General features: G+C 38.5%; 2 protein-coding genes across 9 annotated transcripts; both read right to left on the bottom strand.

Annotated features, from left to right (window-relative positions):
• Window positions 1–21,678: 21,678 nt before the first annotated feature.
• Window positions 21,679–166,080, bottom strand: ZNF385B (zinc finger protein 385B). 6 transcript variants are annotated; one of them, XM_056496737.1, is made up of 9 exons: window positions 165,904–166,080; window positions 135,821–136,123; window positions 72,103–72,233; window positions 56,296–56,406; window positions 43,827–43,986; window positions 27,258–27,494; window positions 26,042–26,220; window positions 24,843–24,944; window positions 21,774–23,255 (listed from the first exon to the last, which is right to left on the bottom strand). In XM_056496737.1, exons 2-9 carry the CDS (start codon window positions 136,119–136,121, stop codon window positions 23,037–23,039), a joined length of 1,440 nt encoding a protein of 479 aa, XP_056352712.1. In that variant the 5' UTR covers window positions 136,122–136,123; window positions 165,904–166,080; the 3' UTR covers window positions 21,774–23,036. The 6 variants fall into 6 exon arrangements, with proteins under 6 accessions (XP_056352713.1, XP_056352712.1, XP_056352717.1 ...); XM_056496738.1 differs by lacking the exons at window positions 135,821–136,123; window positions 165,904–166,080 and adding an exon at window positions 127,966–128,328 and having other exon boundaries at window positions 21,679–23,255; XM_056496739.1 differs by lacking the exons at window positions 135,821–136,123; window positions 165,904–166,080 and adding an exon at window positions 102,049–102,300 and having other exon boundaries at window positions 21,787–23,255.
• A 19,211-nt stretch (window positions 166,081–185,291) lies between these two features.
• Window positions 185,292–213,648, bottom strand: CWC22 (CWC22 spliceosome associated protein homolog). 3 transcript variants are annotated; one of them, XM_056496559.1, is made up of 20 exons: window positions 213,593–213,648; window positions 213,129–213,232; window positions 210,731–210,798; window positions 209,978–210,100; window positions 209,610–209,867; window positions 209,013–209,141; window positions 207,114–207,282; window positions 206,682–206,735; window positions 205,685–205,820; window positions 205,397–205,603; window positions 205,213–205,275; window positions 204,796–204,891; window positions 203,615–203,696; window positions 202,409–202,469; window positions 193,893–193,970; window positions 192,622–192,774; window positions 191,627–191,754; window positions 190,564–190,665; window positions 190,260–190,456; window positions 185,292–187,735 (listed from the first exon to the last, which is right to left on the bottom strand). In XM_056496559.1, exons 2-20 carry the CDS (start codon window positions 213,153–213,155, stop codon window positions 185,490–185,492), a joined length of 4,377 nt encoding a protein of 1,458 aa, XP_056352534.1. In that variant the 5' UTR covers window positions 213,156–213,232; window positions 213,593–213,648; the 3' UTR covers window positions 185,292–185,489. The 3 variants fall into 3 exon arrangements, with proteins under 3 accessions (XP_056352534.1, XP_056352535.1, XP_056352536.1); XM_056496560.1 differs by lacking the exon at window positions 213,593–213,648 and adding an exon at window positions 213,322–213,565; XM_056496561.1 differs by lacking the exons at window positions 210,731–210,798; window positions 213,593–213,648 and adding an exon at window positions 213,322–213,565.
• Window positions 213,649–255,633: the final 41,985 nt, after the last annotated feature.

Genomic DNA, 255,633 nt, shown 5'->3' with positions numbered 1-255,633 from the left:
AAATATACATAATATTTTTACACAGCCTTTTAGTCCTACAGGAGTAAAATCATATGTGCCAGAAGACTTGTTAAACTGTATGTGCTAAACAAAAATATGAATTACAGAGATGCAATTATTTTGTGAGAATCCTTCAGACTCATGTATTTGTCACAAATCCATAATTTAGTAGCCAAAGACAGATGGAAGAGCCATTTTCTTTGGAGGAGACCTAAAGGTGGCTTTGAACCCTTGAGCTGTATTTGGGATCACACCATGGAAACTTACCTGCTGTAGGCAAGGCACTTTTCAGTCTGGTTACATGCAGCCTCATCCCTGTGTATCCATGGCACATCAAGGCTCCATGGATTTTGATGGCATAGTTTCAGCAGAAATCCTTAAACAATCTTTAGTGTGAAACTCAGTGACCACAGTGCTAGGTATGGGGCTTATGCATTCTGTAATTCTAGTGGCTGCTTTTATTTTCTCATTTTCCTATTTTCTCTTATTTTAGTCTCTTTCCTGATACCATTCTCTATTTGTCCTCTGCAAAGCTGTTTCTGTCTGCCTACATTCCAAACTTCCCACAATCTTTCTTTCCCTCACTTCTATTCCTCTTTCTTTCTACATATTTTCTCAAATTTTTTCCTTCATAGTGTCCACATTTCTTCTCCCTTTAACTTATGTGTTTTATCCTTTTTTCCCCCTTTTTTTGTGCTTCTTAAGTCTCAGAGAGTTGTATGGCTGCTTCTTGATTTCATTTAAAAAGAATTCCTTCTTTGCCAGCTCTGTCTCTGCATTGGCCTTAACTATATCTCATTGCTTAGATGCTAATTCATTGTTAGCTTGTAGAGAAGCCAAGCACACTGATAAGTCAAACTCACACATACAAACACAGAAAATTCCAATTAGATTCCTCAGGTGTAACTAATAATTTAACACCACACTGATTAGGTTTTAATAACAGACTCCTGATAAACACAAGAAGTCTTCCTGGACACCTCTTCTACCACTTATCATTTGCTTGAAGTCTCCTCACAGTATTCACATTTTTTTCTGATAAGTGCACCATCTCTGTGAAACTACTGGCACTTCTGCAAATATATTTGCTCATGGAATGACAGCCACAAGCAATTCTGATAACACTAAATTAGCAGGAGACTGAGAATAATGTGCTTGTCAAACACCTTCCAGTCCCACTCCCTTTCTCTGAGGCAAGGGAATGTATTTTTTCCTCCTTTGCTTTTCTGTGATTTGCATTTTCATTTGCTAAGTGTATTACCATGTCCCGTTTATCTTGGACTGCAGCATCAAGATCTTTGTACATCTTATTCCCTCCAGTAATTTCCCAGGCAAGTATTTCCTCACTGCACCTATTTGTTAAATAAAGACAAAAGATTTCTCTGATGTAGAAAAGTACCAACTGTCCTCAGAGAAAGCCAAAATCTTTCTAAAGAATAATTAATTTTCTGGAAACAATTCAACAGAATGACATCGTGTGTGTGAACATGTGTTAGCAAGAAATAAAAGTTTCAAATGGTATAAGCTCTTTCCTAGTTGATTGGAATAATCAGGAAAAAAAACACAGTTCAACTTATTTCAGGGTTCTTATATACCATTAGCTCATGCCCCCACCCAGGATTTCTGGAGCCACTAGACTCTGAGAGACCTCTTAAATTGTCCCCCCCTTCCAAGCACTGTATTCTTGGGGCTGGGAAGAAAGATTACCTTAATATTCAAACCCAGCTTCAAGCCAACCCTGCCCCCAGCAATGTGCTTATGATGACACATAATGCATTCCCTTAAGCTGGTGTTAGAAACAGCCCAAATTGTTTTGACTCCTCACTCACCAAAAAGAGCATGCAGGAGGCATGGATGCTTTTAGCTACCACCTCTGCCTGGTGCATGGTTTTCAGTGTGCAGCACCATCCCAGAGGGCTTGCAGAGAGGCTTCAGCCTCTTGGGAACACTGCCCAACCCTGTCCTTCATTCCAGCCAACCAGGACTCTTTCAGCTCTGTTTAGTTCAGTGACTAAAGAGGCTCTCTTGGAGCTAATCCAAAATTGCCCTCATGCTCTTCAGCTCCTGGAAGAACCTTCACTTTGTTTGGAGACCTTCTGTTTCTTCCTGTTATGATGGCTCAAAAGCATCTGTAGGGATGTGCTGAGATGAAAGGTGATGTAGTTGAAGCTTTCTGAGGGCTGACTTAAATGTGCCAATAACTAAGAGCAGAGAACACTTCTCTGTGGTTTTACCCCATCAGGAGTTCTGGGTAAATGGTTTATGCAGATGGCCTAGCTCCCTTCCCATTTTTCTTCCTTTCTGTCAAAGATGAGAGTCATGAAGATTCAGAGCATGGGACTTAAATGAAGTTTTATGAAATGATATTTTTCTGCTTTAGAATAAAACCTGTCAGAAGGAAAACCAAAAAAATTACAGGAGTTAAAATTCCCACAGCTGCATCCAAGTATTTTTTAAATGTCATTATCCTTCTAGAGTTAGCACAATGTTGATGATACTGCACAGAGGTGCAAAGTTCTTTAGCTGAATCACTCTGTTATCAGATGCCATGTGCTCTGTGAAAACAAAGTTTTTTTGATTCAAGGTCAGACAAATTCCATCAATATTTATCTCTTACTGACTTGTCCAGAAAGTGCCTCCAAGGTTTAAACTGGTCACACACAGGTACAGTTGAGTGCATTCTCTTAAATTTTCTCAAACATATAGAGTGCTTAGTTCCCTTTCTTCACTTCAGCATCCCCATGAGGCATAATGCTGCCTCCTCAGCATCCTCCCACCTTGGTGTGCATCACCACTTGTAATGTCAAGAGGCAGTTCCAGCTGTGGGATCCCGGGCTGGAAGAACATGCCTGTGAACAGCAGCTGGCACATTTTTTAGGGGGAAAAAACTGATTTTTGTGATTCTGCTTAGTGCCCTCTGAGCCATATGATTCTTTTTTAGGTCTTCCTGCCCACTTATTTTTTCAGTTCAGTTTTGAATCTGTGGCTTCTTCCCTTAACATAAGGCATGAGCTTTTAGTTGCAAGTGTCCCTTAAGCCCACTGATTCCAGGAATTTCTTAGCAGGGCACCAAGATTTTTTTCAATGGTTACACTGCATACATTCTCTTTCCCACTTCAGAAAAACACTGAGATTACTAGTTGCTTTATCTAATCTTATCTTTTTGAACCCACAACTTTGTAATCAAAGGTATTTGGAAAACAGCTGAACAGAGACCAGAAGTGAGGCATATTTGATTAGGGCTGGCACTATGCAAATATAGCTGTACTTATTCTGGGTCAGATCCAGGCTGAGTCTTGTGGATTTACAGGCTCAGCTCAGCCTGGTGATGCTTGTACCATATTGTCTTCCACAATAAACAGACACATTCTCCCTCACCCAGGCAGTACCTGTAGCTGTGCACAGCAGCCCTTTCCTTGGACAGTACCCTCTTCTCCCTGCTTCACTTTCACAGTTGTTTTTGTGTCACTCTCTCAATACAGTGACCATCTTTATTCTTCTGTACTTTTAAAACTCAGCCTGGCTGCTAGCATTCTGTTGGGATATCTGGGTCATTTCCCTTAAGCAGCTCCTAGCCCAGGTCTTTGCTCCTTAGCTGCCCTGCATGGGCTGGGACAGTCAGGGTCTCCTCCAGGTGCAGCTGGGTAGCTGCTGCTGGGCTTCCTGGCTGCTGCCTGCTTCTTGCTCCACCATCAGCAATAGGGCATGATCCCTCTTAGAAACAGTCTTCACTGAATTTATTTATAATGTCATAACCACCATTATTCATGGCAGAAAGATGTACCTACACACTGGTCTGAACCACAGGAACTAATGGGAGTATGAGCCCAGTGCTTGGCAGATTTATCATAATGGAAGCAATTTTAATCCCTCTTGAGCCAGTTTAACCAACACACAAAAGATTCTGTAGCTAATTACCAGGTCTTTGTAGTATTCAGACCCCAATAAATATTAATGTGATGTCCTAAAGAATGAGGTTTATGTTCCTGAATCACACATTTATTAAGTCAAGATCTGACCTTTTTGGAGATTACACAGGCAAACTCCTTCACTCTCTGCAAACACAGGCAAAAATCAATCTCCTGCAAGCACTTCCTAAAAGAATTCAAATGCCACATCCTACACTTAATGGACACATTTGATTAAATGGAATACAAAAAGACAAAATAAATTGAACCATCCTAACCTAGCTACAAAAACTTAAGAATTAATGCAATATCCACATCTTTAAAATGCCATTTATTAGTTTTGAATAATGTCAACAATTACAATTCTTCTGTTCTTCCTACATTAAGAGGAAAATATATCTATATATAATTGCTGCTAAAAATCTACATTAACATCCTGCTGCAGGATGGCAAACACAGCCAAATTAGTAAATGCTGAAATGAAATCTATCAGGAGAGCAATCATTCACTGTCACACAGGCATTCTGCTATTCTCCTCCCAAACCCATGATCAATAGGATTTTAACCCCTGCACTTCTCACCCAGTTCCCTTTCACAGAGGAGTCACTGATGGCAGAGACAATGAACAGCAGCTCAGCATCCTGGATGCCAGAGGGAACAGGGAACAGCAAGGTTCTCCTGCTGTGGGGATTCCTGGCTACCAAGAGCCCCAGGGGGCTCAGGGAAATGAATTCAGAAAGGACACCTGTGACACTTGAATAACATGCACAGTGACTGTGAAGAGCCATGAAATGAGCTGAGAGGTTTCATCTTGCCCAGAGAGCCACCTGCATTACATTGCCATGAAACTTTGGCTAAAGCTCTGGAGTGCTGCACTGATAAAAGCAAAGAGAAACTGCCAGCATTCATGGGCAGAAGTGTTAGAACTTGGCCAGTGATATGACTCATGATCTACACAGAAATATTTACAGAAGCTCACAAAAATGAGAGTCCATGGTCTTGCAACTTCTGGCCTTCCCAATTTCAGTGTGAGTGTGCTACAGAGAAAGTCTCACCACAGGTGCAGCCAGGTGTGACAAGCCTTCCTCATATTTAATGAGGTATAATCTCTAGGGAAAGTATTCTGTGGTGATTGATCCATTTGAGAAGAATGCACTCCTCCCAAATAGTTTCTACCATTGGCTGACACAATGAATGAATAGCTGCAAAAATTTGGGATAAGAAAAACTTTTATCTTTTATCAGGCCATCATTACTTTCATTATTGTTCTTTTTTTACTGTAAGACATTTTTCCCTAAAAAGAAAGACCGCCACAGTAATCAGATATGCCTATTGCACATCTGCAGCAATACTGCTACAGTTACTTAGCAACCAGTGAGGATTAAAAAAAGAAATTATGTAAAGGAAGAGAAAAATTAGAAGCAAATTGAGCTGAATAAAAAGAAAGCAAATACCATATTAACATTCAATGTGCATAAATACATGGGGCAGTCTTTGCTGCATGCACCACCAACTGTTGAACTTTGTTAAATCAGCTTCTACTATTTAAAATCAAAGCTCAGTCTAACTTAGATTTGGAGATATGTTATCTAGAATCTTATGACTATATCCTCTGTTTCATATTAGGGACAGAAAGATGCAGCAAAATGAAGAATAGTATGTTGTCCAAAAGCTTTTGGAGGCAAGTACCATCCCTGTCACTGAGAAAAGAAAGCAACTTCAACAGGAATAATTTACAAGGAGTGAAATTCTGCTTGCTCTATTGAAAAAGAATAACCACAAACATTCATGAGCTTTCTGGAGGATTGGGAACTTGGCTACTGCAGAAGGAAGCACAGAGACACCTCTGCTGGCCAATGAGTTTCATGCACACTGTTAAAATCTGCTCAATTGGACAAACACATCCTCCCCTTCTCACTTGGCTGGATCCCTCTTCTTCCTCACAGCTCCCTACCAGCTCAGGCAGGATTTACATCTCTCTTTGATTTACTTTAAAAGGTGAAGATTTCATGTATGCTCTGGCATGGAGCAAACATAATAAAATTTCTATATGTTTGCCAATCCAACAGTACATTTTTGACTTGACTTTTATAATTTAGGAAGGAATTAATCACAGTTTGAAAGAAATTACAGTCTTTACTGAAAGTAATGATGCTATGAATTATCACTCAGATTCTCAGCAGGAGGTAATTATGTTTATGGTAATTTGAAAAATGTAGCACTGCAATTTTCTTTCTAAGTCAGCAGTATTCCCTCAGGAAGCCATATTATATATATCACCTTCCAGTGCAAGAAGAGTCTTGAGTATAAAATATCAGAGACCAAAACTGGTTTCTGTACTTGATTATTACATTATATCTTATGTTACATTTCAGCAAAAGTTCTGGCAGTTACAACTCATTAATAGTTTTCTGTGTAATCAAATGCATTAAAATGAAGAAAAATAATATTTCATTTCATGTTTTCCACTGAAATACTCTTTTACCAATAAACCCCACATACTTCCTGGGCTCTGCTTCAAATTTGTTCACAGGTAAAACCAGTTCAAGGTAAAACATTCCTCAAACCTCTCCATTAACTTAATTTTTTTCAAAACTTTGAAACAAAAATCCACAGTGTTTAATGTGGTGCAGGTCTGCCACTATCATATTCTACATTTCCATAAAACGAGTTTTTTCTTGTCAAATGCAAGAGAGAAATTCAAGGGTCTTTTTCAAGTATTAAAGAGAGAGAAAAATAAGGTCCTAAAAAGATTGTGAGCTGGGCTTCTCTCAGTCTTAAATTTCAGTTGAGCATGAAGCATTTTCAAGGGAATGTGTGTTCATTTGCACTTGGCAGAATAAAGCCTCTCCTAAGATGCTGGTGCTAACAAGTACCCAGCATCAATTCCTGCCTGCTGCCAAAAGAAGCTCTCATTACCTTTGGATTTTACAAATGGCAGTTTCCTCCACAGCTTGTCCTGCAGAGCAAGCAATGCCACACCAGGTTTCAACGAGGTGGAAACTTGTGGTTTCCAGCAGAGGAGTGGAACAGGACTGCAAAGCTTAGATGGAAATAGGAGCATTTTAAGAGGCTCAAATGAGGAATATCAATGCATAACCATCTCTTCATTCAGCCTTTAACACTGCAGGAATTGCCCCTGAGGTAGTGTGGGTGTGAAAGGCTGACTTTGTCAAACATGCAAGTTTTGAACAGGGCAGGGGGAGTCCTCCACAAGAGGCACCAGCAGCTGGCAGATTGACTTTCAGTGACCATCAGTCCCACACACCTCTAGCCACTTGAGAGGGAGATCTTATGACTGCATCTTTGTTCAATCATGCATTTGACACCTTTCCAACAAAAGCATGTGAAGCTTTTCCTCAGTATTTTTATTTTCCCTCCTGTTATTTGCAGCTGGATTAACCCTGAGAGGCCTGAAAATCAGTTGCATTTAATTCCAAGAAAACAGAAATAGACCTCCATACAAGCAGGTAAATAAAGCATGAGTATCCTAGTGGGGGAAAGGGTGCTTTCCCTGGACTACTGAAGCTCAGAGAATGGTTTGAGTTCTGGGCTGGTTTTCTGCCAGTCATGTTTAAAGCCAAGACTACCCCACAGCTGGTTTTCCTCCTGCTCTTTAAACAGAGTTCATTATCTCTTCTTCACATCTCCATGCCTCACTTCAAACCTTTAATTTAGAAAAGGATACAATAGACTGTTAAATTTTCCTACTTACTTTAGGATGATAAGGTTTGATGACTCCAGAAGCAGTAGGAAGAATCCCAAAAGCTGAATGGGCAAAACCAGGCAGGTCTTTCTGGAAAAGAGATGAGCTCATGATAGAGTAGTTACATGGAGTGCCATTTCTATTATTACCTATTATCCCCTATTCCTCTGTCCAGTTCATTTCCCCAAGAGGCCCTGCAGTAGTTTCTTACATCAATTTATATAAGCTGTAGGTTTTCTAGGACAAGATCATCTTTTCTGTGTACAAGCAATAATTAGGACAGTGAAGGCCTGATTGCTGACTCAGACCACTTGAAATAAAAGGATTGGTAAGAAATGCTGTGGGGGACACAGGAGTACTTCAGCCTATCCCAGAAAAACTGATGCTTCAGCCTCACACAGTTTTGCTTTCCCAATACCGTATATTAAAAGAAAGAAAGCGTGATAGGTCATCATCTAAACTATTTACAATAATTTTCTTATGTTCTTTGTATTTAATGTAAGACAGATTTCTTGTCTATTAAGGTTGGTTCCTGTCAGGAGATTTGAAGTAGTGTCTTTTGACCTTGGAGGAGAGGCTGAAATGCTTTGCTACAGGCACAGTCATCTTCCTACCTGAAGGTATTTTAGCTGCAATCATTTCCCATTCAGAGGAGAAGTGCAGAGCTAGAGACTAATAACAATAGTTTCTGGTGGCCAGATATAACTATTTCTCTTAAAAGTTAAATTGCATGAAAAATATGCACCTGGGGTTTCAGAAAAGTAAAGTGCCAGGCAGAAGATATTTTTTTATCAACTCCTCATGCCCAGCACAACAATTTTCACAGTATGTGTGCTTTCTGCTTTGCTTTCTGCAAAGAGCTTGTGACTTTTGGAAACCCTTTGGCATACAGCTGGGTAGAGATCACTGCTGAAACCCATGGTTCACTTAGAAATATGTCAACTGCAGTAGCTGCCCTTCCAGGGTTGGGTATTCTAAGCTTTGCTGTTGGTATTTGAAGGATAGTTAGTAAGTCTTGTGTTCAAGACAACCTTTTTGGTCAATGCAAAAACTGTGTAACTGTGTCCTTTTCTTTGAAAGACTGAAACTTAAAAAGACTTCATTTAGTTTTAGATTTAGTTCAGAACCATTCCATTTAATGGCTGGGGATTTAAGTCTTCCATGGTGGATGAATCATAAATGCTAAAGCCTAGCACAGTTTTAGTTTTGCTGTTGTGATGGGCATCTGTACTGAGCAATGTATCCAAGTGACTATGCATCATAAATATTTATTTCCAAAATTATATTTCCCTATCCATCAGACAGACCTGGGACTGATACTGGAAAATGTTTTTGCAATAAACCCTTCCAGCAGCTGCAAAATGAGCAATGGGGACATCTTGGGGTTTTTATTAATTTAGAGGTAGGAGGAAAGTGAGACTCCGTTTCTTAAAACTGTGCCCCAGCATCTTTCCTGACACATTTCACAACATGAGCCAGGCAGCTGTTCTCATCTTTCCTGCAGTCAAAATAAAGATGACTTTTCATATCAGTGCAACTTATTTTTCAGTTAACAAGCTGTCCCTCTGAGTCAAGAGCTGCCCTCGATGGTCACTGTCTGCAGATATCATTTCTGTGCCACCAGGTATCTGGCAGGAAAGGGAGCAGAAAGGCTGTAAGAAGTTGGTGGTCCTGCCAGACTGCTAGTCTGGGGAAAGCTCTTCACACTTACTATTTACTTACTCTTGAATTACTGGTATTTTCCAGAAAAAAAAAAAAAAAAGTGAATTCTTGATGGAAATACTATTCTATTATATATATCAAATAATATATAATATTATTTGATGGGAAGGCCACAAGCCCCCCTTGTTATTTGAGCTGATGATACCATATAATCTTTCACACTGGGGGCATCTGGGAAAAAAAACAGCAAATATGCCACTCATCACTCTTGGTTTCTACTTTTTGCTGTAATGTATTTTTAACAGCTTTAATTATTGTTTGGCTCTTGTACTTGAAGTGTTCTCTATGAGTCAGGCTAAAACTTAATACACATTAAATAATAAAAGAGAAGCAGTCAATTAGTAAAAATGCATCTGAGTATGTGCAATACAGCCATGGAGCAGCTGATACAGGATGTTTGATGTAATTACTGATGCTTAGATGTCAAATGATTGAACAAAGCAGCAAATCAATGAATTCTGCTCATACAGATTATTAAACTCAAGAGTGGTGAGGGATCTCAAGGTATCAGTCAACACATTCCACTTTAGTGAGTCATTTTTTGGCAAAAATTTGCTGAGGGATTGTGAAATCTCTGTTGTAGGTTTTAAGAACAAAGCCTTGACAATCTATGCCAATGCTTAGTCACCCCAACCATGAGAATTTTTTCCTAACATCTCATTTAAATCTTCCTGGAATTTAAGCTCATTGCCTCAGTTAGCACAAAGAACAGGTTGTTTCATTATTTTCTGCTGGAGCCTTTCACAGACTTGGCATAGAGCAGATGTTGCATGGGGCTGATGAGGGCTGCACCCTTCCCTTACCCCATCCTGGGCAAATCTCTGCCCTTGCAGCTCCTATTCCAGCAGCAGCAGGGCTCAAGGGGGCTGCAGCACCTCCAGGGTGTGAAGATCCAGCTCAGCCCTAAGGGCAAACACATCTCTGCATTTCCAGTATCTGCTATCTAAGCCAAGATAAGGCTCATTTACCTCTCCTTGTTAGCAAAAATATCTAAGTCTTGCTTTAGCTAGCTTGGGCACAGACTTCACTTGCATATTGTGAGAATATTAATATTTTATTTTTTCTTCACAATTTTTTTTTTGTTTGAACTATTTAAATAATATAATTATAAAAAACTCGACATAAGGAGGACTGATAACATTATTCAACCTTGGGAAAATATTAAAATGAGATTAAAAGTCCCAAACCAAGAATTTTAAGTTTAGGATATTGTCCCAACAGCAAAGAAATTACTGAGAGGTTGTAGGAGGAAGAAAGCTTTTGGAAGATCACTGCTTGCTTTGTTTTCTAGCTTGTAGTCCTGATACTGAAGTAGTTGCTGACCTTTAACTGTGATATTACAGAGTGAAAATGAGGACATTCTGATAGGAAAATGTGTCATCATGTACAAATCATTAATGCTGGTGCCCTCAGATAATTAACTAGCTGGGAAATTTTCAGAGATTTAGAACAAAGAGAAGCCCAGCTATTTAATTTCACTGCTTCTCTGTGAAGTGTGAGTTAGTACATGTTTTAAATGAATGTTCAATTGACTGAGCACTCCCAAACTGGTAATTTGGTTGTGCCCTCAGCAGTAACTGTGGCAGGCTGAGTGCAGTCCCAGTGCTCTCTCTGTGTGACAGACAGCAGGAGAGGAGAGGAGAATGTGATCAGCAGGGTTGTCACAGCTCCTGTGCTATGCACACACCTCCCAGACCACACCATATAACAGCAGGCATCACATGGCAACTGGGAGCCAGACAGAAGCTCCTCTGGTGATTTCAGGGCTGTGTCCATAAAGCAAAGGGAAGATAGTACATAGACACACAACACAGAACAGCTAAAAACAATGCAATGGAAACCTTTAGGGTGAAGGGAATCGTTGTGTGAGACAGGGTAGAAATCTGGAGTATTTTGAAGGTCTGTGACAGAGATGACAGACTTCTCTCAGTAAATTATCAGCAAGGTGCAGGAGGAGCATGTTTGAGAAATGAAACTGGAGTAAAAGCACTAAACCCATTCATCAGTGAAAGGGCTTTCTCAGGGCTTGTTCCTGGTGTTTCACTTTAATAGCCACACAGATCCAGCTTGGCAATAAAAGACATAAATGTAACATCCCCAGGCAGCCTGCCCACAGCTCATGGAAGGTGCCTGTGGCTCCTCCCTGGCCACCTTGGCAGGTTCCAGATGATGCTGGGGAGGGCTGCCCCTTCTCCCTGCCTGCTGCAAGGTGTTTAGAGGCAAACCCTAAATGCATCCTCTGAAAAGAGATTAATCCACAAATTCAAATTCACATGACAAATGTTATCTGGAGCACAGGTATTTATTACCCTGATGCTTGTGTTCCTGTTACTTCACATGAACAATGGTGGAAGTCACTTGAATGGTATCCAAGGAGACCACTGAACTAAACTAATTAATCCTCTCATGTTGCTGCTTGCAGTTCTTTTTAAGCAGCAGTAACTGATCCCATGGAGCTGGTTATGGCTCCTCCTTAAGGACTGCTTTGTACAGATATATAAGATATTTATCAGAGCTGGGTTTGCCTCTTAAAGCAATGTTAATAAGCTTCTCCATTTCATTTCCTAGCATATTATTTTCCACTTTAACTACCAGCCTCTAGTTCACCTTAGTTCCCCACGGGTTTAATTTCCCTTTAGTTTCAGTAACATGGCTATCCCCCATATGTGATTCCATTTCTGCTGCGTTATTCCAATTTTACCACCAGGTGTCATCCAAAGGCTCAGCAGCACCGTGCCTCGCTCTTTGAAGGAATTTTCAACCAGCCATTGGAATTCCCACTTACACGAGATCTACAGGATGAAAAAAAACAAATTGGAAAGGCATCAGATAGGTCACACTCGTTGATTCCAAGATTTCATTTAAAAAGTGTTTACTTCCTTTCTCTCTTCCTGGTAGATTGTGAAGTAATATTTTTTCCCAAGCAGATGTAGCTCTTCATCTTTGTTCTCAATTTCCCCCTCTCCAAATTTTTGCTTTTTCAACAAACAATATTCAACACTGTTCCTACCTATCACCATCCACCTGCCCATTTCTGTAGGCCATCACTTGGCCCATTCTCTATTTCTACATTAACTTACTGTGTAGGGAATTTCCTTTTCATCTGGACCAGAAGCTTGGATGAATTGGTGTTCCCCAGGGCTGTTAATTAGACACCTGATACAAAGGAATAAACTTGCCCTCACTTCATACAGGCAATGTGGGACTTGCTGTCTGCAGCCAGCAGGATTTTCTTAGTTATCACCTACTTTCTTAGATATCATCCACTTTCTTAGATATCATTTACTTTCTTAGGCATCATTTACTTTCTTAGGTATCATCTACTTGCTTAGATATCATGCACTTCCTTAGATATCATCTACTAGCAATTCACAGAAAGAACATTCCAGTAAAGAATGACCAGCACTACTAAAGTCTTTAGTATTTTTCAGACAACAAATCGGCTCCAATGCACCAATAAATTACATATTTCCAAGTATTTGTAATTTTGTGTCAATGCATACAACATTTTAATTGATTTGCCATTCCTGCAAGGTCTAGTTTTTTTGATTTTTTCCTTTTGAGGTGGTTGAATTGGGCTGGATGCTGTCCAGCACCTTTTAACTCAGCTGGCTGCTGGCTGGGCCAGAACATGATCCTATTTCCCTCTGGGATTTGAGGGGAGCAGCCCTATATCTTCATTTGCAGTTACTCTTATGCAAGGCAAATAGCAATGTCTTCTTCAGTCAATCTGCATGAGGATAGAAAAACAAACTGATTGAACAAGGCTAAGGAGAGTCTCAATCTAGAAACCCTCTACTTTCCTCACCTTTGATGCCCAGAATTGGCAGGGATGAAGGAAGCACATCAGGGAGGAGGGGTCCCAGGGCAGTATTGAAAAGTCTGGGAAACTCTGGCCTGTGCCTTTGTCTTGAATGAGATTCAGTCTCAGAGTCTCAAAATTCAGCCTTCAGAGAATTCCACAAACGGAATTTACTGCTAAGTATAACCCCTAGGTTTCACACAGGATGGGTTAGTATTAATATCCCATCTATTTGACCTAGATTCTGTCGACTGTAAAGTGCCACATTTAAATTTAACTTCTGAAGGAAAAATAATTGAATTGAAAAATCAATCACTAGGCAATTTCACATTCAGTTCATTTAAGGTCAAGTTATTGCTGTCTCAGAGAATAAAAGTTTTCTTAATGGATCAAGTTCAGGAGTGATGTGAAATCAGGCATAATTACAGACTGGCTAATGAGCCCAAACTGGCACACAGCATACATATTGAGAGCTATATATCCATTTACACCCTCTTTGACTCACTTATTATTGGACAAGAAGATGAGGGGCAGGAATTGCCACTGGGGCTTTGGAGGGTTCAAAAGGCCACAGCTGAGGCAGACAAGTATGGAATTGCTTCCTGCATGAGCAGCCAGGTCTTGGCAGGGGGATCACAGGTTCCTTCCCAAGGGTATTTCTGCTGATGTGCAGGAACTGTTGGGCCAGATGTGACCTGCTGTGGGTGAGTGTCCTTTGCAATCCACATGGAACCATTTCCACATTCTGCACCTTCCTAGGGCTCTAGGGAAAGTCCCAGTCCAGGGTGAAATCCAAAGTGTTCAACTTGCTTCAGGCTTCAGTCTTCTTCCATTGTCAGCTCTCAGTTATATATGGAATTTCTGTACAAAATATGTCATAATCCAGTTTGAAAGGTTCTTTGATATTACATCTAACTGGTTCTCCAGCTTAAGGTGCTTTGGGTTTCCACCTATTTCTTCAAACTGCAATAATTTCATTCAGCAGAACACTTTCAACAGAATTTTGTAGTACTATGAGGCATAAATATTTTCTAACTGCATCATGGTATCTTCATCTCCATTGTTCACAGATCTTAGCCCAGTGTAACTTGGTTCTAGATGAAGTAAATAATTCCAGATTTAAGGCTTTGCATATTTGGCTTCTGGGCTTTTTCTTTCCTATTTAGCTTATGAGCTCTAATTAAGTATAAAAGTATTTTCCTATAAAAAAAACCACTAGTATTTCTGTTACACCGTGATAAATATCAGTTCAGGTTGCATAGTAAGTCTTTTGACAAGTAAGATTTTATCATATATTACATTTTTAAATGTCTCATTAGGTTCTGTGGAAAACAATTTTATTGGCTTATAACAATAAACTCTGAAGTAATTAATTAATTTAGTATAGTAATAAACAAAGTGCTTTAAAAAGTATCTTTTTCTTTTAATGACATGTTTCTCATTAGTTTGTTTTTAGGGAAGCAAAGTTGGTTCTCCCAATTAAATAATTCTTGCACATGCAGTATATTTAAAACTTAGCCTTAGTAGACTCAGTTTTACAGACATGCAGAACTTCTACAATTAAAACTGTAGTGTTAAAAGGGAAAAACCTAACCTGCAAGTTTGACTGCACTCAAAGTAAGAGAAGCTGGCCACAAGAAAATCCATCTGTCTGCATTACTTCCTTTACTCTGAGATGCAGAATAAATCAAATATCCCTAGTGTAACTCAATAGAGTTACACTTTTACTCCTAGTTTTGCATTTCAAGGTAGCATGGAGAATCAGAAAGAATCACAGATTGTTAGTCCTTATCTGCACATCAAGTCAGAATTTCTAACATACAGATTCTTGATTTTCTTTTCAGCAGGCATGACTGACAGGAGCACAGGTGGTGAGACAGCTGCAGTGGGGTTGCAAGGATTCTGCTCACCAGAGACTTACAGATTTTAGGGGTGCAGTTCTTTCCAGTTCCCCTCTTTTCTGTTTCCTTCATTCCTGGATTAGTGAAGGAAAGGAAATGACATTTTTGCCCAGTGTATTTTGCCTTCATCAGGAGATCCAGCAAAGGCCATGTCAGAAGATGGGCTGAGCTGTTAAGCTTCAGTCACAAGGATTCTTGTGGCAGCCAAGGCTGTACCTCCAGGAGAAGGCATTGGGCAGACCAATGACAGTGTGGGAGGACTCTTTGAAAATTCAATTGATTACAAAACCATATTCTACCTAATTAAAAAAGTCAAAGAGTTCTTCTAACTTAGCCATATCTTAAGAATATTAACAATTATTTTCAGTACGTAAAAATACATATAAAAAAAGGAAACCAAAGAAGGACACTCAGTGAGAAGTTTGCATGCAACAGTAAGTCATATTTTGTCTTCCTTTTGGTTCTTTTTTTTTTAATCAATCTGAAAGTTTCTTAGTAGACTGAATATTTCTGTTATAAGCCTACATTCAGCTGTTCCAGGTGTGACAAGCTCTACTGAGCTTTTCTTTGGTCTGTTGTTGTCCTCCTGGTATGAAGTCTCTGTGGGAATAGCAGAAATGCTTGGCAGCAGCTCTCAATTCCTTACAATGCCTACAGAGAGATTTCTTTGGAGCTTCACATTTACCCTCTATACTTCCAATCAGTGCCAAGAAGAGATGCATTTCTCCTGGGAAGTGGTGGTGGTGTTAATTTTTTGGTTTCTTTATCCTCTAAAGGGACTCTAGTCATTCTTGTTATTCCAAGGTTTAACTCTGAAAATTGAGTTTTGTCACAGCAGAAAGATTTTGTTTGTTTACTTTTTTGAATGCTACTAAAAATAAGAAGATCTGTCCCAGAAAATAGGGGGGGGGGAAATCCCTCTATCAGCAGTATATGCAGACCAAGTATCATGCCTTCTTAACAGCACACAGAAATAAGAAAATCAGTTCAACTGCTCTACTGTTACAATCAGATTTTTTTCCTCTTTACAATACCTGTCCATACTTCACAGAGATCACTTATACATGGCTCCAGGTTGTCTGCCATGCCAAGGCAGCCCTGCCTGTGGACTGACTGCATCAGAGTCATGAGCTGCAGGATAAGTGCCAAAGATTAGAGAAGCAAAGCATTCAAGGTTTCCAAAAGCTGTGGCCACTCAGCTGTTTGAGGAGAATGGCATCACTGTTCATCTTTGCTGTTATAAGGCAAAGGAAAGAACTATGATGTGATCTCCAATTTACTTTGTCAGCTATTCCCTTTAATAACAGATAATGGATGAGAGGCTGACTTCCCATCAGCACAGGGCCCTGGCAGTCTGTTTCCCAGACTGCTTTCATTCAGTCCTGCTAGAACTGCCCATCTCTTACTTTTTTTTCCAAAAATCACTAGCTGGTCTTAAGGTCCTGGTGTTTCTTTTCATGAGCATTCAATATAAAAAACTCCCTTTGTCTTCACTGCATGTGAAAGAGACACTCACAGAATTAAAATTTTCTTATTTTAAATGAAACTAGAAAGCAAGTTGCTGATGTGCTGGAACACATCATTGTGTGAACTGCTTGTTGAAAGCATGCAGCCAAGAGCTGAGAGAAGGTGGGAACAATCACCACTGCCAGCCTTCCAAATACCAACCAAAAAAAGTTTGATGATTTCCATGTTCTCTATCTTTCATGATAAGATAATTTCTTTGACAATGTGGTGAAATATATTCCTAAAATGAAAGGGGACGATTGTAATTTTTTGTTCCTACCTTCTTAAAAGAAATTTTATTTGCTATCTGGAGTCTATCTCTGTTGACCTTACTCTCTGGAAACATCCAAGTGTATTTTGGAAGAATCAGATAATTTAAGATGTGGTCAAACTAGGAATAAATTTTCCATGTGGCATGTTTTAAAGGATGTCTGACTATGTCAATACAAACTTTAAGTTCTAATAAAATTCTGTCTTTTATATCAATGTTCTATGTTACAGAAGTAGGGAGTTGGTTATCTACTTTAGAATAAACATATGCATGTGAACAGAGAGAAATAACCTTCACTACCCCAGTTTATTCATTGCTTTCTGGTAATTCCTTGACTTGGAACATTTGCTAACTCTGGAGATGTTGATAGCAAATGTAAATGTGCAGGGAAAGCTCCCTCTCCTACCCTGCCCACCCTCATCCTGCTGCCTCCTCCCTGAGCTGCTGGAGCACCACCCTAGCACATGGCAAGCAGTTGCAATGCAGATTCAAGTGTCTCAAATTCCCCTTGAATTCCCTTGAAAAATAGATAAGAGCAATGGCAGGCAACATATATAAGGAGCTAAGTATTTTCAGGAGACTTAAACTATTTAATACTTTTTTTCCCATGACAGTGGACTGCAGAGCAAGCCAGCTCTGATGATTTAGAAGGCACCAGAGCATTCCCAGCATTCAGTCCCAGGGAGGCAACAGCAAGTCATCATTTTAAAATTAACTTTTGCATTTGAAAACATGGATGTAAATCTTATCACTCTCTACATTTAAAAAATTCTGGTGCCTTTGCTACCACTAATCAGTATCTCCCACACTAAATCATTTACAGACAGCAACCCCTGTAGCTGATTTATGAGCCTGGTGCCCTGTCTGGCACCACAAAGGGCACACAGGGTAGAAAATATCTGTGTTTGCATGATCTGCCACCCCATGTGTTCCAAAGATGGGTAGCTGAGAAGGGGGAGAACATAAATGAAGTCTATTTAGCATCAGCAAGGAACTGGAGTCTGGATTTTTTTTTTTTTTTGTCAGGTAAAAAACATTTCCTAATGAAGTTCAGCGTGGTGTCAGATATTGTGTTCCTGTTGCCATCTCCCATTCCTTGGGGGATGAATAATTCAGCAGCAAACACCCCACCTGGGAAAGTGACAGGTAAACCTCACACTGGATGGGGTTTTCTACATGAACTCTGATTGCCTCTGCACTGGGGGAGGGAGGCAGGAAGGCAAGAAGAAGGAAAAACCTCTGGAAAGGAGGGAGGCATAGACTTGAGACACTTTGGAGAATTAACTTTTCAAGATATGGAAGGGAACTCCTGTAGCCAGACAGAAACAGGAAAGAGATCTCCTGTCTCTCTGATCCAAGTCAGACATTCTGCAGGAAAGGAAGCAAAGCCCCAGCACAGAGCACATTGTGAGGCACAGGTGCACCCTCCATAGGGTGGCTGCACTGCAAACAGGGTGGATGGACAGGAGCATAACTCCCACTGGAATCATACAGCAAGATAGAGCAGGGGTGGAGCCAGTACATTTGCTCTCACATAAAACAAACCCCCACTATTTCCTTTGCCCTGTTGGGCAAGGGGTAGACTCACACAATTCAGCCCTGAGAGCCCCTGAGCAGCTCTGGTGAAGTCAAGAAATGAAGATCCACTGTTCATGCAGCCTTTGCAGAAAATGTTAGAGAACATTTTAAAATTCAAATTGCATACAAAAACCTGATTTGGCACAGTTCAACGTGAAAATTAGTTTTGAATCAAGCTACCACCTCCCTTCCTGAAGAGATAATATATCCTGAAAAGGAAGAGTTTGCAGGCATCACTGACCCTCCAAGGCAAGCATCATATCTGCCAGGAAATGTGCTTAGTGTAGTCAAGGCTGACAGAGTTTAGACAGATAAAATGAGAAGAGTCACTGTTATGCTGTCCGCTATTCTTAGACTTTCTTATGTGCTAAAATCTGACATCACAATATCTCATGACAGTTTTACTCTCCCTGGAATGGTGGTAGCTCATTTTAGAGGAGGGGTAGGAGGTGGGTCTGGGTTTTTGCTGACAGAAGTGGGCTTCAGGAAAGATATTGAAAGTAGAATTTTGGCAACTTTATAATTTAGGGAATTGAACTTTTAAGTTCGAGGACAGAATGGAAAAAAATCTCACCAGCACCTACTGGAAAATGAAAAGAGAGTTCACTCAGGGGATGGAGAAGGGAGCTGACATCTTGACAAACTATGGGAACTCATACCTAAGAGGCTGATAGAGGGCTAGAAAAACAAGGGCATGGTTTGATGTGGTCAAGGAAGGAGCTAGAGAGAGTCAGCTGATATAACCAGAGGGTGAGGCAGGACAATACATCAATAGGTTCAGACAGGAGATAGCAAGAGATTGGATGGGAGAAATTGATCCTTGAACAACGGGAATATGTTCCCCTCTCACAGCTGGAGGAGGAAAAGTGTTTAAATGGAGAAGTAACTTGGGTGGCTGGTTCTGGGGAGAAATCTTAACCAAAAATGACATATTTTATGAGCAAGATACCTCCTGAAAAAAATTTAAAAATCCTGGGGAAACAAAATTGAAACATCCTTTGCTGGACAAGAGCTGGGTCTGAGTGTGGAGCTCTAGAGAGGGTGCTCATTGCCTGAGGTATCCTGAAAGCTGTAGCTGAGATTTAGTACTCTGACAGCACCAACTGGCTGCTGAGCATGTTGGGCATTTGGGTCTGCTGAAATTACATTGTATATCTAAAGTGCAAACTGCAGTTTTGAAAAAGAAGGCTTTGTGCTGTGGCTGCTACTATCCTAGCAAAATAGCTCACATTAGCTGACTTCATCTAACAAACGTTTTCCAGCACCATTCTAGTCAAATACTTTCACATAAGATGGATGTATTTGTTTTAGCAAAACTCACAAAGGCCTGAAACACATCACATTGCAATTACTGCAAGGTCCTTTTTCTGGTCTGAAAAATACAGTCCTGCCTCAGCCCTTCCAAAATCCAGCAACAATATTGCAGTACAAATCATATCCCCTGCCTGCCACTTTGACTGTCTCACCTTTCCAGGTACATCCTCCTCCCAGTTCTCCTTCTTCAGCCTGTTGCAGGCAAGATGTTTGTCTTCATTTTTGCAGGCATAGCAGGTGCCCACCTGGTGCTGTGAATTACCAGTCAGTATTAACTGCTGCAAAGTTTCCATCAGCTGTTAATTGCCCTGTAATACAATGATTACTTTTGATTTTTCAGCAGACCTTGTTATATTTTAGAATTATTGAATTATATTTAGAATTATATTCATTTAATTAATTCATTTAAATGAATTATATTCATTTAAGATGACAGCCTCCTACTCAAGGGTGAATATTGCAATAACCTTCCTGTGCAATTTGCTCCAGGCATTACCCACTATTACTTCAAAACACGAAAGGACACGAAACCAAATATAAACATTTCTAAAACAGTGTTAGTTTGACAATAAAACATTGCAATATGGAAGAATTCTAGACACTTAAATTAAGTTTTACCTGAAATGCTGGCCATTCCAATAAACACTTGAGGATGTTTCAGCTGTCACTTGAAACAAGAGCATTAAGCAAAAAATAGTTAAAAAGAATACAGAAGCCACAGTAAGAAAATTGTTGTGACCACTGTGACCAGATGATGTCTGTGGAGATTTAATGTTCAACCAGGCATGAATAAATAGTGCAGTACCTCACTTATTCAAGGTGACATGTTCAAAAGATATACAGTAAGACCCACTGGTTATTGCCAGATCCATAAAAATAGTGGAACACTTCATGCAGAGTTTAAAACCACCATGCTCTTTCCCCCCCCAAAAAAATGTGACAAAATCTTTTGGACAACTTTCTCACCATAAAATTCATCAATTTTACGACTGAGCTCAAGATCAGATTGTAAGGAAGTAAAACAAGGCAACTTATATTTAATAAAAAGTCTCTTAGAGGAACTGCCTTTTAGTTTATCAGTAGATGGGCCCAGTGTAACATTATCATGAGAGTCCAAGTGGTGATATCAACTGAGCAGGTAAATCTGACTCCTGCAAAAGCAGGCACAGACAGATGCACATGGCAGGATGTCTACCTGCCACCTGTGATTCTCAGAGTCCACAAGATTAATATAAAGGTACCTGAAAGCCTGGATTCCCTTCCCTACCCCTTTGCTAGGTGATTCTCCAGTGAGTTATCCTCTCACAACACAGCTGAAAGCTCCACAGAACAGTGGAAATTGTGGAGAATTACACTTGCAGAAAATGGTCTCTAATAATGTGGCTACTATGGGGTATATCTTGGTCAGTAAAATCTCTAGTATAAAGTTTCTGAAGTTTTTTTTCCTTGGCCTTTGTGGATTTGTAATGCCCCTGTTGGCTTCATTTAATCCTTAGAGTTGAGTCTTTTTACTCTTTTCCTCCTTACTTTCCACTTTTTACTTTCCACTTTTTATTAACAAAGAGCAGGCTTTTAAAGAATAGATGTAGTATTTCAGCAGTAAAAAAAGATAATTTCAAGCTTCCCCACACACCTCCCTTCAGAAGCTTGCTGCTGAGTCAAGCAACTGCAGACTTTGCCCATACTTCAGAGCAAGTCCTGCTCCCAAAGTGATCTGCTTCCAGTCTCAAATCTGCCCAGGCTGCTTTTAAAGTTAATCCTTAATCTCCATTAGCAATGACCCTGGTGTAGCATTTTGGTGGTACAGTAAAACACCCACATAATCACACACCTGTCTCTGCTGTGTCTTCCTCCAAAACTCTGATGTAGTGAATGTTTACAGTCTTGCTGCAAAAAAGCCCCAGTAAAGGCTGTTACAGGCTGCAGTGAGGAAAAGACATTAAAACACAAGGGAAACAAACACAGGTTCTGTAATTATACTTTATTGCAACTCTGATGCTTTGTCTGCTCCTGGAAGACTCCTTTAGCTAAATTTGTTTCAGGGTTTTTTTTTCCTGCACCAATTAAAACACAATAAGCATGTATAATTTTCTTATTATTTTATTGAAAAGGTACATTTAAAAAAATACACAGACATCTTACTATTATGGATTGCTGATAGAGATGCTCTAAAAGTTAATTCTCTTTTTTATTTTTTTCCTTTCTTCCACCTGTAGTCCCCATTATCACATAATGACTCCAGTCTGAGCACTGCATATTGATTCACCTTTATAAAAGGGTTGGGGAGGTAAGAAGATAGGTGGGACATTACTGCAATATATTCAGTAAACAGAGAATATGGTCAATTATAAATATTTTATGTTCTGTACATTATTGCATTAGGGAGCCACAATGTTATGCAGCATCATTACAAAGGAAACTAGTCAGAAATTAAGAAAACAGGATATTTACGTACAAACACATGGATCCATTGTCTTCTTGAACAACACATGTGAGCTGTGGCAATGTGCAATTGAAAAGCTTTTTTTCTCTTTAAACATTGCTTAGCAACACCAGTGAAGAAACAACAAAAATAAGTTAAATGAAAGTAGCAAACAAGCAGTAATCTTAACTCTATGTTATATGGCTTTCTAGTTTTGATTTCTCTAAATAAAGTATGACACAAAAGAAATAATTAAAAGCTTCAGCGTTGCATTGCTTTCAAACATTTGCACAGAAACTAAAAGTATTAAAATCAGACATGGTACATCTGTAGTACTACACAAGATACACCAGTACTGGGGTCTAGGACAGCACAAAATCCCTGTCAACAAGAGCACACGAAAAAAATGGATGCAATTCCTTTTTTGAGATGTTATCTGCAGTCAAGCATTTGATTCATCTGCCTTTTCCTTTTTTCCACGTTAGATTACACCCCGTTGCTTTTCAGAGAAGTATTTACATGGGTGTGAGTGAGGAAGACCCTAGTTTTCAAGTCTGTCAGGAAAATATTTTATGTTCCTTGATTCCAAGGTGCATCATATAAATTGAAAAAATAAAAAAGAAAAAAAATGAATAGATGCATGGATCTTTAATGGTGTATAAATTTTATGAGCAATTTAATTTTTAAGTAAATCCCACTATTTTGGTTAAAAAAATAGATACAGAGAGAAGACAGAGGTGTCTAGACTCCAGAACGCAGCGCTGTCAGTGATGGACTTTATGATGTCAGACGAGGTGTCACGCTGGATGGCATTGCAAAAGAGAAACATTTGAGAATTTCAACCCCTTTCCTGCTTCCCTTTACCCTTGGTACTGGCCACAGTTATCCCTTTTTCCCACCAAAGGATCAGTATGGTGCGAAGAGTATGGAGGCAGGCGTGGCGCGGATGGGCCCGTGGGCCGGCCGGAGCAGGGCTGGCGGAATCGCTGGTGCCTGGAACAGGGATGCCGAGGGCCGGGGAGGGAGGGACAGAGCTGATGAGACAGCTGCAGCTGCAGCAAGAGGAGAGGAGAGGAAAGCAGGTGCCAGAGGCTTAATCATGTCCTTCTGGAATGCGAGTTTTGCCTGGAATAAAACACACACACAAAAGCAATGTAAATACGGTTCTCCCAACGCCCACTTTCACACGAGGGAAAAAGTGAACCCTGCCACAGGGAGCACTGTGGCTTCTCACAGAAACCTCCTACCAGCTGCTTAGAAATGGTACCTGCACTGTCCTCTTACTCCCAGGGCAATCAAAGCAACCAAATCCTATATGTAAAGATAAATCTCTTGAGTCTAGAATCCAACAGACTGATGTTTAGAAGGAAGTATAACTTGCATAACTTTATATAATTTATAACTGTGCATGAAATATTCAAAATACCCCCACGATTAAGACTTCAATATCAAAAGTCAAAATTTCTACTTGCAAAAATGAATTATACGAAAGCAGAGTGGATAAGATGGGAAGGTCAAATCAGGCCAGTCAGGTTTGCACCTTCCAATGCTCTTTTCAAAGTAGAAATATTGTTTAAGACTAATACCAAAAAGAACTTTTTCTGAAATATGTATATGACTCAGTTTATGATCTACAAGTGTTGCTGGTGCTTGTGGTGAAATAGCTAATCAGAAATATATACACTCACATCTATATCTCTCACTGAAAATGGTTTGCACTACAATCATTCAATTGTGGAAGCAAAAATGCTCATGTTTTTCCTTTATAATTGGTGGTCTCCTTATGCAACAGATGATAAAATGATGTATTATACAAGTGAAGAAGATTAGCATGGGCAGAACTTATCGAGTGGGGAATCTTAGAGGAAGCCTAAGGCATTTTCAATTTGCCTCTTAACAATTACAAAGACATATCAATATTTTAGCATTTACAGGCTTTTCACATGCTTTCTCTTGCCCATACACATTTGCATGTCTTTTCAACCTGTAAACTGTTTTTGTGCCACAGGTGGAAAGAAATTTTCTCTAATAAACACTGGCTGTGTCATGAGCAAATAAAAATACAAAATGTGCTGTGCCAAAGCCAGCCTGGACTTCAGCTGCAGGTGATCAGCAGGAGCAGCTGGGGGGATTCCTGGCAATGCAGGAGGGTGTGACAGGGATTGGCCAGTGGTTTGATATCCAGTGATAGACATGGCCTGAACATACAGGCAGTCAATTCTCTGAAACACCTGACGGCTCTTTTGCACCAACTAACAGATCTGCACAGCATAATGTTTTGCTGTACACAGAGAATGAGCACTATTATTTTTATATCTTAGCATTCTATGTCTCTTTCCCTGACTTCATCCATCATAACTTAGACTTATCCCAGGCATGCAAAAAGACAGAGTGTACCCATTGCTGCCTTCAAAGGGAAGAGCCCTTGCCCAGCAGAGCCGATACCTTTCCACGGGGCACGTGGTTCATTCCCCATTCCACTGATTATTCCCTCTTTCTAGCAGTAAATAACACTTGCAGTGCTGTCTGCATGCCTTGGACTGAGCAGACAGAATACATAACTATCCTCAAATCTCATTCCTGTGCAGACTCAGCCTGCAGGGGAAGAGAGGCTGCAGAAGCATCAGGTCTGTCATGTTCCTGTCTCTGTGCAGTGGGAGTCCCCAGGGTCACAAATTCACACAGACAGGGATGAGAAATAAAAATACTTACTGCTAAAATACTTGGGTTGCGCTGCAGTTTGTTGTAAGGACTATATTTAGGTTTCATAGGCTTTCCTGCCACTCTGTCCTTATGCCTTCGGCTGGAAATGTGCTGAAATAAATATCCTCACATTTAATTAGCTCTTAAAACATTTCTCAGTTTTGAGTCTGAAATTGATTTATCAGCAGGATATGCCTAGGCCCCTGTTTGTAAGATAAAGTAGGTTCTTTAGAGAGAGCAATGATGAGTTTTGCTAAATTAAACATAAACATTTGGAGCATATCAAATAGAGAATCAGAAACTAATCCAATATGGCATATTTTGCAATTCAAGACAGCCTCTACAAATTATTGATATTTTGGTTAGTATTTCCTTTTTCCACTTGAGGAGCCTTAAACCAGACAGAGCTGTAGGTCATAGGGATATGCAGAACTAAGAGGTAAATTTTCATCTCGCTGATACTGTTCAGTTGTGTAAATAATTCAATATTAGCTGGAGGAAGAACCAGTACCCAGGGATATGTCTGCACATGCAATTTAACATTATGTTAGGCTAACTAAAAAACAGGGAATGAGAAGACACATTCAGGCAGCACAGCACCATCCAGTCAGAGATTCCCATTTGGGTATCAGACTCACTCCATTTGTATGGACACAGCTCTGAACCCAGGGTTAATTGGCTCAGACAGAGAACAGCTCCATGGGCACACAACAGCCACACTGTTAATGATAATGTTGTTCTACATAATTCAGGCATATCTACAGTATTACCCTACTGGTGATTGTCCCAAGCCAATAGATTTGAGTCATGTTTTTCTTCTCACATAGCATTAAACATTATTCCAGCAGACTGGAAACAGAACCAAAAGATGAATTCAGGGAACCTCAACCCAGAATTTCTTATAGTTAGGAGAATAAGGTTCAAATATCTATCTTGAACCACAGAAAAAATTTAAATGAGATCTTCTATGTCATTCATTCATACTGGCACCTCTGTTTTTACAACTTTCTAGCCCATTTCTAGCCCCAAGTGAAATAATTAAGTGAACTTGACCTATGATGAAATATTTAGAAACAGTTGTGGGAAGACAGGTAAGAAATACTAAGTTCATTCAGTATTCACCAACATCTTTACACAGCCCTACACTGCAGCTACAACATTGCAATGTAACTTCAACCAACAAAGAGCTCCAGATACATGCAAGCTACCTGCTTAAGCTGAATTTCTGAATTAACATGGACATCACAGATTTCACAATGGAAGGTCTTGTTCTGCAGTCCTGAGCCTTTACTGCCGTTCTGCACCTTCATTCGGGATCCAGGCCTCGGGTAAGACTTGATGGGACCAGCACCATTCCGAGCTTCCACCATGGTCTTGTGCTTGGAGCCTAAGGGCAAGGAGAGGCAGGTGGGTTCGTGATCAGCAGCACAAAACACTCCCTCAGCCCTGGGACTTTGTGACATTTATCTTCAAGACAGAATGGTTAAAGGCACCACAGACTGGGACTAATGATCACTCTTGTTTCAGCCAGTGTAGCTCCTGCATCCTTGATCTAAGGACAAGCCAGAAGGCTTTGTGCAAAAAGGGAACAGCAGGCATGCTGGACTCACTGTTTGGGGGCAGTGTGTGACTGGATGGCCAAAGTGTTTGCTGTTTTTTCTTCTGCCAGATTCCATAAAGCCAGTGAATAGCAGAGAAGGGTATTAGTCAACACTGGGACAGCAACCACAGCAATCCCTCAAAACCTGCCTAGGAACAGGAATACTTCAATAAATATCCTCTGATTTGGAAGAAATGGCTGCTTTGCCCATTTCAAAAATGGATTACAGCTGTAAAACCAGCTTCAATGGCTTGTTAACAAGCTTTACATCACCAGCACAGACAGAGTACATTAGGGATTGCTGCTTGTGGCCTAAAAAAAGACATATATCTAATCTTCAATAATCAGAAGATTCTAGGACATCTGGGAAACCTAATGAGCCCACCCTAAATTATAAAAAATATCAACTAACAAATAAATTACTGTAAGTTTTACCAGAAAAATAACAGATACCAATGATAGAGAGACAAAATATGAGAGAGAACACTGACATGTTAGAAACCTTAAGTGTTATAGAAATCACTATGATCATACTGCAATCCTCAGTGTGAAGGTATGAAGGGATCTGATTAGCTAACATGAACTGTAGGGATTTTGTCAACTAAACATTTAGAGAGTACATGAAAGATAGTTAAAAAAACATGACAGAGTGCTTTAATAGAATATCAAAAACCACACAGGAAGCTGCCATTAACAGGACCAGTTTTGTAACTTGCTATTGTAAGTTTTGACTAAAAGATTCTTCAGTGAAGTGTGGCTTCCACCTTGTTACATTGAATTTTAAATGTGTTAACACAACTTACTTGTACCATATGGGTACTCACCTGTATTGTGGGCTTCTAGTTGTGAAAGGGAATTCACAGCCACTTTGCATAAGGAACAGTAAAGTAGTTTTTTGGCTTTTTCCTCTTCTGACTCAGTAACTGTGTTAGCAGCTCCGTTCGTGCTCTTGGAGGATGAGGCAGGTGCTGCAGATGCAGCTCCAGGTTTGGGAAGAAAAGGATCCACTTCTGCATTGGACTGCTGACTTGCACTGTTGGGTTTTTCTTTCCCTTTATCTTCTAAAAGAAATAAAATACATATGTTGTTGTTTTATGCCACACACACAAAAAGCATACAGTAATAGTCCTGTGGGTTTAGCAAACATAGCACAACAGGGGGCTAATTTGTCTTATTTTATAAAAGAGAGCAGCATCCTTGAAATCTTGTTAAAAGTCCTGCCATGAAATGTGTGTAATTTGACAAAAGAGGTGATTTTCCTATTTTTAAAGTTACCAGTGAATACCAGTGAGTTCACCAAATTCATGCCTGCTGTTGTTGCTGTTGTGCTGCAGGCACAGCCAGTTGCATGGACAGGAGCCCAAGCAATCCCAAAGGAAGCCAGGGTTAAGGACTGGACAGCACTCAGAAACAAGCAAGACTTTGCATTGGGAATTAAAAAATACTTCTCAAAAGCAATACATTTGCAATTGGAAGGGCTCAAGTTCCTCAAAGTCACTGGGAGGACACTGAGAGGCTCCAGCACCATCCTGACACACATCCCTCATTTCAGTTCCAGGAGTTATGGTGCTACACAGGAACACAGTTGCTGATATTTTTAGGGTTTTCCATTAACAATTCCCCATATATTTGTGGATAAGATGGCCTCTGTGTGCATTCAGTGCACCCCTTTATCACTTCACAGACATGAGTCAACCATCTGTGCTCCTACGAGACAGGTAGGCAGGTATTTCTTCATTTTGCAGATGGCAATCACAGAGCAAGAGAGGAAATGTCCCAGCTGTGCCTACAGAGGAACTCTGTGCCACAGCCAGTATTCAAATGCTCCCTGCTTACATGCTGCCCCTCAAGGGCTCACTGCATTTGAAGCTGTTCAACTGCAGGCCTTGTGACCACAAGCCACATCAGCTGCCAGCAGGAAAACAAGCTCTGTCCAAAACAAACAGGGATGGGAGGGGGACAGTGCTGGTATGAGCAACCCTGGCAAAACAGACATGAGAAATGACTGAATAAGTGCCACTGAACAACTGAAATCAAATTTCATCATCTAAGCAAGTACAACATCTACATGAGAGCAACCTCCCCATTTAAAACCCATGGCTTAGCTTGAAATTGGGTTGAGCTGACTTGAAAAACTAGGCTCTATTTTGAGCATTTATTTTTTAACATGGATCCTTGCACTTTATGTTTACAGCTACCAGATTCTGTCTTCTTAACACACCTTTGTGTATCAGGCCAAGACTGTGCTACCAAGAACTCTGAAAACAGGATTGTACCCACTCAAACACTTGAAAGTGTGTATGAACTATGAATAGCCATTCCAAAACTAAACCCCACAGCTGCTGGCATACTTCCCAGAAGTGCATTGCAGTACATCAAGTTTAGATTGTTCTAAACCAAAAGAAAGAAAATTCTAATTCAAGAACTATGATTTTTTAAAATAACAATAAAAATATTTTGAAATTACACAATATAAACTGTATTAAGCATTGCAAATAATCAAGTACAAAGACTACTATTAGGACCAAATTAATGTTAAAATCAGATTCTGAATGTATTTTGATTGACGAAGTGTGACAAAAGAAACTGATGTTAAATTGTACTTCGTAGGCTATTCAATTTTAAAGTCTCCATAGTAATATGTCACATCTGCAAAAATCTAGAATACTTCATATGACTTATGAGTCTTCATAAAAACAGTTTTGATAAACAGCATTTGCTAACATTCTAAATTAAAGAGTTTTCAATATGGAAAATTCTCAGAGGTGCTAACATCTACAAATGAAACACACTGAACAGCTGTCATTTACAAATTTACATTACTGAAAAATAGAATTGCTGCTGGTGTTGTTTTTTCTATGCAATATTATACCAAACTGCAAAAGGCAGAACACCAGGATATATGTGAACCAGGGTGGAATAGAGGAAGGTTCCACAGTATCTTGCATTTCAGGCATTAAAGGAAAAATACACCTACAGAACTGCAAGCTGTACATTAACATGTATAAATTACTCTTCCAATTTGGCTTTGGGGTTATGTCATTCCCCATGTATTTTTTTAAATTTATTTTTTTTTTATATAAAAATTCAGTGCTTTTGAAACTCCTGCCCACAGCCCCTGCCTGCACCATCTCACTGACCACAACAAGAGGGAGCACACTTTATTTGTTTTGCCAACAAAGGTCTGTGGAGAAAGATCCCAAGATATGGAAGAAGATCCATTTTACATGGGCCATCAATTGCCATCCCAGAGTGATGGTTTTCCAACACTGAATTTAACAGATGATTGAAAAAATTGCAGATTTCATTTCCCACTTCCCACTTAACTGGCCAACAGGTGATGCAGTATGTTGGTTTTTATAATACTCCCCAGATTTACAGTGTTCTCACAATTCATATTCCAACAATTCTTGAGTATACAGCATGGAACACACTAACAAGGAAACTTCTACAAAATTAGAGAGAAGTTACCAGCATGCAGCTGGGCTCAATTCTGCCAGTATCACAGCTTTTGGAAAGAACCTCAGTTCACATAATAATTCCATCATTTGGAAAGCTTCCTGACACAAATAAGCTCTTCATCGATGGAGATGTATAAGGAGACATACGCGCCTCTATGAATTAATGTTTCCTTCCACCACTCTAAATGTTTAATGCAGAACATCTTCAAAGATCATAATTGTAAGGTTATTATACAGTTTAACTCCCACAGAAAGTACATGGAGCTAAGTGCGTATTTATCACTGCAGTGGGGCCAGAACTGCATTTTCCTGGCTTCTAAAATCAGAAAATTGCACTTTTCCAAATGGGCTTTTGATAACAGCTTATTGTTTCAATCCACGGAATTCAAAACACCATTACTTACAGTTTTATGTTTGAGACAGAAATGCCAACTATTCAACAGTGCAAAGCACAGGAAATGCAAATTTCATGTATATACAAAGTACAAAGATGATTTATTTATACTCATAGCACAGAGCTAACAAGTAATATTTGCATGCAGAAATAAAAAAAAAATAACTTAATGGCTGTACTCATATCCATACTTCCACACTATCACAACCTTATAAAATACATGTGAATTTTAAGATGCAGCTGTAGGATTACAGTCCTCTTGCTATTTATGAATGTATTTCTGAGAATAGGCTCAGATTTACTCTGATCTCCACCTGGGTTGAGACCAATAGAGCCAGGTGGAGCCCAAACAAGTACAGGGGTGAGTCCATCCTGCCCAGACCATGGGCACACCAGCTTCTGCTGCACAGCTGGAAGCATGAGACCAGGGCAGCACCAACCTACTGCCTGAAGACAGTAGCTGTGATTCAATCTGCATCAGGGTCAGGTTGAAATGCTCACACCAAAACACATATGCAAGAAGTTAATTTAAAATCTAATTTGTACTGCTTCCCTATGTTCCTTTTCCATACAGAAAAGCCATATTTCTTGTGTCTTAAATTCCAGAAAAGTAAATTGATGATTCAGGTTCTTACTGAAGCCTGAATTTATTTTGATGTAGAGCCCAGGGAAAATAACTAAAGCCAGCTAATTAAGTATTGCTTTGGGCTTGGTAATAGCAATGCTTTTCTCACCCATTACATTGTTTTAATTCTGCTTTGAAGTTGTTTTCACATATTTCTGCTTGTTTGACTCATGCTTGTGTCAGCACCATGTTAAAATTCAAGACTTATTTATCTGATCAGAACTGCCTCATTTCAAGTACCAAAGTTAGGACACTGAGAGTAACACCTCATAGGTTCAAACCTACAGGTTCTACTGCTTCATTTCTACAGCTGAAGTGGCTCACTGACCTTTGCAGGTCATGCCAATCTTACTGCAGCTGCTGTGGCATAGACAATAGGTTCTACCCATTAATGGCTTTTATTTGTTGTTGTTGTTTGAATCAGAGTGATGCTTTGATACACATTAGAAAGAGCAACCTTTTAAAAAAAGGACTTCTTGGTGATCCTGAACATTTTCAACTGATTTCTAACTATATCACTTCCTGTGGTAACTAAAATAAAAAGTGATTTCTGAAAGTAAACATTAATATTTTATTTTTGGGATACAGAAAATGTGGTGCCAATATTGGGTTGTGATAACCTTTACATAAATTCACATAAATTGTGCTACAGGGAGTTGCCATTAGTTTGAAGTGTTGATTTTGCAGACTAAGAGAGAGTTTGAGGGAAAGCAAACATATCTCCCATACTTGTAAAGCTGTACTGAGTGAAACAGATTATCAGGTTCTCCCTGTAATTTCAACAGCTCCATAATATGCCTGTGAATACTGGGCTGCATTAAACAACCTTTGAAGCATACAGTGATTACAGAATAGAAAAGGAAATCCATGAGATTGTCAGAGTATTAAACATTCTTTCCCCAAACAACTGTGTAGAAAAGGTTAAATCACTTGCATTAATTTCTACAATCCAAGAATTTTTGTTGAAAAACTTATCAGGAAAGCTAAGTTAGCATCCATAAACACAAAGCAAAAATTTGTCTGTTGAAAAATAAAATTCTCAGTTTAAATTTGACATGTTAAATACTTGGCACATATGAAATAAATCTAAAAAGTGACAAATTTGATACATTTTTTTCCCACACTTTACAAAGTATGCCCACTGACAATGCTGAAGATAGGTGAGTTACTTGAAAAGTTACTCAATAGTCACCAGCTGACCTCTCTGTTCTAAGCTTTCTGCACACAGAAATTGTTCCCCAGACCAAAGGACCAGTTTCAGGGCAGAGATGATCACTGCAGACAGGTATGAAACCACAGTCACTGACACAGGCACCACTGTGGCAGTCAAACTTCTCACAAGTGTTTTTCTGTTTTTCAACCCATCACAGCAAAAGACAAATTTTTAAAGGTGAGATTAAAAGAAGGAAGTTTTGCAGCTGATTGCAGGGAACTCTTCACAAATAGGTCCAGGCAAAGTGGGAAGCTCTGTGGGAAGCTGCTTTCAATGGCTGTGTGTGGTAGGAGCAAGACACATCTGAAAGTGTATTACAAAAGACATACAAAGGTATGGAGAGCTTTGAAAGTGAAGGCCATAAATCTGGGGAGAGAAAAATCAGTACCACAGAAATATTGTAACAAAATTTGAAGGACTTGGAACAAAAACCATTAAAGTAGAGAGATCACAGCCAAAGAGATAACAAGCCTGGCTGAATGTAATTAAGGGAGATGTTAAGAAATTACAACAAAATAAAATCAAGGTGGGGAAAACTTATTTAGTCACACTGTACTTGTAGTACTGCCTAACCAAACCTTAGGATCTACCCTGGAACACAGGGATAGAACAAGAACACCCACAAATAATTATATTGGAAACAAGAGCTGATGTACATCTCCTTGACCTGAAATAAGATTTGAAGGGAGGAGATCATCAGTGACTGAATTTCCAGGATAAAAAGAAGGGCCTCTCTCAGTGTATTAGCAGAAAAGTTACTGAATATAAAGTCAGACAATAGTATCAGTAAGAAAAGCAAATTTCAAAACACTGTTCTTCAGAGAAAGCATTTTCTTCTGGTTCACAGTGCTATAGAGGAATAAACCACACACACACACACACAATTAGCTGCTCTTCTTATGATGGAAAAGATGAACACTTTGAGTAATATATGCCATAAAGACAACAGCAGGACAGCAATTAAGTTAGTAGTGGTCAGAACCTTTACAGATTTGTAAGTACTCTGTCCTGCATCTCAGCACCACTCACAAAACCCCTGAACAAACAAGAGTATTAGATTATTTCTTCACACTCATTAAGATGGAGGTGGAAAACTTGGATAAGGTATCTCAAAATATTTTTTGTTCTGCCTGCACATTTGCTGAATAATGAGACTCTAATGGCTGTCAGACAAAATACCTACTTTCTCACCAGTTGTGCAGTCTGCTGAGAAATGAGGCTGAAAAACCCGTAGGGCTCTGTTCTAGAAAAATTCCACTGCAAACCTACATGCAAATCAGACAGCACAGTGTATCTATTAACCCTTTGGTTACTTTTAGTTTTTATAAGATGCTTTTTTCTTGTACTTCAGGCCTGTATGAAAAAGAGCTACATTTTATATAATGAAACAAATCTCTTTGACACATTCTGAAGAAAATAAATTTTGTCTCTAGACAAAGATGGGGGAAAAAATGGAAGCTATAAATATAAAGCTTTTCCTCTCAAATACAAATGTGCCTTCATATAATCTGCAACACATTTTCTCATGATACTGAAGCTACATCAGGAAATGTCTGGATGGCTGTGCAATATTAGGTGAACTTGGTAGCCAGAATGATTATTTGATTAACTGCATCACTGCTCTCCAACAGGCTGAACCCAAGTATCTTTTCACTTCAGAAGTAGCACTTGCATGGCTATGTTACAGCAGTGATGCTGACAATTTCTTAGATATTTTATTTCTGATTTGGCATACCAAAGGCTCTTACAAGGCAACCTGCACTTTCTTCAGAGTATGAAAATATTTGTGCTGATCAGAATAAAGATGTAATGTTAAAAAAAGTTCTCTTCTGCAATTTTGGTTAGGTTTAATTTTTATGACAGTGGACTGATAATAATTAGAAAATATTTGGAAGTACATACAGCTCTACAAGTATAAAACCCTGCCCTGGAAAATCTATTCCTGTACCTATTTGTACACCTACCTGAACTGAGTTCCTGCTGCTTCAATTACTGGGCTGTCAGAGGTGATCCTGCTGTATTGCCCAGGATTTTTAATCAATTACTTACACATTTGGGGATTCTTAGGGAATTGGTTTATGTTGGCTGGCTAAGGTCTGTTTTACAAGATAAGATCAAGAAAAATCTGTATACACTCACCAGCAGGGGAAGAAAAAAACAAACGTTGGCAACATATAGTAAAATAACTACAAAACTGTTATGTATTAACAACGGGCATTCACATTTCAAAAGCAGCTTATTTAATACTTCAACACAATGCAATTTCTCAGTGAAAAAGCTAGAGGAAAAAGAAGGGTTTATTTTGCACTACAAGCCAAAATGCTAATAAAGGAGTGTATGTAGTATGTCTGGTGAAAACAAATTTTGAACACACACTTAAGGTCATTTGCATTGTCTGTCCATGTCACTTGCTGATCTTTAATGATACTTTACAGAATGCACGTTGTATCAGACTTCTTTTTTCCTAATTTGAAAAAAGATTATTACAATTTCCACCTTCTTCCTCCTCTAGGTTTTAGACCTAATAGGGTGAACAAGTAACTGTGGCAAATGCAGCATATTACCTCCGGAGAAAACCAACTTGTCCACAAACAGCAACACAGAGCAATTTCCTAGTGTACAATGCCAATATTTAATTTCTCAGTGACTTGTTGACAGGTTAGGAAAACTATCACTAGAAATTTGTTCATAAAACCCAGCAATATCAGTAGGACTACAGTGCTGGCAACTGGAAATAAGGTGGATCTAAAAAACAGCTAGCAAGTGTGAATGCTAATTTAAAGAGTATTCATAAAGTGAGATCATCCAAAAACTCAGTCTTCCTGAGTCCTGTTGCTTTATAGCCAGGCATATTTATTTTCATCTTTTCTTAGCTATGCCAGTCTGTTTGGACTGGAATAGGAAAATTTGTGAGTTGGAAAATTTTAATACAGTGTGAGCAAAGCTTGAAATATAGTATAAGATTTGCTATTACAAAATATGGTTCTCTTCTGGGTGAAAGCAAATGTTTTTTGCTAGCTATAAACTTACGTATTTCTGACATCAGACATCTATTATTTTGAAAATATTTTATACTCCCATTGCAAATTCTGATACATCTATTTCTGATGTCCTGGTATACAAATTTCTACAGTATTCTACTGCCTTTTAAACCATTCAATAATGTAGGAATACTTAGAAAAATGACTTTCAAAGATTATAACAAATATGCAACACTTTGCCCAGAGATCCTTAACTTCTGATTAGTCTCAGTTCATCATTTCAGCTGTAAAAATAACATTGGTTCCACCATTTATGAATCTGAAATATATTACTATAAACATATTTCACTTGCTGCTTGTGCAAAACAAAAATCTTAAAACTCCATGCTCAGATGCTGAAGTACTTTGGAACTTAATATGAAATTTATGGGCATCTAAATAAAAGAATCAAGGAGAACTGACACACTCTGCAAGTAAATTCTCATGGGCCTGTGTCTGAACTACTCTCTTGGTTTTTGCCCAGGCAGAACTGCAGTTAAAGTCAGCTATGAAACACTCGTCTTCATTTCAGTTAAATGACATCTATAATTGTGCATTCTCACCCACTTCTGTAACAGGTTTGCCTGAGCACTGTGAGTATTCAGTCATGCCCTCAAGATTTGACAAATAAATTGCATTTCAGATATAACTTGTGTAACCGACACTAAAATATTTTCACTCTCCTTGAAAATGAGTAATAAGGAAATAATGAGTAGCCTAATGTTTGTATAAACAATTTTTCTGCTATAGGAAATTAAGTATATTTCCTCCTTCACTGTTGAAGCAGCATTGGTCCTCAACCATCCTATTTGGACACTAAATTCATTCAAGGGCTCAGAGAAAAGGAGAAAACTTAAATTTTGCAGCTTCAAACACAGCCCTTAACTTCACTCAACTGAACACTGAGAAAACTTTATTCAACTACCAATTGTATGAATAATCACCAGAATCCTTTTATTTATTTTCTGATACCAGTGAAAAATACATATGTGTATCAGAAGAACTGCCTTATTTCCTTAGGAATATGTTGCTTCAATAAGTATTGTGAAAGTATTAAATACAATTGAAACTATTTCTCCCAGGGTTGTTAAAAAACCCAATGGAACCAGCAGGTGTCTTTTTAGCAAGTAATATTGTTATTTCACACTCCCTATCATTCCATTATGATCATCGTCCTACTTAAAAAAAAATCCTCTTGTGATATTCAATAGGTAATTCTATAATCAGTCATTAACAGAACAAACAAGAAAAACAGATGCCTGATTTTACAGTATAAAAGAGGTGGTGAAAGATTCAATATGAAAGGATTCCTTAAATGAGCACATACATCTAGCTAAAAAAACCCTAGTAGCTGATAGCATCCCTGGCCCTGCTGCATCATCCAGCACCACTAGTAGAGTCATTTTTATTGGGCCAAATGCCTGTCTCTGCTTCTCAAAGAAAGAAAAGCTTTGTGTCATTTTAAGAACGCTAGTAAAAAATGCTATGTTTTTAATGTTTTTAGAACTTGAGTAAGTAGAAATACTAGAGATCCAGTTTTAATGATACAGGACATGAGTGCTCAGGCACAGAGCAGAACACCCAAAATAGCCTTATTTTACTTTACAAGGTATTTTTGATACCAAGCCTATGCTTATTCTACTACAGGAAAAGCAAAATCTTACAATACCTTCAAAAGAAAACCCTGGTTTCATATCTTTCTGATTATGATAACTGGAGAGAGAAAAGTTTGGTCTTTTCCAGCTTGAACAAGAATTGCAACAGCTCATCAATGTACATGTGTCAGCTGCAGAGCTTGTTTCTCAGTTAATGGCACCTATAATCAGTTTTCAGTAGAGGTGCAGAATTTGAAATGTGCTAGCATTATAGACAGACCAAAGATTTCCAGGAGCTGCCAGGAGCTCATCAACAGCAAAATGCACAGTATGACTGGTTTTCCATTCAGATTTAGACACACATAGAAAGATGAGGTTTAAACATCCACTTTTTAAAAGTATGAACAGTAAGGCTGGCAGGGAAGAAAGTGTTTAAAAATCCCAACCTATTATAATGATTTCCTGTTAACAGACTTTGACTCACTAATTTTTCTTTTGGCTCACCTTTCATCCTAAGAGCATAAACCAAATAACAACTTCCTGAAAGAGCTGCTGAAATTTCCTGCCCAGAAGCTATTTACTATTAAATCAAATAGAGGCATTGCATGTGTCATGGATGTAAGTACAAATATGGTACTTGCAAGAGTGCAACTGTGATGACTCTATGAGCATTTATTAATCATATTTTACATTATCAATTGTAAAAGCACTGTGGTCAAGCAGAAAATTCTATACTGTGCCACTACCTCTATTTTGGGGGTAGAGTTTCAACAGATGGCAATATAAAAGGATCTTCATATGGCTGTGAAACACTGAATCAAAAAGAAACAAAGCTTACCATCCTCAGAGGATGTAATGGAAAAATGCCCTTGAAATGACTCTCCTTGGTGGCTGAATCAGATTGAATTTACTACTTAGGTGACTGTAAACTAATACCTTTATCTAACAGAAATATGCCTGTGCCTAGCAGGCACCATCTGAATCCACATAAACACAGATGCATGGTTATTTTATAGAGTATAGCTTCAGCAGAATTCTTTATGTCATCATAAAAGAGAAGAACTGATGAAGCTCATCAGTAGCTTTTGAAGGAGACCAGGCAAGCACATGCATCTTTGAAGGGCATAAGGCAGAACCTCTAAATAGGGCACAGTGACACTCTCCCTATCCCTGTCCCATCCTCAGAATTCCACTTTGTCTCAACCTGTTTGGAGGTCTAGAGGACTTTGGTACATTACACAAAATTATAAGATTGAAGAATAATTAGAATCACTGTAACTTTGAGATTCTTATAATGGTATCTGTGTGACAAATAACCTTGAATTTGCCAGGGCAGATATACCACAGTTCAACTGGGCAGGTTGTATGTCTCTGTCTCCTAGTTACTTTTGCAGGATCATATAAGAAACAGCTTATTTGAGCTATGTAAACAAGCCATTCTTCTAAAATATGTGGGAAAACAAGGTGATAAATAGAAACAAATGTTAAGGTGAAAAGGGATTTTGCTAAGAGATCTGGTATCATTTTTTGCATTAGTCCAAGTAAGGCGTTGCATATATAAAAGCTTAGAATTTAAGCACTGGCAGAAAGATTTTTAAAATAAACAATGAGAACAAGATGAGTAAGGGAGTGTCCTGATGGTGGACCCATGAAATACAAACTGAGCCCTCCACTGGGACATTTCACCTCATTGGTAGTTGATGAATACACAGCACTGGCAATGGGGACACTGGAGAAATCCAACCCATCATAAGCTTGCTGAGTAAATGTCATTCAACATGTTGCACTCTACTTTAGAAATAAAAGGAAAAAACAGTCTTGTTGAGACAGAAAGCCCTTGATGTACTAAAACGCACCGACAAGTCCACAAGGTCAACTTTTCTAAATCTGATAAAGAGTTGCCAATCCTGTCTAATTACCATGTCAACATGACATAAGTCATTTATTAGGTCCATCAACAAGTCCAGGTTATTTTCCAAGTGTGATCTAGTTCACTCAGTGTCAGACACTGTGCTACACTCTGGCATGACAATGTTCCTCAGAATAACCTCCTGCTATTTTGAGTTATGCAGCTGTAACAACTGGAAAACCTCTTACAGGACACACTTAGGATCAAGAAACTGGCAAAAAACTTTGCAGTCACAGTCCTTTCCCACTGTTCTTGCCATACACAGCAGATCAGCCCAGGACTGTTCATATGCTGGAACATCACTGTGACCCTGTGCACTCCTGTTGAGCTGTCCTGAGGCAGTGCCCCAGAGCAAAGCTGTTCTACAAAGATCAGGATTTAAAACAGGTTCTAGAGCTCGGCCTAGTTAGGAGTGTAACGTTCTCTGTTCCTGTACCAGCTGAACAAAATGGGGTCTCATAGAGCATCCAAAGGTTAATCTCTACCTACTAATCCCCAAATAGCAATCCTCTGCTGTTACTGCAATGAGGACTGAACCTGAAATGCCCATACCTATCATTTCACAACGGGCACGAAGCCAATAGAGCAGACAGCAAATGATCAAAGGCCAAAAAAAGATTATCTTTTATAATCTGAAATATGATTTTGACTCTTGAGTAGTTTAAAACAGTTGCATTTACTTTCCAATTTTCATATCAAAGCAAAGAATTTGATACCACATCATTTGTATGCTTCATTTTGAACTATTTATTTTGATTTAGAAATAAGATCAAAGAATCCCTTTTTGCTTGATAAGTAAACAGTGGCATTTCAATCCAGTCATTATCATATGCATTCCTGAAGGATTCATCACTGTAAGCATCTAGACTATGCTGACCTGGGGTCACAGACATCATCTTCTACTGCACTCAGAGTTATATTTAAACCACACTTCAAATATTCTAAACTGTGCTGTACTGGTAATTACCCTTGCCCTTTCCCAAAGCAATGCCATCCATATACATATCCTTCTGTGTAGCCATCTTGAAAACCCTGGGCTTCCACGGGGAGGGAAGGGAATCTTTGCCACTACACTGAGTTTGATGGTTAAGCTTTGGTGGTGGGAGGGCTACAGAGGTGGCTTCTGTGTGAAGCTGTCAGGAGTTTCCCTTATGGTTGACAGAACTTGACTCACAAGCTTTTTTGCTTTATTTTCTCTCCCCTGCCCAGCTGAGGGTGGGAGAGGTAGAGTGGCTTTGGTGGGCACCTGGCATCCAGCCAGGATCAACCCACCACAGCAAGAGCAGCTCCCAGGGCTACTAACACAGCTGTTCTGGAAACACATCTCAAAGCAGCTATAAAAAACTTGCAGGGTCACAGTAGTGATTTTCTAGCATGTAAAACTGTTATACAGCCATTACTGGACTTTTTCTGTGTGGTTTGAGAAACTGTGGGAGACAGGTTATGGATACATCCCCTATGGCCACCTCCAGTCTGCAAATACCTATCAGGACAAGCAGAGATGGCCCAGCTACAGTAGGAGAGCAACAACCTTGTCCCACAACCCCTGGCAATTTTCTCCTGTCTGCAGAGTGAATGGGATAGGGTGGCTGTATTTACAAGTACCAATAAATAAGGGTTTTCTGAACTGCAAGGAGTGGTGAGGTTAGACAATGAGATCACACAGTAGCCTAACAAAGTTAGAGTGCAAACTTGTTCAGTTAAACCCATTGATATCCACTTACAGTGCAGCCACCTGCACCATTCCTCTACTATGGCTTTATCATTATATGTTTGCTAATCATCAATTTACAAATGCCAAGTCACACCCTATTATTAACTATAGCAGGGAAGAACTCTCTTTCACAATGTGGGCATTGTCATGGCCAGACCACAGTCACACCTTTCTGTTTGGCTGAGGCCACTTTTGTCTACAGGAGCCCATGTTCTTCTGGAAATATCCCAAAAAACCTTAAAGATTAATTTAACTTTTGTAGCTCTGCCAGCAGTCACATTTCTCAAGCTGAAAGGAACAGCTGTAGAGACACCACTGCATCATATGTTTTGAAAAATAAGGACTGGATTAATTTGTATTTTGCCTTTGATAGATTCATCACTAGCTGAGCTAATAGTGAAATGATTTTTCCTTTTAGTGCTATAGTGGTGACTTCTGACATGTAAGTGTTTTGGACTTCCTGCTACGTCTGACTCAAAGAATGCATGGCTCTGTAGCAAACTTAACCTGACATTTTAGTTCAATATTTAACAACTGATCTGTCTGGAGAGCTCCAAATCATTCATCATTATCTCATTCAAAATGACAGCATATCAAAAAGGGTGCTGCTCACTCCTGTTGTGTCCCTTTATTAGCAGACCTACGTAAGAGAATAATTGCAGATTATCACTTTACTGTAATGCTCCCTACCCTTTCTGCACTAATACCCATGGAAGTGCACAAATAGAAAATGATCACAAGAACTTGTAATTGTCTTCTCTGTTTAGCTTCTCTTTCTACTCTTCCATACACTAGAAAAGGACACCAGAAATGATTTACTACTTGATGAACATTTCTCAGGAACTCTCCAAAGTACAATGGCTAAACAACAGCTTCCTAAGTGGTGGAATTTAATTCTCATCCTTGATTTCATTTAACTTATGTACCTCTAAAGCAATTTTTTTCAGACCTACAGCACACATACTTTCAACTGTCCCATCCTGAAGGCAGAGTCCCATGTCAGTCAGAGCTCTCGTGGCAGCATCTTTCAGGATAGATGATAAGTTAGGACTTCAACTTAAGTGGCAATTTGCATCAAACTTAAATGATTTATAGGACTTATTTAGGATTTATAGGATTAAAATATCTACAACTCTTTTGTTTGTTTGTTTGTTTTGTTTTTGCAATACAGTCAAAATTGTGAAGATGCAGCCAGAAAATAAAAGAGATAGGAATAGATGACATGACCATTTTCTCTGGAAATCAAGATAAGAAAAGAACACAAATATGCACATGAACTAAAATGCTTAGTACTAAAGATATTCTAAGGAAAATGAAAATATTCCTAAAAAGTTAATATCTAGGACTAGCAAATTTCTCAGAGAACAAAAGCTGTGTCAAACGATTCAGAAAAAGTGGTATATGTTAATTTTTTGCTCCAAAGCAAAAAAAAACAACCAACCAAAAAAACCCCACAAAACAAAACAAAACAAAACATGTAAAAAATCCCCTCCAAAAAGCTCAAAATACTACCCAATGGCAACCTAGTGACTGTTTCAGTTGCAAAAAGCATTATGTTAAGGAGATAAATATATATCAAAGAATAGATGGGCAATAGCATCTGTAAGGGAAACTGAAGGTGAACAAAACCATGATTTGTTTCATGCCTGGTAAAACCCCCAGTCTTCAAGTTGTTCCCCACCTCTGTGAGGAGCTTTCCCTACAAATACAGAAAACTTGTCCAAGTTCAGGTTTTTTCCTCCCAAACATCCCATCCTCAGGAAGTACAGTAGTAAGAGGCTGTGGGGAGCCTACTCTTCACAGAGAATCCCACTGTTCTCCTGATGGGAGGAAAGTGTTTAACTAAATTGCCACTGGGACTTATTTTTAATGTAGAAACAGTTGCAGTGGTGTAATCCAACCAACACAGATGGCAATCTGTCTAATTTGTACAGAGCAATTAATAGCATAACAACACACTGTCAAAACAGGGCAATTAAAAAAAAATATCAAGAGCAGGTTTCCCTTTTGACTGGTTGTATTATTTTATCAAAAATTGAATGTAGTTTTTTGATACATTGCAGAGAAAAGAAAATAATTAATGCAATTCAGACCTCATAGTCTGGCAAAGGAAACACAAAACAGCTCCAGACAGTTTCTGGAAGAGAAAGATGGAGTTTGAAAAAGATGACGAAACTTTTGCTATCTGGACCTCAATGTTTGGCATTGGAGAGGGAGGGCATTATAAAATTATGTTACCACAGATGAATTCTTAATAGCTAAATTCTCTAAAGTCTTAGCTTTACTTAACTATACTTACATTTTACTTTGGCACTTGTCTGAGTTCTCATCATGTACACCTGGAACAGTAAGCTATCTTAAAGCTATTTTCGATACTTCAGAGAGTAAAATATTTATCAAATATTTTGAATCTCTTTCTGTTCAACAGTCCACCTTATATTTAGATCAAAGGCAAATTGCTACTGCTCTATAGCAGCATGTCTTGTTTACCTGAAGAGGCTACTTGGACTTAGCTCATCTCTCTCAAAACTAAAATGGGATTTGCTAGGTAAATCAACTCAATATTTGGCATCCACTGTCATTGCTAAGGACCCACAGGTAGTTTTGCAGCTCCTGTGAAAACATCAGGATGACAAATATCACTGATACTTTTTCTGAGTTGGATTTTTTGTTGTTGTTTTTTTGTTTGGGTTTTTTTTTTTTATTATTTTTAACATGTCAAAAAACTTATTCACCTCATGGCACCTAAGTCAAGATGTCTGGTGAAGAGGATAATAAATGGCTCCCTAGGCAGAAGCAAATTTATCAGCAGTAGTCTACTGGACTGCCAGTCAGGTAATCCACAGTAGGGGCCTTCTCCTGAATACCACTGTCAGCAAGTCCATGAAAGTCTCCTGTTTCATTCAGTAATACAACACTGACAGAGCAGAAACTCAAGCAATTCCACTGCTATTACTGTTGCTGACCTTCCTCGGATTACTCATTTGAAAGGTAAAAAAAAAAAAGAAAAAAAGAAAAAAAGAAGTGATGTTGAAGCACTAATGAGCTATGAAAGTCAGGAAATACCCAGGCCACGAGGCTTCACATTTCTGTAGGTGTGTTTTCCTATTAGAGCAACATTGTCTTATTCAGAAAGGAAAAATTTCTTATAAAGGTTTCTTGTGCTCAGAATTCACCCTTCGCCCACATCCATCCACTACTGCCATAAGAACATCCATACTTTTTAATAGCAAATTTCATAGGTTTTAAAAAAATACACCTTAGCATTCAGGGGCACCAGCTGTTTCACAGACCTGCCAATGCAATTTGAGAGTATCAAAACAAATCAATCCTGTACAAGAAAGCAAAATAAAGAGTTTAGCAAAGACAAGTTATGGATCACTATCACGCCACCAAATTCTCTCATACAAACACAAAAAAGGAGAAAGCAAGGGATGTAGAGAACAAAAAGTTGGCATTGACCTGATTTGTCAGAGATGCTGGCTGTGGCTGGCGTGGTGGAGCCCGTGTTAACCTTTGTGCTGTCCTTGGAAGAACCAGCTTTGGGCTTGTTTTTCGTTGCCTCTAGTGCTTTGACCTTCTTGGCATGTTTACTTCCTTTGTAGTGGGCCTCGGCCTGGCTCTACAAAGGAGAACAAATCAGGCTCACTTGTTTTTTGCACTTGTACACAATACAATAGATGACAAGGCAGAAAAGTGACACTTTCAATAGTAGGCACCATATTATTCCACCTAAAACGTTTTAATAGGTTTAGACTAACAGTTTTTGTGGATGCAAGTTCAAATGACAGGATTTTAATGAATACTGCATATTTTCATTAACTTGGAATAAGAGGCTCTAACATTACATAAAGCTCTGTCACTCCTAACATAATTCTGTACTTCTATGTTGCTTAAAGATTTAAAGGACTATACAAATGTAAACACATTCAATTCAGAAAGATGTTACTCAATTTCCCTGTGGTGTTCCCTAGTCTTTATTGCTTGCAGCTAGAAAGATGTACTGTGCTGAAACATGATTAAATAATCCAGTCTACCTTCTGTTTGATCTAGTAAAGATGTCATAAAATACTTTCACTTTCACACTAACAGCAACTGAGACAACTGAAAATTGAAAAAGTATTACTTCACTATTAGATCAAAAAAAGAAGGGTTAAAATGAGGGAACACCATAGCTGTAAAATTTAGTAGACCCAAGGGCAACATAGAAAAAGAAATACTTTTGAGTCTTGATTGCTTTATAAATTGTCTTGAATATTATTTTTTAAATTGGAACCTAAAGAACAGTGAGAAAAGGAGCTTTCAAAAAATTATTATTATTTATTTCATCTTAATCTGCCCAAAGAGAACAGTAGAAATATGTACTGAGATATTTTACCTTAAAACTATCTTCAGAAACTAGGTCAGTGTTTTTGAAGTTGCACAGCTAAATCTATAAACATAAATATCTGCCAATTTTTTTCAGTGCTCTTGAGTTCCCTTCATTGTTCCTGACTCTATATAATCAGATGCCTTGACAAATCAGTCTTGCTTTTGTTAGAAGCAAAACTAAGAAGCTACATACTTAATACAAACTCCAAAGCTTGGAAATTTCAGCTAATGAATTAAGTGTTTTTCTTGACTTCTCAATAAATTAATTGACCAAATAATGGGCAAGAAAAAGTTCTATCCAAAATAGTCTGTTTTCATTACAATGTACTCTTCAGCAATAGCTTTGCATTATTAATATTTCTGAACACAATTTTAAAACATTATTTCAGGCATACCACTAGGTGCCTCTATTGAAGGTTACATATTAACCAAAGAAGTTAATATTGTTGTTTACTTCAAATTAAAACACTCAGAGAAAGCATGCTTTTTCTAAGAACGTCTTGGCACCTGGCATGTAGAAACATCAGTGCAAGTAAACTTTCACTGTGTTCATGCAAAACCACAATCACTGTCTCTTCTCAATCAATTATTGACTCTTTTATTTAGTTCACTGTGTTAAATCAAGCAAGCCATGAAACAAGTCACATGCTTTTTATAAAGAGCAACTATAATAGCTGAGATGCTTGACCAGCATAAAAAGTGCTGCCCTACTGAGGAAAATTGTTTTAAGATCAGCAGAAATGGGCATTACAATTACAGGTGCCTTGGGACACATAAAAACAGCTTTATCATATGGTAGAGTAGAAGTGAAGAGCAGAAGCAGCTGGAGTGGGCAAGAGAACAGACAGCATGTTGGAGTCCTCACACAGGTTACTGGCACTGTTACAGATGGAGAATTGCTGCTAAAATAGAGGAGAGAAGTTCTTACACACCAGAACTTCTCAAGTGGTTATCCAGCCCGTGAAACACAGTGCTTTCCACCTCAGAAGAACAGTGCATGTTGTGGGTGCATCTTTCCTTTCATAGGAGATTTTAGTAAGCAAGCATTCAATAAGAAAGGCTGCTAGATTAGTTTTATTTAGAATTCCTCTGAAAGTGAGATGTCTTTTAAAAACTTTGTTATAAAAACAGTGAAGAGTTTACTCATCAATTGCTGTTTAAATATTTCTTGAGTTTAAAACCTTTGAAATATTAACACACATACAAACACAATTTAAGGCTCATGAAGGAACAACTAACCAGCTATACCACTAGTACTACGTGCACTACTTAAAGGGACACTTGTCAACTTCTGGGCTGGATGTCTCCAGTTCTGAACGTGGGCAGAGGACACAGTCCTGTTTGTGCCCTGCCATGCCAATGTGCCTCATGAGGCACAGGAGTCCTGCCCTGTCTCTCTCCACCTTTGCTGGGTTTTGTCCATTTCTCTTTAGCTTTGCAGTTGCCACATGATGCACCAGAAGGGGTGTTTTCCACCAATAGCATTCCATAAACTATTCACACGTTGTAGGGTACAAAAAGTGGAACTAAAAATTGGGGTGAATATATATACCCAGTCCATTCCAATACTTTTAACTGCAAGATTGTCCATTCAAGCATTCTCAAGTTGATGATGTCCCTTTAAATATTTGAACTCTATGCTCTGTGCATATGTGTGCTGTTGATAGGATCATATGCTGCCTGAGGCCAAAGCTGTGACATTAGAGACATAAATGCACTCAAGAGAAAGACTTAGTAAGTCAATTCCTTGATAATAAGCCTTTCTGCTGATATTTGCAATAATAATGCCTGCAATATCAGTAATAACCTACTACAGTCTTTGATTCCCTTCATTCAATCCTCATACAGTGTACATGAGACCTGTTGAGAACAAACAAGCCCAGGCAGAATTAAAATTAAGATTTCCATAATAACAAGTGAAGCTTCACCAAAACATGATGAATGGACTATTTTTTAAGCTTTCTAACTATCATAATCTATCAATTTCTTAGTTGTACTTTATATGGCCAAAAAGCATTGCTATGACCAACCTAAGCAGGGGTTTGGAAATGCCATCCTTCAATACTGCTCAAACTAGACCATATTCCTTTGGGGGCAGGGGGGATTCTCCAGGCTGGATTTTAAAATAGGGGATTGTTAGGGAATGCAAAAATTTACCTTTAAAAATTGTTTCAGTGTCTCACTTAGTCAGTTAAGTATATACAATTTTTTTTCTACATTGACTTTGCCAATTTTCAGTTCCAGGGGCTGGATATTGTTAAACCTTTGGTTTTTAGGCTTTTTCTACTCATCTCTGTTCTGAGAATAGAGACACAGAAACTCTTTCCAACATGAAGTTAGAGAAGCATTCCTTAAAGTATTGAAGCAATTTCTCCTAACCACCTAAGCATTATTTTCTAGTCCTTTCAGATAGACTTGAAGTTCAGAGTTTGCTTTTCATGCACTGTGGGATAATCATTTGATTCAGCTGCCTTTTGGTAACTGAAATGCTGCATCACCATGTTACATAAACCTTTGGAGTTTTCTGGAGTCACAGCAAGCAAAAGAAAAAAGGGAACTGAGGCAATCTGAAATTGGAACTCAAGTTCTGATTATTACTGATACCAATTATTGTGATTATTAATTTCCTGATCATTAATAACTCTAATTTTATGAAATATTTGCAATAGCACCAAATTAAAAGCAAACATATTTGTTCCAAGTCTCACTTAAAACTTGCTTATGACCCAGATACAGCAGTAGAGCAGAGGTTATGAGCTTTGTAGACTATATCATTGAAATACTGGACTTATCTTAGAAATAAACCATTACATATGCAATCTTTATTTTCAGTTAAGACAAGAAGCTCAAAATTTATTTTCATTTTCTCTGGTAATCCAGAGGAAGTTGTGTACACCTAGGGTTCAAAAGTCATTGTGCATAAAAGAAAGATACTTTACCAATTTTAATATAAATCCCCACTAAATTACAAAGTTAACTTAAGAGTAAATATCATTGAGATACAATATTTTAAATGGATACTGAAGATACTTTTTGATCATCATTGAGTACAACTAATTAATGCAAATTCTGTGTCAGCAAAAAAATATTTGAGAAAATTAAAAAGATTAGGAAAAACCAAAATTAAAATCTCTTACCTGAAAATATCACTCTATACTCATGTACTATAATGATTTTAATTGCAAAATACCTTATTCCAGTGTATACAGCTGCATTTAATTCATTCTACAGTAAAATAATTTATCTGTGCCACAATTCAAGATTATTTAAATATTTCTTTTTCATTTCCAGAAGATTAAGTTACATCTATTGCTTATATTGTCAGTATTAAACCTCAAAATTGAATTATCATTATTACAATTTTAAAATTAAATGCATAATAGGTTAGGAGAATACTTTCTGAGAAATTGAAATAAGAAAATATTTCTATGGAAAAACTTTACCTGAAAAGAAAGTTTAATCATGAATTGAATCTAAAACTGTAATCTACTAACTTGATATATATATACATTGCAATATTTTTAAAAAGAACTGGCCTACTTGCTAGACAGCACAGAAGGCCATCAAGTACTGGCCAGTAAGGCTTAAGGAAGAAGAAAAGCTTTAAGCTACCATAAATGTGATATTATTAATCAGAATGAAAAAAATACCTGACAGGCCAAATTCCAAAGAAGTGTTTATGCATTTGTCTAGCATACTACTTTTTCATCAATGGGATGCATATTTTATGACACTAAAAAAAATATGTCTATATATTTTTAAGGCCATGGCTTAGTGAATAGCTGCAAATTAAGTTGTTAAAAGTCAAGAATATAATTGACGGACAATTATGTAGTTTTTCCCCATAATTTTTCTATTTTACACACCTTAAAATTTATACACCTTAGTTCTACCCACAGTCTTTTATTACCAATTAAAAACCCTCAACCAATCAAAACTTATGAAGGTTTTAATTTTTAAGAAAGTCTCTATGCTATAAGGATTAATGACTTTGCTGTAAAAATGGATAACTTTTTCTGCTCTTAAAATTATCCAACTGCTATATTTTGCTTTAAATCTGCATTTAATTGCTACTTTCAACTAAAAACTATGGATTAATTGATAGCAGTATTACCTTTAAGAAAACTCTGAATTACATGCAAGACTGTAGTACAAAAGATAACAGAATTTTCCCCATCAGGAGCAATGACTGACACTATATTTGAAATCCACATGATTCATTTTGACAGCTCACAGGTGACTGAGTTTTAGAATCTACTTGTGATGTGAATGACTAATTAACTGAATTTATTGCTACACAAAGAAACATTAACCTGATGAAAGGCTTGGGTAAGTCTAAAGGTTCAGTGTGTATATGTGTGAGATCAAGATTTTCAGGTTTATTCATGATCAGCTGAAGTAGCCCTTCATTAGATCTTAATGGAAATCAGGCAATTGTACCATCTAGTCTTTAGCTGAATGCTTGAATCTGCTACCACATCACCCAGTCTGGCAATTAACATACACAGTTAAATAAAAGTAGATCTGCATGGACAGAAAGAAGAAGAAATGCAGAAATAAAGGGAGACTGCAGCATCCGTGTGGGAAATGCAGGTTCTTGCCTTGAGCTCTGCAGGATTAGGTGAGTGCCATAAATAAATGGAACTGAAAATGGTGCCTCACAGCTCCTATTTCTTCTTGCTTGCCTAAAGCAGGAATTCCACCCTGGATAGGAAATACTCTCAACAGCAATTCTAACTCTCACAGGCTGCCTGGTGAAGTGGTGGAGTCACTATCCCTGAAACTGTTTAAAAACCGTCTGGGTGTGGCACTTGGGGATATGGTTTGGTGGTGAACATGGTGGTGGCTGGACTTGATTATCTGAGAGGTCTTTTCTACCCTCTATCTCAAATTCTTTCTCAAATCCTGTGTTCATTTGGTGTTGATACAATTGGTAATCTCTAATGAAAAATATTTTGTTGAAAATACTACAAAAGCCTCTGCCATAACAGTTCAACCACAGAAAATGAAACAACTGAAAGACTGAACAGATACATATAATAATCCTGAATACTTCCCTTCTATTATAGAGTAGTTACAAAGATGATTTTTCTCCCTGCATAACACAAAATAATTTTCCATAAATTCAAGCTAAAAAAAAAAAACAAAAAAACCAAAACACCCTAAATATAGTCATAACTTATATTGTAAAAAGAACACCTCTCAACCTGTGTTCCTGTCCACTTTATACATCAAATTGAGTATGATGGTCCTGGTAGAGAAGGAAACTAACTATGCAAAACAGGAGCAAAGAGGTATTCATGTTCATAAGATATTGTTATTTTAATTCACAGCAGATCCTAAACTAGAAAGCTCTCTTAACAGTAAGGAGTCTACAAAATGTTCGATTGCTTAGTTTGTCTGTTAGAACCACTCTGTAAGAGTATGCACATTTATTTGAGTATATAAATTATGAAGAATTTAGACTAGAATCATAACTCTAATAAAAAATACATTATAAATTAGGAAGAAGCACTGAAAAAATAGTTTTATCTCATTTGTTATTAATAATGTAATTGAGGAAATCTGCAAACCTGGCGTGTTCATCTAGTTTTTACACGAAAGCTATGCATTAGTTTTTCAGCTCCATCCTTACAGATTTCTAAAACCTAACTGCTCAAAATAGCAAAAGAATATAGAAAAAACAGGGAGCTGTGAATATCAGCTATGTTATAAGGAGTCAACTCATATTTTAAATACCTTACCAAACTTAGTTAAAAGCTCCATTAAAAAGCTGTTATTTGAACAGAACTTCCATCATGTTCTAACCCTGTACCCTATAATCATGTGGTATTTCTGTCATGTTGGAGCTAACAACTTTCATCATTTTGTCACTTCTGTCTACAAAACAGAAAATTACCTTCACAATTTCCTGAGATTTATGCTTTTAATTACCTCCTATCTGCTCCACTACCCTCCATACTCAAAGAATCAATATAGTCTTATAAATAAGGAAAATGTAAAATGTTTGACAGAAGAAAATGACAGTTCTGTAGATTTTTATGCTATGCTATTGATTATTTTGTTTATTATCCTTTTGACAGCATGAATTATTTATTTAAATCTGCAAAGTCAACTTTTGGTAATACTTGGCTAAACTTAAAAAATTTACCTTCTGGCTTTTTAAAAAGGTGAGGACTAACATCTCATCATTTTTATTAGCTTTAAATGCAATCAACAATAATCTGACCTTCATTTTCTCTTAATGCCAAATCATTACATCTGTTTTTCTGATATGCCTACAAGGTATTTCCTCCTGATTTTTGAGGTGACACCAAAAATCAGGGCTGACTTGCAGTCATTGCCCACACAGCAACACACTGTGCAAACACAAGTTTGTTTTCAATCCAATTATACCCTATGAACAAGATGGTGCCCACCAGGCTGTACCACAGACAAAGATATTTCTATAAGAAACAGGAAGTGTGCAGAGGGAAGCAGAAACTTATTTTAGGTGTGATCAACAGATGACAAAGTCTGTTTACAAAGAGCACACATCAAACAAAAATCAGAACAATAACACTTGGGCTGCCAGCATCATGTATTTGCAAGCTTGGACTGTGGCCTGGCTGCTGGAAAAAAGGAATGGATTAGTACTGGCATTATTGTACAGTGCTGAAGCTCCCAAAGCTCTGTGGACTACCAGAGAATCCTCTGGGTTGGAAAGGGTCTTTAAGAGCAAGTTCTAATGTTAACTCAGCACTGCTGTGCTCACCACTAAAACATGTCCCTATACTCCACCACCTCCCTGCACAGTCTGTTCCAGTTTGACAACTTCCTTTTGGTGAAGAAAGTTCTCCTGATATTCATTCTAAGCCTCCCCTGGCCACACTTGAAGCAGTTTTTTCTCATCCTATCACTTGTTTCCTGAAGAAGAGACTGACACCCACCTCATTACAACCTTCTTTCAGGTAAGCAGAGAAAATTATAAGGTAACCCCTCACCCCCCTTTTCTCTAGGCTAAACAATCCCAACAACATCAAGACTAAATAAATAAAATAAAACTAATGGGAGAGAAGAGCAGAGGAACTACTTGAATACAAGGTAATGATTCAGGTTAAGGAGAAAAAAGCAATTCTGCAGAAACCAACAAATATATTTCCAACTACAGCTCACTTTTCCCTTATGGCTGCAATCTACAGTGTCAGATGCCATAACAGAATAGACATCTTGGGGCCAAAGGTCCACAGCTGCTGAGACAGTTATTGCCACACACCAGTTGAGGAAAATGCTGCAGATTCATCTAGTGGCCAGAAGGAATAAGAAAGAATGAGCCAGGGGTAGGCAGAGAAGAAGTCTATATAGGATAAAAAAGATACATTTTTTCCTCTTGCCCTCTTGCTACTGGATCCTCTCACTGCTATCATATGTATTCAGTAAACTCACTGTTGTGGTTTAAATATGGTATTCCCCAAATTAATACTTCAGCTAAAATCATGAGTCACTTCCCTTCCCCCCTCCAAATGGAGGCACAAAAGAAAAACATCCCAGGTTGATATAAGAACAATTTAATGGAAACAGCAATGAGATAAGAAGATGAGCAGTAAGAGCAACAATATTAATAAGAAAAAGTAAAAGAAAAAGAAACTCCCAACAATAAATAATACAAGACTTCTCCATTTGCCACATTTATCTGAGTGGAAGGAACCCCTTCATAAAGAGAGTCCCTTTTGTCCACTCCTAGCAAGGATGTGAGGTGGTGTAGAGCAATCTCCAGGATCTGGCCATGCCTCTCCCAGCTACTGCAAAAAATTAGCCCTGTCCTGGGCAGAACCTGGACACTTGCTCAATGATTTTTAGTTTTGCTAGAATGTCTGTGGTATATATAATTGTTATCACCATACAAACCTATGTTATTAATCACAGAATTCGTAAAAAGAAAAAAAAAAAGTATTTCTTCAAAGATTAAGCTAGATTTTTTACAGCATATCTTGCTTCCTCTTGGTGGAAAACACATACCCTAAAAATCTGACTCACAATCACAATCTGTTCCATGGAGAGGATTCTTCCTCTTCTACTGCCTAGTCTCTCATGGTAGTAAATATAACTGAGTATTTCTCCTTTTTCCTGAGCTGGATTATAACACAAGACCATAGCTTCAACTTCATTGACACGTTAGTCATTGCTGCATGGAGCACATGCTGTGTCACCACCATGAAGAAATGAAAAAGTTACATGGTGTTTACTGATAATTTGATGCAAAGATGGAAATACCTGTGTTTATTCCAAAGCACTGAAGCACATCCAATTGCAACTGTTAATGGAAAATATTGCTTTTTTCTTGTTTAAAACTATTTTCAAAAAGAGTATGTTCCTCTGCATAACAGAATGAAGTTTATGCAAATTAGAGTAAGTATCTCATTGACAATACTGTTTAATCAAACTAATTAACTATCAATCCTCATAACACTATCATTCCTAAAATGGGATTTCTAAATTAATTCAACTTGACTTCCAGTATCTACCATCATTAAAAAATTTTAGGAAAGAGCCCTTTCTCTATTCCCTCCTAACAGTTCTAGAGGCAGGCATCCCATAAAATTTGGCGTGTCCTCAGGTGTCCTTTGTCAGTTAATCAGCCTGTTGTGGGTGTCCCAGACACCTCAGCACAAGGAAAAGATTGCAGGCAAGGAAACAAATGTTCTTCTCACAGATGAATACCCACTGTCTGTGTGTTTCTTGTGCAATTGATAAACCACCAGAATGAGGTCAGCATCCTCAAACACCATGCAAGTGAAATTCATTAGGGAGAATAAAAATAAAAAAAAAAAAACAACCAAAAAAGACACTCTCTTAGTTTCATTTTGCCATTTTTAGTTCATTTAATTGCATAATTTAGGTCAGAGAAAGTTCAAAGGCATGAAATGCCTATCAACAACAAGAGCTATGCCAGCCTTGTAGAGTTATAAGCAACTGCAAATGTGGAGTGAGTGTACAACAAATCTAGCTCTGCAATGTGCTAGACTGAAGTTTTAATGCAGAATAACAGAGGCTACTCAAAAGCATGCAGCATGGTGGAATCAATTTCCTGAGAGGTTCAGCAGTTACAAGGTTCACACCTATGTGACTCCCTTCTTCCCCAGTCAGCAAACAAAGCATGGATTGTAAAGATTATTCCATACCCTGAGCATAATTTCACATTATTTTTGGTCCAAAGGGACCAAAAGAAAAACACATGCAGAGTCCAGAATTTTTATTTCTGCACAGGAGCTTCAAAAGCTAAGAAAGAACTGTGAGTCTGCAGAGCTTGGTTGAAACCCCACTACCATTGCCCCAGTGAAACAATAACAATTAACACATATTAATAACAAATAACACGTTATGGAGAGGGGGCTGTCTATCTGGATAGGCCAGAATAACATCCAAAGAAAATAGGATCTCATTCTCAGAAAAAAAGATGCAGCACGTGCTCAGATAAGTAATTCTTAAGCTTAAATGGCTGAACCTCAAGAAAAATTTAGAATCTTATGTACAGCTTCTCAGGAGAAGCTAAACAACCCAGTGAAAGGCTAGAAAGCTTTTAAAATTGAAGTACTGCACTATGAAGATCCATTCTCCAAATATTCCTGGACGTTGAGGTTATGAAAAAATTGTGAAATTAGATTTATATTTAATTATCTTCTGGTATTTGTAACATTGCTCTAACCTTAGCACTTTCCAGAATCAAATTTCTTTGCTGTTTGTGAATGGCCTGGCAAACTCAACTGCTGTAGAAAGTAAGGTGCTGCAATTCAGCATGCAAAATATCACAGTCATGGTGCTTCATCCTTCCTTACAACCATTCATTTCAAAAGGATTATGATATTTTCTAGTAACTACAACTGAATATATTTATCAAATTTAAGAAGAAAGAGCACACCACCCTATTGAATACACCTGGCCCGGAAAAAGAAGTGTGCCTATAATTTGCCATGATTTTGTGATGCCAGTATTTAAAGCAGAATATGATATGCATCTTTTGTTCTACTTTGCAAGTCTAGACAGGAAAAATTGCTTGGTTGACAGATGTGCAAGATGATATAACATTTCAGCTCCTCTTTTGTTTGTTTGTTTGAAGCCACTCAGTTGTGATTCCATTTTTCTGCCTGAAGTGCTGTTTGTCCACCTGAGTGTCAGCACAGACAAAGTGAGTGACTTCTGGGGACACATCATCAGAGGGACCCTGCCCTCAGGAGGAAAGGGAAGAGTGAGGACAGCCTGAGCTGCCCCACTGGTGATGGATCCACCTCAGGAGCACGATCCATGAAGCCAAAAAAATTTTTAAAAATGTTATAAGTTCCTTGATTTAACCAGTAAAAGGAGATACCTGGACCAAATATCAGAACAGAAAATATTTTTCCCCTTAAATCTTAACCTTAAAGCAGAAAGACAAGCGAACTGAAATTAAAATAATGACTTCTGAGATAGTTAACTAAGCAGATATTGCCACTTCAAAGGAAGTTTAATAAGCTTGTCAAACGATGACAGATTTAGAAATCAATTTGAAGCTAAGATAGCACTGCTTCAAAGTCCTTACCAGCCTAGACAAGAAAAGCAAACTAGGAAAAACACTTTACAAGACACTTTCCAAAGTGCAATGTTAGAGGCAGAGAAAGTGAAAACCAGGGTAATGGGTATGGGTGCTTTACTGCACATCCCTAGGAGCACAAAATACTCAAAGGCTTTGAGGAGGTTTCTGAGACCAAATTTATGGCAGAAAAAGATATAATATTAACACATCACTCAGGAATTTGTTCTTACCATCGAGATTAAAAAAAAAAATAATCTGGGAGTTTGGGTTTATTTTTATTAACTTAATGACATCATTAAAGGTCTCCAGGAATAAATATATACTCCTTAACTATCAAAGGTCATATTTTTCTTAGATATAGTGTCCTTGAATTTCTTTAATTTTCAAGCTACTTAGGAAAAAACATTAAATAGTTATATAGTTTTAAAATACCAGTGTACTCTTTTGTAATGATTTTTTTTTAAAAATTACCTCCAGGAAACAGTTCCTTTGAATTTCTCATTTTCCAAATGACAGCTAGAACTAAGTGTTTATATTTATTATAAATGAAAGTTATTGGAAAAGTGACTCTATTCAGAAATTGAAAGACCTATCAGCAAGGACATACAAACAACAAGAAAAGCTATTTCTTCTGGAATAAAAGCAAATATGACCTGGAGAACTCACTGGGAAGCTTTTCTGCTTCACCTCCTTTAAAAAAATAAAAAACTCAGGCAAACATTCCTTTTTGCAATACCTCTTGAAGGTTATTGTACCATCAAATGGGGTCTCACCTATGGATGGGGCATTGGATATCATGCCAGAGCTATCCAAGAAAATTAAGAGATCATGCTCTGTGGACTTCTGCCTCTGAGTGGACAAAATACCAACCCATCAGGCTGAGAATGTAGATAGAATTGGAATGAGCTATTTAAGAAAAAGAGATTTATGTTAATTACACCTAATGCACCAAATTAAAAAAAAAAAAAAAAAAAAAAAAAAAAAAAAAGGAACAAAATAGGCAATACTCACATCAGAGTTAAAACGAAGCTGGCAGACATTACAGGAAATGACTTGTTTCTTCTTTGGGGGAATGGACACTCCAAATGTATGGTTTATGACTGCTTTTTGCACAGGATCCATCTGGAGAATAAACAATAACCAATTCATAACTTTTCAGGGCAATTAAGAGTACAGAAGAAAAATCAAAAAACAACACTTCCAGCAGAAAGCTCTTTTATTTTTTAAGACAAACAAGAGAAATAAGATTCCAGACCTCACAATAATTAGATTTAACAAAGGTTAGGGAATTGGTAGCATGCCAAAGCTGGTGAAGAAAAGCAGCTTCATTGTTGCTGTCATCCCCAGGTTACTAAATATTTCTTTCCCCAGCCCTGCACATCCTCTGGGCTGCAGGGTCCTGCTCCCACCTCTGAATTGCAAATGAAAGCCCCTCACCATCACTCACTGTTCCTACAGACATCTTACAGAAGGCACTTCTGCACCCTGAGAAGTCATTGTCATTTATTTCTACATGTTTTCCTTTGAGTGATAAATATTAGCAAAATATTTTCTCCTGGAGATCTCTTTGTGAAAGGAGGTCCTTTGCAGGCTCTGTTACAAGTACCACTTGCTGGGAAAAGAGGCTGCAATGCCCAAGCATTTCCATGCAGAACTGAGGAGTGACAGAGCCCATGGGAAGGCTGAAGTCAGGAGGAACATGAAGGCAGCACTTGTACCAGGAAAGTTAGCATGTCTCAGAAAACATTTTAACAGTGAAAAAAATGTGGGGCAGGGGAAAAATCTGAATATATTATTCCTAAATTTGACTGAACCTTTTCAGGAACTCAGAACTGATCACATCTTTGGTAAATATCAGGATTCATGTCGGTCATGAATATGCTCAGGATTGCAGAGTGCTCTGCTGTTAATGCTGTGGAACCTGGGGAATGACACAGGATGTTCAGAAAACAGAGTTTATAACTGCTACTGTGTCAAGGCTGAGTCATAACATGTCATTCTTCCTGAGGTGACATGAATACAGATTAATTTCCTGATGCAAAAACACTCAAAGGAAATTTTCTAATTGAAGAAAAAGCAGAATATCTGGTCTGGTCTCACAACTGATTCTGCTCTCAGCAGGATGTTGAACTAGATGACATCTGAGACTTCTTCCAACCCAAATGATCCTATGAGCATCTGTGTGTGGTCCCTCATCCTTATCTAAGGTAAGCAATGGATTCTGAAGTAGAGAGGAGGAAAACCAGCAGTTTACAACAAAATATAAGTGCTCATTTCCCCATTTTGTTTTTCAACCAGTTCAGAAGAAAATAATTTAATTTTTTATAAAGTTACATTTTTTTGAAACTTGCCTTGCAATCACAGTGATGGCTTTTTCCTTTAAAGTACTATTGGAAGAAACCAAACCTGGCTGTTTAATCCCAGGTGATACACAAGACTCACTTGGTACTAAGCTGATGTACAAAATTACAAAAGAACAGCTAAAGTAACTGATCCACTGATGAATTAGAACAGGAAATTACCTGCCTCCAGACTTGCTAAACATGAAGATTTTAATTTTCCCTTAGTACAAATTTTAAACTTCCAGAGAAGCCTGCACGACTGAGGATTTTCTGCACGTATATGTACACACATACAAAAAAGAATTCAAGAAGAATGTATTGCATTGTATCTGCCTAAGAAGATATTCCCCAAATGTATTACCTAACATTAAACATCTCAGCTGGTTTGTTTTGGTTTGTTTTTTTTTTTTGGACAATGGCTACATATGTTTCTTGCTGCATCCATTTTAAACCAAATGCATGATTTTGTAAATGGCAATAGTAATAAATTTTCCAGAGAGGTAATTTAATTTTTATTGGGTTCTGCCACTAAATCCTGTATTTCATTAACACAGGGGTACCACATGACAATACAAAAGTAAAACTACTTCATCTGGAATGATCTACTGAATTATTTAATGATGCATTGTTGTTACAGTGAATTGTGACAAAAAAAAAAAAAAACCCAAAAAAAAAACCAAAACAAAAACCTGAATTACATGCCCTTGTTACCTGTTTCTTCTATTTCTAGGACATAGTTAGAATTCAAAGTCTAAAAGCCTAAAACACAACAAAAAAATCCTTTTTCTCACTTGTACCATTTATGGCATTGCCCTATATAGTCTATCAAAGTTTTACATGCAGATTAAAAGTTTTTTGAGCATCCACTTTATAATTGATATGACAATCAATATATATTGTTACATTTATTATATATACATGTTAAAATACTGCTGTATTATTAGAGAAGAGTTGGTTGGATTCTTTCTTAAATGGAAGATAGTATTTAAACTGAAATGTAAAACAGGAGTGTTAATCAGTTAATCCAGAAAAAAAGAGTAATGTTCAAAAGTACCTCAACCATTTGGAGTGTCTGAGATCGGTGAAACAGCAAAAATACCCACAAGAGCCTGCAGACCCGTTTAGAAAAACCAGAAAGGGAAGAAGCAGCGATCAATGACTCCTCTGTGCATTCCAAATAACAATCCAAGGCACTCCACAGGCACACAGTGCAGGCTGTGCACCACGTCCCAGCTTCAAACAGATGCAGCAGCCCAAGGACAAAAATCCACCAAAGCAATACAGCTGATGCTGCCTGCAGAAAGCACCACTCGTGATCCCCAGGGGAGTGGGTAATGATCCCCCCCTAAGCCGAGCCCTGCATGCAGGCTGCTCACGGTTAGAATTCAAGAAGTGCAACATTAACAATTAATACGCTTGAAATGGATCAGAAACTGGGGTGGATTACAGCACGCTGGAAAAATAAAATAGTATCTCTCTGTCAGAAGATTAATGCTTCAGGGTAAACTGATCTTAGATCCCTACGCAAAATCATCCTCTTCACTGCAGGCAGGGAGGGAGTAGAAAAGAGGGAGAGAGTTATTTGTTGAGGTATTTATTAGGAAATGATGCAGCATAGTGTGCCCAGTGGGGAGCACCAGTATTTAAGAACCAGATCTATAAAACAAAATAATAACAGAAGCTAACAGCTACCACAAATTCAAATAAAAATCTGCACTACACTGTTTTATGCTACAGGGAGATTTAACAAAGCAATTCATAGTACACTGGTAGTCATAACTAGGTTTAACAACTTGTTAGTATTGTTCTCCTATTTTGATTGGTTTAATAAAAAGTTAAATTTTAAAATGCCTTTCCAAAAAAGTTGAAGATACTATCTTTTTGCAATGATTCCGTTACAACCATCCAAACTTTCAAAGCAAGCAAGGATTAAGAGAATTCAGACAGAAATACTCTACAACTACTGAGATTTGCAACAACTTTAAAGGCACCTAGAAAATACAAGTGTAGAAATGGACAGGAAAGAAAAGGGGCAGCACAGAAATTGTACTTCCTACTGCTTTCTCATATCTTCCCACCAAAATTTTTCTGGACTCAGGTCTTTTCTGTGTATTTGAATTTCAGTGATTTTTTTTCTTGCATAGTTACCCCTGAAACTGATGTAAACCAGTCTGCACCCTTTGAATGCACTTCCAATGCTATAGTCTTCAGTGCCAAGAAATAATTACTTTTGTTGAAATATACTTTTAAAAAATTCAATTTTATAAGACTTGTACCACATCCCAAGTTATCACTGTGCTACTCAGTCATTCTGTATATGGGAATTATTCCATTCCTTTCTACATTTTTGTTGCCCATCTCAATTCCACCAAAAATATATTGAAGATATGGACAGGAACCACATAAAATGCTCTGGATAGATCAGTACTGAACTCTGAGCTGATGTTTTCAAGAAACCACTGTTACAAACCTGAGCTCTCACTCCCAAGTCTTGATGGCCAATTCCTAGCACACTACTTTCTATGTCAAGTTTTGTGAATTTTGCTTCCATGTGCCTCACTTTAGAAATATCTAGATGTAACTCTACCAACCATTATTGTCTGGTTTGTCAGTGTCATCAAGGTCTTCCAAAATTTTTGTGGTTTTTCTTAGTCCTCACTACCTTGGAGAACTTTGTCAATAGCAAATTTCCTCATCTCACTTACCTCCAAGCAGCTTTTTGTCCTGTAAGAATCTCCTCATGCCAATTCAGTTTTCTTGAAAAATCTTTGCCAAGGAGTTTTGTGAAAAACCTTGTTATTAACTCAGCCTATGTAGATTTAAACATCCTTATTCACATGTTGACAAGCCTATAAACAGGCTTGTAAAGAGGGATTTATCTTTACAAAGGAATTATGTTGACACTTAACTGGCAGTTTATAGGATGAAGTATTCTACTATATTGTTCTTACTGAAGTACCTGTTCATTTGCCTGGTAAAAAACCCCTTTCATTCTCTGCAGAACGGGTTTTAAAAACTTGCATCGTATCTCCCACCTTTTAGTCCTCAGGTACAAAGGTAGTTTTAGATGAGCTGTTACACCTTATCATCAGAAGTTCAAGAATTTCACCCTTGAATTATCTTATTCTTGCTACCAGAAACTCTCCCTGCCCTGCTGTATATCATGGTACCACAGATTCTTTCTCTTGGGAAAGGAAAGAGACATGAAATTAGGCACAGGAAGAAGAGAAAAAAACAAATGTGTTTGGTGAAACTGCAGTTCTGGTTATTTTGAAAGATCTCTTCATACACAGCAGACTCTAAAAACACCAATTTGTGAGCCTCAGAAATAAACTGCAATGATTCTGAGAGGAGGTAAGTGCTGTTTTTTCCTAACAGAAGCATAACTTAAACCTGAGTAAGGTTTAAAATTGTGGCTGGCAATGTATGCCCTGTTACCTCTTAACAAGATGTAACTCTTGGGTCAAATATAGAGTTAACTGTTAGACAAGCTTTTGAAAACATAATATTGGTTGTGGGGATAAGAGATGTAACTAAGTGTCACTTAACCAGCAGGCATAATCAGCTTCTGAAAAACACAGAGTGGCCTTAAGCATACTGTGCTGGTCTGCTCTGATAAAGAAAAGTTTTAAACCATAAGTAGAACAAACTGATAATATAATCCAGTATTTCCCTCCAGAAAAAAACAACACTGGCATCTATAAATTACCACTGCAACATCTAAATTAAGGTCTGTAACTCCTCATGTGTTTGTGCTCCAGCTGCTATGAAAGCTAAGCACACTGCCTCTGTGGAGAATAATCACACACTGAAGCTTATCATAAATTCTGCCAGATACACACAACCCCCTACCATAACTGTACATATTACAATGACTAAAAGAGTGACAGAAGTGAATACACACACTCAGCAAAGCACATATTTAAAATGCCCAGCACAAAATCAGAAATATTAACATTGTGATGTAATGCTTGGCATGCTTGGCCAACACAAACCAGCAAAAATCTGCTCTCTCCACATTTGTGCTGCCTTTGCTCCAACAAGGAACATATTTCTCATTTGACTAATTCTAAGCATAATTTAGTGCTCAATTCATTGCAATTCTATTATACATTTCATTATTTTATTATGCTTATTTTGCATCACCAGAACACTTGTGTCAGTTCTACTGATGGAGCTCCACCTGAAAGGAGTTTGTAGCAAGGTGAGTGTCACTATCTTTTCCCAGGTAACAAGTGACAGGACAAGAGGAAGGTTGTACCAGGGGAGGCATAGATTGGATACAAGGAGAGATGTATTACTGAAAGGATTATCAAGCACTGTAGCATTGCCCAGGGAAGTGGTGGAGTCTCCATCCCTGGAGATGTTAAGAAGACGTGTACATGAGGCATTGAGGGATATGGTTCAGTTGTAAACCTGGCAGTGCTGCATTAACAGCTGAACACAAGGATCTTAAGGGTCTTTTCCAACATAAATCACCCTGTGATGTGAACAACTTTCTTTTCTTGCAGGAAAGCCATCAATATTCCCTGTGCATCAGCTCTCCTTGAGTAGCACAGAGTGTCTGCAGAGATGTATTCCTGTAGAGTGAGCCTGCAGCTCTCTAAACACTACCTCCTTACACCTCTGTCCCTATGCTCTTCACAACATTTTTGGGGTTCTCAAAAAACAAGCAGGTGTAAATGGCCAATAAGCAAACCAGGGGTGACTCAGATTAACAGCAGATTTTGAGACTTTTGTAAATACTTCATTAAACAAAAAGAATAATTAAATTACAACATTATATAGGTGTTTTTCTTTAACTGTCATCCTGTGGTCCAAGTGTTGTTTATTCACTCTTTTTCTAAGGAGCCTCTCTCAATGCACTTACACATAGCACATTTACACAGAGCATGAAATCTGGATCTCAGAGAAACCATAGTCAGGTTTCAGAGAGTCCATGATTTTACTTTTTTCTTTTAAAAATGCTGAGTAGATGTATTTTCCCAAGTGCAGAAAAACATAAGCATCCACTAAGAAAGAATTCAGACCACAGGGACTAGCATCTCCCTTCCTTTACACATGATTCCTAAAATACAACAACAACATTGTACTCTGAAGACAAATCCCTCTGAATGTGACTTCTCACTGTGTTTGTCTGTCCCCTCAATCTGGCAGCAAGCTCCAACCTCCCTGAGGAAAACAGTGGCTGTGATAGCTGTGACCTCCTCTCTCTACTACTAGTCAGTGTTATCAGCCAGCAAGTATCTTAAAACAAACCAAAAATCTTGCTGTAATTCACTTAATAATAATTCATAATCAGGATAGTCTTAGTCACAAATTTTCAGAATTTTCTGAAAAATAAATACCACTGCTGTTTACTGTTTTAGAAATCTGTTTGTAAAAGATTATGAAAATGTGATATTTGATTCCTATAGAAGTACTTGACCAAAAGAAAAAATTAATAAGACACCACAGGAAAAAAAAAAAGAAATTCTAAATCTGGTTTCTGTTCCTTCTAAGGCTTATTCTCAAGCAAGTATATAAATACATGAAAGGATTGAGTTTGTTATGAGAGCACCAGAAATAGATTTAACCTTTATGGTAAAATTGTCAAATTTTCTGCTCCAGACAAGATAGGAGACTTTTGTGGGTGAAATAAAGAAACAAAGCTGCTGAGAATGTTTTAGGATAAAAGAGAATTCCCACCAAACAAACAGAGAATCAGTAAAAAAAGCAAGTGGCTTTTTATCTTCGGTTTGTTTTTTTTTTTTTTCCCTGTGGCTCAGTGCTTCTTTTTTATATGAAATTGAACCAGATTTAAGTATTGGGCAGCTTTTTTTTTTTTTAATCCATTCACATTACTATTCTACCATTGTGCAATGATTTGTATCTGAAAAATGAACTGATGGGACCATGACAGACCAAACCTGAGAAAAAGAGTGAAGTCCAAATCCAACGGTTAAGCTAATGGTCAAGGAGTAAGAGATTTTTCTTTCCCTCTGTGGCTATGCTGGCTCACAGGTTTAACTGTATATGAGTAGTTTCATCTGAGCCTTATATTACTAATTTTTAAAATGGAGATAAAAATATTTGCAACCCCATAAAAAAAGCTGAAAGGTCTAAATAACATGTTAAAATCATCTGATAGAAGGTGTTATATAACTGCTATTTATTATTAAAGCTGCTGTTTTTCAGAGCACTCAGCTGTGTCCAGCTAATCAAAAAAACATTACTGTCTTGCCTTCAGATCCAGCAAAAAATAAAACCATACTGTAGTTTGAGACTTGCTGAAAAGCAAACCAATAAAATACTCTGAGAGCAAAACTATTCCTGTTACAATACCTATTACCAACTGGCAGTAAAATAATATAAATAGGTAAAATAATACAAAAAAGTATCTTTCAGCAAAATCCTGCCAAAAGATTTAAGCCTAAGAGTTTGTACTCAGAAAAAGAGCTTAGATTGCACAAGGGGTAAACAAGATTCCTGATTTTTCCTTTCATCTTTGAGATGGTCCTCAGCTATGACCCCTTTCTACTTTAAAGTCTGCTCTAAGTTTTGATGAGTTTTCCTGCTCCCAGTCTGCTCCAGAACACCAAAACACAAAGAAGAATGGTATTGCATTAGGTACAGTTGGATTTCCACTACAGTTCTGAACTATGCTGAGAGATTAAGGACAAATTCAGAGCTTTTGATTAATTCTGTGCACAGGAGAGAATAAAGACACAAGAAATCTAGTCTTCCACAATAAATTAATATCATTACTTTTCACATATTGAAAAAAAACACAACAAACTAATAAGAGGATAAAATTCATGTGTATATAGACACTTGAGTGTGAAGATATAAAGTAACTAAATATAAATGAGAAGCAAATCAGAACCAAGATTGCCTAACTATTTTCACAGCTGTCTTCTGCTTCTCACTGTATATAAGAAATAAGGCCATTTTCAATTAAAAATTAATAATGATATTTCTGATTTGGGTTTGTTCTTCTTGCTTTTGTTTCAGATTTTTCATCAACAACATACACTACACAAACAAACTTCAAAATGCTTTTGATTAAAAAAAACTTTAATTACGAATCTTTAAAGGATTCTTCTAATTAAGCCTGTTCTGAAACTTAATGTGATATCAATGTTGGTTTGGGTTTTTTCTTTATGTTTGGTGGGGATGTTTTTCTTTAAATTTAAGGAAATAAGAAACAAAGCCAGGTAGAAACCCGTCTTGTCTAAAAAATACATGGGCAAGAAACGAGATCTTCTTTCCCCATAGTAACTTGGGGAGGCAGATGAAGTTCACAGTGGAAATGGGCAGACTGAATTAGAGAAGAATGGTCTGAAAGGCACAGCTCTTCAAACCAGCCTTGCTCTGTTACTTGAAATGAGCTGGTTGGTGCTCCAAACATGGGTGGTGTTGGTTTCCAGGCTTGCAAAGGAAAGATAAGTTTCACAGTGCAGCTTTAAATTGCCACACAGTACCTTCAGATTGTCATGACATTGACTGTATTTAGATTAAAAGAATACAATATACAAAGGAATGAGTATGACAAGAATTAAATTTTACCTACATTTTAATAGTATATTAACTAATAATCATTGCAGAAATTCTCAGTTTTGCAAGGAACAATGTGACAAAGGTCTAAGGCAGGGCAGGAAAGCTCACCATGTACAGCCAGGATACTGCAAAAGCAGCCACTTCATCAGACTTATGGAGGATTACTTTTCTCTAAAGCTGCTCTAGAATTTTGCTTGGCACTTGTAGAACTTGGGTTTGTAATTAGGAACTAGCAAAATCTTTGCAAGCAGAGTGGTAAAACACGTTACTTGTCCTAAACTACAATTCTGTGACTGCTTGCTCAGAGGGGAGATGTTTTAATCACAGTCTATTTGCAAAACAGCCTTCAGCTACCTAATGCCTAAAATATTTATGATTAACAACCCTGACCCTTTAAGAAAGCTTTCTTATATCAGGAGCATGCTACTAACTTGAGAAGAAAGCAATTCAATGCAGATAAAGTCTTCTGAGCTTTCCTGTGCTGACTGACTAGTAAAAGAAATAAATATAGTGAAATGTTAGAAAGAGTAACTCCAAGCTTTCTGTTAAGAAAAATATAAAACACATAGTGAAGGACCAGATTTTCTGGAGGACTCAGCAAACTGTAGGATTTGTACACAGAAACTGTATTTCTTTAAAGAATTAGGAGGACCTAATTACTTTTACATGTAGTAATGGATGTAAGGCAGCCATTTAGGAACCATTTTTCAAAATCCACGTGGTAGATGCCAGACTCCTGAAAAGGGGAAGGGAAAGGCTGCACCTGGTGACTTCTGTTCCTCACCAGTGCATGTCAGTGCAATTTCTCCTCAGAGACAGGGTTCCCTATCTGGCTGTTGACCTGGAAACTGAGAGAAGGAAGCTCATCCATCCAATTCCTCTTCGAAAAATAGAAAAGCAATAGGAAAACCTACCAATTAATGTTTGAAGAAATTCTCCCTTCAAGCCTGATTGTATTATTTTAATAAACACTTCCCCCCCTCCTCACAATTACATGTACAATATACTAGAAAAAGAGGCATAAAAGTGCTTTTTTAGGCTCACCAATTTTACAGAGCTGCTCTTTGAGAGATTCCTGACAGGAACTAGGGAACTTGCATCTTCTGTTAAAATACCACAAACTAAAAAATCTGTCAAAAATCAACTGGCAACACCCTGCTTTTGGCAGCCTTTTCTCCTCATATTTCAGTGTATCTTACCAGGTGTTTTCTTCAAGCTCAGAGGTTTTTGGAAGTTTTGGGAAAAGACTCAATTATTTTGTGGGAAAAGTGTACCACCTTCAATAAACATTTTTTTCAGGGCTTTCACAGGCTGGGAAGAATTTTTCCAAAAACTCCTACCATAGCTGAAAAGAGTTCTCTGCTGTTTTGCCTCAAAGCTGTAGAAAGACAAAGAGGAATTCCTGGTTGGTAAAACATACCTAAGGAAACAAAGAGAAGGGACTACAGAAAATTGAGAAAATGATGGCATGGAGAGAAAAGAGGCTCTGTAGCCAGGTACTTGGACAAGAGACAGCAAAGCCTAGCCACAGAACAGAGATCTGTGCTGGCAGAATCTGGGCTTTGTTATATGGTCCCTTAACTTCTGCTTTCCTCACCTGTATCTCAGAAAATACCTAGTACTTATTTTTTATTTCCTTAATAAATGGCAGTAGGATGACTCCTCACATTGTGAACTGGATGATTCTGGCTATGACTTGAGAAGCATGAACTTTTATATCCGTAACAACTAAAAGTGAAATAGGAATTTTTTTAAGTTTTCAAAAGAGGAACAGAAGGCAAACCTGAAGTCCTTGTGTGCCTGCATGACTATAAAGGTTATAAGAGGTTTGTAAGAAAAACTTTACAATTTCTTAATTAAAGAAACCCCAACCAACAAAAACCTCCAAGAAAAATATCCAGCTACCCTGAAAAACACTGGTCTTCAGTCAATTGCTTAAATTTCCTTTCTGTGTGGTTAATGAAGGTAAAGTATGACTCTTAAAAAATTTCACCTCCTCTCTGAAGTAGATAGAGAGGACCAGAAAAGGTCACTTCCCTCCAGCACTCCATGAAAGGGAAAAGGGGAAATCAGAGCACAGGGACAGGGTACTTGGATAAAAAGGACGGTAGATAACGGGTTGGCAACGTCCAGCTGGCTGTGTTTGTAATCTGTTCCTGCCATGTACAATCCTGGGTGCAAAGCACTCTCTGGCACTGCAGCAGGGTGTTAAGTGGCTGAATTCAGACCCTGCTAAGAAAGAGAAAGCTCCCAAGCCGCAGTGTCCTGCCAAAGGCAGAAGAGGCACTTGGCACAGAGGGGCGAGTGAAGCTGGTGACAGGGGTGCCCTGAGCTGTTATCTGCTGAACTCAGCTTCTGCCTTGGTGATTAGTGGGCCCTTCAAATGAGAGAGAGATAGGCAGCAAATAAAAATGTGAGTAATAACTGAAAATGCAGAAGAGGAAAGGGAAAATTAGTTCCTCCCAGTGTTGTCTTGGGGGTAGGCCAGGGATACTTAGTCCAGGCAGGGCTAACGTTGGAGAAGAGTCAGAAATTTCTGACTAAGTTACTAGTCAGCTCCTCTCCCCTTCCTGTAGCACATTCCAGCTGGCTCACCTTCACTGGCAGATGTAAAATATCTCTGGTCCACTTTGCAAGGGGACTGAGAGAACTCTAATATAAAGAATCAGCATAAAGCTACTTGAAGAGAAATAAGACACTGGAGCAATAACTAGGCCACATTAACCCATGTGTCCTCCAAAACGTGAAGGGTATGAACTAGCATTTAGAAACCAATCATGGGCTAGTTAGATGCAAAATGTTTCACTAATGTGAAAGCTACAAGAGATGCTCTAATCTTTGATTACCCCTGAGGCCATAACAAACTCTGAAAGAAGCATATGAATTGCTGATTATTTTCTATGATGATAGAATCTGAGAAGCTGCTGATAATGTTTTTGTGCAGACTGACAGGTCCCTGGCTGTACCACTTCAACTAAATGTGAATCACGTAGTGCTGCTCTCATTTCAGGACATGGCAGAAAATGCTGGAGTTTTGAGATTTCGTTTTTTGGGGAGTACACAAACTTTATTCAGGGAGATGAAGACAGTGATCATGAAGTGATCTTGATCTTGCAAAATAAATCCTGGCTTTCAGTCACTTTAGCAGGTGTACCATGATGTGATCACAAAGTATTCTTTCATCATTCAGCACACAAGGTGGATGACAGGAGATAAAGGATCAGGGAGGTTTAGAGAAAGAATGGTACAGGAGGTAAAGATGTGTGGTGGAAGCCAGCAAGTGTAAAAAATCAAGATTATGTTATAATAAACCCACAATAGGGGTTACAGCAAACTTTGCAAACTTTAATTTCCATTGGCTATATACTTGACTTACATATTTTTAAATGTAATGAATATACAAGTTGTTAACCTGTTAAGGTGTCTTTAGAGTCATTTTAGCATGCTGAAAAAGAACTCTGCTTAAACAATACCTTCTGGTCCACATCCATCCCAAACTGGAAGTACCAATTTGGGAAGTTCCTCTAATGATGATTCCAAATTTTTTATAAACAAGAACATTTTAAGTAATAATAGTTGAATAATTTGATTCAAGCTCTGCATTTCAGACAGAGGGGTATTGAGCAGGACCATTTGGAACTTGATGTCAGGACAAACATGATGTCACCCTTGGATCCACTAGTGCAGCATTTCATTTCAGTGTGTGTGTCCTTCCCATGCAGCATCTCAGGTTCAGACTCTGTCAGTCCTATCATGCCTCTGCTGTTCTGACAAAACTACTTGCTGCTGATATGAAAAGACCAGGGAAGACAGCACCTATTCTGCAATACCTCTTTGCTTAGAATCCTTCATCCTGCCCTTACAAAATCCCCTTCTGGCCAAGCTGTGAAACAGAAGAGTTTTATTCCCTTACGGAGGAATAAAGATATGTATCCAGTGAGTTAGTACAATCATTCCCCAAATAATTTTCCCTATATAATAAGTCTTAATGAACAAAGACAAATTTAATTGGGGCATGAATTGGCAATTACTATACATACATCCACAGCATATTTAGAACTATTAATGATTTAAAGAGAAGCAAAAGGGAGACAGCTTAAACTAAATCACACAATTCAATCAAGAAAATAAAATATGACTGGGGTAGATATTTCTTTTACAAAATCAGAGTCTGCTTAGTGCTTCAGCTGAAAGTACCCCTTGTGGAGAGAAGCTAGGGATCAAAACACTTCCAAAAACAAAATAAGAACACTAATGTTTTATCTGGAGAATCACAGATGTTTTCAGAACCGAAAACTGTCAAAGTTAACTAAATAAGTAAGGGTTTATCCCAGATTTTAAATATATTTCCATAAATAAGAGAAGTTCTTTTGGGAAAAAAATGTAGGGGGTGTTCCTTTGAAGATGTTTGTAGTTAATACAGTTAATAAAATTATTTTACCTTATTTTTCTGCCTTGGTATTTACTGTTACACTCCCATGCAGAAACTTTTCTTTTTGAAGGCCATTGGTGTGAAGTCAGGAACCAAAAAAACCTGGCAAGGTTTAGAAAGATTTTTCTGTCTCTGACAGCCATTGAAAATGCAGGTGGATCCAAAGAAGTTTCTTCTCAGACCATTTCTTTTGCCACCTTTAGCGAACACATGCAAGCACATTCAGCACCCCAGAAGGGTCCCCTCTGTCTCTTGGAAGACAGAAAGATGAAGATAGGACACTGGAGATTTCCCTGTCTGCAGTCCTTGACAAGTCTATGAAAGAAGTGCATAGATTTCCTGATTGATCCATAAAGCAAATGATGGCTTTTTGTTTGGATCTTCTAATATTCACTTCCCACATAAGATAAAAAATTTTGTGGCTCTTTGGATGATGCATATGTTATGGTTCAACTGGATTTAGCTTCTGTAACTCAAAATCATCTTCTGGAAAATTGTTTTAAGGGCTTTTACATACTATTGCCACCACTTTGGAATGAAAAAGAATAAATAAAAACATACTACGTATACAAAAATCTAGAAATGTACATTTGCAAAGGTTGTGCTAAGTTAGAAATAAAGGAAGGGCATGACAGCTAGCATTCATTGTGCATGTGAGTAGATAATCATGAAAGATTTAGTTTTCTAGTGAGCTTTGAAGTCCATTGTGAAAGACTCTTAAGGAAAATCAATACCTGCAAGATAAATGGCAGAGTCTGCATATTAGAAAAGATGTTTCTTAAAATAAAGAAATTAAACATGCAACATCTGTGGTGTAAAGCAGCATAATTTTATAAAATTATCAAGAATTCCAGGAGAGGAAGTAGAAATCAAGTTGACAATGTTTGCCAATTACCCCAGGTCTAATTTTTAATTAAAACTACAGAAGTTTGGAGAGGAATGACAGTAGTGAAGGATAAACATGACAGGAATTAGACAAATGAAAGGTAACCCAGATAAATATAAACTAGGCAAAACCAGCATAAATACACAAATTAATCTGTCTCTAGAGGCTACTGCGACTCTGATATTTAGTAATACCACCAGTAAGCAAATAGTGGTTGGTTGACTCTAAAACTGCATCTCTAGAGAAAAGTTTCTCTGAGTCATAGTGAACAGCTCTGTGAAAAAGCTCACCAAGACAACCTGTGCAACTGGAAAGCAAATAAATCAGTAACAAACAAAATTCCTGGGAGTATTAGGAAGAGGATGGAAAATGAACATGAACTGCATCACGCCTAGATACAGTAATGACACACTGCTCCTTTAATATGGTATTGAGGTTTGAGCCTGCTCTTTTAATGTACCTGGCTTTCCCTAATGTTTTATATCTTTGTGCAAATGCACATCCCTGCATCTCCCCGACAGACACACATTTTCCATTCATGTTTAGCAATGAGTTAGCAGTAATTGCTCCTGTTCTCCCGTTGTGCTGTGACAGGAGCTGGCTGGTGTGTCACCTCCCATCACCCTGTATCACCGTGCGCTGCAGCACAAGCACGGCGTGGGGAGACAACGCTGCTGCTGCTGCTCCAAGGTCAGACAGACTGGTCTGTGAAGGGAAGCACTTGGCAGGGCTCCAGCTGGAGGCTGGGGGTGCTGCTGACACTGCTGCCTTCCCGTCCCCCAGGCACAGCGACAAGCGCAGCAGGTCAGGCGCCGGTCACCTGCAAACAGCCTGCACCCACTGACTGGGCACAAAGCACTCACAACAGCTTCCCTCCTGCTGCACTAGCTTAAACATTTAAGCTAAAGTGCGATGGCAAACAAGCATTTTGATAACACTCATGGTGTTTTTATGAGCTGATAAAGAAGTGAGAAGTACAGAAGAGTGTATTTTTTAATTGCTGCTCTGATAAACGTGAAGAACCACAGAAGTATTATTTTGCCAATATATTTTTTGTTAAAAAAAAACAAAAAACAAACCCAAGATGCTTTACCATAAAGCAAAAATAACAGGTTCATATCTTTCACGTTGGCTGGCTGTGCAGTTTTGCACTTTAATGTTGAAATTATAACATTCTTCAGTAGCTTTCCTGGCCGCATTAGACTTAGATTGATTCACAGCAGTGTAAGGACCTAGGTCTTACCTGTCACACCTGTCTTTCCATGAGCTTTTATTGTTTCCTTTTTTACAGCACATAAAAATAGACATGTCCAGACAAATGCTCCAAATCATTCTATCACTTCTCAAATCTTTAACATAGCATGGGATTATTTTTTCCAATGTGCAAGCACCACCTCAGCACACCAAGTTAAAAACCAATCAGCCCCGTTCACAGTGAAATGGCTGGACACCACCCCAAGCCTTTGATACAGGGGAAAAGCAACAACCATGGCACAGAAACAAAGGGCTCCCTAGAACTGTGTAAGCAATGCACTGTTTTAAGGCAGCTTCAATACTGGATATTAGAACCAGATTGGAAAGCATACACTGAAACTAAATGTGGAAACACCTTTACTTACTGTGTTAAAATTTGGGAAGAATCCAACAGCAGAGCTGCTGTCCACAGGGAAGGACATAAAGGGTTTGATATCCAGGGAAGGCTGCATCATCAAGGTAGGTGTGCGCACAAGGGTGGGAAGTGTAGTAGTGCCTGCCAAGAGCAAACAAAACCAGGAATTCATGGTGTTCTCCTTTCTGCAACACACACAGCATAGCTGACACAACTGCCAAGAAAAAATTATACAGGGGTTGATGAAAAGGCTCTTTAGGAGTTAATATTATGAAAAAGAACCTATTTACACACAGTACAGACCAGGCAGAGCACTTCCCTATGGCCATGGATACTCAGATGCTGAAGAGAAGACATATGGTATATAAATCACACTGGCAGGAAGAATAAATCCTTTCTACAGCTGTAAAATTCTTCTTGTGCCAGAAAGGCCAGGATGGGTGCCCATGAAAGCCAAATGCTTTTGCAATTCATGGTTGCCTACTAGATCAGCCAGCACAGACAATACATGTATGTATGGTGAAATGCAGAGGCTTGTTTCCAAATAGTGATCTGCATGTTATATTTTCCCTCTTCTGACTAACCATCAGGTGCTACACAAACACTATTTCATCTAAAGTGTAAAAAATTGCATTTTTTATGGTGCAAGGGAAATATTAGAAAATAGACAACAATTAAATAATCAGCTAGCATATAGATGAACATAATTATTTACATGCAATGCTAACTATTTTCTAAATTGGAGCTCTCCAAACAAAAGATTTCTAGAAATTTATATGCCAATTTTTTTTCTGTATACATTTAAGATCATTGCTCAGCACGATCCCAAAGGAATGGGCAGGCACAGACATCCAAATATTCATTTTTAACTAGATATCTGCCCCATTCACACAATAAGTGTGCCTAACACACAGCTCCCAGCCATGCCAGTGGGAGTATTTTTTTCCCTGAAACCATACAAAATAGATTTCAAACAAAATTTCCCTCACTGAAATACAAAGTGAAAAATAAAAAACCACCCAAAAAAAACCCCTCAGTATCTGTTCCTGGGTGAATAAATAATTCAACACTGACAGGAGCCAGCAGTAGAACATAAGTGTCCCACACCTCTAAAGGAGGGTGAGTCACTCTCTGTCTCTCCTACCTCTGTCACAATTTCTCCATAATTACCTCCTTCTCCCACTCATCAGTGGCCAGCAGCTGGGAGCATAAAGGGCCTCTCAGGAGCTTCCCTTTTCTCAAGCACAGCTTACACAATACCTGAGCTTTTTCTTATGGAAGTCATCTGAGCTTTTCTAACCCAGCCAGGAAGGGGATGGGTAGGAGGGAAGGGGAGAGGGGCTGAGAGGGAGCTAGAATGAGGGCGTTAGAAAAGCAAACAAGCAATTTTCCTTGTCTTTTCCCATAACATAAAATAATTTGTATTCACTTGCAAAATGCCAGGCAATCCCTATGGGCTACATGAGCACCAGTCCTCCATTAAGGGATCTCTCTTTCTGCCTGTTAAGGACACACAAAACTGAAGGCAAAGGAGAGATTTTCCTCCTTCTTGCTGTCCTGCCTCCACAGACACAATTTCAAGCCCATCTTATGGTATCTAAAAGGAAAGCTAAGTTCAGAAGCCAGATGGGGCTGCATGGATTTTTTTTTGGATGACCAAACACTTGCAACTAGCCCTGAGCTCAAATCTTGTTGATGCTGGAGAGACAGTCATTTTGATCTCAGCTGCAGCACAGTAAACATTATATTATGGTGTAGCAGATGAATAGCAGGCTGTAATCTATTTTCTGTTTCTTCTATAGGAAAAGCATGATGATTGGGGTCAATGACAGCTATGCAGACAGAATGTTTCACACCATCCCAACAGAGCTGCACAATTTGAAAGAAAAAATATGCTTGAGAAACTTTCCCAGAATCTTTTCTCCCTTCTTCTATCCCAATACTTGCATAAATGTCAGATTTATTCCTGCATAAGCCCATGGGACTAATTGACAGTTGTGCCTAATTAACTGTATGTCAAAGCTTATTCAAGTGGAGTCACAAATGTCAAAAAGCTAAAGGCTAACATGCCTATAGTTTCTTATTAATATCCATAATGGAAAAGATGAATCAATAGGAAAGCAGTGTGTCAGAAAATTTGTCCAAAGAAAGTATCTTCAACTGCAAAAATGATTGTTTCTACTAGCTGGTTCTGAAACAGTAGATTTACATAATTTGGATTTCAGAGTTGCATTCAAACAGGAGCTATGTTGTATTCAATTACCTAAAGGGCCATCATCAATCTAACTTCTGCAAGTTTCTCTTTGAAGTTCATAAGCAATTAAAGATCTGTGAAGTTAAAGAAGACCTGTCCTCTCTTTACATAAATGTACTTCAATGAAGCTATAGCTACATATTTTAACTCAATTTTACAGAAAAGAAAAACCAAACCAAAATAGACTTAAATTGTGACTGACATTTGAAATCAAAGTTACTTTTTTGATGCTGTCCTTCTTCAATGTATAGAAAGCATTTGACATAAAATCTTTAAAGCATCCTACTGACAAAAATGCAACCTTCTTTGTACTCCTTGCTTGAGCACAGAATCTTTCATGTGAAAAAGACACCTGAAATCTCTCTCTAGTTTTGCAGTCCATGGTGTTTCTGCTGCCAGAGTAATTTATAACCAGGAGACTAGAATACATTTGGAGTTCACACAGAAAAGAAAACATATACACCTACCAGACTCATTAGTAAAGGCATTAATCATAAAAAATGTGTTTGATAACCCTGTTGGACTGAGGTTTGGCTTTCAGGCCCACCTCTGAAAGCCTCTGAAGGAATTATGAGGCCAAGGTGACCTAAATTACAAGTAGAAGCACTTCATGACAAAATCATCAACTCAAATGCAATAGGGCAGTTTTACCCTGGCATTGCTCCCAATGGTCAAATAGATTCTCACCACTACTCCACCAAATCTTTATCCACACCTGAACCAAGCAGGAATACTAGCACAAAAAAAGATGTCACTGACAAGCTTCATTATCTTAATGAATTTACCAGATGTTTACCATTTCATTAGCATTTTAATGATAAACACAACTTACCCTGTCAAACACGGATTGTTTTAAACTACCTGTAAATCTTTGGAATAAATATAACTGCTCTTTCTTGTAGAGGCATTTGCTTATTCCAGCTTCATACTTGTTAAAAAATATTTTATAACTTGAATTTTGACTCCCACAGCAGGAGCTATCTATGTACTGGGAATGCAAGCTGTGGACAGACTTTGCAAAAGGCACTGATCCCCATTGGCCCCTTTTACTCTTGCCAAAGAGGAGGAAAAGAGGTTTTCAGATAGCCCAAACTGTCTCATTTTATTAGAAGTTTTTCTTCTACCTACACATATTTATCTGAACAAGCAAGTCCCTGTGGAACAGGTGCTGCTCCTCTTTGGCCATGTCCACATGGCTTTGCATACACTGCAATGCACTGGGACACTGATGTTTCATCCACCTCAGACTGCACATGGTTGCATTTGTTTTAACTCATTTGTTTTAACATTGCTCCTTTTGTTTTGCCCACACTAGGTCAACACCAAAATTAAATTGAAAATTGGTGCTTCTGAAATGAATGGAAGCTCTGGTATTTAGTCAATCCAAAAAATCAACCATCACTTACCTGATGTTGATATTATATATAACTAATTTAGAAGGGCTGTATAGCTATATATTGCATGTAGTTTCACATAAGAATTCCAGAAATAAAACCAAACTTTACAAGTAAGCATATGTTCATTGGATAAGATCCTTCCTCATTGAAATATTAGTTGGTTATTTTGAATTCATTTGACTTCCATTAATTGTTAATATTCCTTTGCCTAGCTAATTATTTTCCATCTCCAAAGCCTTATGATAAAATGGTTATTAAAAAAAAGTAGATTATAGATAATAAATATTATGCACATACTTGCTAGGAAGATAATGAAAAAACTGATATTGAAAATTTATGATAATATGAGTATTGAAAACAACTATGTCAATACTTATTGCCCTTATCTCTAAATACAGTATATCAAAATCACATATATGGACAAATAATGATATCTACCAGGGATAGGGGGGCTGCAGAGGGAGAAGATAGAGACAAAACAATAGGAAACTGGAATTTCAGTATTTTAGAGACAAATACGTTAGAGAATTAATTAAAAAATATCTTATACTTCTTGCAGTTTTACTGTCTTTCTAATACTTTTCAATAACAACAGAAATCCCCACAGGTTTCTTATGGAAGATACCAGAACAGATGGAGTGGGAAGTGAGGTCCAATAACTAGAAGCAGAACGGATTATCTTGCATTTTCCCTAAATAGCTGTGTCACACCTGCCTGACCATTCCATCAGGAAGAGCCCTGTCCTTGCTGTACTTGCAGGATGTGTGACTCACACTCCTGTCCCCTCAGTGCAGCTGGCCCTGTGTGTTCCTGTGGCTCAGGACTCACACCTGCACAGCAAACAGCAGGGTTTGCAGCAGTTGTGCTTCACTCTGCATTTCACACTTTTCCTCCCAGTACTGACATCCCCAAGCCAAGTGAACGCCACAAGCACTATACTGCTACCAAGGCAAGTTTGTTAGCACTGGCTCCTTGTCAAGTCTAAGCAATTAAATAAATTACAAAACATCCTTTACTATATTTAGAAGAAATATGCTGGCAGGAGTACAATTGCAATTTGCTATTATCTGTTGATACTATGGAAATATTTGCCATTAGCTTCTTAAAAGAGATAGTTCTCTAGACTTCTAAAGCAATCCAGACTATTTGTTTGACTGAAAAACAGAGTGCTATGTCAAGGCTTAACATGATCAAGCTCAGTAAGCTGGATTTTTTCTGATAAACAATAACAACTATTAATAAATGCAATGCTCTGGCCTACATTAAGGTCGGCTGAAGCTTTGCAGTCCCTGTTGGCTTTTCTCAGAATCCCCTGGATTGGCCAAGCTTGTCCCTCTGGTCTCCACAGACTGAGTAAGCAGCATTACCCCCTCTTCTGCTCTTATCTGCTTCTAGGAAACATTGCTTTGGACTTGTTTTCACTTTGAAGTTTTCCAAGTGTAAAAGAAAAAACAGCTGCATCTTTTTCAGCTCTCTGTTCTCCTGCCATCTGGACTAATAGGGATCTTTCTGAAATCCTTAGGATCCTTTTACTTGCTTTATTTAAACCAGCCCCCACCCCTGCCTTTTGTACTGTCCCAACCCAAATGCAGGGAAAGAAGGTGTTTGCTTTGCTGCTGTCCCCTCACTGAAAACACATCAGGTAATACCTACTGAAGCCACAGTCTTGTCCAGAGCATGGTGCAACTTCTATAACAGTCTCCATTTTTCAATCTCAGTGTGTGTTCTTGGGTGCTGGGCACCAAGCCTATAATTGTCTCAGCATTAAGCACTGCACTCCCTTCCCTTCTGGTTCAGGAAACACAAGTTTCTTACAAACTGAAGCTTCCCTGATAAAGAACAGGAGCAAAATAGTCCAATATATATTACTTTGAGGGTTTCATAATTTGGAGGAAAGCACTTAATTGCAGTCAGTTTTTAAGACTCTGTTATCTCTTCAACTCTTATATAACCTGATTTTTCTCAAAATCCAGCTCTTACCCATGATTCTGGTGAGGCCATCATCTAACCCTCAGTGAGCCTCAGCACAGGCTTTTTTTCTGGAGGTACTGAGCTGCTGCCCACAGAGCCCAAACAAGTCTGTCACCAGGAATGCTGCTGAAGGAATCATTTGGATTATTTGTTGGACAAACAGATTTATGTTTGCAGCTGGTTTCTTGCTCCTTATTCCCCTTCAATATGCAACCCACCAGCTCAGTAGTGCTGCACACAAAGGTAAGAGAGGTCTAGACACACACATCCTCACAGATGTCTAATCCCTTAACCACATTAGACCATTACCAGTGCTCTTGAACGTCATCACAGCTCAGAGAACTTCATGCCTCATTTGCTTTTCCTGCATAATACACGATCTCCTATACAAAATACAGTTACCCAAGTTGCTTCTGTTTCCTTTTTAAAGTTTTCCTATTGGTATTGCCCTGTAAATATCCTTCAGATAAAAGACTGCTGTGAGAACTAATTCAAAGAGGTCTCTTGAAAATATTGGCAAAGGAAATCCAGGTCTCCACCAAATGAAATATATTTTCCTTCCAATTATAATCTTCAAATTTTCAGAAATTTCAAAAGCAGTTTTTACATTCAATCCATTCCCTTTCTATCCAAACCATCACAACACCAGTCACAATCTTTTCCTTACTTGCCATAATTTCCATAGTTAGGCATAGGCTTTTAGAGGAACCACTATCCCTCTGTTTAAAAATAAAAACCAACAACACGAGGAAAAAAGGCAGATTTAAAAACCTTCATGGTATTGTCCACATAGTCTACACATGTTCCACATTGAATTTAATTGCTCTGCCACAGCACACAAGCACCTGTCCAGAAGAGATCAAACAGGTACATGTTTTACTAGCTGTTGCCCCTAACTAAAGCAACAAGAACATCTTTATAGGATTTCCTGAAGGATTTAATCTTCCTCCTAATCAGATCTACTTCCTTGAATAACTACAGCAAGGGACAAGTCAGAGCTCAAGCTTTACAAGTTACCAGGGCATCCTATAGCACCATGCCTGGAAAAAATAGTGCAGAGACCTCACTCCACACATGAGAGTAGGAATCAAGCTTAGCACTTCTCTCACCTAAAAATACAAAGAAAGGTACTTGAACCTGCCTGTGGAAAGAGCACAAGAGCTGCAGCATCCTCCTAGCTTTCTAAAGTTCTGTAGGCCATTTACAAAAGGAAGGCAAGCACTACAAGTCTACCAGTTTATCAGAAGTTTCATATGTTTTTGTTCTGACCACAAAATTATGAATGATTTTAGCAAACCAAAAGGCATAATAAAACACATACCATGTAATCCTGTAAAGGCTTCCCACTATTAATCAGTGCCATGATGCTTACTTTAGTCACTAGGGTTGTAATCCACCACCTCTGCAGCACTTAAACATCTGTATATGCACATGTAAACAAACAGTTTAAGACTTAGAGGCAAATAATTTCATTTCAACACAGTGCTTTTGTGACTTTGGGTGCTGTGAAATAGTGAGCAGCTATCAAGCCTGAACAACCCTGGGCTGATGTAATTGTGTGTTTAGCTCTGATGATCAGCAAGAAGAGCACACCATGTGCCTGAAATGTGCCCCCTGATTCTTGGGGCTACCCTGTGCAAGAGCAGGAGCTGGACTTTGATGATCCCTGTGGGTCCCTTCCTACTCAGAATAATCTGTGATTATGTGAGCTTTTGCAACTTTACCCCAGAAAGAGGGCAGCCTGCTATTCAACAGTAAAATATAACCTAGAAGACTGATAAACTGAATTTCACTGGCATTTTCCCTTCTATTCTTCTTAGAATTAAACTTAAAAGGGTTACTAGCTAGCTGTCTGCTACAGAGCTGTATTTAAAATAACTTCTGGGGGAAGAAAGAAACAAAAAAAATGAAAAGAAATGGTGTCTGTCTGAATTTTTTGAAAAGTTCATAAAAGAAGACCTCGGAGCACAGGGTTACAGACAGCATGTGGTCATGGCATTCAGAAGATCAAAGTCCACAAATCCTGTCTCTCTTGAATTAAGGTGCACTGCTTTACTTATTCTCAAAGTCAGCATTGATGAATTAGTAAGAACTTGAAAACTTACAAAACTAAAATATAAGCTATCTACCTTTTATTTACACAGGGAGAGAATGAAGACAATAGATTTCAAATTAGCAGATCTGCTAGCTCACACCACCACCTTTGTGATGTTATTGAACATTAATTAAACACAGGTATATGACTAAAAACCCTGTTCTGCTTTGGGGTGCAGCAGTGCTCCAGCCCTGCCAGGACTAATACATAAGATTTTTGATGCTGTTATGTTTTCAAAGAATGCATGACATGACCTTTAACAATTCTACCCTCAGCTTACCTTCAGAAAGAGAGAAGAAAAAAAACAAAAAAGAAGAAAAGAAGCAGGTAGGAGAATGCTTCTACTAAATTAAATTGAGATTGGACTAAAAAAGATTTTTTTTTACCCAAGCATTTGAACTGACTTAACAGTGCTTCAACTGATTTAAGCCTTTCAAAAAAAAGACTTCTATTTTCTCCTAGTTTCCCAGAGACTAATTAATATCAGTTAATATGATTTATTTCATCAATTAAATGTAATTAATCAAGCACTATGCTGAAAATAAAGACAAATAAAGAGAAGTGTGAAAGCATTTTGTAAAAATGTGCCATACAGCCTATATCTACTTCCCATGATGACAGCAGGAGCAGGCTGGGGAGCCCCACTGCTCCTCTTCTCCTACCACTCCCCTTGAGCCAGCACAGGGAATCAGACCAGTTGTAAACAAACACAAACCAACAAAAGAGAAATCTGCCCTCAAGCAGACCAGTGAGCTGGTCAAGCTGAAGTCACAGTTGTGAAACAGAGAGAACCAGGTCGGCAGCAGCAGAAATGAAAAATTTTGTTGAGCACTGATGAGTCTTATTCTCATCCAGACTCATCTGAACTAGGCCTTCTCTTTCCTGCAGTGTTACAGTCAATTTTCATGCCTGCCACATTGTGTTTCTGGTTATTTCTCTCAGGATGGTATCTGTTTAAGCTGACAACACGGCAGTGTTAACTCAAGTTCATCTTACAAACACAGCAGCCAGTCCTGCATTCACAGAATAGGGATTCCTGCTCATGTGCTGCATTGGTTATTGCTCAGCTCTTGATTTCCTTTATATACTTTGGCATAATTCATTTTTCCTTTACTTCAAAGGGAATATAACCTATTACTTCTTAAAGTAAGTTTGTTTGTTTTTCTCTTTTAAAATTACTGTGACCCCATCAGTCCTCTCACTGCTCTGGAACCTCTTTGACAAGCACCACAGATCTGTATTTTCATCCATGCAAGTATCCCTGTGGTATGTCTGTCAGAGCCAGAGCTTTGAAGATTCTGGTTCATTGAGACACTCTGACCTGCTCTTGCAGGCTTTTTTTGTTTATATTGGCAACTGTCATATGAAAACAACTGATCTTTCTAACAAAATGTAATTAAAAACTGGCCCCATGCAATCCAAACTTCTTGGTTTTATCTGACTCTAATGATAACAATCCACCTTTTAATTTGGTATTTTGTAAGTATTGTAAGTGCACTTACAGAAAGATTTAAGTTTCATTTTATTTTCTATATTTTTCCTATAGATTCATATTGCTCTTTCTTCCTCATTCTTAGCAATTTAAACCCCTTTCCATTTCCTACCTCTACACACAGCTCTTGTAGGAGCTTCTTGTGAGTCTGTAGGAATTTTAAAGTTTAGCCAAATTATTATTGCCACATTTCCTAACTTGCCTCTGCCATGAGACAGTTTGCAGCTGTGTTCTTATTAGGGTTTCTTTAGAAGAACTTTCAAACCCTTACAGTATGCTTGATAAAAAGAAATATCCTGATAAGGATATCTTAGAGGAAAAAACCTCAATCCTCTTTTCAGAACTGCTTTCATTACTGCTTGTTTGGTGTGTTATCATGTTGCAACATTTTGCTGCATAATTAAAATCTGGGCAAGATTGCTATTCTGTCTTTTTTTTCCCCTACTAAAAAGCAACTCCCCCTCAGTTCTAATAAATAATGTTTTTCTACCTTAAAAATAAGTGTAAAATTTCATTCTAATTTTAAAAACAATCATCAAATACTTCATATTCAGATTCGTAAATGCTAGTTTAAAGATGAATCTAAGTAGCAGAAAGACTCCAGCTTGCCTCCTGGAACAGGTAGGGTATTTCCCTTTCACTTCTAAATCCCTGGTTATATACTGTGGTAAATAATTGTGCCTATAACTCTGAGTAGTGAGAAAGAAGCAATGAGTCCTTCACTTTTTTTCCTCCCTGTTCTGATGCCTGATTTAAGAATGTGCTTGAATTTCCAATCACTGGGCTTTAAATTCACATTTAAACATTCTTATTAGTTCTCTCAAGAGAACCACACATCTTTAACCTCACTTCATACTTTGTGATTGGCAAGACTGAAGAGAGGATTTTCTGACTGAAAGGCGATGCACATTTAACAGAAAGCATATAGTTTGAAATATGTATTTGAAATTTGTATTTCTAAAATATTCAAAACTTAACAATGAGAATTGAAACCATATAATTCAAAGAAAGGGTGTTTTGGTTTTGTGAAGTGGAGAGAACTGGGAAAAAGCACAAAGGAGGAAAAATACTGCTATTGCAAAGGCATGGCTTCCACCCCCAGTGATGTTTCTAGTGGCTACAATGCTACTCCTAGCAAAAGGGAGAGTAAAACCACTGCAATGCTACCCAGAAATATTCCTGGAGAAAATTATTCATGTAAGATTCTAAAGTCACAGTTGAAGGTATTTGATGAGTATATGTTTAGACACAAAGAAATCTGTAAAATACTTTGTAGTATAACTCTGCTTTTCCCTTTTAATTGCCTATCCAAGACAAGCAAGCTTGCTTTTATAAACTTAAATCTGGAGCTATGATGTGTGATGTACAAAACTCTGGCATATAATTCAAACATAGATCTATTGCCCTGGTGCAAATCTGTCATCATTCCTTTTAAGTCCAGAGAATCACCAGGATTAGCAGCAGTACAAGTGTGAAATCTGGGTGAATGACTTCAGCAGGAGAAGCTCTGTGTAGAAGCAGCAGCTGCCAGGTCAGACACCATAGTGAATGAACCTTTCCCAGTGCAGAGCAACAGCAAGACAAGGTACCCAAGTATTTGTTATCAGATTCATGTTGTCAGTTTGGTAGCACATGCACAGAAACTGCTACATGCTCTTTGTTGGCTAATAGTTCTCAAACTGCAGCACAGAGGAATGCATTGAGGACATGAAACGTGCCCACACTGACTGGGAAGAGGTGAACAACTGACAGCAGCACTTCCACAGAGCAGCACTTGTAGGAGGGACCTAGCAAGGGAGTCGAGCAGAGTGATTTGGAGAGCAGGGAGGGCAGCACAGCCCACCCACTCTATTTATTGCCACTTCTATTGGACCCTCCCTCCATTTCCTTGCAGATGTCTGAATTACAACATCTTACATAAATATCTGCTGCAGCATGCTAAATCTGCAAGGGAAGGATGAAACACTGGCTCCTCAGTTAAGTCAAGGCTGGTATGTTTCTGTGGATGCACCAGACAGATTCACAGTTCATGCATTCCAGAATGGTTTAAAATATGCCACGTAACTTCCCAAGAGATACATCCTTTCAGAGTGAAACCATACCCCAGAACACACTCAGGGCCTTATAACCAAAGTCCCTGATTCAGGAGCTGGAGTTCCTTAAGCAGTTGATCAAGTAGGCAGCTCTGAACTTGCACTCTGCAGTTGTAGTTCATTCACCTGCAGAAGGATCCCACATTTTTTAACACTTCCAGGAGAAGCACAAGTGATCTCCCTCTACCTTCTGGTACTGGTGGTACCTACCCCTTGTAATTTCTGTGTCCTTTTTCCGGAATTTTCAAAACAGTTCTGATGAACCATTTGACTTGGGTCTGGGAGAAATTTCTCCATTACTACAGTATATGTCTGTCAGCAGAAGGAAGATCAGATAACTGAATTTAAAACAAAAAATCCAACCAACTAAAAAAAACCAGGCAAAGCGAAATTTAATCCTCAGATATGTTTTCTATTATAAAAGAACGGAACAGCCATAAACATCACCTTTTTTCCCCTAGATTTAACAGCATTGTTTACAACAAAGGATTTCAGAAGAGCAATCATTTAACATGAAAAAAGAAGACTAAATACGCCTCCATCTCAAACTGAGAAACAGCCATCCTGTGACATGAGTGCTCACTTGCAGAAAATTATTTAATTATTGGGATCCATTATGAAAGATAGGGAAAATTAACTTAAAATGGGAATAAGAAGAAATCATAAGAGCAACTGGATTCCAGGGTGGCAAGCATCAGAAAACTGCAGCTGACTTTGAGATTTCAAACTTTGGTGCCTACAAGAACAGAGGTTTGAACATGATCAGCATTGCCAGTATTTCCATTTCTGTACATACAAGCTCAAGCAGAGAAAATCTGTAAATCAATCTAAAACCACCCAGTCTTCATATGTTGGGCTAGGCATAGATTGATAAATCACTGTATCATGCAGTGGTGCAGAGTTTAAAAGACTTAGACAAAAAACTACTGAAAATAAAAATATCTGGACATTTTGCCTGAAAAAATTTTAGTGACCTTGGTCATGCAGTGAGAAATATAAGAAAAAGGTATTAATAGTAAAAACGTTTGATGTGTTTCCAAATAATATTTGGGTTGAAAGAGCAAGGGATTGACCTTTCAGAGTAGCAATTAAGGTGAAGGAGGAAAAAGCCTAATAGAAGCCTAATAACCTGGTCACAGCATGAAGGACAAACTATCCATGTATCCTTTACATGAAAGAAGGGCTCATATGTCCATCTCTGATAAAGCTTATTGTGCTGAGCAGCAGATGCCTTTTAACTGGGAAAGGATTTACAAATTGAAAAGAGACTGAGGCAAAGCAAGCTCTGGGAAGTCTAGAAAACCCAAAAAGTTAAATATGGACACCATTGGAACAGTACATGACAGATGCAGAGCCTAGAGGGGCTACAGGTATTTAAAAGACTTCTGAGGTGAAGAATTCTGAAAGGTTTTGGAAAATAGAGAGAACTGATATAAAAATATGAAATTGAGAAAAACAGGTCTGAACATCATGGAAAGCTTCTTGACACCAAGATTATTCTGAGAGATATTTAATGTTCAGAGTGGCAGCCTTTTTATCTGAACCAAAGTGCAGAAATAATCTCTTAAGAGATTTTGAGATTCTCAACAGCACATGCATTTGTATCAAGACTGAATAAAACAGTGTTGTACGTACTAGAGAAGCAGTTCCACACTGGCAAGGAAAGAATTAGATGACCTGCGATGGGTACCATGATTGCACTTGTTAAAGACAATTTGCAACAAGATATTGATAGTCAGTGTTAAACTTTTATTTTATGAAGTACAAGCATGGCCTTGCTTCATTTCAAGGATGCCATATCTTTCAGAAAGTTTTATCATGAGTTTAGATCAAGAGATCAGTAAAACAAAATTTAACAGAAGCAAATAAAACCACAAGTATATGTTACCAGCTAACATCAATGAGAACTCCAATGCAATGTGTTTTATTGGGTCCATTTAACAGCAAAAAAGTGGATCCTTCCTCCACAGAGTTGTCAAAGGTTTAACATTGTAACATAGAAATAGATAGAAATAGCTCTATATTTCTCTGTATAGAGCAGTAAAATGCTCTGTCTTACGAAACAAGAACACTTACATCTGTTTCAAATTTGCATTTTTATTTTCTGATAGTACTTGCAGTCTTTTTCACTTGAAGTGCAGAAGACAATATAACACTAACAGTGTCATTCTGGAATAACATACCTATTCCTGAGGAGAAGTAAAGCAGAAACACTTTTTACACTTCTGTCAAATCTGGTTGTTGACAATTGAACAATTTAGTAGTTCTGAATACAGGAGCAGTTGCAAATTCTGGGAAAAGAAGGTTGCTAAGATTCCCTCTATGCAAGTGGAATTTTCCACTTTATATAAATACTATTTTTGTCAAAGCAATTTGTAAAGTCATGCTACCACTGCACATGAAATGGAAAGTTCCACAGCTGTAATGGAACTGGGAGCTTTTGTTCATGGAACACTTATATTTTCATATTAAAGACAAACATGCGTCACACTCAAAAGCAGCATTGCCTATCTTTGCAGTAAATACAAGATTTACAATTTTACTCCTAAATATCAGTCATATTCTCATTTTAAATGCTAATGTTCCACAATGCATTCCTAGCAAAGTTCATGATAAAACACCCTGAGCACCCTGAGCTGCTACGTCCCTTACATCTACTGTAATAATCAGCTTGCAGGCAAAGCCGTGAGCTGAATCAGCAAAAAGCAGGAACTCTCATTTAGGGACATTAGGATTTGTGCAAGTGGCAGCAAAGGAAGATATATATATCCAAGAACTTGCATTTACTTTTTCTAGAGTGATGGCAACTTTCAGCTATCATTCCTACACGTATCAAAGCATTTTGATTAAAATCTGATCATTGAATCATGAAAAGTAAGGCTAGAAAATCTCAAGTCATCCAATCCATCTACATGAAATAAATCAAGAATTCTACCTCAAATCTACAATGTCAGTCAAACACCACATTATTTGAAAATCACTTTACTATAAATAGCACTCAGAACGTGGGAAAAGAAGTACAGGTAAGTGAAAAGCTGGCAGAGAAGAGAGAAAAAAAGACTGGCTCCAGGGAATTTGGTGTATTTTCCATACATGTGTGTATCTCAAAAAAACCCTTCCAAAAAACAAATCTTTAAACAGATCTATTGAAGAGAAGCTACAATACATGTCACAGTTAAAGGAATGGCCAGGAAGATTATACCATATTTTCAAAGCAGATAGAAAATAATGACAAGTGTCAAGATCTTGCTCATAGTCTGGAACTTTAATTACTTAAAAGAAAATATAGAGGAAAATAATTAGGAAGATGATAGCTGTTAATGATGCAGAATAATTGATGGAATTATAACAACTGCTTAGGCATTTCAAGGATCATCCTTCAATAGCAAGAAAGAACTGTTCTGTCTAATAAAGGTAAGAGCAATGTAGAAATATTGACCACTTTTCCCTGAAGGTCTGGAATCCCACTGCTCTATGTTTTGCTTATGTGGGAAAAGCGAGTTATAGTTAAAAAACTATAAATATGTATTTGGCTTGCAAAGAAAATTGTCACTGGTGATAAATCACAGCAAAAAAAAAAAAGGAATACATGTAACTTTCAGAAGTGTTTATGGAGCTGGAATTTAGGACAATAATAGCTTTGTTGTAGACTGAACAACTTACAGAATTGGTGAGATTTAATACATACAATACGTCCATAGGGAAATGCTCCCCAAAAGAGTCAAGCAAAGGGAAGAGGACTAAAAGGGGATATAAAATTTCACTGATTGAGTCAGCAGATTTGATTTCACAGAATCAAGTGGATTCTGAGTGGGTACTGACTTAAGCAGGTGCTGCTCAGTTTGAGGCCAGGCTGGCATTACCTGATGGCCTTTAGCTCCTATGACAGATGTACATCTGGCACCTTTACATAATAACTGTCCTTCTCAGCAGAGCAAACAGGCAGAGAAAAACCTCCAGCACCTGCATTACAACCATTTTGCTAAAGGAACCTGTCAGTCTCAGGAGCTACTGTTATCCTGTCTCTCATTCTAAAAAAGGTCATTCCATGGAGTGCCCTGGCACTGAGTGCCTTCCCCACGCCACTGGTATCTCCCCTCAGTACCATGTGCCCACACCTGGCTCTCACAGCAAAGCAGGAGACCTTGCCTTGAGGGTCCCACCCCACCCACGGTGGCCTGCTGTCCTTGGAGCCTGCTCCTGTAAACTATTCCACTTTTCATCACCTCAGCTCCACACAGAGTTCAAGCCCTGATCTGGAAGAGATCCCCTGTAGACAGACACACCAGAGCTGACTACAAAGACAGCTTTCTTAAGTGGTCTATCTTTTGAAGGATACATATTTGTATAAATTTTAAAAAAATATATAGGAGAAAATAAGCAAGATAAAAATCTCATTTGTTCATTCAAACTAATACTGAACTTTTCACTAGATCAGTAGGGAGCTGTTAACACCAAGTAATAAATAGCTTGTAACAGGGCTCTCCTTTGAAATGTTCCAGTGTTAACCACACCAGTGGCTGCACTGCTCCCTTAAGCTGACCTGGTCTCAAACTGCACAGCAGAAGAAGCTATAAACTCTAAGAGCTCAGCCTAAGTTTTGTCACACAACACGGTGACATTTGAAAGGTTGACAATGATACAGGTTAGAACTTCAGTTTCATTAAGAGTGTTAATAACAATAATAATAAGTTAATAAGTCTAAATAACTGGGAACTTCAAAAATTCTATTATTTTATTTGAATTAAATGCATACTTTGGATTAATCTATACACTTTTAGACCCAAAAGACTGCTCAGAAAGCTTTCATATCAGAGACAAATGAAAACAAATAAGGAAATCAAACTTTAAACAGAAGTTGGATGTGTTTCCTAGAGCAAGTAGGCTAAATTATTGGAACACAACAAATTAAATAAAATACACTAATATTATCCTCATTTAAGAGGGGCACAGGTGTAACTGGAGCCATAGTAAGCAAGGACCACGTGAGTATCTGTCCAGTTTTCTGAAGTCTAAGAGAGACATCAGATTGTATCCTGTGCTGTTGTTAAGTGAAAAAAGTTGTTCTGTTTGCCTGCATCCAAACAGGGTTTGTTTGATGCTGCCAAGTAAGCTCTGGAGAACAACCGGTTCCACTTTCCATTCTCCATCTTTCTTACGGAGGAGAAAAGCCTTCTTTGATAACAGGCAGCTGAAACAAAGGGGAGCCCCACGTTCAATAAATGGGGTGAAACTTTTACAAAATACAGAACACTAACATGATACTTTAACTGGAGAAAGTGGCAGTCAAATTTGGCTAGTTCAAGATTGTAAAAGGTGTCTTGGTGCATACTGCACTGACAGCATGCATACATACAGATTAAGAGGCAGAATTCCCACAATACATCCAGCACCAGCATTTCATATAGATTTGTCAAATATCAGACAAAAATTACTCAAAATAATAGAGTTTTATTTTAATTAACTTAACACATCTGTCACTACTTTTTCTTAAGAATGGATTTCCTTATTTAGCATATCTCTACATAAAAACTACTATAATTCCTATTCTCCCTGCTTTAACATCAATCACCTTTTAAAATTTTTTTTCTCTCATAGTTGGTTCCCAGCACTAGTCTCAGCAACATTCAGTGTGATTTTCTCATGGCTTTTTCCCCCTGAATTTTTTTTCAATTTTACATGTCAGGAAAACTTCCTAATCCCTGATACCATGAGATTAAGATTAAAAATTGATGATAATCCCACCCCAACCCCTTTTTTATTTTATTATTTTTAAGAAAAGCATTTCCTTTTCTTATTGTAACATACTTAGTTTTTCAGAACAATGCTGAATTTAGATGAGAACTTCAACTTTTAGCACCTTTAGAAACTGACTCCACTTTTCTAAAGTGGCTCTTGTTCCCTGTTCCATCAAGAAACTGAGAAGAAATCTTGAGCTGCTCTCCAGGTGGCATATATTGTACATACAAGGAGCTGTTCACTCTTCAAACAATTCATTCCATTAGATATGATAAACCACAGTTTAGAATTTTAAAGCAGGACCTCATGCATAATTTATAAAAACTGCCAATTGCATCAACCTTACTTTCTCTGGTGTATTTTCTGCTTCAAAATGTCCCATGCTGTTCTACTTCAGCCATAGTTGAAGTCTCAATTACTGGCTATAAGTGACCATGCCCTGGCATCTGTTTTGTTGCTATCAACAATCCCTTGAACGTTACAGATTTTTGGCTGACAACATCACCTACTGCTTTGTTGTTACTGCTTAAAGTTGCCATAGAGACAAAAGAACAGCTGAATAGCAATCTTAATGTTCAAGAAATGGTTATTCCTTAGCAATAGGATGCTACTTGCCAGTACAGAGTCTCAGGTTCTAATGGAATTTCTTTTCAATAGTAAGTTTTGAGTCAGAGCCTTGCTAAAAAAAAAAAAAAAAAAAAAAAAAAGGCAAAGACAGAAGAGCCTTTGTGCTTCCTCCTGCCCACTGTAGTTCTGCTGCTAATGAAGAGGCAAAAGAGATTGTCTTCCAGCTGTGGCACGAGATAAACACAGCAGAAGTTGACTCAGCCCCATACCCTCAAGGATAAAACAGTCACTGCACAAAACCCCTTACCTTATTCTCTCTTCTTACACATATATTTTCCTCTTCTTATGTCTTAAAATGGGAGGCAATAAAGAAGCTTCATGCTTCATCTTCCTCACCAAGTGCTTCACCACCTCATGCAAAGTGCTGCTTCATCCATAGAAACACAACACAATCTAGGAAAAAAAAAAATCAAGGATTCCCTCCTTGAATTTTTTCCTCTAGCCATACAGATCTGCTTTCTCTCCAGCACAACTCTTCCAGTACAGGGTATGTGCAGAAGCTCAGACTAACAGCTGAGTCCCACTGCTCTCTGCTCATAATCCATTAACTCATATTACAGCATAACTTGTAACTGATGGGAATTGAGGGCACTCAGCCCTGGGATACTTGGAACCTTTCAGATTCCAGTCCTAGGTTTTGAAATCCCTCCATCTCCGCACAGCTCCTGCCCCAGAATGGACAGAATGCACGGGATCAGAGTAAGAATTACCTTTTCTATCTTAAATCCTGTTGTTGAGGAGTCAGAGAATTTCCAAAGATAATTATAAATAGCAGATTATTGCTGATTTGGTACAAACAAAATGCAATAAATCAGAACCCTGCTCTGCAAAGCCATCCCACAGACAGAGAAAGCAGCTGTCAGGAACAGCTGAAAGAATATTTTCCTGTCCAAGAGTCTTTGCCTCACCCTCAATTTGACACCACTGCCCTGCTCCCAACACCTTAGTGGCAGCATGAACACAAAAACCTCTTCCCAGGGTTTGCTGCCTGATCCTCCCCCAGCAGCAGGAGCAGCTTGAGCCCCTCAAATCCCTGCCCTATGAGCAGATCCTGACTTGCAGTTCCTGCAAGGTGCAGGATAATAGGAGGAATATACTAGCAAGACAACAAGTAGTAGGGGATAATGCAGAAGAGAAGGAGGAAAACTGAGATACAAGTGATTCTTCCTCCTCCTCACCAGGCTTCCCCTGCTGAAAGATTCCTACACACCCTTTCCCTGTCACTGAAGTTTCTCACTCCCCTGCCTTTGCTCCCCACAGCCCTGCCATCCCACTTGAGGCTCCTTTCACCTCTACCATGGCCTCTAGTGCACCCTCAGCTTTCAACAACCTTGCCTCTGTGCCAAAATAAATTTTGTTGACACTTCAGAAGGAACACTTCACACTGACAATTATGAGCTTTTGCTCACATTGGACAAAATCTGCTTTTACTAAGAAGCCTTGAATTGACTTAGGAGCTCACACAGGAGCAAAAATATTAAATGTTAATATATGAAAGGGCAAGCAGGCTTTAACAGTGGAGGTCTGTTCCTCCAGCTTGGGAGTTTCCAGCTGAGTGAGAATATTCTAATGATAAACTGAAATTAAATACACAGATTGATTCTAGTTTTAAAAATTCTCTGACCCACAGCGAAGGTGCTTAATGTGGAAATAAAATCCTTAAGAATCACTACTCTTCGTTCTTTTGAGCAAGTAATTTTCTGTCAGTCGAGGAAGAAGAAGATAAATTCAGCATCTCAGACCTCACTCATCTAGGGGCTAAGGGACATGATGTAAAGAAACACAACAACAAACATAAGGAGTAGGACTATAAAAGCAACTTCATCAGAAAGAAGGCAAGACCATATTTTAAATAAGCTCCTTGCCCACTCTCAGGAGTTTTGTTAATCCAACCTCAGCATTGCCTCAGCAGGTCCTGCTCTAGGCTTGCTCAATCACACAGATTGCAGTTTAGGAAAATCACCTGAGCAGACACCCAGCAAGACAAGAGCTCGTTTAAAAAGGTGAAAGTTCTCTCCTCTGATGGAGCAGAGAGGCAGCAGCCCCTGTGCCAGGGATGCACAACAGCAGCACACAATGCACCCATCAGGGGCAGCAGGAGCCTGAGACCTGGGCACCACCCACTGGCACAGCAGCTGCTGGGTTCTGAGCCTGAGACTGAGCCAACCCACAGCCCCAGCTACAGGCAGGACAATGCAGTCTGGCACATCACTGCTGGCAGATTGACAAGGCTTCTCTGAAAGGGAGAGCTGAAGGGAAAAGACAAATCTTAATAATAACCACAGAATGAAGTAGGTTGGAAAAGACCTTTGAGACCATCAAGTCCAACCTATGACCAAACACCACCTTGTCAACTAAACCATGGCACCAAGTGCCTTTTCATAAACACCTCCTGGGAAGGTGAGTCCACCACCTCCCATGGTGATGAAAATAAACCACAATGACATTTCTGATCCATAGTCAGGATTGAATGGAAGGGAAAGAAGTCCACACACCATGAAATGAGGTAAAACTCAAAGGGAAAAGGAAACAAGTTGAGTGGCAGCTTCAGACTCAGTCCCAATGGTATTTTTATCAAACATGTTTGAAATTGCTCTCACCTAGGGAGCAAAAAAATCTTCCCTGAAACATAATTTAAAGAAATGTGTGATGGGACAGGAAATAAAAGGTTTCAGTTTAAAGAGTTATATGGAAAGACTATTTTATAGGGGAAAGACTTTTGGGAAAGAATTTTCAATGAAAAAAATTCCAGATGGAACTCCAAAAGAAACAAAGCAAGACACTGATAAAGCCAAGGACAAGTTGTATTTGAAGATTAACATACATTCATAACATATGAGGCATAATGAGAGGGTGTGTATTTAAAACTTAGGAGCTATTCCCACAAAGCTGTTGTGAGGTACATTGCACTAGCATCTATGTGAAGCATGGCTTAATTTATTTAAGGAAAGATGAGAAAAAAAACAGATATAACTTCTTCAGACAAAGTATGAAATTATGAATCTTTCCTTCACATGACTGAAATTATTCTAAACTCTCGACTTCCAGTGCTAGCAGTTTGCCTTGTATTTCAGCTTTTATTTTTAAACACCTTAAATAAAAAACAGTGTCTGGATAAACCAGGGGTGAAGGAATAGGGGTCTCAGACTACATAAGTGCAGAGGGAGAGCTGTATTTAAGACAAACAGAAAACAGAGGTCAAATACATAAAGTTTTAAAAGGTATCAAATCACGAAAACAAAGAACAGTGCAGAAACTGGCAAACACACCCACAGATCATCCAGCAACTTCTAGCAATAACCACTAAAAGCAGAGATTTAACTGCTGCCTGGCTCTATTAGCTAAGAAGTTCCTTGCTGCCCTAGTCTGTGAAAAAGTGACTCCCTTGGTGTGAAGGCTCAGATGTGGGAAGCCTTTCCCTGCAGAATTCTGGCAGAGAGAAGCTGCAGTGCTGCCCTGGAGCAAGGAGCCCTGGGCAGAGCATGAAGAGCTGCCACAGCCACCATGCAATGGCCTTGCAATAACTCAAATTAAAAAACCTTGCTGCCCTTCTACAAAGTCCATCTTTCATCTTTTGGATCCTTTTGGTGTGAAAATTCATTCCAGATGCAATTAAATTGGAGTTTGTGTATTTTCTCAGAGGTCAGTAGCAGATACATCATTATTTATGCTCATATTTCCTGAGGGAATTAATCCTTAGGGTATCATGGTTTTAAAATTCTGATGAAAGGCCTTAAAATTCCCCCTGGATTTGTATTCATAATTGACAGTATTACATAACTTTTAAGTACGGAATGACTCACAATTGGATACAAAATACTGACTTTGTAGAAACTTTGTTATGCTTCTTAATATTTCTTACACTTTCTTTGCTCTAAGATAAAGGATTTCAATCCCTGATGCTTGGATTTACAAGAAGCAATTCCTCTATTTGAAGTAGAAGCATTTCCTTTGTTTAATTTTAAAAAGCAAAGACAGTGCAGAGATCCTCATTTTTGTTAGACTTGCATAACTGCATATCTAAGTATTCTCAGGCAGCTGTAACAGATGGATTTCCCAAATCTTACAACTTCAGCTAGGAGCAAAGGAAATCCATAGGTTTGCAGACTAAGAATGTTAAATGTATCTGGATGAATCTTTCCTATTTAGACCAAATATTAGAAAGTTTTAATGTGTGTTCTGTGGTTAAATTTTCTGTAATCAGCTCACCCCCCCAGTTTACAAAAGCTGTTAATTCCTGTTAACTCAAAATGTTACCCAGATCCTGGTAATGTATCTTTGGAACATTAAGACTATCACTAGCTCCTAAGCATCACACCACAGTATAGTAAGTCTTTACATTTAATTTAATTGGAATCCTGGAGAAAGAAAGTTATTTACTTGTTTTCATTTGCTTGTTTGTTCCACTGTAATTAAACTGCAATAGGATCTCATCTCTTTCATTATCTGATGCTATTTCTTAATGGCCAAACTTGAACAGGGACTCAGAAAGTAAAATGATAGTGCTGTTAATGTCCCCCAAGCAGACTGCTAAAACAGTAAAGTGATACCATTTACAGCTGCTGGAACTAAACATTTGGCTTAAAGACCTCTCATGTAATGAAACGTGTTTCAAAGCACCACATGTGCACAGAGAATGCCACTAGGCTGCTGCATGCAAAGGAACAGCAACACCCAAATGGCAGAATACCCACTGACCAGACAGAACCAGTCACTAGCTTCACTGCAGGGAAAGCACTGCTCCAAAGGTGACTGTGAGTTGACCTGAAATCTACAATTTATAAATAAATATTTTAATGAGGTTATTAAGACTGTTCAGTTCAACCAGAGAACACCATTCCTACCTCTAATACCAGGATTAATTTAAAAGCAAATTACTGTCTGAACCCCTTGCTGCACCACAAATGTTTGAGGCATAAATACTGTAAGTAAAGAGTGTCCCTTTTGTTTGATACACTGTGGTTATAATTAGGAATGATGAGGTGGAAGAAATGAATGGTATTTCAATAGCCTAATATTGGGAAAACCAATATCCAAAGCAATCTATTCAATAAAGCAAAAGGAAAGTGACCCATGGGAAAGGCAGGGAAACCAAATAGCTTTGGACTTTTAAAGGAAGATCAGAAAGTAACGAAATTAGTGAGTGCAGCCTATTTTCATGTGTTTCAATATCAGTTTCACTTGTATTTCAATTGTATTTTTAATATTAAAACTTATAAAATGTATTTTAAATGTGATAATTACCATAATTTTAAAATTTCAAGAGCACAGAGCCACAGAGTAATTATGTAGTCTCTAACACTGCTCATCTTGAAGTATATCCCTTACTATTGAGTATGCTTAGTGAAAAACTGATTAATTTTGTTCTACAACTAGAGTTATATTTAATCAGAAATGTACATCTCTCCCCATGGACTCCTTTGCACTCAAGATGCAAAACTGAAATGAAAATAACTCCCCTTTTAAGAGTTTACTTATCTTCCATTTAAACTGGACAAAGACCAGATTTTTTGGATTGCTGATCCTATTTCTATTCTCACACATGCTCTAGTCCATTAGATTAATTCCACTAACCTCAGAGGAATCACATGAGTAAAGAATAAACATTGAGCAAGCCAGCCATGACACTTTGAGCTGAAGCAGGGACCCTGTGGGAGTGTGACCTGCAGCACATTAAGCACTGATGGGCAGTGGAGATGGTGATCAGCCTTTTGTCAGAAAATACAACAAACTGCTTCACAGGCCAGCTCCTCATTCCACTGCAGCAAAGCTTCCAACAAAACAAGATAAAAATTTAAAGGTAAAGGAGAACAGTCACAGGAAACCTTCTAAAAGCTGATCATACAGCTTTAGAGCTCAGCTGATACCATGAGCTATAAAAAGAATGGGAAAGAGAGACAGACACCCTACTCCCAGTATTCCCTACATCTTTACTGGCTGAGCAGCTACTCTTTCATTGCCATCAAAATCACAGAAGCATATAATTACATTTTCAGTTAAGCCATAGGACTGAGTCTATCCTTATTCCTCAATCTTTTCAAAGGCTTTAAACATTTTGAATTACTCTTTTCACATGCTTTCTCATTCTGCTGTGCAGGTAGTACCCTGTCATTTCAGGAAGTTGGTGCTAAGTTTTCAAATACCATTCAGAACTACTTTTCAGACCTGTTATTGGCATTTCTAACTCTCTCAGCTGTGCCACCACAACATGGTGACAGACTTTAATATATGGTGTCTCAAGTAATTAAAAAGCAGTTGATAATAGCAAAAAACTCATTCATTTCTGCACTGAAAATAAAGCCCATGAATCAACCTAATAGGAGGCCTGGAAGTATTGCCAAACTCTATCAAGAATTAGCCACCTTTTCAGAATTCTTCTAAATAAATTCTGAATTCTGAAATAAACCTAAAATCTCCTGAAGAAAAAAAAAAAAAAAAAGCAAGAAAACAAACAACAACAACAAAACCAAACAAAACCCACCTAAAAAAGACAAGGGATTAAGACAAAATGTATAGTTCCACATCCCCTTTTAAAAGTAATCACTGGAGGGTGCTTTATAAATATATAGCACTTTATAAAGGAGAGGCTGGTCTGTGGCTGACCAGTCAGTTGCTGTGACTAAAGTAATTTATTTCTCCAGAGTCTGCAATTCTTATAATTCTATTTTTAAATGCATATATTAAATACAAGAATATATTATAATTAAATTTATTTACAACAATGAACAAAGAGTACTTTAAATTGAACACAACTGTAGAACTATATGACAAGTTCAGCATTTTGGGGTGCAGAGTTTTGTTCTGGGGTTTTACTAATATCAGCCATTTCTCAATCAATCAAAACAGGCTTAGAACAGCATTCCAAGCTGTTAAGCAATGAGGTGGGTTTGTGTAATGTGGTGAAAGTTATGAAGGAGTGCTTCATTGAACAAGAACAAGGAATACAGGTAACCAGGAGCAAGATACATGGAGAACTTGGCCATTCTTTTGCATTGGACAAATGCCTTGACATTTAATGGTTGATGCATTGTTGAACAGTGACAAAGGAGAAAAGTTCTAAAAGCAATTTTCTGTCCTCCATTCTGAAAGCTCTGTCTTTCCTCAGACTCCCCACAAGAATCTAGAAAGAACAATTTGATTCTGTAGTTATGAACTTTATTTTACCACAAATCACAGCATCACCAAGGGCATACATTTTAGTTACTGTCTAAATACCTGCTAAAAGCAGAGGAAAAAAATCAAAAATCACTTCAGAAGTAGTAGCTTAGCTACACATTAAACTCTCTCTTTTTTTTATGGTTACCACACAAGCACAGCCAGACAAGGAGGATGCTAAAAAAGAAAGCAAAGCAAATGAAGTTCTGCATGGACATGAAGATCCAGGATGGCCATCAGGTGAGTTTTGAAAATAACATACAAGAAGTACTCTGTGTAAATCATGGTGAGATTCTTCATCACTTGCATGGATAACTGCACTTATCACTGTCATACCAGTCTCTACCTCTTCAAGTGAAGCAATCTGCTTTAACAGAGAACACTGGACATTGGTTTGGATCTATGCCAAAAGGGTGTATATAAAGTTCCTTGGGGTGCACTACCCTTTGAAACATGGAAGACTGAGGTACCTTTCTCTTTGCTAATAACTGTTAATGAAATTACCTAATAAAAAAGAGATTTCAACTGCAAAGTCTATAAAATCAAATTTGGTTTCATAGTTGAGGTGAACTTCACTATCTGGTTTGTATTATACAACAAGCAACACATTTAACTAGGAGGTTTGCACATTTCTTTTTATTGCAAGACCGCATTTCTCAGTAACTTATGTAAATTAGCTGAAGTTTTCCTTGCCTAGTTTAAAATTCTGTTATTGCTTTAAACTTCAAGTCACTTCTGAGAACAGCTATTATAAGTAACTTGAGTGCATATAAGCTTTAACAAATTAAAACTGATAGATATTACCCAGTTAATATTATCTCATGTTGTCCACTGCAATGGATTCTTAACATTTTGAGGGAATTTCTCATATTTTCACTGACTTTTGGTACATGAAAGAATTTGCTAAGCCTGTCCAGCCAATCATTGGTGTACTGATGTACCATCTGAAGTGTCAAAAATCATCTTTCTCTATCCTCATTTTTGCCTCAGAAAGATTTCAGCAACCTCCCAGAAACTCTGACCAGCCTCTGAAAGGAGCATATGATTTCTAAGGCTGATGCCATAGCCAGAACATTCACATACCTGGTCCCTAAAACCCCTGCAGCAGTGAAAAACCACCCAAGTAAGAGAGCAAAATGTCCACTCAAACCCCAACAATTTAGCTCAGCCTCAATACCCCAGTTGCCTCCTCTCATTCCAATGGACAGGTTTTTTCCAGGGGTTTGAGGACAGGCAGGTTTTTCTGTAAAGCATTCTCTGTCGGTAGCACATGTGACTAGACATTGTTCCTACCCACTGAACTGAGGGAAAAACAATATTTTTCAGAGTTCTCACAGGAAGGATAATGAAAACAAGTGGTACAAAGACATGTTTTGCTTCCTCTTACAGTTTCCTGGATTCAGCAACATTTTGCTGGAATTGAAAATTGCCATCTTTTATTGTAAGATAATATTGGGCTTGTAGATCAGAGAATAACAAGAAATATACTGTCCCCCGTCCTTTCTTGTCCCTTTCTGGTTTGCACTGAGATCAGTCCATTCTTGCACTTCTACCTTTCTGCCCACAGTGAGGACAAAAGTTTCCCAAAAGGCACACAGGACAAACAAATAAATATTTCAGCAGAGAATTAGAGAAACAGATAAGTTAATCGTACAGAAATAAACTCCTTTTTTTCTGCAAAGCAAGCTGTATCAGGTCTGTTTTTTCTTTAACTAATCTTCATTAGTCTCACCAAAACCCTATCAAAAGACCTGATCAAAATCCCAGAATTAAAGCAGGAGAAAACTGTACCAAATACAGCAAACTAAAAAACAATCCCTTGTTTTAATTGCACGGCCCCAAATCATGGCCAACCAGCTTCTGCAGAATTCAAGCCAAACCCATCCCCAACCAAAAAGGTCGAGCTAAAAGCAAGTTGTTGTTCAGATAGATCCTACCTTTTTTTACCAGCTAAACCAACATTTGTAGGAGAGGGTGCTGCTTGTCTCCGTGCTCTTTACTCTATTGATTGTTGTGTAAATATTAGGCTTCCTGCTTGTGGAGAAACTACTGCAAAGTTTCTTTCAGTTCTGTTTGCACATTTCAAATTTGTGCATGTTTTAGAACAAGGAAGTTTATGTAATGCTCCTGAGAAAGTGCAGTACATCATGGCTCATTTTAATTCAGGTATGAATACATGACACAGATGAATTCACAAAACACTCCTTTCATCTGAAATTTGAGTAGTAACCCTTTTTCCCCTGAAGGTTTAAGCAGCTTTAAGTGATAAAATTATTAGATTTTCCTGTTTCTTTAAAGCAGTACTGGATTGAAACAGCTTTGGATGAATCTTTCCTGAATTTATTCAAATACAAATATACCATCAACCAGAAGAATATTTGAATAAGTCATCCAAAAGATGTCAATGTTCTCTACAGCCACAGAATATAATTTTAAAACTTGCTCAAAACATATCAATATTACAGCACATACAACCATCTTCTCCCCAAAGGCCAAATTTTCAATATTCCTTTGCAAAACCAAGAAATCCATACATGCATCTGGGATATTCATCTATCTAAACAAAAATCTTTGGTACAAATTTTATTTGTACTCTGTTCACTACCAGGGCTGCATTACTGAAATTCTAGGTTACCTATAAGGCTGGTTTCATCTTTCTTTTTTAAATTACTGTCTTTATAAGGTATAATTGGGAAAATGACAGCAGACTACTTCTGTAGATATGGATTATGCTTCTTTACTCCTCCCACAAGTGCAGAGCTCTGATCAAGCCCCTCCTTTTCCAGGAGCCTTCCTGACCCCCACTGCTATCTCTTGTCCCTGTGGCTCAGTTCTGGTCCCTGCTTCCTCAAAAGCAAGATCCTCATTAGTACCAGCACAGGTCAGACATTTTCCCCCATCTGCCAGCATTTGTATTGCTCAGCTCTTGCCAAAATTCCTATCTTACTTGGTGCACAAGTTTCCAAGTTTTATAAGGTTTCCCTTCTCAAGAGATTCTCCCTCTCAGTGTAACAGAGCTGCATGTTCTGTATAAAGCAGTTTTGATGGGTTAAAACTGGAACTTTTTTGGTTAGTTGAGTATGGTTTGTTTGGGGGTTTGTTGTTCATTGGGGTTTTCTTTTTTGATTTGTTTGGTTTTGTTGGGTTTGGGTTTTTTCCCACTCTGAATAGACAGAATTTTCACCTTTGCTTTAATCCCAGTCCAACTGTCCCCAAAGGCTTGATACAATTTTTTGGACTCTCCCTTTTCTCTCTCAGCTGGCAAACCATTTTGGGCTTGCTACCTGCTAGCCAAAGCTGCAGATAGAAGATGCCTGGCCAGCATGGACTGTCCACTGCCTATGCCTTGTCTCCCAGCAGGCAGGAACAACCCAAGATTTCTGGGCTGTCTGCACTGCCCTGCAGTGGGCTCTCAGATAAGCCATGCTGGGAAGCCAAAGATAAATGTAAGTCTAGACATTACCATGATAATGGTAGCACAGGGAAACTGTGTCTGGTGATGTTTAACAAAGCATCTTGAGGCTGAATGGAAGATGTGAATTGCTGTGTGAATTAACACATTTCTAAATAGAGATTGCTGAAATCAAGTAAAAGAAAAACAGGAACCACCAAGTAACCAGGTTTCTCTCAGGCTTCTCTGTTAAGTCTGCTGCAACATGTATCTCTGTGCAACACAGCAAATTACTATCATGACTGTATCTGAACATACAAAATGACAGAGAAGCAAAGGTCTAGAAAAGCCAGAAAGCAATTCCCTACAACAGAGAATCCAGCACGCAAGGCATAAAACTATGATCATCAAAGAAAACAAAAAAACAATGTCACAGACACATATATGGAGAGAAAAAGGACAAGGGACAAATGCTTATAAAATAGCTGTATTAACAGTCCTGAAGCACATACAAACATGCAACCCAGTTTGCTGAAATCTCATCAACTCAACCTGACTTAGCTAAATTCTGCACTAACTTTAAATTCTGCCTCCCAAAAGCACATCTTCAGGCTGTTTTCTTGTCTTTAGAAAGTTAAATAAGGTGACAGTAACAAAAAAAAAAAAAAAAAAAAAAAAAGGTCAATAATCACACACCAGTTTAGGTAAAAAAAAAAAGAGAAATATTACACAGCAGTTTTAAAAGCAATCCTATAGGATTGCTTTTAAAAGCAATCTTAAAGGAATCCTATAAGACTAATTTTGCAATTTACTACATACCAAGGATTATGATACTTAGAACAAAAAGTAATTTAAACATTCAAACCACAGAAAATGAGCATTCTATTACTATTTATTTCAACAGCAGAAAAACCTACCAATGACATTCCTCCAGTCAAGGTTGCCTCGTATGAAAAAAAAAATATTAAAGGTGCTTTGTGCAAGTTAATAATCTAACTGTAAACAGAATTGGAGGACAGAAGAGAGCATTTATGTTTTTGACCTAACAAGGCACTCTAAGAGGAACTTTCTGAATGCATCATGCACATTTTAACACTGCAGTTAAGCACTGCTGTATAATCTGCAACACATTAACAATTCAGAAACTTAATAATTTCAAGCTGTTCTTTAAAAAACACATGAAGGCATCCCCTATTTCAAATGCTACTACTATTTGTGCTTATTAAAGCTATTATATAAATAATATTAGACAACAGATTTTAGCAGCATAATGATAAGAGAATTACATACGTGCAATAATTAAGCATTAATTTTTTGCAGTGAACCATCAGTAGACTCACAAATAAGAAACATTTTATATTTAAGACATATATTCTTCTTCTGGACTTACTAGCAAAAGTTTTCATTTAGAGCCTTCCTTCAGAAAATGTCACGATTACCATCTAAACATGGAGAAGAAAGTTCAAATGCTGATTCTGGCATTTGTATTTCTTTGGTGCAGTTTACCCAAAGATAAGAAGTATCAAAAAAAATAGATCATAGTCACCCACAGTGCTAAGATTTCCAAATTTGACTACTCTGTTCCTAAACTGCAGCAAATGAGTACAGCTTTCACTAATGGATTCCTATTAAAAATAAATCAGCTAAACATTTCTCCTTCCATACAGCTGGAGCAAGCATACAGCACTCTATTATGCAGCTGCTTGAAAGACAGATTTCAGCCTCCACATGGAATTACTTACCCAGAAGCATGTTTCTCTTCTACAGTTAGTTCAGCAGAATAGAAAGTTCTGCACAATAGATCTAGCAAAAGAAATGTTCTCACAAGCTCCTGTCTGGCTTGGTGTAAGCCTTGAGTAGAGTTTGAACTTGTGCTGCTGAGAAATGTGTGTTGCTCCACAAAGCTGCTGGGACACTTTACTTCACTCCCACTGGTGAATGATACCTCTTCAGGCTATGCACAAGTGATGCAGACAGGCGGCAGCTGGTGCCACCTTAATTCCAGGTAACAAAAGCATAAAGAAAGAGAAAGTAGTCAATTCAGTAAAATTTTTAAAGTTAATATACTTTAGTATATCTGTCCTGCAATTGGTTTTAAACTAGTTGCCTATCTTTCAGCAAGAGAAAAACTACTTACAGAACTAATACAGTGTGTGAAGAAAAATCTATATGGTAGGCAAATTTTGCAAAAGTAAATGTCCCATCTTTCCATTAAGCTTAATTTCATTACAGCTGAATTTGTCTGCTCCAATACAAAAGACTTCTTTTAAAGAAATACAAACAGGGAGCTGGTAAGGGACTTTTTATTTAATTCAAAAGTCACCTACAAGACCAAATTGGACAAGCAAAAAAACTATTCAGAATGCTGCTGCTGCTACCATGGCAAGTACCTACTGCCTAATAACATTGATCACAGTCTACCTGCCCACAATTAAACTTAGCAATGAAGAGGAAAAATATCTCTCCTCATATTATAGAGGCAAAAGGCACTGGGATTTCTCCAATATGCAGCCCCTAACATTGGGATGTGCTGTGTCAGTACACCTCATCCGGGGTCTGCAAAGAACTTCTGATTCTTCAAAATAATTTTTTCAAGCACATTCTAGTAAGGATACTGGATGGAAAGAGTTCTATTAAAAACAAAATTTTTAAAAAAATTAATTAAAAAAGAGAGAGAGGTTGTCCAAGATCATAGGGAATAGATTTTTAGCTGATGCAGCTAGCAGTTATGTCAGATAATTCTTTAGAGGGAAATAAAGATTACAGAAGAAATTTTGTATGTAATCCTTCCACTTTAGTGTTTTGTGTTAAATAGATAAAGATTTACTTAATCTTCTCATTTGTTTTTCATAAAAGTGAAGGAATGAGAAGAGAGGCAAAAGATGGATTTAAAAAGTAAACTTCTTGGAAGACATTTTCATGCCTCTAGAAACACTAAATAGAATTTCTGTGACAAAATTAAATTTGTACCCAGTCCTGAATAAAGTCTATTATTTCACTGACAACACTCTTCTCTAGTATATGACTATTGGTTACTCAAAACAGCACATATGAAAATTTAGCTTAATCTTGCTTTATTCTACAACCTCCTACTCCTCCCTTGCACTAAAGGGGGATTACTTGGATAATTACCTGCTAACGTGAGTTGGCAGCAGCTACATAATCTTGTTACATGTCCTGAAATATTTGGTACTCTTGTTAAAAAAGTCCCTTTCTTAAAAAAAAAGAGAGAAAAAAAAATTGTGGACATTGCTAGCAGTGGAAAACATGACTCAGCTTTGATTTAAAAAGGCAAATAAAAATCAAACCAAATTAAAAAGAAACATCTCTTATTATTAAGCAAATCTGGGAAGATGTGACTCATTCTCATTGCATACTTGGGATTGGCAACACCAAACTTCTGTGAAATTTTATGTGGGTTTTATATAGACTCTGATGACTTCACAAGGTGACCAATATTCTCAATAAATACTCTGTTCTCTCATGCTGATAATAATAATTGCATTTTCTGTGATGACTGAGGGATTTTTTCCTTTAATTTCACTGTTAACTGCAGAAGAGCCTTACACATTGCATAAGCACGTGGTAGGTTTATGCAGTACAGAAAGACAAAACAGCAAGGACTGTAACTCCCCCAGACTGGAGGCACAGCTCCCCCACTCTCTCCACTTGCTCAATGACTGCAGGGTCTCTTTTTTTGGCAGTGTTTGATATTTCCTTGCTAAAACCATTACAATGTGCTAGTTTAATTTATCTAGCTTAGCATGCCGTAGCTCCTTTCTATGTCCTCTTACTAGCATAGAACACCCTGTCTCACAGAAGGGTGTTGAGCTAGACCTTGGTTTCAGAGGAAGGTCTTAGGACACACCAATGTCAGATTTAATGTCTCAGCCTGCCCCCTAGCTCACATCTAAAATGAGATCTCCAACCACAAAGGGTCACAGTTTTAACAAGTTTTCTCTTCCCTGCCCTTTAAACAATGCTAAGTCTCATCTACTCAATCTGCCCCAAGATTTTGGAGATGCCCTGACATTTTTTGTCTGAGAAGGTCTCTTCAGAGACCCATAACAGCATGCAAGGCCTCCCCACACCACGAGCATGATGGACTCTGGGTGTTGAGGGCATCAGTGCACTTGTGCAAGCACAGCAGAGGTGCCATGAGTGAGCAGGAAAGGACAACAGCAATTCCTTCTGGAGCAACAGTCTGAGACAGTCATGCAGCTACTGCATTATAGATGCAGAAGTCACAAGGGTGAGGAGAGGTGGCTGGAAGAGAAAAAGGAGAAAGTGGAATGTAGAAGAGAAAGGTGTGGGGGGAAGGTTTAAAGACAATCTAATACATGTGAGAAGAACGCAATGAAAGAGCAAATGTTATTATACCAGAAGGAGAGATTAAAAGACAGCAAAAGCATCAAGATGAAAGCAAAACAGACCAAAAAAAAAAATTAAACAAAAAAATGAATGCATTTTTGTTTCCAAAAACCTATGATGTGATGACCTTCCAGAACACAGGGGTACAGTGTTACTGCAAGTATCACAACCACACCACACATCTAAGCAAGGGGAAGAGAGAGCAAAAAAGTTTGCACATTAGAACCACAGAGCTACAAGAAAAGAAAGGCCTCTTGAAGAGGTTATCTGAGGACAAATGCACTCAGGTGTCAGCCACAAGCAGCTCATGTAGTCAAGGAAAGGAAAGTTGACACTGAACAGCTCAATTGCCAAGACACTCAGGTGGTGGCTATTTTTTTTACTCAAAGTTCGTACTTCAAATTCTTCCCCTCTGTATTTTCTCTCTTTTACATGGAAGCTGGAGAAGCGACATTTTGAGCACTTTGAATAGGTTACTTATTATCTCAGCTTTTATGCAAAGTGAATTAAAGCATCTGTGACTTTCCCAAGGCCAAAAAGATATGTACTGCTGAATAATGACAAATCTCTTCTATTAAGCATGTTCTATTCTGATCATTTTACTTAGTTCAGTCATCTTCACTGGTGCTGAAAAGCAGCTATTCCATCACAAGAGATGAATCCCAGTGACACTACTCTTGAAATACATATTTTTCTTTTATAAAGTGATGACACACCATTAAAAAAATCCCAAACAAACGAATCCCTCAAAGACTCACCCGTCCAATGCCATTTGCAAAGCACTTTGCCACTGAGGAAGAATCAACACACATACTCCAGAAATTCCCAAATTCTGATGCAAAGAATTGCACACAGTCAGGCTGAGGAAGCTTTTTTCCTTAAGCAAAAGCATAAACACTCTCAGAGAAAGAGGAAAAGGGAGCAGGGTACACAGATTCAGGTTGCTGAAAGAACTTTCTACATCTTGGGCATATTGTGGAGCATGTTTATACCAGGAAGAACGACTCTCTGACTTCCATGGAAATTATTTGACTTCACTATTGTGAATACCTTGAAAGACCATCTTTAACTATCTTGAAATCCACGCCTTTGGTATTAAAAATATGAAAACCCAATAAAGGCCATGGGAGAGGTGATATAAAAATTTCCATGTGGATAATTTTTTTAATTGCCATCCTCTGTTGTTAAGGGATAACAGGTATTAGCAAGTCATCAAATGGAAGTAGAGTGGGTCACAGTCACAAAAATGTCACATTAATGATAAAAAAATAAGAAAAACATTAGTGCCAACATGAAAAAGCAAATTCAACACAACCTTCTGACACATTATTTAGTTTGAAAATACATTCAAATCCTATGAATGACTAAGAGCCTTAGGAATTATTAAAAACCCCACAAAACAAACAAAATCTCCACTCCCCCAAAAACCCAAACACGCTTTTTTTTTTTTTTTGCAAGCACTAATATCCAAAAAATTTGAACATAGGCAAAAAGCAACAAGACTGTTTTACTGAGAGTGGAGGTATAAGAAACAAGCAATGCATCCAGGTATAACATAAACTGACAGCTCAAACTGACTCCAAATGACCATCTGAGTTTTTTGTTATGAAAAGCATAGCACTCAGATGCAAGAAGAAACAGAAAAAAGAAACTAAACCACATAAAAAACCACCATTCTTGACTCATAGGCTCACTAATTAAGGGATCTTATTGGAAGAGTTATCCAAAATATCAGTATCTCTTTCTGTTCAGATTTTAACTTACCACCTCCCTCCTGAATGGGCATTAAACATTCTTGTTTAATGACAGGGCACAACAGGAAGTTTCTACAGGTGAAATCACTTCTGAGAAAATGCAGGGCTGGAAGCCTGTACAGCCTAGTTCTAAGCCAGGTGTTTCAACTGGGTGCAGGTATGACACAGTATGACTCCCTGAGCATTTGTGTTCAGAAAATGATAAAACAGAGGCTGAACAAAGTCTTCTGTCTTCAGGGGCTGAGCTGTTTAACTGGCACGATCCAAAAAACTTAATTTCTACCCATACTCTGTAAATGTGAAGTGAGATGTCTGTTCTTCTGTGGACTGTGTACTGGCTCCAATCTTCTCCCACACAGCCTCTTCAAGCTGGGTAGGAATTGCACATTTCACAAACTCCCTATCCTTCAGTCCTTCCTCTGTCACTTACAGTTTTCCTTTTCTTGGTCTTTCCATCTATCCTTTCTCTGCTTAAATTCACATTCCATTGCACATAACTATGATCATATTGGCCTCTCTTCCTCTCTTCTTTTGTTTTCTCTTCTTGCATACCAAATCTTTTTCCTTTCTGTTGATGCTTGAATTAGTACCTGGATTTTTTTTTTTTTTTTTTTTTTTTTTTAATCCTCTTTTTTCCCCTTCCCCCAGGATTGCACAATATCTCCTCCTGGACTCTGGGTTTCAGTATATCTGTAAAACATCAGATCAATGGCACCCACTGCAGAGCCAGCTGGAAAGAAAATACACTCTTGCATCAGCATAACCACATTTCAGACCACAGGAAGGGAGAAAGCTGACGGAATGGAACCACCCAGCACAAAAGAATCCGTGCCAGGGCTATTTTGGACATGGAAGATGCATGTGAGATGCTGACCAAGGGCTCTGCACTGCACTGGGAGGATTTTTTCTGTGGTCAGGCAGCTGGATTTGTGTAGTAGGACACAGCCGACTGTAGTAAAATTTTTCTGAAGCAGATGGATGTTTTTATTCAACAGAGACCAGTCTCTCAGAGCATGGTGACAAGTAGTAGCTCATTTTTATTTCAGCCTTAGGTGTGAAAGTCATTTAAACTGCTTAAGTGACACAAGACACAGGGTTAATTTTTTTTGGCAGCCAGCCTTCTTTTTTCACAAAGTCATCAAATTGTGTGCATGGGCTATGGAGAGGTGGCATGTGTTCAGACACATCAGAATTAGAAGTAGATTTACACCTGTTAAAATCCATCCCAAAGGTTTGCAGGTTCACAGATGCACACAGTCATTCAAATATTTCTGAGACTCCCCAAGTGTATATATATATATCTACTATAAACACAAGCATATGTTCCCAAAGCTGTGTATGAGCAAGTGCAAGATAGATGGAAGCTGGCTGAAAATTTCCAGGCATAGGATAGAAGAAAAACAACACACCCCAGCTCCAGGAACAGTGCTGCAGCAGTGGCTCTGCTGTCAAACCTCCACCTATACCATTTTGATGGAAAATTCCACCCATTTGCTTCACAGCTTCCAAAACTCACAGTTCTAAAATCACCACAGGAATTGTGTAGGTTATGTTACTACAGTTCAAAAATCACAGCAACATCTCAGAGCAACTTCATCCTGAAACATTAACTCTGAATCCTGTTATATTTAATAAGCATTCTCTATAGGTTATATTTGCTCTGTATACATGACATCCTCCATTTCTCAATCTGGATAAAATACTAATCTTGAAATTTTAACCGCGAAGACTCTTCCTTGATACCTCAGCTACCTTTCATCACATGCACTTGGGTATATATTTTCTTCAGGGCATCTGAGATGTCCCCATTTTATCCCTTTGGGAACAACAAGCTCACCTGGGACTTCCTTTCTCTAAGGGGATACTCAGTCAGCTAATCCAAGCTCTCCAGAGATATTTAAAGTACTGATAGCATTAAGTAAGGTCATTCCAGGCACGTGTTATGAATTTTGAAGCAACCTAACTTAATTAATCATAAACTGAAGTAATTTGGATTTCCTCAGTCAGATTGGCAAGCATTTTCTCTGATTTTCTTGAAACAAGTTTGTTTGGACTTCAAAAGATTCATAGCACTGCAGTCTGCCACTCTTTTGGCAAAGTACCAACATACTGCAATGCATGACAGGATGCAGATTTACTCCCATAAAAACATAACTGAGCTTCTAATTATCATACAGAAAACAGATAAGAATCACATTTTTTTTAATACAACAGACATGCATATGCATTTTTTAAAATTTCAAAATACCATTCAAATTAGGTTATTTCATCATTATTATTAAAAATATCAAAATATCAAAATGTAAAGCTATTTGACTAAGCCTTCCCTAATATAATGATTATTCCTGAGGGCTATTTCACTATTATCTGCCATTCAACCCTGTTTCCCAAAGCACTGATCCTCTGAAACTGCACAGAAGCCGAAAGAAACTGCAGATACTGTGTCCTTGGAAAAGTAGGCCAGCTGTCTTTCTGCAATTCTTCAGCTTCACCTCAGTTTAAGTCTGAGGTACCCTCAAAAGAAATCACAACCCAAACTCTCTTTAAATGAATAGTATAGAACCACAGCTGCAATCACCTCTGCTCATACAGTACTAATTTAGGCTGCCCTGATGAGCTGGATTCCCCCTAAAAATATAGGAAAAACCTAGCAAAGTGAATGGTGCTTATATGTGCCCAAATTGTAGGTGACACTACAAGAAAGACAGCTTTTGTTGAGTGAGCCAGTTCAGTGGGGAAGGTCTGTGCACTGGCACACAATGAAACATGAAGAGCAAACATCCAGGACCAGATGAACTACAACCTGAATGAGGTGGACTCTGTAGTACAGCCAGTATCTCCCTTAGCCACAGAACATTTTGGCATCTAGCAGCACTTAAATTTAATGGAAAACTGAGACAATTTACTTTGTCTTTTAAACATATAAGGACTTTCTCCATGAAAAAGTTTTTCAGATGAATGAACACATCATGTCTCTAACAATGTACAATATTATTCCCATGAATCTTTCACTTTGCATATGTATGTCTGGCCTGTTGGGCTCAGCAAAAAATAATAGTGGACATTACTCAGTATTTACCAGTTTAAAAAAATCATAATAATTGTGTTCTTAAAGAGAATGTTGAAAGTTTAGAAAGGCAGTTTTAACTGAAGTGTGCAGAGGGTCACTTGCTGTAAATGAGTCAGTTTATGAACTCTGCTCATTTTGACAGCTGTAGAACCATACTAAACACCTGAGAAAGATATCATAATGACTACCAAAATATTTAAAATTTCAATAAGATATTTTCTATGTCTCCTTTAGAAGCAAATTATAAATAATAAATTGATATAGAAAAATCTATAAAATGATTATATAAACAAACTACTGTCTGGACAGATTAACTGTGTAGCTTGAGTTTGCTGTCTGCTCTACAATATTGCTGGTTAAAACAAGTACTTCAGCAAGTGCCTTCACTTAGTGAAGGGGCAGTATGAGAAACAACCTCACCTGCTTTCAACGTACCTACAATTATTTAATCAGGATATTATCTTACTGTTTCTGTATTTTGCACACACTTCAGGTTTTCTTAAAAAAAAATTGCTCCTGAGATGGAGACTTGAGAAAGAGTAAAACTGACTGAACTCCTACAAGAAACACCACACATACAGGTAAATGAGTGTTTAATTTGGCATCTCAAATCATTAAATATATGCTGCACGTGAGAAAATAACTACTTTAGAAAGGAGTATAGGTTTCATATAAAAGATAACTCACAGAAAGGAAGAGCCTGCATAATTAACTCAATGTCAAATCCTATAAACCAAGAGCTCACATCCTTCAACACCTTTGTGAAGAATACAGACCACCAAAGCATATTGTGTCTTTAGTGGGTTAACCTGCACAGGGCAGCCATTCTCAAAGACATGACAGGAAAGATGTGAGTACCTCCTGAACTTAGAAAATCACCCTTACAGAAAATTTCTGCCATCTTTGGAAATAAATTGAACCTTCAGCCAAGCAATTCTCTCCCAAAATTGTAAATAAACACCTAAGATTGGCAGCAACAGAACTGTGAAATACAGTAGCTCCACGTTAGGAAATCAGCAAAAAGGTAACTCAGTATTTTGTTTTTGGAGATCTCTGACGTCAGGCACACAAGTGTTCTTCTGTCTACCCCTCCCAAACAGTTCATTTGTTTCAGTCAGCATTGCTGGCTCCTGACAAGAGAAAAACTGACTAATGAGACAAGTGTTCCTTACCAGAGCCAGATTTGGATCAAGACTGAAACTTGAGAAGCAATGAAAAGCCAGAGCAGCTTTGTCACAACTCTTCACATAACCTTCTATTTTCATATATGAAACAGAGTGACATAAAGACCAGCACAGAAATATATCTTGCAACCTCACATCCACTTCTTGAGGAGCACAGATATCCTCGCTTTTCATTACAGAGCAGTGGACACCATCCATCCATAACAACTCACACAAAGAAGAGAACAAAATAAAAACCACATCTGACATTACTGGCTGTAAATCCAAACACAGAGATTGCAAAACAGCATAACAAACTCTGGTCATCTCAATCACTTTGAAATCTCACTATGAAAAAACAGTATGTTTAATCTTAATTAAGATTAAGCTTCAATCCTCAGACAACAGGGGCTTTATAAACAGAGACAGAAATGTGATCATCTCAATCTACTCAGTGCTTGTCAGGCTGCACCCACAGTACTGTGTACAGTTCTAACCCCAACAAACCAAGAAAGGTGTGGACAGAATGGAAAGGTCCAATGAAGACCCTTAATGGTGATCAAAGTTCTGGAGAACCTGCCCTACGAGGACAGGCTGAAGGAGCTGGAGTTTTCTCCCTGGAAAAGAGAAGGCTTGGGTGTGAACTCGTAACAGAATTTCAGTACTTAAAGGACAGTCAAAAAGGGGATGGAGGCTTTCTCTCCATGAGGATCCACATGGAAAAGACAAGGTGTGAGAAGTACACTGGGAGATGCTTCATCTTTTCATGACAGAAAATTACAGTGAGATGAAGAATTCACTGCAACAACCTCTCCAGGAATATGATGGAATTCTCATCACTGAAGGTTTCAAGATGTGGACAAGCTGCTAGATAATCTCACCATGACTCCCCTTCCCAGGAAAGCTTGGACCAGATGGTCTTTCAAGATCCCTTCCAACCTGAGCTGTTCTCTGATACTATGATTAACCAGTTTTGCAAGAGTATGTCACAATAAAGATTATAAGTATGCTCATATAAGCTGATGATACCAAAAAGACATTTAAAAAAACAAATCAATGCAATTGATTTTTGTGGTGTCTATTCAGGAGATATTTAGCTCACCAAAATGAAGCTATTATCAAATTTCAGTATATTACATTACTCTGGCATGTTCTTCCATCCTCCTTTCACTTCATGTGAACTTTATTATTACAATATTGCCTACTGTTTTACTTAAATTATCTCCTCTCTGTTATGTGTTAACATAAACAACATCACATCATTTCCTCTCTCTCACGTTAGGATAAAAAGATAGACCATAATAAATTCTCAGCCAAGAGGTCTACACCTGCTTTAAACCCTTTTCTGTGCAGTAGAGAGTTAGAAGCACTGGCACTTAAAGGAGAAAAAAAAAAGGCATCATAAAAAATTTTTGCTAAATTTTACTGGCTCAGGAAATGAGAAACTTGCTCATTAATACAAGAGTCTACCTTAAAACATAGACATAGCTTCCTGCTCAGACATCTTCAAATAATAAATCAAGTGGATGTTGCTAAGACTGCTTCAAAGACCTCAGTAACATAGAAGAGGTCAAGGGTTCACTTTAAACAGAGCATTAATACTGGTCACAATAGATGGAATTTTTATACAGAAGCCTCTGCATATTATCATTAATCTTACTTGACCTGAAACAAAACAATCTGTAAAAATGGAAGCCCTATTTCCCTCTTTACACCTTTTAAAATTTGTTGTGTTATTTTTATTTTTGTTGCTTGCCTGGGCAAAGCAGAGGTCATACTTAAGCATGCTTAACCACCTTACTGAAGAGAATACTAATGTGTAAGCTACCAAGAGCAAATTTATTTACATAATTTAAATCTGTACCGAATAAAGTGAATTCCCCAAGCTTATTTTACTTTCTATATATATTTTATATAATGATATATGATTATGTAGTTTCTTAGGGTTTTTTACTTAACTTTTTAGTAAGAACAAAACACTTTATGCTTTAACAAAATTTCCCCTCATCTTGATTGACTTCAGGATCTTTCCATCAGGAAAGGAAAGAAAAAAAAAGAGGTAAATGCTAATGATAGCTCTGATCCTCATTGATATAAGTTTGGAAATCAGACTCCTTTTGCTTAATCAAGTAGCTGTAGAATGAAAATCCTGCTCATCTAACATCAAGACTTTCAAAGGGGTAAGGGTAAAATATTTAAGAAAGTTTCCCCATAGTAGCCACTGGCAAAAATCTTAATTATGCTGAAACTGTGAGATCAATTTTGTCTTTTTTTTTTTTTCTATGATGAATCTTCATTCTGAAACAGATATGGTTGTTTGAAAAATTTCAATTACATTATCCCTTAGTGCCTCTTGATCTTATGCAGACTGCTCTCATAGTTAACATTTACAACAGAGCAACAGCCTCTTCATCTATAAAACATCCAAGTTTTAACAACATTATGTATGAAGGTGAAGTTCACTATGCCACGTGGGAGCTGAAAATCAGATGTATCTTAGCAGTTAGCTACATGAAATTCTGCATACTTGCTTTTATGTCTGGATTTACAGAAGCTGTGACAATTTTAAAATCAGTTAATGATCTGGCACAAAAGATCATTCTCTGAAACGATTCTGAAGCCCTACTACCCAAAAAAATGGCTTCCTATCCAGGTACAACTATCCACAGGCAGGCAAAAACATATTCTGCCTTACAAGCCACACCAGGAGTGCCATGGTGAGAAACAGCCTGGTTTTTACATCAGCAAGACCAGACTCATTTTTCCCCATCCTCATCAAACTCCAGCTTCTTTAAAAATGTCTATTAGCCAAGTGTGATAATGCCTATTGTAATTCCAGATGACTTCCAAGTCATAAGATTTGAGAAATAAATAATTTAATGCTGGTGAATTACATTTCAGTCGTCTAGATTTTAAAGTTACTATGTTTTCATTGATTCTACACCCATGCAAATCAAAATATATATTGAATGTTAAGAGAGTGAACAAAATCTTAAGAGTTTATTTTTCAACTCTACATTACTTTCCTTTCTCCTTGACTGGAGACAAACAGAATTGTCCTGTAAACTCATCAGTTGAGTTTAGAAACCATTAACTCAACCTACAAGGTCATCAAGATAAGAACAGAATCAATAGGATTGTCCTTCAGAGCTCTTTTCAGATATGGCTAATAAGTCTCTACAGCACAGTCTTACATACTGTCTCATTTTTAGTCAAATATTTACCCTGGTTGCAGTGCAACTCCTGGTTTGCTTTAGAATCTGTCAGTGTTCTGGTTTTGACTATCACACCACTTCATGCATCTGACCACACTGCTGTAAGGCCATGCTCAGTGTACATAACACCCCAATCAAGCCTGGGTAATACACAGCTTGCTGAAGAGAATGGGAAAATAATGCTCAAATAATGGAAGACAGCATCTGGATATTGTAATTATGACCAACCATCTAAGACAGAGTGAAAATCTACATTAGGGTTGATGTTAAGTCATTAAACAGAAGTGCAGAAATTAACTCTCTTGGCCTGCAGCCAGTGATGACTCCGCTATTGCACAGCCTAAGGGAAGGCCTGCACTCTGAACACACCAAAACCTGCTGCACAGATGAGTGGTGGGAGAACACTAACCACTAGATAAGGACAAGCCCTAGCATAGCTCATGTTTGGATGATGAACTTTTAAGGCTCTTTGCAAAGCAGTCCCTCCACCCCAATGTCAATCCTTCTGCCAGTAAAAGTGAGCATCAACTGATTTTCTCACAAGAGAAAATACAGATCACACCTCCTCTTTCCCTGACATAGGAAATTTCTGTCTGATGGCCACCCCATCATAAACCTTTTAATGCTGAAAATACAAACCAGCTCTGCAAACAGGAGCAGCTTCCCTTTAATAAAGTCAGAATATTGGTACTTACTGCCTGTAAAGGGAGCAAGTACCAGCAGTGCCAGCACAGTGTGCCTGCTTATCATGTGCACATGCTGAAACAGCCACTGCTGAGCTAAGCTTAATGACACACCAGAGAAAACATTTGAGAAATAGATGGCAACACCTGCCATGGATGCAGATTGGCCTACCTAGCTTCTATTTTCAGCAATTTGGTACTTAACTGCTATATTTGGAAAAGATAGAAGGAAAAAACCCCAGTTTGTGTTTGGGAACCATGAAGAACATTAAAATACCCATTCAAAACAAATGACCTGGACAAAAATTCAACTCACAGGAGTGGATATGCAGATTTCCTTTGGCAGCATGAGAAAAACAGGGTTATCATCTAGGCACAGGTCATTTCACCTGTGTAGAGAAGCTTTGCCATCTGTTGTACTTGAATAGATGCAGAACAGCCTTTACCTAACACACTAAACAAGGAAGGCTGTCACTTCTTCACAAATGCAGCTAAGGACCATCCTAGTCATCCTTCTACATAAAAAGGTAACACAAAAATGGTCAGCAATCCAGTATTCCAGCTGAAGCCACCTTGGTTCATAAGGAGTAATCTCTGGAGGGAACTTTTCTGATAGCATGTGAGTCTGAAACTCCTCCAAGATGCTGACAATAGCCAAGTCATTCTCAGCTGGCAAAAGTGGAAGTAACTTTAAGGCTTGCCAAGGGCCATAAAGGTCATTAATAAGGCTGAAAAAACCAAATATCCAAAGCCCCACAACAATGCCACAAGCATGAGAAAAAGACTCTCAGCTTTGTTGCTTTTACTTTTTCAAACCTTCCTTGCAATTTCCTCCTGTACAAAGGAGAGAAGAACTGCAAGTAAAAAATTCTCAAAATATCTCCAAACAATTCTAAGGGCATTTGCTATGACAGTGGTAAGTCGCAAATAATTTCACAGATAGAACATTTTATGTGCACTTGTTAAGCTTACATATGAACAACTGAAAAGTAGTTATCAAATATTTTTTGTTGGTTGGAAGAGAAAGAAAATTATAGTTTTATTTACAGCCACAACATACAATTGGCAAGCAAAACTGCTAAAGCATCATTTACAGGTATCAAAAGTTTGGGCCTTTGACGTATAAAACACTTCCAGATGTTCCTCCAAAAAGTGGGTTTTTTAGTAGTTTATGCTAATTATACAAAAAAATGTCATATTTTAAACAGCTGAAAGTAAAATGCCACATTATTTTATGAAAGACTTCCAGGTATTGCATATCTCTCTCAGTGACTTCAACTAGCCTGTCTCTTCCACTCCTGCTAGATTCTGTCATCCTGAATTTTGCATATTCCAAAGCAAAATTCCAAACTTCCTCTGCTTGGACATAACAGGATATAAACTGAAATAAGAACCAAATAATTTATGATTTTATGGATATACACAACTCCAATTGTAACTCCTTGAAATAATTTATCACTCCTGAGATGTCTAGTGTATCACTTCTCTGCCCACTTCAGTTTTGTACTCTGGAATTATTTTTAGTTATTTTTTAATGCTATAAGTCCATATACTATGGCAAAACACGTATATCCTTGTAAAAATGATCAAATTAAAGACTGCTGATATAACCATTAGACAAAAGACTAATAACCAAATAATTTCTGAAAAAAAAATCCAGTCATGCTTGGAACAACATTTTTAATGTAGCAAATAACAGATAAGGAACTTCTTCATTTTTAAAAGCCCAGTTATGGAGAAACAGGCGTGGAATCAGTTCCATATGCCCATAAAAATGCATGCAGGACTTGAGTATTTTTACAGTTCTTTTCTGTAATGCTTTATTCTACTTATTTTGAATACCTCCTTGGGATATGTTCTTGTAGCCACTTATTTTGTTGAGTAATATTCATGTACCTTAAATGTTTTTACTCTCAGACGTTGCTTAGGATTTACTTCCTTTTTCTGTTTTTTTCATTATTGAAGTATTTTAAAGCATTTCAGAAGTTTCCTGAGATACAATCTTTAGGTCCTCCTATAAAAATAGCAGGGCCTTTTCTTATCCTTTTCTATACTACCTCCATCTCTCAACATTTGGAACAACTGTGTTCTTCCTAGAATTGCTTAGATTTTATTTGCTTTTGGTTTATGAAATTTATTAGGTGTGAAATATTTTATTGCCTTATTTACTGGCTTCAGTGTCCTATTCTGGGAAAGCAGGCAGATCAGCTACAGACACCCCTAAAGACAACAATATTAATGACTCCAGCTGATGTTCCTACTTTTCCAGCCAATGGAAATGTGAGCACTGTTCCTGCAAGCAGCATGCTTCCTGAAGCACTGCTCCAGCACACTCCAAGTGCTCACTGCCTGGAGTGAAGCCAGACATATATCCTGGCCTGTTGCACAGAACTGCAGAAAACACATTCTGATCATCACTTACCAAAGAAAAAAAATAATTTATATTTTTCATAAGCCGCGCTACTCAACATAAAAACTACATTTCCCTCATCCAGAAATATCGAATTGGTCACTCAATTATCAAATTAAGAACTGAAAAGGAAATTTAGGGAACAAATATCAAGAAATTCAATTTCCCCTTTGAATACAGAAAAACAAGTTCATAACCTGAAGAAATGTATTGTGCTACTGCCTCCTGCCAATTACTGAGCCATCCCAGTGTGCCACAGAGCAGTCACTCCAACACCCTTGACAGTCTATCACAGATGCTTGCATTTCATTTATCTATGGTATATTGACCAAACAAATATGTAGCACCCTCCCAACATGCCCAGAGCAAAACACTGTTTAACAGCATTAGACAGATGAAAACAAAGACTAGGCACTGTACAAGGACACTGATTGTGATCATTACAAGTCTGTGTTAAAAACTCCAAATTTAAGTAAATAGTATTTTTGCTGAAGTATAATGAAAGTTTAAGATTCAGCAAGCATAGTTTGGACTCTCTGCATTTGCAACATGCACCACAACTTGAGATGGAAGAGATCAGAGAGCTCCTAGCTCCCTGTCTCCTCCTTCATAGCCTGTTAGACTGCACACTCATTTTCTGAGGGTGGTTCCTTGACTCATTCTTCCTTTTCAAAAGCAAATGCCCTCATGGCTGAGCTTTTCCCACAAGGCATATAAAGAAAACAGCAACTTGGGTAAGGAAAAACACCAAATTTTATAGCTGTCTCGTTAATATATCAGCTACATCATGGTTAGTCCAATTAAAAAAAGGATAACCCTGTGTAAGTCAAAGACTGTCCTACAGGACAAATACATGTAATATGTATACATGTAATATGCAGCAAAACAGATTAATAGTTCAAGAACCTCCTCTTCTTGCTTTGTCCGTGTATTAGACATTTTTCTACTCTGATATAATCAGGTGTTGCCAAACAAGCACTCAGTTTTGTGGGAAATATCAAGAAAATAACTTGAGTTTAGCAGAGCAATTTTTCCTAGATCACCCTATTCTTCTTGTTTGCACTATTGTCTTAATGCCTTATGTTTCAAAAGCAGATTTTAAAATGTTGGGAATAAGTCTTTTCCATAATCCTTTACAAGTCTAGCACAATAGAACTGTAGCTCTTAAGACATATATGTAATACAAATAATCACTCATTTCATTATGGTAGCGTAAAAAACAACAAGCTCCAAGCAAAATACCTCTCATTTGTAAAGATGATCATGACTAATCCTATGCCAAGATAAAACCAAAGAGTTTTTTAAAAAAACAACAACTACAAAAAACTACTGCATAATCTAAAATCTTGTTTAAATTTTCGTTTTGCTACAAGGCTATATTGAACAATTAAGTAATTTTTTTTCTGTCACGAAATCAAGACTTAAAGTATCTATGAATTTAAGATTCCCTTACTGGACATTAATTTGAGGCAGGTATTTTTCATTATAATTCAGCATATCAATTTTTTTTTTCCAAGGCATGTTATTAAATGTTCATGCTCCACATCCCCTCCAATTCTTATTACCATTTTCATACCCTATGGTGAGGCTGACAAAAAACAGTGTAGATTTGACAACCATAAGCAGAGGAATCTAGCAAGAAATTACTATGCAAATGTGTCTGGGAGAAGATAACATTAATAAATATTTGCTGATGGGCCATTTGCTCCAGTAGGTGGCACATTTATAATGAAAATTTAGCAGTTGTTTAAGCCAAAGATCAGAAGCCTCAGATGTACACGGCACTGAGAGATGATGAAAGAGGAAGAACACTTCCACGTGTTGTCATTTTAGAGGAACCAATCCAAGCTCACTAAGTTTGTCAAAAGTTGGAAGGAAAATATTTTCTTCTTTCTATAAATGTTTTATTCACAAACAAAGAAAAAAATTCTCAGCTTTTACTAGCAACCTCAATTTAAATGGTCCATTAAAAAATAATAGTTGTTTACAAAAGAAAAAAATAAATCAAACCTTTGAAGTTAGACGTTAATTTTGCAGCTACAGGAATGTAAACCACAGGAGAGCACACCACATTTTACTTCAGTTACAAACCCTGATACTAAAAGAAAAATCTAAGAGAAGGGGAGAAAACACTACCATGTGATTACATAAAATTTGAACTAAAAGAGTGTAAGATGATGATTCAGGAAAAATAAGTTACTAACCTGAGGTAACTCCTTGACTTCAGAAGGAGAAAACACAAGGAAGGCTTACTCAGTAGGAGAAAAGCAGGCAGTTCAGGAGTGACCAACTTTCCCAGACATTCAGTGATGTGCAAAAGAGAATTCTACTTCTGTTTTAGTTTGAGCATTTTCACTTTAGATACTGCTACAAAATATGTTCTTTAATTCAAGCTATGTTATTTCTGGATTTATTCATGGACAGCACTCTCAAAATCTTGAATACAGGTACACATACCCTGACCCAGAAGTGAGAAGAGCTTAGATAAAGGTCAAGTTTCAAACAAACTGCAGAAATAAATTCCAAGCAATGCTGAAATTCATAGAGCCTTTTCATTCCCACTTCTGTGGGAGAAAGTTTAGTATCAAGAAAAAAAAAAAAAAAAATCCATATTCTGGCAGCACACTCTCTGGAATAAAAAATACTGAACACCAGCTTGCTAAGTATTAGAAGGATTAGTATTAGTATTATAGTCACAGGCTTAGCAGCAAGCCTGTTAACAGTACATCTTGTCAAGACAGTTCTGTGCAACCCAACTGTAAGCATTTAACCTTAAGTAAAACGGTAAAACAGGAAGGAACTGGCTGTCCAAACAAATTAGTATGCTTATGCTATGTTTCCCACTCTTCCCACAAAGTACAGAAAGAAGACTTTTGGATAGATGGATGGATGGAGCTGCTGAGGACATACTCCAAAGGAGATAAAGACATTCCAAGGATAATAGTCTGAATATAACTCTGGATGATATTGTCCCTAAACAATACAACAAAGTGAGAAAAAGACAATGGGTAATGAGCATGACTGTCAGTACTAATGTATGCAAAAAAGATAAAAATTCAACAAAATTATTTACATGGTTAGATTACAGATATTCTTGTCCCAAACCCTAGTTAAAACTGTAAGGAAATGTCTCAGGTAAATAATATACACAGTGCCTTTACAAGCTAATTAGATTCTCTATTCTTCACTTTCTGTCCTCACTGAAGGTATACTTTAGATCAATGAAAGCTTTTGAAACTACTACCAAGAAAATTAGGCAACATGATAAGCACACATCACATACAAGGAATCAGATAAAGCTATGTCAATACAAATCCTACATCAATATCAAACAAAAATATTATGCATTTTTTCTTTTTAATTGGTAAAATAACTTTGAGTGACAAAGTTCACTGTACATCCCAGATGGTACCAAGCAATGGACACAGAGCTGCTGCATAGCTGTCTTTCAGTATCTAAAATTGAGTATTAGAAACAGAGTCCAACCTCTACAAAGGAGCAAAACAAGCAGTCCATACTATAAGCAAGGAATTTGACCTGGAAAATTACTCTCACTCTCTTTTCACAGAGAAAAGCTTGATCCTGCTGGCTGAAAATAACTAGAGAAGAGGAAAAGACAGCAAAAGTCCAGAAAATCTTGAGAAGTATCAGTATCATGCTTCTTACTTGATGCAAAGAAAGAGAGCTTTATGAACTCAGTCCTGGTTGAAAGAGTATTTGTTCCAGCTACAAGTATGTCACGCAGACTTTAAACACCAGGACCCAACAGCCCACGACTGTGGAGGCAAAGTTGTCTTTCTGATTCATTGGCGAGTCACTAAGGCCACTGATGTAAAATCATGTTATTAAAAAAGTAATACATAACCTTTTCAAATGTTACACAAGCTCTGCTTGTAATTGCATCCTTAATACAAACAGTGTCGGGCTTGAAATCAAGATTCCTTGCCATTTTATAAGGAGAATGCATCTAATCATGGAGGTTCTGTAATAGTAGAGGGATCTCCTAGCACATAATTAGAAAATTCAAATTAGCAGTAAGATGCAGTTCCTAACTGCAAAGGTAAAGGTTTATTTAAACAATTCAACAGCGTAACAAGTAAATTCATCACATCCTGAAGTCCTTAAATTGAACTTGAATGTGTCTCTAAATAATGTGTTCCAGTTCAACTGCAGATTTATTGGACTTAACAGCAAACACTGGCATATTTGGGAAAGCAATTTCTTCTCCTGAAGGAATTAATGCTTCGAGATTATTTTGTCCAATATTGTAGAACAAGATAAGACTTGGTGATTCCTTCAGTCCTCAGAGCCTATGAGCCCCAGCAGATGTACTGATTCTGACTTTGTTTATACCAGAACTGTCACACTAGACCAAACATAGCTTCAAATGTGTTGACTTCCAATTTTCTTGGTAACAAGTTAACTTTGATTAGTGTAACAATAATAAATTTCCCATTATTTTCAGTTAATTGGTAGATGTCCCTTCAGACCTCGCTTTGCACTGGTAGCTGATTGCTCCACACCACAGCAGTACCATCATGTTCCACTAGCATTCAGCAGTAACATCAAAGCAAAAAGAAGAAATGGGAAAAAAAAGTTTCTAAGTGGTTATGGTTCCTCAAAGGCTCCTCTTCTGTGTGTCTGTACTGCTAGTGGCTGCTGTTCTACCAACCATGCAAGTCCTGAAACCTTGAATTTGCATAACAATTTCTCCTAACCTAAGAACTCTATTAAAAGTAGGCAGTAAACAACATGTTCATGCAATAGATGGCCTAGAAAATAATATACTGAGTAAAGGGATTTCAATTTCTGGCCAGGTAGCACAGTAGCACAGCAGTTTCTTGCTGTTTATCATCACTCAGCTGCTCACTAAAAGCTGCTAGTTTGACACATTATAGGATATGTAATTTCTAGCTTCCTGTATTTGACTCAAGACAGAATGAAATTTGCCATTTTTCACCCAGGCTCCGTTCATGCTCCCTGTCTGAGACTGGGTGAGAAGCCTATGTATTTCTTAACTCCTAGAGTCCTTCCAGCAGTCTGCTTTTGCCACAGAGGGGTCAGTGTTGGAGAGGCAGGGCAGATGCTCCTTGAGAGGGGACAGAGCAGCTCCCCTGTGCACAGTGCACAGCTGCCAGCTCCGAGAATTGATCACCATGCAAATGGGATGGATGAGACTCCGAGCAGCAGAACAGACTGCTGATCTGCAACCAGCAGAAACAACACAGCCCTGCTCTCCACTCTGCAGATACTTAATTTATGAATGACAATTCCTGAGATTAGGAGTCTTATCTTCGTTATTTAAAGCAGTTAACACAGCTTTGATGGATTGCATCAACCTTGCAAAGGGATGGCTTGAAGCAGTCAGGGTAGTGTGCTATCTATCAAAGCAACACCAAGCTTCCAAATGAGAAAAGAAGTATAAAGTCAAAATGCTTTTAAAATACAGATAGCTTTATCTGCCCTATTCATCCACTGATTTCAAGTCTGGATAATCATAACAAGTATTTCTGAAGCAAAACTAAAAATACGAAAAACAACTGAATTTAGTCTAAGGCAAAGTATGTGCCTGGCATTCCATCACCTATCAACAGTTTAAATGAAAAATAAGCACATTAAGCATAGATACAATGCAATAACTAATAATCAGAGCACAAGTCTAATATACACTTAACAGAACAATATAAACTCAAACATTTTTTCTGAAAAGGTCATCTGAAAATCTCTGGAAAAAAATTCAACTTGTTTTGAGGAAGATTGAAAGCAAAAAAGACCATTTTGCCTTGAAGGAGAAATACTCATTAGCTAGGGTGAATTATTAAAGTGAGTAAGTGATTGCAACTGATAAAAGGACAACAATATATTTACTTGTTTCTGCCTGATTTGTCCTTGTTTCTGTCAATAGCTATCAAGAACAAATCTAGAACTACACCACTTTTGATTCTTTATAACCACATTTAAATACCCAAAACCTGGGGATGTTTTCATAAATATTTATTCCCCAGTCAATACACCCCTGGTCGTCCAGCTTTGGCTTTTCTCAGTGTCTCAGCCTTAACTCAGCAGACAAAGTGACTGAAGAGCTTAAATCCTATTTTCAGAAGTAACCTGGGTACAAAGGAGCTAAGTACTGTTTATATTTTGTTAAAAAGAGCTTACTACAATGATTACTTAATTTATCGATTTTTACTGGTTTTACTTACTAGAGATGCATCAGGCTCAAATGGTACCACTAACAAAGCTGGCCACAATACATGAACTGAAATTCCTGACAGTAATCTTCAGTCCTTTCCATCTAGTCTGTTTTTTCTTGATGAAGTGATTTCTGTGTCTCTTTATCCAGATGTGCCACTCTAAAGCCTATGAATCTTCCTCACCTCTTTATTTTCTCCATGTTCCACTTAAGTTTGATCGCCTCATAAAACAAGCGCCTCAATTTCTGCTCATATTTAAATGCTCAGTCACAAAACATTGCAGGATGTAATTACTGCAAACACTCAAGGTTGAGCCAGAGGAGATGCACATGTGTGAAAGTTTTGAATCCAGCTTGAGCAGAAAAACAGACAATTTTAAGAACTTCCTATGTGGATTTCTTACCTTGCCTTCATCTCTCCACCCCTACTATGAAATATCCTGAAGAAAATGGAGACCCCCAGGTGGAAGTTACAAACCCAGGCACTGTGTTTCAATTTCTGTCATCACAGAATGCTTGAAGCAAGCAAAAGGGAAACTTGCACACCAGAGATCTGCTCTGTCTTTTCCAGCTCAGTAAAAACATAAACAGTACCAATGTGACCAGCTAGCAAAACCACACAGAAAAAATCCAAAACTGAATCACAGTAGTGTCAGAAGTCCTTTGACATGATAACATCCTTTCGTCCATCTGAATACAGGTGACCTGAACACAGATCTCCTACACCATCTCAAGCAAGCCATACACTAACAAGAATTACCAAAGCAGAATTACCAAATGCATTGTGACATAAATTCTTGCCTGGTCTGACAGTTTCACAAGTTGCTTCAAGGGAAAACCTTGTCCACCAGCTTTCATACTCAAGTAGCTCCTGTAACACACTATATGAATTTTAAAATCTTAATCCTTAAGGAAGCTGTATTCCTCTATTCACAGAGTATTAAAAAGACTTCCTCATCCCATCCCAAGATCTGTACTGCTCAGTCAGAGACACAAACACTTCAGTATAGGTCTTGAACCTACCCAAGGCTAAGGAATTTAGCTTTTCATCTGCCCTGACTGCTGGTATCAGTACAAAAGAATGCTCCTCACACCTCTGGAGATCAAAACATAGCCAGCTTTCCTCACTTCCAACTAGAAATAATTTTAAGAAACATCCTTACAGGAACAAAAAAGCATAAGTGAAAGAGGGAAGTTAGTTCATTTTCCCTTCAGAGTCATGTTATGAGCACTGCTCAAAATCCAACAGAACAGAAAGCATCTATTAAAAAAAAAAAGGGAAAAAAAAAAAAAAAAAACAATTTCATGGCTGAACATTCCGGGTAAGACCTCCAGACATCTCTGGCTCTTAAAACTACAGACAGGAAAAAATATATAAACTTGAGCTTCAGTAGTAAAGCTTCAACAGGGCTGCTACAGTGAACTACAGTTCTCAGTGCACTCAGCTCCTCTGGCAGGACTCATCAGTGACCTGCATTAAAAAAAAAAAAAAAAAAAAAAAAAAATTTCAAAATTTCCACCGAGAGCTTAGCTAGACTTGGATCCCAGAGTCAAGTGACTAACATGGAATTGCTCACAACATACCACTTCCCCAATAACTTATTTTCCTTTTAGCTAGTATCTTCATAATCTCCTTGTAAAGTAATCTTGACAGTTGAGAAGCTGCTACCCCTGAACACTCCCAAAGCACAAAAGATCACCATACTTTAACACTGATGTCTTCCAAATGAGAAGAAATTAAAATCACAGTGCCATGTGATAACTGACGATCTGATACAGAAATGGTAGAGAATGGATACAGAAGCAATAGAGCTCCACAGCAGGAAGTAAAGTAGTTTTGTCCAGCACAAGAAACACACCAAACCTTGCCTCTCACTTGAACTACCAATATGAAATAGCAGGAGGAGAAACATGCAGAAATTAAGACACTTGGAAGAAGATGTTAAATCTTTAAGGGTAAAAGGACCTTGCAAAAACCATCTTGGAACAAAGAACCAGTCAGATTGAAGTTTGGCAAGCTTATATTCATAATAATACAAAGAATTATCAAAAAGTAAAAAGACAAAGAAAGGCATTCTAGCTCAAGCACTTGAGAAATAAAATAAATTTTATATGCCATGGTAGCAACATGTCATACATTGCTTTTCCAAACGTTCATAATATTTTCTGCCTGGTAGCCTTTAAACACACACTGAAGAATAGCAAGCAAACTTATTTACAGGTCCTAAAATGACAACAATATATATTTAAGCTGCCAGTATGCATCTCTTGCATGACTTCAGAAGCATCCAAATGTGGTTTAGAAGGAGCTTTGTTGAAGTGGGACTGCTGTGCTTTCCAAATGCCTGTGACAAAAGGCAGTTATCTCCATAGCTTCTACTCCTTCTCCTCCATGAGGATGGAAAAATAAAAAAAAACAGGTGCACCAGCCTACATTTACTTCTTAACAAAACTTCTGGGAACTATGAATTCCAGCTTTTTCTTATCCCAGGGAAGTGTAACAGTAGGTGGAACAGGATCTCTCCTCAGCACTTAACAGAAGAAACATTACCAGCTCTAGAGCCAACCACATCTTGCACAAAAGAAAAAGCAACGTCAGATATTGCTCCTTGCAGAAAGAACTGAGCAAAGAAGCAAATATTGTATCAATAAAAAAGGCTTATTTCAGGATCAAGTCAGAATTGTGAAGACGTAGATTAAAAGCAATGCAGTTTTAAATTGCCTCTATACAAGAGAGAATAATGTAGGCTAGAGAGAGTAACCCAAGGGAAGCATGCAATGTCAACCACCTTAACCTTTCATCAAGCATAGCTCCTAGGAGGGAAGGGTCACAAAACTGGCATAGTTAGAAAAACAACAAAAATGTGCCAAGAATGAGACACAGGTTAAAAATAAGTTGGTTCATCAATTTATTAATTATATGCTTTAAAAAAGGTTTTACAAAGGTTTTAATAACGATTTATTTTTACTTCTATAGATTCCTGAAGAAAGGGAAAAGCTTGTAACATATTCTACAGCTGCTATCTAAAAATCATCCTGAATGTTTAGGGTGCTTCATATACATCTTTCAAGTGCATCTTAACCTTAACCATTAAATAAGCACATAGGGAAAATAAGCATTGAGAGACAGCAATTTTACATGTCATGCAAAAAAAAAGTAAACAAAAAATTTTATCAAGTATAGAAAGGTAACAATTAATTTAATAATTTTATGTCATGAATGACAAATGTTTCCTGAAATACTAAAACAAAATAATTCCAAAATTATATCAGCAATGTCAGGAGTTAGGTCATTCGGGAGAACTTTCTTTTATTTGCATCTCCCTAGGATCCCCACCACAATCTGCATTTTTGTTGGGAGGTGTTGTTTTGGATTTTGTTTGTCTTTATCTCCAAAGAACACCTTAGCAGAAGCTATCAGCTTTGACAGAACACCAAAATTCTGGCACTGAACCATAAATTGACCATTACCATAAAAAGAACTGCTAAATGAGAAACTATGTGCTCAGTATAAAACTAATTTCATGCTTTCAAAAGCACACAGTGGCTTCTAGCAAGATAGTGGCCCTGGGACTTGCAAAGACAGATTGGCTAATACAAATGGTGTGTGCTCCTGATGCAGTCTGCTTAGCCAAGCTTTACATGTACTGGCAGTAAATGGAAATTCTCGAATCTTCTGTCAAACAAATACACACTTATCTATAACTTTGGAGCTGAAAGCTATAAAACAGCTGCCTCATAAATATATTTAGCAGGAAAAAGCATGAGCTGTCCTAGTTCCTCAGATGAAAAAAAAAAAAACAACACAGCAGCCTTTACATAGTAAGCACAGACATTTCTATAGCAAGCAAGAAAAAAAATAAATATTTTTGAATATATTTCCTTGTTTTATTAAAAAAAATTATTATCAGCATACACTAATATAATCATAGGAGGTCTCACCTCACCAACTCAATATTCACATAACAGCAGTGCTTAATAAGTAACTCAGCTGAACTAATTTTTTTTGTTCTGCTATAGGTGAAATTCTCAATAAAAACCCCTTTTTTTAAACACACAAGTACAAAGTCTATTTAGTTTACGATAATACTTTCAAGCTTAAAGATTTACTACTAGAACTTCACAGGCTACCTTTAGCACACTATCCGTTCCCTTAAATAAAACTTGGCGCACTAAATCTCAAATTTAACTGCTTAGGGAGAAGCGACAGTAATTTTATACCCTTCTCAAAGAAAGCTGTCAGTGCAAATGAATTACTGGAAGCTGTTCTGGGCATGACAGATCATAAGTTTTAATATTAACAATGACATACAGATCTAATATGTCAAATCCAGTGCACAATTTATTTCATTCCTTACTTTTCTAGTTTATCTGGAGAATCTGACAGCTCTTGTGTTTCACACATCATTGTAACTATGCTTTGAGATTTAACAAGCCAGAAAGCAAGCTCTGGTAAGAGATATTTATTCATACTGCTAATAAGCTTCTTTCTACAACAATAACACAGCATCACTGACATTCAAAAAACATTTAAAATGCACAGGAAATCACCTACTGGAAAGATGCCCTCTGCAAACAGCAAGCAAGGAAAGGGAGCTTGCCACTTATTTAGTTACTTTTAATACTGAAAAGAGAAGGAAAATGTGCATTATATGCCTTGGCATTTCTATCATCCTTTCCACTGGAATAACTAAAACAGAAATGCACTGCACATAGAAATAATGCCAAACATGTAAGCATCCACTCAATGTCGTAGCACAAAGCAATTCAGTGAAGTTTAATAATAAAAAACAGACTCACCTCTACTGGGAAGCCCACTCCACATTATGGCAATATTATTTAAGCAGGTTAAACAGCAACCAAGTTACATAAACAAAACTTCCAGTATGTGACCAATATGATCTACGGTGCTACAGAGTGTTGGCTCCAGCCCTGATCATCTGTGTGACAGTTCACTGCTATACCAGAGCAGCCTCCAACCTTCCCAGATGCCGGCTTATTGCACTGCTCATTGAAAATCCTTCACACGCTGGCAACATTTTAGGGAAGGACAAGCACACTCTGAGTCATTTGTAAAGAAAGCAAAGCAATTTCAGTTCTGTATCTTCATGCGTACCGAAACACAGAGCACTGTCAAAGTAGAAGTCTGCCTGAATTTATGCTGAGAATCAGGCAACCCAAGCCTTCATTATCAATGCATGGAATCAGCTACAGAGATCAAATTCAAACAAACCATAAAAAAATAAAAGGATATGATTATGAAAGGCTCTACAGCTTCAGCTCCAAACCACACAGAACGAGGAATCATCTATCTAGACAGTGTAAATGTTAAAAATAGCTCTGTCTTTTCTACAATGAACACGAGACAGAGGAGAATCAGCAGCCTGTATTGTGATGAGGTTCATTATTGGGCGGGGGGGGAATACAGCAGTAAAAATTAATGATTCTTTACAGATTTTCTAAATAAGATTAATTCAAAATTATGCAAATGAAATAAGTATTTTTTAACCACATAACAGATGAAGTCTATTACATATTAAAACCAGGATATCTATTAAAAAGAATAATAAATATTTGGGTGGAAACACTTAGAATTCTGACCCAACAAAGACCTGTACAGTTTAGCAGATTAACAATTTTTATCAAAATAAAATTATCACTAAAAGCATGACATTACATGACCAATGCCTTCATTCTTCCCAAAACAACAGTAATTTTAAGTTACTTACTATGAAAAACCTCCATGGCTTATTGAATTCATGCTATTCCTACTCCCACATAGATTTCTCATAATGTACATATTTTTTATCTTTTTGGGTTCTTCATAGATTTTCTTTCCCCAGAAAGGTAAGAGAGCATGTATTGCTGTGCATACTCACACCCAGAGATACACAGCATAGGACAGATCTAATCATAACCAGGCTTTCAAAAAATGGAAAGACACGGGAGTTTTTTATTATAGTACCTGTACAGTTATCCAAAGATACTGCTGGGTCATGAGGCAACTACAAGAGAAATTTTGACATGACCTGATCCCAGGTGAGAAAATTACTAAATGGAGAATATATCAGTTTTCTTTTTACACGGCAAAAATAACAAATTGACTACATTATTTTGTTTCTTCCAGTAGTTTTAATACAGAAAATGCACATGGATAAAAATGTCTGAATTTATAGATCCCTTTTCATCTCAGCTGTCTACACCTCTAAACTCTGGCTCACATCTTTCAGTGAGACACTGAAGAAATTCTTGCAGCAACATCAACTCAGCTGATTCAAGAGGCTCCAGGCCATGCCCAAAGAGGTTAAATGACAAGGGACATGCTCCCAACTGAAGCAGTTGTGTCACCACCACTCCTGCAGCCATTCTCAGCTTGAAACCATGGTGGGGAGCAGCTGTATACTTGGTCCTAGACTCCAGAACATCTGAATTTCTGGTGTATTAAATGCTGCTTTTTTGCCACAGCATAGCTGCCCTTGAAGAGAGGTTAGACTTTTAAGGAAGGTATTTTGCTATGAGAACATATTTATGCAAAGTATTGGCAAAAGGTCCCAAATGTACTGTTCAATTTTATTTTGGAATCCTTCCACATTCCACCCAAAGGACCACCTTCTATAAACTATTTTTGCCATAATTGGTACAAACTTTGTTTGTTTGCTTATTGTCACTCATGTGATCGCATCTCCAAAAGAATGAAATGGAGTCTAGAAATTAATAATTGGTCTGATAACATCTACCAACTTCAAAGACTTATGGTTTTCAATTTGCCATTAGGCAAATAGGGAATTTTGAATGTTTTGTTTTGATGCAACTTATCAATTACTTTAAAACAACTAACCTCAATAAAATAATGATTTCTACCATGTTTTTCCTGAAGACTACCAGTAAGTGTGTGTAGCATCTACTTAATAATTCTTAGTAATTTTACCAGTACTTTCACAGTGCAGCTACCCAAAGAACAGAATATTATGGATACAATGTGCAGTCATTGGCAAATAAGAAACCAACTTTAATGTCAGTTCTGGACCTTGATATTAACACTCATCATCAGCATTCTGTGAGGAGTACAGAGTGCTCTAAAGGAATACAATAAATCTGCCTAATTTCAGAGCAGCTAATCATAATCCTGATGGGTCGCTTCAAATTCAGCATATTCTATGTTTCTATGATGACATCTGTGAAAGAAAAACAGCAACTGCTTATAATAAATACATTTCATACTGTAAGAAAGATGTTATGTACCACTACCTATCTCTTAAGCAGATGATGGAAGAGACTCAAGTGATGCAAAGGATGTGGCACCATCTACCAAATGCAATCTTGTTCAAGAGACCACTGAATAAGGAAAAAAGTCAACACACCCTGCAGCAAGAAGTGAAATATTAAGAGTTTCTCAACAGCTCACTAAACTAAGTTCTATTATGGGCACATAACTCTTTTTGTTATTATTTCTATTATGCTGGACATAGTTTTGTTTTTTAGCAAGAATCTAACACTTTAAAAATAGAAAAATGGATTTTATCTGGGACAGCAAAGTGTGGAGCAACCTCCCTCTCATGGGGGGACAGAGAGGGGGAAGCCCTGAGGAGTTGCTCCACTTTGTGCCCCCACAGAAGCAGCTTCCTTGAAACTGCCTTCTAAAAGGCCAGGCTGTAGGCAGCAGAACAAGTGCTGACCTACTAGTCTAAAAAAGCTATTGGCTCAATACAAAAAAAGAGTAAGCTTACAGTGCTCTCTACAGACTCATGCATTAATTCTATAGATATGCATACACACATTTAATAGGACTCAGACCACAAACTTTCTCAAGATACTTTTGGTTGCTACTTTGCATTCCTCTGAGTACTTGCTAGAATAATTCATAAAGATTTTCTGCAATAAAAATCAGATTATCCTTGTCTTTTTTTTTTTTTAGATTAATGAAAGACAAACACTGAGAAGAAATTGAGGACCTAGATCAAGAGGCTTAAAGTAAGCAAAAACTAAAAACTCTGTTCTCCATTACATTGGCACAAAGCAGTCATAGATGGCAACTAAGCTACCTGTCAGAAAGCCAGATAAAGATTGGTCCAGATAAGGATTAAAACCTACATACAAAAAACTGTGTTCAGGTTTAGATTCTTCTGACAAAAACCAAAGAAAAACTCTACTGAAATGACAGCAGTGCACAGCAGATTCATTTTGTTGTAACCAACCATCATTTAATCCTGCACTGATCTGGTCATCTGGCAAGCTAATTTCGTTCACAGTTTCATTTAGAAAAAAAAAAAAAAAAAAAGTCTTGCTCTCATGCATGAGAACAAAATTGGGAATGTAGATTTAAGACTATCTGGAATATTTTCAGTGTAATTTCTCAATGTCTATCAATAGTCTGTTTAATTTTTTGGCTGAAGATACTATTCACACTTTCTATTTTTTTCTAAACTAATATGCAAGTTAGCTATACAGTCTATGGATGCTATCAAGAAGAATCTGAGTTCTTTAATTGTAAGCCCTCCTGCCTCCATTAACTTGATAAGTTGCCTACACTTGCAGATTTATGTGGCACTGCACAGAGAGACAAAGAAGCTCGAATCTCTGGAAGAAGCCCTGTCTATACTCCCTTGTTCCTCTCCCATGCCAAAAACCATTTTACCTTCTCCCTTCCACTACCACTACCAGGCACCTGATTTAAGTAACAAACACAACACCAGTCATAAATGTATGCATTTATTTTGCTGTATTAAACAAATCCCTGGCTGTCACAGCTGTGAACCAGATCACAAAACTGTGTTTGTAATGCCTCAGGAAATCAACCTGTGACTTTTTCCTCAGTACTGCAGTGTTAGCACGGTAGTTTGTAGCACTGCTCCTTACAAAGAGTCACGGTATAGGGTCCTGCAGCATTTCCAAAAGTGTCCCTGAAGGTCAGAGGTTTCAGGAACAAGAAGGCAGAGGTGCTACCAGACTGCAGCCATCCGGATGGCACCTGCAGCCAGACCTGCAGAGACCACACGGCATCAGCGAGCGTCACCCGGGCCTAAGGCACACCTGCAGCCTGCGGCCCAGGGAAAAGGGATTCTCCTTCGCCCACTTTTGAATTTGGACACTTTCTGTAACAACAATGAAACTTCCCTACACGCTTCTAGAGATCTGTAAAATCTGGATTTTGACAGGCATTTCTAAAACTACGCCAACTGCTCCCATGGGGGAAAAGGAGAGAGAACCGGGGGACACAGCAGGACGCCAGCCCATGGAGGAAGCGGCGATAACTGGCGGGGCAGAGCCGGTGCCAGGGCCGAGGGAGCAGCGGGAGGATCACCAGGGCCACGCAGGGCACGAACCCGCCGGCCGCGGCAGCCCCGCAGCTCCCCCGGGCCGGCGCTGGGCCCGCGGCTGCGGCACGGCCCGGCCCGGCCTGCAGCGCCACCGCGTGGGGCCGCGCCGCCCTCAGCCGCTCGCCCGCGGTGACTCGAGAGCGCCGGCGGCACACGGCGAGCGCCGGCTTTAACCGCACCGAGCCGAGCGCCTGCCCCGCGCTCACGGCCGCTCCTGCGGGCTGCGGGTGCTCAGCCCGTGCCTTCAGCGGGACAGGCGGATTTCAGGGGCCAGAACAGCTGCATCTGCTCCGCGCCGCTGCAAGGCCCGCTCACTGAAAGGCTTTAAACGGCCCTCTCCAAAATACATCTCCCAAGGCTGCACGGAACCACCCTTTCTTTTCTTTTTTCTTTATGGGGAATTCATGAAATCGTTTCCAACTTCAGCGGCGAAGGCGAGGACCCTGCCTCACTTCCTGAGGCTGCATTTCTGCCCGTCCGACAGCAGCCTGTGGGCCCAGGCCGGTGCGTGCCTGGCACACGGGCCGGGATGGCTCTGCAGCGCTGGAACCGCAGCCGGGGCTGCAGACACAGCTGCTAACCAACGAGCACTAGCATTAGCAACAGCGAAGGCTCTAACCCCACGTGCAACGTACTCCTGAAGTTGAATTCTCTTTTCTTCCAGTTTTCAGCACCAGTGTAAAGAAAACAAGGAATTCAATGAGTGGATCAAATAACCAAAGTTGCCCTATGTAACCCACTGATATCTTGCTTATGGCAATATAAAGACAAGAAGTTCTTAAATCTTTATTTTATATTAAATCTTACTTGCTAGGAAGTAATTTAAATTGTGGGTAGAGGTACAATAGCAAAAGAGCTTGTATATATCAATAACTGGCAAGGCAAGATACACTAGAAATAAAGGAAATTTTTTAGAAAAATATGTTGCTAAATATATTCTAAATCCTGTGACAATTTCACCCTTCATCTAAATACAAATAAGTAACTTTAAACTCATGTCTAAAATTACATTTAGACTTTAAATATATAAAAGCCCTTCATCTATATAATTAATAGTATTCTTGTCAGGACCTGGAATCCCAGGTATCAAATCTTAATAAGCACTCCAATAGTTGTACAACAAGGACCATTACCAGCAAGTTAAGAGCAACAAATAGAGCTTATAATTATAAAACATAGTGGAAGTAAAAAATTAAAAGAACATTTTCTATCAACTGAGGGCCACCTGTCACAGAGAGGACCACAAAACAGAATGAATATGAAAATATGTCTCATCTCCATTTTTAAGAAATGCCAGCAAGTGTCAGGGAGAACTGGAGTCAGTGTTCCATCAGTTCTGTCACACAGAATCAAGACAGTTCTGGCAGGTCTGTAATCCTGGTTTCTGGAGTGTCAAGGAAATTTTAGAGTTACGTATATTTTACAGTCACCTCATTTTCCAGTGAGAATATTATTGATTTCACATTTATCTTTTGAACACAGAGGAAAACTCCAGCCTAATACTGGCAGGAACTTTTGCAGAAAGTTTTTCTAAGGCGTGCTGAACTGTTCTCTAGATGATTTTTTAGAAGGTTGCAGCTATAACAGTGAAGTATGAGAGGGGCTATTTGCTTCCTTTGCATGTGGAATAAAGTCTATTCACTGGTGAGGTGAGATTAATATAATTGCTCTCTTACCATCTGCACAATTAGTTCTGTTTATGATACTGGCTGAAGAAATGGGAAAGGAAGACTTCCATTACAAGGGGTAATAACACTCCAGAGGACATGGATTAAAACTGAGCTTAGATAATGTCAATTTATAAGAAAATTAATTTCTAGTTATTTTTGGAAAACATTCTTTGAGAACTACATCTCAGTAAATCTTGTTCTCCCACTGGTTCTCAAACAGTATATTAAATTGTTTAGGTAATCACTGTAATAATAAATTGTCTGTTGTAAGGCATTTCTTTCTTTTAAGTGCTATGAACACATCTCTCAGCTCTGAAAAAAGAACACTTATTTCAACAGGCACTGGATAGACCAGCATATCTAGTACACAACTAGGATATAGTCTAATATAGAGATTGATGAATAAAGTACAAAGAAACATGAATTTTAACTCCCAAGCTATGCAGTAACCCCAAAGCATGTGCTCCAGAAGATATAATTGTATTCTGAGCATCAGAGCATTCTTTGAGTAATGGTGCCAGAGCATCAGCTGTGATCCCCAGGAATGGCAGCAAAGGCTGATGAAGGGGTTCAGATAACAAAAAGCAACAAAAATAGAAAATGTTTTTATATGTTTGCATTGCTGATCCACACACAGAGGAATCTTAAATCAATCATGTCTCAGATGTTCAGTTATTTTAAGAATGCACACAATTAAGTAATCTAGATGTTATTTAATAGGAGTTTAATCTTTTGAATCACAGGCCTTACACAAGTGATACCCTCACACTACTTAGTTCTAAATCAAACAAAACAGTACCACAGACTTCCAAACAAGTAAAAATCAGTTAACAAGAAACAAAATCAGAAAAAAATAAAGCTAAACCCTTCAGTGCAGTTTGACTGTTTCTATACAAAATGAAATAAAAGCAACCAAAATCAGTGTCTTAATGTAGCAAATAAAAAAAAAAAATTACAATTAAGAAAACTTCTTGTAAGAAGATTCAACATCTGTAAGATTTTTCTCAAGTAGCTATGAAGTGAATCTAACACTATAATAAAAAGAAACAAATTCCCCCCAAAAAAACAAAAAAGCCTATTATGTGCTTTGTATCTTTACATTATGGATGCTAAATGCATTTTGCCCTAGACTTTTGTTTTGCCTAGTAAGTAAAAAGTCTTATTTTGAAATACTTCTTAGTTAGAGGTCTCTTCCAACCCAAACCGATTCTATGAATGAGAGTAGTTATAACCCAGAGGGATGAAAGCAGAAAGAATGAAAGGGCCAGGCCTGTAAATTTCAGCTCTCCTCCTCCATCATTCCACTACCAGATTTCATTTAAAAGTTTCTCCTGTACACACAGCATCCCTCCAGAACTTTCTTTTGGGAACAAAAGCAGATGACAAAATGTGTAAGCATTTGGATCCACAAGAGTTACTTTTAAATAGATCATATTTCAAGGTCCAACACATAATGGAATATTGCCTGGAATAATGGAATATTGCCTCAATACCACTTGGCTTCACAGAAAAATAAATACACCAGTAATTCTGAACATGGCAAAATATTATTAACTACTAGGATTAATCTATATTAGGTTTAATGGTTATGTTTGGCGGAAAAGGTAGAGCTTAAAAGCTTCCTCAGAATTCTTGACCAAAATCCAGCATCTCAGACTAATTATGTACCTGTGCTTGTACTTGCAAACAAAGTGCCAGGAGCTGTACTTGTAGGGAGCTTTCCATTATTTAGCTGCTTCACTCTTTTCAAGTGAGATTTCCCGTTATAATGAACTTGAGCTTGGGCTGCAGAGTTCAGCTGTATATTGCACACTTCACAGAAGGAAAACAGTATCTTCTTTTTTTCTTTGCTTAGTTGATAATCCTGTCTGTCATTCCTCAGTCCTTTTTCTTCAAAGACCCGTAGAACAGCTGGTTGATTCATAATCCCATCTTCAATTATGTGGTCAGGACTTAATGGACGCTTCATACCTACAAAGTAAAGAGACAAAATTGTTACTAGACAACACTGAATTCTTTCTATTAAAACTCCATTTTCTTTCTTTCTTTAAATGCTATAATGCATGACCAACAACGAGTTCTAACAAATAAGGTTCCAAACTGCAGAGGTATTGCTTAATATAGAAATAAATGCATTTGTGACACACCACAGAGTTCAGAAATAATAAGGTGGTAATATATCACAGTCTGTGCACAGCAACCTGCAACAACTCATTATTTTGTTCTGCAAGCTCTCTATTTTAAAGTAGATTTATTATTGCATTTGTAGCAGAGGTTAAGATTATTTTCAAATACATTTCCTCTGCCTTACTAAACACTGACTCCAGAGCTTTTTGCTTTCCAATGACCATAGCAGTTCTCACTGTTTCAAATAAAATTGTTCAACAAAAAGGATGACGAAAAGAAATGTTATGGAAACACTGGACAACAGCAGACTGTTCAAATGAGACTAATGAAGCCTTTCCATTTTTACATACATCCAAATCTTCAGCTTCATACAAAGGTTGTATGTTACCTATATTAGCCCATCAATACCTTCACAACTCAAACTATTGCATAGAGCAAGGTCAGATAGATGTTAGTCTTGTGCAAACTACGCAAAATCGTAGTAAATGAAAATCTCTAAACAGCAAGGCAAGACCCTGAAACACTAACTTGCCCTAGAGAATAAAAACCTCATCATCAAGCTGCAGAAAGAACAGTTTTATACATATAGGGGGAAAGTCTGTATTTCATTTAAGATATGGTGCTAACCCAGCAGAGAAGAAATGGGGGGTCCAGGGAAACTCATAAACAAAATAATTCTGTTTTCTTACCTACACAACTTGATGTTTATTCTTTTCCCCCCACCACCAAAATACTCTGGATGGCCAAAGGCTGGCTCACAGAGCTATGCACAAAAGCAGCTCTTTCCAGGCAAATGTACACCTATGTTCAGGTTTCAAAAGCAAAAGACTTCAAATAGAACGCCCCTTTTCCAGCCTGGGAACCAGAGGAGCATACAATTTTGTGTACACCTACCTCTCTGTTAGGCAGGAGCACTGAGAGACACAAACACTGAAACCAAAAGTGGCAGCAATCCTCCCCAGAAGACTGCAGCATTCGCAAGGAACTAGAGAACCCCTGTCATTATCCAGTTAAGTTTATTACCAAGAGAAAGTCTGTTCTGTTCTCTGGCACAGGGGTGTACACAGGAAAAGCTTCAGAAATAGTTAGTCATTTATATGGTAGGATAGAGTATTTTATCACATCCCTAACTCTAACCCATGCTTAACATTTTAGTATTTGGAGATTCCTTCTCAAGTACAATTCACTGATAAAGTATTCTAAACAGATTTCATGTCTTTGTTTCTTATAGGTGACAGTTCTGTCATCAGACAAACAATATTAACAATACATTAAGGAATAAATCACATAAAATAAAAATAAAACTAATTATTAAAAATAATTTTAGTGTACAGGTACCTAATTAATTTAAAAACAAAATACTGGTGATCCTGAAAACCTAGGCTAGAGACTAAATCATTTAAGTGTAAGTATCATATTTCAAGGCCAGCAACCAAGATCCTCGATTCAGCAGAGCTAAGATAACATTTTAATCTGAAAATTTAATCTGCTTAGAGCTTCAATATTTGTTATTTTTACAGTAATGTACTTTAAAACATAAATATATTCCCCAGTCCCTTTGTTTTCTATAAATATTTGTTACAACATTACTGTTATAGCCTTCATTTTCTGAAGTAAAATGTTCTGAAACAAAAATTCTTTTACAAGCTGTACATACAAACCAGTATAGAATAATAAAATATGTTATAATTTAAAAATCCTGGCCTGTCAGAAATCTGATATGTTTGGTTGCAGACAGGAAATAATCCAAAATATAATTCAGCACTTATTTCAATCATCTTTAAGATCTTAGTGAAGGTCACTTGGTTTGGATACCTTTAAAATTGGCAGAGGCAAACATCTGCATTAGGAAGCTGCATGGACCAGAAGGAAGATGGATGGAGCTGCCTGTAAGAGCACCAAAGCCTTCCTGAGGAGGGTTATTTTGGAAAGCACAGGCTGGTGCTGCATTAGCACATTAGCACTGCAGCACAAGATACGTGCACTCCTGGACTGCATGTTTTTGCTTACTTTCCTCCAAATGAACAAAACCTTGGTGAAGTCTGAGGCTGCTCAGTTGTGAGCCAAAGCAGGGTAGATGGGGAAAATCAGAACATTTGCCTCAAAATTGCAGTCCTGACATCACAAAAGTGTTTATAAATACAGACGCACCCAGAAAGAACAATTGAGCACAGCAAGGAGTCACGCTGTGCCTGCACCCTTAGGCATCCCAGCTGCCAGTCTAGAAAGAAAATTAACCTTCAAACAAATAAAAAGAAATCACTGCCAAGGTACACTTTTGTTTTAACACTCAGTTTTACTATAAAATTTTGCATACACAGGACAAATGAGTCCTTGAAGCAATCTCTGGCTGCTAATTTAAGAATTAAAACACCCAAGCTGAAATTTTAAAACAACGTTCCTTGCCTTAAGCTCTGCATCTAAATTAAAAGGTGGCCTAATTATAAGCAGCCATGACCTCCCAACAACTGATGAGAGCAGCAGATGCAAATGATGTCTGAGAAAATGCCTACAGTGAGCATAGGAGGGTTTGCAGCAGCATACTCTGTCCAACCATGGAGAGAACCTGTATGTGCAGCCAGAGACAGGACCATGCCAAGCCTCAGAAGTCTGCCTATTCCTTACAGAAATCCCAGCCCTCATCCTCCTGGGATCTGGAGATCTGAACATTTGGTAAAGCAAATCACTTCTGTTTGAAAAAACTTTTTTTAGTCTCTTCTAGAGTTCTTAAAAAGAAAGTGTTGGTGGCAAACATGCACTGAGATGGCCATTTTTCACAGAGTAATACAGATTTTACCATAAATGAGCACATTTTGTGGTGTATGTATTTGTTCAAAAACTAAAAATGTTATTGCAAAACTCCATTTTTCCGTTTGTTTTCAAAACTTCATCACCTTCCTTTCTTCTTTAAGGTTTATGTTGGAGAAAAACACCTTTGAAATGTCCTGGTTGTAGAACATATAGCACAAGTACAATTTTGCATTGAGTCAGTGTTAAGAACCTCACCATGAATTAGGTTTATCTTGTACAAGTTAACCTTTCTTTAGAAGGCTATCTGAATGCTTTAAACTTTCATGAAAGAAGCGTGTACATACAGATTAAATTGTAATAGAAAAAACAAACAAAGCCCCCGAACCAACCACTTTCTTCTTATTCTCTAAGCTTTGTAGTCACTCAAATTTATGCAAGTGCACATCTATCAAGTGGCTTTTTTCTTTCAAAAAGAGCTTATTCCTGCAGATAGATTGTGAAGAGTTCTGGATGGTACTTGTTCTCACCCACCAGGAGTCAGATATAAAACAGGGCCATTTCATTGCTCAGGTTTACACATAGCTCAATAACATTATCATGTAACAGAAGCAGCTACTTGAGACTACAGTCAGTGAACTGAGAATAAAGAGAAGTTACATAATCATTACATCTGTGAAACCAAAAAATATTTTAGGGAAATTATTATAGGCAGAATTGTGAAGTATTTAGAAGTTGATTTAAGAGTATGAACAAGAATATGAGTTCGTTAAAAGGCAGAAAGGTTGGAAGTTATCATATGGAGAAAATACATTCGACCAACCCGGCAAGCTCCCAGTTCTGTATAACCTTAACCTTAATAAACCTTAACAGCACAGTGTAAGCCAAGTCTTAGCAGCAGCTGATACATAACAATATCCACAAATTAAAATGATCCATACAAAAAGGACACGATTCTGTGAGTCACAAAATGAAATTGCAAAGGTTGTCACTGTATTTACTCAGTGAGGGTTAGACTCGGTTAAGAATTGAAAGATGAGAATGGGAAAACAAGAAAAACAAAGCAGGAAACACAGAAGACCATCCATAGATCCTTCTGAAATGATCCAGAAAAATGTTAAGTCTGTAAAGGATTGTATGCCTCATCAGTCTCTCTCTTGCAAAAACAAGTTCTGAATCAAACCAGATACACTCATTTTTATTCTGATCAAAATCATAAGAGGAAGCACTGTAAAGTATAAGACCTTTCCAGGTATTTGACAAACTGTTACCAAACTAAACAGGGCTGTCGCTTGATTGTGTTTCCTCCCCAGTACACAGAACTGATCTATCTCAATAGATTCTGCAAACAATACTGGAACAAGAATAAGTTAGTGATTTATGACACCACATTAAAATTCTGAAGTGTCATGAGATACCCTGTTAGGATTTCTGAAAACACATCTTCTCGGTCTCTTGCAGCTGGCAAAGAAATCTAAGTGAGGGTATCCTTTGTACTTGAAGCTCAAGGCAATTAGCCTTTCAATTTGGCTAGCTAATTTACTTTTAAACAGAGTTGTGCTTTCAGAGGAGCTACAAAGAAGTATTATATATAGTACAGTGCTGTAGGTGAGAATGTGCAAATCTTTACTCAAAGGAAATAAGCTTTGGTTATCCTAATGAATTAGTGATGGTTACATGATGCATTCTTTTCCTGAGTGCTGGTCTAAACTTTTGCAATACCCATTCCTAATTAGTTCATACTTCAAAGAACCACTGTGCTAGAAATGTAATTAGACAGCCTTTCTTCTGTGGATCTGTGCCAGGTAAGCAAAAAAGAAAAACGTATTTTAACAACTTACATATGGGCAAAGAGAATTTTCTCCTTTAGCCTTTGGAAATAATCAAATGAGTTATGGAAGACACAGGAGCAAATAGCAAAATTAACTGGCTTTCTATATAGTTACATTTCCAAAAAAGGTTCATTCAGACAGCTGAGGAAGAGGGGGAGAGAGACACACACCCAGGACTTAGCCTTGTGCTGTAGTCCTCCCAAGCATCTCCAATGCAGAAAAACTATCCATGCAATGAACCAGTGAAGTCTGCATGCATGCTTTAAGACCTGTGGTCTCACATTGAGCAACCATGATTCCCTACTTCCTCGTCCCTGCCATAAAACATTTACACACATCTCCCAAAAGAAAAAAAAATAAAAAAAATGCACAAACCAACTTTGAATACCTCCAGAGCATTATTTAAAAGAAATTCACTAGAACTGTTTTTGTTTAAGAGCCTTATGACCTTTCTTGGATTTTTAGAGAGTATTTCCCAAACACAGATAAACTATCAAGAGGCATATGGTTTGCACCATCTGGGCAACAAGTTCTTTTGGGATACTGTGGTGAACAGCATATGCATAGTGCCTTGTGTACAGTATCCTACAGTGTTAAAAAAAGCACTAGAGACTATTTTGAAGCCAACCTTGAAAAATCTCCCATATGTTTAAGGGACCTGTTTTGTTTCAGAAGATGTGTTCCTCTTTCTTTCAGTACAAACCCAAACAGAGAACTGCCATGTTTAATCTCCATCTTGTTCTGAAATTCCTCAAGGAGGTATCATATTCTGCAACATCTCCACCTGTCAAACTATCCATCCATCCATATCTGATTAAATCTTGGTTGTGTCTTTCATCTCTGCTTACAAAATACATGGAATGTTCTTATACAAAGTTACAGTAAAAATTGGATGGGTCAGAAAAATAAACACATTTTTATTTCTTAAGACAGATAAAGAATAATCCATTAGTCACAGTACAGACACCAAACTGGGCTAAGTTATTTTTTAGTTTTAATTTTGATGCTAGTTTATCAATACAAAGAGGAACAGAAATTCAGCTTGCTTTCACTGTGCATGAAAAGTTTTGAATAGTGTAGTACAACAAATGGCTGACAGCCTCTTCACTAACACATTTTAGAGCATTTATCATTTGAAGGAGATTCTCTTCAAACTATAAAAACAGATGGCTGTTTCACAACACAAACATTAGTTGTTCAGCACAAGGTAATTCAGAAAACTGGAAACATTCAAGTAGCTAGTATTCTGCTTTGCTTTACTAGCCTTGAAATTTTCCACGTTAAGGAAACCTAAAATTAGACCCACTGCACTAGACTTTGAGCTCAGCGAAATTGGACTAAATAAAATGACTCTCAGCTTAGGTTATCACCGACTGCTGTTGCATGTGCCAATATCTGTAGTTAGCTCTAATTATAAGGTTGATCCTTTCCTCTGTAGCACCCATGCTTATAGATTCCTGGCACTCAGCATTAACAGGAATACAAGAATCTATTTACACATCAGTTTATTTGCCAAAGAGATATATCCTCACCTGACATATCAGACTGCTGCCAAGCAGGCTAACCAAGTTTGGAGTCCAGACAGTTACCCTGGATTATGCTTCAAGACAAACAGATAGTTTTGCAGAATTATCATAATACAATTTTGCTTGATGAACCATTTGATAAGTTGGTGCCTTCTACTCAGCAATCTATCATTAAGCCACTGCTTACCTTCAGTTAACTTGCACTCTAAGCAATCTTAGAAAATGACAGAAGAATATTTAGATGCCCAAAGTGTCCAGCACATGGTTTAGATGTTGTTTTAGACATTTGCCCTCCCCTACCACATGCAGAAACCTATGAGAGAGAATAATCTTTCAGGAAAACGGCCACTCAGCTCCCTTAGCTTTCTCTAGAACAAGTCTTTTGAACAAATCCATATAACAATCCCAATACACACACTGCTATCCCTGGTATGATATCTGCAACAAATTCAATCAGGCACCACATGGTTCAGTCTGTTTCAGTGTCCTCATGAGAGTCTATTTCATACCAGCCGTCATGAATTGTCTGTATCTGATCCTACTTACATTCTATTTCACCCAGGAACTCTAGTTTCCTATTAAAGGTCTACATCCCAAATATACTGTATTTGTAAAGCAGCACCCAGGAAGAAGAAAAAAAAAAATCAAACCACAAAAATAGAGAGATCTATACTAGTTCTTTCTTGAAACTGAACAGGATTAAAACACCAAACAAGTCCAAGTGCCAAACGGGGGGAAAAAAAAAAAAAAAACAACCAAAAAAAAGAGTTAAAAAATATGTGATACTTTAATAGGCTGAACATGAAAATTACAATGTTATTTTAACAGCAAATCCTCAATTTTAAAAAGCTAATTTTTTTCTAAATAGAAATTAGCAAAGTGAGTTCTCTTATGTATATTTTAAATTTTGCTCATTTTCACAATCTGCTTTCTTAAGACCAGGGAACTGTCTTATCAATTACAAATCTAATAAATAAATTTAATGATATTGCCTCTAAAAATTTTCTACAAAGTTGCTAGGTTAGGATTTTTACTTGTAATTTTCAAAGTATGGGATCCAAGTACTCTTTAAATCAAAGGACTCCCTGTGTTCCTCCTTAGAAAAACACTGAATAACACAATATTAATTAAATGTATCCCCACCAGATTTTACAACTTGGAAGAGCTGAACACAAGCCTATAAAGGCAAAATCCTGTACAGGGTATAGGTTGAACCTGTGTTCAACTATAAAAGGACCACAGAAAATAGGGATTTTTTTAAAGAAGAAATTCTTTTTAATACTCTTTTTATTCTTTTTAAGAAGTTTAAGATAACTTAAGGACAACTGCAAAACAAATGGGTTTTAACTGTATGGACAACTGATTCAGGATGTAAGATACTTCAAGTGAAACAACTGTTTTATTTATAAAAAAAGTTGCTCATGGAATAAACTTGCAAAAATAAAGATCAAACCTGCTGACATAACCTGAGGTTCCTACAGGGTATTTTTACCTGACCGTTACTTTATCTTGCTTGAGCATAATCTCATTCAAAGACTAAAGCAATCTTTGGTCTCAGGAAGTAAAAATAATTTCCTACCTTCTTAAAAGTATTAATAATTCATCTCAGCATAAAAGGAAGCCACAACAGAAAGTCAGCTCTAGTAGATGGCTGTCTTGTTCTTACATCTGACAATGCTGGAGCTGAATATAAGTTGTACTGGAAATCATTAATTCAGGATAAAGCCTGGTAATGCTGTGAAAGCACTCTTGGACACAAGAACTTTGATGATTGTGGGGAAATAATAGCTGGGCATGAACAAAGAACATGCCACATTCAAAAGAAAATGTGAGACTGAGATCTATCAGCTTGACTGGAAGCACAAAGAATACAAAGAACAGAAAACTGCAAGCATGATCATTGGCAGTGAATGTCAGTCCTAAAGTGTTCCTTGAAAGAAGGTCCCAGATTAGTCATCATTCATAAGATCCTGTCATTGTCTGTGTAAACAACTGATCCTCTTTTGGAACTGAAAAAATATTGAAACCAATGTTGCCTTATAGTAAAAAGGAACATCACACCTACTTTGTCTTATTAATTACTTAAGTTTTATGATCAAGTTATAAGAATATTATCCAGCTGGTAGTGACAGACCATAATAGTGCATCACCTAGTTTGAAGCCACCTGCGGGCAGGCCAGGTTAAAGTCAACACTGACCTGAACCTAAACCTTCACTTGCCCTTTTCATTGTTTAAAGGAACCACAACTGAGCATATTTTGTGCTGACACTGAACTCAGAGAGATGTCTGGTGAAGTCAAAGATACAACCACTCCCTAATTCCTCCTTCCCATGCACAGACCTCTCCTCAACTCGAGCTGCCAGTCACCTCAGGCTTTAAGTGTTGCTTGCAAAATCCATTCTGAATACCTGTCTTTTTCCACATTAAAATACACACTTCCATCCATCAAAAAAGAAGAGCCAGCCTTTTGCTAGTTTTGACATTTCACACCCTGATCCAGAAACAGGACATGTATGTGCTTCCATGCTGTAAATAATGCACTCTGCTCCATATTTGCTCCTACAAATTTGGCAGACACTCCTCATTTCTCTGCTTTCCAGCCAGTGCAACCATATTATTGCTTTCCTCTAATCTAGGTTTTATAAACTTTTGGACCTAACTAACTTTTACATTTTAAGATGAAGATAGTACCTAAACTATGAATTCGTGTGGCAGATTGTTTGGGTTTCTTCCTTTTTGTTATTAATTTGTATAAAGTCAGTATACTATTTGCATGTAATACTTAATAGTCAAAAATATAAGGATACTCAGGTAATATATTGCTCTACCCTAAAACCTTCACACCAAAGGTCCACTGGCAATTCCAGAACTTCTTAAGCCCTGAACTCTTGTATATATTCAGGAGGCACTGAAAAAAGAATAGTCAAGTCAGCTATTTGAAAGTAAATGGCACTTCCTTAAACTGTTGCTTCATAGAGCTCTGCAGACCCCAACAAGAGAAGGACATGGATCTGCTGGAGAAAGTCCAGAGGAGGGTCACAAAGAAGATTAGAAGACTGAAGCATCTCTCCTATGATGAGAGGCTGAGAGAGTTGGAGTTGTTTGGCCTGGAGAAGAGAAGGCTCCAGGAAGACCTTAGAGCACCTTCCAGCAGCTGGAAAGGCCATGAGAGAGCTGGAGAGGGATTTTTCACAAGGGTCTGTTGTGCAGGACAAGAGGTAATGGCTTCAAACTGAAAGAGGGTAGGTCTAGGTTCCCTAATAAAAAGAAATTCTTCACTATGAGGGGAGTGAGACACTGGAACAGATTTCCCAGTGAAGCTGTGGATACCTATCCCTGGTAGTGTTGAAGATCAGGTCTGATGAGGCCCTGAGCAACCTGAGCTCATGGAAAGTGCCCCTGGCCATGGCAGAGGGGTGAAGCTGGATGGTCTTTAAGGTCCCTTCCAACCCAAACCATCCTGTGATTCTGTGATACCTACTTCAGCTCATATACAGACCAGCTAAGTGTGAGTAAAACAATAATAACCCAAAATGGATGTTGTAAGTGCAGTAGGAGTCAAGTTGTGTGACAGATGCACTGATCCTTTCGAAGATGTTTGTACTTGATACAACTCAGAGTCTCCTACAAGGCTAGCTGTACTGTCTAAAATACTCTACATAAGGAGCCTGTCACATGAAGGACAAGCAGCCTTTCCATATACCAGGTCTAAATAACAATTCTGAAAACACTTCTGTTCAGGAAAGAGGCTTAGTGCTTAGAGCCAGGAACAGAGTAGATGAGGGAAGTGGCCTGTGGATATCCTCATGGTTCAGACTTCTGTCTGTGCATCTCACCCGGGGGACAGGGGAAAATGGGAGTAGAGGAGGGACAGATGTGCATTTCCATTCCTGCATCTGGAACAAAATTATGGGGTGTTTTTTCAAGCAATTTCACATCTCCTCCAAACCCTCCCCTCCATTTCCCCATCAACTCAGAGTACACCGTCAAAGCAAGGGCACATTTCATACTATGTATTTGTACCCATTATCAGGATCCTTATGATGCAGTATGAGGCATCTAAATATTACTGCTGACACAGTACTTAAGAGAATAAAATTTTTAGCACAAAAGCAGTGACAAAGACTAAAGGTCTGTCCAAATAAGAGCCATTCAAGTTTGCCATCAAAATGAATAAGATTCAACTTACACCCACCCATATTCCAGAGATGAACCCAAGGCACACAATTCATCTTTTGCTGATTACTGCATAAAGTGTGCTTCTCGTGGTGGTGACTGCATACCAACTGCCACGTTAACAAGCAGTGTCTTCCTTCAGACATTTACAAACATCAGAATGCTTATTCATGACAGTCCCACATATCATCTGCCATCCCAGATGGTGACTGGTGGGATGCTGATTTTGTCCTAAGGCAGTTACCACCCACCAAGATAGTATATGCAGGGCTAAATAAAAAACTTGTGCCATCTGCTGTCAAGTTTAGAAGATTTGTTGAGACCTACTAGATTAGTTTATTTTAGATCAGACAAATCAGGAGGTTATCTCTCTCTAACTGTCCAATAAAATAAGAGTAAGTTGCACTGTAGGAGACACACAGTAAACTAAGAACAAGTTAGAGTGTTCTGCTGGTTCCACCTACTGACCTCACAGCAGCTAAGGATTCTCACTGTGATCAGTGGCAAAAGGCACATATGGCCCACAAGTTCAGAGGGAACCTGAGAACAAGAAGCAATCCTGCAGAACTTAGTTTTTCCTGGCCTTAAAAAAAATTTTTGGAATTTTCTTTCTTGTCAACGGGATGTTTTTTCTGCCTCCTTTTTGTGTGTTGTATCTACTGTTATCATTATGATTGCTGGTCCTCTTGCCCAGTTCAAATGTCTTTCCTACCGTCTCTGTAGAGTCTTCTTATCCTCCTGCTCATACACTGGCATATTATATACACATAGAAGAAAGAAAAGGCAATTAAATAGCAGAACTAGTATGATATCTTCTGCCTGCTTCTCAACAAGCATGAACTCACTTCATCTGTCATATCCATTTAGACTGCTAATGGAAAATACAGTCATTTCCCCAGTACCAACTATTAGGAACTCAAAACACATAAGATAGTTCTATGCATTTAATAATCTAATTAAATTTCTTTTTGTACATTGATAAATATCTAAAGCAAGCAGAGAAAAAAGAAGAAAAATCCACAGAAGCATTTTTCCAGTCTTTTAAAATCACCAGGTACATGAAAACCTTTCACAGGCAGGGAACTAACCCTTGCACAAGAATAAAGGTTACATCACTGTCTGCTTAGATGAAAAAAAAAGCACTGCTTAGGCTGAATTCTTAAGAAGTAAAATTTCAAATATGGACAAATTGCTTTTAAATCATTAACATCAGGAGACCAGGACACAAAGGACAGAGATCATGAAGGTCTGTACTGCACAGTAATGGTGGAGAGGGGTTGCAAAGGTCTCTGCAGGGACCCTACACTGTCAGTCCCAGCACTGCAGCCCACACAGCTGCACCAGCAGAGATCCTTCAGGAGGTCCAGCAGCAAATGCTCAAGGAAGTTTCCTCCAGCCCAGGACAAGTGCATCATCTCCTCCAGCAGTCAGAAGGAGCAGAGGAACAGAATACACCAGGCAACTGCAATGACAGCTTAGCTCCTGAGAAAAAGCAGTGGCTATCTAAGAAGAAAAAAAAAAAAAAGTCTGGAAAACTATAGGACATGAAGAGGCAATGAGGGGCAACAAGGTAGTTTTTGCAAGATCCTTAAGCATGTCCCCTTACCCTTCTTTAAATGAGTGTTTGTAGAACTGTCAGTTGTTTTAAACGATCCCAGACTGCTTCCTCTACTGCAAAGTTCACTAACTGTGCATCCTAGTGCAGCTCTCTGTAGAGCACATGACTTTATTAAATGGCTAAATGCATTTAAAACTCAATACCAGCTATTTAAGACAAAAAGATCTGACATCAAATTATACAAGTCACATTCAGTCTTGTGCTTCCATCATGCATAGAATACAAGGCTGGCACCTGCTCAGGGATATAAACATCATTCTACCTGTCATTTTACAACTATGTATTTGAAGTCTTCACAGAAATTCATGCATACTGCTCCCCTAAAAAGTAAAAAAAGTCATTTTGCAAAAGGATAAACTTCTGTTGATGGCAGTCACACAGAAAATTGGCCATTAATCTCCTCTGAATAAATATAACCCCCAGGAAGATGAAAGCATGAGCAGAATATATATTTTTTGCACTAGAAAATGCTGAGGTGCACAAGGAGAAGCTTTTACTTGAGCATTTTCAGCTCAAGTTATCTTTCAGAAGCCCATTTTATTCTCAGGAGATATTTCTCTCCAGTCATTCACCTTTCAAAGCCCTTTGCAACCTTAAGATTGCAGTAAAGCTGACTTTTATACCTTATTTCAGTACCTCTCTCCCTTGTCCAAGCTGTCACATTCCTTGGAGACATTTGGTAGCTTTGAATTTCCTCAACATTTTATTAATAAAGAATTTTTTAAAAATCCATTCTTCAGACAGTTGACTTTGTAACACAAAACATCCTTGGGATAAAAAATTCTTCTGTTAAATCCTGCAATTCATCAAGATCTTTCTCTCTCACAGTGGTTTACCTAGTTGATCCGTGCTCAAGTTGTCCTTTGCTGAATAGCTGATAACTGAACACAATTTCTGTTAAAGACAGTTTTAAACACACTTACTGCCTTAAAAGACCCAGCAGGTTGAATGTGCCTCCTGTGTTGACATCACAAGCACAAGGTTTTGAAACATGAAACATTTGGCAAGGTTCACTTAGTAAAATCTGATTTATCAATCTGCTGTCACCTCTGCTTGTGACACTCCACTCACAAATTCAGGGCAGCCATCTCTCAGAATTTTATCTTGCAGTATTAGGCATTTTTCTTAAGCCTGGGTCATGCAGTCATAAAAAAATCCCTAGGAACTCTAGCTTTTAAAATATCCTTCTAATCCTGGCAGAGCTGACTGAAAACACGAACCCTAAAGGCTCAAAAAGTAGAAGGGAATTAAAGAGAAACCAATTTCAATTTTCTTCTAGACCTGAGATGATTTTTGAATGTTCAGATCTGACAATGTTTAGGCAGGAGCATTTATCTTCTCTCAGGGTCTGGAGTGCTGCTATGCTTTATCACTGTAAGAATAGTAAGACTTACAAAAACAAAACCCAAACAAAATCAAACCTAAATTCTATCCTCATGTACTTCCTCCAGGACAAACCCTGGACAAACAGGTGTGTTTCAGTCATACAGCCCAGGCACTAATTTTGGGACAACCCTGGCTGATGATTTTCCCTGCTGTGTACAGTCCATAAATCCATCAGGAGACAAGTGTTTTGCCTTCCCTGGTGTTCCCACAATCTCCCTGTTTCTACAAGGGCATGTAGTAACAGGACATGGGGTAATTACTTTTAACTGAAAGATTACATTAGTAATAATCCAAACTACTTCACTATGAGAGTGGTGAGGCACTGGTGCAGGTTGCCCAGAGAATCTGTGTATGTCCCATCCCTGGAAGTCCTCAGGGCCAGGTTGGAGCAACTTGATCTGGGCAAAGGTGCCGCTGCCCACAGCAGGGGGTTGGAACTAGATGACCTGTAAGGTCCCTTCCAGCCCAAAACACTCTATGATAATATAATTCCTTTATTTCCCAAGACTAAGGAAGTCTCCCCATAACAAAACAGGATCCCCTTTTCCCTGGCCAGACCTTTTCTCTGCACCCATGTCAGTCTGAAATCATTAATTAAATCAGTTTCCTGAAGTCCAGATGGACACTCATCAGTTTTGCAATTGCAGCATTAATGCTCCCTTATCCCTGAAAAGCAGGAAGGTTGAGAATCACTAGTTCATTTTACAAAATACTTCTAAACAATATACAAATCCATTTTTTATTTAATTATGTTTCATTAGCTATGGCAATTAAGTGAGAGTCCTCAGCTATTGTAATTATTCAGCTTATGTTAAATGGCCAATTTAATCATTAGGCCAAATTGTCAATTAAATGCCACATTATTATTTTTAAGTATTTATCAGTTCTTAGACAATGAATGAAAAAAGCCCAGTTCAACTGCCAGCAGAAACAGACTCATCTGCCATAGCAGTAGCTTTCCTCTAGGGAAGCAACTAGAGTTCAGAGATATCACAAAATATCCTTACAAAGGAATGCATATTAAGGACTTAGTTTCTTTACCAGGCAATTTTCCTAACTGCATTTTGAATTATACTGTGAATGCAAAGGAAAAGTTCCATACCTACTTACACTATTTATAGCATTCGGTGTGTCCACACCAAAAGGACAAAAGATAGTACTAATGACTCTGTTTTTGCTCTCAAAGAAACCTGTAGGGACAGCATACAGGCTGATCTAATGCCTGCTCCTGGCAGGAGGGAATATCTTATCTAGATTATCTGAATAAATCCTGAGTAACAATGGAGGAATGGTTTTATCACACACAATTTTTAGATACAGAGGCAAGATAAAACAGTATCAGTCTGAAAAACTTTAACAATTTTTCATGTGTCTGAATATTTAGACTGTAGACAATAATTAAGTACCACTTCATCTGGTCTCTTGTTTACCTTCCAAAATCAAATAGACAGATGGACCAGGAAACCACTAAGTTAAATTACTTTCTTTTTAAAGACATTCATCTGATTCCTTTAATGAACATGCTTATTTCAGGGCAAGCACAAATTTGGGGCAAAACTTTAGAGAACATGAAACTTTCCCACCAAAGTTCTTATAGCAACAACCCAAAACAAGGTAGAATTGCCCCAACACTGAAGTCATTAATAAATACAGTCTGTCTACATTTTTCATTTCACATCCTAAACAATGCATTTCAGCTCTAAACAGCTGCCACTTCTCACTCTTATAATATCATTTTTATCCCATTTTTAAATTACATATAGGTACTCAAATAAAAAAAATTACACTAATTCACATAATTTATTATCAGTGATAAGCATTAGGCATTAGCATCTAAGTAAGTATTCTGGAAATAAGTTCATATGGAATACCAGTTTGCCTTTTTTATACTTAACTAGATTTCATACTATGTTCATAAAAGACATGAAAATAAAGGACATCAGCTGAATTTCTTAAACCAAGTCACCCTAACAATTTATCCTAGTATATTGCAGTACACTGAAATTAAAAAAAACCCACAATATCTCCAATGTAAAATGCAGAAAAATCATAATGAACTCCCTGAAAGTAGAAGAGAAATCTAATCAAAGAAAGCTGTGTGGAATAGCTATATTCTATACAGAAAAAGCAAGTTATATTTCAAAGTAATTGTGCAAGAGAAATAGGAACAAATAAATTGCTGCCCTAGAACTCTGTCAGTGAGTGAACTCATTTGGGAACTACAGCTGTTGTGCTTTAGAGATTTGGATTAAAATCCATCATTATCTTTCAGTTAATACTCTTTCATCGACCAATCAGCAGTCATATGGTGTTTACCAACCCTGGTCACTTAACCCACTTGAATGGCCTTTGTGCTATAATTTGTACTTCAATACAATCAGATTACTTCTAATCTAAATGATTTGTGTCCTTTATGGGACAGATAAACACTAATCCCAAGGTTCCTAAAACACAGCAAGCCTAAATAGGGCCAGTATAGCATCCATTATTTGCCATTTTAATACAATATTTCATTCAAGTTTGGAAGTACTTGATTTGATCATACTGACCCTGCCTTTTTGATGCTCATTTCAAATTTCTTATACAAAACAAAGAAGAAAGATTTATTAGCAACCACCTCCACTCAGCAAAATCAGCAGTTAAACAATCAATATACCAATATATAGATACTACATTTTGATCAAATTATTTCCCAGAAAAAATAAATATTTTTAAAAGATGACTAACCGAAGAGAAACACTTTAAAAATAATTTTCAGTAAGGAGTTACATGTTCAGTAATGGCTCACAGTCCCTGGGTATCAATTTTAAAAGTCTGCCTCCTCAGAATGGTTTTCCAGGTATTCAGTTCAAGTGTCCTTAATCATTCCTGCTCTTCAGTTAATCTTGGGTGACACTTGGAAGCAGTTGTGCTCCAGGGCGAGTCTAGCATCTAATTACATTTAGCAGTAATATGCTTAGGCTCTGATCTCACAAATGCTTCTGCTCAGGTGGAGCAGTGCACAGTGAGTGTGCAACCATGTCCCTAGAAAAGGAGGGACTCACACATGCAACTACAGATGCATGATTGGAGCCAGTACATCAATATATTTGTACCTCAAAAAATGCCAGAGTTGGGAATAAAAACAGTTGAACAGTTCAGTAATAAACTCATGGTGACAGCAAGCAGGCAAACAGCTTTGTATATAAAGGTATTATAAGTGTCACCATTATATAGTCACATATTTACCAATATATATTTCTTACTGAAAAAAATACTAACTCCCTCCAAAACATATCACTATGTAAAATAGAACTGATCATATTCCAAGTTAAGCCAGTATGACTCAGAATTGGACAGAACATTTCCAAATTAAAATTAAGATGCTAGATGATCTTAATAGCATCTAGGTATTACATGTAGCTATTTACTTACACAAATACAAACATTTTTACTTGAAATACCTCAACACAAGTGCTTTTATAAAAAGTTCACTTTCTTATGGTGCCCTCATTCACAGGCAGGGCTGTTCTTAGTAAGTGACCTCAGCCTACCTTGTGGTGATGAGTAAGTTCACACTCATTCACACACACAGAGAATCAGGAGCCACCACCACTGCCAAAATTCTGGTTTACAACAGTCACACGTTGACACAAAAACCTGAAAAAAGCCCCCATCCATATTTGAGAGGAGTGAGAACACAGGCAGAACACAGAGCAAGAGAGGCATTGCACTAGAAAATTTTCCATTCTGGCAGCAAATACTTCCAGGATTATTCAGTGAATGCCATGTATACTCCTTACTCTACTCTGAAAATGGCCCTTGTGATGTTCCTTGTACTTTGAGCAAGATTTGAGCCCATTATACATTTCAAAACAGCCTCCTTGAAAGGTCCAGCAGAAACCACAGCTTGTTTGAGATTTCCCAGAAGTTACAACAATTTCAAAAGTGCTGGGAAAGCTTCTATAATTCACTTCTGAAATGATAACCTAACACACTACCAAATACAGAGGACTGATCTAGCTTTCCAAGAGCAGTAATCTTTTTCACTGATCTCTCAAACCTCATAAAGTTGGAAACTAGAAGTAAGCACAAACTGCAATTTTAAAACAGAAAAGCACATTTTCTCCTTTAGTGACATTTAAAAGGACTACATCAGAGTCCAAAAGACAAATGCAACAATGACTTGCACACCCCACTTTGACAATTAGAACCACTGCCAGTGCTTAGAGGAGACTGGAAAGAGGGGGATGTTGCTATTTTTTCCCCAGATACCTAAAAAGCCCCAGAAGAGACTGTGAAGTCCAGAAACACTGAAAGAAATGTTATGAATGTAAGAAAGTAACCACACATTTGAAGGAAGAACTAGTAAATTCCACAAATGCTTAATGAATCAATAAACACATGGAAACAGCAAAACATTTCTTTGTGAGAACACCAGAATTTATGTCAGAAAGCATTTCTCCCATTATGGAAGGAGGTAATAGTCTTCATTTAGAAACTCATGTATAAACTGAAAATGTACCACACAGTCCTTGCAGATTAATAGCAGCATGTCCAAACTTCACAAGAGGGGAAAAATAAGGAGAAAAAAAAGAAAGAGAGAAAGAGGGAGGGAAGGAGAAAAGGGAGAGGTACCTACAAAACTCTAAAGGCAAACCCCAGCCCTCAGATGAAAGCTAGGAAAGGTTCTAGCCTTTGTGGGTCCATAGTGACAGGACCAAAAGCTAAATAAGGAATGGTCACTTCCTGAAATATGTAGGAAATGGATATAGATCACAACCGATTCAGAAACAAATGAGTGTTTGTGTCAGACACAGGTGCCAGAAACATACCTGTAATGTTACTGTAAAAAAAAAAAAAAAAATAGGCTTCATTCTGTTCCTGCATTTCAGAGGGTTCCTCACCCTCAGTAATTACTGAAAACTGCTGACCCAAATGGAAACAAATTGTTTCTGGAGATCCAAAGAAGTCTGAAGGCAGTTCATTTCTGTGATATCCCTAATTATTTTCTCCTTTCCATATCAGAAGACATACTTAGACTTCTTAAACTATTAAGTATCCAGAATTAACTAATTTGAATTTACAGCACTGGAATTAAAAAATCAGAACCCCTATATCAAAGATGCTGCAAAGACAAATATGTGAAACTGACAGAAGCACAAATAGAGAAACTTCAGGTTTAAGAGTAACACAGCAAAAATTACCTCTTTCTTCTAAAAACTTATTTGTATGGTCAGAGTAGCCATTTGGAATAAACCTCCCCAAAACTCCTTAACTAAGAAAAACAGTTGGCCACTAAGGGTTTTACAGCCCTTTATTAAAATTATATCACACTGAAACACTATTTCTCTAGATTCAAGAAAAAGTTTCCAAATATGTGTCAAACAGCTGCACTAAACTCAGTTTGAGCAAGAAAGATTACATCTGCATTTCTTACCTTACCTGCTATTTTTATGCTTTATGGAAGAGCCACATTTCCTCCTCACTCCAATGAATTGTATATGTGACAAGGAGGCAAACAACTGTAAGTCACTGCAACGTGGACTGCTACATCCTTGCCATAATAAATGAGGAGATGCTTGCAGCTGCTTCTTCTGCAGCACAACCATTCCCCTACCTCCAGGAAACCATTAAACAACTAGTGGTGTGAACCTATTGCAGCTTTCTGCTTCATTAAGTCATATATCCTTTTTACATTGGAGTTGTGAAGCTATAAATCATGAGAGACAGAATGAGACCTAATTAAAGAGTCAGCTGAGCATAAAATTTTGCATTGTTGCATATCAGAGAACTCCAAAATTTGCCATACTTTGTATAATGTATTGTAAAATATTAAAAGATGTTTCCAGCAGATAGCTATTTTCTCTAAGAGCTGAGCACTGCCACCTGAAAACATCAATATTTAATTTCCTAGCAGGGAAGCCCTATGAAAGCCTGACTCACCTTTTTTTCCTTTTTAATAACAGATCATTATGCCTTGTATTGCAGTGCAGTCTTGTATACAGTCTTTAAACTTACTTAACTCTTTTTCTAATTAGAATCAACTCCTATGTTTCTCAAGACAGAAATTCACAACCCCAGAAATCTCGACATACACTAAGGCAAAGCATTAATCAAACGTATCTAACTCTGGCCCTTAAACTTCAGTGCAAACACCTCAAGCTATTTACAGAATTCCTTTACCAATAAGACAGTACTCATTTGAGAAAAAAAAAAAAAATCTATTTCCTGATACCAGATTTGTTAGTCAATGCAATTATGTCAGAAAATCTCTTCTTTGAAGGGTTAGAGGCAAACCTGATGTAGACATGTTACCTGAAATATATATATCTCACAACCCAAGAGGGCTTTTAAGTATGCATAATATTACTGTGACACCTAGAGCATCCATTAATAGGTGAAAAACTTGTTATACTGAGGCCATATAAAAACAGAGCACAAGGATGATCCTGTAATTCCAAGAGCTTTTTCTCTTAATGATTTTAATTGAACAGATATATGCAGATATATTCTATATACCTTCTTTTTAGAGTTCTAATATTTGTAGCTACTAAAGCAATTTACCAAATGCAAAAGAATGAATCAGAGTAATCATTGCCAATATACATTTCTTTAAAAAATATACATATTCATCAGTCTCAATGTGTAACTGCAAGGAATAGCTAAATGCTTACACAGTAGTCTTATACTACATTTTCCCAACTGTGGTTTCCCACTAAATACCTTAAAAAAAGGAAGAACAAATGTTTTTGCAGTCTAAATTATACCCAAGTTTGACAAGTGAGCTTTATTTTTAAAGAGCATTCTTCTTTTTTTCTATTAAATAAAAAAAGAAAAAAAGGATGTGTGAATTTATTAAACTAAACTTTTATTTCAGGCTTCACTGCCTGGAAAAGGGACTCAAAAGAATTTTTACTAAAAATGAGGCACCATCCATAAGGTGATCCATATTTTACTGGGATATTGCTGGCCACTCTTGAAATCTGTTGCATTAGGCTGCAATCAGGACAGGGGGCATGGGTCACATACAAACTAGAACAAATACTAAGTTTAGCAAACCAACACAGGAGTCAAGAAATGAGAAGAGCCAAGAAATATAGCTGCTGAAGGAAAGGCCAAAGACTTTCCAAAGGCATTCCAGCTGTCTGAGAGGACAACGAAGAGGCAGGTGAAGAGGATGCTCAGAAGCCACAGGGACCAGGCAAGGCTGCTTGCAGCCAGCCCACAAAAGCCACAGCTCACACTCCTGCAACCTGAAAGATCCAAAGCAATCTCAAGTTTTTAAAATTCACTACTAATTTTGAAAAGCATTTGTCAGCACTTTGATAAGTGAATTAAGTTCTGTCTATGGCTTTACAGATAAACATGAAATACAAATCCTAGTAATGAGCATTTTAGAGAGATTTTGATAATTCTTAAAAAGCAGGAGTGCTGAGTTTTATAAACTAGCCCATTTGGAAATTCAAGCTGAAATGATCCTTTTAAACTACATAAAGTACTTCTGTGGCCCAGAGCCAGCTACTTCAACCTTATAAGAAATTTAAAAATAAATTAGCTTTTTTCAAAAAGCCATTGACACGAAAGGAATTGAAGGGTTCTTACAAAATGGAAGAAGCCATACAATAGTAGCAACAATAAATGACAGGAACAGATTCAAGAACATATATGTATAGTAAAAAGGTACATAGACAGAAACATTCAAAACTCTGATTCAGTGTGACACAAAATGTGATCTCCAGCTCTGTAAAAACATGAGCCTCTCCATCATGTTGATATTACAAAGGCATTCATATGGTAGAAGCATACAAAAGCAAACCTGCCAAGCCCCCTGCTCAGCATGAAACATGGTGTTGGCTCCTAACTGCATGTGACAATTCCCACAGTTATCACAACCACATGGCAGAACAGCCCTCTGATCAACTGCATGAGGCAGGAAGCAGCCGTGGTGCTGCATGGAGAGATTACAAACCCCACAGCTCCTGTCAGCCACAGGCGCTGCTGTCTGGGGTTTAACGCCAGCGCGGGCTTCCTTTATTTCTAAACACTCGCCAAATGAGGTTAGAGTAAATCCTCCCCTCTGAACAAGAAGGAAGTTCTCCTATCCTTGCTCAAGATCTAGATGTTCAACTTAAAGACAAAAAAATCAGATCCTTTCTTGAAAAACTGTGATACAGAAAATTCATCAAAATTCTAATTTACAGTTAAGAAGAAAAAGGTGAAAAGCTTCCGAGAACTGCAAATAAGACATAACAACATACCACCAAGTTATCTGCAGAAATACTAGCTAATGCAAATTCACTGAAAGTCTAAAAACCAAGAATTACACAGCACTTGTTTTGTCAGCCTCTCACTGCCCCAACCTATTTGAGTTACATAATAGATTGCAATTATGATGGGGACAATTGAGACTCAACAAATCTACCAAGTTAACATAATTGCCAGCACAACCAAATTATTAGTTGACAACATAATCAGATGTTGACATTACTTCTGTCAAAATTTGTTACTCCTGAGCATCTACGCAAATTTCTCTGATGCTGAAATTTGTAAAGTTCCATTGTCTGGTTTCTTAAGCTATTTTTTGTAACATTCACAATATCATGAAACTAACCCATGTGCCAAAGAAAGAACAGAGGTTTCTTGAAATGTATTCTCAAACCTGCTTGAAAGAGGAAGAAAATGTCAGTATAGGTGGCTCTTGTGTAGCCTTTCAGGAATATCACTTGCTCAAGAGCATCTGTCACCTGCCTGCAGTAGAGAATGGGTCCCTGAGTAAGTGGACTTAGCCTTACTAAAACCTTGATCAGTAAAAGTCATAGAAACAGAGAATCTTTAAGGTTGGAAAAAACCTTCAGGGTCATCAAGTTTGGCCAAACACCACCGTATCCATTAAACCATAGCACTAAACACCATGTCAAGTTGTTTCTTGAACACTTCCAAGGACTCCACCACCTCCCTGGGCAGCCCATTCCAGGACTCAACTACCCTTTCAGTGAAGAAATTCTCCCTGACATCCAACCTGAACCTCTCCAGATGCAGCTTGAGGCCATTTCCTCTCATCCTGTGTCACCTGTTACCTGGGAGAAGAGACAGACCTCACCTGGCTACAGCCTCCTGACAGGGAGCTGTAGAGAGTGACAAAGTCACCCCTGAGCCTCCTTTTCTTCAGGCTCAGTGATCCCAGCTCTCTCAGCCATTCCCCATAGGATTTATTCTCTAAAGCTTCAGCAGTTTCAGACACTTTTAAAAGAATGACTTCCATCTTTAAAATCTATTTTATACATCTACAGACAATATATACTCATTGTCAGCAGTTTAATACTCTATAGAATAAGACTATAACACTAAATTTCCCCACCCATATGTTAAAGTGCTTAATACGTTCACATTACTTATGGGACTAGAAGTGTCATTAGTCCATTTTAGCTGTCAAACCTGACAATAAGGTTCTGCTGCTTCTGATGTCACCTGTCTAGAAGGATGTGAAGTTCTTCACAGTGGAATGTGACAATACCTGACCAAATACCACTGAAACACAAAGCAGTTCAATCCTCTAATGCTACTCCAAACAGCACAAATTTATTTCTTCAATCATTCTAGAAGCTCCAGAAGCCAGGCTCCAGTTTTAACAATTTGAAAAGCACTCACTGATGAAAAATTCAAGATTTACTGTGATTCTTTAGGGCAGAATAGCTTGTTTTTCAGAGAAATCCAACTAGTAGGCTCTTTAAATTACAAGATCATATTTTCCCTCCCCTCACAGACTGAAGATTAGTCAAGACAATCAAAGTCATGAGAACTTGAAAAACAAAAACCCCAATGTCATTTGCTGCAGAAGTTGTAAAAACCCAGGAGACTGCAAGAGAAAAAGATTCTCTCACTGTTAAGGCACTTGGATGCTGCAGTGCAGAATCTATCTGCAGCCTGGGCTCCACCACAGAGCTGCTAGAAATGCTTGGCAAGTTGCTTAAATCACTCACTACTAGCACAGGACTGTGCTGGGAGCCTGAGTGGAGAGCTGCAGGCTCGAGTTTTCAGAGCTGCTGTACTAGAGCTCAGGCTCGAACTGAGCACTGCTGAACGCTCCTGCTGCCACTCAAGTTCTGCTGTGAGCACACCCTACATCACCCCGAGGGCTCACACACCAGACCCCAGGACCCAGCATTGCTGGAGACCCCTCTCTGTGCTGGTTTCCCCCTATGCCAGGAAAAAGCACTTTTATTTCTATCATGGAAGCGATGCAAAAATTTTTTTAAATTTCTTTTGCTATTGTTGAAGCACATATTACCCATGCTGTGCACAAAGTGTGGTAAGAAAAAAAAACAAAAGTTACTCTTGATTATGCCCACTAACAGACCCAGCTAAGGTTGTATTGCATTTCCTAGTTTTCACGTTCTTAACTTTGTAAGTCTTAAGCTCTCATAATGTTTTTTGAGGTTTTAAATATTGGTATTCTTATTCTCTGATTAACAAGAGACCAAGATAAGCATCAAACATGGTACTGACTATGCAGAGACCCCACAAACTACCAAATAAGCATCTGTCTGGCATAGACTGCACCTGCATTGCAGACAACAGACTGCAGAAACAGACAAAGGCTGACTATTTTCCATAATGTTTCAGGCAGATTCATAAGGGGTTTTCTTAATTGTAACATATTAAATCATCTCATTTTATCAGAAAGATGAAGTGCACCTAGGCACACACAGGCATTTACAATTTTAAGTCAAAGATTCACTATCCAGTTATTAGCAGGTGGCCAAAGGAAGAAAGATTATGCAATTACTTTTTTTGGTCATATGCAGTCATGCAAAGAAAGAGACTAGGTACTCCTCTGCTAGCTTTTATTAGCATTTTCATTATAAAATCCCATTAGGAGGTTCCTGCATCATCTTTGAAAGTCTTGCTGCACAGGGCAGAGTAGGAACTTTGAGGGTGTTTACTTACTATCTTATCCAAGTTCATCTTCTCTGGATTACACCTCAATAATGAGTCTTTATACTTTTTTTTTCCTGTCTTAGGAAAACAAACTTATTTTTAATAAAAATTATGGCAGATACAATTGGACACTGTAAAGTGTAAACTAGATGACATAAAAATCACATCAAACTTTTTCCTCCTTTCCATTTTGAAGCAGACCATACTAATGTTGCCTGCCACATCACTGATTCTTCACCTAATTAATCTTTGAAATTGTATCAAATTATAGTAGGACTAGGGAGAGCTGATAATCTGCTATATCTAACTGGGATGTACTGAGAAATGTCAAGTTAAAATACCACTGCATGTGTTGTTGAACAAAGCCTGGTCCCATATGTGTAGCTTTCTGGCACCTGCACAAATACATACAGAAAGAACAACTGCCATAATCAGTTATGTTATAAATTCATTAGATCTTACAAGTTCAGTAATTCTGAGAAGTGTTAAAGATTCATTGGAACACATCCTCTGCTAGGAATCAGCACTGCACTACACTACATCAGCAGGTTGACTGCCATGATATAAAAAAAAAAGCCTCATAAACCATAAACATACCATGACACAGAAAAATAAACAACAAAATAAATAAAACTTACTTTTAAAAGTCATAATATAATTCAAGCTTCACCTGAAGTTAATTTTACTTAGCTCTCCTGACCTGAATGCTGCCATTTCAGTAGCTGTTCTTCAGTGCCTGCAGTAAGCAGTACACAGTCCTCCTTTACACACAAGACTTACTTTAGCCTTAAGGATCACTTTCCCTGCCACACAGGTGCAAGTAATGGATACTATAACAGAGCAGACTGGCTTTGAGCCTTGTGGTTTGCTTGCAAGAGACATCTCTCAGTGTGAATCAGTGTGCTCTAGGACACCAGATTAACCTCCCTCACATGCAAAATGACTGACTGAGCTGCAGGTATGCCCCAAGTTTGCCATACCTTCAGCACTGGCACACCTGCACCAAACAGCTTGGCAGCAGAAAGCAGAGAGTAATGAAAAACTGCCTGGTATATTTCAGACTCACAGCACCTCACCAATACCACAGCACCCCATCCTGTCACACAGCAAAATCAGCAGGTCTAGAAAACTGTGAATCAAGATGCATAACTACGCAGGGCCTGCACTCTGCCACAAAGAAAGTGCATTTCACCTATTTGTAAACAGAAACCTATTTAATGCCATTTCTGTGTTCAGCGCATCTCACAACATTTTAAAACTTGTGAAACATTTAGATGGCTATGTAATTGAAAAAAATGTAGGTATATAAACTAAGAGAAAAAGGACTTTAGCTCTCTAAAGTTGCTGCTTGTACTCATGTCTAGCTACTGCTCCGTCTTAAATTCCTTATTATAAATATTTAATAACCAAAAAAAGTTGCTGTCAATAAATGAAGTTTTATTGAATAATTTCACTGAGGAATGAAGAAGCATTAACAGTGTTTTCCTAACAGCTTAACTTGCTCATATTCAAACCATCATCAATAATGTAATCAGCACAGTTCTAACATACCTCATTGTGTATTGGCATCACCTGTGATTACAAGAGCTGTCTGGTAGTTCAGCAGCTGCAAACTGTTAAGGTACCAATATTGATAAGCAACAGACTGGGGCTGCACTGATACAGTTAGATTGGTTTACAAGGCTTCTATTTTTACAAGCCCTGGAAGCTCAGGTTGTCTAATGAATTTTTAACTTGTCAATTAATATGTTTATAGAAAGCAATGTCAGCTTTCGCTAATATCTAAGAAGAATCACGGTTGCATGTAAAATGTACAATGTGTTAAGGCTCCAATCTTCATGTTTGAGAAAAATCAAAAGAATTATTGTACATGATCTGAGGGGAGCAATCACTTAGGAAAAAATACAAATGTGTAAGTTAATGGGCATGATTAATCACTCTGGGAAATATTAGTGCAATTTCATGGAATGTGATGGATTGCAGGGCATCAGAAAAAAAGGCTTTATTTCTGGCAAGCAGTGTAAGACCCTCACTTACTAGCACCAAAAGATACCTTAAACCAGAAGAAATTACCAAACATTTTGTTATTTTTACCAATGTACTCCTGATAACATAATAATATTCAGTGCTCACACTGCATGTAACTGTGTTAGAATACTAGCTACTCTTTGGCAGCACTTTCTCCAACATTACAGAATGACATCAAATGACTGCACAGTGCAGAGACAATTTTTGCCAAAATTACCCTGCTTTGCTTTGCGCATTACACAAAGTCAGAAAACATATTAATTTTGTGAAAAAAACATTTTAAAAAATCCTTAAGACACAAATTTTCAAAATGTTTTAGATGTTTTGTTTTTAAAACATTGGCCTTTGCTAAATAATGAAAACCATAAACTTCCTGTTGTAAGATTATGCATGCTCTGTGAAACTGCAGTAAAAATACAAATTTTACCTTTGAAAAGAACCTGTATCTTTTTCACATCTGGCCAAAATAACAATAGAAAATAGCTCTTCAATCAACATTTGAGATGCATCTGTAGTTAGGCAAGCAGATTATGTGGTGAAAATCTGGTAACCTATGCTGCCAGAGGGATGTTACAGTCACATAGCAGAGTGAATTTCCTATAATTCTTTCAACTCTATACGTTCATCAGCCTGAGGATAAAATATTCAAGTGCATTCTATGGATCTGGGAAAATTTCCCCTTTGTTAACTGGGGTATTATGGCATTTAACATCTGTCTCTACCTTCACTGCATCAGAGGTAATTGAGGATCAGATAAGATACAATATTCACAGTTTTATCTTGATGGGTGATATATATTAAGTTCTACAATTTTCTGAATGCAATGCAAAAGTTACGGAACCAAAATATTTATATGCTGCAAGTTGTCATTCAAGGAATCACAAAGGGCTTAAAGCATATTACAAAGAGGAGAATTTCAGAAAGCAAGTTATTCAGACTGCAAAGTCATCTTTTCTTCCCATTAACTAGAGATGACCTGAGCTTTGCAGTGTATTTCAGTACACTAGAGAGCACCTTGCACTCCAGTTCTGTACTCTGTTACATCCCAACACAGCCTGATGAATGCTTTGAGATTTGAGACTACCACAACCATATACCATATGCTCATTTTGAAAATAACAGGAGTGCCCCATTTCTTAAATTCTCAAACCACAATCCCTTGTGATAACCTGAAGAGAAAAAACTGCAAGTACTGTAAAACATCTGTTATGTTTTATGCAGTAATCCTCATTGCTGTTCAAAATCTTAAAACTTCCAGAGCTAATTAACTAACAAGCCTACACTCCCCCAATAGATTATCTTCTACAAGGCCTTTTGCTGCTTTTATACCGACTTATCCCTGAGCAACTGTATTTGAGGATGAAGACAGCCTCTCTGATAAAACTGAGGAAATCCAAAAGATTTTAAAATAAATAAATAAATTAAATAATAATAAAAAAGGCAGATAGTGGAGAACAGTCAATTAGGAGAAATTGGTGCTGGTGTGAGTACATTGATCCCTTGTGAGAGAGGATGCAGTGCAGAGGGAGCACAGGAGGGATGGACAGCTCCTGTTAGTACAGGAAGAGGCAAATCACACAGTATCTTGACACCTGCTGGTTTTTGTTAATTTTTTTAGGCTTAACCAAGTATCCTTTATATAATTCACTGTGAAAAAATATATAAGACGTTGATAACTTTGTGAAAATGTCCTGTAAAGAGGACAGTTTCCTTTCTAATTTCTTACTACCTTGTGGATTGTTAAGTGAAACAACTAAAAAAAAAAAAAAGTTATTAATGTGGCCAGTGTCATAATTCCTGATTTATCTTCTGCCTTCAGATTTCACACAAGTATATAAATTCCCATCCACTGGAAAAGTTCTGAGATGCAAAAAACCCATTTGGCAAGACCAAACACCAGAAAAAAAGTTTGCAACTATAGAGTAATACCCTAGAAACAAAACAGAAGAAAAACACTGTCCTTCCCACTAAGCAGTCTACTAACGTGGTGAACTGAAAGGAGTAGCAAGATTACGTCTTTGGAAAAGGAGGAGTAGCATAACCTATTCACAGCAGCCTGGTGTCAGCTCTGGACTGCACAAGGCACGTTTTCCTTGTGCTCAGAACTGCAGTAGCCGGGCAGAGGGTGGCTCACCCGCTGGAGAGCACAGTGCTGCCACGAGAGGCAGAAGCTCCGAAGAGCGCGTTCTCCCTGAGCCCAGAGCCCGGGATCCCACCTGCACCCTGCCACCGCCTCTCGTCCATCCACGCCTCTGCGATCCCACGGATGCATCCCGGTGACTTCAGGGTTTTACACTACTGCTTCATGGTACATTTCGTTCACGTAAGGAAACATACAGATTCTTGTATGTTTCCTCTTGACAGCAAGAGGACTTGTTTTGCATCTCGCTTTTATACTTGGTCCAAGGCAGCACTAAAGCAGCAGCAGAGTATGGAAATAAACTTATCATCTCCCTCCTCCCATAACTAGTAGTTAGCTGCAGTTAAACTCCATTGTGAAGATTTATTGAAACTTCTGAGGGCTCACAGTACCGCACTCCTCTAACTTTTCCATTTACAGATTTCCCACTCAAGCTTAACAATATAGATGCAATGCCAAGCTCACAACCTTTGAAACCCATGAAGAGAGTTCACAAGTTTGATCAGGAGTCGAAAACAAAGCTAAGCCTTCACACATGCATGAATATTCTGACAATTCCTCTGAAACAAGGGCATTTCTTGCCTATAGGTGCAGAAAATGCAATCTTGTACCTAACTCTCCTCCGCATATTTTGAAACAGTGTCACCAGGACACAAACTTGAACATTTCAAGCATACCACCACCGTCCACGGGCTTGCGATGCCAAGCACTTACATTCACCACGCGTAACTAGCTCATCAAGGATGACTCCTTCATGGGGGTTAATTCCTCCTTTGCTGAAGAAATTTAACTTTCCCGAAGTCGTCGGGATTTAAAAAACAAGAAAGCCGAGCCGTGCTCATGCAACTCCTCCTGTTTTAAAAAGTCTCTCCGTGCGCCAGGAGAGCAGAGCTCGGAGCCCGGGCACAGGATCCTGCCCCGCACCTTCCCCACGTAACAAAAATGGTTACGCAAATCCCAGGCGCTGCCGAAGCCCCTGACCTATTTAGAGAGGCGCTTTATCCTTCCTGCACAGCAGCGATGCTGCGGAGCCCCCGCCGAGCGCCCGGCATCCCGCGCCCGCCCGGGCAGGACACCCGGGCCCCGCTACCTGCGGCTCCGGCCGGCAAACTTCGCCCGGCGGCGGCCGCGGAGCGCCAGGGCTGCTCCGGGCTCCGGCTCTGCCCGCGCATCCCCGCGCCGCGACACCGAGCAGGTCCCCGCCGCTGTCCCCGCCGCTGTCCCCGCGCCCGGGGCGCCGCCCGCTCACCTCGGCACCGCCCGGAGGGATGGAGGCAGCGCGGCACCGGCGGGCGGGCGCCGCAGCCCCGCTCCTGCCGGACCGAGGCGAGCGCGGCGCAACTCCGCCGGAGCGCCGCGGCTCTCCCGGCGCGCCTGTCCTCCTGTCTGTCTGTCTGTCCGTCCGGTCGTGCCCGGCCCCCGCCCCGCCCGCGGGCTCAGGTGGGGCGGGGGCCGGGGTCGCACCGGGGCGGAGCCTGCGCGCTCGCGCCGGGGGCGGGGCGGGGCGGGGCGGGGCGGCACCTGTGGCGGCGGCCGGGCGTGAGGGGAGCGGAGCGGCCGGGCCGTGAGGGGATCGCGGTGCCCCGGACCTGAGGGGAGCGGAGCGGCCGGGCCGTGAGGGGAGCGCGGTGCCCCGGCCCTGAGGGGAGCGGAGCGGAGCGGCCGGGCCGTGAGGGGTGCGCGGTGCCCCGGCCCTGAGGGGAGCGGAGCGGCCGGGCCGTGAGGGGATCGCGGTGCCCCGGCCCTGAGGGGAGCGGAACGGCCGGGCCGTGAGGGGATCGCGGTGCCCCGGCCCTGAGGGGAGCGCGGTGCCCCGGCCCTGAGGGGAGCGCGGTGCCCCGGCCCTGAGGGGAGCGCAGCCTGAGCCTCCGGCTGTGGCCAGCGGGGCTGCAAGGCTCCTCCGCCAGCCTCGCTCCGGGCGAGCCCTGCCCCACAGGACTCAGTCACCTCAGCCTCGTCCTAGGGGCGAGAGCTGTGAGAAACAATCCCCAAACAGTGGAACAGCTCCTGCTTTCCTCACTCCTTCAGCTTCTGATCATCTGCTCTTCGTTCCCTAAATCCACAAACCTGTAGCCAGCCTCCTGCCAGCCCACCTGACAGGGCTTGAAAACAATAGCCGCTACACCTCAGCTCTGTTTTGTGAAATGTAAAGGCATGTCCTAAATATAGACATTACACTAGAAAATATCAGGTTTTGTAAGTACTTAAGAGAAAAATGATAATGGTAAAAACATCAAAATCAATGCAAACTCAGAAAGAAATAAGAAATTTTACAGCATTTTTATAATTTGAGTTAGCTTTTATAGTTAGAACATAGCTCCTGGAGAATGTGATGCAAACAGGGGGAATCCTACAGTATGAAATTTGTTATTCTTCTGCAGGAAGAAAAACAAGAACATTTAACATTGGAGAAAAATTTGCTGGACTTTTATTTCAGCTTTTGGAGAAGAGCAGTGATACTTAATACTATTAAGAATTGCGTCATACCTTGTTTACAGTTTTATATTCAATAAGTTCTTTTAGCGTTCAGGACAGGAAATTCTGAGAGTTTGAATTAATCATCCCATAAAAACATGAATATAACCCTTCTTCTGGTGTTTTACCTACCCCAAACTTCTTGCTCAGAAGAAATCTGAACTTTAAAGCGTACCTAAGTGTTTTTGGAAGATTTGCTGGTCTTTTACAGAAAGAGCAGCTGAAAACAGGACACTTTTTTTTTTTTTTGTTCCCCAGAAGTCCTGAGTTTGTGTGAATTCTGTTTGTAGCAGCAGAAAAGATGGCATAGTAGGAAAAATCCACTGATGAAACTGGGAATGTTGGACCAGTGGTAGAGGCATTTTGAATGTACACACCTGCTTCAGCAGCAAACAACAAAAATACCTAGAGAGGGTTTGGGATCAGTCAGACAATAAATTGATCAAATTTATTATCTTGAAAAGGGACATACATGTATGTGCATTTGCAATATACAAAATTTCATATTTTATTATTTTTTGTCTATCTTTTGGCCCTTTTCAAGACAAACTTGTATAAACTAGCACAACAGTCTCCAAAACACATTCAGAAATCTCAAAGTATCTCTGAGTGGACAAAAACTCAGCAACTTTCTCTTCATATCCAACTTTCAAGTCCTATTGTAAAGGACTAAGAACATTACATCCATGCAGTATTATTTTACTTATGTAAGCAGCTGTTGTAGTTTCCACAACAGCTCAAATAGATTGTTGCCTCATTCTCAAATAGAAAGGTGGTCTGCAAATGACCATGCACTGTATCTGAACCCCTATGAATACTATAACATTCTTCAGAACAAGTACATTTCTGTTCAGTGGCTCATGATTCTGAAAAAAAAAATAAATAAATAGTGAATTCTAACCATCATCTTCCTACAGAGTGATGCAATGGGGGGGTGATAATTGTATGTAGTTTCTAACACTTGATGCAAAAGTATGTCTTGGATCTGTCTTTGAAAGGCCTGTTCTTATCAGAAACAGCAAATTTTAACACACAATTATACAGATCTTTATGATGCACTTCACAGCTGTCTTCCACTGTGCAACTCACCATTCTTTACTCCAGCTCCCTATCAAAGCTCCTGTGGTCTATAAGACTGTGTAAGTGTGAAGGGTGGAAAATTTTAAATGCCCTGTGATCTGTATTATCAACGTGTCACACTTCATCTCTATAAATGCTGAAAACAAACTAGAAGTTATGAAATTACAGAACAGTGGTAGAATATTGAAACAGCTTCAGAAGTGATACTAGCAACTGGAAGACAATTTAGTCTGAGAGATCTTATTAGGAGATAACAGGTCTATAAATTCAGAGGGACCTATTGGAAAGGAGAGGCTGCTATTGGATACATTTCTGCTGGAAATCTGCACAAACCAATATAAAACCAGACAGAGGTGGGATCTTATCCTAAGTAAGAATATGCAGAGCGTGAAGAAGACATGCTGAGTATGAATTAGAATTGCATTTTATCACTTCATTTTTTTCAGATCTTTAAATTTGGCTCTACTAAAACAAACTTGGATGGCTTTTCTAAAATATCTGCCACTGAACATAGGTTTGATGTTTAAACACAAGTTTGTCACTGAAAGGAGTAGATCCATGCAGAATGGTGCGTGCAAATGAACCTCTTAGAGATGCCTGCAACCCAACATCAATTTAGGATGTCCTAAGAGCTGGGAAATATTTTCTACAAAAGGCAGCAGTAATATTTCGCCTGGGTGACATTTGATATCATTTTATGAGGAGAGGTCACCACTGGGAGGCCTCAAGCAGCCCTCACATTCATGACTCACCCTGCAAGAGACAGAGTGCCAGAAATCTAAGTAAATTTTTCTCTGTCCCCAGCAAACAAGGCAACTGCTCTGTTCTCCACAGACTAAGCTGTCTTATGTATATATTAAAGGCCTACCACTTATTTTGAGGAGGTCTTCCTTTTTGTTTGACTGTTACACCTTTTTTGAGAATTAAGGCTCAGTAAGGTTTTAATATTGTCCGTTTCAAAAATAAGCTCCCTCTGAGCACCACAGGGCATTTGAGGTATGACTACAGACTTCATGTTTGTTTGGTTGTTGTCTATGCAAAATGTGAAAACTATCCTAATGCTCAAATGTTGATTTGCTTTTTTGGTGATCCCATATGGCAAATAATACAAGGAATAACAAGAAGAATAAATACTGTCAAGGTGCGTTACACAAGTATACCTCTGTGGAAATAAACCAAGTGTTGCCAGGACTTCTTTTCACCTGGCTTCTCCAGTGGTAATCTAATTAAATATTAGCTTTGCTGAGAAGTGTTTCAGTAAAAGACACTTCAGAAATTAAAAGACCAGATGTAGACACAGAAACTACAGCAATTTCAGTATTTCCCCTCCATTAAGTACCAATGCTTTTTATAATGGGAGATGTTTCTAAGTGATTACCTCAACACATTTTTTTTCCCAGAGTGATTGCCCCAGATTCTCTAAAGTCACACTGGCTTTAAGTGAGTACAGGCAGCCTTCTGTATTTGCTTTGCACCCTACCCATTCCAAGATAGTCACCATGTACACAAGAAGGAACTTGACAGGTGTTTGGTTTTGTGGTTTGTCTGGTTTTTTTCCTGAAGATAGACACTCATTTCCATATTCTTCAAAATTAAGGCCAGATAAGCAGAATTTTAATAAAACACAGATAATATTCAAACCACTTACTTTTATGCATGGAAAAAGTCTGGTGAAGAAATGATGACTGAATTAAGATCTTCTGTGCCTGAATCCATGTCCTAGTTCCTTACCAAACTGAGATTTTGGTATTTGCTCATAACCTATCTTCAAAAAACTTTGTTAAGAGTTTTTCCCACTGGCATGCAGTTCCTTGTTTGTCACCTGTTCATTGGGGAATTTTGGTTTGTTTTTTACAATAAAGAGTCCTTTTTGGATCAAGTATTTTTTTAAGACTTTTGAAACTTTATAGATTCCCTTACTTAATTTAAAATTCACATCTGTATGCATGTCTTGAGTTTTGGTGCCTCTAAGGAAATCTGACATTTTATAACCAGGTATCTTATATGCCTGTACATTTTCCAGCTTTCCTGCTACTGCCTCTGGGGAAACAATCCCAGATTTAGCAGATCTCCATCTGCCTCCCCTGTATAAACAGACAAAGCAACTACTTAGCCAACCTGCTACTTGCTAACCAATCTGGTTTTTAAGGAGGGCAGTGATTTGGGTTTTTTTCTTTTTTTTTACCTTGCATCTATATTGAATGGAATTACTTGAGATGCTTTTGAAATTTGCTATTAACTTTTACTGCTCTTTATTTTTGTCCACAGATTTCAAATTTCCTGGGGTATTTAAAGTGTGTTTAAGTGTCCCACTTGATTTCTTAATGGCTCAAATTTATCCCTTTTTTTAAACTTGTGTCTGCTAGCTATATTTAGAATGTTCAGTATCAGATGGGAAGGGTCCCTACAAATTACCTGCATTTTTCCAAATAATTTGATAAGTTAGTTCACAAAATATTCTCATATAAATATCTGCCAACCATTCAATCTTACATAACTATGCTATTTGTACTGTGTGACAGATCAGTTAATTCCCGTGATAGCATTCTATTTCCTGATTGCATGTTGAGAAAAATTACTTGGATTTAGATTGTAAGCTATTTGGCACAAAGAATTCTCTTTATTATCTACGTCATGCTCAGAGAACCACTGAGAATCTCTGAGTTGTGGTTAGAGTTGTATGTGCACCTTCATCATAAACAACAAATAGATGAAACAGAAACACATACAAATGCTTCTTCTCAAATTTCTTGTCATTTATATGCTCACAGTTATATTCAAAGGTATTTGTGAACACATATTTGTTTCATACTAACAAAAAACAATATCAAAAGCTGCAGTCAGCAATAAATATTTTGGTTTTCTGAAATTACTTTTGTCTGTGCTTCATTCCTTTTCCAGCTATGTTAAATGTTTTTATTTTTTGCAAGATGTTCTTGCTTTGAGAAACTGAAGCAGAAAAAAAGTGATCTAAAGAAAAACATATGACATCTTTCCAAGCACTAGAAAAGCTGCTAAACCCTTCCTTTCAGTCACAATCTGTTCCAAGAATGAGAGCTCACTGGTACATCAATGCTATCCTGCCCCCTGAGAATATCAGCTTCACAGATAACATGGAGGATAACATATTTCTCTGTATAACCGATTTAATGTGGATGCTGGAAACACTAGAGATTTTTTTTAATTAAGAGGATAAATAATTCAAACAGCAGACAGGGAAAATCTTTGCAAAAGAGTGTATGAATTTCTAAATTCTAATTCAGTTCAAGGAATGAGATAATTCCTAAACAGGAAAGAACAACTGTGTAAAGAAAGTACGTCAGTAGCACAGGACTTAAGAAGTTGAAAACTGGCAGAGAGAACATCTGAGAACCTCCTGGTAAAGTACCCAGTTAGGCTAGCCAGATGGCATGCTATTTGTTTTCACTACTTCATTTGACATAGAAACAAACTGTTCTTCAGCTGAAAAACAAAACCAATTAGAATATTTCCTTTCGTCAGTGTTCCTAAACCCGAGTCCATTAAAAATCACCAGGGGTTTCCAGGTAAGAACTATGCAGTATCTCTTTATAAAGTCCAGGTGAAAGATCAGAGTCGCCTCCTGAGTTCCCATCTGTTTTATATATATAAAATTTCCTGCACAGCATAGGAGATGGGGAACTGTGAGAAGGGTAAGGCATTTGAACTAATGCATTTGTTGTTTTGGTGCCACCGAATAAAAAGCAAGGCTGCTTATACATTGAAAAATTTTTTATTTATATAAAAAAGGTGCACTACAATTCCAAGAAAATCGGATTTGAAAAGATCATTTTTTGCATAAGGGCAGTTTCTTCTCCCACAGATTTGCCACTTCAAGGACAGACAAGAAGCCAAGCATATGGAGCATAATTTTGGCACTTTTCCCCTGATGGAAAACTATGAAATACAAAATCCAATATAAGTGCTAGTGCTTTAGATCACATGGGAAACTAGTCATCTTCTATCTTGGGCTGTGGATTGAAAAAGGTACCAAGGATAACTATAATCTTTTATTCTTTACATAGCCAAAGCTTACCTTGTAGAAGTTAGTGTGGAATCAAATAAAAAGGGTGGTGGTGCAAGACACTTTACGACAGCTTCAAGACCTTCTCTGAACAATGAAAATCAAACAAAGCATTATAGAAATGCATTGTGTCCTTGATTGCAAGTATTTGAATTAATGCTATTCAGTATGTAATCCTAATGCATCATCCAGAATTATAAAATAAAGAATAGCCTTTCTAATTAATCCCCAAAGGGAATTACCCTAGTGACAGCAAGAATAGGATTTGGCTCCAGCTGCAGCTCTGTCTTAAAGAAGACCAGTGCAAGATTGGCAAGCCAGGTGACACGAGCTACCTGCTTCACTGAGGTGGTACAGCATGCCATGAAAGCAGTCTGAAAGCAGACACATCTGTTAGGTGCTTTTTGCTGGTATTGCAGCATATTTCAGTGTAGGAGGGCAGCACAAGAGCATTTACGTAAAAGGATAAATGTATACATGTCAGCTCTACACTAAAAGTTTGTACTAGCAGTACCTGTGTTATTGGGCAGTGTGGGCCAGACTGTCACTTCTGGAAATTTATAACTGTTTGAACACAGGTTTATTGGTTTCATTTTTTCCCCTCCACCAGCAGAGAGACAGCATATCAAAACTTCCCTCTCATATGGAAATATTTCCTTTTCCATATTTTCCCCTATTTTCTGTCAAAATATAACTGAGAAATTATACAGGACAAAATGCAAACCAGCTGAAACAGTTACAAAACCTGAATGGAGACCAGTTGTAAGACTATTTAAAGGACAAGTTGCAGCTGTTCTTGTTTAATTTCAGCAGAAATCTGAGAAATTGCATCACTGGGGTGGATGCTTTTTGACACACTGGATGAGTCACACAAATCAGTCTACAGGCACGTAACTGGACACCTTCTAGAGCAGGCTTGTGCCCTTGGAATAGCACAAGAAGAGAAACAAACAGAATACAGGATTTAGGTGATTCTGATTTCTTACTTTCAGTGGAGTTTTATGCCTGCATACACATATTCATTTGAGCTGCAGAAGTTACTTCTGCTTAACTAGTAGGAGGAATAGATATATTATGGGATATATCATTTTTAAATACACAGGGATTTCATGCATAGTGTTGAGATTGAGTTGTTCTATTGGTAAAAGAGTAATATTGCGATTACTAAATTGTAAATATGTAAATATGCAGTTCTATATATATTTTTTATATATTTTAAAGGCCCAGCACAATGTATAATTAAATAGCTACTTATTAAATATACAACTCCACAGCCTTAAAAAATTACAGCCCTAGAATTACCATATTTGCCACTGAGATCCACAAAAATTTTTAAATATTTATTCTTTCCTTAGATTGCATGGGTGGTTACTCTACATTAAGATTTTAGATGAATAACAGAAATTATATCGAAATTTAATTTCTACATCTGATTTTCTTAGGGTTTATACCTCTACTGAAAAAAGTTGGTTTTTTCCCCAGCACATTTTCATTCATTAATTTACTTGCCATTCTGTCAAAAAAGAAAGCAGTAGATAGAGCTTAATTATATACTAAACAGATCAAAAGCTGCCTCCATATGATTACACAGTCACAGAAAAAGAACAGTCACTAAAATAGTATCCTGCAAACAAAATTGCATCTGGTGTAACCACAGAGAAGCAATTCCAACCTCATGTGCAATGTAAAAAGTGCAGTACCATGAGATCTGCCTTCCCCCTCTGAGGAGGCTTAGCATGTACAGAAAAAGAGCTTCAGCACTGGCAAAAGGAAGAGCAGAACAGCAAGCTCTCAGATCTCAGAAGGGAATTGCTTAGGCTACAGTTGCAAAAAAACCCAACAAATCTGCACCTAGTCTTATTCCAGTGGGTTTGTCACCACAGTCCTCAAAGAGCAAAAAGCTGCTTCAGAGCAGAGGGAAGGTGGCTCTGTGAAACCTTTCCCAAGGCTGTGGGAGATGGAGCTGAGCCACCCTCGTGGTCAGGATCTCTGCAGGGCAGGCAGGCCTGAGGCACTGCTTTATAACAGTGCCAGGCTCTGTGCTTCCTCAGAACTGGCAAAAAATACAACAGGAGGTCTCTTCTTCATGAAGCCTCCACTGGCTGCAGGATGAGTTTGTCTCCGGGGTGTTGTGAGTACCAATGACAGGCTGTAAGGAAACACAGCAGCAGTCCCGTGGATAACAATAAGGCAGAGGGATCTCTGGGGGCTGTTCAAGGTCTAGTACAGGTTTTGGAGGATGTGCAGGTTTTGGTAGCAGATTTGCTGTCAGTGCCAAAGGGGGAAGGAAATTCCCCCTGATCTCCTACCATGTCCTTTTGATGGAAGCTCCAAGGGGAACACTAATGAATACTCTGCACTCCACATAGATAAGAAAATGCTTCAGTGTGCAGATGCACATTTATCTACACAACAACAAACGCACTTTATATATTAGGGAGGTCTTATCAAAATTGGTCTGCTCTGTAATTATGTTGAGAAATGAATTGGATGGAATTTGAATGAGTTAAGGTAATGAGCTATTAACCTAGAGGATCTTTTACCAAACGATTCATGTGCATTCAATCTTTCCCTCTTCCCTTCAACTTCATTGTAAAGGTGAAAAGAAAGACTAAGTTGATCAGGACATCAGCAGTCATATATACAGCAAAATTCAGCATAAATTAAAAACAACCTTTCTTATACTAAGCTATGCAGGTATATTAAAGCAGTAGGATTTTAAATTTTTTATTTTACATTTGTACAGCATGGGCAAATAGGAAAGAATCAAGACAATGGGTAGTCTCACTTTTTTAGAACAAGAAATCCCTGCTGGAAGGAGCTACAGAAACAAATTAATTAATTCTGGAATTGCAAGACTGATGTACTGCTCAGATCTCCACCTACACAAAGTCCCTATCCCTCAATTTTTAGCTCATTAGGGACAAATTTTCATTTTTTTTTTCCCAGGAGACATACAGGAAATCACCTCTTTTGAAAATATGTGGGAATCTGGCAAGTACATGGCAGAGACAGGTTGCTGTGTCTCTGCAAAGGAAACGATGTATGACAAGATTGCCTCCTCTGCCAGCCATCATCCTACAAAACCATATAACCTCCACCAATTCCCTTCGGAGCTTAAAACCTTCAAACAACAACTGTAGTGGGGACATGGGCTCACCCTAAACACCTGCATTCAGTCTTTCTTTGCAGTAGAATGAAGGACTCTAAGCAGGCAAGAAAACATTTTCTTGAGAGCTCTCTGCAGCTTTGTCACTCACTGCTTTCAATTCTGAGCGAAGAAGGGAGCAAAGACTCTGCAGAACAGTATGGGGAGATGAAGCCAGCAAAGCGTGCGTGTAACCCAAGGGCAGCATGTTCTATGCAGGTCTGTCTCCAGTAAGGACTCAACAAGGAGATTGTTCCCTGTGCCTGCACTAAGCTTGTGTCATCCTCCCGGGGGTCCCAGTGAGCTCTCCACAGTGCTGTACCAGGTAGGAGCTGAGGGGGATGCTCAGCTCCAGCGTCAGGCTGTTTTTGGGACCTGGCCCTTCATCCCACCAGCAGCTTCCCTCGCTGCAGGTCGGATCCCCGGCCCTGCCATCGCTTCCATGGGGCAGGGGGCACAGGCAGGGGCTGCTCCAGTGCTCAGGGCAGGAGGCAGAGGGGAGAGGGCAAGAGAAGGAGGTGTGCTGGGTGCTCTCTGCCTTGCTCTCAAGCCTCTGTGTGTGTGACATCCTGCCAGGCTCTGCCTCCTGCCGGGCGGGGTAGCACATGGATTGATAAATCCACAGGGAGTGATGCTGTCTTCACACTTCCTCCTGTTTTTGTCACCTGCTGCAGCAAGTCAGGGACACAGCAGCTCTGTAATGTCTACTTGTGATTGAACTAAGCAGTTCAAGGGATTAAGATAGCTTTCAATAAGTAAAATATTTTATTTCACTGGGTTTTTTGGTCCTTGGCATGAAACAAATTAAACTCAAGCTGTTCCTCAAGTAATTTCAAATGAAGCTGCTCAACCACCTGGACTCACAATATTTTTCACACACAGTCTCTTTATCTTACTCATTTCCTCTCCTTTTAAATACATTTTTTAATGTATTTGAACTGAAGTCCTTGAATTATCCTCTTGGAAAGATTTTAATCTTTTATTTGGCAATTTAATCCTTTAATTCAAGTAGTCAGTTGTATATCAAAGGTCTCTAGGGAAATGATTGACCTAATTTTTAGATATGTGATAGATACTCAGTGAAAAGTAGAAGTATTAACTTAAATGCAATTAAAATTATAGGAATCTACTTGGAATAATCTGATTTGTCTGGACTTTTAAAAAGCCTCTAATAAGCCCCACACAAGAGGCTATTAAAATAGCAGCCAGTTGCAAGGTAAGAGATCAGAGATTTGGGACGTGGTGCTAGTCAGCTTACACAGACATGGTCAATATTCTGTGTGGCAAAAGGTTAACACTGAAACAGTCCCAAACCCATGTCCTAGCACTGTATAATGCAGCAAGCTGTCATTCAGCTTAATTGAAACAAAAGTGAACAGAAAACTAAAGAACTTGGAATTAATTGAAAGGCCAAAACATTGACACTTGAAAGTCTTTGTTGACAAGAACAGAGTAATAGACATTAGAAGAAATCTTGTGAATTATTCATGCAAGTTTGGTGTACAAAGTTGTAGAGGAAAGACTAGAGCATCACTGTAGACAGCTCAGTGGCTGTCAAGAAGGAAACATACAGATTGTTCCAAAGAATAAGGAAAAGCAAAAAAACAATCCAACAAACACAAAACAAAACAAAAAATACAATAACATTTTGAAATTTAGCAATATGGTCCCATCAACAGGAATGTTGTGTTTGATGGTCCCAGAGAATGGTTTAGAATCACGGGGAAAAGTGTGAGAGAGAAAGAAGAGGCAATAAGTATGATTATAGGCTGTGAAGGCTTTTCTTCTGAAGTGAAATGCTAAAGAAGTGTTTACAAAAGAGATGAATAGAAAAGCACTTAGCCCTGAACACAGGCAATAATGAATATTATATGGAAGAGAAAATGAGCACTTCTATCTTTTAACAGGAGAAACATTCAATGAAAATGAAAACAATATATTTAAAACATATTACAGCCTTTTTTCTTTCTGACAATTCCACAAGAATAGTCTACAAGGTTTGTGGAATCTTCTTCTGAAACACTGATTGATAAGAAACCAAGTCTTTCACATGTAATTCATAACAATCAGGGGAAGCAGAAAGCTTATTAAGAAAATAAGAGGGGCCCTCCAGAGATATGAGTTCCCCTACTCCCCCTTTAAATTATGATTATGGAAAGAGACTATAATGGTCTTCCATGAAAAAGAAGAGACTGGACTTACTAGGAACAAGGACTAAGACTAACGAAAGCCAACAGTAGGGTCAAAGTGCAAATTAAAGCTGTCATTCAAAATGAGAGTTTCACAAACTAATGACAACTTGCCAAGCAACTGATCTTGAAGCTCATTATCCCTCAACTAATGCATGATATACAGATCATAAAAACAATGACTCTTCATGCTGTATTTTCTTTATAAACTGCAGTGAAACTGCAATTAAGGAAATGAAGCCTTCCTATAAATACTGCAAAACAAAGAAAGTTTTTGCTTATGTATGCAACCAAAATGAGGCAGACCTCAAGTCTTGGGTAGAAATCCTGTGCACTAAATGCACTAAAGCCCTGCTCTTTAGTACAGTGGTAATCAGAGGCACACAGACCACAGGATGTTCCACCCATCTCCCTGGCATCCCAAGGCAGAGCCTATCTTGACATGCAGTGTTCTAGTAAAGCTTCAGCTTCACTTACTCCTGGAAAGGAAAGCAGAATTGCAGGTGAATATAACCTCAGCATGTGACACCAAAATACAACACTAGCAATGCTTGTTTTTTGTAATCCCACCTTTTGAAGTGCCTGTCATGAGGTACTATCAAAATTCAGATATTTTTCCACTTTGGAGGCACTGTATTACACCATGTATCAGCAGAGATAATTTACCACACACCATTTTTTCTCCCAGCCACATTTCACATCATCAAGACTATGAGTATTTTACACTGTTAACAGGGTGTAGAGGAAAAATAGTTTTTGTGAGCTATTCAGATAGCATGGTGATAAAGCTCATTAAAGAGCAAAAATAGCTGAAATTTATTCCAATGAACTATATTAATTCACAAATACAACTAATTTTAAACCCTTGTGTAACAAGAGAATGAAAATAGAAGACTGCATGCAAGTGTGTGTTCTTATACATATGTGGAGAACTGAAATACACTTCAGCACATCTGCACCCCTGTAAATAGAGAGCTAAAAATGAAGTGGGAGGTAAGAATTGCTTTGCAAAATAAAACAAACAAAGCAACGCTGCATGCAAGGGGATGAACTTAGCCTGAGGTTCCATCCTCAAAGGACATGTCCTTCCCTGGCATGGCCGTAGCAAGGAGCCCATCCTCACAGTTTCTTCTCATAGCCATAATCACAAAATGCACACAATCTGCAGAAAATAATGGGCTGCAAAGCACTTGTGGATGACATCTCAAAGAATTTCCAGTTCAAACAAGTACAGTGATCAAAACAGCCTGATGCACTGTCTCTCTTTTACAAAAAGGTATAACAAGGGTTTTTTTCTGTGCAGACAAGAGAGGACAGGAAGGAACAGAGTTGCAAAGAGACTTTTTTTCCCCCAAATATGTATTCTCAGTTTCTCATTTCAATCACTGATTGAGTAAGTCACTTGGCTTCAGTTTTTTCTCAAGCACTTTCGTGTCCCATTTCTGGTGACTCATAATGAAGTGCACGGCAGAAGGGACCTTGTGAATCTAATCAAAGAACCAGAGCCTGTGGAACAGAAATCAAACCTCAGCCTGAACAAAGGAAGCATATTCATTAAAAGAGTGCATTCCATTCCAGGTAGTCATCACAGAAGTCTTCCTTCCTCATGGGAAGCCACAAAGGCTGTCTGCACCCCCAGCATAATACAATCTAATACACCAACTTTTCCATTGCCTATTTCAACCCAAAAATTGACAGAACTTTCTGCCCACCATAAATGTCCCCTAAGACTGAAGTCTGTGAACGCAGGTTAACAGACAGGACAACAAGAAGGCACCTGAACCCTGCCAGTTACTTAAGCCTCCTTTTCGAGGTGTATTGACAGACACCAGAATTGGGGCATGAAATGCCATTTTTAAAAGGGAATAGAAAGACATGACCATCTTTCATTTTAGGAGGAGCACCTGGGAGATGGAAGGGGAGGACAGTTTAAAAAAGATGTGTTGGCATGCATTGCTGTGAAGAAGTGTGTTTAAAGCTCCTAGCAGTCAGGAGTGGTGGTGTGAGAGGGAGGAGGGCATTCTCACTAGGACTGAAACAGCAAAATACAAGCTTGCTGTCAGCAATCTAACTGTCAGTGAAATCCTTCTTCCTTCAACAGTGCTGGACTACACTACTTTTCCAGTTTTTTCCAATTTATCAAATGAAAAACTGGAACACTTCACAATTTCCCATAAAGACATAATTTGTAACTTTTGAAAACGAGGAAGAATATGGAGGAGGAAAGTATTTGCAAAAGCTAACCTTGGCATAATGAACTTATTCCCTCTGTGCTCTCTCTATAGCCAAGAGAGGCTCTTTCAGTTCATTATATGCTGAGGGGTTCTCTTTGCTTATGATCCCTAAAGCAGCCATGGCAGATGAGGTTCAAGCAGCATTGTGAATCCTCAGTGTGTAGGAACAGCTGAGCAGACCTCCTGCTTATCTTGGTTGAAACGTGAGTAGAGCAACAATCAGCCAAATGCACAGCAGCATAACATGCCAGGCACAGCAGGATGCACCTCTCCTGTAAAAGCCCTGCCCAGGTAAACCAGTTGAGCAGTGCACACCTCTTCCCAGAACAGGTGCAGGAGCCTTTATGGTCAAAACACTCAGGCTGATTATGTAGTAAGAAAATAACTCTTGGCATTCCCTACAGGTGCAGAGGACTGTGGGATTCAGTTCTCTGCTGGATGTTGGTCCCTCTTTACTTTTTCTGCTGTTACTTAATACCACTGTGGCTCCTTTGAGGGCACTTTGGCAAACACAAAATCTCTTTAGCTAAATTCAGAAACCTGTAAAACTCTACTGCAGCCTCTTCCTGACAAAGGCAATGCAAAAAGACGGCAATCAGAAAGAAATGTTAACAAATAGAAGACTGATTAACCTCTTAAATTTGCAATTGTCCTGCAACTCATTATTCTGAGGTAAGGAGAAGGCAAGCAGCACGCTGCACACTTGCTCTTTACCGTAGGTGTGGACACACACTGTTCCTTCAGCCAAGCTGTCCTTTAAAGATCATTTTTTGATGCATTATGAAAGTGATATATAGTAAATTTTTGATGTATTTGTGGCATTATACTTTTCTAAATGGCTAACACTGCTTGTGACAAAGAATGAAGTTCAAGAGGGACAGGGAATAAATGAAAAAAGCTCCAAGTAAAGCAGGAGAAAATGAAGAAAAGCCTAATGAGAATACTGAGCAAAACAATTACAGGCAATACAGTAGCAGCATTTGTAAGTGACTACATCAAACATCTTACTCCTCTCCCTTTAAAATCAAAGAGTATTTCTCCAATTAGCTTAAGTATTATTCCAGGGCAAGAAAAAAATCTGCCAAAAATTTTCATTCTTTATGGGATGGTGTGAACTTATTCTTGGGGGTCTTGAAAATACAAAGAATCTTCTTCAAGTTATACTGAATTCCAGGTAAGGTAGTAACAAAGAAATTCTTACACAGATTTTTATGACATAAAAAATCCAGAATGTGAAATACCACAAGAGATTTGTGAAAAGAGCATAAAGTGCCTCATAAGCAATAGATAAGCCATTGAAAAAAAGCAAAGAGACCACCAATTTTCAAGGGAGAGTGATTTGGTTAAGAACAATTTCGTTAAGATTTTGATTAAGCAATTAAGGAGCAATTAAGTCATCAAGTGAAAACCAATTAGCACTGCACCCAGACACCTGTGCCACCAGCTCTGGCAAGAGCAGTTCTGACCTCACTTCTTACCTGACACTGGAAACAATTTCTCTCACAGAGCTTTACATCCTCTTACACATCCTTGCTCTTTCCTCCACCATCTTAAGGAATGTTGCACCTTATTTTCTCCCTCAGGAGAGATCATGGTGCCCCCTTTATTTCATTAAATAATGGAAAAAAATATTCAAAATGGACATACCTTGAACAGTCAAAACATGGCAGTTAATTTTCTTAATGGACTCTATGTGATGGCCTAAAAAACCATTTATGGGCCAACAATACTAAGGTTTTAAACTTCACCCTCTCCCTCCCCCCTTTTTTTGAAGTTAAAGGAAAATGTTTGATGACAGTCATGAGTAGACAAGAAAAGAAAATCCCTAACTAGTCTCAGCCAAATTACAGACTTGAGGAAAACCTAAAAAAGAGCAGAATATCTCTGACCCGAAGTTTTTCCAGTTTATAAGGTTGTATTTTGTGCCTTAACCTACAATTCATTTTCTGTGTAGTTTTAATAAAAACATCTTAGAGTCTGCATTTTGATTTCACTGTTTCTTAAAAACATATTTTGATAAATTTAAAACAACCTTAAAAATATACTTAACCTTACTAAAAATAAATTGAAGGACAGGTCTCCCTACTCTTCGTATGTTATTAGTGTAACTGGAGTAAATTCTCTGCTCCTGTAATAATAGACTCCTGCTCTTTTAGATTATCTGAGAAAATCAACTATATGCTTTATTCAGCAGTAAAAGACAATTCAAAGTAGTTTAAGAATGATGAATGAGGATAAGCTACTGTTTTCTTTTATATTCATAAAACTGTACCAATGTAATAGCAGGCAGGCATTTAAATTGCTACTGGAGCTTAAAGCACCCACCCTAGCTCATGTATTTTTTGGGAGTCTGACATGTACTAAGCCATTTTAGAGTACACCCTGCATTTAAAAGTTAAGAAGAGTTAGAGCCTCAAGTAAATTAGAGAACATCACGCTCCTAGGTTAAAATAATATACCATCAACATCTACTTAGTACTACCAGCAACATTCAAAAACTGAACTTGATTTTCAGTATGTACATGATCTGACTATAAAATTCATTTAACGTAACACAAGCAGGAAAACATTATTGTAGTCATGCCTCCATTCCTATGCAGAACTGGAGATGAATTATCTGTCACTATCTGAAGACTGCAATGTTGCTTAAACAGCAACTAAAACTGCTTTAGAAAGCATCATCTGCTAAAGCTAATTTAAATGCATTTTAAACATTTTTCCCAAAATTTATCTGCTTTCATCCTGTGAGGTTTTATTTTGATGATTTATGTAACAATGTGGCCTATACAGTGGTAGCCTTCTTTTTCTCCTCCCAAAAAACACAGTTTAGATTGGAGCCACACTTTGAGACCTTGCTCCAAATATGGTTAGAGAGAAGAATTACAGTTCTTACCAATACCACGAATGCTTCAGTCCAGATTTATTCCTACACTAACAGGAATTTGCCGGGTGCGTCAGCAGCTCATCTCTCTAACACCTCACACCACCGCTGTGAAGAAATTCAGGAACTTGGCCAGGCACTCCTAGAAAAAAAGGGATGCAGCCTCTCTTGCTGTATCCATGGATGTGGATGTTACAACCACATTTCAGAGCTAAATTTTAAGCATGCAATATCACAGCAGGTCATCACAAATTCCTTCCCACGAGTCTCTGATGCACAGCCAAGTCTGCAAGATTCCTCTACCACTCATCCCCCAAGCCACAGCCAAGGTGCTTCAACCTTAATTTTAAGTGTCAAGGATTAAGAACTGAACAAAACAGTGAAGAAAAGCACAGGACCTCCACTTCTTGAAGTCTTTCAGTCAAAACTGCTGTTCCAACTGCAACCTAGAGCTCCAGTACTAAAGACATGAGGCACGAGTCACTCCTTTACTGTGCAGGGTCTATGATCAGCTGTTACTGCTGAGGAAAGCAAGCCCAGATCACCCAGTGTCACTCTGCCCTACAGCAGCTGAGAACTGACCCCCCCAAAGCTCTTATGGCACCATGCATCTTCTGGAATGCCCTCATTTTGAATACTACAGATATTTTGACTTCCTTCCTTCGTAAAAACGACAGAAAAATAGCTAAATAAAGGGCAGGAGGATAAGGGACAGAGCAGACTGGCATAAGGTGAGCTTGCAGGCGATTTTTAACTTCTAGAAAAGAAAAATGGCAAATACACAGGCTTAAGTCTATAAAGTCACACACAAGATGGGAATGAAAACACATCACAAAGTAGCAAATTCAAGTAATCAGACAGAGGCTATAAAGGAAACATGCTTTTATAGACACTGTATAGTAAAACATTGTACTGCTGGCACAGGATGGTGCCGAATAGATGTTACGTGTTTTCACATGTATTAATTTATTTTCATTTATTAAAGGTGTCATTAACAAACTTTTTAACTGGACCAGAATATTTCAAACGTCATGGGTTAATAAAATATTTGCTATTACACCCACAACATATTAAGGGAAGTATTACTTTAGATATATTAAATAAGCTTGCACAATTAAACCATTATGGAGTAGATTATTTTCAATAATATGCATAGAGAGCTATCAAAGAAGCATAAGAAGCATAATTCTCTTTAGAAAACATTCTTTCAAATTAAGTTTTTGTGGATTTAACACACTGCCAAAATGCACACATCATTTTGAAAATGAGACGTGTGTTGGGAAAAAACCCAACAGTTTAAACATATCACATGTGATGCCACCGAAGTATTTTTAGCTGAGTGCCCTAAGAAACCTTACTTTTTTCTGCAATATAAATTTATTTTCTATGAAAATGTTTTTGACTGAAAACATTTTATTACATGAAAAGGTTGCAGAAATAAATTCTGTAAAATACAGAAAAAAAAAATAGGCATTTTTCTTAGAAAAATGCTGTGACAAGATTCAGGCAAAACTGATCTATTTCCTTAGGAATGGTTCTACTTTCTGTTATAAAACAGCTCAAATGTATTTCTTATGCTTTATACAAGAAATATGATTTACACATGAAATATTAGAGTTCTCTTTTGACCAGCAATTGTGTTCATTTCACAAATAAAAAAGCAATGTCATACAGCAGCAATAACTGCATAATCTGCAAATGCCACCTCCTTCCTACTGACCATGCCCCCAACACTATTTCCTGTTTCAATCCTGAAAACTTTGCAAATTTGTCTGTAACTTACTATTGAGAATGATTCTTAACCAGATGATTTTGATTCACTTCTCACAAAAACAAGACTGATGAGCAAGTTGCACCTCATTACTTCAGATAGAACAATTTTATATCATTAAGTGATGTAGCAACTGAGGGGTGGTTTTTTTGAACTCTGCTTCCAAAAAACTTGAGCATTTCAAAACATCTAAAAAGATTTCCAACATCTCCTGTTTTGCTTTCTTGTTTTTTTATAAACTACAAAAGAGGTTCCTTAAATGTTCCCACTGTAGGGATAGAGTTGAAGACTAAGACTTGGAAATCAAAGTCACAACAGAAAAAATAAAAACCAAACCAACCCTTTTTCCAAAAAGATCACAAGTGTAACTAGCTCAGGATGTCACAATATTAAAAAACATTGTGAAAAGTAACAGAACAAGCTGACACACTTACATATGTGACATTTAAAACAGCAACATTGTGTTTTCAATTTTTAAGTCTTGAAGAAAAAAAAAAAAAAAATCAACTGAGTATTTCCTGAAGATTTTGGTCAAAAGGCTTTTATGTTTGCGAGGTTGAAAGAATATACAGATATAGAATGCCTGTTTGAAAATTCTACAGTTTTCTCATGTAACATTCACATTGTTGTCTGAGATTTGTACATTATCACCCCAGCCTCTAGCATTAGCTTTCAATGAACAAGCAAAGTTTAAAACCAACGTTTTTAGATTGTGAAGTTACAATTACAAATACTTGAACTAAGGGACAAAACACCCAATTTGCTGGTATCTTACTGTTTTATTCACAAAATAAAGAGCTTTGTCTTTCCAAACAAAGAACATAACAGAAAGACTCAATGATACAGTTATAAAAAAGTGGTACTGAAAATCTGAAAAAGTCTGGTAAAATTTACAAATGCAAATTATCACTTTGTACAAAACCTTTTTTTTTTTTTTAAAGAAACTTCAGTAATAGGTTTTAAAATACAGTTCTAACAGCTCAGGAGCGCAGCTTGACTGCAGTTGGTGACTGGATTATTTCCGCCGGTGTGGTGAGTTCCTGCGGCGCGGGGAACTCTCCCTGCGGCGCGGGGAGCTCTGCCTGTTCTCTCTGCGGCGCGGGGAACTGTCCCTGTTCTCTCTGCGGCGCGGGGAGCTCTCCCTGTTCTCTCTGCGGCGCGGGGAGCTCTCCCTGTTCTCTCTGCAGCGCGGGGAACTGTCCCTGTTCTCCCTGCGGTGCGGGGAACTGTCCCTGCTCTCTCTGCGGCGTGGGGAACTCTCCCTGTTCTCTCTGCGGTGCGGGGAGCTCTCCCTGCGATCCCTACGGTGTGGGGAACTGTCCCTGCTCTCTCTGCGGCGCGGGGAACTGTCCCTGCGGTACGGGGAGCTCTCCCTGTTCTCTCTGCGGCGTGGGGAACTGTCCCTGCGGTACGGGGAACTGTCCCTGTCCTCCCTGTGGTGCGGAGAGCTCTCCCTGTTCTCCCTGCGGTGCGGGGAACTGTCCCTGTTCTCTCTGCGGCGTGGGGAACTCTCCCTGCGGTGCGGGGAATTCTCTCTGTTCTCTCTGCGGCGTGGAGAGCTCTCCCTGTTCTCTCTGTAGCGCAGGGAGCTCTCCCTGTTCTCCCTGCGGTGAGGGGAGCTCTCTTTGCGATGTGGGGAGCTCTCTCTGTTCTCCCTACGGTGTGGGGAAGTCTCCCTATTATCCCTGCGGTACGGGGAGCTCTCCCTGTTCTCTCTGTGGTGCAGGGAGCTCTCCCTGCGGTGCGGGGAATTCTCTCTGTTCTCCCTGCGGTGCGGAGAGCTCTCTCTGTTCTCCCTACGGAGCGGGGAACTCTCCCTATGGTGCAGGGAGCTCTCCCTGTTCTCCCTGTGGCGCGGGGAGCTCTCCCTGTGGTGCAGGGAATTCTCTCTGCGGTTCGGGGAGCTCTGCCTGTTCTCCCTACAGTGCGGGGAGCTCTCCCTGTTCTCTCTGTGGCGCGGGGAGCTCTCCCTGTTCTCTCTGTGGCGCGGGGAGCTCTCCCTGTTCTCTCTGTGGCGCGGGGAGCTCTCCCTGTTCTCTCTGTGGCGCGGGGAGCTCTCCCTGTTCTCTCTGTGGCGCAAGGAGCTCTCCCTGGCCTCCCTATGGTGCAGGGAGCTCTCTCTGTTCTCTCTGTGGTGTGGGGAGCTTTCCCTGTTCTCTCTGCGGGGTGAGGAGCTCTCCCTGTGGCGCAGGGAGCTCTCCCTGGTCTCCCTACGGTGCAGGGAGCCCTCCCTGTACTCCCTGCGGTGCGGGGAAGTCTCCCTGTTCTCTCTGCGGTTCAGGGAGCTCTCCGCGTTCTCCCTGCGGTGCAAGGAACTCTCCCTGTTCTCTCTGCGGTTGGGGGAGCTCTCCCTGTTCTCCCTGTGGTGTGGGGAGCTCTCCCTGTTCTCCCTGTCCTCTCTGCGGCGCGGGGAGCTCTCCCTGTACTCCCTGCGGTGTGGGGAGCTCTCTCTGTTCTCCTTTCGGTGCGGGGAAGTCTCCCTGTTCTCCCTGCGGTGCAGGGAGCTCTCCGCATTCTCCCTGCGGTTTGGGGAGCTCTCCCTGTTCTCCCTGCTCTCCCGGCGGTGCGGGGAGCTCTCCCTGCTCTCCCTGTTCTCCCTGTTCTTCCTGCTCTCCCTGCGGTGCGGGGAGCTCTCCCTGTTCTCTCTGCGGTGCGGGGAGCTCTCCCTGTTCTCCCTGCGGTGCGGGGAGCTCTCCCTGCGCCGGTTGTCGCTCCGGCGGGACTCCCTGTGCTGCTTGGGGTGCCGGCTGTGCTTGTCCTTGTCCCGCTGCTTCTCCAAACCGTTCCTGGAGCGCTCCTCCTGCTCCTCTTCCCTCGGGCTGGCACGGCCACGCTCCCTCTCCCGGGATTTTGATCTCTCTCTTTTCCTACTACGATGTCCATCGTCTTTGCTCCAATGTCTGTACTTTTCATCATCGGACACAGAAGTTCTTCTTTCTGTTTTCTTCAGTTTTGAATTACTGTGTTTATTTTCTGCATCCTTACTTCTTTCGTGGTTCCTGTCCTTTCTGCTGTGGTAACCATCTCTGCCATTGGATTCCTCTCTGTGGTGGTATTTTGAAACTTCATCTCTCCTGTGCGATTCTCTTAAATGGCGGTGATTTCTTTCTGATTTCCTCTCAGTATCACTTCTTTCTTCTTGCTGCCTCCTTTCATTCTTCTTTTCAAGCGATTTTCTTCTCCTTTCTTGTTTTTTCCTGGAAACTTTATCAGATTCTCTATTTTTCTTCTGCATCCTCCTTCTTTTGGCTTTCGAAACATCTGAAATTATAACAAATTATGGAACTAAGGTTGCATTTTAATTTAGTAGATTAAACTTATTAAACTACAGAAAGAATTCTAGAAAGTGCTTTTTGCCAGAAAATATTTGCGCGTGTGTATCTGGACAAAGGTTCCAAAATAATGAACTGCTTTTTATCCCTTTGCCATCTGCAAGTGATGCCTGTCTTTTGAAAACCTCCACCTGTCATCACCCTCTTGTTGACTTGTACCCAAGGACAAGGCATAAGCTGTAAAGTCATACACCAAAGCACTCTCACAAATAATATTTTTTTCTAGGAAGATGACTTTTCCCAGACTATCCAGTCTCAAAATCATTTACTTTTCCTGGAAAAGCTTATCAGTCAATGGAGATGAAAAACAGCAGATGAGGAAAAATCTTCAATGTTACACCACAAGGAAAAATAAATAGGATGAAATGGCTTGAAATAATGGTATTGCAGCAATATAACAATGGCCTAATTTTTCAGGAGATATATTGACAGCTTTGTCAACAAGATTAAAACTAACTTCTGTATTTCTAAATACACGGAAGTCTCATCTCAGTAGAACAGGTCTTACCTGTTTGCTCTTTATCAGGGACTTTCAGATCCCACTTGACGGTATTTGGCACTAACAGCCATTTGCAATAACCATTCATTCACCTTAGTGTATGAACTATAGAATCACATCAGCTGCTCCTCATCACCTTCTGAAAATATCACAGCCATGAACTGATTTATTAGCACATGCATTATCTGAACTGACTAGTCTGAACTAAGGCTTGCCGACATTCTGTTAAAATGCAAGGATGGATCAATTCAGATACATTTTAATCCATTATGTTTTTTAACAGTGTTTTCCATACTATTTTACATCCACCAGTATGCAGGAAAAGACCTGAGAAAGCAAACAGAAAAGAACCAGCTGCTTTGATGGCAGATATATTTTATAATCTGCTGGACCTGTTTTGGAACTACCTCCCCAGGGCAGTGCTGAGCTGAGCAAGCTGATGAAGTTCCAAGCATTAACAGGCAGTACGACAGTAATCCTTAACTTAGCTCAATTTCTGATCAGCAGGTTTTCTATTTTTCTTTTATACACTGCATCAACACTGAAATACTGCAGCACATTCCTCTGAAAAATGCCTCTTAACTCTTCCAAATAATTTTATAGATTTAAAAAGCTGCAAACACAGGAAGACTTTGGCATTATAACCAGTAAAGGAACCTCAACTGAGCTAACCATTAAAGCTTACTGTTATCTTCAATTAGTGTTTTGACCACTGTATTAAAGTACACAAGAAACTGAAAAGTGAAACCATGCTGCAAAGATGTGAATTTTAATGAATGTGCTCCTCAGTGCAGGAAAGGTAAGTAGTAAAAGAGAAGATCCTAAACTTGGAAAAAACCCTGTTTCTACTCGCAGACTGCAGCCTTGGTTTGTCACTAAGGACGGGCCCCTCTGGTTGCTATCAAGCAGCTCAGCAGAGCTGCAGCTGTCCCTGCAGGACCATCTGGCTCTGTGCTGAACCAGTGCCTCCTCTGACCCTGTCTGGCTGCACCCTCCTCTCGTGCTGTCGTCACTAATGCTGTTAGCTGTGACACACAGCTCCCACCTTGGACAGGAGATTGTGGTGGAGAACAGAACTGCATTTCCAAAGAAGGAGCAGTTCACACTGCTTTTATTTTATTACTCATTTTAATTTCAAAGACATGTAATAAATCAAATTAACTTTGAATCAGCAAACTTCCATGCTACAGGAAGTCATGCTGTGCTATCATCTGCTCCTGCTATATATACTGGGGGAGACTGTACACACTAACTCATAATAGCAACTACTTTAGAGATTAAGCAATGTTTATGACAGTTCATATCTAACAGAGGTTTCTACATCAGCACAACAGTATAAGAAACACTAATTATAATGCATAAAAATACAAAGTAAGTTATCTGCAAAAGCTAATTCTTCCTTGGAAATTCCTCTACAGACAGGAGCCTTCACTATATCAACAACAAGCTTTTCCTGAACCAGAGGAATTAGAAATAGAGACTCAGATGGAGAACAATATTTAAACAGATTGCTAGAACCGAAGAACTGATTTCTGACTCAAGGAAGAAGCACGAGTTGTAGACATGAGTCTCTACGGTTCATCAGAAACACGGAGAAAATAATTGGGAATGACTCTAATCCCTCAACTCTCCAATAAACTGAAGTCATAGTAGAGTGCAACGGATAGCAATTGTGTAAAAAAAGTGATCTACAAACCAATGTTTCTCAGATATTTAAGTCTCTAAAAATGGAACTCAGTTTTTCTGAGTTCAAATTAAAAAAAAAATTTCCATGAGAAATATTTAGTATTTTAAAACTTTTACATTAGAAAAAATTGATTAGTTTTCAAAAGAGAAAAATGGCCACTGTCTAAAGCCAGATTTTCCTCCAAACAAGTATACACAGACACAGCATTAAACATATCTGGAGAAAGAAATAAAAGGGAAGCAAAGAGTTGTACTGCTGGTTAAATACCTGAGTCACTACTGCTGTCACTGCTAGATGAGGAGTCACTGCTGCTGGATGACTCTGAACTACTACTGCTGCTGTCAGAATCAGAATCTGAGGAAGAGTCTGTGTCTGAAGATGAAGAGGAATCTGACGACTCAACATTTTGTTTCTGTGTCATAATCAACTTTGGTGCATTTTTAAGATGTTCCCGCAATTCATCCCTAATTAGCAAAAAAAAAAAAAAAAATTGTTATTCAATTTTATGTTTTGTTCACAGGGAGAGGGAAGATGAAGAAAGTAAATATCAAATGAGAAAAGCATTCCTCACGTTAGTCCTCCAAGGCCAATAGAAGTGAAGAAATTGATGGCAAAGCGAGTGTTTCTTGGGTTATCCCGAGGCAATAATCCCTCAAAGAAAGGCTGCAGTGTCCTGATGGAAACATAAACATCTATATTAAAAACTCAGCACTCTCACTGTCATAAGAGATTGAAAGAGAAACTGTATGGATCACCACAAGAAACGAAAAGTTTTCTCTTCATGCATTTTTCAACACTTTCATTGTTTGTATCTGTGATGCATCTAATCAAAAGCTATTAAAAACTTGCTTTTATGACAATATTAACTTCACACACAGGAGGGTTGCATACATACCGACAGATAAGGACAACAGAAACCCCGACTTTGTGAACCCGGAAGTGATTTGTGGAACTGCAGCAGCTTGGGATAGCAAAGGATAACAGGTGCTGACCAAGATGTTCAAAGATTAGGGATCCATGCTGAAATCCCCTCACACATCCTTAGGGATAGTTTCAAATTTAAGTTTACATGAGCTAAAGCATCTACCAAATTCTTCCTCATACACAGAAGAAATCCCAACTTAGAGGAAATAGCTCAAGCAACTGTAAGTAACATTGTCAGAATGCAACACATTTAATCCCATACAGATTTAAAAGAATGTTATTTATACTACGTTTAAGGACTAGTAAGTAATCCTAGAGAAACTGTTACTAATAGTTGTATGTTTTTTCTAAGTTTTGTCAGAAGAGAACCCCTAGTAACATTTATTATGCAGCTGTATAGCTGACAATATATAAAAATAAACTTGCACTTGGAAATTGTTAGGGTAGCTGAGTGTCACTGGGGGTGGAGGGGGAACAGATACATTTTGTAAAGAGTCATGCATGTACTTGAACCCAAAATGACAGCAATGTCCTCAGCTTCAGAACTGACTTCTTGCAATGACTAAATCTATACATGAACTTATTCTTGAAGTACTGCAGCTACAGAAGGGCAGAGTCACTTGAACCTGAACACAAGATTTCTTATCCGTATGTTTTCAGATAAAGAGCCTGATTACATTTACAGTTTTGAAAACAAAATTTCAACTTACTCATCTTTTAATCTTGCATTTAAATTAGGAAGACCCATATATTCACTGAGTTCCTGAAAGAATATTTTGACAAAAATTCTACTGGAGGATGTGGTAGTTTCTTCACTCAGTATTATACATTCAAGGACCTGCAAATATGCAAAAAAGCATTAACCTTTAAGTTTAAACACACATTCCTTTCTTTTCTTAAAAACTTTTGTCCCAAAATAACTAAAAAGAACTGATTTTTTTTTTCCCCATGGTTCATAAATTCTAGTCAAGACTGTCTTTCTCAAAAATTCTATTCTACCACCCGGGAGCAGCTGCTAATCAATTTATGCTAGTAATTCTTTGAGGATTTTTTTTATCTAGGAAAGCTCCACAAGACAAAATCAGATGCGTGAACTCCTGGCAAGTTAAGAGATTTGGGGCCTAAGTACAGGAGAGGTAAAATGTTTGGACTGCCTTATGCATGCTTGAAGAATGACAATTAGACTATGCTATGAAACAAGAGCAAAACAATATGAAAAGAGAAGTTACTTTGATATTTATTTCTTCATTTTTAATGTTCTATAATAATATCTCAGAATGTGAGATTGCTTTTATTTATTAAAATCATATTTATGTATTTAAATCATAAAATGGCAGTATTTTTAGTTGTCTTATAATTCAATACAACCTCTAATTAATCAAAATTTAGAAGCTCAAAACTCTTTTCCAAAAGAAGTACCTTTTAATCAACCAATTCCAGCTGAACTCCGTAAAATAATAGCTTAAATCAACTACTGAAAAATGGGGAGAGAAGATGACGATACACAAAAGGGAGAAAGAGGAGATGAAACAAACCAGAATTCTTCAACGGAGTCTGAGAAGTTACTTAAGACAATCCAGTTTGCCACAAGTCATTACAAATAGCAGAATAATACTAGAATGAATGTATTACATGTCACTGCAGAGTACTGGAGATTAACTGTTGAACAAGAGAGTGAGGACAATGGCTTTTTGTTTTAACTTACACTCCAGGGAATGGAATCGGTGTACAGCAGATGAGCGAACATCTTGGCCACGTTCCTCAGTTTGTTTGTTTCCAAACGATGGATAGTATCATACTGTTCCTTGAAAATGGCTTCAAAGGACTCCATATATTCTTTCTTTAACATGCAGAAACGCTGAGACAACATGGCACAATTTAAACAAAACACTAAACATACAAAATAATCTACAACTAAGTGACCTAATGGTGTCAATACTGCAAGGCTTCCTTTTTAAATAACCCTTGAGGAAGAGCAAACACTCAAATACATATATTTTATAGCTTTGAGCAGTTTGTCAGGACAAGAAACTCATTTGCATTGCCAAGGAGTAATCATCAATTTTGAACTACAGCAAATTATCCAGCATTTTGCTTGACTTCTATACATCAAGTATTTTCACCTGATACAACCCCATGTTTTTTCAGGGCATCACTAAATGACTATTTCAATTTAGAGAGGCAGCAGGAAACAGAAGAAAGACATTTTGGACAGAAACATTTCAGAGAATACAGAAATTGACATTTGCATTCTTCTGAACATGCAGATTCATATAGTTAGTGCTTTGTAACAGACTGTCAGCAAAAGGACTTCCTGAAATAATGGACAAAAAATACAAATGAGAAGAAACATTCCCTTTCAGCACAGCATGCTCCCTTGAGAAGACAAGTATTTCATCTTAACTCTTCAGACATGTCAATATTATTGACAGGAAAATCTTACGTAAAAAATAACTGCAGCTAAATTAGCAGGTAGTTACACAAAACCAGAGAGTTAGCTTTTACTGAGAAGCAAACAAAATACCCACAAGCCCAGGACAGTAAGTATTCAATCTTGTGCTCTAAATTAAACTTACTAAGCAGCTTTGAACAAGGTGGTAAATGACATGAGTCTCCAAGACCAATCTTCAGCACTGTAAAAAGGCTATTTTCTGGTAACTCATAATACTATTACATCTTTCTAGTACCATTTCTTTGCCACTGATTTATTGTTCTACCATAATGAGAAAAAAGGGAGGAAAAATAAGCAACAATATAAAGGAAAAGTGAGTTCTCTCATTCTGCATTCACTATGCTTTTTTCAATTGAAGCACTAATTCAACCCACTAAAGCAATCAACAAACATAAGCATTTTCAGAATGATAAAAAGACTACTAGGTTTATTTATCCACTAAAACTTAAGTTTGACACACAAAAAAATAGAGTGAAACAATTAAATTTTCTATCATAAAGTATAAAATCTAAAACAGAACTCACCCCTGCCAGTAACCCAAAGAATTTCTCATACGTTCTTTGCTGAGCACAGCAGTCAAGTATCATATTGCAGAGTTCTTTCTGGGTTATGAAAAAAAGAATATTTCTGTAGGTAAATCAACTATAACAGCAAAAAACCCCATCAGTACATACCAAGCAACTGAAGGAAGCCTTACATGAATGTGAGCTGTGAAATGAATATTTACATAAAACTTCAATGGCAACCAAGTAGTTTTCTGAATTGCTCTGGGATATGAATATAAACTTTTGCCCTATAAATTTCCTCTTCTGCCTAAACTAGGATTTATGTGTTAACACAATGTACACCTAACAAAAAAAAGTCAGAACTTGTTTACAGACTGACTCTACCACAATGAGAAAAGGATTTACAAGATAAAAGTGGAAGTTTTGAGGGCTTTTTTCATGGTTTTGTTTTGGTTTGTCAGCTCCTTCTTTTTGTGATAATCTTTTAAGGGTTCTTTTTGTTTGTTTGAAAGTGTACCAATCCATGCATTTACAGAAAATGAAAATCCTTTACAACTTCTAAGCATTACAATGGCTTACAGACAAACCATTTGGAAACACAATGTGCATTTCTTAGCAGTTATGTCCAAAATCAGAAATAACTGTCAATGTTGGTATGTACTTTGTACCTTTAACTATTCAGCCACAAGTTGCCTGACAAGCCCTGCTTAGCACAAGCAAGTAGAAGTCTTGAGTTTCACTGCAATGGCTTCAGCCCTGAGGGAAATGTTTAGAAAGACTAAAGTCACCTTTGGAAGGACAATATACCTGGACTTCCTCTCTAATCAAGAGAACAAGAGAAACTCTTCTAAAGCAGCTGTTTCAGGCTGAATTCTGAATCATCCTTTATAGAAGAGCATCCCTCCTTCTTGGCTAGGAATGAACAGAGGAAGCCTAGCTAGATTAGTCTCCCAAAACCTTCTGTGCATTCCCCGTCATGGACAGCCTGCCTTCCTTTTTCCTGTCTCCTTGGTGAACATGGATGGAAGAACAGAAGATGCTCTCCCATTCTGTAATGCCAACTATGTAGGACAGGTAGACCAGTCTTTCTGCAATATGGACTCTCTGGCACCCTTCCTCCTTGTCTTCCAACAAAACAACCCCACAATTATCATCAGATCAACTTCTGGTAGTGCCTCTTCCTCTCCTTTCACACACAGCAAACCAGGAACCAGAGGGAAACACTTTGTACCTCACCTCTTGGGCCAGAGCCCTTGACCAGCTGAGAGCAGAGGTCCTGGCAAGTGAGACCATGCAGGTTTAAACCAAACTTATTCCCCTGACCTTCTGCCTGAGATACATCCTGTAATGCAGCTGTGATTTGGTTTAGGGTACATTTGGCAACACTAATTAAGACACGTGAGCAAACACTTTTATATAAATTAAATCCACAAAATTACACGATGCTTAAAACAACCCTATAGGTTTTGCCCATTAACTTTTTTTTATTATTGTTTTCTCCTAAGACCAATTCCATAGTGTAATCCAATTTATGACACTCCCAAATAGCTTTCTGGCTGTCAGTCATGTATCTTTCATTATTAGTTTAATTTCTCTTTAAACAAATAGTAACAGTCCTATAAAAACTACTGGATGATTTCAAGCATTTTATTCTCTTTGTATCTTTCACCAATTTACTGTAGCATATACAGGATTTCATCCTCTCCCATATTCTTGTGTCATTCTTCCAAGCAAGTATTCAGAAGAAAAATTTTTGCCCATCATAAAAGCTCAAAACAAGTAAAAAGCCAGCCATGCTGAACAAGAAAAGAAAACACTCCTCCAAATAACAAGGCAGTAACGTATCAAATAAACTTACAGATGTGTTTAAAGGCATTCCTTTTAACACTGTCACACTGTGTTAATGTGATGTATTAAAATGCATATTAACTTTTTATATTATCCCATTTTACAGTAATGCTGCAGTTAATCAGTTTTTAACAATAAAAAGGGTAAAGTGCTGATGCCACTGTTAAAAATGCCAGGAAGACTTGAAAAACAAATTACTTTTCTTCCTCAACAGTAATTAAATATTTTAACATTTTAATTAAATATTACAATGATTTCTAGGAGGGTATCTTGAATAACCACATGCATGAAAATAGGTTTGCCCATAAAGACATTCTTGCTGGTGTTATCTAAACAATTTGAGGTTATGTCTAGAGTAACTGTCTTCCAGATTTAAAATTAACAAACTTTACAATTATTTAATTACTTTTTGAGAGATGCAACAAGCTCAGATGGCAATTACAGCTTAATTTACAGCTTCAAAAGTTAGTGAACTAATTTCTGTACTCCTAATGATGTTTATGACATGAAGAGCTCTTTATTTAGCCCATCACTTGTTTTGAAGACCACAGAGAATTTGTTCCCCAATTTTACATGCTATTTCTATCCTGTCTTGTTTAACTGTTTTCATACAATGCTCAACAAGTAACTATTCAGCTCAGTTAAGAAGGTATACATTGCTATCCAGTCCTGAAGTAAAACACTTCAAAACATCTGACATCTCATACAGATATGAATCATCTTTTGTGAAGATCTTGAATTTATTTTTGCATCACAGAGAACAGTAGCATTTCCCAAAACTCCTAAGACAGAAGATAAGGAGAAAGTTCTCTCTAAATGCACTGCATTTATCACAGTTCTCCCTAAACATCGATTTGCTCTTAAACAGAAAAATTGTTAAGATGAAACATGACTCAACTAACATAGCAAGTATCATTGTACATTTAAAGATGCTAAAGGAAAAGACAGAAAAAGACTTGTTCTGCTTTTTTCTCCCAGTTTTACCATTTTTAAACACAAGCACACCCTGCCCAATCTATCTTCTCTCAGCTTCACACAAAGGCTGAGTGTCCATGGCAGGCAGAAGAGCTAAAGTAACTTATCCCTTCTGATCACAGGCTCCTTTACACAGCTAGTACCTCCCCTTGCCCCTCCTCCCCTCATTTTTTGCAATTTCTTTCAGATTTCCATTCAGCCAAGACTGCAGTTTCAGAGCTACCCCCACGTGGAGGTCACTTCTGCTCTCCTTGGCTGGAAGTGATGCCATTTCCACCTCCCTTCCCCTGCCAGCCCCACAACTCTGTCCCATCCCTTGCATACACAAGCTGAAACCACCCCATAAGCTATTCTTAAAATATAAAATTTTCATTGTCAACACTTCATTTCTAGAAGTTTCTTCACAGAACGAAAGGAATTGATTTGCTGGGAGCAAACCTAGTGCAGGCCTCAGGTTTGTTTAAATCCATGTGAAATTGGAATTATGTGAAACTAGTGCCCTGCATTTTATGCATTTTCACTACTTTTACAGATGCCACACTTTTCCTTTTTTTCTTTTAATTCACTGAAGTGTATTTTACTCCCACTGACTACTTTAAAGCTTTCCTTACTGCTGCACATTTTAATGGGTGTAACCACCACACAGCCTACTTTTCCCAGTATCTCTGCTTTCTCTTCTTAATTTGTCAAGTTATCACTTAGAGCCAAAGCTGGCAAAGCTATGGAAGGCATTTCAGCAGCAGGCAGCCTCTCTTCAAACTCTGTGCAGTGCTTTTAGCAACTACTACAAAGTCTCCAGGTCTGTCCTGTGCTCAGCTAATGGTCTTCCTCATCTTCTTTTTTTGCTCAACCTCTTTTCTGTTTAAAGCAACATATGCTTAAAGCTGACTATGGTTATCACAATTCTTGCATAAATCAGAATTAATATTTTACACTGAAATCATTAACTGGATATAAGGATGGAAATATTTTTAATCATGCTGCTACAAGTCTACAACACAAAAACACACACAAAAATGAAATAACAGATCAAAGTCCCACAGTATCTTTTTCCTTCTACCTGAAGGCTACACATGCAAAACCTCTCTTTAAGTGATTTAACGTAGGTAATCTGAGCAATTCCACCTCCTTAGGTTAAATGCATACACACATCTGTGGAAAATCAAAATCTAGTCAGAATCCTAGCTAATGCCTGCTCTCAGTAACATAACAGCTGAATTCTGCATGGATTCTGTACCTTCATTTTGTAGATGCCAACAAATACCACAACGTGGTATGTACATGCAATGTACTTTTTAAAATTCATAAATAATGGAAATTCAGAATGATTCTGTACCTCAGGCCCACAAAAAAACTTCGTGAAAAGAAAGGAAAGGTATTTGAGGATGGTTCTCTTTTACAACCAGTAGCAAGGCTGTGAAGTAATGATGGTGCAATTGCTAAACCTACCAGCTGCAATGCTGTCCAGAGAAGAAACTAATGGAGCTAAGAAATCATCAATTTGACTAGTATGTAATTATCACCCTTAGACCATCCCATTCTACATCAGTTTCCTGAACTATATTTTCACTGAAAGTGAAAATAGTTAAGTCAATATAAGTACTTGTGCTATCTTCAAGACTCAAGGCATAAATAACACGAGACACTGACACTCCCACACTACCAACTAGGACTGCTTTGAGCAAGTGACACCACCCTGTAAAATGAAGATGTGTCAGATGCATGCATAATTCTTTCAAGAAGGCTGTGCCTGCAAGAATTTTTCTCATTTCAAGCTCAAAAAATAAAAAAATCTGGTGACGCACTACCTTTATCTGGAATATGCATAGCGTTAGAAGAGGCTCTAATTTAATTTAGCAACATTTCTTTATACAAGTTTAGTTCCTATCACAAGCCAAGAACGAAGAAAAGCCTAAAAATCAATCCATTTTAGGCACATTTTCAAAGACCAAGAACAATGTATGGTTGGTTTAATTTATTTAGTTGCCTGCCTTTTAGCCAGGCTTGTTTGCTTGCTTTCCCCAGAGTTTAGAATCCAGGACAACAGGCAATGCCACACTCACTACAGTTTTAATTTATTTAAATTTTTCTCTCTGGTAATACATGGGATTAATACAGCATTAACAGAGATAATAACAGTACTTTTCAAAAAAGTAAAATAGCAAGCTCTGCCAAGATTGAACATATGCCCAATGAAGCAATTGCAAGGCTTCACATAGACCGTAGTACAGACAACAGAGCTATTTCACTTTTGATCTGCAGGTTTCAGTTGGGCCTAAATAACACAAATAAAAGCAAACCCACTCCTAGTAAATTAAATTGGAAATAAAATAACTTCAACACTTTAAATGTTTAAAAAAAGAAAATAAAACAGTTAGAGGACAGCTGACATCCCTCCTCAGCAGCTGGTCCTAAACTGCGATGCCAAAAGGCAGAATTATGTTGTTCCAGTCCACAGATTATCCATCCAAACTTTAATCCTCTTTCTGTGAGTCAGAGCTGTGTGATAGATCCATTATTGCTATTAAACACACAAACAACTTGTGTTGCACAGTAATTAATGTGACACTATGATCTGATAATTCAACCACTGGTAAAAACTGCTAATGTATTTCTGAACTGAACCCTGATAAATCACACCAAAAGTTTCTACACATGAGGATTCCTAGAAGACTTACCCAGAAGGATGGTCATTAAGATTGTATTAGTCTCAAACCTGTTGTATGCATCTATCTTTAGGTTTTCAATATTCTGATTAGTTTTTTGACTGCAATTAATTGACAATTTACTAGCCAAAGCTTGTGAAAAAAGCCAATGAAAAAATTAAATATTGTTTTATTAAGTAAAGCCTTTCAGAGGAAAAGCAGAAAGTTACTGTAAAATCAGACTTGATTTGGACAAAAATTTTACAAAAAGAATTTTAAGTTTCACCCAATTTTTAAGAAATACTTCAGCTAAATGCTCTAGTTCCTGTTTCTCAGGATGACTGCCATTCTTAGTGGGAGTTGGAATAGAGAATGAGCATAAACAAAGTTTGCAGGTTCACCCAAGAGTTCAGCAAACATTTCAGGAATTTCTCAAGACTGTTTAAAGTTTTGAATCAGGAAGTGTGAAGAAATAAGACACATTACAGATTGTTGAAGCTTTCAGCAAAACAGACCAAAAAAGAAAGAAGTGCTTTATGGCTAAAATAATAGCATTAGAGAATTACGGAAGTTGAAAATAACTCTAAGAACAAGTCCAAGCATAAACCCAATGCCACTGTGTTCACCAGCTAATCACATCCACACATCTTTTGAACACTTCCAGGGATGCTGATTCTACCACTTCACTGAGTCAACCTGTTTCAACGACTGACCACCCTTTCAATCAAGAAATTATTCCTAGTATTTAATCTAAACCTCACCTAGTGCAACCTGAGGCCATTTTCTGTCACTTGTTACCTGTGAAAAAAGACCAACCCCCACTGGCTATACCCTCATTTTGGGTACTTGCAGAGTGACAAGGTGCCCTTTGAGCCACCTCTTCTCCAGACTGAAGAAGCCCAGCTCCCTCAGCCTCACAGAGCTGTGGCCTCACAGTCCCGAGTACAGAGGGATGGTCACTGCCCCATCCTGCTGGCCATGCTATTCCTGATCCAGGCCAGGATGCCATTGGCCTTCTTGGTCACCTGGGTATTGCTGGATCATGTTCACTTGCTGCCAACCAGCACCTCCAGGTCCCTTCCTGCTGCTGGGCAGTTTTCCAGTCACTCTGCCCCAGCCTGTAGCTCTGCCTGGGGCTGTTGTGACCCCAGGGCAGGACTCAGCACTTTGCCTCATTGAATATCACACTGCTGGCCTCAGCCCACTGACCCAGCCTGTCCATATCCCTCTGCCTTCCTGCTCTCCTGCAGATCAACACTCCTGCCCAACTTGGTGTCATCTGCAAACCTAATAATGGCTCAATAATTGTTTTTCAATGAAGGCAGAGGGAATTAATTCAATAAAGGCTTCAATCTGAAGACAGCAGCTTGAACAAATAAAAGATGATTTTTCTAGCTTAAAATCTGGCAGCTAATTTAAACAAATTTCCTGCTGAATGTATTCAGTTTTTTTATCCACATGTAGAGACTGAAGCCCTCGAAACCCCTGAATAATCTTACTGCCTACATCTGCTTATTACTTCTGCTCTCACAGTGATGAGGAAGCGACTTCTTTTTTTTTTTTTTTTTCCAAGACTTTTGTCCCCATAAAGGAGTTAAATTCTATACAATGAGCAAGTCAAAGCTCTCATATCTTGATTAAATGATGAAGAGTAGTCATGACTCTTAAGGAAAAGAAGAAATCAGTACAAAGAAGAAGTCTCATGTGATAAGAGGACAGAGTTTTACAACAGTTCTGAATCATTAATTGTAGTAATTCCTACAACTAGTACTGAACTGTAGGTTGATACTAATTGTCAGGTTTTTCTTTTTCCTTCTCTTATTTTTTCTGAGCAGTTTTTGCCCACAGAAGTTAGGAGCTGATAGAGACTGTCATGGTATTAAATCTTAAGAGTTAAGGAGTTCTCACTGCAGGCAAGTAGTGTTATGCATTACAACTTTGTTGTATATATAACATACATACAACAGAATATAGAATATATAGTACATATATTCTAGATTGTCTGCTCTATTCTTTATATCTGAATTGATTTGCTGGGCAACAGGATATTTTTTTTCTATTCAGAATTCTCAAGTATATGTCACTGAGAATTACAATCTCATGCATGATTAATATTGCATTTCATGCACAGAATTAGAGAACTAGATTAAAAAACACGATCTCAGTTCTTAGCTTACTTCCATGTAAATTGCTTAAAAACAAGCAATAGTACAGGAATCGAAAAAATGATAGGTAAACAAGTTCTCAAAGAACACCTAAGTGTAGCCCAGACCTTCCTTTACTAGAGAGTATTACACTAAAGTTACTTATTACACACACCGTTTCAAATAGAAATGATAATTAAAGCCACAAGAAGTTATAGAGGCCCCTCAACTGCAATTCCTATGAGGACAACTTACAGCTGACTGAAAAGCTGCTCAGAAAATTAGGTGTGTATTTACATTCTGTTCTAGTATTGAACAGAAGTACTGGATGAAGAACAGTTTCCATTACTTGAAAATACAGCAATTGCATTGATCTTGCAGAGTCTGAGGACAAAATAGCTTTAGCCTTCATGTTCTCCAAAATTACAGCAAAGCAATCACTCAAAACTGCTTTAATTCAATATGTTCTTTATTCAAAGACTGTCTGTAAAAGCATCAAAACAACACACTCAGAGCACTCTGCTAAATTTCAAGCCCCACTGATAGAGTCTACAGCTGCCTGCAAATATTATCTCCAACCCAGAGTCCTTTCAGAGAACTCTGCCATGCTACGGCATTCCTTCATAGGACAGAAGTTTCACCAGTCCAAACAACAGACCTTTTTAAAAGGCTATGAGTAAACATTTGTGTTGCTTGACAGAAAGGAGCACATACATAAGACAAATTGCATCTGAAATGTGAGACTATTTGCTCTAAAAGTTGTGAAACTAATTCTGAGGAACAACAGCTGTAAGGAATGACTCTCAATCATCTGCCTGCTTATACAAAGCAGGTCATGGAACATGAGCAAGGTTTTTAGATACTAACATAGTACTGTATCTTAATAATGTTAGTAACAAGAAGAGTAAGAATAAAGGCTTACAGTCTGACTTTCAGGGAAGTCCATCTTCAGCAGTTTGTGAGCACATTCTTCAAAGTCTAAGCTGAATAGAAAAAAACCACTTATTATCTGTGCAATATATGCTATGCTAAAAACTTTCCAAAACCTTATTTAGATTGATCCTTGGTGCTAAAACCTCAACTCTTCTGAAGTAAAGTACTTCAGCTGTTTGATTTGCTGAGACTTTATTGTTGTTGTGGGGTTTTTAATAAACATTTTGTATTTCATAAGTTTCTAGCTGAAAACTAATCCAAAATTATTACATGTGATTACAGGCAATTTGAAAACAAGATTATCCAAGTCATTACTATCACATCATCTTACAAAACCTAATAAAACAGAAAAGTGGAAGCTTGCTTTGCACCTTTTGAAATACACTGAAATGCAAGCACTTCAGATAAACTCCAAAAGCAACACATATCACAGTCTCCTTATTGCACTTCTGTTCTGAAAGCCTTTAGCTACCACTGGGTACATCCTCCTCCTCACACATAAGACAAAAAAATTTAGATATGGCAAGTAAGTATTTAACAGTAACTCTGAGAAAGGAGAGAGCCTTGATACCCTCAGTATGGTATTAATTCACCGTCCAAACGAACACCACAACTACATCACTGCACTCCTCATGCAGGATCAGACCTGCACAGTATTATGGGCTGCAAGGGAGCAAAACCCCTCCTCTCAGCCTGGTGACACAAAAGCTAAACTCAGCAGGTCTGGAATAGCTGAGCCACAAACTGCAAGGGAGATCATTCTCAAGATGACCACAAGTAGACCACACTTCAGGGTTGGTAACTGCACACTTATTTTCTAAACAATGCAGATGGCAAAAGAACTCAGTCTCAGAAGTGGAGACAAACTACAGAATTTCTAAGTGTGTCTCAATTTTCTTTTATAAATTCTCAAGATGCAGTAAAACTTGAAGATCACTGACTTCTGTTCACTCAGAAAGCTCTCTTTATAGCAACAGGCCAAGTCCACTACTCAAACATTTTGAAACAAGGTTGATCTCAGAATGAGAATTTGGAAAACAGTCTGCTTTACAGTCAGGTCAGGCTCCATAAAGACCACTTCCCTACTTTTTATTTCCTTTTGAATTGCACATTAAGACAAAATTTTAAAAGAAGGAGAATTACAGTTCACTGGCTTGAAAAGAACTACATTCCTAGGTGTATAACTTATATTTACCTTGACTGAATTGCCAGATAAATTGTACGACGGAATGAGACCAGGTTAATTTCTGTTTTGTCATGGACAGTAACTTTCTGACCTGGAAAAGAAAAGCATGGCTTTGTAAAGAACAAAACATTAAGGAAGACACATGTAGTAATTTTTTAGGACAGCTCTATGCACCATTTACTGAGTGTAGCACACTATTTTTCTAGAAGTACTTAGGAACAGGTTTATATATTTTTTAACGTTTATTTTCATAGATAAGGAAAAAATTTAGTATTTGCTTCATCTGTAACAAAAGTAAATATTTAGAGACAGTTTCAATAGGGTAATTCTTTTAAAGACATTTCACGTTTCTTAGTCACTGCAACCTCTAGGTTTAATATTTCTTGTCAACATTATTAGCAATCCATTTTCTACACAATTTAGCTATACAATGCTTTATGTAGCATCTCTGTCTTTAACAGGTAATTCTTAGTTCCTGTTAAATTGTAGGATCTACATTACAACATTCTGCAAAGTTCTGGAGCAAATGCAGAAAAATCCATTCTGAACCAAACAACTCTGGGAACACTTTCATTTGTAAATACTCACTATTCCTTCAGTCTTTTAAAGATTGGTAAAAGCATAAAAATTTTTTCTACAGAAATAATCCTTGACTGGCTTTTCCAGTACCCATGCAGTCTGCACAAAAATTTAAGTTATGTTTATCCATCAGTGCTTTTTCCTGGGAATTGAATACATTCTTTGAAAATGAGTATTGTCTCCAGTGAAGATCAAGAAAGAAGGCAATACTGAACCAAGTGATATATGGAGGATGTAGATACAGCTGTAAGAAAATCCATCCTAATTTTGAAAGTGACTTAAAAATATGATAGAGCATGGGAAAGTTTAAGCAAGAGGTTTCATTTTGCTCTTTTTAGTGTCTTATGTTTGTAAGCCTTTTCTCAAAGGAAACTGATCCTGTCAAGAATAACGTGGCAAAGTTCTTTTTCCTTTTCTGCATGTGCTGAACACTTCCTTTTAGACTGTTATACTGTTTGCTAGTAAAGACTTAGACCTGAGAATAACTGAAGAGGAAAACATTGCTTAACATTTGAACATCTGTTTTGCAAAACAGCTAAGAAGTTAAGCTTTTCTTTCCTGTTTAATCTACATTCAATCAATTGCTTGTAAGGTGCCAGTCATACACGTACCATCTTCATCCTCCTCCTCATCGTCGTCTTCATCTTCTTCACTACTTCCAGCTTCTTCATTTCCTTCAGATTCAGTGTCACCCTCATCAAGAATTTCTGAAAGAGCAGTATCCCAGATTAGTGGAACATAGACAATAGTACTTTCATTACAAAAACCTCCTTGATCCACCCCCTGAAGAGTGAAAGGATGTCTCAGGTACAGAATGTGGAAGAGGCCAAAAAGCAGATATATCATAACTGAATGGAAACATAGATGGAGAAACAATACTGAGTAGCACAAACAAAAAGGAAAGGTCTATAAATGTAATGAGTTATATAGGACAGAAGTATCACCCACTGTTAAATAAATGTTGGCAGCAACAGCTGAATAAGCAAATGCCATAGGTAATGGTTGTGAATACACACAAATATCCTTACCTTTCTTCAGCATTTTGTATTTCTCCTCATTTTCCATAAAGTTCGGATCCATCTTGAAAACATCTTTAGAATAAAAAGAGAATCTTTATTTAAAACACAAATTGAAGAAAGCTATTAATATTTATTCTTGAATATATTTTCTTTGGGAATGCACTTAGGGAATTATCTTTCATTTCTAACTTACTAAGAACATCCTCTGGGTTGTAGTCATCTTCCAATGGCAACATATGAGTAAACTGATCCTCCTCTTCCACTAGATCTAATCCCTCTGGAATGATTGGATGATCCTTGAAGCCATCCTTCCGCACAGCAAACATGACTTCTATCATGTACTGAACACGCATATCAATTTTAGACTCGTGCAGAATGTGTCGAAGGCGATCAAAGATTGCTTTGGAAAAGAGACAAATGTAAATACGAAAGGCATTTACTAATGCAAATGCCAAGATAAGAACTGGCTGACTGTACTTACCATTAATACCTCTAGGAGAAACTTCTGTTAATTTGAGCCCACTCTCTTTAATAAATCCAATTGCTACTTCAATACTGTCATCAGTAGGCCTTTCAAGAAGCAAAGTGAGCATTTCCAAACATAAAACCTCGTGAGCCTGTGGAAAGAGTATCAGCAAAGAATTACAATGCACAATGTTACACTATCACCACAGTCATTTACTGGACAGACCTGTCCGGCTTTTGAGGATGCCACAACACAGCAGTTTAATCACACACACAAGGCAGCAGTAGTTGGGCAAAGCTCATTAAGAGGAAGTCAAAATTTTAAATCCAGTTTTACAATCAGTACTTACACCAATTTTTTAGTGAATGTGACTGTTTATTGAAGTGAACAAGCAAGCAATGAAAAATACTTTGCCATTTAAAAAATAACAGAATGCATTTCCAAGAAGCAAATAAACCAGCACTTGCATTACAGAACCCAGTTCTAAGTGCATTGCACCTGTAATTAAATCAGATCTTCAAGGATCAGGCATATAAGCAAACAGCACACCTCAGATTAATTTCCTCTTTACCAAAATGCTGAATATTTCCAACAGTCCTGACTTGATATTATTTAAATCAGAGCATCATGATTTCTGACATGTTAAAAAGTGGCATAGAGCTGGATATAAATGTGATTTAGATGCAATTGAGGCTACTTCTGCTAGTACACATATGTTGCAAGAAAACTCAGTTTAAGATCTGTGGGACAGAGCCTCAAATGATCCTTGCTTTGCATCAAGACATGCCTGAATACTAACCCAAACACACACATGAAACCTGGGGAAGCTCTGGAGCATAAGTGCAACAATAAGTGCTGATAGCTGCGTAAGCAGTTATCTTTTCTAAAGAGATCTTAACAACTTAAAGCAGGCACCACAGAAGACACAGAGAATCTTCATTTAGGGTACTACTGTCTTAAACTAAAAATTAGCCATGTAAGGTTTGGACTGAGTAGAAACAAAGAAACATACCACATTTTGATTCATCAAATGTGCAACAAATTTTGAAGATGTTAGACACAGTTGCTGCAAAAGAAATAAACCAGGAAATTTTAACATACGGAAGAAAAAATTCCTAACCCAGCCATACTATAGATTAATGCATCTCACAAACAAATTACTTGTGAAACTATTTAAGGATACTGGTAGTTGTTCACAATTAGGACTGTACATGCAAAAATTAAAGAAAAAACAGAATTAAAACTTCCCTGCCCAAATAAAAAAATTCCAAACTACCACAGTATCAATCCAGAACAGGCTGTCAAACTTTCATGATACTCTAATGCTACTAATGTCCCATAGACTGGTGTCGACCCTTGTCTTGGCTGTGTTCCTTTGACCCCACTTGACAGTTACACTTCAGAATTCCACATTGCAGCACACTGCTCCTTTAATTTTACATACCTTGTCATTCCTGCGATACCCTTTACGAAAATTCAGTATCAGCCTCTTGAGGATCAATTCACCAATATTTGGAAACTTTGAATTGATAATTGCCACAAGCGCTGCATAAACATGAGTAAAAATCGGAGAGGCACTCTGAGCTTGCAAAATGGATCTAGACAGCAACCCCCTGTAAAAATAAGTAAGTTTTAAAGACTTTTCTGGTAATAAAGCATGTAACGTTTTATGCAGTACTTACCACATGAAATAGTGATGTGCAGTTGGAATAGCTGGAAGAAACCAGATGATAATTTTCAAACCATGGTTCATCACGCCACAAAATGGAATTTTGTAAAATGTGTTGCACAAATCTATCTGAACTGAAAAGTTTTAAACTGTTACCTAATCTTTCATTAATTATTGTCCGTATTAGAGTTACACTTAAAAATGCTAAGCATGCAAAAAGCCATCTTGTATGATGCAATAATCCCTTTTTAAATCTGAACTTCATCTGATTATAAAATACTACTTAGAGCCTAAATGAATGTAAACAAAGAACTCATGAGATAACAGTTCTTTTATTATACAGATTATCTCTTTTACATATATTATCGAAGTCTGAAAAGAATCTGTGACTTGCTTCCCTCATCTCAATTTTGCTTTTTGTAATTCTTAGGAGCACACAGAATTTGACTTTTGCTGTATTACTCAACTACACGTGGGTGAGGATTAAAACAAAACAAACTTCCAAATATGAATCTCCGAAGTACACACTGATACCCAAATCTATCTTCCTGATGATCTCTTGAAATCTTAAAAAAAACCTCCTACAGAGTACTAAATACAAAGTGCATAGGGACCTTATTCCTACTTACTTTGGCACTGACAAATGGAATAGAACTCATTTCATACCAGTGCACAGAAACAGAATATTTCCATTTTGAAATTAGTTACTTCTTGCCTACAAACTGAAAGTGGTCTGTTTCAATTCTTATGTATCACCTACTTAAAATCACAGGAAAGGATCTGACAGCCAGATAAAAGTTCATGTCCTTACTTTTAAACTCACCTTTCTGCAAGTTTGGAAGTACTGAACTAAGGAGGGAAATGGTGCCATTTTCCATATACATTATTTTGACATTTATAAACCACACACAAAAACTTCCACAGACAAATGAATTCTAAAAATATCCAATAAGCTCATTTTTAAACTAAAATAATATTGCGAGTATGAAAATTAAATTTTGGGGACGTCAAATACAGGCAAGTAGAAAGCAGCCCTACAAAAGCCTGAAACTTCATTACTTTTAACAGAAATCACATTCAGGAACTATTTGCCCGCTCTCCAGATTTTATTTAAATTATTTAACTCTCTTATTTTTATGCTAGTTGCATGACTCTGATCCTCCTATCACGTATAACACATGTGAAAAGCAATGCACTCCTCCTCAAATAAATCCATGACGTGTCACTATCTGTCTGAAAGGTAACAGAATCATTTTTGGATCTACCAAGCTCCAACAGAATAATGGTCTTTTATTTACATTACATCAAGAAACAACACCAATAGATAACTTTTGCAAAAATTGTTTTGCTAAATAGTTGCTACAAGTATTATTTGTCCCAGAAAAAAAAAATGCACTACAAAAATAAACAGTCAGTGACAACTGTAAATCACAAGTCATTCAAGTAAAATGCACTGGGAAAACCTTAAGAAAAGGAAATATACACCATTTTATTCCACCAAGCATAGAATGCCTTTCCAAAGTAAGGGACTATTCAATATGACAATATGACCTAATGTTAATACTAAAATCTGACTAGCATCCATACACTACTCATAGCACACAGTAGTGTACACATGAACAGTACACATGTTCCAGAAAAGCAGAATAATTATTTTAAAATACTAAGGCTTACCTGCCCCGAACAATATTCTCCTGAAGGAGCTCATGAATGATGTTTTCTATATTTGAAACGTTCACTTTATTGACAAGACCATTGATTGACTTCTTCAAGGCTTCCCAACTCATCCTTTGGTATGCCAAGCTATTATAAAGTATCACAAATTAGTAATGTATGAATTTGAAGATGCACTGAGTAAATTCATATACATATAGCATACATTCACATTTTCATTTAATCAGTAAAATAAATTTTAAAATATTCACTGCATAAATGGGAAGACTTGTTCACAACTATACAATCAACCACTAAAAAGTCATTAAACCAAAATTATAAACACAAGAGTAATTCTCTGTATATGGTATAACCCAGAATATTGTTTTGTAAGATGCTCCCAAAAATTCCTAGCTGCATTCAGTATCCTCCTTTACTTTATCATTTACACTTTGCAGCAGAAGCAGGTAGTTTTAAGCTGATTCTCTCTCTTCTGATAAAAACATACCTTCAAAACAATGATCACAAGCCATAATGGATCCCATTCTTCCCAGTATTCTCTAAACATTTAACTGTTTTGCTTGCAGCAAAAATCCTACTATGAAACTTTGAACTCACCTATTTTTATCAGTGATTTGCTCTTGCATCATCCTGAGCTTGGCAGGTGGAATATATGCACCACCTGTGCGAGTGAGGATTGGATCCACTTCCTCTTTCTTCTTCTTTGAGGTGGTCTCGTCATGGGCGAGCGAGCTCTGGCCTGTCGACCTGTCTGGACTCCTGCGGTCAGGTGACGAGTATCGCCTCTGCTTCCTTCGATCATACTCTCTGTCCTCCCACCTGTCATAGTGCCTATCTCTCCCCCTTTCCATCCTTCTAAAGGGAAAAAGAAAAAACCACTAAACACCCAAGTGTATGTGAAAAACTTTCATGTTTTATTCTTTATAAAAATGTATATTATAACTGATTTAGAAGGGGCTGCATACCTTCCATCTGAACTTCTGTCATCATAGTATTCCCGTCTTGAATATTCCTCATCATATCTGCTGTCATCAGAGTATCTCCTCTTCCTGGGAGTTGGAGAACGAGACCTATCACGCTCCATGTCCCTACTCGCAATCAAGACAAAACAACTTTTAGAAAAAGGCTAAGAAAAGCAATGGCATTAATATTTACTTGAAATATAATGTAACAATTCAATTCCGTAGCTTCAAAATATGTGTCACTCCAATAAAAGGGTCTACTTTAACAATAATTTGTTGTCAGGAAAAAATATCAAAAAGCAAAGAAGCACTGTAAAAGAAAGCTCCTAGAATTTGAAATTAAATGTTTAACAGTAATAATATCAAATATCAACAGTAAATTCAGCAACTTGCATTCTTTGGAACACATATATTCCTTTGTTTCTACTTATCATTTTTGGGCAAGATTGCTTCATGCTGAACAGGCAAAAATAACTGTGGTATCAGCAATATGTGACTTCAAGCAAAAAGCTAGCATGTAATTTCCACTTTCAAATCTCATGATAATTTAACTAAATGCTAAGTTTTAGTAACAAATCCATTTCATTACTGTTATATTGACATTCAAGTATTTTATTAAATCTACATTTGCCTTTTAGCACTTAGTTATGGTAATATATAAAAAGAAACATAACCTGATGATTTTTTTTAACTTCTCTAACTCACTTTGTGAGTAATACATACAGAACTGAAGGACACAAAAATCAGTCATTCTACCTGTCCTCTGGAGACAGGCTTTCACGTCGGGAACTGTAGTTTTCCTTCCTTTCGTGACTGGAGCCATGCTTTAATGAAACAGAAAGAAAAAAGAATCAAGCCCCAGCATGACTGTGAGCACCTATCTTCAGATCAAAGCATACCATGCCTTCAGTTCCCACTCCTTTAAAAGGAGGGCCATCAAATAAAGCTGATGGCAGTCAGGTATGACAAGGAGAGGCTCCTGGTTCAGTTAAGCAGCTGGACACCCTGCTACAGGATGCTGCAGATGCCAAATGCATCCACAGGTTCAAGGCACTGAACAAACACAGAAGAAAAATCCACAAGGGTTACCAGAAAAACTTTTATCTGGCTCAGGAAGTTACAAACAGGTAGAGAGCAGGAGTGTATGTGTTTTATAGTTGCCCTATTCCTAAACTCTTTAAGGCATCTGCTGCTAACTACTGCTGGAGACTAGAGTAGATGGACCACTGCTCTGCCTTTCTTGCTACCTTCTTTCAGATGCCATTTTAATTTGTTGTACCACACACAATACCATGAACAGAATTCCACCATTTCTTCTTTAAAGAGCATCTTTCCTCTCTCTTAAAAATCCCTCCCATTGCATAATTTTTCCTTATGTTCCCCCTTTATACTAATCACAATTTATTTTCTCATGAGTCATTTCTAGTTTCATACATTATGAACATCTGAGTTGCACTGATTTACTTGGCAGATTTGCAGGATTGTTTAAGTGATATACACTTAAACATTTCACACCAAATTCCACGGGGTGAGCCATGATATTTAGAAGTACAGAGTCATACAAAAATCACAACATGACAGCATCTACAACAAATATTGAAAGATATTCATCAAGATGCTTCTAAACAACTTTGGTAGTCGCGCAGCAGCATTTGTAACCTGAGTACTTTCATTGCAAGGGTCATCTCTTCCTTTAAAATATTTATGATTTTTCAGAACCACAATCTCATGATGTCACAGAGTGATTAACCGTGCAATAGGAACACCTCACTTGATAAACTCAACACAAGCATTTCTTTCTGCACCTTGATGGAACTCCCTGCAGCAACACTCAGCACCTTTGTTGAAGCAGCACCCTCTCCATCAGCACACAGGCACACCAGTTCTTGCCCCACCAAAAATCCAGCTAAAATTCTGGGTGACCACAATATAATGACACCTCTTACATAAAAAGCAGGGCAGCTGTTATCTCCAAAAACTTAACTGAGGGATGTGTATATATGCAAACCAATAATTGTATTTTTGAGGCCACTGTAACATATCCTAGAATACTACCCTTCGTAAGGTGCACTTCAAACACTGCTACAATTATACCCAGCATTCTCTTGCCTGCATCATGATGATACAAAACAAGGGCATTGCATTGTCCACTGGGAGCAGGCATCCCTACAAAAGTTATGTCCACCTGTTTAGTTTTAGAGCCACGTTATCTCTGGCAGCAGAGATAGTACAAGAAATTAACATATTCACCAAGGTTTTCTACCACTTTCAATGCTCATTATACCATAGAGCAGATCACTGAAATCATCCTGTGATAAGAAAGAAAAGTCTTCAAGTTGTTTTTTTTTCCCCAGCACAGTAATATAATGCCAGTCTGTATCCTCAGCTTCCAAGAAAATGAATAGCACAAAACAGTTACTGTATTTAAATCCCATCTAGCAGACGGGAAGAAGGCAGTGGGTCTTTTTAGGACGATCCATTCCCATGGGTTCTTTATCATCTGTCTCTGCCCAAGCAGAACCAAAAAGACAAGCTGGATCTCAAAGAGTGAAGAAGCCTATGCAGGTTCCAACTCTGGAAAAACTGGCAGAAAATACTACAGATTTGAGGTAGTGCACCATAACAATATTGCTCTGCTAACATGTCCCAAGCCTCATGTACTTTACAAACACAGCATTTCTAAATTTCTTCTTCTTGCATTCCCAAAAAATCACTCCCATCCACTCAGAAATGGGCTACACAGCTTTTAAAAGGAAAAGCTTTAACATGCATAGTATGACATACAGTAGTCAAATTAATGACTACTTATTGTCTCTATATCTTTTAAGATCATTGTCAGATTTTTCAAAATCTTTCTCCATTCCTCTACATGGTTACATTTGCTGTTGAGCCATCATCAGTCAGTTTTGACCAATTACTGTAACATTATACATGAATAATATTCAGGACTTTACCTGCAAGGACATGAGCAGCTAGAAACAGCTGTAATTTACTGGCTCCTAGTAGTGTTTGTCTTGTAAACAGATGCATTCTGTTACAGATATTATTCACTTTGCATTCAGGAAGTTTTATTTAACATAATATCAGCTACAAACCTAATTATCCGTAACAGTAGAATGATCAAATCCTACAATTTAGCTTTAAGAACACTTACATTTACTTGTGTCACTCTGCTCTTCATCTTGACTTCCTGCTTTTTACAAACGTGCAGCAATGAGGCAATGCAAGCTGGAGTTCAGCATATGAAAACCATTTCACCTGTAACACAGAGAAGACAATCAAAAACTTTCGACCACTCACGGTGCCGGAACACGCACCTTCATTTTGTTTTTTAAGGCTACGCTTACAGAAGCCCTTAAACCAAAAGGCTGCCCCAGGTTTATTCCGGCTCCCTGCGGTGACACGGCACAGCCGCCACCGAACGAACAGCCAGGCCGCGCCTGGGGCTGCGGGGCCCTGCCCACCGACCCCGCCGCACGGCTCCCGGCCCGAGCCCGCCGCGCCCCCGGCCGGATGGGGTTCGGGGCTGCCCGGACCCCACGGGGACGGCGGGAAGGGGCTCCCGGCCGAGCCCGGCCGAGCCCCGCACACCCCGGCCCGGCCCGGCCCGGCCCGCACCTCCTCCCGCCGCCGCCGCTGCCGCGCACGGCCCCGGACGCGTCACTTCCGGCGGCGCGGGGTGAGCGCGCGGCCGGCCCCGCCCCCGCCGCCGCCATGTTGGGGGCGGGAGCGCGCTGCGCCCGCCCCTCACGGGTTTGAAATGAGCGCAATCGCCGTGGGTGTTGGAGCGTCCCAGCGGAAACACAGCCCGCTTTCCTAGCGCATGGCTCCCCTCAGAAACACGTGCAGCAGCAGAGAGCGGACAGCCGGCCTCCCTGGGGGATGGAGACCTGCCCGAAGCAGCGCTGGGAAATGGAGTGAATTAAATACTCCTGCCCCTTGAACAGCGCTGAGCGCACACTTCTGTGGAGAACACACTTCTGTGGAGAACACACTTCTGTGGAGAACACACTTCTGTGGCTCACACCGCGGGTCAAACAGCCGGAGGAGCTGTGTGCAGGACAGAGCACACACTGCGTGCGCTGTGATGCTGCTGGAACACCTGTGTGTGGCAGAGGGGTCCTTTTGATCTCTGAAAGTGAACTAATTCAGCACCATGGATCCAGGCTAACAGGGAGCCTCTGGTGGGTTATAGGCACAAATGTGTTCGGATTTTGGAAAGTAAATAAATGCATGGGAAGAGGGTAAAAAAAAGGCAAATGCTACACAAGGTTAAATGCTTACTGTTAATTTTCAGTTGTTGAGAGATAAATAGAAATGCACACTTGCAGGATAGAGATCAGGGTCAGGAAGGCATTAGCTCACCGGAGAGGCAGATGTTCCTGCAGGGCCATGTGCACTGGAGCTGTGCTGTGCCCACCCGTGTCCCTGCTCCACAGGCCCTGTGCCTCCACAGATACTGGGACATGCTGCTGCCTGAGGGGAAGAAGATGGCAATGGAACTTTCTCAAAGCTGGAAAATGCTACCTTCTTTTTTTTTTTTTTTTTTTTTTTTTTTTTTTTTTTTTTTTTTTTTTTTTCCCTCTCTTTTTGTTAAATCAATTTACTTATTCTGTTCTGAGCATTAGAGTACTTATGTTTTGTCACATCATGTAACACACCTGTAGCACTATTTTCACTGCAACAATTACTAGAGGCTCAAATGCTCACTGCCAAAAAAAATCACAGCAGAGTTAGAAAAGAACATTCATGATTGGACAGATCTGCTTAATGGGGTGCAGCAGTTGAAGACTTAGTTGCCAAGATTTAAATTGACTATCTTGCTCTTCTGTCACTATGATCTCAGAAGAGTAAGAGAAAAGGAGCATCAGGCCATGACTGAGATCGTGCTATGCAGCACTTTAACTCGGAACCACTTTGGTTTAAACCTAATGAACAGCTCATTCTCCCCAGCATTTGAAGCATTCACAAAATGGGAACAAACCTGTTCTCAGACTTTTCCAAAGGCCAGCAATGCCATCATAACATTGTGCATTGTAACAGTTAGAAATATCCTGCACTCATGATAGAATAGTCATTTTATGTACATATTCATAGAAGTTAACTTTCTCATTTGTATTGCAATACTAAGCCAAATAATCAATGAAGAAAACGCACATTGATCAAAACCAACACAGATAGGATATGTTAAGAAACAATAATCAGAAAATGTGCATGGTTTTTTTCTGCTTTTAACTTTTAGCTACAGGATTTGATTTCTTTGCCTTAATGATTTGCAAATGTGGCTCTTACACAGGAGACTGGAAACAGCATGTATTTGGATGGTCATACACGTTCTGCCAATGTGAATTGTTAAAAGCTTTCACAGGATATTCCCTGGACCCACTGTCTGCCTGTGAAGGCTCTGTGATTTCCCATTCTGCTGTGAAAGAAATCTCTTTCCCGCCTCACGCTGTGTGAACAGGTGCCATGAAATAAAGAGGCATATGGCGTCAGTGTGGCAGCAGCACCTCCTGAGAGGGACATCCTGTGGCTGATGGCACACACACCATCCCTCAGCCTGTCCCTCCAAATGCCCTGGGAGGGAGAGAACATGGACAGCTGGGCTTTCCCTCAGAGGGAGCCTGAGGACAGGGATGGGAAATACAAAGGGTTTTTTTGAGGTGCCTCCACCAGGAGACTACTGATAACCCCTGAGAAATATGTTTGTAATTTAAGAGTGGCTGAATAACGTGGGGTGACTTCAATTCTTCAGTTCTCTTATTGGATGTGGAAAGCAGAGAAGGGGCTGGGGCAATGAGATTCACTGAACAAGGGAAAGGGCATTTAATGCTGAGTAGAAGCAGTGAAGTGAGGTTTCCCTTTTCTCCTTTCCTAAGTTAATGCTTTTACTATTGGATTATGTGGTTTCCTTCTGCTCATTTCTTCCTAGCACTGCTCATCTTACAGTCCCTTTTCTGCAGTGGGTCACACTTAAATTTTATTCCTCATCAGGTTGAAGGGAGAATGCTTCAATTTTATAGTGGGCCTACTCTTGTGGCTTGGCAAAATGCTTTAAGAGATGGAAGTTTTATTTCCATGAGGTGACAAAACCTGCATTTCCCAAGTGAATGCTTTCAGGGGGTAGGATGCAGTGCAGCTTGAATACCCCAGATCAGCCTTTTGCAATCTGCTGCACTCAAGATCCCAAATGTAAACAATCTGAAGTAGAGCCATGACTGTGGGTTCTGATTTCTAGAGAGTAAGAGGGATTCAGGCATATTCTCTGCTTGGTTTGTCTTCCACAGCTTCTTGCTCAGCATGTGGGACTCCTTAATTGCCTGAAAGGCACTCAGGTGAAGCATCCAACTGAAGCAATGCTGATCACCCTGCAGGAGCCATGCAGCTACTCTGTAGATGTGAGATTTGGTGAAGATCTCTTATCTCTATCTCAGTCTGAAGTAAATTACAAAATTAAATTCGAATGGAACATGATTATGGAGTCTGGAAAAAGACAAAACGACACAAGAATTAACTTATGTTGAGTGGCTTTATGTGTACTTACAACAGCATTAATCAACAAAAAATGCTTCTCCTTAAGTAAGCATGATGATCAGGCCTTGAAATACAATAACACCCAATTCATACAAAATTGAACCAACATGAGAAGTCTGTCTTCAGATAAGGCAAATTTTAAATATAAATTTTTAGACACTGAAAATCCTGAAAGAACTGACAATTCAATTGAGACTAATAGTAATTAAACTGAACATAATTATAATCTTTGAAACCTGCTCAAAGGGAGAAAGGGTAATGCATCCAACAAATTCACATTCATCAGCTTAATGTTTTGCATGAATAGTCCATTAGTAAGCCACAGGAAATGTAGTTTTAGTCGTGTTGTTTTCCCATGGCAGTTTTTGTCATTGTGTTCGAAATGATGAGTTAAAAATCATCCACATGGCACCCCCTGGGCTGGTGCCTCTCCTGGCATAAGCAGCTGTAACTCCATTAACCTCCAGTCTTCCAAAAGTGAGCAATAAAGTCTTACATAAAGAAACTCACTGAAAGTACCTAATACTTCTGGAAAAACAGTGATAGCTTCTCCAATAGCTTATTCTGATAGCTGAGTCTTTGCAGTTAGTATTTCTTTATTAATTAATCTCAGGATGATAGACTGGAGACTTGGCTCCCGCCTGCTTTATTAGGAGTAAGGAATTTATACACTGCTAATTCTCATCCAAGTTAATCAGTGTGACCTTTAGCATGCTGTAGAATTAAAATCTTGTGCAAGGCTCAGAATTTGTTTCTGGATAGCTGTTGCAACGTGCTGGCTGTGGGATATTACTCCACACGACAGCTGAGATGAGAAATCTCACCCTCTGTGGTTTCAGTTTAATGTCACATAAGTGAGGTGAGCCAGCAAAGGAGGCTGGAGACAACACAGCTGAACTTGTTCAGTAGCAGAGTGGGTCAGGGACATGCAATCCCTACTGCTAACTTTTGGCAGGTGTTATCTCCGACAGAGTGTTAAGAAGCAATATGTGGGAGAGAGAGAAAAAGAAAAGCTCTTACATTACATAAACACCATTGTTTCAGAGGGATCTAATATCCATGCTCTGCAGTCCCCTCACCATTACATTTTAATAACTGCTGGAAGATCATGGGTTTGCAATACTAAGAAATATCTCTTTTTGATACCTTGAATGCATGACACACACATTCCATCACAAAATTTATTTTTCCCAAGGAAACACCAGCAGACTCCTAGTGTGTTTTGAAACCTTGTCAAAGTGAAGCTATCCTTCTGAGCTTAGTGGCAGGGATGATCATATGTGGTACTTCCACACAATTTCCTCTGTGTGAGAACACATCACATATGTTTGCTATTTTTTTAATGACAGTCTTTCAGCTGCTTCTCATCATAGTAAAAAAATCCACTCAGCTACTGTTTAAAGCACTTCCTAGTCTGTATGCTAAAATCTCCCTTTTTTCAGTTTTGTGGCAATGCTCTTCTCCAACCTGCTTCTGGGACTGAAAACAATTCTTGTTCCTTCAGGCATCTTCTAACTTTAAATTAATATACAGACTAAGCAATTATTCAGAAGAGGAAAGCATAGTGAATGCAGATTGGCAAAAAGAGCAATTTTTTTACAATGAGTTTTTGCTTGCTAAAGTTATTAATACTTTTTTTTGTTTGTTTGAAGCCTTTCCTACCTAGTGGTGTGGAGTGCTGCATGTACAGATCACTCTGGGCTGTGAACTAGTGTTTTCATGTCCTTGGTTTAACTTTGTCCTTAAACACTGCAGAAGAACTTTGGTTCTTTTCCACAGTTCCAAGAGTTCATCAAACCAAGGAGTCACTCTACAGCCAGCACCCTGAAGTTAGAATATCTGCCTAAAATTTCAGGGCTATACCATGAATTGAGCAGTCTCATTATTTGCCAGCTTTAGCTTATTTAGCAACTAAAATCCTTTTTTAGCAACTAAACCCCTTTCAATTTTGTTTTTGCTCCTTTGTGCTGATTTTTTTTTATCCTCTATGAAGTACTTTTATATCTCCTGACCTTTAAATAAATAAATAAATAAATAAATAAATCTGCTGTTCTGCAGAGCTAGGAGTAGAACCTTGTGGTGGGGTCATGATGCTGAGCGCTAGAAGGTGTGTTTGTACCCAGAAATGAGATGACAGGCTAATGAATGCACTCTTCCTTTGCCTTCCTATACTAAACTGGTGATTGTATCCCAATAATGCATGGTACAGTAGGTAGAAGAAAAAAACTACAGTGTCTATTCCTCCTGTCATCTTCCTCCTGCATTTTTATGCTCACACCTTGAACTAAAGGACAAGTTAGCACAGCTCCTTCTCACTGCTGAGCTGACATTTGGATGTTGTGCTCATCTTTCATCTCTGCAACAATGAGAGGGAAAGGTGCCCTCTGCCCAGAGCTGGTGGCTGTTTCCAATGAATCTCAGGTGAGATTAAAGCACCAACACACAAGGGCTTGATAATATGTCATAATGTATGGAAAGAACAAAACCAGCATATTCATTAATTCTTCTTTATTTGTTGGGTTTCTTGATAATTCTTATGGTCCTGATGTCATGACAGAATATCTTGGTGTTGGCAGGACATTAGGCACCCTTTGGAGTTCCAGGATCTTGCAGCATATCCAGCCATGTGAGTTAATTACAACAGGTTTAAAAATGCAGAAGGTTGGTGGAAAACATTTTTTCAGCATTGAAACAGAATAACAACACTGGAATGACCCCCCTGAAGTATTTCACGGGGAGTTTTACTATATATAGAACAGTAACATGTTTGAAACAATGAAAGCAAGACATTATAGTATCAAGAAAAGTAACAAGTTAAAAACTGAAGAATTTTTGTAGTAAAATATCTCATTCCTCTGTAACAGCCAACTAGTGTTGCAGTAGCTGTTAGGCATTGTACAAAACCCGAAGTCACTATTGTTTTCTTGGAAGTGACACATTTTAATTCTATTAAAGAGCAGCTCTTCACCATGTGAGATCAACTTGTGTTCAAGGTGAAAGTGACCCCAGGATCTTACCTGATTTGTGAATGTAGCTGGCCTAAATCCTGGCAGAGCCTGCACCACACTGTCTCCTGTCTCTCATTTTAATCTTTCCAATCCTCTTTAATATCATAGGAATTGTTCTTCAGCCTGCTCAGAATGTCTTTTTTTCCCCCCCGGATTGAAGAGTCTTCTAGTGATGTGAAATGGAAGAGTTAGAGGGCAATCGAGAAAAGAATATACTTCAGTCAATAAGATAGGTGCACTAAATAGATAAAAGCAATTCCTTTGGAGTGATAGTATGTAATTCAATGGAGTATGTATGTAATTCAATAGAATTTTAAACAAAATACAGACTTTCTGTGTGTGTATATACTACAAATGAAAAAAAATTCACAGCAATTTCCAGAATTACTTGTTCAAACTAACAGCAATAGATGTTGGTGCTCCTTTGATAGTTTTAACAGCTGTGTGGTTCTGCATGCTGTATAATCAATGGTAAGAGCTCCTGACATTTTTCACTTTAAGAGAGACCCGTTAGCATTTTTTTCCCCTTTAAACTGCTGTGATATATTATCTAAAATTTTACTGTGTTATCCTAAAAAAGTCACTGTAACAAGCCCCTTTAGGAAAGCGTTCATCATGTCACACAATGCATTAGTTAATTATCTCATCTTAGCACTACAGCAGACCTTCAAATTAACAGCTAGTGCAAACTATAGGCAAACAGTAGGTGCCTGACTTAATTAACTCTGACTGCCTGTGATGTGATTTGTATCTTGGTGTTGCTTGTGCTAAAAACGGGCACTCTTCTTCCTACGGCATATGGCTGCATTTCTCCAAAGGGCTGAGACACTGCAACTTGAAGAGCAAGATTATTGATATTTGATGATTTAGTTATCATTATGACCTGCAGAAGATCTACAAACACCAAGGCACAGCGAATGAAGTAATGCCAAATTGATTGCACTATTGCTTTGATGAAGAGCTCCTATAAGTAATATATAAATAAAGAAACAAACCATTATTAGAAATACTAGAACAGATTTGGTGTATAGTCTAAATAGAAACAGCCTGTATGATGGGTGATCTGAAGACCCACTGCACTTAAGGAAGAGATCTATATTTTTTATTTTAAGGGTAAATTCTAATCCCAAGCATGGTTCCTCTCAGCTACCCAGGGTAGGAAATTCAGCCATCCCCTTACTGGGATGGTTATATGCCTTTGTTGTCCCAATTGTGGTGAAGTATTTACTTCACAAAACTACTGGGGCCACCATAAGTTGAACACTGTCGAAAAATTATCTTCTCAGGAGTCCTTCTAGACAGAGAGACTTTTATCTTCACTGGGGGGAGAATCACATAAAACAATGACAGTGTTCCCTTGTGAAGGTACAAAGTGATGGTGAAGAGTGCTCATAAAAACCCTGTCTGGATACAGGTGACATCTGCCACCTCTATGTCCTGCTGCCGGGAGGTATCCCAGCATAGCAACACATATATTTTTTACAAATTTTTAAAAAATTGAGATTTTTTTTTTTTATAAGATATATAATTGTGACTGTTCCATCCTTTTTCATCACGGTAAAAAGAGTTCTACATTTTTAGACATAAAATGCAACGTGAAAAGTGCACACAAAATTAGTATTTTTCTTTAACTCTGCTGCAGAATGTGTGGTAAACTTCACACCAGAAATAGAATATATGATATTATAAATAATAGCTGTAAAACAATTAGCCAATAGTTAATGCTTAGAATCACCCCATGTTTTAATATGTAATGAATATTATTTATTTTTGTTTGTTTTTAATGGACTTTCTCCTCAGATGCTATATTTGAAAAGAAGCAGTAGACTCCTCTTATGGTTGCTAGCTGTACCTTTCTATTTTGAGTCCTTACAGATTTTGCAAAGTACCAAATGTTCCTATTTCCTGTGAGAAGGGTTTCCAAATGAGCCTTTGGCAATGTTTCTGAACAAGGTGGGACCACTGTAGGAATAAACTGGCTTTGCCTCTCAAATCTCCATGGGGCTTATGAGGCAGAATGACTTTAGCAGGGAAAGTAGGTTAAAGCAAGGACAGGCAGCCTCCTCAATTGACTGAGCTGAAAATAAGCATAAATACCCACCTGATCCAGTACATTTGAAATTCAGTAATCCTAAAAAAGACCACAGGTCAAGAAGCATCAAATGACATAAATCTACAAAAGATGTTCCCTAACTGTTATTTGGATGATTTAGCTTTATACTGGGCTTACTCTATAGAAGGAAATTAAGAAATCTCATTTGATATAATCTTAATCTTCAAAAGTAATCTGGGTTTTTGGATGTGAATGCTTCTTTGTGTGTGTGTGTGTTCCTGCCAGTATATTTTACTAAGGATTAGAGGGTTTGGGATTTTGTTGTGGATTTTTTTAAGCATTAGACCACAGGTAAATTGCTTGTATGGCAATTATTAGGAAAAATCATGTTTTGTTAACTATTTTTAAAATTTCTTCTTTCAGACAAGATTCTCTAGGAAGCAAAATGTTTTATTATTTTTTTCCTACCTAATCCAATAGCTTTTGTTGTTTTACACTAGTTTTTAGCAACTCTATGGATTTTTTTTCCCTATCTCCTACCTATAGCTATAATGAACTGTTACTTCTGGAAATCCTTTTGTAAATTTCCTAATATATTGTTACACTGCTTCTCAGCTCTAGTTATGAACTACTTTGATTTATTTTGATACTGTGATTAATTTTGACACTAAGGAGTTTTCATAGTACCAAAATTGACCAACAATAGTTCTGTCACTTATGTGCTGTGAGAAATATGGCTCATTCTTTAAAATTTTTAAAGGTTTAATAAGGGATGAAAGGGACAGTATCCAGCACTGAGGTGCCTGGCAAACTGCTAGGAGCACAACTTAAAACAATTTTCTCATATACTTTTCATTACATGGGTTACATACATATTCATAAGGTTTATACATATTCAAACACTCCTTTGAGTTCTTTCACATGTTTCAGGAACTCTTTTAGCTTTGTTTGACCCTTGATTCATTGTGCAGTAGTACGGATTTAATTTTTGGGAGCCATGTATGTAATTTCCTCACAATGTTTATGCCATTTCCTCACAACAACAGACAGGGAATTATTGATAGCTGCAGGGTAAACAGCAGGAGTTTTTTCACATCCTTTTTCCAGTGTTATCTGTGTGTTACTTCAATGTTATCTAATCATACAGACAGTTTTAAGCTATTTCCACAAACTTATCTAAGTCTCTATTGCTGGTTAATTACAAACAACAAAAAATAAAAGCATCCTGAAAAAGTTAACACATAGTCTCTATTTCAATATTTTGAAAGAAAGCCTAAACTGCAATATATGTTTGTAACACCAATGCCTAGGTAAGATACACATGGCCAGGGCACTGGCCACAGAAGCTGACAAATTATACTATATCAAAACCAGTTAAAAGTGATTACAAACCATACTACATCAAAATTGTTGTGATTAATAATTAATAATTTGCAAAAGTCAACACATAAGAGAGAAAGTCAATAATTCCACACTAATTTATAACGTGTGCCATTCTCAATAGTGTCACTGTGTATAATTGTGGGAAATTAAATTCTGAGAACAGAAGATCTTACCCTCCTCAGCTTTTCCCCCTTCTTTTTGTAATGAAACAGTGCCCCCAAGAGCTTTTTGTTCAGGAAGGGACAATTTAACAAAATTATGTCAGCCATTTATCAGTATATTAATCTCTAGAAAAAAAAAATTGAAATCTGCCCACCATTACAACCAGAGGCGTTGGCTTGAAGAATGGTGGAAAGAGTATTTATTTTGGTTTTCTTATTTTATGTCTAATAATAGGAAGTTAACTAAATGACTGAATTCCTCTAAAGGTTCCAGTTTGGAGAGCTGTGCTATCTTTGCTGGCACTCTGAAGGAGGAGGCTGCAGAGATCACTTCCCAGCAAAGGTCTTTATGGCAGGGCTGCATTTGTCCTTTGCCAGTTGACATCAACTGGCAGTGGTCCAGGAGGCAGAAGGAAGCACTGTTTGTTTGCTTGTTTTTGCATGGATAAACAGAGAAGAAAGCATGAAGTGAACAAGAACAAATAGAGAATAAACAAGGAACAATAAACAAGGTTTATTTACAGCAGGGTCATAAAAACACCAAGCCTATTAGGTATTTTGATAATGTACATGAAATATATGCAAAAGTAATAATGAATAGCCTCTAAAATCAGAGAGGCAGATTTTTATGATAATTGAAAATGATACAGTTTTTTAACATTTTTTGAGCCAAGAGTCATCACTATTTTTTCTGACCCTGAAAAATACTTACTACAAACAGAATTTTGGGTAGTTTGTTGTCTTTCTCTCCATCCCATTGCATGGGTTTGCTGAAAGTTGAAACTCATAAAATAAATCAATCTCCCCCACATATGAGCAAATAATTGCTTTAAATGTCTTTCAGTAACCTGTCACAGGAACACCTCAGGACTTCATCTACAACAGAAGTAGAAGTTTAAAGGCATCCCCAAACTGCCTGCTAATATCTCTCATTTAGCAGAAAATGATCTCATTTTTTTCAGGTGTTTCTCTACAGACCCTCTTCAGGCAGGTCCGAGGCCCCTGAGAGACTTAGGGGTAGAAGTCAGCACATTGAACTCTACCTGGACAATATGCAGAGCTTTTCAGACTGGTAAATAAGTGTGAGAAGATCAGTGCCAGAGCAGGAATTCAGTAACAAGATAATGTTCAGATCAGGCACACAACCAGTCAGATGTGGTTATTTCTGAGTTGCACAGAATTGCCTGAATGAAGATGAGTATGAGAAAATGGAAGTGCTATAAATCACACAAAGAAGAAATAAGTCATAGCATTCCTAGGTACTCCCAAGTTCCAAAGCATAAAAGTGTGCTCTTGGTTGTGGGAGAGCATCAGAATGAAGGAATGAAGCTCAACTCTATGCCATCAGGCTTTGTTCTCTTCATAGGAGATGTCCAGGTCCTGCAGCTTCCCACAGCTTCATTACATATTCACTAAATATTTTTACATGGAAATTATAAATTACTGTATCCTTTTGGGTCACAGTGTGTGTCCATTTTTAGCTCTCTGAGTTTATAAACTTATTTACTCCTCCTTATATTAGAATTACAACTACTTAGGAACTAATTACTACTAATAAAAATGTACTGTAATTTATCTGTCAAATGGATCCATGTACTAATATTTTAAAGGCTATAGAGGCCTCTCAAATAAATATAGATAAAAATCTACTCTTAATAATCTTTTCATGGATCTTCATAGCTTTGACACAATGTGACTGGTTTTTCCAGTGTGTCAGCATCACAGCATGTACTATAAGGGTGGGAGAATAAACTGTCCTCTGGGAAAACTAAAAAAAAATAGTTTTTAGGTGCCTTGGGATAGCTGCAGACACTTTGGGATGAGTCCCTGGTGTTTTGTGCTTAATATAAACACAGGAAACTTGTGGTACAGCTAATCAGCATGGCCTTTCACTAGGCATTCAGGGCATTATTTGCAATGCAGTGGATTTATTTTGCTCTGGTTAAGAATCTGACAAATTTCTGAGCTTTAGGAAATATTTCACTAACGTTCATAAAAGTAACTTGAGGCATTTATCTTCTAGTATTCAAAATTCAATGTTTGCCTTAAATCTGGAAGTTTGCTCTTTTAGCTTTAAGCCAGACAAATATGAACCTTGAATATGTGTACAAGTATGACATTTCTCTGTACAGAAAATAATTCCACTCCCACCAATTTTAGTCAACCTTTCCCAACCTGAGTTGGCAATATCAAAACATCATCCTTCAGCAAGTCACTGCTGGTTCAGCTGTGACCTGCAAGCATGTATGTAATGTTTCTCCTGCTTGAAACTCCAGGGTTCCAGCTTTGCTTTTGTTAATTACTTGGGTTTGGGGCAGAAGACAGAGAGAAAGAGGTCTCCTTTTTTTAAGGAATATTTGTAACTAATTTCCCCATCTATACAAGAAATTCCAACTTAAAAATTAGAAGTAATTTAAATTGCAAAAACAGGAACTAATTTTTCCCTTTCTTGATTTGATTTCTATGTTGCAGCAAACTCACCAAAGACAAAATATTGCAGAAGAGAAGGTGATAATGGATGGTTTTATAAGCAGGGTGGAGTGAATTTTATGGAAGTGGGAGAAAGATGACCTCTGCTCAGAAGCCTCCCTGCTCATTAGCAGGTGGATGTGGTTTAGAGATCCACTGTGGTGCAGAGAAGGAATTAAATTAGGTGTTGTGTGAAGCTGTCATTACTGTGTGTTTCTCTGTAGAGTTCCAGCTTAAAGCATGTCGTTCCTTTCATAGCAGCCCCCCAGATTACTGTATCTCATCCTTTCCACATCAAAGGGCTGTCAGCACTTTTATCGTATAAAAAGAACGCAGAGATAATTTTACAATACGTTCTCTTCAAACAGCTTTGACTTGTGCGGTTGCAACATTTCTTTTTATTCTGGGATTTGCAAAGGAAGATGCACTAAAATGAGTAGCATCTAAAAGCAGAACAAAAACAGGGAATGAAATATCTATTTAAAATTGGACCAAAGCATCTCTGCAGGGATGGTGAGGATTTTAGGAAGTCAGTTCGTCTCAAGTGCCATCTGAATTATACTTCAGTCAGCTTGTAAGAACCTCTGGGAGTGTGGAAAATGTCCATTCTTGAAAAGCATGAATAATGTCTTTTTATTTACTAGCTAAAAAACTTGCTACCTTTAAAAGTCTTCAATAAAATATACAGTAATGTCAGATCCCACTCTCCACCTCAAAGGCTCAGTCTCAGCTAGTAGCCAGCAGCTGGGCTCTCTGTCTTGACCTTACTGCTCTGTGAGAAAGTAAAATAATAAAATAATGAATATAGAAAGAAAGGCAGCAGAAAGACAGAACTTCATAGAACAGTCTTGAACGTTGTGGGTCTTTCTTTAATTCCATTCTGCCAAGAAATTTCTTTTCTTCTTAGTGATTATGCAGCTATGCATATATAATGTGTAAATGTTTCCCACTGTATTTCCTTGCCATGTTTGTCATTTACCAGCACCTGCAGAAGACGTTGTTGCAGAAGTGAGTAATGGTGGGACGGAAACAGAAATGAGAAAAGCTGACAAACTGCAGAAGCAGGGCAGCCTGTGTGTTGGCCAGCAGACAATTCCACATGGTTCATCCACCCATCTCCTGCTTCAGGCATTCTCAACAGCTGGGACTGGAGTGATACAGAACTTTGCCTCTTTTCCCTGGTGGAAGGCTAAAGGTGCTGGATCTTACTGTCATTGGTGCTGAACTGGGCTACTACAGTCAGTCTTTCCAAAACAAATACACTTAGGTTTTCTGATATTCTTCCTGCTGTTTCTATATAGGCAAGTAATAACCCAGCAGGCTGTGGAGTTTCAGGTGGATGTGCTGCTCCATTCTCAGGAAGACTCAGGGATCTCTTCCGTGCCACTGTGGTTGAAGGCAATGGAACATTCTGGACAAATGGACAAAAAATTCTGGACAGGATGGACTATTCTGTAGCTGTTGTCCCAGAAAGGATAAGCCTGTGTCAGCCACATCCTTCTTTCATGCAGGAACTATGGAGTTTTGGGTTTATCCCAAAATGATGAAGAATTCAGGTAGTTTTGGTTTTTTTTACAGGAAATACAACTACAGCTGAATTAATAATTACCAAAGCACTGTATTTAATTGTCAAGATTATAATAGAATATTCAAAGAATTATTTTTTAGAATTAAAAAACAAAGCATTACTAGAATTAAGGTAAGGACATTCACATGAAAGCATAGAGTTCAGTGAGAGAAAGAGAAAAGTGAATATTTGGATTTTTTTTTTTTTTTACTTTTTGGAAAAAACATCTTGAAATTGGAAGAATGAAAGCTTAGATCTAAATTTACTATGTTTGTGAGATCCATCTCTACCTAAATACCGTTCAACTCTGCCTCAGCATCATAGAAAATTTACACTCAAAACTACTTCTACGTTTGCTTTTGGTGCCTTGTCTTATTAGCATATGACACAGTCCTTGGCTCTTTATGAATGCACAGGAACAAATACTTGGTAATAGTGTTCCATTTTACAGAGAGGTCACAAACTGATCTTGCTTACTTCGGTGTAATTCTGGAGAAACTCGGCTCAGTTCAACAGACTCAGGCCAGAAATCAAGTATTGCTGTGGTGTGAGTGACTGGAGCCCGGCTCCTCGGCCCGGTTCTGGCAGTGAGATGCCGATGGAGCGGCGGGGAACAGGGAGCGGGGCTGGAGCGGGGATGGAGCGGGGATGGAGCGGGGATGGAGCGGGGCTGGAGCGGGGATGGAGCGGGGATGGGGCGGGGATGGAGCGGGGCTGGAGCGGGGATGGAGCGGGGATGGGGCGGGGATGGAGCGGGGCTGGGGCGGGGATGGAGCGGGGATGGGGCGGGGATGGAGCGGGGATGGAGCGGGGATGGGGCGGGGATGGAGCGGGGATGGGGCGGGGATGGAGCGGGGATGGGGCGGGGATGGAGCGGGGATGGAGCGGGGATGGAGCGGGGATGGAGCGGGGATGGAGCGGGGTTAGAGCGGGGATGGGGCGGGGATGGAGCGGGGATGGAGCGGGGATGGGGCGGGGATGGAGCGGGGATGGAGCGGGGCTGGAGCGGGGATGGAGCGGGGATGGAGCGGGGATGGGGCGGGGATGGAGCGGGGATGGGGCGGGGATGGAGCGGGGATGGAGCGGGGATGGGGCGGGGATGGAGCGGGGATGGAGCGGGGATGGAGCGGGGATGGAGCGGGGTTAGAGCGGGGATGGGGCGGGGATGGAGCGGGGATGGAGCGGGGATGGGGCGGGGATGGAGCGGGGATGGAGCGGGGCTGGAGCGGGGATGGAGCGGGGATGGAGCGGGGATGGGGCGGGGATGGAGCGGGGATGGGGCGGGGATGGAGCGGGGATGGAGCGGGGCTGGAGCGGGGATGGAGCGGGGATGGAGCGGGGATGGGGCGGGGATGGGGCGGGGATGGAGCGGGGATGGAGCGGGGATGGAGCGGGGATGGAGCGGGGATGGAGCGGGGATGGGGCGGGGATGGAGCGGGGATGGGGCGGGGATGGAGCGGGGATCGAGCGGGGCTGGAGCGGGGATGGAGCGGGGATGGAGCGGGGATGGGGCGGGACAAAGGCGGAGCGGCACGGCCGGGGCAGGCTCCGGGCCAGCGGGGATTGGTACCATGCAGCCATGCGAGCACAGGAACAGAATGCAGCTTAAATACTCCTCCTCCGAGCCAGCCCCGCCATTGTGCTTCCAGTGTCCGCAGTGGTGCTGTGGTGCCCGTACTCCCGTGGGCGCTGGCGCTGAAGCAGCGCCCAGCGGGATCCTGGCAGGCAGCGCTGCGATGGGCTACATCACTTTGGACAAAATGATGCTTCCTGACACCCTCCCTGTGAGAGGCACCCTGCAGGAACAGGCTGCAAACACACAAACACCACGAAGTCCTTCCTGTGTCTTACCTCCTACACCAACAACCAAGCGATTAAGCACATGTACTAATATATTGTATCCGTTTAAAAATTGCACTTCCCTCCTGAGGTGTGCCTTTACATTTTTTTTTTTTCCATAGAGAATTCAACCCCTTCCCCAGGCAGCCTGTTCTCCAGCTTGCATTAGTGCTAATAAAAGGCAGAGGGGATTAAGAGTTTTGTTTCTTTTGCCCATCAATATTTTCCCATATAGTGACTAGAGGTCTATATAAGAAAAAAATAACACTGCAACAGACTTTAATCCTGTGCCATATTTACCTACTAGTGATTTTTTTTCCCTCTGGTAGCATGTGTAAATAAAGATGAAGAAAATAAATACTGAATAGGCAGCTAATTCTGGAAGCAAAGAACATTAATTCTCAATTTCTCTTTGTTCAGTCTTTATCATGATTATTTAGTGCTGTTTACCTTTATCCATTTGTTATGCTCAAATTGACAAGTCTGGGGAAAAGTAGTAAATAAATACATAAAAACCTTGATAAACCCTTTGATCTATGACAAGCAGAGAATAAAGCCTTATTTGAAAGGGATAAATAGTAAGGAATTGCTTGATTTTTCTGAAGTTTGCTTTTAAAAAATATTTAGAAATACAAAATATTAACTGAATTTTGCAGTAAGTTTGAACTAGCTGAGCTTAGTCTTTGAAAATGAGAGAATTCCATCATGGACAGCAGATTTTGAACTTTATTTTGAAAGATAGCTCTAAAAGGGAAACTCTACTGCAAAGTCCAAATGACTTCATAAGTTCTTGTCATACCTGCATATAAATACCCTGCTACTAAACCTGAGGTTGGTCATTTTATCACTTTTAGACAACCTGGAACATGTACCTCTGCTTTGAGCACTAGCTGTGTAAAAATATCCATTGTAAATGTAAAAGAGAAAGATTCCAACTCTTTTATTATATCTTCATAAGGCTCTTGTAAGGAAAAAGATTTAATATGGAAAAAAGGATACCAAATTAAAGCCAGTGTTTCAGGCAAATCCTATTGTGATAAGAGTTATGTATCTTTACTGAGCACAAACCTCAGAACTGACAAGAATCAGAATAGTAATGATTGCCTCTCATCCACCCCAAAGTCTATGAAACATCCAGAGGGGTCCCTGGGCAAAGGCTGAGGAGGGCAGGGATTTCTCACTCTCCTCAGCTAAAGCTCCAGACATAAGATGATGTAAGAGCATCTCAGAGCTGTAAGGTGAATGAGACTCATAGGCCAAAACAAAGGCATCTTCTTCACATCAGTATTACAGAAGGAAATTACATGAATTAGTTAAAAAAGCACTCAGAGGGCACTGAAGAGAGACAGAAAGTGTTCTATTTCTAGTTACAGGGTGCACATGGCTGGGTCATGGCCATGCCTGCAGTAGGTGTTGTCATGCTGGAGGCCACATGCTTTTAGGGTCCTCAGGAATTAATAAAGTCATGACTCTGCTTCCCCCAGCCTCCCCCACATGTCAGCCAAATTATGGGGTGTGCTGCTCTGGTGTGCTCTCCCAGGCAATACTTTGAAAATCTAAATTCATCTCCTTCATCCAGGGAACACATAATAATTCTCCTGACAAGCATCAAGGCAGACTCTGCACAGCAGCTTTGACATGCAGGTATCCTGGCTCAGCCTGGCAGGCTTGTGTAGGAGGCAGACAAGTGGAATTCCAGTTTTATATATGGGCACACATGAAGAAGATTTGAGGTATTGTCTTCTAGCTAACTCCTGTCTGCAGAGCTTTAATCCATCAATCACCTTCCAGATCTATAGTATTTCCTCTTGCTAGCCACAAATCTGAGATGGCCCTGATACATGTCAGCCAGAACAATAATTCCATTTATTGATATCATTCAATACACTGAGTGCATTGACCATACAGAGAATTAAGTGATATGCTGCTGATTTTTATTTATCTGAGGGGGATTGTAGTGCTCAGAAGTAAGGACAGAATTTTGGACCTTATCCCTCCTGGGCTACTGAGTCTCCTCAGTTTCTGTAGATTTCAGTGAGGAACAGGAGAAAAAGCTCCTTATGGAATGGTGTCTTTGGGAACTGTTGACTTGTGACAGCCAGCAAAGCTAAGCTGACTGTGGGGACAGATTCTGTGCTCACTGTGCATTTAATATTACTGAAATTACTTTACTCAGAGTATTACATAGTGCTGGTATGTTGCAATAGGAGGTCATTGCTGTCAAATTCTGTACCTCTGCTTACTGAAATAAAAACCAAATTAGAATATATATGTAAAAATTCCCTTCCTCTGTTACCATGGTGATTTTTCTTCAAAGATACTATAATAAAAAAATTAAGTAATAATTACTTCATGCATAAACAAACAAACCCCGTGACATGGTTCCCTTGAAATGTTAGGCAATTCTGACTAGAACAGGAGCTATCTGCTAAAAACAGTGGATTGTTATGGTGAAGATGGAGGGTGTCTGTTTTATAGAAATGAAATTAATGAATTAAGAAAAACCCAACACTGATACTATAAATTCACATTACTTAAATTAGTTGCCACAAGAAATCACTGAAAAAAGAGGCTTTTATATATATTTTTTTTTAATTGGACTGTTCTTATAGTGTTAAAAGTGTGTGTGTATGAAAGAACTGAATTGTAATCTTTAATGCTGACCTCCTTTTGATAACTTGGTTTTGGCATAGCCTCTGCTTTTAAATGAGAGCACTCAGTTTGTAGTGATGGCTCGAACTCGCTGTATGGCTACTGAGCTTCAGCAGGTTTAGCACTTCTCTATTCTAGACACAGCACTTGTATGTTTTTTTCCTCCCCAAAGAAGTAAATTATTTATACAGCATCAACCTTTTTTAACCCAGCTTCTGACAGGCTGGGATTTTTCCAATCTCAGTTGAAACTGTCTAAATAATTTATCAAGTATTCTTTCAGCAGACAATGAATTCTGAAACCTAAGAAATGTTAAATGAGATTCTCTGCCCTTGCAATATGAGTGGGTTACTGAGGTTAAGCTAGTATTTTATTTGAACTTTTCTAAGTCCCTGTTTTCTTCTGTTGTACAGTCTCCTTTTTCTCTCCTACTGTCTATTAATTTTCATGACATTTTCTATTTATCAGGCTTTTCCTTTGTATTTCTGCTTCTCTTCCTACCTCTCCCTTGCTGATGTCTTTCTATACCTCTTCTTCTTCATTACAGTAAGACAACTTTCCTTTAAGATGGTACTCCAGAGAAAGGAACCATTGATTTCTGGTCCCAAGCTTACAAGCAGTCCTGGATGTTTCAGTCCAGCTTCAAATTCAACTGAACCCTCTCCCATCCCCATTAAGAAAATCACAGTCATAGAATGGTTTGGTTTGGAAGGGACCTTTACAGGTCCTGTAGTCCAACCTCTCTGATCAAGGACATCTTCAAGCAGATCAGGCTCCTTAGAGCCCTGTTCAACCTGGCCTTGAATGTTTCCAGGGATGGGGTATCTGCCACCTCTCTGGACAGCCTGTTCCAGTGTCCTGTCACCCTCATCATAAAAAAATTCTTCCTTATGTCCAGTCTAAATCTAACTTCTTTTAGTCTAAAATCATTATCCCTTGTCTATTGCTACAGGCCCTGCTACTAAAAAGTTCATCCCCAGTTTTAAAAAGTCTTGAGGTCCTCAGTAAAAAAGAAAGATGTTTGCACAGAACTTGGATCTGCAGGCAGTATGTAAACTTGACAAAACGTTTTCAGGTCAGGTATCTCTCACATACAAACTCCAATCCATTTCTATCCGGTCAAAACTTCCTCTAAGATTGCCTGTTTTATAGCATTTCAATAATTATCTCTCAAAGAACCAGTTAAGAAGTTTGTAAAAACACAAAAAACCTGCTCCACCAAGACCTCGATCCATTCCAAATTTTCCAGCAGGTATTTTAATCTGTTTAAAGTTTAGTCAGTGGTCCAGGTGGCTCCAAGTTTTCTTTTCATCATGAAAAAAAATAAAGTAGCACCCCACAGACATTTTTATTTAGATTCAGCAATTCAGTATTGTATCCCTTATAAATTAATGATATAATAACTATGCTTCAACTATGTCTGAAGTAGCATCACAGCTGAAAACAGCAGAAGTCTGTGCCAGAAAAGAAATAGTGTCCAGGCATGATTTTGTAGGAAATGATCAGCAAATTACTTTTCTGAAGGTTTCCTCATGCAAAACTGTGTTCTAGCTGTAAATATTAAAAATAGATTTGTTAGATCCTAACTTTTGAGTTATTATTTGAAGACTAAAGCTTTGGTTTTCATTTGAGGAGCAACAGATTTTCCACTTCATGGCTATTATAGTGTTAATAAAATACTTTGAAACTGTATGTCTAAAGATTTGTTATGACATATGCAAATTTACCTGTATCTGATATATGGATATTGATATCTGATAATAATTTTTCAGAAGTCTACACGAATTTAGTTTTTCTCCAGTACTCTAATTTGACTTTTTTTTTTTTATAAAAATGCAAATTTTAATCATGAAGAAAGCTTTGTCACTTCACAGCTATCTCTGCTGTATTATTTTCCTTTTTACAAACCAGTCTACTTGGAGCTGAAGAAACAGGGAAGGGATGTTCCATAACCCCAATTTCCCACTAGATGACGCTCTAAGTACAAAAACACAAACTTCAGCATGTTCATAAATTTATGTGTGAATTGCTTAAACACATTACGTGTTCATTAATTTACTGCTCTTATGTGCTTATAAAGATTGATGATATAGGGGCAGAGTGGCCTGTGAAAAATTGGGAAAATAGTGGTTCTTCTGTTTAAAAGTTTGGCTATAGGTATTTCCCCTGGTATATCTATAGCCCTAGCACATCCTTTAACTTCATTGATAATTGTTTTGGTCACTTGTGCTACAACACACTCGCTAACAGTACTTTTTCTTGCTTGCTTGAAGCTTACCCTAATGTGGTTAAATGCCAAAATTTACCATACTCTGCTCCCCTAAGGTGTAATAATTTCAATAGATACCTAGGTATTAAAATACACCATGTATTACATAGATACGTTATGTGGAAGCATGCACACTCACATATTTACCAACTAGAATAAACAAATAAAAGCTATTAAATAATTCTGTATTCACCTGACACCTCCCTTGCAGGCATCTTTACATAAAATAAAGTACCATAAAGGAACCACTGTCATGTCAATGTCTTCCTTGTAAAGTGTCTTCCATGTGCACAGTTTATTTATAAAAGATGTAAGACAAAGTTATGAAACTATATTGGAGACCTCGAGATGCTGCAGTGCCAATTATGTATAATTACACTTCAATGTTGTAATTGTTTATGTTTTGTATCATCTATTCTAAAAAAAAATGACATTTCAGTCTTTCTGATTTAAAATGATTGAAATGCTTATCGTCAAAACACAATATGCAAAAGAAGAAAAGAAAATCAACCTAGCAAAATTTCAACCAGAAAGGTTGTTATTTTAAGAAAACAATGCTGGCATTAAAAAAGTTTCATGCATTTTAACCTGCAGTTGCCTTGAGTGCCTTATCAGCAACAGAGTGTGTTGCTCAAACTATGTGGAAAAACTTTGGGATTCGAGAGTGACAATTTGTTTGAAGGTGCCTTGTATTTGCATCAGTGGCAAGCCTGACATAAAAATTCCTCCAAATCCTAGAACAGTAAGTGTGAAATATGCACAAAATTAGAAGATGAGCGTTTGCAGCAGAACATTGATGTGCAAGATTATTAATTGTTATTTTTATATTCATTGGTTGATAATGTCAAAAACCTCCACATGCACATTTCACTCAGTCTGTGAATGTTGGTATTTTAGGCACCATGGCAATCACAGCTTTAATGGGAGCAGACTTGGCCACCCTGCTGTGAGAGACTAGTGAATCACATGATTTTAATCTTTCATGTATTGACTTTCTAACTCTTTAAAAAACATTCAGCTAAAGACATAAAAAATACTGAAACTCTGTTTAATAAACAATTTAACAAGGTTCTGAACTTCATTAATAAATTAAAGATTATATTTACTCATATGGAAGCCTGACCTGAATGTCTAGATTTCTTCTTTGTGTCTTTACATGTCAAAAATCCAGTAAGACTGGTTCCAAGTTACAAGGTGTGAAATGTGTCATGTTGTGGCAGTCTTGTGTTTCCCTTGGCATGACTTGCAGTGTGCCTGGAGCTTTGGGCTTTCTGGTTTTCTAAAACCTAACCCTAGGTGTAACCCTAACCCTAGGAAGAGCAATGAGAGCTGCATGGGAGTAAGACTTCAGATAGGAGATAACTTTTATTAGGATTGTCTCTAATGATATGTCATGAGGATTTACATGGAGATTTTTGCTAACTATTTTCTATATCAATTTTTAAGAAAATTCAAGTTAAAAATGAAAAAAATCTCTGTTGCTCGATCAATCTTAGGGTACATTATAAAGGAGGTACCAACACCCACTTATTTCCTGAAAAGTATCAGGAAGGTTAAAAAAAAAGATGTTTGAACCCTTAAGCAAATGTTATGTGCTGTTTACACCCTGACTCTGCCCAAGTAATGGAGACTTGTGTCAACATATGACTCCACAGGCTGAAATGGTTTCAGGGCACAAGGGAAGGGCTCTCATGAATCAAAGAGCAATGTTTCTTGTTGCAATAAAAAATAAGATAAATAATGACCTGTGCTTCCCCATTACTGCAAATGATGAGTCTTTTAAACTACAGTACTTGATTTAATTTTTTTATAGTTCTATTGCCTTTTGGTCTCCTATTTTCAAGATTTCTGGAACAATGATAGAGAATTATTTTTTTTAATTAAAAAATCAGTCCACAACTCCAGTTCTCTAAGCTACACTGGCAGACCTCTTCTGTGTGCTCAGCAGAAAAAAGCTGTCTTCACTTCTGTCAGTCAGGAATGTGGTGCAGCTCCACCAGCCAGAAATGTCCCTCAGTCAGCATGTTGTGGGTGTGTTTGGGGCCTCTGGCAGCCAGGCTGCTCTGGCAGAGCTGCAGAGGCACCAGGGCAGCCCCAGAGCCACGTGCACCTGGGCACCTGCACTGCCACAGCCACAGGTACCTTTGAACCCTGGGGTGATAAACAGTGATCAGCAGCTCTGGGTATGTTCAAACCTGGACTCCTGCCCCGGGGATGAAATCTGCATTTTGTCCCGAGGTTTGTTACAGCTTCCTGCACTGCCAGCCGTGCCCAAGGGACACTGGCACTGCAGAGCCTGCCTGATGCCACCCATGCCAAAGTCCAGCTGTTTTCACAGTGTGACTGCCTGGATTTACACCTGCATGTCTCACAGCTTTCAGTGGTTCTCAGACTTCCCAGCCCTATCAAAAGCTTTATCTCTTAACTTCTATTTCTGTCTTGCCCAGCATGGGAACAATACCTTTTGTTTCCAACCTGCTCTATCAGGTACCATGAGTGTAGATCTGAGGCTGTCTCTGCTTGAGTGATGAGAAAGTGCAGCCAAATTACAGCAAAGAGGACGAAAATTAGAGAAAAAGAAAGAAATTAGGAGCAGTATGGCCCAGGGGATGCCAAAATCAACATCTCCTGTACTCTTTTAGAATATATTTTTGAGAATTTTGAGAGAAGTCCATTTCAAACTCTGGTAGAGGCAAAAAGCTGAGATGAAGCTTATTTCTCATTGTGTCTCACTTGTTTGGATGTACAGCATTCTCACACTGATGGAGGGTTGTTTTCCTCCACACACCAAAAAAAGAACAGTGATAAATGTCACCTGTGACACTGAGTGAAGTCCACACAGAGCTTTCTCTGGGTGGAGAAAGAGAAGGTTCAGCAAACAGCACAATGTCTTTTGGTTTGCTCTAGGATCTGAGTTCTGCAGAGAACAGGGAGCAGAGGAAGGAGAACAAATATGGCATTATCCCAGTTTTAAAAAGGTTTACTGAGAGCACCTTCTGAACTAAGGTGAGTAATAATTTCCTACATGTCTGCACAGCTCTTACTCACTCTGCTTATAGGGTATCTTTAATGATCTAAATAAAATATTTGAAGTTGAACTGAGCAGACAGACATTGTTTTAAACTGACATACTAGTATAAAGAATATATGCTGTGCAAAAAAGGAATGAAAATATGAAAACTGAGATTCTAAATAATTTTTTTTAGTTCATTTGAATGAGTCTCCCATCCTTCTGAAGGAGAAGGCAGAGAAAGGGAGAAGTGTTTGAAAGTCAAAATACTACTTTGCACATCTCTAATGTTTCCATTCCAGGATCTCTAGTGCTTTACAAGCTTAATGTGATTAACTTTATGCTCAGTAAGCAGTTCTGCCCATAAAAATAGGTAGGTCTTTACAGGATTAGGGCCTCAATTTGTCCTTAAAGTGGTGAGCAGTGTATATCACTGCTTTAACAAACAGAATTGTATAAATAACAGATACTGTGATTTGCCTAAAGATCTGTTAAAATGAAAATTGTATGGGATTAACCTGAAACAAAACTAAAGAGAGCTCAAATTTGCAGCAAGTTGCAAGGAAAAGGAAATCAGGAAGAAAGAAAAAACCCCCAAACAAACCATAATGAAACATTTCTTTTGATTAAAATATGAAACATTTCTTTCTTAAAGCTCTTAAAATGTCATTCTTTAGAATAAAATGAAAATTACTTAAAATCACCAGTTAGAAATGAAAGAGTAATTCTCAGTGTGTCAAACTGAACCACATTTTTCTTTGTACACAGCATGACAATTGTCACATCATAAGCAACGTCCCTTGGTGGGGAATGTTTTGTGGTGTCTGTGCAAGGGTGGGTCAGGTGGAGCTTTTGGCACACAGTTGTTGGGGGGAGAGCTCCCAGAAATGAGTTGGAGAATGTTGCTCTTCAAATTATATGCAGTATCACTATAACATTATTTTATATTTACTTTATCTCAACCACTTTATTAACAATATATATAATGTGCTACTAATATCTTCTATATTTATCTTTGTAACAGCACAGATTATAGGTTCTGTTTACTTTTGCAGGTGTAAATATTTTCAGGACTACAGAAAAGCATTTGGCCAAATGACTCTGCTGCAGCTCTGCAGGAGCAGAGAGAACATGTGCTTCTTTTCCAAATAAGTCACACACAGTAATGAGATCAATTTCGAGTTGAAAAGAACAGCCTGATTTGTTATTTCAAAATCCATGAATAGACACAGCAAGTGAGGATGAACTCTACTAATTTCAGACAACTGAAGGTCCCCAGCACAGGTTTTTGAGAACATTTGCAAACAGATGCCTCTGGGAATTTTCAAGATTACCTACAGGTCACCTTGTATCCATTGATTCCTTTGGAAGCAGGAACTTGATTGTCAGTGCAGTTTTGAAAATGTCATTACACCTCTACTGCAGACTTGGAGTCCTAATACATTGCTTAGTGACAAGAAACAAGCTTCCCATTCACTAAATGTAGTCAATACAAAAGTAATGCTAATATATATTTTAATAAATGGTGCTATTGATACTTAAGGAAAAAAGGAGTTACTAACAGCATATTTCCCAAATCTCAGCTCGTACATTTTGTGTGCTGTAATTGTACATTCAGCTTGATAGAAATTTAAAAATAGCTTGTCTACTAAAATTGAAGACATAGTGAACTAATGTAATTTAAGGTTTCTACAATAGAATTTGAATAAATGTATGTTAAATTTTCTGCATAAATAAACATGTGTGAACAGTATGTAGTAAGAAATCTCCACCTTGAGTAAAGCTATGTGCAGTTGCAATTTTAAATGATTACCCACTCCATTAAGGGCAAACATTTTTAGAATAACAAGGGAGAGTGCAAATGCAAACCAAGATTAAAAGCAGTTATTCAAATCAAGATTCCATGATTCAGATCTGTAATTTATATCACTTTGATTTACATGTCAATCCATTGTGCTTACAGTATTTTCCTCTAATGTAATTAAGCTCTTGAATTGGAGACCACGCAGTTGTACTGAGTGGCAAAGACATCTTTCTAATCTCTCCAAGTCCATTTTACTCATCTGTTAAGGGAGAATAAAAACTTTTGTCTTTTATGGGTGAAGGTACCATGCAAATGCAAATGATATTATACAGAATGGTAATTGAAATGGTAAAGGAGCAAAGGGTTTTAATAAAATGACAATTCAAGACACATGTAAGTGTCCCTGTGTGAATGTTGATTGAAATGAGGAAAGTTAAGAGTGAATTTTAAGTGCCCATAGAAAAATGCATTGAATGTTAAGAGTAAATTAAGAAGTGCACAGGCCAAGGGACAGAGTTGTCTCAGAAACGGATAAAGAACGAACTGAAATATTCCTTTGAGGATTTGGGACAAAGGATCACTCAGTCCTTGATAACAGTGCAAAGCAGGTTGGGGAATAGGCTGTGGGGAACACAGGCATAGTGACACTTCAAAAGACGTAGGAACTTGAAAAAGTTGAAAATGCAGTTAGCGACAGATTTGGATCTGAAGAGAGAAAAAAGCATTAGTGAGCGCAGCTGGATATGATCTTTGATGTTGAATTACACAAGGTTTAAGAAGAATTAGGGCCTTTAGAAGGTACTGTCATTGGAAATTCTGAGAGGTAACTCCAGGGCAGAGCAAAGGCCAAATTCTGCTTTGTGCTCCAGAGGCCCCAGCGCTGCTGGCAGGTTGCTGTGGCAGAGACCTGGCCAGGTGAGCCTGGCACCCATCACCACGGGATGCTCACAGCTCCTGGAGGCACCAGCTCTGAGGGGTAGAAATGAAGGGAGCCATAAAGGTGAAGGAGCCAACAATGGCCTCTCAGGTACCCAGAAACCAGCTCTGAGATATTCCTGCTGCCAGAAAGCACTACAGTGATATCTGTTAGCAGCAGCAGCAGAACCCTGACAAAAAGGCTGCAGAAAAGAGGGATGCCACCTGGCCCTTCTCGTATCAACAGGGGCATCCACACTAGCAGTGTAAGACCTACCAGTGCATAAAAGGTACTGCTGAAAATGTTAAATGTGATTTTTGCCTTTTAAGAAAACCTATTTATTTTCAAAATGTACATGGGAGCATATAAGGGGGGCAAAAGAATACAATGGGGAGAATCTGACTTGCTAATGGACACTCAAAAAGGCAGAGGAGAAATAATTGTCAGCATTATCTGGCTAATGGGAGAGCCAAGGAGGAAGGCAGGACAATCTCACCTTCTTCTGGGAGGAGTTCTTAGGGCAAAGCTATTTACTCCTGCAGGATATGGAAAACTTGCTAATAGTGAGGAGAATGGTGTTTCTGTGAAATGACAGATCTTTGTAGTGAGTAGGAATTTAAGGCCAAGCAGCCATATATTGCTGCTGGCATGTAAAATCTCCCAGTTTATTTGCTCCAGAATTTGCACCTCAAAGTGGAACAACAACCAGGAGAAGAGAAGAGACCATCCCTATAAGTCCCATCCCTCTGAATCTCTCTTCAGAGACTGCCTCAGACAGCCAAGTCAACAATAATGAAGTTTCATGTCAAAGGACAATTTCTCTGATAGCCCAATCAATCATTTCTTCCTCTCCTCCATGCCTTCCCCTCCCTGCCTTTGAATTTGCACAATTGCCACTACTAATGGAGTCTCACTGGTGAGGACAGCAGCTGACAAAACACCACTTCTAAAGTTTTTACAGTGCCTAGTTTAAAAAAGGTCATCTCCTCTGAATTGAAAAAGAAAGAGAAATAAATACAAAGCAGATATTTTAATGGATTCCAACTGAGGAAACTATAGGACACTGAGATATACTCTAAGATAAGGCTGTCTTCTCACTTTTCATCATTTTACTCTCTGCTCAACTGGTTGGCAGTTATGATGCTGACAGTTTAATTCTAATTTCCAAATCAGTGTCAACAACTATTTCTTTCTCTGGAAATGATACAGAAAGACCATAAACGACACAGAGTGTGATGCCAAACAAGCCCTTTCCTTTTGGCACACAAGGAGAAGAAAAAAATAAATCAAACAAATGCAAGAAAATATAACCACAACCATTTCTTCTTGGAAAGAGCAAACCAAACACAATGCTAGAAATATTTTCCCATCTAACATGCACAGTTAAGACCATCAGAAGATGTGACCAAATTACATTTGATTCCTTTGCTTAAGTTACAGATATTTGTGCTTTTAAAATTTAAATGGGCAAACGGAAAAAATCCTACTGGATCAATGATCCTGTGCCTTTTCTAAATAAATAAATTAAAAAAAAAAAAAAGATCACTGCAGGAGAGACGAGGAGAACTGACTTTAATGTAGGGAATAATGGATTAAATGTAGACTCACTTGCTATATATCCTTTGGGCACAAGGTTGGGCTGTTCTGTGACCTTGACAAGAGCCCAAGTGAGTGAACAAGGTAGCTCACTTTATGCTGCTGCTTGAGATGGAGCTTGAGAAGTAAAACTTCACCTTGACACAATCCACTTCTTGCAGGCACCATACTTTGTACCAACCCATTCCAGCTGAATGAATCCCTTTGGTTTTTTTATATTGCTGAATGATAACATAGAAAACATTCTTAATTTTAGTATCAGTCTAGGGGAGCTTATTAAAATTAAAAGCTTATAAATGAAGCTTTGATTCAAAATGTTTCTGAAAAGAAATGCTCTCCAGTATTGACCTAGGAGGATTTAATATGAAACCTCTGTGAGCGACCTCTTCCCAATTAACCTCTGCTGCCCTGTCCTGAAGCCTGGCCCTGGGACAGTGCACAATATCCACAGCTCCTGCTAGAATAGGGCAACCCTGGTGTCTTCAATGTTTAACACGTCCTCAGCATCTCACAGGATGTGGTCTTCAAGCTCCAGTTCACAAGCACATGTGCTTAACCTAAGCATGTGAGTAGTCCTATCAATGCTGAAGTGCTTAAAGTTAACCATGTATGTAATTGCTTGCAGGGCTGTTTCCTTAATTAGCTACACTCATCTTTTAAGCCTCCCTGTCTTTTAACCTCTGCACTGTTACATGCCTCAATTTCTTTAATCAGATAATGAACATTAGGGAAGTTGTTATTTACTGCTTCTGCTTCAGAATGTGAACTAAAAAAACATAGACCCTTGGATCCTTTGTAGAGATTTAATGCTAAACATGGTAAAAATTAAAATGCAATGGCATAAAAAAGATGTTTGCAACTTTTGAAAATCATCTTAATTTTTCCTTTTGTTAAGTGGTTTTTTGCACTTCCTGAACTCATGTACTGATTTCTGGATGAGATTTTTCCTAAGTTAAAAAATTACACATTCAGTGTCTGATAAACTTCCAGGTTTAACTAGGGTTCTGTTACACTTCCAAAGCAGCAAACCAAAACTGAAATGCAGCAATGCAAAGGTGACAGAATGCCCACATTAAAACAAGACTTGTTGCCAAAAATAACCCCACCAAACCAACAGCAACCGCCCTGCCAACAAAAAAGTTCTAGAAACATAGTACAGGAAAGAAACCCCACAAAACACTTCTGGCAAAAGTAGTTTTGAGGAGAACATTTTCCAATTACTGTTTTTCATTAGAAGTGTCTGCCAGTTGCACTTCAATATGCTGGATGCACTGCTTGCCTTCTGCCAATCTCTCCTTATCAATTTTGAGGATGCCAGGAGGGCAGGAAAGCACATTTGCAGTCATCAGGTTTCACTGCCTTTTCTTCTCCCTTGACCTACTTTTTTTTCCCCCATTAATCTTTACATTTTCTCTTTTTCTTAGTTCAGCACATTAGCATTCTTCCAAATTTTTAATTATTCTCCCTGGTAATTCCCTGGAGCCCACTGCTTGAACTTTCTCTGCTTGCTTTATCTCTAAGTAAAGACCACCTATCCTATCCTTTACCAGGATTGAACCCCTGTAGTTTCCTTTACTTCATCTGTATGCTGTGAGCTGCCCCCTTTGGAGAGTTGCCCTGGAGTTTGGCAACTCTGAGAGTCTATTCTTTCTCAGATGACTTCCCTGTCAGGTTCACTGCTACTGAAACATACACTTTGAATCCAGCCATGGAAAACACTTCGTGATAATCTTCACCCAACGCTGCATTATATGGTACTACTTTTGCTACTGGGCTGGGAATTCTGTGTTTGTGAATCTGCTTTTTTGACCATATTATTTTGAACACTTCATTTCATGCCTAGAACAGAAAAGCAAATAAAGTATCACAGCAAAGCATTAGATGCTTACCTAAAAAGGAGAATGCAAGCCTATCTAATTCTCCTACAGAATTGCTCACTTAATATAGCAAATAAGCCTAAGGTCCAATAAGATTCCTTCATAATGTACACGGACCTGTATCACTTTCTTCCTCAAGCCAGTTTGCCACTGAGCCAAACGTGCTCTACCCATCTTCTCATTACTATGATCAATCTTCTCTCTGCTGATCAGAATTTAATCCTATTAATCACTAGGCTTGCAGTAAATGCCTATCATACACAAGCACACTTGCCACAGCAGATTACTATAACTGCCTTTATTTTTGGAACGTGCACTCAAGGCTGCCCCAGGCTAATCCTTACAACAATCCTGCTGCAGGGCTGCAGGAAGCTGGGAGCAGCACAACCCTCCCTTGCAGGGATTGCCTGGAGCTCACAGACACCCCTGGTGGGGGATCCAGGATTTTGGGGATGGGTGGCAAGGAGCATGGACATTATAGGCCTGTTCTGCACCTTGTACAGCTGCTCACAGCTGGGCTGGCACCTGTGAGAATTTAACACCTAAGGTCCATGGAGGCTTCTACATATCCTGCTGCAGTCCAGTTTTCTCAGTTTTATCGAAATTTTTTTATTATTTTCCCTAAACCAGAACGATAAAGGTCTTGATTAGGGGAGAAATGTTCCAAGTCATTTAGCAATTTGTAGCTGCTAATGTTTCAACTAGTTTGGGTCACTAGAGGGTGCAGATCAGCCTCTTCAGTCTCTGTCTGGACATTTGTGTTGTGACATGCAGACCCAGACAGCCTCCTGATTTACTGTATTTACTGTAAGTGCTTTGGGGAGGAGGTGTGAATTACTCATTTTGAGTCTGTTTGCATAATGTCCAGTTTTCCTTTTGCAAGCACACACTACCAGGGTGCTATATTATGTAGAGTGAAGCATTTCATGCCTGTTCCTGCCAGACACTTGTCAATATAAATATTAACGAGAATAGCAACATGAAAATTTAGGTATGGCTTATGTAGCCTTTTGATAGTCTGAAAGCAGCACATTCAAATTACATCACTTATTTAAGGAAAAAAAAAAAGAATACAGCCCAAGAAGATTTTTAACCTCTAACTGATCTCTTTTCAGGTAAGATGCACAGAGTTTCCAAAAAATTGGTACTACTTTCTCAGTGAGGCTTGACAAATGATTGCCCCCATTTTACTGCATCTAATAATCTAAGTTCTATAACTTAGTGATCTCCAAACTTCTTAGGATTAAAGAAATGACAAAGAGATAACAGATTACATTTGAATTAAAGTGTAACTTCTACATTTAGGTACATAAATACCTGTGACCTGAAACGTATTTTATAAGCTATAAGTACACAATAGTGTATTTTCACTTTATGAAAAACATGATCATTATGTCGGAATCTGTAATTTGTTTTATATAGCAATAGTTTTAGGTCACATTTTCATCTAGCCATTGTAATGAACAACTTGGATTTACAAATATTCTTGTCAGGGAATTAGTGGTTTGGGAAATAATGAGGATGAGAAGACCTCCCCTGTTTTCTGTGCAGGCTAGACTCTTAATGAGGGATAATGGTGATGAACTATAAAGCAGAATGGTCCAGCAATGCCCTCCTGAAAGATAATCATTTAATCATCTCAGAAGCTGCACACACCTGCATCCTGAAACCCTTTGCTGAATAAAAGCATCTGTCCAGAGCTTAATTAACAAAAAGTTATGCATATAAGACTATGTAAGAAAGTGAAGATCATTCAATCAAGAGTTCCCATGCTCATTACTGAAGATCTAATCTATTGCAACAAAGAAGCAGAGAGTACATTTGTAAACTTTGGCAGAAGCAAGTAGATTATTTTTGTATGTTATATATAGCTGGATTCACATCCTGGACCACAGGCAGATCAATAAATACTATTTAAATTAAAATCCTTGACTGCCCACAGTCATAATTTTGTTATTTTACCTGTTAAAAAGAAATTTCTTCTTATGAAATAGTCAGGAATTATAGTGTGAATTTAATTCTTGACAGTACTCGAATTTGCCATGCTTCAGGAGTCAAAATGTCATAATATGTTGTTAACAACCTGAAAATAATGCCCCAAACAGGTTATCCAATTTCCAGAAGTACATATAGTAGCACAAGTGTAGCAGTGTAGTCAGTGTCTGTATGCCAGTTTGCCTGTTCTTATTTTAATGTCTGCCATTGTCACTGTGAATAACAAGGTCAGTTCCACTGCAGAAGTGGAGGAGCAGCTAAGAATGCTGAAACACCCTGTTGGGAAACTGGGCTGCAGCAAAAGAAAGTCACTGACTCTTAGTCACACCCTGCCAGAAACAGAGATCTGAGTAGAGAAAGAGGATATAATAAAATTAGGAGCATAAAAATTAAAATACCATGTTTTTCACTGTGAAAAATCCCTACTGTGATAGGAAATGAGTACTGCAAAAGGGGAAAGTAGGACCACCCAAAAAAGTTGATGTCTTTGACATCATGATGTCCTGAATTCTTTTCAGGATCTAAATTAATAGACTACATTAATTAAAAATATTTCACCTGCTGTCCAGCTGCATGTTTAAGAAAATCTAGTTCAAAGTTTGCTCTTTACATGACCTGTTAGATGACCTCAATTAACCATAAAAACTGAGTCCAGCACTGAAGAAAGGACCTTTGAGGAGTGGGTGGCACGAAGAGGAGGCTGAGTAGAGTGTAAAGGCAGGTCCTGAGCAGGTGGGAGATGTCCCTGGCCACAGGCAGGGCTGGCACGTGGGAGTGCCTGGCAGAGCCAGCACCCACAGCGAGCTCAGCCTTTGGCCCACTCAGGGCAGTGACAAGGGGACTCTCTGTGGTTAATCCAACTTGGCTCTAGGCTGCAAGAGTAGCCTGTGAGCAGTTATATTCCAAGGTCCAATCCTGTACTTATGTGAGGATGCTGTGCAGAGAAATTTATGCTGGAAATGCAGAGTACACTTAAATCCCCATGTGGACATCTCGTAGTCAATATTTGTAAGTGGAGCACAATATGAGGCTGGACTAAAGGCTCTAATTTTCTTCAGCTTGGAATTCTGCACAGAATTCTAGAATTGATTCTATTCTGAGTCGAACACAGCTTAGGATAGAGGCAGCTTAATCAAATCTTAGTTAGTTCTAGTTCAGTAGTCCATACCCAGGGAAAAAAACACACCACAAAGCAATAAAAAACTGCCTAATATCATGGACAAAGATAGCATCATTAGATGAAAATATTAGAACCAAAATTCCTAGTCCAAGGTGGATAGTAAAGCCAGTCTTTCACTCAATTAGAAACACACATTGCACTATAATGCTATTTTAAAATCTATTCATATGCTATATATGATCTGAGAAGTAAATATAAAACTTTTCATTCAAAGCTAGCTTTATAGGTAGACAGGCAATTTCCTTAAGGAAGAATTTTTTTGGTATTTTGTACCTTGCTATGGTGTAGAACATCACTGCATTTTTCTCTCTTATTTTTTAAAATTTTTCTTTAATCTTCCATTTTATTCTTGCGCTTTCTTGCCCTTTTCTGAACATAAATCTCTAGATCAGTGAAGAGATCCTTGACCCTCCACCAATCATTAGCATTTTGAGACAGGTTCAAGTGAGTGACCTATGGATTAAAAACTACCAGCCTACCAGGAGAGTTTGCCCTAGAGTTAAGAGTCATTTAATAAAGAGTTCCTCTACTTTGCAATCTTCTACATTTAATGTTCAAAACAGAATTAATCCCAAAATAATTAATCCCTGTTCATATTGCTATCATGTATTTGTAGGCTTCTGTTCACGCTAGGTATAAATAGAACAAAATTCATTATTTTTTAATCCTTCATGGTTCAATCCCTGATAGTTCATACAACAATGGAAAACTACCTTCCAAGCAGCACCTGTCTTTTTAATAATTCAAGATATTAAATATATAAAATGAAGTATGTACCCACTGCCTTACTTCCTTGAACTCCCTCATCCCCCTCATACACATTTCATGATAAAAGCCATAGGTTAAGAGAGGCTGATTAGTTTTCACCACAGAAAGGAAGCTTCAACTTTGTTTTTCTAACTTACTGTTTCTCTACAAGACAAGACAACTTCCAGGTGCCATCACTGGTGCTACAGTAGCTTAAGTTAGCCACGTTTCATGCATAAAGTCCATTATTTATACTGTCTGTGCTTTTAAATAATTATAACAAAATCTAAATCCCTTCAAAATGGAATGAAGTTCAACACAGTATTTTTTAAATTGCAATTTCTACTTTTTGTTAAATAAAAATCTGTGCTTTCTGTATTTCCATAGTTTTATTTTCTTTCAATTTTCAATATCAATTTTTCAGTTTCTGTAATGATTTCAGACCTGGGTGTTGAGCACAGCAAAGTTAGAAATTTGATTGTTACATCCATGATGTTCTGCTATGGTGCCCATCACAAAAGTGCTATGTTTGCTCCCAGTGTACCTACAAAGCACAGTTAAAATGTAAAACAAATTTCTGCTGGTTTAGAGGCAAGAAACTGACCCTAGGGGCCAAATCCACACCCCCAAGAGCTCCTTAAGGATCTTCATACCATCAAGCTGATTGCTGTGCTGTGTGGCCACTCTGAGCATCGGACCTGACAGAGCTTTTCAGTGCCATAGAGAGTCTTCAATGCAGAAACGATCATGAATATGAGCCTTGCATGCTCTAGGCTCTAAGCATGAAAACATCTTGCTATTTCAATTTTTGATGTCTATTTTGAATGTTGTTTTTCAATCAGCATATATTTGAATAATCAAACATATTTATTTTTATCGAGAAGGAGTCTGAAAAGTGAGAATTCACTGCTCTGTAGTTTTTCCCCCGAGCAATCTGTGGAAAGGCAATAGCTGTATTTCACAGATAACACATCCATTAGCAGCTCACTCTGCTGCTTCTGACCAGTGGGGTTATGTCACACAGGGTTTTGATATCAGAATCAAAAGCAGCAGGTATCCCCCTTTATTCATTTTGCACTTATTATTTCAGATGGGTTAGATTTGGTTATGTAATACATTTTGCAACAACAATTTTGATAATGGAAGAATGGTTATTAAAATCCCCCAGACAAGCAAACAACAATGTAGACAGAAATCAGACCTGGTGTGAATGGGGGTAGGGTTGCAGAAATTCAGATGACAAACTCTCTTGCATACAGCCTCTTCCAGCCTGAGGGTGCTGGGAGTGCACCCAGCCACAGGGGAAGCATTATTCAACTACTGCACTGTGATGTGGATCATTTCAGTGGCATAAATGGGATCAGCTGGTCAAAATTCTAACATGACCTTGTCATCCCAGGGTTTGAGGTTCTGAGTAAAGAAATATAAGTGATGATTTCTGTGGCACACCACCCCTGTTACCGATTGTTTTAGCCTGTTATGTAAGATTACACCAGGTTTTTTTCAGCTGGGGTTGACAATAACAGCTCTTTTGGAGAGATGACAAAACTAAACACTCACAAAGAAGAGCGACCAGCATTGGCAGAAGCAGAAGCTCATGTTTCTGGGGACTGTTGCTGCTTTGGAGACCATGGGTCAGAGAAGAAAGGACCCCTCATAGCCTTCTCTGTCCCTACCATGAATGACTTCTAGTCTTAAACTGAAGCTGCTCTTTTTGATAACCCATCCACAGCATCATGGGTAAGAGTCACAGATGACAGCAATCTGCTGTACTTTTAGCACTGATACCAACTTATATAGTCCCCAGAGCAATGGATGAATAAATCCCACTTTTTTGTTGATTAATTTCTGCTGTGCTGTTTTTAGTTTTCAGACTTTGCTCTCTTTGAAGGGTTTTGTTCTGTCCAGCTGTTTATAGAATGCACACAGTGAGATTTTTAGCTCCTGCTTGAAGACTTAGACAAAACTTCTTCTGGGTGTTTTCAGAAACCTTGTACTTCCTGTTCCTGGAGCTACTCAACATCAAAATTAACGAAAACAAAAAATGAAGAAAAGGCATGGGGAGAGAAAAAAATTATTTCAGAAAGGGACTATGTAGTAAAACAATTAATGCAGCATTACAGCAAATATTTCTGGGGTCTTCCTTTGAGCAGCATTCTGGATGAACTTTTCAAGGACTACTTAATCTAAGACATGCCTGTAGTCTTTGAACAGGGATCAAACCTCTGTGTGCCTTTTGAGCCCCCCACAGGAGCCCATCACCCAGTAGGAAGGGGAGTTGTGCAGCCTCTTGTGTAACTTACACTCTCATATGCATCCTCACCCTCTCACTCAACCAATTTGCCTTCCAGGCTGCTTTAAAGCCCACACAAAATTCCTTGGTGATGCAAAGATGAAACCTGCAAAACCTCTGCTCAAGTCCTGCCAGCAGCACGCCGGTGTCTCTGTGGGTTTGCAGCAGGCAGCATCATTAGCACTTAGACTGAGAGGTGCTGGGGCTAAGGACTCTGTCACTGACGGCTTTTGTCAATCGGAGTGTGCAGCTACAGCCTTTGAATGAATCATGATGCACTAGCAGGCTGCCGTGTGGCTTCACCGGCCTGCTGTGGCAGGCAAAACATTGCATAGCACAAAATGAATTAAATCCCAGGGAAAAAAAGGCCTTGGCATATTTAAAGAGGAAAATGGTTTTATTCCTGCTGGAGAATCAGACTGAAAAAAAAAAAAAAAAAAAAAAAAAAAAAAAGAAAGAAAAAGAAAAAAAAATGACTGATTGCTCAAGTGTGCACATATAATAAAGCTGTCATTTACAGGAATGAAGCAAAAATAAACTCACTTGCTACTACTGACATAGTCTAATAACCTGCATTGCTTGATGTAGAACCTGCCCAGAGCTAATGACTTCAGGTCTTGCTGACTCTGTATGGCTCAGTTCCCAGCGTCCTACTGAGCATATGAGGAAAATAGCCAGGTTTTGTACAAACACAAATGTTTGCTTGAGTTGAACCCAGGACCAATACAGTCTAACCATCATCTTGGGAAAGGAAGTTTTGTTGCCAAGTAAAGATTTAATCTGGAAGCTGAGTCAGTAAGAAATAGAGTTACTTCCTCAGACAGTCCTTCTTTGCTGTGAAAATCAAATCCATGGTAAGAGGAGCAGATGGAAAAGATTGTGCTATGATGATATCTAAATACTTCCTAAAAATTATTTATGATTTTAGTCTAGTCCTGAAGGGAATTTGCAGAACTGCAGGACCACTGGCACTAATGTGGGGATTGCAGACAGCAGAAATTAGGCTCTAAATAATGGATCAAAAAGAGGAGCCTCAAAAGCTACTTTTTATTGCTCTTTGGGGAATAGCATGGACTATTATAAAATACTGAAGGTTGTGAAGCTCCCAGTTGTGCAGTTTAAAGGAGAAAAGCCTCAAGGAAGGTGGGGAAGGCTCAGTGGCAGTGAGCTGGTAGAGCTACACCTGTGCTCAGTAGAAGACACAGGACAGGGATGTTGGGGGCTCTGCAAACAGCCACAGCCCAGCCCTACACAGTGATCAGCCCCTTGTCCTGAGCCATGTGCAGTGCCATGGAAACTTGCAATGCCTGGGTGATTCAGCTGCTTCCTGCCAATCCTGCATTCTTCAAATAAAGCAAAGGTGTCTATGCAGCCTGGTGAAGAAGAGGAATTTAGGATGGTGATATTCAGGTATATCCAGTGGTGCTGATACCATGTTTTATCTGAGCATGTTCATACCAGAAACCATTTCTATTCCCTGTATCAAAAGGGGCAGGTGCCACCAGCATAAAACAGCCTTTGTTAATCCAGATCTTATAAAATGCAAGACAGACCTCTCCTCAATTAAAACATGGTTATTTATGGCTCCTTGGGGTCTTTTCTGAGTGATTTTTTGTTGGGGAAAAAAGCAAGAAAAATACAAAATCAAGTGTGATCAGGTAAAAATTAAATAAAAGTCATATATAAATAAATACTAGAAAAAATAAAAATTTAAATACAGCAGAAAGCTAGTTTGTTTCATCTGAAACTTAAAGAGGCCAATAGCAGTGAATGCTTAGCTATCCCCATGCAAACCAAGAGCTTGCTTGCCAGACTTAATCTCGGGTGACCAGCTCTTTGCAGCTACATGCAAGATTCAGTAAGAAAACAGATGGTACACTGGAGCTTTGCTTCGTGAAGAATAATAGATAAGTAGATAGAGCCTCTCAATCTCAGAGTGGCACACAGTGATCAGAATCCTAATCACAACCCTGCTGTGATAAAAGGCTCTGGATGAAGAATGAATTAAGGTGGTTTGTCTGTTTTATCAATAAAAGTAATAGTGAGATATATTTCTTACAATTCTTTAAGCAGAAGACGACTTACAGGCGTGATACATACTGCTTATAAAGCAGTGTGAAGTGGCATAAATCACCCTGTCCATTTACTGCTTGTGCATTTGTTGCCTCTGTATTATCAGCAAGATTATTCCCTGCCTTCTGTAAAAATGGATAAGAATATATAAAAAAATATGCAGACCAAAATTCTCCTTCTGGCATCTCTTATCCTCTTACTGTGCAGGCTGGCACAGGTTAGAAAACAAATCAAGTGCTTTATGTTGCACTGTTTTGTTATTATGATACATTACAGACTAATGCAGGATTCTGTCATGTAGAAGTATTTGAGCAAGATTTCCATATTTGAAAAACAATATCATGTCAAGAAGGTAATAACAAGTGAAATAACATCAATATAACTTGAATATTAGGACAGCCAAAAAGTAATGATATTGCAGCCTAAGGCATTAGAAGGAAATAGCTTAAATTATTCAGCAAGTAAACTGATGTCATGTGGTCAATGCACTGCATATTTCACATATCCCAATTAGAATTAATGTAATAATAAAGATTGATTATTAAGTAATAAACAGTGGCCAAACAAATTACTGTTAACATAAGTCAAATCTGCTAGGACAGCAGATTTCTCTCCTTCCAGTTTGCAGAAAAGCCCTTGACACAAACCAGAACTGAACAAGCAATTTTTCACAAATGATTTTGACTTCTTCTGAAGTCACCAAAAAACCTGTGAACATTTTTTTCTCAGTGTGCTTTACTGTCCAAGATACAACAATAACAGAAAAAAATATTTCTTTAGGTTTACATATATGAGGCTGCACCACAGTTGCCTATGCAAGGCTGCACAGTTTCCATGCAAAGCCCTTCCTGCCTTGTCTTTTGGATGGTGTCTACTGTACAAAGCTGAGCCCCAACACAGTGGCAGAGAATCTCTCCTCACATCTCCCTTCAAAGTCATTCCAAATAGAGCCTTTTCCTCCTCAGCACAAACTTGCCTTTCCCACAGACACAAAACTGAAGCTGAATACTGGATTCCACAGGTTAACACTGAAAGGATTTATCAGCTAAAACAAAACCATTCATCCCACAGCTTTCAGTCAGGGATGGGATTCATTCTGGTTTTATATTTAAACACTGCCAGAAAACCTATAAACCACCTATGTAAGCCCCTTCAAGACCTTCATGTATGTTTAGACCCCTTCTGAGTGTGCAATTCTCATCAAACAGAATTTCTGGCATGGTGCTGTTTGACCTGTCCTTATATATTGTTCTTTCATTGCTTCATTTGGTGCAAGCCTTCAGAATGCATAAAGTCCATTGTTTTAAAGGGGTTTACCACTAAGAAACAGCCAAGGAAATAGAAGTGTGAGAATTTCTATCGTGGGGTGGATAGCACTGCTGTGATGAAGCAGGTCCATCTTGCTTGTGTGGATCAAAAGACATCAAAATACAGCTTATCTGGAAAAAAATTTTTCTTTTTTTTAAAACTAATATTTGACATTGGATCACATAAATTATTTAGTTTTAAGTATTCAAGATCTATTACAACTATGGAACATATATAACTCTACAGAGTAAATATACCTGTTCAGGACTTAAGATTACATTCTGCACTTCAGGATGTTAAAGGTGAAAAGCTGGAGATCTTTTTTACAGATTTACCCTACTAAAGATGTCTTTCCACATTGCAAGTTGCTCTTAAGAAACACTTATTAAGATGGGAATCCCTTTGGCCTTTTCAACAAAAGCTTTCCTGAGAGGCTGCAGCAGTCCTCTCAGAAGTCATGGGAAAAGATGGTGAGCTTACAAGAGACTACCTGATGTGTCTAAATGCACAAATAGCAAATAAATATGCTGGATACTTTACTTTCCCTGAGCACCTTGTAGAGGACTTAACTGCAATACTGAGATTTGAAGACACTTGTTCAAACACACACTGCTCTCACCAAACCTCTCCTGCCTGTCTCTTGGCATACTGTGCAGTTCTACTCTCTATCAGATTTATATGCAATATACTCCTAGATCTTGAGATAAACTAACAGGCATCTGAAAGAGACCCCAAATGAAATATTCATGAACTGTCATAACATTCATTACCATTTTATGATTCTCTTTACTTGGTTGAACAACAACGCTTTCTAGCACCCTATTAAATCAGCTAGCAAACTTTATAAATCACCAGCTAAACTACATGAATCTGTCACTTCCTAATGTACTGTCTGGGCTCCAAAAATACTTGAGTACATGGCAAAGTCATACTACTTACAGGACTCTCTTTGCTGTCATTCTCCAATATTGATTTTCCTGGGCAAACTCTTACTGTGTTAGGAATTCACCATCTTTTTATGATTGAGTTTGAGTTTACAAGATACACCAAACAGCTAAAATCTAACAGATATTTAATTTTGAAATTATCAAAATATATTTAGCTTGTTTAGGGGAAAAACCCCAAACAAATTTGAATGAACCCATTAATTAAAATGAAAACTTTATGTTCAGTTACAGTGAATAGAACGGGGTTGTACAGATCCAGCTAAAGCTCTGCAAGGCTCCTACTGCTGGACTGAAAGCTAACTTAGGCTGCTGGAAAATGATGTTAAATCCTAGTGAAGGAAAGTGGAAGTGACTGGAATTGCTGAGGACACAGATGACCTAAAGAAGAATCAGATCTGTCCATTTCCATTAACACTGTCACCTCTCATTTAGGGGTCTTCTGGGCAGAGACCTTGGCTGCCTGTACTGCATTTTCCCACCTATCCCTATGGGATAACAATAGCTCTCATACCAAATTTTATCAGTGACTTGCTGCCCAGCATCAACACAGGGCTTTTAACTGTTGTATTTACTGGAGTCCACACCTCACACCACATGGTCTGCCTGGCTTCTTCCCAGTGATTTTGAGTTTGCTAAGCCTGTTTCTCTCTGTGCTCCTTGCTAAAATACAGAATTTATATAGTACTTAGTCATGACAAATTTTAGACAATTCTCTCATGGCTGAGTTTGGTCACATCAGCCTAGTCAATAATGAAGTTGAGAACAACCCCTGCAAGTTATTGAATTAAAACCCCACCTGCATCAAAACTGAAATAAAACTATCAACTATTTCCTGAATTTATTGTCTATAATCACACCTGACACCTGCAATATTTTCAGCAGTATCTGTTCTGTTGGTAGCATTTTACAAGGTCAAAGCTGCAGTAAATTTTGTGTTCTGAAACTGAAATTTTCTTTACCTGAGCATTTCATCCCTTTTCTACAAGGCACTGGGTCTTATTGATTCACTTGGCTTTTGCCCCTGAAGCTATGGAAGCCTAAGCACAATTTGAAGCTCATTCCTTTCCCATAAAGAGCTGGTAGATAACCTAAATATTATTTACACACAAGGTTAGCCTTCTGATGCCAGTCATGTGTTCCTGTGCTTGCAGGTAAGCCCTGGTTTAAGTGCTTAGTTGGGTTACAGGAGCAGAGCATCAGCAGGAGCCACTTACAGACACAAAATAACCTTTGGACTGGGACAAGGATATTTGTATCCATTACAAGATTTAACATGTCTGTATATGTATCCATTTAAAAAATTATGGAAAAGGCAGAAAAATTCAGAGTAGACTGTAAAATTTTGGTAGATTTGAATTTATAGGAGCTTTTAATTGTTAGTGAAGAAACACTGTAGTAAGTGATATGAAGTATGACTTTGAATTTCTAAGTCAGAACAGAAAAAGCACCACAAAGAAAATTTTATCTAATAAAACAAAGTTTATCTAATAAAACAAACAAACAATACCTACCCCAGTCTCCCTTTTCTTTCATGAAACATCAAACCATAAAGTTTTCTGCTTTACATCTATTATATTGCACTAACTCAAAACTTGGTAGTACACTACACAAGAGGTATCCTCTGTAGGTGTTTGACAAAAGACAGCAATTTTGTTGCACTTCCTGCATAAGGAAAAAAATGCAACATGAAAATTAGTTACTGAAGTTGATGGTTTTAATTAAACTTGAAGAGCATCACTTTTCAGATATTTTGTGTGACTATTCTAACTTATTGTTGAAGTTCTGGGTATGACAGCTTTATTGACTGTCAACCTTTAATTAACTGAGATACTCCATTACAGATCAAAGTGGATTTGGTGTTACTTGTCACATTCCATAAGCTCCAGTTGAAATTTAATACTGATATCAAAATTCTGTGTTGCACAATAAAATATCTCATGACGGTACCAAAATTAATCTGGTTTCTAAATAACTGTCA

This window comes from Oenanthe melanoleuca, chromosome 7 (genome assembly GCF_029582105.1).
Source record: "Oenanthe melanoleuca isolate GR-GAL-2019-014 chromosome 7, OMel1.0, whole genome shotgun sequence".
In the NCBI taxonomy this organism is placed as follows: Eukaryota; Metazoa; Chordata; class Aves; order Passeriformes; family Muscicapidae; genus Oenanthe; species Oenanthe melanoleuca.
Note: the sequence above shows the minus strand (reverse complement) of the source record. Positions and strands in the feature narration are given on the sequence as shown.

Excerpts from the sequence above, each read along its gene's own strand:
- CWC22 (XM_056496559.1), bottom strand. The coding sequence starts at position 213,155 with ATGAAGAGCAGAGTGACACAAGTAAAT. Across the intron at positions 210,101-210,730 it reads AGCCTGTCTCCAGAGGACAG|GGACATGGAGCGTGATAGGT; the intron begins GTAGAATGACTG and ends GATTGCGAGTAG. Across the intron at positions 205,604-205,684 it reads TTCTCCTAGAGGTATTAATG|CAATCTTTGATCGCCTTCGA; the intron begins GTAAGTACAGTC and ends TCTTTTCCAAAG.
- ZNF385B (XM_056496737.1), bottom strand. The coding sequence starts at position 136,121 with ATGAAGCGTCCATTAAGTCCTGACCACATAATTGAAGATGGGATTATG. Across the intron at positions 43,987-56,295 it reads AGCTTCGTTTTAACTCTGAT|AGCCAGGCCGAGGCCCACTA; the intron begins GTGAGTATTGCC and ends TCTCCTTTGTAG. Across the intron at positions 23,256-24,842 it reads GCAACCCAAGTATTTTAGCA|GCAAAACTCGCATTCCAGAA; the intron begins GTAAGTATTTTT and ends GTTTTATTCCAG.